The following is a 288,358-nucleotide window of genomic DNA, read 5'->3' as shown; positions in this document are numbered from 1 at the left end:
GACACCACCCTTATAGCAGAAAGCAAAGAAGAACTAAAGAGCCTCTTGATGAAAGTGAAAAAGGAAAGTGAAAAAGCTAGCTTAAAACTCAACATTCAAAAAACAAAGATCATGGCATCTGGTCCCATCACTTCATGGCAAATAGATAAGTGACACACTATTTTCTTGGGCTTCAACATCACTGCAGATGGTGACTGCATCCATGAAATTAAAAGATGCTTGCTCCTTGGAAGAAAAGCTATGACCAACCTAGATAGTATATTAAAAAGCTGAGACATTACTTTGGCAACAAAGGTCCATCTAGTAAAAGTTATGGTTTTTCCAGTAGTCATGTATGGATGTGAGAGTTGGACCGTAAAGAAAGCTGAATGCTGAAGAATTGATCCTTTTGAACTGTGATTTTGGAAAAGACTCTTGAGAGTCCCTTGGACTGCAAGGAGATCCAACCAGTCCATCCTAAAGGAAATTGGTGTTGAATATTCATTGGAAGGACTGATGTTGAAGTTGAAACTCCAGTACTTTGTCCACCTGATGTGAATAACTGACTCATTGGGAAAGACCCTTTTGCTGGGAAAGATTGAAGGCAGGAAAGGGTGTGACCAAGGATAAGATGGTTGGATGGCATCACTGACTTGATGGGCATGATTTTGTGCAAGCTCCAGGATTTGGTGATGGACAGGGAGGTCTGGCATGCTACAGTCCATGGGGTCGCAAAGAGTCAGAGAAGACTGAATGACTGAACTGAACTGAAACCTGGTGTCTGGAGCTCTGTCTAAACAGATTCCGTCTGAAAGATAAGATATGATGGGAAGCATGAGCTTTATTTTTCTTTCAAAATTGTAAAATAGTTTAAATATAGGAGCATCTGTTTATTAAGTGTAGAGTTTCTACAGGGAGCTTCAGAAATCCACTAGTTATATAAAAAATAGAAATTTCAGTAACATAACTTAACACAAGAAAAAATTGGCACAAAATTTAAATGCATGAATTATTACCTTTTTTTGACTTGATTTTTGGCCTCTTACCTTAGACTAACAGCCTGAATTTCAAGAACTAAGGTGTTGTAATAATTAATGTCTTGCATGCTTATAAGTTCAGACTCAGAGAATCTGGATAGAAACATGAGAATTTTCCGGGAAAACAGAAAATAATTTTCATTAGGATAAAATGGCAAAACTGTACAATTTGGAAGGGTGTTAGGGAAGATAATAGAAATAAATAGAATATGAATACTCTTTGGAGTAAGAAAAGATGATTATAAATAGCACTATTAGGAATTAGGCTAGATGATAAATCTTTCAAGAAGAGATGCAATTGAGCTTCAGATCAAAACAAAGTTTCAAGAGCAGAAAAATTTGAAATGGGGGTTTTGATGGACTGTTAAAAGGAAAAAGTCAAAGTGGCAGATTTAAGGAATGAGTTTCTTCTTTCAGCTTTGGTCCCTGGCTTCTTTTTCATTGTCATCAGAAATCTAATCTGGTCAAAATCCTTACTCAGTCTAACTCCTGGGTCAGGCTCCTCAGCCAACTCTATAAAAATCTTCAAATTATGTTAGTGTTGTCCTCGGAGCCCTGCCTCTGCTTAGCTGTGTGCATGGCAGTGCATAAACTCTCTCCAGCTTCAGCTGAATGTATTTAACTCTTTTCTGTAGCATAAAGGATCACTTTGTGTAAAACCAAATAATGATTCTGGTATTTTGTCTTTCAAGTAGAAATCAAATATAAAAATTTAAGATTAATAAATATGCATATTTGTCAAAATATATTGATTATATTACAAGTTTATTTTTAATATTTTAATTTTAAAAAATATTTTCTTTGTTGTAATAAAGTTCAGACATTATTTAGTAGAACAATTGTGTATTTTAGATTCATCACATTTTCAACTGACTATGGGAAAGATGCTATGATTAAAATGTGCATCTATTGAAAAATTATCAAAAGAAGCCTCTCTGACGTAGCTGGTACATTGTTAAAAAACTGTAAGTATTTTATGGGCTCCTAAATAATATAAATCAGACATTCTTGTAATCACTAACATTATACATCTAGTTCAACTCAATCATTTTACTAAATAAGGAAAAAGACCTAAAGAATAAATAAATTACTCAAACATGATCATACAGATCCTGAGTGAATCAGTGGGGCCCACATCTTCTAGTGCTTAAAAACCATTCCAAAATAAAGTCTACATTAATTATATAGATATGCTTGATTATTTTCTAGAATTGAGCTGGCCATTTAGCTTAAAAGTTACTTTTATTTCATTAAATTCATCTTTACTAATAGAGTGTTTTATCTACATTCAGATCTGGTGATTATGAAGTGAAACAATAGAATCAAATCTTAGATGAGCTCCTGAAATGTTATCAACAGCTCTTAATCTTTGATTGCATTCAGCTAAGTTTAATACATACAAAGTCAAAGTTACCTTTTCTAGAATTTTACCATCAGAGAAATATTATTTTTGTGAGGTATTAGACTATTCTCCAAAAATGGAAATGTTTTGGGGAGGTATGAAGTGGAATCTCAGTTAGTTATTTACAGCTTAGCATGATTCTTTTTAATGATTCATCTGCCCACTCCCACCTCAACATCAAGTATAAGCTAAACTTATCTTTTTCTTTTGGGAAAAGAGTTCTGAAAGACTGATGTGGCCAATAGGAATGGGTGATTGTAGATTATTGAAAATTATTGAGCTATGGCAGATTTGGGTTGGTAGCAAAAGGTAGTCAATCACAGAATAGATGGAGGAATTTGGGGAACATGAACATGAGGAAACAACATCAGGAAGAGGAGGGCCACAGCTCTATAGAAATGTCCTTAATCACCTCAGTCTAATACACTGCTGTTGTTGTTTAGTCACTAAATCATGTCCAACTCTTTGTAACCCCATGAAGTACAGCATTCCAGTCTTCCTGTCCTTCAGTATCTCCCAGAGTTGGCTCAAACTCATGTCCATTGATTTGGAGAGGCCATCCAACCATTTAATTCTCTGTCACCCTCTTCTCCTCCTGCCCTCAGTCTTTCCCAGCATCAGGGTCTTTTCCAATGAATCAGCTCTTTGCATCAGGTGACCAAAGTATTGGAGCTTCAGCATCAGTCTTTCCCATGAATATTCGGGGTAGATTTCCTTTAGGGTGGACTGGTTGGATCTCCTTGCAGTCCAAGGGACTCTCAAGAGTCTTCTCCAGCACCACAGTTCAAAAGTATCAATTCCTTAGTACTCAACCTTATTTATGGTCAAACTCTCACATCAGTACATGACCACTGGAAAAGTCATAGCTTTAACTTTACAGATCTTTGTTGGCAAAGTAATGTCTCTGCTTTTTAATATACTGTCTAGGTTGATTATACCTTTTCTCCCAAGGAGCAAGCATCTTTTAATTTCCTACGTGCAATCACCATCTGCAGTGATTTTGGAGCCCAAGAAAATAATCTGTCACTGTTTCCATTTATTCCCCATCTATTTGTTATGAAGTGATGGGACCAGATGCCATAATCTTAGTTTTTTGAAAGCAGAGTTAAGTCAGCTTTTTCACATTATTAAGTACTTATATTATTAGATATTTATACCCAGTATTCCTTCTAAGCCACACTAGTGAATAGTTTTCCAACACTAAAACATTCCAGTGTTATACTAATGTCCCTAGGTTTAGTATCAGCTTTGTCAAAGCCCTTGAGGGCTGAATAGAAAAACATCTTCAAGAGGTCAGGCCAGGTCTTGAGAAGAGGCTCCTTCAGGGAATTGAGTGAGGGGTCAAGGCAGCTTATCTCATCCCACCTGCCTCTGGCAGGTTAAGGGGAAGCTGGTATGGCAGATGGTGTTGTAATCCTTTCCCTTCTGAAACCCAATCTCACAACAAGAATCAGTATCTTGAGGTTCACGTGAGACTATCTTCATCTCTGCTCAATGAAGAACAGGAAGAGAGATATAAGGCACACTTCTTTCTCCCCTCAATGTGCTTCTTTCAGGCTGCCCACAATCCCTTCAGTTTCCTTTAAATGCACCACTCTTACCTTCCTCAGGACCTTGAACCCACTGGTTCCCCTGGTAAATTACTCCTTCTCCAAATCTTTGCATGACTTTCTTTTTTGAAACTGAAAGATAATTTTCCGTGACTACCCTATTATAGAAAATGTTTTCTCTCATTTCTTCCTCTGCCCTCTTTTAATTATCGAAATGCCTTAAAGGAAGTAAACCCAGGCTCTAATCGTTTACTCACCTCCTCTCACCAGAATGTAAGCTGCCTGTATGCAGACTATGCCTTGTTTACTAGTGTCTCTATCTTAGCTACCACAGGATTGAATTTCCTAAAGTGAGAACACTGTACTAGTTTTAGTGCGAGCAGTGGAAACAGTGTCAGAATTTATTTTTCTGGACTCCAAAATCACTGCAGATAGTGACTGCAGCCATGAAATTAAAAGATGCTTACTCCTTGGAAGGAAAGTTATGACCAACCTAGATAGCATATTCAAAAGCAGAGACATTACTTTGCCAACAAAGTTTCGTCTAGTCAAGGCTATGGTTTTTCCTGTGGTCATGTATGGATGTGAGAGTTGGACTGTGAAGAAGGCTGAGCGCCGAAGAATTGATGCTTTTGAACTGTGTTGGAGACTCTTGAGAGTCCCTTGGACTGCAAGGAGATCCAACCAGTCCATTCTAAAGGAGATCAGCCCTGGGATTTCATTGGAAGGAATGATGCTAAAGCTGAAACTCCAGTACTTTGGCCACCTCATGCAAAGAGTTGACTCATTGGAAAAGACTCTGATGCTGGGAGGGATTGGGGGCAGGAGAAGAAGGGGACAACAGAGGATGAGATGGCTGGATAGCATCACTGACTCAATGGACATGAGTCTGAGTGAACTCCGGGATTTGGTGATGGACAGGGAGGCCTGGCGTGCTGCGATTCATGGAGTCGCAAAGAGTCGGACACGACTGAGTGACTGATCTGATCTGAAGCGATTTAGTTCTCAGCTCTGGAAAGGGCGGGGGTGCCACTATGCTATGGAATGGAAAGTGGAGAGAGAGGTTTGCAGAACTGCCTTGACAGAAGGTCAGCTGGGAAGCCTCTCTGGCATGAGGTGGAGGGAGCAGCAGAGAGGGCTGCAGCAGGGGCTTCTCTGGTGGTCCAGTGGCTAAGACTCCTCCCTCTCAACCCAGGGGGTCTGACTTAGATCCCTGGTCAGGGAACTAGATCCCATATGCTGCTTTGAAGATCCCACACACCACAACTAAGATCCAGTGCAGCTAAATAAAAATAATTTAAAGGGGGGGGGGTGGCTACAGCAGGAGAAACCAGCATTTCCCTCTGCCACAGCGCCCCCTCCCCCACGACACCCCCAGGAAAGAGCATGATCTCTTCTCCAGTAGTAGCACAAGCCCTTTGGTGAGGCTCCAGAATTTTGCATTGTATGAAGGCAAAGATTTTCATCTGAAAAACTGAAGGAAAGGTGGTTTGCTCAGATGTTACCTATTGATTATTTTATCCATAAAAAGAAAAAAAAAATAAAAATAGCCTTGTATAGCCTGTGTGAAACCTGAAGTTGAAGAATTGCTACCTCAAGACTGAAATCTTCTTGAAGGAAAGAATTCTGCCTATTTATCTGTAGCTTAAAGCCCTAGACAAAAAGAAAAAAGTGATCCATCATTTAAAAAATACTGTTCCTAAATAGTTTTGCTAATACAAAATTAAATAGTAACTGCTCCCTCCGGCATGAGATTGCTGCCAAGAATACTTCCAACAGCTGGAGTAATAACCTGAGGGAGAATGTGTTGGTTAAATCTAGTTAAAACTGACACGACTATTCCTAAGGTGATAGCAGTTCTAGCTTCCTATTTTTCTGTTCCTTCTATTTCTTTGACATTGGAAATGAATAATCCTGGGGAACAGGGGACAGGGCAGAAAACAGTTTACCAAGGGCTTCTTGTATAACAAACCCAGATCTACATGCCTTTCTTCCAGTATGTTGTAAGAATTACATGAAATAGTCTGCTTCTGCTGTTGCTCCTAAGTCGCTTCAGTCGTGTCTGACTCTGTGCGACCCTATAGACAGCAGCCCAGTAGGCTCTTCTGTCCTTGGGATTCTCTAGGCAAGAATACTGTAGTGGGTTGCCATTTCTTTCTCCAATGCATGAAAGTGAAAAGTGAAAGTGAAGTCGCTCAGTCGTGTCCAACTCTTCGCGACCCCATGGACTGCAGCCTACCAGGCTCCTCCGTCCATGGGATTTTCCAGGCAAGAGTACTAGAGCGGGGTGCCATTGCCTTCTCCACATGAAATAGTCTACAATGCTGTTATTCTTACTGTTAGGTCAAGGACTTCATTGAGATACAGAGTGCTTCTGTAACTCACTTATAATCACAAAACTAGTAAGTGGTAAGGCTGAAATTTGAAATGAAGTCAAGTTGTTGGACTTAGAAGTTCTATTTCCATTACAAGACACTTAAAGTAAAACACTCTGAGAAACTGATGAAATCTAGTAGCATCTACTAGAAATGAAATCTACTACTCATGCTAATAGCACCCCAGGGCCTCCTTTCAAAATGGCTTCCCTTCTAAAAAGGAAGGGCCTCCTTTCAAAATGGCTTCCTTTCTAAAAAGGAAGGGCAGGTTTAAAAGAGTGGTACTTGGACTGAGAAGGGTGCTCCACTAGCAGACTCTCAGCCAGAGTAGAAAGACACAGTTCACATCCCAGTGAGAGAAAGCCAGAGAATAAACAAACAAAAACCAAACAAACAAAACATTGGAACCTGGAATTATTTGCTTTAAAGTATTTAAATAATTAAATAGGGGCAGAGAAAGAAAATAAAGAGAAAATATTTTCTAAATAGATCCAATAGGGAAAATAATACCTGTACTGTAAGAGTTTGGGGGAGGAGAATCCTTTTGTGCTTATAAAGTAGCAGTCACATGATTTTCACGTGAACCAGCCCTCAAGTTTCATCATTTCTCTTCAAGAACTCTTATTTTGCTTCTTATTTCCCTTGTTCATCCTGTATTTCCAACACACGGTGGTTTTTGCAGCACTCAAGAAATGTTAGTCCAGTTTCTTGAAATGCTTTTAAATAGCACAGGTTTGCTTTTTTTCTGCCAATACAAACCTTGACTAAAGCTCCAAGTTTGTTTTGACCATGTGACTGCCAGTATTAAGCATGACAGATGCCCAATCTTTGTTGTTTCCTCTTCAAGGATCAGAGTGACAAACCAACAATTAATCCAGGTTGCCAAAGCCCAGGTCAAGGTGTTTTATTTGAAACTCAACTGGGTCACAAAATAATGTTGTAAGTCAAACTGAGTTTCTAAAAAGATCAGGACACAAAGATAGAGCTATACTCTTTTAAATTCAGCTATGAAAAACATCTCTTGGGAGTCACCCCAGAGCATTACTATAAACTTAACAATGTATCTATCACATCCTATTGTAAGTGACAGATCCTACAATCTAAATATTTCCACTTCCACATTTGTTATCCTCTCATTTCCACAAGGGCCCGCTGAGACAAGCATTGCCATACTCTTTAAATAAGTAAATTAACTGAGGAAAACCAAAATGAAGTCACAACTAGATTCCAAAACTAGGACTAATATGACTTTACATTCCCAGGAGCAGGGGAGAACAGTGGTAGAGAAGAGAGATGTTAGAATTAGAGCTGTGTTTGAATATTCCTCTATTAATTGTTAAACAGTGGGCAAATGCCTTAACTACTTCTTGCTTTGGTTAAAATAGGAGTAATAGTTGTACCTATTTTAAAGGATTATGTGAGGATTAAAAATATGATATATGGAGTTTGCATTATTATTACTAGTCTGTATCCAGGTTCATCATTCTTTCCAGTTTCCCTCAGCTTCAACTAAATGGTCATGTCACAGGAAGCAATTTCTGTCCAGTCACTGACAAGGGAATATCTCACCAGTTCCCAGAGTGCCTGGTGCAGACATCTTTATTGTTACCACAAAAACATTGACAAGAAACAGCACTATTTTTCTCCAAAATTATATCTCAAAATGAAAATGGTGTTTGGGTTCTGTCTTTAAGCTTAGATGGGCATGAACACAACCTCCAGTACTGATATCTGTAAAACCAAGGTTTTCGATTTTTACTACCTGCAAAGAAATGTATGTGCCTGTATGGTTCCTTTATGGGTCTTCCTCCTCATTGTCCAGTCACTTAAGTTGTGTCTGACTCTTTGCAACCCCATGAACTGCAGCACGCCAGGCTTTCCAGTTCTTCACTATCTCCTGGATCTTGCTCAAACTCATGTCCAATGAGGTGGTGATACCATCCAGTCATCTCAGCCTCTGCTGCCCACTTCTCCTGCCTTCAATCTTCCCCAGCATCAGGGTTTTTCCCAGTGAGTCAGCTCTTCGCATCAGGTGGCCAAAGTATTGGAGCTTTAGCATCAGTCCTTCCAATGAATATTCAGGGTTGATTTCCTTTAGGATTGACTGGTTTAATCTTATTGTTATCCGAGGGAGTCTTAAGAGTGTTCTCCAGAACCACAATGCAAAAGCATCCATTATGATTCCTACTAAAGAATAAATCCCCCTGCTTCCAAAGGAGTAAACCCTCAGTCACAGGTCCCTCTGTGCACAGAAAACAAAATTAGTTTTTTTAATAAGAGTTGCCATGAAACATGATAAGTCATGGTCATGGGGACTGGGGACAGCAGGGACTAGATCTAAAGCAGTGTCCAGAGAGAGTGGTGGGACTGGGAGAGCAGGGACTTGTGGAAGTTCCCCAGGGCAGCCCTGAAAAATGAAGAGAGAGACATTGTGGTTCACCTGCACCAAGACCAAGGATGGAGGGCTGGGAGGTTGAGATATTCGGGTGGTGGCAGAGTCAGGACCTGATCATTGAGCTGATACCTGTGCCAAAGCAGGTAGCTGAGTTTTACGCTATGCCCTGCTGCTGTCTCAAATATGATTCTCTTACAGAGAAGTCCCAGGATAGGAAGACTTCAAGGACTCTGTGTGGGCTGCTTCCAAATCCAGGAGGAATGCGGCAGACTTGCCAAGAGATGGGTTGCCCCTGCCTGAAAGCAAAGGAAAACAGTTCTTTTTATTCTTTCCTTCTCCCATAGCAAAATGAAAGTACACTCAAGGCCATGGAGACCTGTTCTGCAGGACGACATGACCTTTCATATTCAAACCTGGGCCAGGAAATAAGGCAGAGTCTGCCACTTAAGCTATATATCCCATTTGGGAAAATATTTTCCATTCAGGTTTCTAGAAAATGCTATGTTGCACACTGTATTTTTTTTAAGCTTCTTCTTGTTTAAGATTTGGGTAATGCAAGCATTTGGCTATGTGATAAAGAGACTTTAAAGGATAAAATTTAAGAGTGTTTCTTTGTTTAATGATTTAGCATATTCTTCAATGACTTGTCAATAAACGTGCAAAATTGATCTTTATTTGTAAGCAAAAGCTTTACAAAACATTATTCACATGCTGTTGAAGCAATGTTATTGCCAAAGTTGTGAACTGTACTGAAATAGTTGAATTGCTAACGGACATCTCTCCCACATTGGGTGCAGGAGTTACATCTAAGGGCATTGGTAGACAAGCATGATTTCTGCATGTGTTGTTGATACAGCAACTGAAGTGGACATCTGAGAAAAATTTCAGGGAGTGAAAACTAGAAACATTAAAACATGAAAAACATCACTAAAGCAGCTGAAGATGCTGACGGCAAACCCAAAATGACTTTGTTGCCAGTTTTTGCTAACTTACTCCTCTTTCTAAAGACATGCTGTATCAATCAGCATTCAGATTCAATAAGTGCTTCGCAAGGCCAAAACGGGCCAAGAAAAGTATGTCAGACATGCTTACATATTATATCACGTGATTCCTACCACAAACCTCTAGAGTAGGCTTTATTTCCATTGTAACTCAACTGAAGATTGCATTTGCTCTGTCGCTTTGAAGTCATGTAATCTTGTACACGGCAACTGACAGGATTTTGTTTTCCTTAACTGCTTTGTACCATAAAATCCCAGGCAGACATAATTGGTGGTTCTCTATCTGACTTTTACCTTATGAGGGACGTTTGACAGTGTCTGAAGACATTTTTGACTGCTACCATGAGAGAGCGACAGGCATCTAGTGAATAAGGTCAAGGGTGCTGTTGGACAGCCTATATTGGGACAGGGAAGCCCCCACAACAAAGAACTACCCAGGCCCAAAAGTCTACAGTTCTGAGACTGAGAAATCCTGGACAAAAAGAAGAAACTGGGGAGGCTGTCATGAAAGTCTTGCATTGTCAGTAGTTCATGGTAAAAAGAACAAAAGCATTTTTAAACTGCATCTTTCTCTCAGCCCATCCATTTTTTGACAATCCAAACTTGTTTCTTGGAAGGAACAGTGAACAGAGTTTCATTTATTCAATATTTATTAAACATTGGTTGTGTGCTAAATATTATCCAGGAGGACATAAAAAAATAAATAACTCATTATTGCTGATTGCAGGAAGTTCAAACTCAAATGAAAGGAGACTGACTAAAAATTCAATTATGTTTATGTAATGTAAGTGCTGTACTAAAGGAAGGGAAGTCAGGGAACCCTGTCTGGGGTAAGCGGAAAAGGCTTTCAGTTATGAAAATTTTTTTTAAAAAGCGTTTTGAATATTTAGGAATTTTGACTCCAAGTTGAGACATTGTATGCTGGTTGAGTCTCAGTCTATTGGATTTTTAATGTGCTTAGTCATTATGTGCTTGCTAATATGCTTTTAAAACCCTAGGTTTCATTTCAAATTCATTCATACAGGCTTATGCTTTTATCAAGTATGAACAAACTAAAAGTTGTACTGTAGTATCTTTGTGAATGGAGTCATAAGTTAATAGTCTTTCTCTGTGGAAAATGGCCACTCCAATACCAACCCATGCTCTTCAATTCTTAGAATTTTGATAATGCATTCACTACAGCCATTTTAAATAGAAAGCAGGAATCATAGTTTGTTTATTAATTTTTTAAATTTCTTTAGCAATTTTTACATCTGCTGCTGCTAAGTTGCTTCAGTCGTGTCTGACTCTGTGCGACCCCATAGACGGTAGCCCACCAGGCTCCCCCATCCCTCGGATTCTCCAGGCAAGAACACTGGAGTGGGTTGCCATTTTCTCCTCCAATTCATGAAAGTGAAAAGTGAAAGTGAAGTTGCTCAGTCATGTCCAACTCTGAGCGACCCCATGGACTTCAGCCCACCAGGCTCCTCCGTCCATGGGATTCTCCAGGCAAGAATACTGGAGTGGGTTGCCATTTCCTTCTCCGAATTTTTACATCTAGATACTTTTTTTACTAAGTAGCAACACCCAGAAAATAGATCAGCATCTCTTGAGAGCTATTTGAGAGTAAATATGTGTTGAATGAAACAATGAACAGGTCACAGAATACCTATTACATGACAGATGCTATGCTAGGTTTGGGGGCTATGAAGATAATCAAGGGAAAGAGACAAATGAAAGGATGAATATGATCAGTTTGCTGTGCAACCCCTTCCCTTTATCCACTCAATCACAATCATGCTGATTCTGTCCAATACTTTTGAAACTACCCACATCTCTTTAACTTCACTGCCGCTACCCCAGTGAGAGCTACCAACATCCTTTAGTGTCCTGTAATAGTTTTTTAACAGCATTCTCTCTGGCTTCAGAATCAGGAATGACCTGCATGGAGACTGGAAATGATCTCTTTTAAGTACAACTCAAATCACTTCACTTCTCTGCTTAAAACTCTTCGGTGATTATGCAGGCCTTTTGTGAGAAATGAACTCTTAGAAAACCTAAACAGATCAATGCTTTACGAGAAATAAAAATGTTATTAAAATAACATGAGATAAAGAATTTGTATTTCCTTATGAATTTATCCAACTCATTTATTCATTTCTGTTGTCATATTTTTCAAAGTACTCAATAATTTCTGATAGAATCCATTTTTTTTCCTTTAACTTTTCAACTTTTTGTCTTTGAGTATTCTTATTTTTCCTGGTTAGGTTAGCTACTGTCTTTTTATGTGTATTTTATTGTGTACCTTCAAAACACGCCATACATGTTTTGTGATCTTATTGTTTTCCTCTTCTCTTTTTTTAATTTTTAATTAAAATATGTTGTTGTTGTCATTCAGTTGCCAAGTCATGTCCAACTGTAGCCTGCTATACTATGGGATTCTCCAGGGAAAAATACAGGTGTGGGTTGCCAATTCCTCCTCCAAAGGATCTTCCTGACCCAGGGGTCAAACCTGGGTCTCCTGCATTGCAGGAAGATTCTTTTCCATCTGAGCCACCAGGGAAGAGTTCTTACAGAATATTAGCAAAATTTCCTGTGCTGTACAATATATCATTGTAGATTATTTATTTGATATATAGTAGTTTGTGCCTTTTAATCTCCTATCCCATCTTTCCTTTCCCACTCCTACCTCCCCTACCCTCCCACCACTGGTAGCCACTAGTTTTTTTCTCTGTATCTCTGAATCTGTTTCTGTTTGTCATTCATTGTTTACTTTTTAGATCCCACGGGTAAATGATAACATATGTAATCCACGTGTTCTTTATCCATTCATTGGCTGATGGACACTTAGATTGCTTTTATATGAAGGCAACTGTAAATGATTCTGCTACTAACATTGGGTTGCAAGTATCTTTTTGAATTGTTGTTTTCATTTTCCTCAACTATATACCCAGGAGTAGAGTTGCTGGATCATATGGCAGTTCTGTTTTTAGCTTTGGAGGAACCTAGACACTGTTTTGGAGAAGGCAATGGCAACCCACTCCAGTACTCTTGCCTGGAAAATCCCATGGGCGGAGGAGCCTGGTAGGCTGCAGTCCATGGGGTTGCTAAGAGTCGGACACGACTGAGCGACTTCGCTTTCACTTTTCACTTTCATGCATTAGAGAAGGAAATGGCAACCCACTCCAATGTTCTTGCCTGGAGAATCCCAGGGATGGGGGAGCCTGATGGGTTGCTGTCTCTGGGGTCGCACAGAGTCGGACACGACTGAAGCGACTTAGCAGCAGCAGCAGACACTGTTTTACATGGTGACTCCACCAATTTACATCCCCACAGGAATGAAAAGGGTTCCCTTTCATCCACATCTTCAGCAACACTTATTTGTGTGTGCGTTTTTTTAATGATAATCGTTATGTGACTGTATCATTCTGTGATAGTGCAAGGTCATACCTCATTGTGATTTTGTTTTGCATGTCTATAATGATTAGAGAGGTTGGGAATCTTTTCACAGACCTGCTGGTTATCTATCTTCCTTGGAGAAATGCCTATTCAAGTCTTCTATTTTTAATTAGGTTGTTTTGTTTTTCAATACTGAGTTGTATGAACTGTTCATATATTTTGGATATTAACCCCTTATCAGTCCTATATCTTTTATAACCCCTTATAATCCCTATAAAGGGAAGAAGGAGATGGCATCCCACTCCAGTACTCTTGCCTGGAAAATCCCATGGACTGAGGAGCCTAGTAGGCTGCAGTCCATGGGGTCACTAAGAGTCAGACACGACTGAGCGACTTCACTTTCACTTTTCACTTTCATGCATTGGAGAAGGAAATGGCAACCCACTCCAGTGTTCTTGCCTGGAGAATCCCAAGGACGGGGGAGCCTGGTGGGCTGCCGTCTATGGGGTTGCACAGAGTCGGACACAACTAAAGCGACTTAGCAGTAGCAGCATAACCCCTATATTTTTTGATAATGCTTTCTCCTTTCCAGTCTTTCTATTTTGCTAATGGTTTCCTTCGCTGTACAAATCCTTTTAAATTTAACTAAGCCTCATTGTTTATTTTCGCTTTTTTCCCTCTGTCTTAAGAGACAGATCTAAAAATATATTGCTATGATTTGTGTAAGTTTTCTGTTTTCTTCCAGAAATTTTATGGTTTCCAATCTAACATTTAGGACTTTAATACCGTCTGAGTTATCTTTGTATATGATATGAGAAAATATTCTAATGTCATTCTTTTACATGTAGCTGTCCAGTTCTCCCAGCACCACTTATGAAGAGCCTGTCTTTTCTCCATTGTGTATTTTTATATCTTTTGTCATAGTTCAATTGACCATAAGTGTATGGCTTTAATCCTGGGCTCTCTCTTCCGTTCCACTGGTCTATGTGTCCATTTTTTGTGCCAAAACATACTCTTTTTATATTTGTAGCTTTGTAGTATGGTCTGAAGTCAGGGACCAAGATACCTCCAGCTTTGTTCTTTTTCCTCAAGATTTCTCTGACATTCAGGGTCTTTTACCAATTTTAGAATTACTTGTTATAGTTCTGTGAAAAAATGTGATAGATATTTTGATAGGGATTTCAGTGAATCTATAGATTTCTCTGAGTAGTATGTACATTTAAAAAATATTAACCCTTCCAACACATGAACATAGGATATCTTTCCATTTCTTTGTGTTATCCTCAATTTCTTACCACTGTCTTAAAAGTTTTTAGAGTATAGGTCTTTCACCTCTGTGTGAAGTTTATTCCTAGGTGTTTTATTCTTTTTGATGAGATTTCCAATGGGATTGCTTTTATTACTCCCCCCCCTTTTTTTAGCAGCACTCATTCTTTATTTATGAAGCTAAGAGTATAATTTTTTAATATGAACTTATTGTACAGATTTCTGTGTTAATTGCACTTGCTGTAACTTTACTGAATTTATTTATTGGTTCTAAGAGTTTTTGATGGAGACATTAGGGGTGTATGCCCTATATATATATATGTGTGTGTGTGTGTGTGTGTGTATATATATATATATATATATATATATATATATCATGTCCTCTGCAAATAGTGATAGATATACTTCTTTTCCAGTTTGGATTTTGTTTATTTCTTTTCTTTATTATGTTAAATGAAAGGGACAAGAGTGAACATCCTTGTCTTTTCCCTTATTTTAGAGGGAAAGTTTTTAGTTTTTCACCATTGAGTAAGATGTTACTTGTGGGTTGGTGATGAATGGACTTTATTATGTTGAGATATGTTCTCTCTCAGACTTTCCTGAGAGTGTTTTTTATCATGAATGAATACCAAATTTTGTCAACTAATTTTTCTGTTTCTGAGAGAATCATGGATTTTTATATTTCCTTTACTGCTGTGGTATATCATATTGATTAATTTGCAAATATGAGCCAGTCTCAGATCTCTAGAATGAATACAACTAGATTCTTGTGTTTGATCATTTTTAAATATTGTTAAATTAGATTTGATAATATTTCGTTGAAAAATTTTGCCTCTATATTCATCAGAGATATTGACCTGTAATTTTCTTTATTTTTTGTAGTTATTTGGTATTAGGGTAATGGTGGCCTTGTAGAATGAATTTAGGAGTCTTTTATCCTCTTCAATTTTTTAGAATATTTTGAAAAGGTCTTTTATATACTTGGCAGAATTTCCTTGTTAAGCCATCTGGTCCAGGACTTTTGCTTGTTGAGAATTTTTGATTACAGCTCAATTTCACTATTAGTATTTGGTCTATTCAGACTGTCTGTTTCTTCCTATTCCATTGAAAAAATTAAAATTATCCATGTTTTCTAGGTGATCCAATTTGTTGTTATGTAGTGTTCATATGTTTATCTTTGTAGTATCAGCTGTAAATTCTCCTCTTTTATTTCTTACTTTGTTTCTTTGATCTCTATTTTTTTCATAATGAGCCTAGCTAAAGGTTTGTTAATATTTTTTTTAATCTTTTCAAGAACAAAGTTCTTGATTTCATTAGTCTTTTCTATTGTTTTCTAATCTCTACTTTCTGTATTTATTTTCTGATCTTTATTGTTTTTGTCCTTCTTCTGACTTTTGGCTTTATTTGTTCCTTTTACTAATGCCTTTAGATGGTATATTGTTGTTGTTCAGTCTCTAAGATGTGCCCAACTCTTTATGACCCCAAGGACACCAGACCCCTCTGTCCTCCACTATCTCCCAGAATTTGCTCAAATTTATGTCCATTGAGTCAGTGATGCTATCTAAACATCTCATCCTCTGCTGCCTCCTTCTTTTGCCTTCAATCTTTCCCAGTATCCATCTTTTTCAATGAGTTCGCTCTTTGCACCAGGTGGCCAAAATATTGGAGCTTCAGCAACAGTTTTTCCAGTGTATTCAGAGTCAATTTCTAATTTTCAGATCACTTATGCTTTCTTATATGTCACTTGATTTGCTGTTAATTCCCTCTAGTTGGTTGGGTTTTTTTTTTTATTTTATTTTTTAACTTTACAATATTGTATTGGTTTTGCCATATATCAACATGAATTCGCCACAGGTATACACGTGTTCCCCATCCTGAACCCTCCTCCCTCCTCCCTCCCCGTACCATCCCTCTGGGTCGTCCCAGTGCAGCAGCCCCAAGCATCCAGTATCATGCATCGAACCTGGACTGGTGACTCATTTCATATATCATATTATACATATTTCAATGCCATTCTCCCAAATCATCCCACCCTCTCCCTTTCCCACAGAGTCCAAAAGACTGTTCTATACATCAGTGTCTCTTTTGCTGTCTTGTATACAGGGTTATTGTTACCATCTTTCTAAATGCCATATATATGTGTTAGTATACTGTATTGGTGTTTTTCTTTCTGGCTTACTTCTCTAGTATGTTTTTTTATTCCAGTTATTGTATTCTTCAGCTTTGACTGGTTCTTTTATATATATATATATATGTTTTGGTTCCTTGTTAAAATTTTCACTCTGCCTATTATTTTCCTCAGTTCTGTTAGCATTTTTATTACTAATACCTTGAACTCTTTATATTGTAAATTATTTATCTCTGTTTTATTAGTTATTTTTCCTCCATTTTATCATTTTGCTTAATGGTCTCTCTGTGTGAAACTATGTGAAATAATTACCTTGGTCTTGATGTGACCTGAAGTGAGCGTGAGCCACAGATTCCCCCAGGAGGTTTCGGTAGCTATCACTTTGATGTGAGCTGGGGCTACTCCTATGCTCAGTAGCTATCACCAGCTTATTGCACTTTCAAGGTGCTAGTACAGAAGTCCTGGGGGTCATGTCTGAGCTAGTTCTGTTCCCTCTAGGTGTGCTCTTTTCCCACTCTCATCAATGGCAACTTCACCCCAGAGAGGATTGGCACTGAAGCAATAGAGGCTGCAGCGATCATTTGGCATGGGCCAGAGGTATCCTGAGACCATCCTGTCACCCCAGGCAGTGCTTGCAGGCTGTCACCTCCATGAAAGCTTGTAATGGCTGCCCTCACCCAGTTTCAATGCTGCGCAGGTGGAGGGCATCTCTATAACCCACAACTGTGCACTGTCCTCAGCAAAAGCCACTTTTGCACTAGTACGAAGCTGTGCAGGAGCCAAACATGCCAAAGTGGGTACTCGGCTTGGTGTGGGTGTGCCCTGGGGCAGTCATGGGAGACTCCTCAGAGTCCCAGGCATCTCAATTTGCTTTCTTTACCTTGTTTTGGGAGCAAGCAAGTGTGTACACACAGAGTCATACATGTCACAACTCCAATGTCAATCCCGCTGACTTTCAAATCAACTAAGGATACTTGCCTTGATGCATCAGTCCCCAGAGGAAGGGCATCCAGTATGGAGCTCAAGCTTCTTACTCCCCAGGGAGGATCTCCAGGCCTTTGCAATCCCCCTCATTCTCTGTGTTGCCTCCCAGGAGTGCATGTCCCAACCTTCACTTCTCTTCCCTTCCTACTGATTCTGTGTAGAACATTTTTATAGCCTTAGTTATATAGGAGTCTTTCTGCCAGTATCCAGTCTGCTTCTAGGGAAAATTATTCCACATATAGATGTATTTTTGATCTTTTCATGGAGGAAAGTGAGCTCAGCATTCTTCTACTCCACCATCTTGATCTCCGAGGCTGTTTTTCTATTGTCTAACTCATTAGTTTCTAAGAGTCTATCGTTATTTCTTTTTTTCTAATTGTTTAGGTTCATTTCTTCACTTTTTAGTGACTTCATTAGCTAAATGCTTCAGTTCAGTTCAGTTCAGTCACTTAGTCATGTCTGACTCTTTGTGACTCCATGAAACATAGCACGCCAGGCTTCCCTGTCCATCACCAACTCCCAGAGTTTAGCCAAACTCATGTCCATTGAGTCGATGATGCCATCCAACAATCTCATCCTCTGTCGTCCCCTTCTCCTCCTGCCCTCAATCTTTCCCAGCATCAGGGTCTTTTCAAATGAGTCAGTTCTTTGCATTAGGTGGCCAAAATATTGGAGTTTCAGCTTCAACATCAGTCCTTTCAATGAACACATAGGACTATCTGCTGCAGGGAGTATAACTGACCAGTGGCCTCAGCAGCTGCCCTTCTGAGTGGCGTGCTAAGATCATGCTTCCCGTGACTTCCTCCCAACTAATAGATGAGCATCGTCAAGGAGCTAATACAGAACTATTTCTTCAAAACACAAGACTCTTTTAGTATGTGGTTTTGCTTGAGAACTTCCACTGGGCTGAAATTTTCATAGAACTGTGCTATAATCTGAGACCCTTATTACACAATTCTGGCTTTCTCAAGACCTCCTGTCTTCAAAGGATTAAGATTTGTACCATGGGCTAAAGGTTCACCCTACCTTCTCTGGTGTTGTCCCCTTAATTCTTTTTTCTTTTAAATTTATTTTTAATTAGAGGATAATTACTTTATAATACTGTGTTAGCTTCTGCCATACAGCAATGTGAATCGGCCATAACTGTACCTATTTTCCCTTCTTCTTGAACCTTCCCCTACCCTTCACCCCATCCCACCACTCTAGGTGGTCACAGAGTTCTGAGTTGAACTCCCTGTGTTATACAAAAACTTCCTGCTAGCTATCTATTTTACATATGGTAATGTTATGTTTAAATATTACTCTCTCAATTTGTCCTACCCTCTCTGAGATCAGGGGCAGAAGCTGGGAGGACCCCATGCCCGAAGGGTGGCAGCCAAGAGTTACCCAGCGTCCGAGGTCAAGGGGGGCGGCCGAGAGGAAATACCCAGCATCCGAGGTCAGGGGTGGTGGCCGGGAGGAGCAACCCCACGTCCAAGGAGCTGTGGCTGTGTGGGCGCAGGGGGGCCTAGTGGATCTATGCCACGTTGAAGGTCAGGCAGGGCGGCGGTGAGGAGATATCCCTCATCCAAGGTAAGGAGCAGTGGCTGTACTTTGCTGGAGTAGCCCTGAAGAGATACACCATGCCCAAGGTAAGAGAAACCCAAGTAAGATGGTGGGTGTTGCAAGAGGGCATCAGAGGGCAGACACACTGAAACCATACTCACAGAAAACTAGTCAATCTAATCACACTAGGACCACAGCCTTGTCTAACTCAATGAAACTAAGCCATGCCCGTGGGGCCACAGAAGACGGGTGGGTCATGGTGGAGAGGTCTGACAGAATGTGGTCCACTGGAGAAGGGAATGGCAAACCACTTCAGTATTCTTGCCTCGAGAACCCCATGAACAGTATGAAAAGGCAAAATGATAGGATACTGAAAGAGGAACTCCCCAGGTCAGTAGGTGCCCAATATGCTACTGGAGATCACTGGAGAAATGACTCCAGAAAGAATGAAGGGATGGAGCCAAAGCAAAAACAATACCCAGCTGTGGATGTGACTGGTGATAGAAGCAAGGTCCAATGCTGTAAAGAGCAATATTGCATAGGAACCTGGAATGTCAGGTCCATGAATCAAAGCAAATTGGAAGTGGTCAAACAAGAGATGGCAAGAGTGAATGTCGACATTCTAGGAATCAGCGAACTGAAATGGACTGGATTGGGTGAATTTAACTCAGATGACCATTATATCTACTACTGCAGGCAGGAATCCCTCAGAAGAAATGGAGTAGCCATCATGGTCAACAAAAGAGTCCGAAATGCAGTACTTGGATGCAATCTCAAAAAGGACAGAACGATCTCTGTTCATTTCCAAGGCAAACCATTCAATATCACAGTAATCCAAGTCTATGCCCCAACCAGTAACACTGAAGAAGCTGGAGCTGAACGGTTCTATGAAGACCTACAAGACCTTTTAGAACTAACACCCCAAAAAAGATGTCCTTTTCATTATAGGGGACTGGAGTGCAAAAGTAGGAAGTCAAGAAACACCTGGAGTAACAGGCAAATTTGGCCTTGGAATATGGAATGAAGCAGGGCAGAGACTAATAGAGTTTTGCCAAGAAAATGCACTAGTCATAACAAACACCCTCTTCCATCAACACAAGAGAAGATTCTATACATGGACATCACCAGATGGTCAACACTGAAATCATATTGATTATATTCTTTGCAGCCAAAGATGGAGAAGCTCTATACAGTCAGTAAAAACAAGACGAGGAGCAGACTGTGGCTCAGACCATGAACTCCTTATTGCCAAATTCAGACTGAAATTGAAGAAAGTAGGGAAAACCACTAGACCATTCAGGTATGACCTAAATCAAATCCCTTATGATTCTACAGTGGAAGTGAGAAATAGATTTAAGGGCCTAGATCTGATAAATAGAGTGCCTGATGAACTATGGAATGAGGCTCATGACATGGTACAGGAGACAGGGATCAAGACCATCCCCATGGAAAGAAATGCAAAAAAGCAAAATAGGTGTCTGGGGAGGCCTTACAAATAGCTGTGAAAAGAAGAGAAGTGAAAGGAAAGGAGAAAAGGAAAGATATAAACATCTGAATGCAGAGTTCCAAAGAATAGCAAGAAGAGATAAGAAAGCCTTCTTCAGCTATCAATGCAAAGAAATAGAGGAAAACAACAGAATGGGAAAGACTAGAGATCTCTTCAAGAAAATCAGAGATTCCAAAGGAACATTTCATGCAAAGATGGGCTCGATAAAGGACAGAAATGGTATGGACCTAACAGAAGCAGAAGATATTAAGAAGAGATGGCAAGAATACACAGAAGACCTGTACAAAAAAGATCTTCACAACCCAGATAATCATGATGGTGTGATCACTGGCCTAGAGCCAGACATCTTGGAATGTGAAGTCAAGTGGGCCTTAGAAAGCATCACTATGAACAAAGCTAATGGAGGTGATAAAATTCCAGTTGAGCTTTTCCAAATTCTGAAAGATGATGCTGTTAAAGTGCTGCACTCAATATGCCAGCAAATTTGGAAAACTCAGCAATGGCCACACGACTGGAAAAGGTCAGTTTTCATTTCAATCCCAAAGAAAGGCAATGCCAAAGAATGCTTAAACTACTGCACAATTGTGCTCATCTCACACACTAGTAAAGTAATGCTCAAAATTCTCCAAGCCAGGCTTCAGCAATATGTGAACCGTGAACTTCCTGATGTTCAAGTTGGTTTTAGAAAAGGCAGAGGAACCAGAGATCAAATTGCCAACATCCGCTGGATCATGGAAAAAGCAAGAGAGTTCCAGAAAAACATCCATTTCTGCTTTATTGACTATGCCAAAGCCTTTGACTGTGTGGATCACAATAAACTGTGGAACATTCTGAAAGAGATGGGAATACCAGACCACCTGATCTACCTCTTGAGAAATTTGTATGCAGGTCCGGAAGCAACAGTTAGAACTGGACATGGAACAACAGACTGGTTCCAAATAGGAAAAGGAGTACGTCAAGGCTGTATATTGTCACCCTGTTTATTTAACTTATATGCAGAGTACATCATGAGAAACACTGGAGTGGAAGAAACACAAGCTGGAATCAAGATTGCCGGGAGAAATATCAATAACCTCAGATATGCAGATGACACCACCCTTATGGCAGAAAGTGAAGAGGAACTCAAAAGCCTCTTGATGAAAGTGAAAGTGGAGAGTGAAAAAGTTGGCTTAAAGCTCAACATTCCGAAAAGGAAGATCATGGCATCCGGTCCCATCACTTCATGGGAAATAGATGGGGAAACAGTGGAAACAGTGTCAGACTTTATTTTTCTGGGCTCCAAAATCACTGCAGATGGTGACTGCAGCCATGAAATTAAAAGACTCTTACTCCTTGGAAGGAAAGTTATGACCAACCTAGAGAGCATATTAAAAAGCAGAGACATTACTTTGCCAACAAAGGTTCGTCTAGTCAAGGCTATGGTTTTTCCTGTGGTCATGTATGGATATGAGAGTTGGACTGTGAAGAAGGCTGAGCGCCGAAGAATGATGCTTTTGAACTGTGGTGTTGGAGAAGACTCTTGAGAGTCCCTTGGACTGCAAGGAGATCCAACCAGTCCATTCTGAAGGAGATCAGCCCTGGGATTTCTTTGGAAGCAATGATGCTAAAGCTGAAACTCCAGTACTTTGGCCACCTCATGCGAAGAGTTGACTCATTGGAAAAGACTCTGATGCTGGGAGGGATTGGAGGCAAGAGGAGAAGGGGACGACAGAGGATGAGATGGCTGGATGGCGTCACTGACTCAATAGATGTGAGACTCAGTGAACTCTGGAAGTTGGTGATGGACAGGGAGGCCTGGCGTGCTGCGTTTCATGGGGTTGCAAAGAGTCGGACACGACTGAGCGACTGATCTGATCTGATCTCCTTCCCCTGCCATGTCCACGGTCTGTTCTCTACATCTGCTTCTCTATTCCTGCCCTATTAATAGGTTCATCCCTACCTTTTTTCTAGATTCCGTATATATGTGTGTGTTAAAGGAATTGTGGTACATATAAGTAATTAAATATTCAGTTCAGTTCAGTTCAGTGGCTCAGTTGTGTCCGACTCTTTGCAACCCCATGAATCACAGCACTCCAGGCCTCCCTGTCCATCACCAAGTTCTAGAATTCACTCAAACTCACGTCCATCAAGTCAGTGATTCCATCAAGCCATCTCATCCTCTGTCGTCCCCTTCTCCTCCTGCCCCCAATCCCTCCCAGCATCAGAGTCTTTTCCAATGAGTCAACTCTTCACATGAGGTAGTCAAAGTACTGGAGTTTTTTTTTTTTTTTTAATTAATTTTATTTTATTTTTAAACTTTACATAATTGTATTAGTTTTGCCAAATATCAAACTGAATCCGCCACAGGTATATTTACTCAGCCATAAAAAAAGAATGCTTTTGAGTCAATTCTAATGAGGTGGGTGGATCCCTAATTCTTAATTCATATTTCCTTCATGAAATCAAATCCCATCTTAACTTTTTCTGAAAGGAAGTGAAGTGAAAGTGGGTAGTCTCAGCCACAAGGTGGCATCTGAAATGTTAAATATTTCACAAGCAGTAACTGGAGAAACTCCTCAGTGGAGGGGAACATCACTACAGGTACAAGATTCAAGCTTTTGCAAAACATGGCAGGGCAATATCTGGGACAGAGAAGTTTGTCAGTGACTGCTAAATTATATTTATGTCCTGGGCAAAGATAATGAAAAACTGAAGACCTTGAAAGCATTTAAAAGCTAAGTGTGAGTGCCAGAGGGCTTCTTTAGTACCTTATGTCCTGCAGTGGGAAAGTTGACACAGTTGAATAGCTGAACAGAGATCTAAATGTTGAAGTTGGAACTCCTAAGATGTAAAAATGGTGAGAAAGCTTGGGAAAAGTTGAGAAAACTTGAGACCCTGAAAAATGGAATTAGGGCATTGAGAAGTACACCAATGAGTATGAGAATGTTGGCTCTGTACACACACCCTGGACAATCCTCAGAGTTTGCATCAAGTAGCTACCCTTCTTTAATAAGAGCCAACACTTTCCTCTATACTGAAAGATGCAACAGAGACTTCTGTCCAACAAGGTGAGAGGCACCCCCTCATAAGAGCTTCTCCTTCTTTATCTCCTGTATCCCAGACTGATAACCCGTTGAAGATATTCTGGGCCTGATAAGAGAAGGAAGAGATTATATACTGAGAGGAGCTGCAAAAATTGGCTATCCTGTATCATTATTGGATTTTGAGAGTATTTGATCAAAGGTGATGGAATTTAAGAGTGGTCATGCAAGAATTCATTGACTTGGGGGAAATTTCTCAAGACACTGAACTTAACACCCACCCTGGCAAGGACCCTAGGGCAGGCAAATTCACTACTAGGGAGGCTATTGGAAACCTGGAGAAACTGATCACTCAAATTGAGTCAAGTGCAAATGTTTAAGTCCTGGAAGACAGTGGAGAAAGGAATAAAGAGGCTGAGGGATATGGGCAGGCCAGCAAGGATTTATTCTGTGAGGGCAGAAGGGCCAGCAGAATTCTGTTCTGCAGGAAGATCCAGAGGACACTCCATTCATCAAGGTCACCAGTAATGTACTGATGACAAGGACAGCAGTTTAGGGCAACTTTCCTCTGCAGGCCAGTGCTTACAGTGGGAGAGGCAGTCACAGAACTGACAGAGCTGGGCTTACTAGTATCCACGGGGAAGATGGAACCTTGGGGGATTAGAGGTGAGGTGGCAGTACTTAGCACTTAACTGCCAGAAGCCAGGAGGCCATAATTAACATAATAACCAGCATTCACAGAGGGCAGCCAGAGGGCCTGATCTTCAGGGAGTTTTGTAGATGGTTAATTGAGCATATCGTTCCCAGGAGCAAAGTGGACAGCAGCCAAAAAGGGAGCTATAAAAAATCTACTGCCAGAAAAAGGAAGAATGGAGGAGCGGAAGGCTGGGGACAGTTGCTCCAACACAAAACCACAATTCCATGCTCAATTCCCAGACCCCAGCCAGACTGCAGATGCTGAATGACATAGTTCCTCTGGGGAGGGATGACGTCGCCATTAAATCCCCTAAAATATGAGCACTCATGGTCCCCATCATATCTCCATATAAGTCGTAGTCTGGTCTCCACAGAGACAAGACAGATCCTGGATGTATACCGCAGCGTGCCGCAGCTCAGAGGCCTGGTGAACCTGAGCAGTGACCAAGAGCTGACCAGACAGGATGAGGAGACAGTGGCTGGGGTGGCAGAGACGTGGTGCTCTCCAGGTTGAATCAGCCTCCTCACCCCCGACTGCACTGTCCTTCTCGGCCCTTCTCCTCATGGGTGCCTGACTCTGCCCACCTCACTGACTTCTCCCCACTTTATCCTTGGAGTAAGCCTGTTCTGCACCCATCCTGTCTTGAGTCTGCGTTTAGGAGGGTCCAAATGAAAAGAGGAGCCTTTGGTGTTGATCTAAGAGGGGGAAAAAAAGCCAGAACGTAAGAACCTCCATCAGGGCTTGTTTTTCCTGAGGAATTTTTTCTCTTGGATATTTTCCTCAGATCTCTGGTCAACAACCTCAATTAATGACTTGTTTGTCCCCAAGCCACCCTTACACTCTCAGACTAAGAATTCTGTTTCCCAAGCCTACTCCCATCCACAACAGAGCTATAAATTACAACACTTAACTACAGCAGGGCTGGAAGAATGTGAGGCCAGTTCAAGCCTCCCAGGCCAGAGTCTCTCAATTTATGCTCAGGGCTCCCCTTCCAAATCGGCTTTAACTGCTGATCATTAAAGGGCAAGGAAACTTCTGATCTTAGTCTGTGTGGTCTCCCCTTCCCTCCCCTCACGTATTCTTCTAGTGTGGCAGGTGGTCCATGAGGGAGCCACAGGCCTGTTCCACATGTGGCCCACCCGAGGCGAATCGTTATGTGGTTCTGTTGAGGATTCAGAATCCACCCGGCCCAAGGCTTTTGTGACGTGACAAGAAGAGCCCCTTTGTGGTCTGATGGAAAGATCTAAAGGTTCGAGCCCTTTGATTGCTGTGCCAATCACCTTTCTTTTGAGCTGAAATTAGTGATCACTTCTACCAAGTGCACCCTCACTTGTAAGCAAAGAATCACCTGGTCAGTACTGACCGTGTACATCACGGTACTCCCCGAGGCTCCGAAAGCATGAGTTCATAAACATTCATCAGTATCCTTCCTCACTCAAGGGGAGCTTTGTACCACGTTTATTTGTTGTGTGAGGTGCATGTCACTTTTGCATATCGCTGAACACTCATTGCTTGAGATGCCAGTAATTGTTCTGCCAAAATGGTTTCATGGTCTAAAATTAATTAAACCTGAAAGCCATTAGACTGAAGCAACTCTAACATCACAGTGACCTATGTAACCCAACCAAATCTAAGCCCGTAATGACCCCAAGGTTAAGGACAGAAACCTGAGGACAACTAGTCACAAACAGCCTACAGGGCTTTAAGCCATAGCCAAGCAATAATAATAATAACTATATATATATATATATATATATTTTTTTTTTTTTTTTTTGGTTCCTCACTTTATAAATCTTTCTTCTAGCTCCTACTGGAGTTCTCCTAACCACTTCAGCATTTTGCTGCCTGATACAAACTGATTTTGCTCAAATAGATTCTTTTTCTTAAAATTTTTTAAAATTAATTAATTTATTTTAATTGGAGGCTAATAACTTTACAATATTGTGGTGGTTTTTGCCATACATTGACATGAATCAGCCATGGGTGTACATGTGTCCCCCATCCTGAACCCCCCTCCCACTGCCCTCCCCATCCCTTCCCTCTGGGTTGTCCCAGTGCTCTGGTCCTGAGTGCCCTGTTTCATGCATTGAACTTGGGTTGGTCATCTATTTCACATATGGTAATATACATGTTTCAATGCTATTTTCTAAAATCATCCCACTCTCACCTTCTCCCACAGAGTCCAAAAGTCTTTCTTTATATCTGTGTCTCTTTTGCTGTTAAATAAATTCTTAAAATATTTGATATGCCTCACTTTATCTTTTAATAATGGTTAAATAAAATTTTAAAATGCTGGACTAAAAAAATGTGTAAAGGAATACAAAAAAAAAAAAAGAAAATGTTTTGATTTCAGAATTTCTCAGAGTCTTTAAAATAACCAAGAAGACATATTGTGATTCTTCAGGAGGAAATAGAGTAGATAGTACTTGCCAAGATTATTTACCACAAAACCCATGGAGTCCATCCTGATTTCTACAGGGTAACTTTCTACAAGTAATGACCCAGAGACTGACACCTGCAAAATGCAAGGTGGGGGGATGAGAAGGATGTTGGATGCCATCCTCTGTCTAATGAGTGAGGTGTTAAGGTTCCAGAGTCAACTGGAATAGAGCTAATCCCTGCTCCCCCTCTCTATGGAGCTTCCTGTAGCCAGAGCCCTCAAGACTGAAAACAATTTGATTTTAATATCCTGGCTGCATCTATTGCAACATAAGGGTCTAAACTGTAGTCCCTGCCTTCAACTTTTAGTTCAGTTCAGTCACTCAGTCATATCCGACTCTTTGTGACCCCTGCAGGACACCAGGCTTCCCCTTCCATCACCAACTCCTGGAGTTTGCTTAAACTCAAATCTATTGAGTCAATGATTCCATCCAACCATCTCATCCTCTGTCATCCCCTTCTCTTCCTGCCTTCAATCTTTCCTAGCATCAGCGTCTTTTCCAATGAGTCAGTTCTTGTCATCAGGTAGCCAAAGTATTGGAGCTTCAGCTCCAGCATCAGTCCTTCCCATGACTATTCAGGACTGATTTCCTTTAGGATTGACTGACTGGCTCTCCTTGCAGTCCAAGGGACTCTCAAGAGTCTTCTCCAACACCACAGTTCAAAAGCATCATTTCTTCTGTGCTCAGCTTTCTTTATAGTCCAGCTCTCACATCCATACATGACTACTGGAAAACCATAGCTTTGACTAGATGGACCTTTGTTGGCAAAGTAATGTCTCTGCTTTTTAATATGCTCTCTAGGTTGGTCATAGCTTTTCTTCCAAGGAGGAAGCATCTTTTAATTTCATGGCTGCAATCGCCATTTGCAGTGATTTTGGAGCCCCCCAAAAATAAAGTCTGTCATTGTTTCCATTGTTTCCCCATCTACTTGCCATGAAGTGATGGCACCGAATGCCATGATATTAATTTACTGAATGTTGAGTTTAAGCCAACTTTTTCACTCTCTTTTTTGACTTTCATCAAGAGGTCTTTAGTTCTTCGCTTTCTGCTATAAGTGTCATGTCATATGTGTATCTGCAGTTATTGATATTTCTCCTGGCAATCTTGATTCCAGCTTATACTTCATCCAGCCCAGCATTTCACATGATGTAGTCTGCATATAAGTTAAATAAACAGCGTGACAATATACAGCCTTGACGTACTCTTTTTCTGATTTGGAAGCAGACTGTTTTTCCATGTCCAGTTCTAACTGTTGCTTCTTGACCTGCATACAGATTTCTCAGGAGGCAGGTAAGGTGGTCTGTTATTCCCACCTCTTGAAGAATTTTCCACAGTTTGTTGTGACCCACACAGTCAAAGGCTTTGGCATAGTTGATAAAGTAGAAGTAGAACTCTCTTGCTTTTTTGATGATCCAGTCGATGTTGGCAATTTGATCTCTGGTTCCTCTACCTTTTCTAAATCCAGCTTGAACATCTGGAAGTTCATGGTTCACATACTGTTGGATCCTGGCTTGGATAATTTTAAGCATTACTTTGCCAGTGTGTGAGATGAATGCAATTGTACAGTAGTTTGAACATTCTTTGGCATTGCCTTTCTTTGGGACTGGAATAAAAACTGACCTTTTCCAGTCCTGTGGCCACTGCCAGCCTTCAACGTTAAGTGTTGGTAGATCCAGACTGTCAAGTGTACAGTTAATGGTTTTCATTCCCTTTTCCAAGGTTCAAATGAGTCTCATCAGAAGACAAACTCATGGTGGCTGTGGAAAACAGGTCACAATGGCTGTGGAAAACAGGTCACAATGTGAATTCATTTGGCAGTGAAGGCAAGTGGATTGTGTCCCTGGATATACCTTTAGCAACACTAAAACTTTCAAGATTTTCCAAAATAAAGCATTCCTATTAATGTGACACACTATAACAGCCAGTTGCATCATCCCTCATTTGGGAAGATTGTCTGGAGGAGGAAATGGCAAACCCCTCCAGTATTCTTGCCTGGAGAATCCCATGAACAGAGGAGCTTTGCGGGCTACAGTTCTTGGGGGTCATGAATAATCGGACATGACTGAGCATGCATGCATATAACAGCCATGAGTCCACACTGCCCTTTGGTTTGAAGGCCTCCTAGGCTGTGGTTTGTCCTTAAACCTCTTGTACACCACCATCCCACGTTTGGCAAACCTCTCCAGGATGCATGTACATGCAGAGGCTTTCTGGTACATGCTGTGGCCTAAAGATAACCTGAGTTGATTCAGAGTGAACCCCTCTGCCAAGTCCTCTCTGGAATTAGGGGTTCATTGCCACATAGATGGGCATGACGGACTCAAGTAGAGAAAAATGCCTAAAGACTTAAGTGCTTGGCTGATACAGAAAATCCCAGGGTTTGGGAGGCATATCCCTGTAGGAACATTTGCTGTTGGCTTTCTGTTGATCATGAGGCTCCATCTGGCCTCAGGGGACTGTCCACACATGCGAAGTGACTTGCTGCCGCACTGTGGAATGTTCCAGTTGCTACATGTAATGTCTTCTAAAATCTCCATGAATTTTCTTCATTTAACATGGAGAATTTACTTCAATATTTATAAATTTATCACTTTCATTAAGAATCCAAAGGCATGCATTTATTCTAAGAATATGAGATTTTCTGAGATACACAGACTTGTTTTCCATCCTGACCCTGCTTATTCCTCATCAGTGCCCAGAAGTGAATACAGTGACACTCATGTAGCGAGGGGACATCAGGAATTTCCTCTTAGCCATCTTTTTTTTTTTTTCCTGGAGACGTGTCAGATGTTAATAATATTCATTCCTATATCAAGACCACAAGACGGAGGCTGTCCCAGAGACCCCAGCTCAGATCACAAATCTAAACCTATGTCAGCCTGCACTTAGGGGAAACTCTTGTCAAGGAAACCTAACAAACACCAAATGCAGTCCTCCAACTCAGCTCTAGGTACCTTACCCTTCCCTGGAAAGTAGGACCTGCTTTGCCTTGGCTTTGACCTTCCAGCCAGTTATGTCCTGTTTCTACGTTGCTACTTCTAAATCTGTTAAAACTCACCCCATCCCAAACCTCTCGGGCAGAATGCTGCACTGCCATGAGCACTGTACTTCCCCAACCTGTGGATTCCAGACCTTAAGTAAAGGACATACAACTTTGACTAAATGGTTTTAATTTTGCCAAAATTTGACAGCTTATATGAGGAGGCCTGTTTTGAGGTATCAGAAGCAGGCAGGGAGAAGACCTGTGAGAGGAGGGCTGGGGAAGGTGTGGGGAGGAGTGGGAGACACTAGAGGGAAAAGCAACACAGACTTAATGGGCTTGTAAAGAACAAGTAGAAGATGTCAGGAAACCCTGTATGCTTGACCCTCTAAACTACTGCATTTAATTACTTGCATTCACTTTGTGACTTAACTCCATGGAGTTTGCTAATGCCCTTTTCTTAGGGGAAATGTTGGCACTTCTGGCCTGTAAAAGACAAAACACATTTTCTAGGATTTTTTTTTTTAATGTCTAAAGTAAATAAAATGCAGATAACCATTTTGCAGGAGAAAAAAAAATCATGAAATAAAGTTGGGTGCACAGATCTTATAATGGTACCATCCTGGGAGCATCAGTGGAGCAGCTGCCAGAGGAACAGCCCAAGGAAGGAGGGTCACCGCTTGGCCTGGAAGGGAAGGCAGGGCTTGGGGCACGTTGGGAGGAACGGATCGCTATCTAGATGTGTCCTTTCCCCACTCAGCTCTTTCTCATCAATTTACAGGAGGGGAAAGTTAGAATTGTGCACTGGGAAGCCATTTGTATTTCCTAGTGTGGTCTTCTCATATGCATGAATTGAGAAGTTTTCTACAGTTCTTATTTATGAGAATCCCTGCTGGGAGACCTGGGTTCGATCCCTGGGTTGGGAAGATCCCCTGGAGGAGGGAAAGGCTACCACTTAAGTATTCTGGGCTGGACAAGTCCATGGACTGTACAGTCCATGGGTAGCAGATAGTCGGACACGAATGAGCGACTGTCACTTTCATTGCTGTCTCAGACAGTAAAGAATCTGCCTGCAACGCAGGAGACCTGGGTTCCATCCCTGGGTCAGTAAGATGCCCTGGAGAAGGGAATGGCTACCCAGTCCAGTATTCTTGCCTAGAGAACTCCATGGACAGAGGAGCCTGGAGGGCTTATCTACAACAATAGAATAAATCTCTCCTCTCTCTGCTGCATCTTGTAGCTTTCACGCATAAATCTATTGTCACGATTACCACCCTATGTGTGCTCACGTGTCTACCTTCTGCATTAAACTAGTCCTGGAGGCACAAGGAACAAGCCACACTCACCTCACTGTCTCAGCCCCCAGCACCCCGCGAGGCCTAAAAACTTGGTTGATGTTTGTTAGACTTAATTAAACTGAAGCTGGGAGAGGAGAGGCAAGAGAGAGGCATAAAACCAACTTTCTTTTCATGCTCAGAAGGAAATTAAGGACAGAGCTCTTAGAATCATTAAGCTTCATTTTCCCACCTGCAGCCAGAAATCTGTTCACTCTAGTTATGTTTTCACAGATATACTTGCACTAACCCCACAGGCTACCTCCTGTATAGCTCAGATTGAAAATCCAGGCTCTATCTCCAGAGTTCACAGTCTGAACAAGCCAATCTGGGTTTGTACCAGCCACCAGCTGCTCCCTGTCCTTGTCAGACAGAAAAATAGATACATGACCTATAGCTGTCACAAATTACAGTGCTCATGCTACCCAGAATAGTACAAGCTGTTCTTTCTTTTCTCAACAGTCAATCAACCTCGATGTGGAAAACCCATTAGAGCATCTTCGCTGTGCTGCTTCTGTCTCTCTCACCCTCTCATTGGATCCTGCAAACCGGCCTTTGGGCCAAGTTATTTCTTTTTCTGAGTTAATTAAAGTGGGGGGACAGCCACTGCTACTGATGGGAGGTGGTTACACACGGGACCGGATTTTACCATTACTTTTTCCCATTTAAGTGGTTCCATCTTCAGTTTTCCAGGACTCAGTTTCACCTGTTACTCCTAATTAGAGTCAGCTCCTACTTATTCAACTCATCAGGTATTTATGAAGCATATACCAGAAGTGTGAGTTGCGTCTGTAACCTCTGGAAGGAAAAGGACAAATCTAAACATCATCTAAGCTTGATCTTCAACACGCTCACTACTGATAGCTCAGGACCTGTGGCAGGAGGCGTAGCTGGCAAAGGTCACCATCGCCTTGTTACTGTCGGGGATACTAGAGCAGAGATTGGAGTCTTTGGAGTAATTTTTCAACCAGCAGTTATGAAGTGCTCAATGTGGACCAGAGTCCCTGTATTGCTCACTGTTTTAATACCCTGTCCAGCAAGGTGGCTGGATGAGAGTTTAGAATTGGTGGTAGTGGGGAAACGGATTAGAGATCATTGTCTATCCAAGTTTAAACTGATTTTCCTGACAGAACTGGTGAAGCTAGTTATTCACAGACTAATCCAGTCTGCCTACAAAGAGAAAATTAGAATTATTTCAATTCTAGTTTCAGTTAGCTCAATTTCAACATGAGCTACTGTTTCCCTCCTGGGTTTCATTTAGTCATTTATTTTAAAATATTTTTAGTGAGTTAAAAAATCTTTTGAAGACGGTTTCAAAGACATCAAGTTATCTGTAACCATAAAGCACCATTTCCTGCTTGCTAAAAAGAACATTTTCTTATTGATTTCCTGGATTTTGTGGAGAATAGGTGCAGGAACATATATCTATATCTATTTATATATATATACAGAGAGAGAGACAGACAGATACAGAGACAGAGTGAGAGTTTTAGGAATCTCTCACCTGGATCGCTTCAGAAGGTAAGCAGGGTAACATCCTAGGAGGGCTTTACAGAGTGGGGCAATGGCGCCCTCTAGTGGCTGACCTTTGTCAATATGCCTTCGGCTGATCTTGCCTGCCGCTGCTGCTACTGCTGCTAAGTCTCTTCAGTCGTGTCCTACTCTGTGCGACCCCATAGACCGCAGCCCACCAGGCTCCTCCGTCCCTGGGATTCTCCAAGCAAGAACACTGGAGTGGGTTGTCATTTCCTTCTCCAATGCATGAAAGTAAAAAGTGAAAGTGAAGTCGCTCAGTCGTGTCCGACTCTTAGCGACCCCATGGACTGCATGCAGCCTACCAGGCTCCTCTGTCCATGGGATTTTCCAGGCAAGATCTTCTTGGTAGGCTCCTGGTAGATCTTGCCTGGTAAATTCAAAAACAATTTGTTCTTCTTTGTCTAACTTCACTGCTGATAGACAGGAGCAACTTGACCTGAACTAGATGATTGCTTCAACACTCCTTCTCTTGAAAATAGTTTCTTTTTTTATGGTTATGTAAAATACATGTATAAAGTACCAGCCTTTCCATTAACAATTCTGGGATTAGAATATTGGTCTCAAGCAAGAAACATGTTCACTCCTTCTTTTCTCTAAACCTCAGTATAGGGACTGCTATGAAGACTGAAACAAGCAAATATGTAAGGCATCACATGAAGCACACCCAAAAAAACTAGTGCACATTAAACAAGTATTCTCCAAGGGGACTACTCATTGACATTTTCTTACTCTGAGTATTAGAAAATTGACTTTAACTGTCAAATGGGAAATGGGATCCCAACAAAAATGAGCAGAGGGGCACAGTAATTATGAACAAATATTTTAGTTACCTTTATATCATATTGAGTTAAATGCTTTGTAAGGAGAATTAAACCAAACTTACTCTGTATACTTATCAGAAGCTCCTATGTATCTCTTTTATCAGTTGCAGAGCTCGAGCACCAATTCATTCCTACTGTGGAGCTGAGGTTTGTTTTACCCCATATGACAAAGAAATGGAAGAGAATTCTAATGGCATAAGCAGCAAAACCATTCTTTGTATGTTAGCTTCTTGGGCCCTTTGGGACCAACTTAAGTAAATATTTCATATTTGTGATCTCAGGATCCGGTGCTGCAGAGTGGGAGCTGTCCCTGCCGCCAGGGGCTCTGCAGACCTCTGCCGTCACACCCAGCTCAGGAGCAGTGTTCTCCGTGGGCTGTGAGAGTGTGTGGGATGGACACTCCAGTGGGAGCTAAGACACATCCTTCCATTTGTGCGGTACTGTAACACTCCCTGAGCAATGCCATTAAACACATGCAAGCCGCCCTCTATCCATCTGTCCACAGAGACCACCACTGTGAATCACAGGCATTTTAATTCCAAAACCTGAACTGCCTCTACAGCACTGTCGTTTTCAAACAGACCTGTATTTAAGTCCTGATTCTACCACAGTAATATGAGGCACAGTTAATGCTGCAGGGTTTGGGGAAAATTATGTGATCTATAGTTCTATTTGTTTATTTTTGTCTGTTCTGGGTCTTTGTTGCTATGTGGGCTTTTCTCTAGTGGCAGTGCACAGGCTTCTCATTGCGGGGGCTTCTCTTGTGAAGTATGGGCTCTAGGGTAGGTGGGCTTCAGTAGCTGTAGCTCCTGGGCTCTGGAGAACAGGCTCAATCGTTAGGGTGCCTGGACTTAGTTGCTCTGGGGCATGTGGGATCTTCCCAGCTCAAGGATTGAACCCATATCTCCTGTATTGGCACATGAATTCTTTTACCACTGAGCCACCAGAGAAGCCCAAATTATGTGATCTGAGTGAGCTTGAATGTTCTCATTTCTGCTAAAACAGTAATACCTACTTCACAGGGTATCTGGACAGTACATGAGACCATAGAGGTAGAGACCTAGCACAAATCTGGCCTTGATGAGTGATTTATAGGTGACAACTGTGGCTGATGATGATTACTAAATGTCCTACAAGTAATAAGGATCTTTGAATGATGAAAACTTAAAACTATAAAATAAAAATGTTATCATTTAAGAATCTGTATAGTTTTAGAAGTGATTTATTTTATAGTTGTACGCATCTACTTGCAACACTCAAATGTCACAGCAGAGTCCCATGCATTGTTAGTGAAGAAAATGTGATGGAGAAATTTGTGTGTGGCCCTTGTACAAGTCAAGGCCTTCATGGCATTCCCTCTTTACACAGTCTTCAGGGCACCTTCTTAAAGGCCATGGTTATGAGCAGGGTTATTAGAGACCACCAGTGACCTTGGAAAAGCCATGGAGCTAGCGTTGGGCTACCAGCACGCTGCTCCAGAGGCTGGAAGGCACACTGGTACTCAAGCTGAATCTGCCAAATGAAGAACCACAGTATCGACCCTTCTCTACTAGGGAGTGATGCTGTAGGGTGACCCCAATATATGGCTCACACCCAGCCCTGAGTTACCAAGTGCATCTTGCTCGTCCTGAAATACTGGCTCAAGTCAGTCAGTTTTGTGAAGAAAATGATGGCAAGTTCTTCCTTCCTTCATCAGCTCCCCTCTTGACCTGTAATTCTTGGGGCAAGCATTCTGATACATTTATTGTCATTTCTTGATAGAAATGGGCAGAGAAGTGGGCACAGAATCTTCCCATTAATCACCAGGCAGCTTGGTATCTGTCACTAGCTTCTAGTAGATATTCAGAAAGCCCTGAGACTGGTGCCAGTTTCCTGGCATGCTAGGGGCAACGTAGTCCATGTTAAGGAAGTTACAGGGAAAGAAAGGGGAAAAGAGAGAAAGACTCAGCTTGAAGCTTGCACGTATAAGCTGTGATCAGAGAGAGTATAAACAGGGCTGTGACTGACCCCGTTCCTGCAGGTATGCCAAGAACAAAGGTGTGCGGAGAGCATCACCACGCGGACTCTGACCCAGCCAGTTCTGATGCTCCTGACATCTCACCAAAGTGCCATTCAGGGATGACGGTGGCATGAGAGGAAGAAAAACGGCTCAGCTTCTAGAAGGGGTTTCCCTGGAAGTTTAGCGGTAAAAAATTCTTCGCTGGCGATGTAGGAGATGCAGGTTTGCTCCCTGGGCCAGGAAGATCCCCTGGAGAAGGGAACAGCAACCCACTCCAGTGTTCTCGCCTAGAAATCCCATGGACAGAGGAACCGGGCAAGCTACAGTCCATGAAGTCATGAGTGAGACACGACTTAGTGACTAAACCACCTCCACCAGTTTCTAGAAATGAGGGTCTAAAACAGGCCCCAGGCAGGTAGCTGGAGAAGAATGTTGCTCTCACTGACTTGAAGATCCCACCAAAGCTCCTGAGGAAAACTCAGAGTAAAAGCCTGGCCGTCTGTGACGTCAAAGCTCCTCCCACCTGGCCGGCACGCATTTCCAGTCCGAGCTCTCGTCTCTAGCTCTTCCGTTCGCGTCTCTGCTCCAACCCTTTTCCTTTCCTCTTTGTTCCTCAGATACAGCAGACTCTCTCCCGCCTCAGTGTCTCTATTCTCAGGTGGGCCCATGAGACCGTTCTCCTCACGTACGTGCCAAACTCCCTCCCTCACCTCCGTTCGGTCTTCTCTCACGAGGCCTTTTCCACCCTGCTTAAAATTGCAGCTCCCTCACCGCCTCAGTTTTCTTCATAGCACACGTCCCCTTTTAACACCCTGCGCGCTTCCCTTAGTTGTTCTACTTCTAGGCTACTTCCCCTTCCTGAATACGGGTTCCAAGAGGAGTCAGAGGTTCCTTCAAATTAAGTGTCGAACTCGCTGTTCTCAGCACTGTCTCTCAGGTGGGGCACGGAAACTCCAGGAGACAAGAGGCCTGAGCACGAGGGCCTCACACAGGGTTGTCAAGGAGTTTCTGATCCCGTGGGCTTTCGGAGAGCCGGTGTATTTAGGACTCAGCAGTAGAGTCCTTCAGCCTGTGGAGTGGTAACTTTGAGGAACGGATATAAGACTGAGGGTGCCAATAAGTAAGCCCCTGCCATCCGCACCCTGGGGGTACCAGAAAACAAAGCCCAGGATGAAGCTATCCCCATCAGAAAGAGCAACCCTACACTGAAGGCAAATTATGTGTGAAGTTTGGAGGGGAAACTTAGGATACCAAGGCCTACAGACAAAACGGGGTGTGTGGGCCTTGATATTTCTCTGGATGACTCCCCTCCCCCAAACACCTGGCAAAGGTCAGTGAACGCCTCAACCAGGTCTTTATTGATCCACATACATATCCTGAGGTGTGTCCTGGGATTATTTTATCTCAAAAGTGAGTTGGGCAACCTAAATGACCATCAACAGATGAAACAGATAAAGAAGATGTGGTATATTTATAATACAATGGAATATTACTGTTATAAAAAAGAATGAAATAATGTCATTTGTAGCAACATAGAAGAACCTAGAGATTATCATCCTAAGTGAAGTCAGAGAAAGACAAATATTGTACATCACTTATATGTGGAATCTAAAAAACTGATACAAATGAACTTATTTACAAAACAGAAACTGACCCACTGACATGAAAAACACTTTTCAAAGGGGAACTGGGAAGCAATAAATTAGGAGTTTGGGTTTAATATATACACTACTATAAATGAAATAGGTTACCACAAGGAAATATACTCAATATTTTGTAATGACCTATAAGGGAAATACTCTGAAAAATAGATATATATGTACATATAACTGAATCATTTTGCTGTACACCTGAAACTAACACACCATTGTAAATCAGTCTACTTCAGTTTTAAAAAGTGAATTGGGTATCTGGGGAGGACAGAAGGTAAAAGATGTCTGAGGATTGTATCACCCAATGTCTGACAAAGATGTTCAGTTGTACTGTCCTTAGAGAAACAGTGCTTCTTGTACATGCTCTTATTTAATCCTTATGAGGAAGTCATGAGGAAGGCATTTTTAAGCAACTGAGGAAAATAAGCCCCTCGGAAATGTTCCACATTTCTCTAAGTTCAAGGCAGTGTCAGCAGGTGGGAGGCAAGCGTCCTTCAAGGTCTGTCTCAAAAGCTATGTGCATCTCTCTGAACCACATTGCCACATATTGGCATCAGCAGGGTGGGGCAAGCCTGCCTGGTTCCTCGCAGGTCCTGTCGCCAGCCTGCCTGAACTGTGTCAGTGTGACCTCCCAGATCTGGGATAGAATACATTGTGGTTTGGTCAGCAGCCAGGCATAATGGGAACAAAAAAGCCCAAGTTGGATGTCATGTACAACACAGTAATTATAGTCAATAGTACTGTATTGTATATTTGAAAGTTGCTAAGAGAGTAGATCTTGAAAGTTCTTGTCACAAGAAAAAAAAAATTGTAACTATTTGTGGTGATGGATGTTAACTAGAATTATCGTGGTGCTTATTTCACAATATAAACAAATCATCATGTTATACATCTGAAACTAACATAATGTATTAGGTCAATTACACCTCAATTTTTTTAAAAAAAGAGAATGAAAGGAATTCTGAATGGTAGAAGCCAAAGTGGACCCACCGATTAGCTCCTTTCAGGAAACCAAAGACTGGGTTGATATTTGCTCTTTTCCCAGTACTTAACAATGAGATTTTGGTAGAAGAGTCTCAATTATTCCAAGCAAATGACAACTCTTATGGGGTGAAATTCCATCACTGACTTTGTGTTCAGGGCGGCTGCTTTGCTCTGTGGGGCAATTTGTAAACATTTTAGAGATATCACTTTTTTTTTTTTTTTGCACTTCACTATAATCTCAGGATGTCAAGTGCACAGCAAGGATTACTCCCCTCCTCTGATGATAAAGGAAACCAAAGTAGCAGAGATAAAGGCAGCTTCCTGCTGCCCCTTTCTCCCTAGAAATTCTGATCGCACTATGTCACCCAGGCAGACCTCCTCTCAACGCTAATCTCTCTTCTGATGTAGATGAAAGGTGATACCCAGGAGGTTGGGACCAGAAATTTCTCAAAAAGTGGAAAAAAGAGCCCAAGTCAGGCCAGACTTGTGTGTACTCTCTGTCAGTCTAGGGTACACCTCTATGGTGACCAGAGAGAGAGAGCCCTGCAGCATTAGAATCTATGTCCCTCACTAGACCGCAATGCTGACAGAGCCTGCAGGAGGTCAGTGGGGTCTCCTGTCAAAGTGTTTGGACAGCAAGTCTTGAAAGGGTTTCTCTCGGGAGTTTTGTCTGCCCAAGGCCTGTTCTGTTTTTCTTCTCCTAGGGAATAGCAAGCCCTCCTGGAGTAGCAAGTGGCACCAAACACATTCATCCAATATGTATATTCATTCAGGAAATATACTTTGAGCACCCACTATGTGCTGGGAACCCTGTAAGTACCTGTGACACAAATCCTGTGCCATAGTAGTAAAGAATCTGCCTGCCAAAGCAGGAATTACAAGAGACACGGGTTTGATTCCTGGGTTGAAAAGATCCTTTGGAGAAGGAAATGGCAACCACTCCAGTATTCTTGCCTGGAAAATCCCATGGACAGAGGAGCCTGGCAGGCTACAGTCCATGCTCAGACATGCCTGAGCACACAGATGCAATATATGTTTTTTGAGGGTTCATGCAAATCCTTTTTTGGTGGCAACAGTGTTGTGAGTATTGTGAAGTAGGACATGTAAGGGAATCATTAGTCATTGATGCTCTTTGATGCATTTTATTAAGGCTGTCCTGGGCTGTTGCATTCTCCACAGCCTTCTATTACATTTCTGCTGTGCTTTAAGCTAAGGACAACTGCTATGATTGGTTGTAAAGTGGTCTAATTGAACAGCCCCATATTCTAGATTTTTTTTCTTGGACCCACTTTCATCTAAAGTTATCAATTCTGGGTCTCATTCTTCTTTATGAGGAATGAGGACCTCTTTATAAAGGACCTCTTTATCCAGAGGTCTACATAAATTCTTTCAGTTTGATGTTCATAACTGCTTAATATATCACCCTTATTAAAATTACATTTCAAAGGAACGTATTATACCTCTACTTAAAGGAATGCCAACTGGTGGATAATCTTAAGGGCCTAGCTGCCTCATGAGGTATGTCGGTCCAGCATGTGTGTGTAACTCTCAACACTTATCTAGTTCAATGAAGTAAGCAGCCGCCTCAGGAAACAGTCCTGTTTCTGCTGCGTACAGACACTGCTTGGTTTAACCCTAAGTATGACTAACGCAGAATCTCCTTGGTTTCAAGAATCTCTTGGGGTTTCCCTGTTGACTCAGTGGTAAAGAATCCATTTGCCAGTGTAGGAGACATGGGTTTGACCCCTGGGAAGACATGGGACTATCCCACATGGTGTGGAGCAACTAAGCCCGTGCACCACAAAAACTACTGAGCCTGTGCTCAGAATACTCACAGCTGCTGAGCCTGGGCATCGCAACTACTGAGCCCGTGTTGCAACTACTGAAGCCTGAGTGCCCCCAAGCACCCTGGAGCTGTGTTCCCCAACAAGAGAAACCACCACAATGAGAAGACCATGCACCACAAGTAAAGAGGGGCCCCCACTTGTGGCAACCAGAAAAAAACCCACACAGCAACAAAGACCCAGTATGACCCAAAAATAATTAATTAGAAAAGAAAAAAAAAGGTACATGCCCACTGTACATTGGGAGTGGAGCGGGTGTTGTCGGGGCTTCTCCAGATGCTAGCAGACCCCTTTATAGTGCACCCTTCCCTGACATCTGTGTGCTTTTGCTTCTAAGTGTCTGTACCTGACATGCTCTCTGCAGGCCTGCTTTGGGCTACTGAAGCCTTACTCAAAGAGCCTGGGAGTTTTTGTCCTCTTGGGGCAGCTCCTAGATGAAGACCAATGGATCAGAGGCAGAACTTCCTCCAGGTTGATGAAATATTTTAGAGCAGGTACTCTATTAGATCTCAATCAAAAAAAATTTTGTTTAAAACCTATTATATTCATTGCAATGTGTTGGGTGCCATTGCCAATAGTAGTACTAGAAACAGAAAACAAGTAGTTTATGTAGAATCAGTAGTTCGATGGGGCCTACTTTATTCATCCTAGAGAGCCATACAACACTTGAGAAGAAATTCTTTACCATCTGCCAAGTGGAAAATGAAGCCTTAGTGGGATTTTGCCTGCATCACACATTTGTGAGGATTTCTCCTTCCCTGTCCTGCTTTTCCCAACTCTTCATCAGTTTATCCTGGGCCTGGGAGCATGACTTCATTCCAAGTCTGCTCTGGGAAACGTTATTTAAGACAGCCTGTATGAGAGCAAGCATCGTGCCAAGCCACCACAGATGTATTTCCAATACCGCTATTTCCAGGATGTGGAAAGAACAATGTGTCAGCCTACGGGCAGGCTTGTTTGAAATATATGTTACTTCCAACCAGAAGTCTCATTGACGTGAAATAACACACCTCACTCCCAATACCTTGATGCGCGCCTGGGGGCTTTCACAGCATCGAACAGGCGACATGTCTGACTCCTGTGTCTGACTAAGGCTCCTGGAGGGTAAAAAATGAATCCTGATTATTGTTTTAATTTTAAGTGAAATGACTGAATAAGCCACCTATTGCTGACACTCACAACATCCCAGTATCTGTACTAGGCAGGGAGATGCCTAAAAGTTCCTGGAACAAAAGTAACATTAGATACTCCTCGTGTAAAGCCCAGGTCAAAACACACTGACAAATGAGTCCAGGCTTCATTTTCTACTTGGCACATGGTAAAGAATTTCTTCTCAAGTGTTGTATAGCTCTCTAGGATGAATAAAGTAGGCCCCATCAAACTACTGATTCTATATAAACTACTTGTTTTTGGTTTCTATCACTGTTATTGGCAATGGCACCCAGCACATTGCAATGAATATAATAGGTTTTAAATAAAAATTTTTTGATTGAGATCTAAGAGTACCTGCCCTAAAATATTTTGTGATAATATTTTATAACAATACAAAATTATCACAAGCAAAAGTGACACATATGCCTTAAGAGTTTTCTAAATATTATTCAAATATGATTTCTTTTTTCAAGGAAGGAAAACCTTCCTTGAAGTTGGGCCAGAGGGCCAACTTCTCATCTAGTCTCTGTATATTTCTTTCTTACTGATCTCAACAGATCCTTTCTTAGCACAGTGCTCCAGACACATTTTCCAACTAATCAGAGCAACATGAGTTGAAACATAAATTTCATACAATATTATGAGATTTAGGAGGGAGAGATTTAAGACAGGGTAGAATTCGAGAACCACATTCTTTCTCTACAATTGCTACCATTAACCAAATACTTATACACGGCAAGAATGATTTTTGAGTCTAAGATAACTCATTTTATCCTCACAGTAACTTTATGCAGAAGGTGATGTTAGCTTCTTTTCATCTGCAGAATTTAGTATACTCAGAGTGGTTAAACAGCTTAATGACAAATGCACAGCTGATGATTGTCATAGGTCAGATTCAAACCCCCATGTTCTGGCTCTAGAACGTATACTCTGAACTACTAGGGTGAAGAAACTCAGTAGAGGAGGTAGATACAGAGACTAGAGGGAAAAGTTGAAATCATTGAAATGAAAATGAAAGAAAAGGACAAATGAGAAAAGAAACAATCAAAAAGTGCAGATTTGTAAGCATTATCTATTTTTTGTGGCTGTGCTGGGTCTTCATTGCTGCGTGCAGACTTCTCTCTAGTTGTGGCCAGCAGGGCCACTTCACTGCAGTGTGCAGGCTTCTCACTGCAGCGACTTCTCTTGTTGCTGAACATCGGCTCTAGAGCGAGCAGGCTTAGCTGCTCTGCAGCATGTGGGATCTTCCAGGAGCAGGGATTGAACCCATGTCCCATGCATTGGCAGGCAGATTCTTAACCACTGGACCACCAGGGAAGCCCAAGCATAATTGTTTTTTTCTAGGATTATAACCATATTTTGAAAAATGTCTTTGTTTTGATTTATATATATAAAACAGGCATATATTTTACATGCATTATATGATTACAGACTAAATATAATGACAAACTATGTATATGTGTCTATAATATTATTCTACATATTAATAGTAGCAGCAATATGAAAACATGATAACATTTTTTAAAACATCATGTAACACTGAAATTTTACTTCTTCCAATTATTCTGAAGGATAGTCCATTTCCTGAAGGAGAGTGAAGGGTAAATGTCAGACGACTGAATCACAAAATACTGGAAAGGTTAAGGCAGAAGCAGAGAGTTGCCATAGTACTTTTAGTCTCAGACATGATAATTAGTAAATTTATTCTGAGACTGTTCTTGTAATGATTCAGAAGTCTATTTTCATGGACAACGATGAGGACAAAAAGGCAGGGCAGTCGCATCCAAAACTCATTTCTTAAATGTCGTCATCAAGGTTTCCTCTAATGATTTAGGAAAAAATATTAATGTTCTATGCATTTACTAGAGGGCATACCTATTTGTCTACCTTTTACACACTGTTCCTATAGTTTATCAGTAGATAATGACAGAAGCTTACGGCTTTCAGAGTGGCCATTAGAAAAAGAAGAAAGTAAACCATTCTTAGATTCTGTACATACCAATATTTCTCTTAGTTTTTACTTCAATGTCTTTGATAACATGATACTTAGGGAGTATGATGACTATTATGAATCTGAAAAACTATTTTTTAGCACTATGACTAATATGATCTCTTTAGTAGGTATAATTCCCCTTATCATTGAATAAGTTGGCTGCTTGCTTTGTCATTTTCAAAGAGTTTGAAAAACTTGAATCAATGTCCCCATGATCCACCTACACTGGATATATATCAGTCAAATGGCATTAATATAAAAAAAGCCTATCATACAGTTGGTCAGTATCTCTAGCTATTTACTCAGTTGTACAAAAGTCTCATCAAAAATTGATTTCAAAATGAAAACTTTCTGTGATTTGAGAATAGGTGTTATCAAATTCATACTGGGAAAGTTTTTAAAAGTGTCCACAGAAATATTTACAGTCGTTGCTGTAAATACAAAGTAAAGAAGAAACTTCGAGCAATCATTCTAATGATTCAATTAATTTGCCTTCATTACCTGAGTCTTTTGTTTGTGGTGTATCTCTAACCTCAGGTAGTCACATATAAAAGTAAATACTCAGAAAAGTCAATGTTTTCTATGGTAACAGATTTCTCTGGTAGCTGAATTTTGAAGTTGACTGTCAGTGGTAAGATGCTGAGCTGTACTCCTACACAACCTGTGATCAACTTGCTCACTTGGAAAGCTGCTCAGATAAGTTTCCCAAGTACAACACAGAGGTCTGGGTCAAGAATTCACATCCTTTTTGGTAGGTTCTAGCATTTTCTTGTTGATTCTTGTATAGCAGTCAGTTGTGATTTTGGTATTTTCATAAGGGGGAGAATTTCTACTCTGCCACCTTGAGCTAATCTCTAGATGACTTCTTCTGTACAGTGATAGATGATCAAAACAGATTAAGACCAAATTTTTGATACTGTTAATATTTTAGTTCTGACATTTTTGGTATTTTTTCTTATTGCTAATTCAACCAGGAAATAAATTTACCTTTTTATTCTATAATATTTTATTGTTCTGTACTTCAAATTGTCTGCCTATATTGAAGTGGACTTTTGTTCCAGTATTCTGTAAAACAGAGATTATATACTCATTTCCTTTATCTCACTTTCAAAGGATATATTAATGTATACTATATCATTTTTAGATTAGGCTAAACTATAAAAAAAACACTAAAATGTACTTAAATAAACAGTTTTAAACAATGTGTACTTACTAAAAAGGCTTTTCTTAATTATATGAAAATGAGATTCAGATCTAAAAAAAAAGAATTCATATCTTTTTCTGCTTCTTTAGTGATTTAACCTGCAGCCTCTAGTTGGGCAGAGGCTGTAACTACAGTAGAACCTCCCACCCAGCACCATTCAGCAGAGTGGTGGGAACACCTAGCACGTGACCCCAAGGGATGGTTTCAGGGTGAAGAAGGAAGCTATACCTGCTTGTTGGAACAGATAAAAGTTATACTTAGACTGTGGCACTTGGAGAAACAGCTCTTCCTTGGCCTGAAGCTGGATATTGGTACAGACTGATTCTATTGGAGCACTTTTAGGTCAGGCTGCCTGGTTGGCAAATACTGCTGCATAGTCTCTCCATTTTAATTGAAATTTTAGTATATATTTTTTCTTTTTTAACTATTCATATTAAAAAAAAAAACTATTCATATAGTGATAAGATTCTTTCATACAGGAATAGTGCTGGATGGGTGGGATAGATTGTCCAAAATCAATCTGTTCTCCTCAGCCTGAGTCACAGCCACTGAATTCACTCTCTCTTCCTCTGTGCCCCCGACTCATGTCCAACTCTTGGTCTTGCTCACTGTATGCTCCCCCCTCCCCTTAATATACATCTCCATCTCTTATTCTCTTTTGTATCTACAATCCTTTTGAAATCAGATCTTCTCTTTACTCATAGCCTTCCTTGATTAATGTGATTATGTGCCTGTGGACTGGGTATACAATGGAACACTGGATTTTCAGGTACAGGTTATTTTTCTTCCCCTACAGATTGAACTATGAGCTTTTGCACTGAGGCAATCACACTGCAGATTAGCTGGTCAAGATCCCAGGTATATGTGAGACCTCTGTTGTGAAGCAGGCCTAGGTTTTAGTCCTGATTCTGATACTTACTCTGTATGCAAGTCACTTAGCCACTAAAAGCCTCTGTTTTCTCATTTCTAAAATGAGGATAGTAATAATAGTTACCTTATACAGCTATTGTAAGCATTGGTTGCTGTTGTTTAGTTGTCTAGTCATATCTGACTCTTTTGTGACCCCATGGGCTATAACCTACCAGGCTCCTCTGTCCATGGCATTTTCCAGGCAAGAATACTAGAGTTGCCATCTCCTTCTCCAGGGGATCTTCCCGACCCAGGGACTGAACTTCATCTCCTGCTTGGCAGGCAGATTCTTTACCACTGAGCCACCAGGAAAACCCATTGTAAGCATTGTTATATTAAATTACACAGAGCACAGAAAGCATTTATCACAGTACTTAGCAGATGGTGAATATTCAGTAAGCACTTCTTATAGTTGTATGAAGTCCCATTTCTTTACTTGGTTGCAGTCTCCTTGAGGTCAGATGCATTTTCTATCTCTTAATCCCTGGCAAAGTTTTAAGCAGACAGTAGATTCTTGTGATTAATTTTATACACCTAGTAAAATAACATTGAATTTGTATTATTTCTCAATTTTAGAGTAAGAAGAGCAGAGTAAAACAGGCCCAGGAGTGGGCAGGCTTGGCCCTCAGGGAGGAGCTGTGTGGTCAGAGTATCAGACATCACTGTTCTGTCCTCCTTCTGGGACCCGAAGTCCAGAAAGCTCCAAATCTCAGAGAAGAAGTATGAGAGAGAACAGTTTGGATAAACACATTTAAATTTCTTAATCCCCTAATTGTAAAAGGTTAAGCAGATTCAACATGAATACATGATTTAAAGCCAGTGGTCTTGAGACTTTTGCAGGATGGTTGTGCTTTGACCATCCTTTGCCAGTATGCCTTGAAATTAAGAAGCTCTTGCTGGAATTCTTAAACCCTTTCTTAAAATATGCTTGGTTTCTCTTATCATCTTCCAATTAAAAGGAAATGAGAAAAGATGCCAGTTCAGCTGCCCTTTGAAGGAAATATGTTGATCTCAGGACATATAATTTGAATAATAACACGTAGCACTTTGCCTTTTACTGAGGGGGCCACCATCATGCCTGTTGCATTTCCAAAACTTACATCTTGTCAGGTCAATCAAAAGTCAGTCCAACTCACCACCTGTTACCTGGTAAGCCTGGCCACTGCGGAGCTGCTGGTGCTCCTGGTGGCTGGAGTGCTGAGGAATCTAAATATCTTCTGTAGAATCTTCTAGAATCAAGCCCATTTGCTGTCACAGAATGCTGCTTGGCATGGAGGCCAATCTCTTGCATGGCATAACACACAAGGTTTTTGCATTTAGGTTATTTTAATTCATGGGTAGTGCATTTGGTATGAGTTTGATTTTTACAATTTCTGATTCAAATATTGTCACAGAACATTTGAAAACAGACCTTTTCTGTATCACTAAATAACTTTTCAATTAAGTGATAACCATAAATACAAAAGTCACCTAATATAAAATCTCAGCTAAATTTTCAGATCTGGTTACATAAAGGTTTTTTGATGTAAACAAAATCAAAGTTGGGGCTAACCAGATTCTCTGTGACCACTTTATCTTTAAAATAAAATTTTGCATATGAAGCCTCTCTTTATTGAGTTTAAAGCAGCACTTCCAGTCAATGCCCAGCATCATCTAAATATTGATAGTCTGGGTAGCTGAAGTGTGAACCTTCATTTCTTTCTTTTAGATATTGCCTCACATTATCAATACATAATAGCAACCTCTTGGTAAATGCTCATGAATGCAAATTCTTATTTTATATATTTTGAGAGGAGTGTAGAATATACTGAGAATAACAGATAAGTATTTGCAAGTTCTGTCTACACATTTTTTTCCTTTCCATCTGTTGCCATATGTAGGAAATCACCTATAAAGACCCTTGGAAATGGTACAAAATTGTGCTGTCATTTGACCAAATAAACACAATTGTCTGTGGCTTTGATACTTCTCCAATAAAAAGTTCTTATTTGGCCAACATCTTTTTAGTCACAATAAAAAGTACAACTTAAAGAGCTTTTAAGTATCTACACTGGCTGCAAAAGAAAACAGGACAAGTATTTCATATGCATGTGTGCACATACACACACACACACACACACACACACACACACACACACACACACACACACACCACACACTGAACTTTGTTTCCAAGGTTCAGTGAAGGCAGCACTTTTTCACTGGTAAAATATCCAAAGAGATGAATCAGAAAATTTAGGAGCGATTTAACACCACTTTGCACAGACAATATCAAGCCTATTTTGTGGGGACTAAGAAGGGTGGATGATTAAATAGTATTCTCTAAATGGCAAGAGATTATTTTTCTCTAAATTCAAGTCTGGAAGTCACCATCAGGGGTCCACAGAGCAGGCAAGAAGATGCCTGAAGTCACCATCAGGGGAAATAACACAGTGCAGTGTGTTTGCCCTGCCAGCGAAACGATCCCCAGACAGACGCTACATGGCACTCACATAATCACAATAGTTAGACCCAAGAAAGCAGTTTATGAAGAAAAGCACCAAACAATTGGGTGTAATTTTCATCATAATCTGCAATCTTTAACCTGAATAATGAAATTTAATCACCATAAATATTAAATAGTAGAATTCCAAATGATTGGATGACCCAAGTTATCTTTGAACTTTTTCTTTTTCAAAAGCTGGTCACAGTGGCACTTAAAAAAATAAATCAGAAAATAATATGGCTTCAAGTGGACGAATAAATATGAATTTTTAAGAAAGTCTCTGCATTATCTATTGCTTTCCTCTTGATTTGGCTCCATTGATAATTTCTCCCCAAGTTTTCTAATAAGTTCTGCCAGGTCTTCTGAATTCTGAGTTTTTTCTTCAAGGAGTTCATAGCGGAGACTTGAGATGTCTTGTTTAATTTCCTTCAGTTCCCCTTTGAAAAACAAGAGTGACAAGAATTAAATTGTAAATATGTAATGCAGAGAAGCTAGTGATTCTGTATAGATCAAAATCTGTTTTAATTCCACACATATCTGTATTTTGAATCTTTTCAGAGGAAATCACTCTTAATGGGGGCAGATTTCTGTTTTCTCAGCTAAGTATTTTGGGTAATGAAAAGATTATAGAGAAAGCTTATAATGAAAGTCCCCCTAAAATAATTGAAATTGAAACACTGGCAACAAATATTAAAGGATTTTGGGGCCAATGGACCCTCCCTTTCACCACCCACTGATTTCTTCCTCCAAGTGTAAGTAAAAGCATTAGTCACTCAGCTGTGTCCAACTCTTTGCAACCCTGTGAAGGCTTCTCTGTCCTTGGGATTCTCCATGCAAGCATACTGGAGTGGGTTGCCATGCCATCCTCCAGGGAACCTTCCTGACCCAGGGATCAAACCGGGTCTCCTGCATTGCAGGCTGATTCTTTACTGTCTGAACGACCAGGGAAGTCCTCTCCCTCTAAAGCCCCCCACAAAAATAGTACAGTCTACTTTCCCTGTTTGCAGGCTCCGCATCTGGAATATGAAGGATAGACTGGAATACAATACTCCTTTTTTGTATGAGGAACTTGGTATTGACACAGGTCCTAGAACCAATCTCCCACAAAGACTAAGGGATGACCACAGTTACTTATCTAGCCAACGGCATCTGCCCTTTGGAGAAATAGCCTCTATTTCCTCAGCATGAGGCAGTGCTGATGCCCGTTGCGATGCGGTCTCCTCCCCTTGAAGCCCACCCTTCCCACGTCCACCTCTCCAGCTCTCCCTCAGCTTGGCCTCAGGCCCCAGGTGTGGCTCATGCTCACGGGCTGACTTCAACTCACCTTCATTCACTTCATCACTCTCCTTGTCTATCTGGGCTTGTAATACATATCTTTTAATGAGCCTCTTCATTATTTTCTAGACAGGAAAAGGAGAAATCCATCTTAGTTTTACATTCATGACCAATCTCTCATTTGGAATAAGCTTCTGAATCTTTCTGTCTTTAGTAAATACTTTGAAGTGATAGCTATGAGAGATTAAGATGATTTATCTGATAGGGAATGTATACTATCTACAGATTTTAAAGTAAATTTTAACATCACCAGGGCTAATGACTCAAAAGTTAATTCATGAGAAAAGAGTAAGTTTAGAGCAAATGCGTAATCCTTGATGTTCATTGCTTGTATTTTACTTGAAAAATGTTAGAACAAGACACAGCCTTTCAGCTGGGTGGGTCAAAGGTGTGCAGTTCGGCCTGTGGGAATGGAAAGTTAAGTAAATGTGCCTCATTTATGGATTTTCCCCTCCATTACCAAGAAATGTAGCCAGTTTTGATTGTATACTTTCTAATAATTTAGGAATGGCTAGTTTCAATGTAATAATATTTCTCCAGCACTTGGCTTCTACCATGAGGATACTGCTTTTACTATATACTTTTTATTAATAATAAGAGGCTCAGCACATATGTAGGAAGTCCTGAGTGGATGGATATATAGCTAAACCAAATCTTACTACCTAAGCCCAAAATTAAATGATAGACAATAAAGTCCCACTTTCAATAACTTATTCTAAGGATGTAATTAGGTATACAAACAAGTCTGTTCATAGTAGTACTCCTTACAATAGTGGAAAAAATAAACCCTAAGTGTTCATCAATAGGGGATTATTTATTTGTACAAAGGAATACAGTACATCCATTAAAATTAATATGAATATATGCTTTGCGAAGTGGAAAACTATTACTCATTATATATTATTATCTCATTTAGATAACACAGCATATTTGTTGGTGGTGCTGTTTAGTCACTGAGTTGTGTCCAACTCTTTTGCAATGCTGTGGAGTGTAGCCAGGCTCCTCTGTCCAGGCAAAAATAGTGGAGTGGGTTGCCATTTCCTTCTCCAGGGGATCTTTCCAACCCAGGGATCAAACCAGCATCTCATGCATTGGCAGGTGGATTCTTTACCACTGAGCCTTCAGGGAAGCCCAATATTGCATAAACATTTCTATAATAATATTAAAATGTATGTAAAATTATACACATACGTATAATCATCTGGCAGAATATTTACAAAAAGTAAGTAGTCTTAATTGCTCAGTAATAGAGTTTGAGGTGACTTTTACTCTCTTCTTATGCTTTTTGAATATAGTCTTGATACAATAAACATGTAGGGTCTAATTCCCATGATGGCAAGATTTCATCTATTTCATTTACTTCTGTATCTCTAGTACTTAGAAAGTGCATGGTATGTTGTAATTACTCAATAAATATTTTTTGTATTAGTGTATTATCACTGAAAAAATATCATAACAGGTCATTATCCTTTTAATAATCGCACTGGGTGAGTTTCTAAATATTACAAATAACTAGTCTTATTTCTTTAAAACCTCATGCTTACCTGATATTGTCTTGGAGGATTAGTGAAACTGTTTAACTGGAAATCTTCTGAGCTCCTTATACTTGATTGTTTACTATGTGCAAACTGTAATTTGAAAAGAATTAGAAATTGATTATTATTTAATTTTTAAATAATGTGATGGCATTTATCTCATAGTTTCATATGTGATAGTTACACATATGAACTAATAGTCTTATATACATAATCTTTTCTATATGTATGCTGCTGCTGCTAAGTCACTTCAGTCATGTCCGACTCTGTGCGACCCCATAGACGACAGCCCACCAGGCTCCCCCATCCCTGGGATTCTCCAGGCAAGAACACTGGAGTGGGTTGCCATTTCCTTCTCCAATGCATGAAAGTGAAAAGTGAAAGTGAAGTCGCTCGGTCGTGTCTGACCCTCAGCGACCCCATGGACTGCAGCCTTCCAGGCTCCTCCACCCATGGGATTTTCCAGGCAAGAGTACTGGAGTGGGGTGCCATTGCCTTCTCTGTTCTATATGTATAGTGCCATTTTAACTTAATTTGCTTAATATTCTTTCTTCCAACACAAATCATAGATGTTTTAGGTGTGTTCAGCCTCTTGGTGACTATTAGAGGTTGTCTGAGGACTGTCTTAGACTTTGTGGCTGTCAGTCATGCTGTCATGAGAGTCATGCTTTAACACTCCCACAGTTGTATCCTTGGTAGAGGGAGAGACAAACAAGTTGAGAAAATAATAGTGGTGATCTCAGAAGTCCACTGGTGAGGGAGCCACAGTCCAGCACGACTGACAGCACCATCTGCACATGCAGTAGACTGTGATGAGACTCCTGAGGAAACACCAGGAGACGACTTTGTTGAGGGATAGGATCCAGGTGTCAAGAAAGCACTAATAAATCTATTTGAATTTTAGGACGTGTATAATACCCTATCTGGGTAGGACTTTTCAAATAATACATATGCTTGAAGAGGCAAATGACAAAGAAAGCAATCTGCAAGAGAGGTGGTAAAGCACCATATTAACATGCTAAGAGAAAGATTAGAAACCTCTTTAACACATTTTCTAAAGGGAAAATGGCTTTGCAAAGAAATAAATAGGAGAAACTGAACAAAACACAGTATCTCCAGATATATATTTTGCGGGGTGCAAAATTTTTTCAGGGGTAAAGAAACTTCAAGACCATTTTACTAAGACAGCCATGATTTCTATTTCCCAGTGATATCTATGTTGTTAAAGCTAATGCATGCTTGCTTGCTTCAGTTGTGTCCGATTCTTTGTGATCCCATAGACTGTAGCCCACCAGGCTCCTCTGTCCATGGGATTCCTCAGGCAAGAACACTGGAGTGGGTTGCCATTTCCTCCTCTGTTAGAAGTAAAATGAAAGTGAAAGTCGCTCGGTCATGTCCAACTCTTTACCACCCCACTGGAGTATACGGTCCATGGAATTCTCCAGGCCAGAATACCAGAGTGGGTAGCCTTTCCGTTCTCTAGGGGATCTTTCCAACATAGGAATCAAACTCAGGTCTTCTGTATTGCAGGTGGATTCTTTACCAACTGAGCTATCAGAGAAGCCCGATGAAATTCAATTAAAATCCTTAACTCCAATTCTTTGATGCTATAAATGGCCACACATTGAAGTAAAGCAGCTATGCACACATTCATCCATTAAACAGGTATTTTATGAGCATCTTCTATATGTAAAGAACTGTGCTATGTCCTGGGTATTTAATGAAGAACATAAATAATTATCTAGCTGAGTTATAATAATAGGGAAAATACGGCAAGGCTGACAAGATTCATAAAATATATGTATAATTGTGAAGATATTCTTTAGATAACATCCTTTTTCATGTAGCTATTTCCCTTTCTCTTTCACCCTTTCTAAAAATGTCAAGAATACAGACATTCTGTATTTTTTTTAACTTGATATCAACTTTTAAAAAAATAAGATAAAATTATACAATTGACCAAATTAACCAGAAAGATGGCTTAGGTTCTGTAAAAGAACTCTTGACAAAAGCCTGAAAATTCAAATCTGGTTCTGCCTTCAGTTTAGCTGTGGAACACTAGGTGAGAAGCTGAAATCCTATAATCTCTCCTGATAGTGAAGAGAATGCCCTAGTTGATCTCTGGAGTCCTGCTGCTGCTGCTGCTAAGTCGCTTCAGTTGTGTCCGACTCTGTGTGACCCCATAGACGGCAGCCCACCAGGCTCCCCTGTCCCTGGGATTCTCCAGGTAAGAACACTGGAGTGGGTTGCCATTTCCTTCTCCAGTGCATGAAAGTGAAAAGTGAAAGTGAAGTCGCTCAGTCGTGTCCAACTCTTTGCGACCCCCTGGACCGCAGCCCACCAGGCTCCTCCATCCATGGGATTTTCCAGGCAAGAGTACTGGAGTGGGGTGCCATTGCCTTTTCCACTGGAGTCCTTCAAACCCCATTAATTTATGAATTTGTGAGACAAATGTAAACTTCAACATATTTTAATATTTAATTCATTTGCAAATAACATAATCATTAATTTTTATAATGATATAAAATATAATGATCTTAACCTATAATATTAGATATGATTCCTGAATTTCAAACTGTGACTTATGCTTTAAAGACATCATTAAACATGATGACCAGAGTCAAGCTCACTTCCACCCCTCAGTTTTTAAGCTAAAGCATGGAGGGTGAGGACAGGTTCATAACCAGAGGGAAAAGATCCAAACAAAGGGAATTTTGGAGCATCACAGCCATCTACTTATGAACACCTAGCCTCATGGTGACCAATTATTAATTTAATGTTTTCTTTTGTTAGAGGCCACGAACATATCCAAATGGTGTTCATGGAAATAAGAAAGTGAAAATTTATACTTCTTTGAGATTATTTTAGAGATGAATGTGTGGACCTTAGTACATGATGTGCCAATCATCCCAAATTAAAGCAGCTCCACAACACACCACACCTATGGCAATAATACTTTTTTGAAAACTTAATAACCCCACAGGTGGTCTTTCATTTGCTCTTTTCTAACTTAAGGCCTTTGAATTTGTTGTTCCCAATCCCCACATCATTATCTTCCTGGGTCTTTGCCTGACTGACTTGCTTTGTCTGATCCTCTGGAGTTGAGATGAATGTATAAGCTCCTCAGATGGCTTTCTCTGCCCACCCCACGAAAACAGATCTTAAGAAAGTTAGGCCTTTTGTATCCTTCGTGCTCTGTGCATGCCAAATTGCTTCAGTCGTGTCTGACCCCTTGTGACCCTAAGGACTGTTGCCCACCAGGCTCCGCTGTCCATGGAATTCTCCAGGCAAGAATACTGAAGTGGGTTGCCCTCCAGGGGAGCTTCCCAACCCAGAGATTAAACCCGTGTCTCTTATGTCTCCTGAATTGGCAGGCAGGTTCTTTACCACTAGCACCACCTAAGAAGCCTCTTGTATCCTTCATAACATGCCAATTACTTTATTCATTGTCTTGTTTACATGGTTATTGTCTACACCCTCCTGGGCTCCACAGAAGAAAGGACTTTGTTTAGTTCATCTCAGTTTCCCCACAGCCATCATTCTGAGACAGATGGTAAATGATCAGAAGTAGTTGGCTGATGAAATGAATGAAGAAGTACTTTTGGGTAACTAATGGAGATCACTTGGTTTCCGGACACCTTGCTGTACAAGGCATGTACAATCTAGGTTCATGAAACAGCTGGCTACAACTCAACCACATGGGAAAAATATATCTGAAACCTGGAGAGCTGGTTTTAAGGTCTGAGGCAGATGACTTACAAACTGACATACTGGATGACACAAAAGAGGCAAGGGAAAGCCAGAAAACAGTTTTAAGAATGCATACGATTATAGGTTTTCTAAAGTGTGGATCTACAGTATGTCATACCGTTTTAGCATAACACATGGCTTCCCTTTGCATGCGTCCAGTAGGCAGAGTCTGGGCTTTCTCAGTTGCAACATTTTTAACACTTTGGGCTGAGTAATTTTTTTTTTTACTTTAAAAATTCCATGTGTTTGAAAATTAAATGTCCACTTTTCAATGACAGGTGTATCTAAGAAGCCATTACAAGGAAAATTAGAAAATATATGTAAAGAAAATAATAGAATTTTATATCACTAACACTGCCATTTAATAGAAAAATCTATAATCACTTTTTAAAATCCAGATGCACATTTTTGAAAAATACAAATACCCAGGTATTGTTTTTTTGCTCCAAAGCTCCAGATGTAATTCCAATGAGCAGCCATGTTTAAAAATAAGGTTTTTAATTTGATCTTTTACTTTCAGCCTGTTTCACTTTTTCTATTTCATATTCAGTGCTCCCATTTCACTTCATTTATGGGTTAGGTACTTCCTTACTGTGGAGGTCTTCTAGTGCATTGTATAATGTTTGCCTGTATCCCTGGTCTTCACCCCTAGATGCCAATAATAGAACCCAACACTAGTTTTGACAACCAAACCTGTCTCCAGGTATTACAGATGCACCCTAGACTGCTGGTCATGTGGGATCAAAATCAGCTCTCACTGAGAACCAGTTATATAATTAAATGGTACCTGACTAAACAGTAATAAATCCACTTGGATCTTTTTTATGTGACGAATTCTACTCTAAATCTGCAACGTGAATTTGAATGCAAATCTAACATCTATACAGCAAAAATTTCGAATCAGTTTCTAATATGTAGTAGGTATTCAACAAGCACGTGTTTAAAAACTTAATAACCCCAAGAAATAATATGTAAGAAGAAACTTACCCAATGGTGCAAAGAAGCATTTTAACCACTTGGTGGCAGAAAATTCTAATTTATATTTGTTTTGATGTACGGCCACTAAAATAGACTGAGAAGTCGAAGCGAGTCAGTGGGCAATATGAATAGCATTTAACCCTTAGTGATTTGGACATTTACAGATGATACTGATGTATAATATGCGATGGGAGTGAGGAAGGGGGTTTGGTGAGTGGAAGCAGGGATGATTGGGTGTGAGCTCTGTACCTGACTAATATGCAGATATACACTCCAGTTCTGAAGGAAGCACTGCCTGCTCCTTTTTTTTCATACCTTCTACCACATTTCCTGCATTCTTTATGTTGTCTTTCCTTCACTTCCTAGGAATTAGTTTGATATTAGCATTTTCATCTTGCTGCAGCTTCACTGTAGGATGGCAGTGAGGAATACTAAATAACTGTTGTTATTTGTTAAGCGGAACAAGCAAGCTTCAGTCTTTGGAATTTTTTATGTTTGGACATAGCAACAGTTCTGAGAGTTTCCCACTCTCCACAAGCATTGAAGGGTCTGAGGCTGGGATCAAAGCAATGAACTGAAAAAGTATAGGCAATATGATCAGTCAGCAGTGGGTGCTGACGTGTGGGAATGAAGCCACGTGGTACAGTGCTTGTAAAAACTCTTGCTTTGGAATCAGGTAGATGTGGATTTGAATTCTGGCTCTGGCACATGTCTGAAATGGGACTTTGAGCAGTTCATTTCACCTTTGTTATCCTCAGGTTTCTCATGTATAAAATAAGGAAAATAATATTACCTACATCCCTAGAGCTAAATCTGAGGATTAAAGATGTAAGTGGTGTAGAATATGTAGCTTGACATACAGTTGATATTGTACAAATGTCAACAACTATTATTACTATATGGAAGGATAAATATCTACTTTGTGGCTTTAGACCTGTTTCATGGTTGGTTTGAATCTGTTTTTTTTTTTTTTTTTTTCTTTTTTCTTTTTTTTCCTGGAGATACTTCGCTGAATATTGCTTTTCACTTATGTGTCCATGACTAAGGCATTCAGGCAATGAAATATTCAATGATTCCCACACCCAGATGAGCATTAGAATCTCTTAAGGACTTAATAAAATACACATTTCCAGGTTCCATGGCCAGAGATTTTAACTTGATAGCTCTAGAGCAGAGGATGGGTAATTTGCACAAATTTGTATGGCAAAATGACCCTGGTGATTGTAATTGGAACTATTTCATCAGATGACTAAAAAGACAGCCTCTGACCTAACTGAAAGCTAAAGGACGTAGTTCTTGGGTATGTAACTGATGAAAAAAATCTACACATCTCATTCAATATAGTGCAGAATGGATCCAAAATGCCAAGATGTCTTTATGCTCCACACTGGCCTATTGTCTGGGTCACGTGAAACCTGCTCTGAAACTGACACTTGAAGGTGATCTGTTCTAGAGCTGGAACAGAGCAGATATTCAAGAAGCTATTTGGCATTTTTAGGTTTACATATATAATGTAGTATAGCAGAGACTGAATATATGCTGTTCTTTCAGACTCTGTGTCTGAAAAGTTAATGCTAGAGACCACCAAAGTGAGTGACAGAATTAAAAGTAATGACTAAAGATAATGATGAAATTAAAAGATGCTTACTCCTTGGAAGAAAAGTTATGACCAACCTGGATAGCATATTGAAAAGCAGAGACATTACTTTGCCAACAAAGGTCCGACTAGTCAAGGCTATGGTTTTTCCAGTGGTCATGTATGGGTGTGAGAGTTGGACTGTGAAGAAGGCTGAGTGCCGAAGAATTGATGCTTTTGAACTGTGGTGTTGGAGAAGACTCTTGAGAGTCCCTTGGACTGCAAGGAGATCCAACCAGTCCATTCTGAAGGAGATCAGCCCTGGGATTTCTTTGGAAGCAATAATGCTAAACTGAAACTCCAGTACTTTGGCCACCTCATGCGAAGAGTTGACTCATTGGAAAAGACTCTGATGCTGGGAGGGATTGGGGGCAAGAGGAGAAGGGGACGACAGAGGATGAGATGGCTGGATGGTATCACTGACTCAATGGATGTGATTCTGAGTGAACTCCGGGAGTTGGTGATGGACAGGGAGGCCTGGCGTGCTGCAGTTCATGGGGTCGCAAAGATTCGGACACGACTGAGCGACTGAACTGAACTGAACTGAAAGATAATGAATGCTTACTTTGTTTCAAAAAGTATTGTTATATGGCTCATCCGACTGATTTCTATAGTTTACGTGGAGCAGATATGCAGGAAGAAGATGTGGAGGAATGTTCATGTGACCTAACCACTTTAACCTTCAAGGAGTCAGAAAGAAGACCCGAGAGAAATAGAAACTAAACATAGACTTCATGAAAAAGTGAGCAAAAGCTATACAAACTGAGTAAGGGAAAACACACCATGAGAGTTCTTCTTAGTACATAACAGTGTCAAACATGTTCCAGTAGGAGTTCACCTCAGCAACAACAGGCAAAAATAAATGGAACTACAAATGGTTGCTTTAAAAAGCATTTTCTCGGGAATATAGTTAACATATCATGCAAAAGCACACTATGTGAAATGTGCCTAGTTTTGTTCATCATAAGCTTACATGGCAAAGAGAAATAGACATCTGTGTTGGTTTGGTCCTCTGGGAATCAAATGCCAAGACAGTGTCAGAAATATGAAATGTGTTCAGAATCATGCCTCTGAAAGATAATGGGAAGGGTGAGCAGACGGCAGAAAAAGCTTCCAGACCATGAGGCTTGGCTCACGTGTGAAAGAGGGAGAGGTAGGAAGATTGAGAGCTAGGCACAGAGTGCCCCAAGAGAGGTCCTGTGCTGGCAAGAAATGCCCAGGACCCAAAAAGCATGACCGTGGTGGGAAAGCTGAGGGTATCCCAAAGAGGCTGCAGCAGGAGGCTGCCAGCTGACCGAGCTCCCCAAAGCAGGTTCTGTCTTGCAAGAAGATACGAGCCATACATCTCCATGGTTGCCAAAATAAACAGCCACTCTAGAAGTTTTGTTGGTTGCCTCCCTGGTGGCTTGGAAGGTAAAGAATCTGCCTGCAATGCAGGTGACCTGGGTTCAATCCCTGGGTTGGGCAGATTGCTTGGAGAAGGGCATGGCAACCCACTCCAGTATTCTTGCCTGGAGAATCCCCATGGACAGAGAAGCCTGGTGGGCTTCAGTAAACAGGGATGCACAGAGTTGAACACGACTGAAGCAACTTAGCACACATACACCAGAAGGTTCAGCTGACACAGAAATCAACATTTTATTGATCTACCACTAGGGTCAGACACCAGAGGCTTTGTATTGACCTTAAAGAGTTTATTTTAATCTGGGGTTGAAATATATGCTAATGGAAAGCATAAAGTAATCCAGTCATGTTAAAACGATATAAAGTATATTTTTCAGATGATTTAAACAAATTTTAATTTTCTACATTTTTGGAGAAACTACAGAGAAAATAAAATCATTTCATTTGAAAGGCACTACAGATTCTATCTGCCTGGAGAATTCCATGGACATAGACTGCAGGGTTACAGTCCATGGGATCACAGAGTCAGAGACAACTGAGTGACTAACACACACACACAGCTGCTGCTGCTGCTAAGTTGCTTCAGTTGTGTCCGACTCTGTGCGACCCCATAAACGGCAGCCCTCCAGGCTCCTCTGTCTCTGGGATTCTCCAGGCAAGAGTACTGGAGTGGGTTGCCATTTCCTTCTCCAGTGCATGAAAGTGAAAAGTGAAAGTGAAGTTGCTCAATGGTGTCTGACTCTTCGAAACCCCATGGACTGTAGCCTATCAGGCTCCCCTGTCCATGAGATTTTCCAGGCAAGAGTACTGGAGTTGGTTGCCATTTCCTTCTCCAACATACACATAGATTCTATCATAAAGCGAAAAAAAGCATTTTAATCCCCTTTAAATTTTTTATACTTGTTCAATGATTTATTGTTATCATTCACTCATCATACTTTCAGTATAAGCAATTTCTTATTGCAAAGTTATAAAATCCAACTTGAAGTGAAAGTATTAGTTGCTCAGTCATGTCCACCTCTTTGTGACCCCATGGACTGTAGCCCACCAGGCTCCTCTTATCAATGGAATTCTCCAGGCAAGAATACTGGAGTATGTAGTCATTCCCTTTTTCAGGGATTCTTCCCGACTCAGGGACAAATCTGGGTCTCCTGCATTGCAGGCAGATTCTTTACCATCTAAGCCACCAGGGAAGCCCCAAATCCAACTTACACTGACCTATTTTTTTGAAAAATTTTGCTGAGTTAATTATAACCAAAGGACAAAAGCTGCTTCTCTGTAACAAGTACCTACTAGTGTTTGTGATTTACAAAGCTTCAACTGAATCCTCCCAACCATTTTGTGTGATGGGTTGTACAACTTGATTAGTCCTATTTTGTCAATGAGGAAATTAAGGTTCAGAGAAGTTAAATGAATTGCTAAAGTGGCAGAGATGAGATGAGATCTCAGTCTTCTGACTACTTAGTTCAATGCTCTCACTATATCAATATTATATCAATACTTAAGAGTATTCCTATTTTGTTAGAGGAGGTAACACACTTGGCTTAAAAACAAAACAAAATCGCAACCCTCCTTGGCGTTTGTGTTGCATGCGGTGGCCCTGGAACAGAGCTCTGGCTAATGAGATATAGTAACAGATGTTGGGAGGCACTTCTGAGGGTGGTGACCGATTCCTCTGGTGCCCAACTTTTCCTCTGCCCCCTTGCTTCTTCATGCCTGAATAGTAGGTGTCATGTCTGGAGGTAAAGGTGTCATCTTGTATTTGACTACGATAAAAGTATCCAGGGGAATTGCAGAGACTCACTCCTGACAAGAACCCTGTACTGCCAACTCTGGAGAGTTAAATGAGAAGGGAGAAGACAACTGTCTTGCTTAAATCACCATGTTTATTATTACCATTATTATGTGCAACTGAATGCAAGTCTCACCTAATACATTGCTCTTCTCCTGATTAGTTCACTCATAATTTCCTTCTGCCTTGTGCCCCTACTATGTGCCTGCTGCCAGAATGAATCAAAAGTCCCCATCATGAAGGATTCTGCCACTCCAAATTAGGCAGCTGATGTAGCTCTCGGGTACACTGCTTATTGTAAACTGTGCTGACTGGAGCAGCCACTGAATTCTCAGGGAGCCTCTTTTGACAACCTCTCGATTACTGACAAATAATGCAGCTCTGCTAGGTGTGCATAATCGCCACCTGAGCTGTGAAGAATTACATTAATTATATCTCCATCAGGTCCCTGACAAGTTCCTCTATTATTTTAATTTTTCCTTCTTTACATCACAGTTCTATATTTTATCACCCCAAAGTACTCCAAATATATGTTTAATATCTGCCTTAAACAGCCATGTAATTCTTTTTGCTGATGCACTGGACACAGGCTTGCTTTAACTTCTCAATAGCAGATTCTTTGAGCACTGCCAAATTGTTAATTCTTTACTGTGTCTACTGTTTCTTAAAATTGCTTCTGAATATTTGTCCTTCTTTCTGAGAAGATAAGCCAGATCATAAGTGTGGCTCCATATTTTCAAATGTGATCTTACCTGTTTTCTGTCAAGTGATAATTTTGAAAGGTCTTCATGACTTCCCAAAATTCCAAATTTCTTTCCTTCATTTCTCTTTTAAAGATAGAGAGTAAAATGAATATAATCACTAATTATACATTGAGAACTGTAAGAAGAATTTCAGTCTTCCTTCATCCCATATTCTAAAAGCCATCTGGTCTAATTCTCCAGCAAGTTTCTTTGAGAGGAACATATTCTTACTAGGGTCTTCCGTTTGGTGAATACTCGGACATTTTGTTTGGACACTGAATTGTCTGGGGTTGCAGTTCTAACCACATGTTACTAAGAGCGACATGCTTAGTAACATGGAGTAAGGTGAGAGAAATTTTTGCTATTCAACCCACTGAGTTCTATAAGTTATACATCTGGGAGAGCACCAAAGATCATATATTTTTTCCAAAATTCCTATCCAAAATAATCATCATACATTTAAAGAAAGCTTAAGAATTCTCAAAGCACTTTCACATATTTATTTGATTTGATTTTCATGACATAGATATAACTGTAATTCCCATATTACAGGTGAAATTGGAGCTCAGGGAGCTTAACTTGAGAATCCCAAGTAGTAAGATGCAAACCCAGCAGGAATTACAATATTTCCTTTATATTCAATAATAGAACCTTATAATTGCAAGGGACCTTTATGATCATTTGGCTCAGTTGCCCACCCAGTGCAGAAAAATCTATAAAATCCTAATACTGGTCATCTAGCATTTATTGATTACTTAAAATGATAGGGAACTCACTATTTCATAAGAAAGCCCACCATTCTGTTGGACAGATCTTGATAATTTTTTTTTTTACATAAAGCTAAAATTGAACTATTAGCAAATTTTGCCCATGGCCTCTTTTCCTATAATTTGAAGAATAAAATAAACAAATGTATTTCCTCATTAAAATTGGGAATTGTAAAAAATATTCATTGTATTCCCCTTCAGTCTTCCTTCTAGAAGCAGCTGACTCATCACTTATCTATGACACCATATCCAAACCTGTCTGCCTCTTGGCCCTCCTCTGGCGGCATCTAGTCTGTGCTCCTCCTGGATACAGAGTTCTGTCCCCTTGGAATTCCTGGCAGAGAATAACCTCCCCACCCCCACGCAGTCCACATAGTGCTCCACATGCTCCACACATTCCTTAACCCTCTGTGATGGTTCTACTCCTTCATCAGGCACTAGACAGATCACTTCCATGGATTCTTAAGATGGCCCTGCTTCATGAGATTACAGTTTCCAATTAGTACCCTTAGATAGATCTTTCTTGATGTAATGCCAAGCCTCATCTCCCATATTACATGTGAGCAATTGATTTCTGAAGTTCTTTGTGTAGTACTTAAGAGTCTGTCAGTGTCCCCGAAGTCATAATTAGCTAGCTGTATAAGTTGAAGGTGAAAAAAAATTGAAGCTGCATAAGCTGAGGTATATAACTACACCTAGCTGTATAAATTGAAGGCAAAGGGAGGGACATGTAGCTACCACAGTGAAAATACGCCCCAGAATAGCTCTTCCTTTTAATACCCACTCTGGAAAATGTGACACATTATTGTAGCTACATTTCATGGATTTTTCTTATATTTTTTAGTAAAAAATGTCCAGTGTACTCCTAATAAACAGACAAAAGCCAAAGGACTGCTCTGAGCTAATTGACTACATTTGGGAACGAATAGGCATGTCATCACAAACTGCTTCTTTATAAAGGGATGTGGTATCGTGCCTATCATGGTTTTAGTGTTTAAAAACATAACTTCAAATTATTAAGTCAAATCACCTTGTTCATTTCTGCATCCTCCTGGAAACCTTTTTTATGGCCCTGGAACAATTCAGAAATCCATTTCTTAAGCCTCAATAAGAGATAAAACAGGGACTTTGGACTTGGCACCAGGTTGAAGGGAACAGGAAGAGTTCTTCCCTCCTCAAAGTAAGAAAACCAAAGTTTGGCCCTTGCGAATTTCCATTCCACATCAGCATCATCCTATACAAATAAATATGACAGTTCAGCAAGGAAATGCATAAACAGAATTACTGGGATGCTTCTGACATTGTGTGGCTAGATGGAAGTAATGTTACCTACAACGATCTCAGACCCCAAACACCACCCCAAGATATTCTCAAAAATATTAAGGTACTATTCACACACTCTTAGGAAAGAAAATTTAGGAAAATTTACTTAAAAAAATTATCATTCTTACAGATCTTAAAACTTGCATGTATTTATAAATACACTGAAAGTTATAAAGCTATTTTCCTATATTCTGAAAAACACTATGAAAAATTATTCACTCTTATATTTTGCAACAGATCACTGCTTTGATGAATTTGGGACACACACCAAGATTCTTGAATAAAAATCACTCTAAACTTGAGAAAAAGTCAATTTTGAACATCACTCAAAGTAAGATTTGGAGAACAGTGGCATTCATAAGCAATAATTTTTAAATGAAATATAAATTCATGCTGATATAGTATCTCTAAGAATTTACAAATAATACTACTAAATCATACAACATTTCTCATCCTTATTTCTTACTATCCTACCACACCCATAGATGATGTGCTTGGAAGCAAAGGATTAAAATTTTCTGATTACTACATATAAAGAATATAAAAATATAAATTTTCTATAAAATATATAAAGAACTATATAAAAAGGTAAAGAACAGATAGAAAGTAGTCTATAGTATCACCACCATTGCTGAGTTGATCCCTGGAATAGTTAAAATATATACCACATAGTATACAAATGTATAGAGATTATACCTCAATTTCCTGGAATGAACTGTTGATCATTGCAATTAACATGTTTAGCAAAACAATGACCATTGTAACATTATAGACTCCATAAAGAACATAACCGATGTTTTCAATAAATTTGTGATTATAGTTGATGACCACCGATTTCACTTCAGAAAGTCCAAATATAGCCCAAAACAGTGTCTTAAAACTCTCTTCCACACTGGGTAAAAAAAAGGAAATAAAGGAGATGATAAAGCATACAAATGAATGACAATGATAGTATAATAAAAGCAAGCTGATTTAATGTCTGAAAATTATTAGATATTCATGAGAAAATTCTTCACTTCCCTGAGCCTCAGTTTTCTTTTTTGTAAAATAGGTACAATAACTATTTCCAGGATTGTTGCAAGGATAAGGGAATATTTTGCATATGAAGTACACAACTCACTATCTGGCACATAATAAGTGCTCAATAAATGTTAACATAACTTCAAGCCACAGACATTAACATTTAAATAATCCATAGTTTTGGTAAAGAAAATATTAAATGTATTAATAAAAACAATGTAATATGTAATTTATAATTTATATATGTAATGTAATAATGTAATTTATAGTCCTTTTGTGTTTTCTGCTCATCTACACTTCTAATATCCAATAAATAGATAATGGTATGTGTCTTAAGGTGTCTTAAGGAAAATATGACAATATAAACATAGTCAATGTTACTAAAATCACTGACATGTCTTAGGAATTTCAATGCATTAGGCATAATTATTGACCAAAATGAAGCTCCTCTGCTTAGGTCAGTTGGTTCAATCTCTCTGATAAACTGAACTTTACAGGAATATGAATAATAGGTTATGCTTTGATCAGTACTTCTCATTGTAACATTTTTTTGTTGTTCTTCAGTTGCTCGGTAGTGTCCGACTCTTTGTGATCCCATGGACTGCAGCATTCCAGGCTTCCCTGTCCTTCACCATCTCCCAGAGTTTGCTCAAATTCATGTCCACTGAGTCAGTGATGCCATCAGTCTTTCCTAGAATCAAGGTCTTTTCCAGTGAGTCGGCTCTTCGCATCAGGTGGCCAAAGTATACCTGAATACCTAATATTTGAGTAATGTATTCCAAACATACTTTATAAAAAACGTGTATCCATGATGAACATAAGTTAAAACCCTTGTTGCTGCTGGTAACTCAGATTGATTTTGGAAGCAGCCATTCTTGTAGGGCCCCAGGAGTCTGAACTGAGCAGGATACAGCAGTGAGGAGCACAGATGCTAGGGTCAGTGGACAAGGGACTAGTCCTGGCTTTTCTACATACTAGCAGCTATGAGACACTCAGCATGTCATTTAACTTCCCTGAGCTTCAGTTCCTTTTTGTGTGAAACAGAAATAATAAGATAATGTGTATGAGGTAGCTCCTGGCCCTAAAATTGTTAACTATAATTACTTACTATTAGAAAGGTTGCCTACATTGTTGAGTTCTTACAACACATTTAAAACTTCTCTCATAATGCTAAAGAGTAACTGGGAATAATGTCTTTACTAAAACATTATTTATCCCACTGTTGTATATGAACACTATTAGGCTAAAGTTTAATTGACAATCATCATGATTAAAAGAACCAAAAACACCTACGTTGTGAAGGCTTCGTTTTGCTTTGCACCAATGTAGTAGGAATAGAGGTTGAACATTCCAATCATAAAGGCCACAAACACCATGATGAATATGACCATGAACTTGAAGATATCTTTTACCGTTCTTCCAAGTGATATCTGCAGAGGTCCAAAGCTTTCATTTGCTGGTAAAATGTAGGCTATTCTGGAGAAACTTAAAACTACAGCAATTGCATAAAGACCTTCAGATATAATTTGAGGATCAGAGGGGTCCCACTTTATCCTGGCTAGGAGAAAGGAAAGACAAAAGTTATGGTGAGTTTATTTACATTTTTTACTTGGGGCTTTCCTGGTAGCTCAGATGGTAAAGAATCTGTCTGCATTGCAAGAGACCTGGGTTTGATCCCTGGATCAGGAAGATCTCCTGGAGAAGGAAACTTTTTACTTAACTTCTTTTCTGGGATAGAAATATAATTACATTAGCAATCCAGTTCCTAATGGAACTTCTTTAAGTGTCAGGTATATTTGAACTTTTGAATTTACAAAGAAAATTACCCCCTGGTTTGCTGGTAGTTTTCCATAATGGTATAGCATAATGGTTGAGAGTACAAACTATGGACTTGGCTTATGTAACCACTCCGATACTCTTGCCTAGAGAACTCCACGGACAGGAGAGTGGTGGGTTGTAGTCTGTAGGGTCGCTGAGAGTTGGACATGATTCAAGCGACTTACCACACATTTCTGCATGCATCTATCTATCTAAAATCAACTAGAAGAACTAATACAAATTATTTATCTTATTAATAGTTTTATTTTCCCATCTTTAAAAATGACATACTGTTTATACCCTATCATCTGTTGTGAGAATTTAGCAAGTCAACATACATTCAGTGTTTAGAAAGTGCTTGGCACTAGCTAAATAGTGGCATTTACTATTTAATCTTAAACTATAATAAAAGAAAATAAGGCCCTAGTAAATGATATCATTATTTAGTCTTAAACTATAATTATACCATAAAGTAATTTGGGGCCTGTGCAGTACTTGTGGTTATTTAAACTTACTAAGGTAATTTATATTGGCCATTCAAGTCTATTTTTATCATAGAATGTAGTAATTATTCATTTATGAATTTTTCTGACATTATTACATCAGAACATCAAAAATCTAATTAAGAAGCCATTATGAAGAAAAATGCAAAGCAGTGTGTAACAGAGAGGAAAAACATAATTATAAATTTGTATTTGCTTATTTGCTGAGAAGTAGAATTAGGAACAATAAAGTAATAAAAGCAGTTTATTTTTATATAGCACTTTGAATATAAGTTCAGTATAAAAATAGTTTGACTTGTAAAATTCCATATATTAAAAATTTTCTTATAAAATAATGGCTATATTCCCTGTGCTGTACAATATATCCTTGTATAAAAGCCCTACATGTGCTCTAAAAATTGTTAGGTATTAAAATACTAAAGAGAAAAAAAAATACTAAAGAGAAATAATAAAAAAGAAATCCCTATGTGATACAGCCAATAAAACTCATAGAGACGTCAACTGTATGTTAACTGACATCTTATCAGAGGAGGACTTGAAGTAAGTAGTCAAAGAGAATCTGTTTTTCCCACCCTAGGTTTCTACAAGGAGAGGTTTTCCCTAAGCAATAACTGAACCTACTTCTGTTCCTTTTTTAGTCACTTTCCTCCTGGGGAGGTAGAATGACTTCTCTGATTGCTAAACTAGGGTAGAAACTGAGCATACTGGACTCAGCTCTGCCCTCTTTATCTTGGGAATTTCCTTCTGATCTTCCACGGAGGACTCTCACATGATCAGATACCTGCTACCATACCCCTCTTTGGGTATGACTGCCCTGTCCATGGCTGCCTGGAAATTGGAGGATACATCTGCCTAAGCCTGGGGTTCAGTATTGCTGAGCCAGTTGACTAATAAACTCAGAATTATATCATCCACTCTAAACTTTGTCAGTATTAAAGGTGATGATTTGACCTAATGTTGGCACTTTGTTTTATTTCTCATCTAGTTCAAAGGCTTCCCTCATGGCTCAGCAGGTAGGTTATATCCCTGGGTCGGGAAGATCCACTGGAGGAGGAAATGGCAACCTACTCCAACATTCTTGCCTGAAAAATCCCATGACAGAGAGCCTGGTGGGCTACAGTCCAATGGGTCGCAAAGAGTTGGACACGACTGAGCGACTAAGCACAGCATAGCACTAGTTCAAAGTCTGGGTGAGAAAAAGGGGTGCTATTTATTGGGAGCCTTCAATGATTCACTTGCTTTCAAATAGTTTACATGCCTTAAACAGAAATGGTACTTAAATGTGTACTATTTTTAATAGACAAGAAGAAAAAAATAAATCCATGACATAATACAAGCATTCTCAATGAAGTTTGGTGGTTAGCCAATTAATCCCAGAGATAAGGGGAGATGATTCTTGTGATTGAGAGGTTTTCTGCCAGAAGAAATATCAGAAAAGAAGTAGAAAGCATAATAAAAGATAGAGATAATCTGAAGAAGCTGGAAACTGACCAATAATTTTATGAGAATTGAATAGTAACCAAACTGCTACTGATGTGTTCCTTTTTTTTTTCTTTCATCATTTTATTTATCTAAAAAAATTTAAATAAATTTTTATTAAAGTACAGTTGAATCACAATTCTGTGTTAGTTCCTGCTATATAGCAACAAGAATCAGTTATACATATACCCACTCTGTTTTAGATTCTCTTCCCATATAGGTCATTACAGAGTATTGAGTAGAGTTCCCTGTGCTATACAGTAGGTACTTATTAGTTATCTATTTTATATATAGTAGTGTGTATATTACTTTACGCTAGTAAAGTAATGCTCAAAATTCTCCAAGCCAGGCTTCGGCAATATGTGAACTGTGAACTTCCTGATGTTCAAGCTGGTTTTAGAAAAGGCAGAGGAACCAGAGATCAAATTGCCAACATCCGCTGGATCATAGAAAAAGCAAGAGAGTTCCAGAAAAACATCTATTTCTGCTGTATTGACTATGCCAAAGCCTTTGACTGTGTGGATCACAATAAACTGTGGAAAACTCTGAAAGAGATAGAAATACCAGACCACCTGTCTGCCTCTTGAGAAATTTGTATGCAGGTCAGGAAGCAACAGTTCGAACTGGACATGGAACAACAGACTGGTTCCAAATAGGAAAAGGAGTTCGTCAAGGCTGTATATTGTCACCCTGTTTATTTAACTTATATGCAGAGTACATCATGAGAAACGCTGGACTGGAAGAAACACAAGCTGGAATCAAGATTGCCGGGAGAAATATCAATAACCTCAGATATGCAGATGACACCACCCTTATGGCAGAAAGTGAAGAGGAGGAACTCAAAAGCCTCTTGATGAAAGTGAAAGTGGAGAGTGAAAAAGTTGGCTTAAAGCTCAACATTCAGAAAACAAAGATCATGGCATCTGGTCCCATCACTTCATGGGAAATAGATGGGGAAACAGTGGAAACAGTGTCAGACTTTATTTTTCTGGGCTCCAAAATCACTGCAGATAGTGACTGCAGCCATGAGATTAAAAGACGCTTACTCCTTGGAAGGGAACTTATGACCAACCTAGATAGCATATTCAAAAGCAGAGACATTACTTTGCCGACAAAGGTTCGTCTAGTCAAGGCTATGGTTTTTCCTGTGGTTATGTATGGATGTGAGAGTTGGACTGTGAAGAAGGCTGAGCGCCAAAGAATTGATGCTTTTGAACTGTGGTGTTGGAGAAGACTCTTGAGAGTGCCTTGGACTGCAAGGAGATCCAACCAGTCCATTCTGAAGGAGATCAGCCCTGGGATTTCTTTGGAAGCAATGATGCTAAAGCTGAAACTCCAGTACTTTGGCCACCTCATGCGAAGAGTTGACTCATTGGAAAAGACTCTGATGCTGGGAGGGATTGGGGGCAAGAGGAGAAGGGGACGACAGAGGATGAGATGGCTGGATGGCAGCACTGACTCGATGGACATGAGTCTGAGTGAACTCCGGGAGTTGGTGATGGACAGACAGGGAGGCCTGGCTTGCTGCGATTCATGGGGTTGTAAAGAGTCAGACACGACTGAGCGACTGATCTGATCTCATCTGATCTGAGTGTGTATATGTCAATTCCAATCTCTCTCTTGTGTTTATCCCTACCCTCCCTTCCCTCTTGGTAACCATAAGCTTGTTTTCTACATCTGTGAGTCTATTTCTGTTTTGTAAATAGGCTCATTTGTACCATTTTTTTAAAGATTCTGCATACAAATGATATAATAAATTCTGCATTTTATAAACATGTTGACTGGGTACTGTAAACTCACCCAAATTGTAGTATTTCACATTGTCTCCCAGTGTGACTTTTGTTAAATCTTTTAAAGTATCATTTGCATCAATGATGCTCTGGGCTTTGGAAGCATGCCAAAATGCCATGAATCTTGCAATGAATGATGCTGCAAAGATTGCCAGCATTCCAAAATCAAGCATATTCCACAACTCAAACAAGTACTCCTTGGGGCCTTGAGTCCAAATTTCTTTACATTCAGCCCATATCATGCCTGCATGGGAAAGAGGTTAAAATAGGGGTTAAAATCCAATTTCATTCCAGCCTTAGTTTTCAACAAAACAAATTTAAAAGGTCTCAGGCTGACATTCAAAACCCTTCAAAATATGACCTCATCTTACCCATTCAGCCATAATTATACTGTCCCTACAAATCCTATAGTCCAAAAATATCAGTGCATTATCATAAAGCAATTTGACAAAGTTCATTAAGGGCATTCAAGCAGCAAACATGATTTGATCCATTAATTCTGTACATAAGATGTTCATTATAGGATTCTTTATAATAAAAAAATATATATGTAAAAACAGCGATACTAACATCCTCAAAATAGAAGTAATCATGGGACTTTCACAAATAGACTATTATGTAGCCATTTCATATGATATTTTAATTACCATGGAATAGTGGCCACAAGAATGTGCCCCACAGGCCTCCAAATACAGAAATTCAACTGGCCATGGGCCAAAGCTGCAGCACTCTGAAGACTATAGACACTTTTGCCCTAAGGCCATGCTTCCCATGGGCTGCTCCTCACCAGTGACTGAGGGCACCCCTTCTTGAGAGTCATGGGACTCCTCCAATGGCTGACCTCAGCTCAAGGATCTCTTGACAGACTTGTCAAACTTTCTTTAGACAGAATGGATATCTAGGGTGCTTCTGTCCTACCTTCCTTCCCTCTCTCCTGCCCTGAACATCAACCTTGCATCACAGTCTTACAGCCCTTGAAGGTTTCTTCAGCTCCCTCCCATTTCTCTCACATAGAATTTCCCTTAATAAAATTGTTGCATGTTAATTTCTGTCTTTGCATATGCTTCTTGGAGGACCTAGACTAATACACAATGGGAAATGTTTATGTCATAAACATTCAAGCATGCCAAGTAAACATTTTATATATTCTATGATATTATGTTTAAACCAGCATAGTAAAAGACTAGAAGGAATTACAGGAGCATAGTAGTAGTAGTAGTAGTTTCTTCATGGCGGAATTATTAATAATGTTGCACATCCACTCTAAAACTTAGTGTATTACTTAGGAGCACAGGTTTTGGAATCAGACACCACGGCATCACTAATGCAATGAACATAAACTTGGGCAAACTCTGGGAGATGGTGAGGGACAGGGAGGCCTGGTGTGCTGCAGTCCATGGGGTCACAAAGAGTCAGACACTGCTGGGTGCCTGAACAATCACAGTCATCCATTTGTTAGCTGTGCAATCTTTGGCAACTTACTGAAACTTTCTAAAATTCAGCTTGCAAAATGGGGATGATAGTAGTTTGTACCTACTTCATAGGATGGTCATGAGACTTAAATAACATATGGAAAATGCATAGCACAGTGTCTGGCACTTGAAAACATAACTAATACTTATTGAGAATTTACTATTTCAGATTTTCTATGTCTGGTATATATTTTCTTTCTTTATTAAAAAGAAGTAACTTTACCCCTATTATCTTTAAGACATCCTAATCTCTGATGTCCTGTCTCCTCCTAGAGCCATCTGGAGAAACACAACCTAAACACCAACAATTCCTCAAAGTCTACTTCCATCAAGAAGTCTCCAGGGTCCCCTAGTTGAAATAAATCTTCCGCCCTTTCTGCGACTAATCACCTTCCCCAAATCCCCATATTTGTCATAAACTTTTATCACAGAACCTATGTGAATGATTGCGAAGCCCTGTAGGGGTTTTAAAAAGCCATGCTCTGTCCTTCCAACAGCTTGTGCGTGCACGCTAAGTCACTTCACTTGTATCTGACTCTTTTCGACCCCATCGACTGTAGCCTGCCAGGCTCCTCTGTCCAAGGGATTCTCCAGGTAAGAACACTGGAGTGGGTTGCCGTGCCCTTCTCCAGGGGATCGCCCCAACCCAGGGATCGAACCTGTGTCTCCCGTGTCTCCTGCATTGGCAGGCAGGTTCTTTACTACTAGCACCACCTGGGACTCGCCTTCCAACAGCTTAACTGTGCTTTTCTCAAAATCAGCATTCAATGTATCACACGACTTACTTATTTTGAAATTATTCCAAATTTAGAGAAGGCTGGGATTGGATTCATATATACTTTAGTGGATCAGACTTATTAATAACATAGGAAACACTGCGTGTGTCCACTCATGCACATGCACACACACACACAAGTATGAGCAAGAGTGAAAAAATCTGAGGGCCGTCTGTGTGTGGATGTGGTCCCTGGGTTCCCACCAGCTTCCTCACTATGAAACAAGGGTAGTTTGGAGTAGCTGAAAAACGGATTACTGGGGGTTTTCAATTCGTATAGTCTAGTTGCTTTCAAAGCTTTTCTCCTTCCCACTTCTCCTCCATCTTCTCTCTCTTTAAGGGGTACACTTCTTGGTAAAAATGATATCTTCCCAAAGCTTAAAAGATAAAACAGATACAGCAAACCATTCTGTTTGAAGGAAGAATTTCCATATTATGTTTTCTGAGGACCCCCAGGCGTTGCCAAGCATAGTTCAAAATCCTCCATCTAGTCCAGTTTCTCCACAAGCGGAGAACTTCCACAGGGTGGAGCCTCTGCTTGAATATGTCCTGAATTACTCCTACTGAAGGCTGCTCATCTGGACATTGTTGACTTTGCAGGAAGTATCCCTTCACTGTGAACTTGTCAGTACTAATTCTGCCCTCAAAAGAATGAATCTGCTCCCTCCACCTTTACATTTCTTAAAATAAAATTTTTTAAAAAGCAAAAACACCTGTGCCCTCATTAAATTTATTCTTCTAGAGCAGAGGTGGGTTTCCCATTTCCCATTTAAATGAAATTTGAATTCTAGGATGCCTTATTTGCCCAGGATCCTCCATTTTTCCTTCTCTATTTTGCCTTCTTTTTCTCTAAATGGGGCCCTCCAAAAAATTAAATTTCAGGCTTCACAATCCCTAGGTTCCACCCTACCTCCCACCCTACAGAGTAAGTTTCTCCAGTCCCAACAGGGGCTTTTCTGTGGAGAAGCCACTCACTTTTCTGACGGCTTTCCACTTGGAATGCTCCCTATTTTGCCAATTGCCTGCAGCTGTGGTCTAGACAGAGTGTGGCTCAGGGACTTAATTACAGCCCTTCCCTGCAGTCCTTCCCTCCTGTTGAAGAGTCAGTCCTGCATTGCATTTCCTTCCTCGGCGCTCACACTGGACATTAGGCTAAAACTGCTGCTTAAGACCTTTTCCTGTCAAGTGTCATCAAGCATGTCTCCCCCTCCCTGTGTTCCTGCTACCCTTCTCATTTCTCTTTGTTTTGAGCTCACCATTCTGTCTTGTCAAGATCTCTTGGAATGCAGAGTCCATCATTCAGCTTTTCAACTTTTCACTAAAATTAAATCAATTTGCTTTCTGTGATCAGTAATGTCAGTCTTTTCTTTCAAACCAGCTAGCATCAGACCTAAGTAACTTAGGCCACTTAATGATTATTTCCAGAAGGTACAACCACTTTCAAGAAAATTCAAGAAGAAAAATAAATATCAGTGTTAGAAACTGAACCAGGAGTCTAACACATGCTACAAAGTACCAGTTGTCCATTCTGAGTTGTTCATTGTTTTACCTGTAAATGAACACTGAGAACATCTCCACATCTCAAATATAAAGGTTATTGGGCCAGTTGTTCCAAGGAAAATGCTTTTGTTCATAAAATTAAAAGTTAACATTCTTGGTTTAGGTTTCCAGGTGAAAAAGGAAAAACTTCTAATGCTTATATTAAAATATTAGTATGAGAAGAGTAAATTATGTTTGATAAAGAATGAGATGAACATGGATGCACGTGTATGTATGGATGAGTCCTTTTACTGTTTACCTGAAATTATCACAACCTTGTTAACTGGCTATGCCCCAATACAAAACAGAAAGTTTAAAATAAGAACAAGAATAACATGAACATTCATTATATCTAATCCCCTTACATAAAATTAAATGCTTTCAAAGTTTAACCTTGAAAGAGTCATATCTTGATTAATATCTTTTCAGTAGGAAATATCACTTCCATATAAAACATATGAACTCTTAATGAAGAGTTTAATAATAATCATAGCCATCTGAAATTTATTAAACATTTCTAATGTGCCAAGTACTATATTATGTATGTTACACATACTAACACGCACAAAACATGACGGCATATAGGCATATTTAGCTTGAGATAAAGGCAATGTCCAAATGATCATTCTTATTTTAAATCAAATATTCAAAGTGAGATGTAATATATTTCTTAGAGCTTTATAGCATAAGACAAACCAATTAGAAAAGAAAAAGTGGACAATCAAACTCTTCTTTATCAAAGGTTTACCTTAGTGATGCAATTCACATGTTAAGACACTATATTTCTCCTTGGAACATAACCAGGAAATGAAGTGATTCAGAAGTTTTGAATAACTCTCAATGCTGTTGAATTACCTCATATGCATTTAAAATGCTCATAAGGTAATTTGTATAGTGCTTTATAACATTTCAATTGATTATCCGATCAGCCCCAGAATGAGGAAGCCTAGAAGATATCCCTTGCCACAGAAGTAACATAAAACTGACTACAGATGCTTCTCCAGATCACCAGGGGAGAACCAAGCTTACGGACTGCCAACAGTTTTGGATAAAGATTCCTTGAGCTCTCTTCTCACATCCTTCTCCACATATCTACCCTGCAGGACTTCCTGCATAGTCAGGACCTTATGGAGATAGCTGAAACTTTGTCCACAGCCTGGCTTCTCTCTGGGGTTGCATTTCCTATTACTTAATAGACGTCTTCACCTGAAAATCCCATGGGCACTTCAAAGTCAATCTCAAGCAAACTTCCTTACCAGCTTTTCATTCTCCTGGTCTCAATCCTTATCTTCCCTCTGTATTCTTCCTCTTAGAGACTTGCAGTCAGCACCTTAACCCAAGGCAGAATCCACAGCTCTCCCTGTCCACGTGCAATACATTACCAGGTTTTTTGAAGAGTATCTTTTACAAAGCTCACAAGTCCTTTCCTCACTCCCTTTCCACATTCCACACATTCCACACATGGATCACTTCAGTTGTCTCTCAGCCTTCCGAACCCCCTCCTCAAAGCCACCCTCTACCTCACAGCCAGATGTGTTTTATAAAAGGTGAGGAATCACAGCACTAATAGCTGAAAATCATCCTCTGACCGTGTCTCCTCCCCTCTCTCCCATCAATCACATCCATAAATGAGCCTGCGTTATAGCTGAGCCTAACACATGACTTGGCAAATGAGGAGCCAAGTGTGGACCTAGTTCCACATCTTTGCCTTCAGCTTTTTGATCCATGCCTTGTAGCGTCCTTCAGTTCAGTTCAGTCGCTCAGTCGTGTCTGACTCTTTGCGACCCCATGAACCGCAGGACGCCAGGCCTCCCTGTCCATCACCAACTCCCGGAATCCACCCAAACCCATGTCCATTGAGTCGGTGATGCCATCCAACCATCTCATCCTATGTTGTCCCCTTCTCCTCCTGCCCTCAATCTTTCCCAGCATCAGGGTCTTTTCAAATGAGTCAGCTCTCCCCACCAGGTGGCCAAAATACTGGAGTTTCAGCCTCAACATCAGTCCGTCCTTACCTCCCCATAAACAGTCAGTACGATTAACATGACCTTATCTTCAAAATCTCAGGTTGAATGTACTGTCTAGGGAGACCTTCTCTGCCCCTTCCACATCCCACCCACTCAGATTTAGGTGCCCAATCTGTATATGTTCATAACCCTCTAATAGCTCCTCAGTAATATTATTTGTTACATAGTTTTCTTTGTTGATTTACTTGTTGACCTGCCTGCCCCCCTCCAGCAGACTTAACTTCCTTGACTATAAGGACTACATTTTATTCACATTATTAACCTCAATAGGTAATAGCTACTGAGTCTATTCATTTATAAACATCCAATTGAAATATCTTTTATTTGCATTATATTTAATGTCAAGCAATATGGATGACTGATTCTAAAGACAGCCTAGTAATTGAGACTGCATTCTCTCTGTTTCACTTTCCTTCTGGGAGACCTAAAGCCATAATGTAGACATTATTATTATACGATAGAGTAGACCACTAAAGCACAAAGACAGTGGGTAATGTGATGGATGTAAAATGATCTGAACAGTTCTTAGTACATAACAAATGTTCAATAGATGTGAGTGGCTAGGACCTTCTGTTCCTATTAAATTGCAACATAAAATCATATGGTTATTTTTAAGCTTGAAGTCACAGCTGTCCCAAAATATGAATGGCAGTTTTTCATCACTGGAAAGGTTTGATTCATACTATCCTGTTCATTTTCTTCCTGGGTTTTTCTTGGAAATCTAAAAAGCATGTGGCATGTGAGAGAACTGTGGTACTGAAAATGAACCCTAGATAACTGCACTTTAAAAACACAAAATCATGTTGTGCAGAGCATTGTATTATGCTGCATACATTTATATAACTGACGTGTGAGAGAACAGGTGTCATTCAGTCCTATTGCTATGGCTGCAAAAATAAATGATGAGAGAAAGTCAGTCTTTACCTATTACCCAGGAAATAATGAGCATCTCCATCCATGAGAAGCAGGATGTTTTCATCCTGAACAGCTGTTTTGCATGATCTGTGCTGGTTTCATTAGGAAGGATTTTGGTGCCTTCGAATCTGTCAGCTGCATTCATGACTAGCAGTCCCAGAAAAATGGTGAAGGAGGCAGCGTGTGCCACAAACTTCATGAATGGTCCACGCATTATCTTTCCCATCTGCCACAAAACACACCAAAAGAAAGTCTTAGCTTTGTTGTGTGCATTTTGCAAAACACACATGTCTATACACAAGAACAAACATCTGTGCAGTCCAATGTTCTTCTAAGATAATTATGTACATTTATAACTGATAATAAAAAAATAATCCTTTATGCTAATATAAAATTTTGTCTCATTGCTCATCTATATATGCTGATATTTGGGATTGATAGTTAAATAAATTCACTTCTATAAAATAATATTTAAGTTCTTAAAGTATATGTGATACTGACAAAATATTTTATTAGTATAATAACAAAAGGCAGAGCAGAGTATCACAATTATTCATGAAAAACAAACTAATTTAGTGGGCATGAAGTTTTGAGGAAGCAGCAGTGAAAATATTAAACTGAATCTACTTTGCCATGTATACACCCTTCATTGACATTTGCCTTCTGGGCTTCCCAGGTGGCATTAGTGGTAAAGAACCTGGCTGCCAATGCAGGAGACACAGAAGACGTGGGTTCAACCTCTGGGTCAGGAAGATCCCCTGGAGAAAGAAATGGCAACCCGCTCCAGTATTCTTGCCTGGAGAATCCCATGCACAGAGGGACAGAGGAGCCTGGCAGGCTACGGCCAATAGGATCACAAAGAGTCAGACACAACTGAAGTGACTTAGCACTAGCACTGTCCACACATGTATTTCACTGATGTGGGTGCGAAGAACTGACTCATTAGAACAGACCCTGATGCTGGAAAAGATAGAAGGCGGGAGGAGAAGGGGACAACAGAGGATGAGATGGTTGGATGGCATCACCGACTAATGGACATGAGTTTGAGTAAACTCCAGGAGTTGGTGATGGACAGAGAGGCCTGGTGTGCTGCAGTTCTTAGGGTTGCAAAGAACCGGACATGACTGAGTGACTGAACTGAACTGCTGTGGGTGCAGGTCAAGCTTCAGGTGATATTGTATGTTGGAGATGCTATGTGGAGCAGAAGTCGGGAGTACCAAGAAAAGGACGCCCAGCCAAGGGCAGGACAGCAGGGCAGGTCCCGCCATGCACTGAACCAACGTCCTGGAATGACACTGCACTGAAAGTCCAACATTTTAGGTTCAGGTTCCAGTTTCATTCCCTAGTTAGCAATGAGTGAACTTCCTAAATTATGTGAAAATCAGAGTCTTCATATAAAATATGGAGACCATAAAGGTCCTGCACATCAATAGTGCAGGAATCATTCCCATCTGAGATGCACGCATCCTAGTCAGAGCAGAGGTGTGGTGTGTGCCCAAGATGTGTCTCAGGGGCTCTGTGCACCCCTGGAATGGTAAACAAAACTCAGCACACGCATGTAAGGATATTTTTTTGTAGGAGAGGGCTCATAGCTTTTAACAGCTTTTTAAATTAACTGATTATTACAGAAAAATATAGAAATAAAATAAAGAAATTAATAATAATACCACCACTTATCCAGTACTTTTATGTGCTAAGTACTGTTTTAAGTGCTTTACTCTATTAATTACATGTAACTGTTACAACAATACAAAGGGGTATATGCTGCTGAAATGCCCATTTTACAGATGAAGGAAAAGAGGAAGAAAGGTCCAGAAACTAGCTCCTTAAGTGGTAGAGCTGGAATTTGAACTCAGGTATACTTGGGGCTTCTCGGGTTGCTCAGCTGGTAAAGAATCTGCCTTCACTGCAGGAGACCCTGGTTCAATTCCTGCGTTAGAAAGTTCCCCTGGAGAAGGGATAGGCTACCCACTCCAGTATTCCTGCCTGGAGAATCCCCAGGGACGGAGGATCCTGTTGGGCTACAGTCCATGGGGTCGCAAAGAGTCAGATACTACTAAGCAACTAAGCACAGCATATTTGTTTTAAGAGTTAATGTTTATATTTGGTTTACAAAACAATTTCTTATTTTCTCATGGAAGTACATATACATGTAAATTTTTAGGGGAAAAAAAAGGTTCTAAGGTTTTTAACAAAGAAATGCTATAATGGAAGAAATCCAATCAATATTCTCTGCTCCTACAAACTTTATCAGTCTATATGGTTTTCAAAATCATAAAAGTTAGAGCTAGAATGATGAGTCACATAGCTTAGTCCTTTCTCTCTTAATTAGAATCATTTTTAAAAAAAATTTTATAGGAGTATAATTGCTTTACAATGTTGTGTTAGTTTCTGCTATACAACAAAGTGAATCAGGTATATGTATATACATTTTTCATTCTTCTTGAGCCTCCCTCTCGCACCATCCCACCCCTGTGATTCGTCACAGAGCACCAAGCTGAGCTCCTTGTGCCATCAAAAGCTTCCTACTGGCTATCTATTTCATCCATGGGAGGCCATACATGTCAGTGCTGCTCTCCCAGTCTCTGCCGCCCTCCCCTTCCTCTTCCATGTCCACATGTCCACTCACTACATCTGCGTCTCTGTTCCTGCTCTGTAAATAGGTTCATCAGTACCGTTTTTTCCAGATTCCATTTTTATGTGTTAATGTACGATATTTGTTTTCTCTCTCTCACTTAGGCCAGGCAGAACGTCATGCTGTGTATGTGTGTGTGCATGTGTGTGTGTGTGTATGTGTATGTTTATCTAGATCAATAGATCAATCTAGTTTTAAGTCAATGGATCCATACAATTAGATATATTGCAGAGCCAATTCAAAATTAATTTGTAAAAAGTTGCTATAAAAATCATGTCTGAAAAGCATACTTCCCTAAGTAAATATTCCTTAGCTTGAATCAGAGTATTTTTTTGTGTTTCTTTTTAAGACCCTGTTTAAATAGAACTCTCATATAAAGTTAAAACAAATGGGAGAGAAAATAGGACTTATTTCCTTTTGCCTACTGTCCTTATCGATGTTTTTCTTTAAATATGGACTGTTAAAAACTGAACATTAATGCAACTTTAATTTCTTTTCCATAGTGTACCACATATACAATTTAAATTTGGCATTGTTATATATACAATTTATCGTGACTTGGCTATTTAATCATGTATTATATAAAGTTTTTCCATGATCCAGTGGATGTCGGCAATTTGATCTCTGGTTCCTCTGCCTTTTCTAAAACCAGCTTGAACATCAGGAAGTTCACGGTTCGCATATTGCTGAAGCCTGGCTTGGAGAATTTTGAGCATTACTTTACTAGTGTGTGAGATGAGTGCAATTGTGCGGTAGTCTGAGCATTCTTTGGCATTGCCTTTCTTTGGGATTGGAATGAAAACTGACCTTTTCCAGTCCTGTGGCCACTGCTGAGTTTTCCAAATTTACTGGCATATTGAGTGTAGCACTTTCACAGCATCATCTTTTAGGATTTGGCATAGCTCAACTGGAATTCTATCACCTAGAAAAACATCTATTTCTGCTTTATTGACTATGCCAAAGCCTTTGACTGTGTGGATCACAATAAACTGTGGAAAATTCTTCAAGAGATGAGAATACCAGACCACCTGATCTGCTTCTTGAGAAATTTGTATGCAGGTCAGGAAGCAACAGTTAGAACTGGACATGGAACAACAGACTGGTTCCAAATAGGAAAAGGAGTATGTCAAGGCCGTATATTGTCACCTTGTTTATTTAACTTCTATGCAGAGTACATCATGAGAAACGCTGGACTGGAAGAAACACAAGCTGGAATCAAGATTGCCGGGAGAAATATCAATAACCTCAGATATGCAGATGACACCACCCTTATGGCAGAAAGTGAAGAGGAACTCAAAAGCCTCTTGATGAAAGTGAAAGTGGAGAGTGAAAAAGTTGGCTTAAAGCTCAACATTCAGAAAACGAAGATCATGGCATCTGGTCCCACCACTTCATGGGAAATAGATGGGGAAACAGTGGAAACAGTGTCAGACTTTATTTTTCTGGGCTCCAAAATCACTGCAGATGGTGACTGCAGCCATGAAATTAACAGATGCTTACTCCTTGGAAGGAAAGTTATGACCAACCTAGATAGCATATTCAAAAGCAGAGACATTACTTTGCCAACAAAGGTCCGTCTAGTCAAGGCTATGGTTTTTCCTGTAGTCATGTATGGATGTGAGAGTTGGACTGTGAAGAAGGCTGAGCACCGAAGAATTGATGCTTTTGAACTGTGGTGTTGAAGAAGACTCTTGAGAGTCCCTTGGACTGCAAGGAGATCCAACCAGTCCATTCTGAAGGAGATCAACCCTGGGATTTCTTTGGAAGGAATGATGCTAAAGCTGAAACCCCAGTACTTTGGCCACCTCATGCGCAGAGTTGACTCATTGGAAAAGACTGATGCTGGGAGGGATTGGGGGCAGGAGGAGAAGGGGACGACAGAGGATGAGATGGCTGGATGGCATCACTGACTCGATGGATGTGAGTCTGAGTAAACTCTGGGAGTTGGTGATGGACATGGAGGCCTGGTGTGCTGCAATTCATGGGGTCACAAAGAGTCGGACACAACTGAGCAACTGATCTGATCTGATCTATATAAAGTTTAATCAAATAAAGCTCATACACATGATTAAACTTTATATAATACATGATTAAATAGCCAAGTCACAGCAAATTATAAATATAACAATGTAACTTAAATTGCATATATGGTACACTATGGAAAAGAAATTAAAGTTGCATTAATGTTCAGTTTTTAACAGTCCATATTTAAAGAAAAACATGGCTAAGGACAATAGGAAAAAGGAAATCAGTCCTATTTTCTCTCCCATTTGTTTTAACTTTATATGAGAGTTCTATGGATCTTGTGTATGAGCTTTATTTAGGAGAAGGAAATGGCAACCCACTCCAGTGTTCTTCCCTGGAGAATCCCAGGGACCAGGGGGTCTGGTGGGCTGCCGTCTATGGGGTCGCACAGAGTTGGACACGACTGAAGCAACTTAGCAGCAGCAGCAGCATGAGCTTTATTTAATCATTTACTTCAAGGTTCAATATCTTTCTGGTGAAAAAAAATCTATTGTTATAAATATTAAATGATCGTTTTTAAAGTTCTCAATTTATTTGACTGTTGTGGAAAACTGGGATTGGGGCATTGACTATTAGTAGTGAAATCTATGAAAAACTTATTTACTCCCTGCCTTGTTCAGGGGAGAATCAGAGGCAGCCTTCAAAACACAAAATAACAAAAACTCAAGAAAGCACAAACTAAAACAGGAGGAGAAGAGAAAAGGCTAGGGACATAAAACAGAGTGAGAAGAGAGCCACCCACGTTAGAGTGGACCTCAAGTCTGAGAGGCCTGGAGCTTGCATTCAGCTGTCTGAACACATCTCAAGCCAGTATTCAGCCATCCAGGGCGATGAGCTGCACCTCCCTCCTGAGCAGGCTCACTCTCGCTCTTCACGGGGTTCCTGGCCCTCTGCAATAGACCCCTTCATTCTTTCCAGAGGGCAAACAGGAGAATCAAACCAAGCATTTTTGTTGCTCATTAAAGGTTGTAGTTTAAAGAAAAAATAAAACAAGAAAACACATAAAAAGTTGGCTTATAGGAAACTATAGTGATGTGTGTGGATATTCATATTTTCCATTTATTATCACAAATCATTGAGAGCTGAGTTTCCCTATAGAGATGCTGGGAGATTTGGTGGACTTTAGGAACCGAAGTTACTCCTTTGAGTTTACTATGAGTTACTCATAGTAAAATTTGTCATCTATATATTCTGTGATGTAAACAAATTTCTAAAAAAAATAACTAAAGAATAATTGACCAAGTGAAAAACTGATGGAGTTTCAAAAGGGAGGGGATATTTGTATACCTATGGCTGATTCATGTTGAGGTTTGACAGAAAACAGCAAAATTCTGTAAAGCAATTATCCTTCAATAAAAAATAAATTAATTAAATTAATAAAAAACCACACGGGTTGCGGCGGGGGAGAAACTTGTTGGGCAAGGTCTGTATTTCACTGGTATGATTATCTGGCTACAATATTCATTCCCTTTTTGGGAACTACAGATCAGATGTTATGCTACAAGTTGATGCTCTTTCAGTCCTTAAAGCTGAACAAATACAAATTAGAAAGATGGTTTTACAAAACAGATTGGCCTTAGATATTCTAACAGCCACACACTGGATATTATTAATATCCACTGTTGTACATATATACCAGATATGAGTACTAATGTTACTCACTTTACTAAACACGTGAACAAAATGAATCAGGCTATGGATACTCCTAAAGCCACAGTCACCTCACTCTGGGAAACGTTAACTAGCTCCCCATGGTGGAAAACTATCTTAATCGTAATAATTCTAATTGTTCTGTTTTTGCTGTTTGCTTCACATCTGTAACTGTGTAACTGGATTTGTTTCTTGCCGTCTGAAAGCTTTTAGGTTACAAAAGGTTGTTCAAGCTCCTACGAGTACCACAGCCTCCTCCAACTATTACTTGAGGCCCCTGGATCAGAGACCCTCCATTTGAGGGTTAGGAGAATATGCTGCCTCAACAGCAGGAAGTAGTTATGTAAAGAAAATGATGCCCCTTTCCCTTGGCAATATAATTCTCCTAAAAGAAAAGGGGGCGATGAGAGAGTGAATTCCTAGGCAGGTTAATAAGAAGTTCAGGGTCCCCAAGGAGAGAGGGGTCTGGGATTTTTGAGGAAGAGATAGGAGTCTGGAATTCTCAAGGAGGAGGAAAGGACAAACTTTTTTTTTTTTCCTCTCTCTACATTCCTTAGTCTTCGTCACATAAAACTCTTTTTTTTTTTTTTTTAAGCCCAGAACTGATGATTACACAAAAAAACAATTCAGTTTAAACTCTGTACTGGGGATTATATAACAACAATGTAGCCTGCTTGAGGACAGTTTTTGCTTCCTGAAAACCTTCTGACTAATCCTGGTATCTTAGAATGTATATTATGGGAGTGGGTCTGGTAGGGTCTTTCTACTGTTAAGTTCTAATCCTGTCATCCTAAAATGTAAATTGTGGGAGTGGGTCTAGTAAGACTTTTACAACCTTGAGACATTCTTTTGATTTATTGTAATAACTAATTTAAAAAGTATATAACCCCCTTGCTAACACTAGCGAGGGGGGCATTCTCCATCCCCCTTCTGTTGTCTGTGTCAGTAGCTTTCACTTTCCCTTTGCATTTTAATAAAACTCTGCTACACAAAAGAAAAAAAAACTGATGTACCTGAAAAATGACTGAAAGGAAGAACTTTAAATATTACATCATATTCTTTTTAAGTATGTATTTATGATCAAATAGCTATTAAATACCAATAGTAAATAGAAAAGGTTGAAGCTAGTACTAGCTGAAGCCAAAATGATTTGAAATCACAGCATGACCTATTTTTACTATAATGAGCATAAAACATATTTGGATTATGGTAGAAAAAAGAGAACAAGTAAGGACAAAAACGAATTTCTTAAAGACCAGACTTGAGGAATGAAAACCAAGCTCTAAACAGAAACAGGGACTCTGTCAAGGTGCATAGGACTGAAATTTGATCTGGTATAATTTTCATGGATGTTTTTGAATTTTTAAGTATTTAAAACAGTATTTTAAATAAAAGTATTAATATAGCCTGAATAATTTTCCATTATTACAAAAAAATTTTTTCTAAGCTGTAATATTTATATCTGTATCACTAAAGGGAAAATATAAAATATATTTTATAATCATGCTTCAAACCCTAAATAAGAGTCAGTAAAATAGATTTTAGATATGAGAAAAAAATACATTGACAGTGTCCTTTTAATTTGATTATTTGCCTTGATGATCTAAATGAGGATGAAAAACAGATGGCAGAAAGAAACACAGTTATGGAAGAAGAAATAGTGAAGGAAATCAGGTTGATTAGGATTTAATCAAAAATTAAGAAATGTGAAACTCTAAGGACTGCCAAAAATAGTCTGTCAAAGACCAAACCCTCTGAAAGGCATTATGTTTTTGAGCCCATTATGGAGAGGGCAATTATTCACTTTAGAAAATATATTACAGTTTAACTGATCACAGAGTAATAAGAAGCATAATTCAGTTTAAATCTCTGAAGAACCCAGAAATGTATGTCGAAGCAGAATAGAGACCACATACATAGATGTGGCCTGTGTTCTAGTAAGGAGGATTAATTAGTTTTTTCAAAATGAAATCTGTCATTCCTATGAAAAAAGGAAAAGCTTAACTTTCTAGAAAAAAAATCCATGCTATAAATTCTAATTCTAGTAAATATCACTATTTTCATTTTATTTTCCTCCTTTATATTTTATTTATGAATCAATTTTTGGCCTTTATGGGGAAAACATTTATGATGATAGATTTTTACCCTCAGGAGAAAATGCTCAGTTTCTAGCAGTTCCTATCTTCATCACTGGAAGTAATGATGAAGCTCCCACTGTGTAAAAGGCTTTGCATCGGCTTCTTACTATAAGCCACTTAGAAACATTCCTATAAGGTTAAAGCACCAAATATGTGACTAAATAATAATTTTTAAAAATGTTGGCAATAAATAAAATAAAAAAAACAATGGCAAGATGTTTGGACCCATGTTAAAATAAGCCATATCCAGGTTTAAGAACAGCAAGTGATTCAACTGGCATATCTACATAGCACTTAAATAGATGGTCCAATAGACATTTTAGCTACATAGCTTTAGAATTATTTAAGTTTGGCTCTCAGAGTTGAAACTTAAAAGATTCCAGAAATGTGGCTTCCAAAATATGAAGAATAAGATTGTAGGCAATGCAGGGCAAATTTCTATGCCTGTTAAAGAATGACAGGTCAACATTTTCCAAACTTGTTCTGAAAGGCTAGGTTCATTTGAACAAATCAATTTCATCAAAGTCTGGGCAGAGGGAGTCTGCTAAAAATAAAAGCAAACAAACAATAAAAGCCATTTTTGCTGTCAGGTTACAATGTATACTGTCCCAAAATAAATCCTCTTCATTAAAACAAGCCTTATAGGAGTATTTACACAATTGTCCTTTATTTATATTAAGATTTATTAGTTAAAATAAATGATAAACAGAAACTTTCATCTCAAATTTTGCCAGCGGGGGGAAAAACAAAAGGAAGCATTTTTAGGATGTTATTTGAAATTCTGCTCAATGCATGCTTCATTAAAAATGTAGAAATATATGCACAGGCATGACTAGAGAGAAGACAAATAGGAATAATCTAACTGATGTTTTCTTTCACATATTACTAACAGTGATATTACAGGTGAATTTTTTCTTTCCATTGCTTTTTTAAAATTTCTTATAGCAAATATGTTATTTTTATAATGTGAACCCAACTCTGACTTCCTGACATTTTTGTTTGAGAAATAGAATTTTCCCTGCTTAACTGGCTCTGATAAATAAAACAGACAGACTTTGACGGGCTGACAGAGGTCCAGGCTTCACAGACGTACCTTGCTGCACGGAGCGAACCAGTAAACGAGAGCCAGGAAGGGCAGTCCCACGGCAACGGCGAGGACCACAAGGAACTTGACCGCCATGGTCTGCTGCCGCAGCCCGGAAAGGTTCTCATACCATATGGATAGGAGCTGCTGTTGGCAGTTTGGATGGGCTACAAACTAGCAGGGGGTAACAAAACATTTAACAGCTTGATTAAAGAAGGATTCAGCATAAGCTTTTTCTTGTGTTCTAATATTAAGTTCTATCCTTTCTCATAAAAAATATTGTTAGAATTAAAGAACAAATGTAAAATATGTAGGGGACAGGTATCAACAATGTGGCCGGAGGCTGTAATGCAGTTTATGTAAATTCAAGGATTCAAATTTACCAAACTTTTCCTTTAGGACTAATGGACTTTCAAAGCATAGACAAATTTTGAAAATTTAGTGTTATAAAAACCTTCATCAATATTTTATAAAAGGACTTTTATGATTATGCACTTTTTCCATCTAGAAGGAACGATATAAAGATCCTGCTAATTTGGATGCCTAAATACTTTTTTTAAAAAAAAGTATACCACCTTTTCTGCCCTGACCTAAAGGGCTAAATGTATTTTATACTAGATTCCCATTTGCATATGATCTTTTCATGGACTGCCTATTCTATTCCATTGATATATTCCTGTGCCATAAACTCTTTCACATAAGAAAATTATGTAACTAAATTTCATAATTTTTACTTTTCAGAATATTTTTGTTCTCATATATTTAATTTTTACAGATGAATGCTATATATGACAGAGAGCATCATTTAATATACAAAAAGCAACAATCCAAAATAACAATTGCTGAAGAATATTAAAAGGTTAGACAAAGGACAGATTATATAAAGGAACTAAAAATGTTTCCTAAGGATGGTTAACAGTCAAAGACAATTAAATCAAGATACAGTGTTTGTCTTTGTAGAATGGTAAGGTTTAATGATACATGAGTGGAAGAAATAAGCCCGTTTATACACTGTTGACGTGTACCTTTTTTGAGGGAAATTTATCAAATGTTTTGAAATAACAGAAACTTAAGAAAATAATAGACACCCTTAAACAGTAAATGGATTAAATGAACATAATTATATAAATCAGCATAATGATATGTAGGCTTTGAAAAGGTTGAGTGGATGTTTACATGCTAATATATGAAGATGTCCAAGATAAATGTATGGAGAAAAATAGAATACTGACTATTCTGCATTAAAAAATAGGAAGACAGAAAGGGGTTATGTCTATACTGTTTGAAAGCCAATCATAAGTCTGTATTACTTTTATTATAAAATCCACCTTTAAAAACTGGTTTTTTAAATACAAAGGGAGAAAAATCAAATCAACAAAAATAGAAATGAAAATGGAGAGATCACAACAGACAACACAGAAATACAAAGGATCATAAGAGACTGCTATCAGCAACTATATGCCAATAAAAGGGACAACTTGGAAGAAATGGACAAATTCTCAGAAAAGTACAACTTTCCAAAACTGAACCAGGAAGAAATAGAAAATCTTAACAGACCCATCACAAGCATGGAAATTGAAGCTGTAATCAGAAATCTTCCAGCAAACAAAAGCCCAGGACCAGACAGCTTCACAGCTGAATTATATCAAAAATTTAGAGAAGAGCTAACACCTATCCTACTCAAACTCTTCCAGAAAATTGCAGAGGAAGGTAAACTTCTAAACTCATTCTGTGAGGCCACCATCACCCTAATACCAAAACCTGACAAAGATGCCACAAAAATAGAAAACCCAGGCCATTATCACTGATGAACATAGATGAAAAAATCCTTAACAAAATTCTAGCAAACAGAATCCAACAACATATTAAAAAGATCAAACATCATGACCAAGTGGACTTTATCCCAGGGATACAAGGATTCTTCAATATTCACAAATCAATCAATGTAATATACCACATTAACAAATTGAAAAATAAAAACCATATGATTATCTCAATAGATGCAGAGAAAGCCTTTGACAAAATTCAACATCCATTTATGATAAAAACCCTCCAGAAAGCAGGCATAGAAGGAACATACCTCAATATAATAAAAGCTATATATGACAAACCCACCGCAAACATTATCCTCAATGGTGAAAAATTGAAAGTATTTCCCCTAAAGTCAGGAACAAGACAAGGGTGCCCACTCTCACCACTACTATTCAACATAGTTTTGGAAGTTTTGGCCACAGCAATCAGAGCAGAAAAAGAAATAAAAGGAATCCAGACTGGAAAACAAGAAGTAAAACTCTCACTGTTTGCAAATGACATGATCCTCTACATAGAAAACCCTAATGACTCCACCAGAAAATTACTAGAGCTAATCAATGAATATAGTAAAGTTGCAGGATATAAAATCAACACACAGAAATCCTTTACATTCCTATACACTAACAATGAGAAAACAGAAAGAGAAATTAAGGAAACAACTCCATTCACCATTGCAACGAAAAGAATAAAATACTTAGGAATATACCTACCTAAAGAAACAAAAGACCTATATATAGAAAACTATAAAACACTGGTGAAAGAAATCAAAGAGGACACAAATAGATAGAGAAATATACCGTTTTCATGGTTCGGAAGAATCAATATAGTGAAAATGAGTATACTATCCAAAGCAATCTATAGATTTAATGCAATCCCTATCAAACTATCAATGGTATTTTTCAGAGAACTAGAACAAATAATTTCACAATTTGTATGGAAATACAAAAAAAACCTCAAATAGCCAAAGCAATCTTGAGAAAGAAGAATGGAACTGGAAGAATCAACCTCCCTGACTTCAGTCTCTACTACAAAGCCACTGTCGTCAAGACAGTATGGTACTGGCAGAAAGACAGAAATATAGATCAATGGAACAAAATAGAAAGCCCAGACATAAATCCATGCACATATGGACACCTTATCTTTGACAAAGGAGACAAGAATATACAATGGAGAAAAGACAATCTCTTTAACAAATGGTCAACCACTTGTAAAAGAATGAAACTAGAACACTAACACCATACACAAAAATAAACTCAAAATGGATTAAAGATCTAAACATAAAACCAGAAACTATAAAACTTCTAGAGAAAAACAGGCAAAACGCTCTCTGACATAAATCACAGCAGGATCCTCTATGACCCACCTCCCAGAATATTGGAAGTAAAAGCAAAAATAAACAAATGGGACCTAATTAAACTTAAAAGCTCTGCACAACAAAGGAAACTATAAGCAGGGTGAAAAGACAGCCTTCAGAACGGGAGAAAATAATAGCAAACAAAGCAACTGACAATTAATCTCAAAAATATACAAACAACTCCTGCAGCTCAATTCCAGAAAAATAAACAACCCAATCAAAAAGTGGGCCAAAGAACTAAACAGACATTTCTCCAAAGAAGACATACAGATGGCTAATAAATACATGAAAAGATGTTCAACATCACTCATTATCAGAGAAATGCAAATCAAAACCACAATGAGGTACCATTTCATGCCAGTCAGAATGGCTGCTATCCAAAGTCTACAAGCAATAACTGCTGGAGAGGGTGTGGAGAAAAGGGAACCCTCTTACACTGTTGGTGGGAATGCAAACTAGTACAGCCACTATGGAGAACAGTGTGGAGATTCCTTAAAAAACTGGAAATAGAACTGCCATATGACCCAGCAATCCCACTGCTGTGCATACACACTGAGGAAACCAGAATTGAAAGAGACACATACACCCCAATGTTCATCGCAGCACTGTTTATAATAGCCAGGACATGGAAACAACCTAGATGCCCATCAGCAGATGAAAGGATAAGAAAGCTGTGGTACATATACAGAATGGAGTATTACTCAGCCATTAAAAAGAATACATTTGAATCAGTTCTAGTGAGGTGGATGAAACTGGAGCCTATTATACAGAGTGAAGTAAGCCAGAAAGAAAAACACCAATACAATATACTAACGCATATATATGGAATTTAGAAAGATGGTAATGATGACCCTATATGTAAGACAGCAGAAGAGACACAGATGTATAGAACAGCCTTTTGGACTCTGTGGGAGAGGGCAAGGGTGGGATGGTTTGGGAGAATGGCATTGAAACATGTATTATATATGAAATGGATCACCAGTCCAGGTTTGATGCATGATACAGGGTGCTTGGGGCTGGTGCACTGGGATGACCCAGGGGGATGGGATGGGGAGGGAGGAGGTAGGGGGGTTCAGGATGGGGAACACATGTACACCCATGGTGGATTCATGTCAATATATGGCAAAACCAATATAATATTGTAAAGTAATTAGCCTCCAAATAAATAAATTTAAAAAAAAGAATGTGAAATTTTAAGAATTAATGAGTTTACATACAACTTAAGATATGCGCTGTTTATGGAATATATGTTATATCTCAATAAACAATTTTTTAAAGAAAAAAATAAGTAAAACGTATCTTACATAACTTAAGAAAGCAGTCAAGAATAGGAGGCACTGCCTGAAGACAGAGACTAAAAATATTCCACAAATAAAGATGCAGGAGATTCAAATGCACTAAAGAAGGAACTGAAGGCATTGGTTCAGAAGTGGACAAAATTAATAAGTGGAGATGGGTCTTTTTTTTTTTTTATTTTTAAACTTTACATAATCGTATTAGTTTTGCCAAATATAGATGGGTCTTAAATAATGATGTTCCCATCCTACAACAATGCCTTGTATTTTGAACACACAAAGCCATTTTTGCATCATTCCTTAAGTAAAAGAAAGTGTCAATCATTGGATAAACAAGTCTAGATTTTTAAAGACCAGCATTTAGTGTAGGTGAAATGTCTCACTGCCTGGCAGTTAGAATTTACTAGAGGTCCTACCTAGAGCAATTAATTAGAAAAACCCAGCTTAACCTAATTATGCCAATCCTTCATCTTGATTTAGCACCAATAAAAACTGAAATAACATAAAAGGGGCTTTGTGCCTGATCTTACTTTTTTTACATCATACTTAATGGCAAGTTTTAAACGGCTGAGGTTAGGACGATAGTGATCTCCACCACTGTGGTGTATTTCAACATCCCCATTCAGAATGGCTTCTACTTCTTCGGTATTTCTGCACAGATCAAGGAGTCCAACAACAAAATCTTTGCACTGCATCGACAGTTTTTTGTAGTCATTCTAGGAAAGATAAAGCAAAAAAAAAAAAAAAAAAAAACAGTAGAAGTATCACATTTTACTATGTTACACTGTAGAATTTATCAGTGATTTGACTGTAGAGAATAAAAAAGCTCTATTTTTAGGTTTATTATTCTTTTTAACATGCTTAAGTTGCTATTCTGTTGAGTGAGCTCTGAAATATATTAGCACCATAAAGATTGTCCTTATATTCCAAAGAGGAAATTTGTCTAAAACACAATGAAAGTTGCCAAAAAGTACTGTACTACACCAAACTCACCTGCTGATTCAGGAGAAATAAAAAGTTAGCAACTCTTCCCATATCATGATCATACTTTCTTGCACACATCATATCTCCTATGTTCATAACTTCACCAGCTAGGCACATAATACACACATTTGCTAGGTCTTTGGAAGACTTTATATACAGTGTTGATAAACTTGAGAAACAGAACATTTGGTAAGGTTTCAAGAAAAGCAAACATATATCACTTCCCTATTTACTAAATTGTTATTGAGGAACTTTACTTATCAAACTTATGGGGTCAAAAGACAAGATCTAATATATAGTCTGCAAATTGAGATTCTTTGGATAAAAGGAAGTTTAATGAAAATACTTTGATTATAAATTACTGCTGAGGACCTAATAGCATGTTGAGAGGATTTGGAGACTACAGATCATATTTAAACATCAAATACTCTTTTCGAATTTACATACACCATCTATATATATCTTCATTCAGGTTTCTAAAATTTCCTTCCTCTGGATTCTCTTACATGGAAATAAGGCCATTCATAACCCAGTGTTAATAAAGAAAATCTATTAGCTAGAATTTGTTGCATTGCAAGTGGATCATAGAATCTCAGTTAATCTTCACAGTCACCTTGATCACTTAGGTTACATCCAAAACTGCAGCCACTAGGTGCCAAAATGAGGCTTTAAATTTAACCCTGTTTGGCTGCACTTTGCCTGTAAGAGTTTTGTCACTTTGTCTCTTTGTAGAATGCTTTTCTGTTTTGATCTATGAAAAACTGCAAGGTAAGCCAGGTAAATATGATTTCCATTTGGCACATCAAAAAACTAAGGTCACAGCCTCCACGGCGAGTTTACTCTTAAATCAGCTTTGCAGATGCAGAATTAGTTGTCCCCTCCATTTTGAAGTCACCAGTGTTATAGGATAAAAAGATTCCTTGCAGAAATCAAGAGAAGAAGATATTGGAGAAATAGGAGAGGCTCTAGATATGATTCAATAAGGTAACATTGTGGGGAGTCTATATGGAAAACAATTTCATCCTGAATGTATGCAAAGGACCTACTTGGGCTCCTCCCTGTTAGTTTCACTTTGCTAACTGTAGGTTCAAATAGATTCTATAAAAGGAATTTCGTAAACTATGTCTCAACTGAGAATGACTCAAACTCTTTTCCACGGTATCTGGTCAGATAGTATAAACAAGGTCATGAGGAAACAGCTCTTCCCCTTTCATGAAATAGTCGGTTAAGGTCATGGCGAAGACCTTTGAGGTGTGGAAGTACATACGTTGTCCATGCCCACGATTCCATGTTATAGTGTTTAGGAGCTTGGGCTTTTAAGGTTAAATGTGTGCTACATGCATGCTAAGTTGCTTCAGTCATGTCTGACTCTTTGTGACCCTATGGACTGTAGCCCGCCAGGCTCCTCTGTCCGTGGGATTCTCCAGGCAAGAATACTGGAGTGGGTTGCCATGCCCTCCACCATGGGATCTTCCTGACCCAGGGATCAAACCTGCGTCTCTTATATCTCCTACACTGGCAGGCAGGTTCTTTAACCACTAGCACCACCTGGGAAGCCCAAGGTTAGATATACTTGTGATCAAATCCCAGCTCCTCCAGTTTTTAGCCATGTGCTCTAAGGTATGGAGAAGGCAATGGCAACCCACTCCAGTACACTTGCCTGGAAAATCCCATGGACGGAGGGGCCTGGTAGGCTGCAGTCCATGGGGTCGCTAGGAGTCGGACACAACTGAGCGACTTCACTTTCACTTTTCACTTACATGCACTGGAGAAAGAAATGGCAACCCACTCCAGTGTTCTTGCCTGGAGAATTCCAGGGACAGAGAGCCTGGTGGGCTGCCGTCTATGGGGTCGCACAGAGTCGGATATGACTGAAGTGACTTAGCAGCAGCAGCAGCTCTAAGGTAACTTAAAATCAATCTATGAGGTAGGTGCTATTATTATTCTCATTTTAAAGATAAAAAAATACAAGCTTAGTGAGATTAGTTGTGCTAAAGAAATCACACATTTCTTTATATATAAAGAAAGAATATATGTAAAGAAAAGAATACATATAAAGAAACTTTATATATAAAGAAGTGCATATCAGGCACTTGAAAAAACATAATTATTGTATTATATCATCAAAGGCAAGACCTGAAAACAAGCTGTTTCTTAACATTAGTAAAAACCCATGGAGTTATGACAAAATTTAATATACCTGGCCTCTCTTGTCTGTAGCACTCAATTCTAGATGTATCCTTAGTCCTTATGGAGACAAAAATGTAAGACTCAAAACCAATACTCTCTAGAATTCCAATAAGGCTCATGTGAAATTAGATATTTCAAAGGAGAGTATGACCCTTCAAATATGGGGTAATAATTTGAGTAGAAACCACATGAATTGATACAGTACAGGCATTCTTTGCTGTTCAATATCTTAAAAATTATTTCCAACTCATTGCTAATTCACAAGATATATCCCAAGCAAAAACAAAACAAAAACCCATTAAAAAAAAAAAAAAAGAATAAGACTGCTTTTAGAAATGTATGCTTTTTTTCACCTTGGGCATCATTTACAAATGTTTTCATATTTATGTTCTCTCACACTGAAATGTAAACTCACTAAAGTGAGATATTGGCAGTAGTTCATGAGCCAGACTTAACACTGTGATTTCAGTTTTTTGAAAGAAAAAGCGAAGCTGGCAGTTGATTTAATTCTGCCTTTGGCTCACACATTCACCCCATACATTAATAAATTAAAAGTGGGTGCTTGCCTATTAACCTTTGACTTTTAAAGAGATGACTGATAGTGGGTTAATAGAACATAAAGATTATAAAACATAAAAAGACCCTGATACAATTATCCTTTCAAAGGGTAATTTTAGTTGGATTTTTATATAGTAGAAGATACGGTGTGTAATTTTAATTCATAATTCCATATAAAGAAAAGGCTGCTCTATAGAAATTAAAAGGGTGAGGAAAATGCATGTCTTAATTCTCATGAATCAACACTAATTAAGTGAGTTTTGGATAAGGGCAGACCTGGATTTCAAGTTAAGTACACTTGAAATCACTTACACCTCACTTACTAGGTGCATGAGTTGGGAAAATTACTTAAGCCCTTACAGCCTCAAAATTCTTATTTGTAAAGTGAGGATAATATAAGGTTCTTCCTAGGGTTGCTGTGAAGGTTATACAAGATAACAAATGCTAACTTCTTGGCTCAGGGATGGGTTGAATCAATGGTAATTATTATTGTTGTTGTTTTCATCATTTCGTAAATACCCAAGTCATCTCAGTACCTTGACACAAAATTGCACTAAAAAATATAAAACCATGATGAAATTCCTAGTGATAAAAGATATTTTCACATATTAAAGTATGGGTAAGTCATTCTGGCTTAGATAAGATAAGTCGCTCAGTTGTGTCCAACTCTTTGCGACCCCATGAATCGCAGCACACCAGGCCTCCCTGTCCATCACCAACTCCTGGAGTTCACTCACACTCACGTCCATTGAGTCAGTGATGCCATCCAGCCATCTCATCCTCTGTCGTCCCCTTAACCTCTTGCCCCCAATCCCTCCCAGCATCAGAGTATTTTCCAATGAGTCAACTCTTCACATGAGGTGGCCAAAGTACTGGAGTTTCAGCTTTAGCATCATTCCTTCCAAAGAAATCCCAGGGCTGATCTCCTTCAGAATGGACTGGTTGGATCTCCTTGCAGTCTAAGGGACTCTCAAGAGTCTTCTCCAACACCACAGTTCAAAAGCATCAATTCCTCGGCGCTCAGCCTTCTTCACAGTCCAACTCTCACATCCGTATATGACCACAGGAAAAAGCATAGCCTTGACTAGACGAACCTTTGTTGGCAAAGTAATGTCTCTGCTTTTGAATATGCTATCTAGGTTGGTCATAACTTTCCTTCCAAAGAGTAAGTGTCTTTTAATTTCATGGCTGCATTCTGGTTTATACACGAGTTAAATTTAAGCTAACTAAAATAGCCTGTTTGTGGCCTGTCAAAACATATATTGTACATCTGCTTTAATTATTAAGAAAAGGGCACACTGACCAGAAGTAAGGAATATCCATGTTAAAAATAAAAATTGAATGTCTCCCTTCCTGGGAAGCCAATACTGGTCCTCCTTTTTGATAAGATTCCTTTCCCAGGTGCCAAGGCCAGACTGACTGTGTACATGCTGACCTGTGATTTGAAACCTTGAAGGAATGTATCCCTGACTTGCTTAATGTTCTTTATTCTGACAAGATATAAAACTGTGCTAAAAACCGTGCTTTTCCAGATCAGTTCCTCAGAATTATGAGAGGCTGTCTTCCAGGCTTCAGTTTGCCTCAAATAAAACTCTTTTCTAAGCCTATTATAGATTGTTTATTGAGTATTTTCATCAACATTGAGTGTCACTTGAATGTACTGAAAATAAAACAATTATTCATTCATTATTTCAACAAATGTTCTACAAATATTCAGCAACCAGTGCTGTGATAGATAACACATTCTATCTCAGACAGAATTTTTAAAATGAGATTGCGTTCTTGAAGAATAAAGAAAGCATTGACTATCATTATCCAGCTTGTGCCTGAATTAACCAGCCATGCTCTTGGAACCACAAGCAACTCTAGGGCTTTCCTGCTCTTCAGGATAATTGTCACTAAATGGCATGATGATCCCTGAGTCCTGTCACAGCTGGTGTACAGAAGAGTAACAAGCACTTATACAGCACCTACTACTCAGGGCTGTGAGGGACATAAAAGGAAATCAGATACTGCTCTCAAGAAAAGGTAACAGGAGGTGAGATACAATTTCAGACAAGAATTGAAGACAGGCATTTTCCTAGATATGTCAGATCCTCCTCACTTTTATGCTGATCGTTGCCACAGCAGCAGCTACTTATTTAACTTAATACAGTGCTTGATTCCAGTTTTTATTCTTCCTTCAACATAGAAATTCTCAGGTTCAGCTGAAGCCATGAAGCTTAAAGAGCAGCCATGAAGGTAAACAGATGCTTCAGGGGCTGAGGGCTCTCAGGTTACAAACCGCTGCACTTAACTTCCCTCCCCAACTATTGACTGGATCTAAAATTTTGCCAGAATGGATTTTCTCTGCCCGTCTATTTAAACTGATAGGAAAATCAAACACAAGAACAGACTCATACACTTTACTGCATTTGTTCATGCATCTGCCTCTCTTGAGCAGACTGTAGATCATAACAAACTGTGAAAAATTCTGAAAGAGATGGGAATACCAGACCCCCTTATCTGCCTCCTGAGAAACCTGTATGAAGGTCAAGAAACCACAGTTAGAACTAGACATGGAACAATGGACCAGTTAAAAATTGAGAAAGGAATATCTCAAGGCTGTATATTGTCACCCTGCTTATTTAACTTATATGCAGAGTACATCATGTGAAATGTCGGGCTGGATGAAGCACAAGCTGGAATTAAGATGGTCAGGAGAAACATCAATAACTTCAGATATGCAGATGACAGTACCCTAATGGCAGAAAGTGAAGAGGAACTAAAGAGCCTCCTGATGAAGGTGACAGAGGAGAGTGAAAAAGCTGGCTTAAAACTCAATATTCAAAAAACAAAGATCATGGCATCCAGTACCATCACTTCATGGCAAACAGATGAGGAAAAAATGGAAACAGTGACAGACTTTATTTTCTTGGGCTCCAAAATCACTGCGGACAGTGACTGAAGCCATGAAATTAAAAGATGCTTGCTCCTTGGAAGAAAAGTTATGATGGACCTAGTGAAAGTTGCTCAGTCATGACTGACTTTTTTGAGACCCCATGGACTATACAGTTCATGGAATTATTCAGGCCAGAATACTGGAGTGCGTAGTCTTTCCCTTCTCCAGAGGATCTTCCCAACCCAGGGATTGAACCCTGGTCTCCCACATTGCAGGCAGATTCTTTACCATATGGAGAACTTAAAAGCTGTTGTATCATAAAGTTAGATTGTAAACCACTTAGAATAATTCATTAAGCTCGATGGTGGTCCATTTCCTCCATTCCCTTTGGCCTGGACCCTTGTCCTGTGCCTCTGTAGGCTATTTTGCATGCAAGCAACACCTCTGTCACCTTACTAAGGTATGATGACAGTCACACTGCCTTTCTGCTAACAAAAACTACTTTTCAACTCGGTCTGTTTCCTAGAAGGTTATTTCTTTTGCAAACAATGCCAGGCATCTTTGAACATTTTGAATGCCAGAACATAGCAACAGTTTAAAAACAAGCAGAGTAGTGTCTTCCCTTTTGTCTAAGTCGACGCCAGAGGTGTCTGGACAGCCAGGTGCCTGTTTAGATACATGGCCCCAGGAAGACAAGCAGGATTTGGTGAAGCTTCAGAAAAACTATTTATCCAGAACGACAGGGTAGAGGGAAATCCCTGACATTTACAGAGAAGGTGATTTTAGGGTAATTAAAGGAAACATTGTTCAGTTCAGTTCAGTCACTCAGTCGTGTCCGATTCTTTGTGACCCCATGAATCGCAGCACGTCAGGCCTCCCTGTCCATCACCAACTCCTGGAGTTCACTCAGACTCAACGTCCATCGAGTCAGTGATGCCATCCAGCCATCTCATCCTCTGTCGTCCCCTTCTCCTCCTGCCCCCAATCCCTCCTAGCATCAGGGTCTTTTCCAATGAGTCAACTCTTCCCATGAGGTGGCCAAAGTACTGGAGTTTCAGCTTCAGCATCATTCCCTCCAAAGAAATCCCAGGACTGATCTCCTTCAGAATGGACTGATTGGATCTCCTCGAAGTCCAAGGGACTCTCAAGAGTCTTCTCCAACACCACAGTTCAAAAGCATCAATTCTTCAGCACTCAGCTTTCTTCACAGTCCAACTCTCATATCCATACATGACCACAGGAAAAACCATAGCCTTGACTAGATGGACCTTTGTTGGCAAAGTAATGTTTCTGCTTTTCAATATCTAGGTTGGTCACAACTTTTCTTCCAAGAAGTAAGCGTCTTTTAATTTCATGGCTGTAATCACCATCTGCAGTGATTTTGGAGCCCCTAAAAATAAAGTCTGACACTGTTTCCACTGTTGCCCCATCTATTTCCCATGAAGTGATGGGACCATGATCTTCGTATTCTGAATGTTGAGCTTTAAACCAAATTTTTCACTCTCCACTTTTACTTTCATCAAGAGGCTTTTGAGTTCCTCTTCACTTTCTGCCATAGGGTGGTGTCATCTGCATATCTGAGGTTATTGATATTTCTCCTGGCAATCTTGATTCCAGCTTGTGCTTCTTCCAGTCCAGCGTTTCTCATGATGTACTCTGCATAGAAGTTAAATAAGCAGGGTGACAATATACAGCCTTGACGTACTCCTTTTCCTATTTGAAACCAGTCTGTTGTGCCATGTCCAGTTCTAACTGTTGCTTCCTGACCTGCATATAGGTTTCTCAAGAGGAAGGTCAGGTGGTATGGCATGCCCATCTCTTTCAGAATTTCCCACAGTTTATTGTGATCCACACAGTCAAAGGCTTTGGCATAGTCAATAAAGCAGAAATGGATGTTTTTCTGGAACTCTCTTGCTTTTTCCATGATCCAGTGGATGTTGGCAATTTGATCTCTGGTTCCTCTGCCTTTTCTAAATCCAGCTTGAGCATTAGGAAGTTCACGGTTCACATATTGCTAAAGCCTGGCTTGGAGAATTTTGAGCATTACTTTACTAGTGTGTGAGATGACTGCAATTGTGCTGCAGTTTGAGCATTCTTTGGTATTGCCTTTCTTTGGGATTGGAATGAAAAGTGACCTTTTCCAGTCCTGTGGCCACTGCTGAGTTTTCCAAATTTGCTGGCATATTGAGTGCAGCACTTTCACAGCATCATCTTTCAGGATTTGAAAAAGCTCAACTGGAATTCCATCACCTCCACTAGCTTTGTTCGTAGTGATGCTTTCTAAGGCCCATTTGACTTCACATTCCAGGATGTCTGGCTCTAGGTCAGTGATCACACCATCGTGATTATCTTGGTCATGAAGCACAATCTAAAATGTAAATAGGCTTAAAATGTGTTCAGAGACATAGGTCATAGGTAAATTCTGAGATAGTAAAAGGAAGTTAAAAATTTGGAAGAATGCATTTGCTAAAATAATGGTACTGATCCTTTTGTCTTTCTGATGATTCTTAATCTCGAGTCAAGGAGAGAAGGGAGGTGTTATACTCTCCTTTCCCAATATCAAAAACAGTCAAAATTCTGAGTATATATTGCCCAAATTAGGCTTAGCCCAAGTTTAACTTAAGGTGACTGAGGTCTCTTTCTACCAAAGCAAAAAGTTATTGATAAAAACTCAGTATGTAAAGATTGAACTTGAATGGATGAAACTTTTAAATCTGGCTTCTCCCCATTCACTGTGAAGACCTGTAGTGTCTCAGGTCTGCTGGCTTTCTTCTATTCTTGAGGTTCCATCTAACTGTTAGATTTCTCTGCTGTGTTCTGGCTGTCACCTCTGCATAGATCCATCTTCAGACCTGATGATACAGTAATGAGTGCAATTCGTCCTGTCTAGAAGAGTCAAAGTGCCAGACTACAGTTGCCTGAGGAACTCAGTTGCACTTCCTCTGTCCTCTTTTGTTAAACGACTATGGACTAATACAGAAAAGGAGAATTTAGGAGGAGCTTAGAGAAACTATATATTGGAGTTTACGATCTTTGTGATTGTTCTCATCTCTAACTCATAAAATAGATTAGTTGCCTTCAAGCAGAGAAATATGAAGACTTTTCAAGGGGCCACAGAACACTGATAGTTTTAAGAGAAATAATTTCTAGATCCTCAACTTTCCTGTAACTAATTTTCTTGAGAACAGATCATTTTTCCCTTTACAAAAAATTCTCCATTCTCACTCACCCCTGCAGCAAACAATGGAAATTCCCCTTTAATAATTAATCCAGGTACCGCAGACCCTGAGGGGTTTCCTGTATTTCCTTTCCTTTATACACATTTCCAATGAAGATGAAGCTAAATGATAGGAATACAACATGCCAGTTCATGTTGGGATATTCTGAATTTAGATGAATTTTAATGTACTTTGCCTCTTGATTCTTCAATAGCTCTCAAAGAATGCATCCTTCTTAAATGAGAGGACAGTAAGGAAGACATCAGTAGGGAATACTGAATACGAAATTCCACTACTTCATGTTATTTAAATTAAGTGATTATTTAAAATTATTCTTTTTAAAAAATTTATTGGAGTATAGTTGATTTCCAGCATTAGTTTCAGGTGTACAGCAAAGGGAATCAATCATACATATACATAAACCTTCTTGTTTTAGATTCTTTTTCCATATAGGCCATTACAGAGTACTGAGTAGAGTTCCCTGTGCTATACAGTAGGTTCTTATTAGTTATCTATTTTATATATAGTACAGTGTATATGTCAACCCCAATTTCCCAATTTATCCGCTTCACCCTGATCACCCTGATAACCATAAGTTTATTTTCTACATCTGTGACTCTGCTTCTGTTTTGTAAACAAGTTTATTTTACCCTTATTTAAAACCATTCTTAGTACTTATCTTTTGGATGTATCATTAACTTAAAAGAAAGACATCACAAAAGTGCAAGGCAGAAAAGTTTAGTGAGGATGAGTCTTTTTACTGCGACTTGGAATGGTTTCCAGGACTTAAAAATTTTCATAGGCTATTGGCTAAAGCACAAGGATAAAACTTTTATGTGATTTGTTTCAGATCAGTGTGGGTAATTCAATAAGGCAGTTATCAAATCACATCAAGAAATATTTATCCCAAATATAGTCTACTATCTTTTAATTCTATTCCATAAAATCATTAATAATTTATATATTCCATTAACAAAAACTAAAACAATATGCTGGCTGACAAATCAAGTTATTTTAACAGGTTATAAGTTTTTGTTTCATTAAATACATAACAAAAGTATGGATATGACGTTCCTTTAAAATTCATTTCTAATAGGAAATGTATCATATATTTAAAATTTATTTTTCAGAATTTGTGTATGTTATTTTGAAAAATTATGTTCAATTTATGTAGTTTTGATCAAATATACTGCTGATAAATATAATGGTAAGTATTTCCAGAATATTTTAAATACCTAGAGCCTGATGATAACAGAAAGTAAAACAAATTCTAAAATTTCTTGTAAACATACACATTACACATGTGTTATACAATATATATATATATCATATATATAAAATATACATATCTAATATATATATATAATAGGTGATCTATAAAGGACTTTACAATAAAAAGCTATTACATTAGAAATCACATTTGTGGAGGAAAATGTACTAGAATACAAGTTTAAGGAGAAAAAGAAAGATGTAACTCTTAATGAAAATTAAAGAGGAGGTTGTTTATTTTTAAAATAGGTGATGGTGTGTATAAAATCACAGCACTTAAAGGCCCCTACATACATCTGAAGCAGCCATTTAAGATATATATTTTTAAATGTTAATATTTAGGCCACACAGAAATTATACCTTTTAAAATTATTTAAACTTAAAAGTAAATAAATTTAGATGCCAAATTTAAAATGTACTCATGAGCACAGAATTTTTCAAATGTTTTTCAGGTGAAAAGGAAGCAAAAGAATTTGAAGACCATGAGCAGAGAGGATTGCCTGTTGCCAGTACAATATTTCAGGTCCCTGTGAGATATCTCACAGTCTTTGGTCCCTGAGACTCTAAGGGGCTTGACTACTAAAAATAAGACTGGTAGGATGCATGTTGGCATGTTGCAGTATCAGTGTTTATTTCTGGAAGGATACATGTTGGCGTGTTGTAGTATGAAAATTAGAAATTATTTTTAAATTTTTCTTCATATTTAAATTACTATTTTTTAACATGATCATGTAAGGTGACCTTTGAACAAAGCAGAGGGAAGGAGAACCAGTACTCTATTGAGTGAAAACTCCGCACATAACTCTCCAGAGGGCCCTTGGCATCCACTGTTCGACACCCATGGATTCAACCAGCCCGGGCTTGTGTGGTACTGTAGTGCATATTTAGTGGAAAAAAGCCACATGTAAGTGAACCCATATACTTCAAACTCGTGTTGTTCAAGAGTCAACTATATTCTTTTTAAAAAAGAAAAGAGAAGTTATTCTTGAAGGACAGAACAGCAGATTTAGCAAATCTCACCAGATTCACCAAGCCCTTTGGGGTCCCATCCTGTTGTAAACGGGCTGGGCTGCTGGAGCAGGTTTAGCACCATCACACGAGCGTGCATGGTAGCATGAAATGCTTTCCCTGAGTTTACACGTGAGAGTCATGACGGCGCATTCTCACATGAAGCTGTTCTTGCCTCTATGGGCCAACTGAGTCTGGGAGAATAAAATAATTGTTCTAGAGTGTCCTGTCTGGTGAGAAAGAAAACATTATGCTTTCTTGTTTTGTATTTGCCAAAGGCTTTTAAAAACTGCCAAGAACTGGCCTTTCTCCTTGTGTAATACAAGGATTTGGGGAGTCAAATTTCTAATTAGAAAAGCTGTTGAATTGTCAAGTTCTAGGACATACTTTTAAAAACATTTTTAAAACTGCTACCCTCTTTTAACAGTATACTTTAATCCTTGAGGATGATTTTTTAAAGATATTAGGAATAACATATTATTAAAGAGATTTGTGTTTTCAGAGAGAGTTACCTTTTCTTTGCCATTAACCCTTCACAGAGGCAGGGCATTAAGCAAAGGGTGAGCCTGATTAGAGGCTAACAGTGTGGACCTGCACAGAGAAAGCAGGGATGAAGGGAGAGTGCCTGATCCATTTACCTCGCACCTAGGTGGGCAGAAACAGTGTGTGATGAACAAGTAAAGGGATATCTGGATCCCTCATTTATCATAAACCTAAAGCAGCCTTCACATTATGCAATGCATTTAGGGACAATGAAAAATTCGCATTCTGATTAGATATGATCCTTTATCTTTGGCCCACCAGCCCACCCCTCATTCCACAAGGTCATGTCTTATATTATAGTTATTTCACACAGGCCTTTGCTCTCCTATTAAATTACAAGTTAATTGAGGGCAGGGTTATTGACTGAACTGTCTTTGTGCTGTGCGATATCTCCACCCTCATTCTTGACTCTCCCCAGAACAATATTTGCTACAACCATGGGCTCAGAAGATGTAAGCAAGTGAATGAATGAATAAAGAATGGTTTAGAGTATTGTGTAAACAATGATACAATTACAGAAACAGAAATGTTGAAACCTAAGCAGTAAAGTTTCATAAAAATTAAATATAAATTTTAAGAACAATTTTAAATCGCCAACATCTCCTGGATATGGAAAAAGCAAGAGAGTTCCAGAAAAACATCTATTTCTGCTTTATTGACTATGCCAAAGACTTTGACAGTGTGGATCACAATAAACTGTGGAAAATTCTGAAAGAGATGGGAATACCAGACCACCTGGCCTGCCTCTTGAGAAATTTGTATGCAGGTCAGGAAGCAACAGTTAGAACTGGACATTGAACAACAGACTGGTTCCAAATAGGAAAAGGAGTACGTCAAGGCTGTATATTGTCACCCTGCTTATTTAACTTCTATGCAGAGTTCATCATGAGAAACACTGGGCTGGAAGAAGCACAAGCTGGAATCAAGATTGCCAGGAGAAATATCAATAACCTCAGATATGCAGATGACACCACCCTTATGGCAGAAAGTGAAGAGGAACTAAAAAGCCTCTTGATGAAAGTGAAAGAGGAGAGTGAAAAAGTTGGCTTGAAACTCAACATTCAGAAAACAAAGATAATGGCATCTGGTCCCATCACTTCATGGGAAATAGATGGAGAAACAGTGGAAACAGTGTCAGATTTTATTTTTGGGGGGCTCCAAAATCACTGCAGATGGTGATTACAGCCATGAAATTAAAAGACGCTTACTCTTTGGAAGGAAAGTTATGACCAACCTAGATAGCATATTAGAAAGCAGAGATATTACTTTGCCGACAAAGGTCTGTCTAGTCAAGGGTATGGTTTTTCCTGTGGTCATGTATGGATGTGAGAGTTGGACTGTGAAGAAAGCTGAGCACTGAAGAACTGATATTTTTGAAGTGTGGTGTTGGAGAAGACTCTTGAGAGTCCCTTGGACTGCAAGGAGATCCAACCAGTCCATCCTAAAGGATATCAGTCCTGGGTGTTCTTTGGAAGGACTGATGCTGAAGCTGAAACTCCAATACTTTGGCCACCTCATGCGAAGAGTTGACTCATTGGAAAAGACCCTGATGCTGGGAGGGATTGGGGGCAGGAGGAGAAGGGGACGACAGAGGATGAGATGGCTGGATGGCATCACCGACTGGATGGACATGAGTTTGAGTGAACTCCGAGAGTTGGTGATAGACAGGGAGGCCTGGCGTGCTGTTCATGGGGTCGCAAAGAGTTGGACACGACTGAGCGACTGAACTGAACTGAAGATCATATTTATCAGATTTCCAAGATAGCGTAGTTCCCTGCCTCCCTGAGTTCTGGGAGCAAAGTGAGAAGTATAAAAGAATGCGACATTGTTGGAAGAGATCTTCTGCTTGTCCTACATCCTCAGCTGCCAGGGAGCTAGAGGAAAAGCAGCATCCTCCATGCTGGGAGCCAATGGAAGGCTTCAGTCACTGGTGACCTGCCCTCCTCACCTGGACAGATAGGACCTGGGGAGAGACACATGCTAGGCTGGGGTTTGCAGTGTTCCTTCAGTGACAGAGGCACCAAGAAACTGCACAGGAGAGACCCCAAGGTACGGAATAGAGAGACATGCTTTCTCACAGCATATAGGATAGAGAAAATGAAACCAATATTTATCTTTGTGTAATACTGTATTTGATGAATCAGACCTGATTCCAAGCAGTATATAGCTGAGTAAAGAAGAAAAGCCCACTCTAAGTAGTATCATACAGCAGAACATGATGAGCACTATAGGAAAGGTCAGATAGCCTGTGGAGGAAATTTAAAGATGTGTGTGTATAAGTGTGTGACCTCGGACTAGGAATCTGAACTTTCACCCTCTCCAAATGAAGCACAAACCACACAGACAATGGCAAGGTCTGACAGCGTGTCTCCCCACTTACTTCTTATTCAGAGATTGCTCAAAGTTCCCTTGAGGCAGGAACAAGACACAGACAGAAAAAGGACATGTAGACTCAGGGCGGGAAGGGAAGGGTGGGATGAGTGGAGAGAGCAGCGCTGACATATGTGCACTAACTTGTGTATACGTCAGATATAAAACAGGTAGCTAGTGGGATCTCATCAAAGCACAGCGAGCTCATCTCAGTGCTCTGTGATGATCTGGAGGGGTGCGATCAAGGGGATGGAGGGGGATTCAGAAGGGAGGGGGCATATGTATGCATATGGCCGATTCACTTTGTTGTACAGCAGACATGAATACAACATCGTAAAGCAATTATATTTGACTACTTCTCCCATATCTACAAGCTTTAGTTTTGGCTGTTACCTTGACCTAAAATATCTTCTCCTTCATTCTCTGCCTTCAAATATGCTATTTATTCTGCCATATGCAGCTGAAATACCATTTTTCATGTAACTTCTCCGACATCTAATCTGAATTAAATACTGCTTTCTCTGAACTGCTACAGCACACTGCTTATAGCCCTGTCTAGTAGTTTCATTTCTCTTTATAACATATGTATGCATGCATGCATCTGTCTCTCAAGTCAAACTATGACTTCCTTTGTCTTATTCATCTTTCTGACCTCAACAGTAGCTATCACCATGATCTGAATATAGAAACAAGAGTTTCACAGGAGACAGAACCTGGGTTTTAGAGTCTGCATCCCTGGGTTCTGATCCCAGCTCTGTGATTTCACCAGCTGTGGCTCTTGGGCCTTAACCCTTCTATACCTCCATTTCTGCATCTGAAAAGGAACTAAGATCTTCCCAAGGTTGTGATAGGTATCAGACATAATAAATGCAAAATGTCTAGTTTATAGTAGATCATCTCCAAATGGTAGTAACCACAACTTTTACTCTATATAATAAAGAACTTGTTGAATCAAATATATAAAATTGCCTACTATCTACAATACCTAACAGAGTGTGAGTGCATAGTGGAAGCTTATAAATTCACCTTGACTCCGACTTGTTAAAAACCTACCTTGAACTCCTTCTCTATGTTGGCCAGCACTGCCAGCTCATTGCTAAGCTCTAAAGCTGTCATGACTGGGTCTTCGCTAGACAATGACAGGTAAGCTGGGCTCGCCAGGCCTTTGTAAGCGTTAATTCTAGATCTGGAGTGGCTGAAGGAGTCATGCTTCTGTTTCTGGTTGCATTCACTGCACTTGCAGAAATAGTCATGAGGCCGTTCGATCCGAGCACCCTTCCGCAAGAGGGTGTGCACAATTTCATATTCTTGGCAGTGGGCAGCCAGAATGATTGGGGTCACGTCATGGGAGAACCGTGTCCCATCTTCATCATATGCATAAAAATCATCTTGCTGGAGTTCAGACTGACTGGGGCTGGTTGCTAACCGCTTGCCTTCAGCAAAAGCTGGGTGACTGAGAATGGCTTCCACAATCCGAACATAACCTTTACTAATAGCTAAAAGCAAGGCATCCCCAACGCGAGAGAGATTTTCTTTCTTGAGAAGAAGTTCTGTAATTTCCAGATGCTCATTAGCCACTGCCAGCTGCAGGGCGTTCTGGCCCATGTAATCCACACAGTTGACATTGAGTGAGAGGCATTCTTCCAACATCTTCCTTACCACTGGGATGTTGCCATACTCAGCTGCATCTAAAAAGCGTTCCTCCTCAATAGATAGGCTTGTTGAGTGGTCGTTAAACATGTACGCTGGTCCTCGGTTAGCTAACCGTCTCCCCTTCTCACGGAGAACTGTCTGCCGCCGATGGGTCAGTCTACTGTCGGTGCCCCGGCTGTAATAAAATAGAAAGATTGTGAACAAATTACATTAAGAGCATTTTAGTGTGTCAGATGAGCAGCGTATTAGATGTTGTCCCATCAGCTCTAGACCAACTATAATACAAATACAAATGAAGACACATTTATTTGTTAATGGATTCCAAGAATTTCTCTTTTTAGAAAGTCAAGCATTTTGCAGATTTTAACATTTTAATTTGGGTGGAGGTTCAAGCAGTTCCCATAATCTCTCTGTGATGTGCACATACAGATTAATGTGTGTTTTTCATTTACAGGTGGTATAGATAAAAAAAAGACCAAAATGTTGCCATTATGACATAGTATGTGAAAATATAAAAGATAAGTAGGAAAATCACTCAAGTCAACATATATTTATTGAGTCCCTCCTATGCCAGGGTCAGGCATTATATAAGGTGTGGACAAAGCAGTAGTGAAAGCAAAATAAAGTTTCTGTCCTTATAAATCTTATAGTCCAAAGGGAGCAATGGGCAATTAGTACATTACTATTATTAGCTGTTTAACTGTCATGATAAACCTACCACAGGGGCATCTAGTCTACCTTCCTAGAGAAATGATGTGCTGAAAATGGACGCATAGAAGTCAAGTGTGACAGTGTATTTGGGGAGAGTGGAACAAGGTCAGGTCCAGCTAGGGAGCTTCCTCTAGCACAGGGATCAATTAAATGCCACGGAGAGGGTTTCATTGACTAGGAAAATAAATGGGTTGGACTCTGCTAGGCATTATTCTAAAAATCACTGGAAACCTGAAAAGCTGTGATCCGGTGTTAAGGTACAGGTGGGGAGCTTCCTCCAGCAGAGGGATCAATTGAATGCCACAGTGTAGGTTTCATTGACAGGGAAAATAAATGGGCTGGACTCTGCTAGGCATTATTCTAAAAATCACTGGAAACCTGAAAAGCTGTGATCCAGGTGTTAAATGGGAAGGATCAAAAGGGTGGCCAGCCTTCAATGTTGGCTTTCATTCTGTGATCAGAAAAAGTGATACTCCCTCTGAAGGAAATGCTAAAATGGGGATTTTTTTTTCTAGTGATTCACAACTTCATGTCTTAAGGTCTTTTTGAGCTTGAACCTGTGTCACTATCACTAATTGGAAACCCAACAAGGATAAGTTACTGCAGAATATGAAAGAGCCTGGTTACGGGGGAGTATGAAATGAAGAAAAGTGTGACTGATGATTGATGTCACAGATCTTTATAAATGTTCCCAAAGTCATCCTCCTTCAAAGACTCACAAACTTCCCTGTATGAAGAGAATTTAAATAGACCCAAAGACCCCATAAACCATCTTCCCTTTCTATCGGGCCAGGCCTAGAGATGCTAACTTTCTTTCCAAACTAACCCTTGTCCATCTTGATACCAAAGCTCCAGGCAATGTTGACCATGGCAGTATGATCCCAAAGGAGTTAGCAAAAATCTGCAGCTCAGAAATAGGTTGTGTCTCTCCAAGGAGAAGGCGATAGCACCCCACTCCAGTACTCTTGCCTGGAAAATCCCACCGATGGAGGAGCCTGGTAGGCTGCAGTCGATGGGGTCGCAAAGAGTCGGACACAACTGAGTGACTTCCCTTTCACTTTTCACTTTCATGCATTGGAGAAGGAAATGGCAACCCACTCCAGTGTTCTTGCCTGGAGAATCCCAGGGATGGGGGAGCCTGGTGGGCTGCCGTCTATGGGGTCACACAGAGTTGGACACGACTGAAGTGAGTTAGCAACAAGGAGCTTGAAGAATGTTCTGCCATATTCACAAAATTTTTTCAGAAATTTTTTGTTCAACAGTGTAACCATTCACGGCCTCTTAAAACTAACCAAGTTGTTTTACTGAAAAGACAGCTATGTAAATTCTTTAAAATGATGTCGAGGCCATAGCCAAACATGTTATGATACTAGTAATCTTTTAAGATTTTTTAATTGGAGGATAATTGTTTTAAAATATTGCATTAGTTTCTGCCATGCAATACTGTGAATCAGCCAAAAGTATACATATATCCCCTCCCTCTAGAGCCTCCCTCTCACCTCTCCATAATTTTTAAGACTTATCTTTAAATAATGTATATATAGCTTTTATTAAGTACTATAAGGGAATTATTTATTGCATCTATTTTTATTTCTATAGCTATTGTTTTGTTTCCAATTCCATTTTAACCTGCATCCAAGCCATGCATGTGCATGCTGAAAGACTTGAAAAGCTTGTTACAGAAAATAGCAGGCCCTTATTCTTCATTTTCTCCACATCCTGATATTTAGAGGAAATACATTTCAACTATTTTAGTTGATTATTTTATCATTTAAATCCTTACATCATATAACTTGGTAATATTGCTATTTCTTAATTTTCCAGATTTGGTATTACCTACAGACTTCCCATTGTGAAAGTTGAATATTTAGGTCACTTTCACAATCTCCCACCCTATATTCACACCCTTCTCTCTCTCTCTCTTTCTCTCTCACACACACATACACACACACACCCCATGCTTTTTTGGTGATTGTCATTCTGATGGCTTGAGGTGATATCTCACTGTAGTTTGATTTGCATTTCTCTAATAATTAGTGATGCTGAGTATTTTTTCATGTATTTGTTGACCATCTGTATGTTTTATTTGGAGAAATGTCTATTAAGATCTTCTGCCTATTTTTTGATTGGGTTGTTTGTTTTTCTGATTTTGAGCTACATGAGCTATTTGTATATTTTGGAGATTAATCCTTTGTCAGTTGCTTCATTTGCAAATATTTTCTCCCATTCTGAGGGGTTCTCTTTTCATCTTGTTTATGGTTTCCTTTGCTATGCAAAAGCTTTTAAGTTTAATTAAGTCCTATTTGTTTATTTTTGTTTTTATTTTCATTACTCTAGAAGATGGGTAAAAAAAAAAAAGCCTTGCTTCAATTTTGGCCAGATGCTGTAAAACTCTTAGAAGAAAACATAAACAGAACACTCTTTGATATTTTTGATTCTTGTCTACAGAGTCCTTTGTTTCTGGAACTCCTTCTTTTTGAATGTTGGTAATTCTGGAATATCCTTTATTTTCTTCTTTTTTCTCTATTTTCCAATTATTTATCTTTTTGTACACTACTCTGAGATATTTCTTCAACTTTAATATATCTTTTGTAAATTTTTCCTCTGCTATTTTTAATTTGCAAGGACATCTTTTATTCCTCACATTAAAAAAAATAATACCTTTTTCTGCTTTTGAAAACACAGTATCTAATTCTGGGGACATCAGTGATAAAGATTCTGACACAGATCAGAACACTTCAGGGAATTTACTCCTATTCCTTTTTTATGCTTGTTTTTATATTTCTATTTTATGTTTGTTTTATACTTTATATTAAAGTTTTGCCTCAAGTAACTAGTGATCCTTAGTTGATATTATTTTCAATTTTTAAAAATAAATATTATTTCTAATGTCTTTTAAAAGAGAAAGTAATTTTTTTCTGTCACTTTTCTGGCTTCTAATAACCTCTTTAGCCTTTCACTTCCTCTCTTGTCTTCTGTATATATTACTTTCCATAGATTCTGTTGTAGATAAGAGGAAGCTCAAAAATCAGGGGGAGGGAAGACATCTCCAGAACATGATTAATACTCTGAGAAAGAAAACTGTAAAATTAAAGGAGAAAAGAGCTAGGATCAGGGGATTTATAGAAGTGAGATTAAATTAATAGGAGTGCAAGAAAGGTTTTCGTGTAACTAAAATATAAAAAGACACAGAATTGACACAAAATAGTACCAAGTACCAAAAGGCCAAGAACCAAGCCTCTTTCTTGTTCTTTTTCTTCCATAAGATCAGCAGAAATAATTATTCCAATCTATTTTACAGAATTACTTCTAGGCTCAATTGAAAATATGAATGTGGAAAGCATTTAAATAGAAATGTTCAAGTTCTAATAATATTGTTTGCTTTCCCACTTGATGTCCATGTAATATTTTAGGCTATTCTTGTAATTATCAAGAGTGCTTTAATCTACATAATCTGGGACCAAGTTGTCAACTAAGAGTACTTGAGATTTATTTATTTATTAAATTAGTTTATTATTTTAATTGGAGGATAATTGCAATATTCTGATGGTTTTTGCCATACATCAGCATGAATCGGCCACAGGTATATACGTGTCTCCCTCATCCTGAACCCCCTCCCACCTCCCTCCACACTCTATCCCTCTGGGTTGTCCCAGAGCACTGGCTTTGGGTGCCCTGCTTCATGCACTGAATTACACTGAGATAGAATAAGCCTGAGTTGTGACACCTTTCATTCTAAATTTCTAAATTAACGATTTATGACTTTAATGTTATTAATATGAATAATGGCAAGTTCTACCCTGGCAAGCCACTAAGGATATATCCAATCTCCTTCTAAACTATTACGACTTTCATACCTATAACTTTCATCCTTTTGAAGAACAGCAAAGACAGTTCCAGAGAAAATGTTTTCTTCAGTTTTAAAGCTTCTCCTGTCTCTATCACAAATTTTAATCATATGCAGTGACATAGATTTCAGATATCTTTTTATAAAAAGGCTTGGATCATCATCATTTCCTTAGCACTCTGCCACAGGAAAGCCAGATACAGAATGTTTATAGAGGCATTTATGATTGTTTTAGGAAGATAACTCTGACAGGCAGAATGAAGGCAGTAGTCCTTGCATGAGTAGTGAGATAAAGGGAAAGTATTTGCATGTTGACAAAATGCATGATTTGCTGTCTCCTTGTCTTCCTCAATGGCTTCCCTGGTGGCTCAGCTGGTAAAGAATCTGCCTACAATGCGGGAGACCTGGGTTTGATCCCTGGGTTGGGAAGATCCCCTGGAGAAGGGAACGGTTATCCACTCCAGTATTCTGGTCTGGAGAATTCAAAGACTGAATGACTTTCACTTTTACTTTGCCTTCGTCAACTGCAGTGTAAAGAAGCAACAAAAGGCTCTATGTATAGCATTTCGTCACAAGTGGTGATGCTTAATCCTTAAGTGTCAAACACAAACGCAAAATGTGTAACAGCTTTTTAAATGACAAATATTTGAAGCCTTTCAAGAAAGATACTAGACATTGCTAGATTAAATTACCTCTCTGAGAATGGATTTTACAAGGCTATATTGTAGAACTGTATATTAATCGCAAATGTAACCTAGATAAACTGTCTACTAGAAATAGGAACAATAGCCCAAAGCATTATGTTAACAGAAGAGACATTTTCATTCCACCTTAAGTGCACACTTTAAAAGTGGGTTCTTGTATTTAAGAAAAATATTTATTAAGATTTTTTTTCTTCAACCCTTTAGCCATATTTAGCATGGTTGGATGTTTAGTAACCTACATTTTTGTGACCATTTTTTTATAATTTGCTTTATCACAATACATAAATACCAGTTCTAGGAAATAGTATAAATAGTCACTGCCTCCATACTACTCAAATATTGATTAGGTCAAGAAAACAACTTTTTTTACATACCTCATTTTTATGATTATTTTTGTTGGCTAAATGATGCCTGTTGTCCTAAATAGGGAGAAATGGAATAACCCATCTCCATTGAAAATGCCAGCAATGCAAATTAGCTTCTGAGTCAAATGGACAATGTGTTTGAAGCCAGAACATGTGCAGTAATTTTCTACATCCTGTTCAAATATGATACACTTTTATCAAATGGAACTGCTCCCCTACAAACTAAGCTCCATATTAAGTATCTATCTTCACTTTTATTTTTTGCTTCAAAAATCCTTGAAATATTTAAATAAAGCACAATTCTGCTAAAGCAGAAGTGCTGAAACCATAAATGGCATGTAACTATTCCAGGCAGCATGGAAGAGCCACAAGAGTAGACTTTTAGATGTCTTATAGGAAAGTGAAAATTAAACAATTCTAGGATGTATATTTTATTATGTGCACAATTATCCACAGAAAAAATTAGATGTGGATAATTAGAGGTTAACAACCAACTCAACTAGCAATTTTGCATACTACTTTAGGAGGATAAATGATAAAAAGTAATTTTATTCTGATTTTGTAATGAAACTGTTTTTACTCTACTTAATCTCTAGCTGCACACTTTCCTCTGGGGCTTCCCCTGGTCCTTCCCCTGGGGCTGAGGGGGCAATAAACAACTGTAGTGGTTTCCCTTTCTCCCATGAGAACAAGGACTATTTTGCCTTATTCCACACTGGATTCCCAGTGCTTAGCAGAAAGGTATACTGCAAACACTCCAGACATAACATCAAATGCATGAACCCCTCTTGTCACAGGAATAAAAACCAAAGCCTGTTTATTTGCTATTAAGCCAACAGCAAATCACTAGGATATACAACCCTACCAAAAAAAGATAAAATGAACACAACATGAAGATTGAGTCATAACATGTCCTGGAGAACGTATAATGATTATATTCATTTCAAATAAGCGGCAAATTCAATAGGGAACAAAGAAAATTGAAAGGCATATTTTTAAAAGTGGCATTTTCGTGACTTGTCCATGATCCAGAAGTGGAGTCTTTTGTCCTTAAGAAACTAATATTATCTCACCTCTATTGCTTTCCTTGTCTACCCTTGACACCACACATAGAGCAGAACCACCTATCCTCACAACATATTATGAAATCCCTTTATCCTCCAGGTACTTTTCAAGATAACAGTTCTTTATTTTGATTCAGTTAGCTTCGATTTTCCCCCATGGACTCTTCCTAGTCCATCAAACACTAACTTTCTATGTGATTAGTCACACTCTATCACACCACTGCTTCAGTATTCTGCAAAATGATAGAGGCCTGAACTGCTTGTCACTTTTAGGTGGGAGCCAGCAAAAATGTGACTGAAAAATGTCTTGTGCATATTATGTATTTTTGTTTATTTTTATCACCAATTGACATCTCATTTATATACATTAGAAACCAAACTATGTGAGAGAATGAAAACATGACTAAATACTGGAACAGTTATAGAATTTTTTTAAAACAACTAAATCTGAAATGTCATTGTTTCTTTTCAGCCTTTAGCTTGTAGTTTATTTCATGTGTCATGCCATCCTTCTTTGAAATGCTCTTTCAAAGAAAGAATGCCCATGGATTTATTTTTATTTGTTTTGACAGAGTACTCCTGGAGATATTAAAAGTTTGTGTTTAATACAAGCAAAATATATCCCAATTATCTCACCAAAGAGTTTTAAGCCCTTTGCCTCAATATCAACAGCCATCATAGTCCTGTGTATTACACAAGCATATTTTCCTATTCCAAAATAACTTCTATATAAGACAGATTCTGGGCAGGAAAAAGAATACTTAAATTGGGTAATCTGAGGACTTTAATGAAGAGATACTAGGACTGTGCAGCAGGCGTTGGGGAAATCCACCATGGTGCCTTGCAGTACTTGGTCTAGGACAAGGGAGGCTTCAGACTGCAGGGGAGAAAGGAGGAAAAGTTAGAAGCAGTTAAATAGGGTAAGGCAGGCCCTTGTCTAAGGCAAGGCCCATTTGACAGTGTTTCTGGCCTTTAGTTGAGGGTAATAGCCAACCCTCAAGAAAAAATCAGGGGAACTGATACTCTGACCTCACTCTCCCACCCTCTAATTTCTCAGAGGGGCCTTCCCATGGGCTGCACCCAACCCAAAACCTGGAAGTAAGGAGCACACTGAAGCCATCCAGATAGGTTTGCACTGATGCCAACCCCTTGGGCAGAGGGCAGTGTGCAAAGGTGGAGAATAGGCCATGAGAGCAAGCCAACAACACCCAACACATGCTCTGGAGGTGACTTTGACTTTGCCATGATTATCTCCTCCAGAAATCACTGATGAAAACAGGCATAGAAAATTGTAAGTCTACAATTTTTTTTCTTTATGAGTCATTGATGCATCGTTAGTTGTCACCTTTCTGAGCTTACTTTTCCCTTCTATAAACTGTCAGGAGAGACACCCACATTCAATTTCAGGCAGTCCAATATCTTAAAAATTAGCCTTTAACTAAGATTCATCTATCCACATTTCAGTTAATATTCCTATGAGGCTTAAGAGGAGCAGCTCTGATTGTGAGGGTGAGAAGGAGGGCAATGTGATGTCACTGAAACATTTAGAATTGTTAAGATTGTGTGTTTAGCACGAGCTGAAGCTGCCAACTCCTGGAGCTAACAGTGCTAGACTATAAAAATAAGTCTGAAACATGCTTTCAACATCTTCCTTGGAGGCTAGATCCAGTTGCTCACAATGCAGGTTTAAATCGATATGTACCCAGAACGTATAAAGGAGTACAAATATAAAGATGACTAAAGAATACAGTGCGTAGTTTAATTGATTTAGAAACCAAAATTGTGGACTGTCTTTCTTTGTTGATTCAGCATTATTTTACCATTATCATGCCTCATATCAGCCATCATGATCTTAACAGTTCACTCATTCAGCAGATCAAATATTTGCAATTCCAGGTACTATGCTAGACACAAGAGGGACACTTCAAGGAAAGACACTCAAGACATGACAGAAAGAAGAAAAATAAACTGAAAATTACAAGATATGGCAGAAAGAAGAAAAATAAATGGAAAATTATAGGGTGATGCATATTAATAAAGAAAAGGTACAACATGCTATATAAATGAAGAGCAAGGAATTTTCAACTCAATCTATGAGTCAAGGAAGGCCTTCTGAAGAATTGTCCTTCTTGTTAGAACAAGGAAGAAGTTAGCGGAAGGGAGAGAAGAGGAAAAAAAGGAGTTCCAGGCAAAGACAACCGTACTTGCAAAAGTCAGCAGTCCAAGGAAATGGAAAGATGTCCATTATGGCTGGAATGCACTGGAGTTCCCTCCTCCAAGGGGCTTCTTATTCCTGGCCCAGTTTAATTGAAGGTTGACGACTCAGGATTTAGAAGCTGGGGTCTGGGTTCCATTGCTAATCTTAGTTCAACACTTAGCATGTATGCCTTAGGCAAAAAGATGAAAATGTAGATAACTCTAAGGTAAAAAGCTAATAATTTAATTTTAGGAGATTCAAGCTTCAGAACTCAACTGTGAGATCTCTAGCTCAAGGGGCTTTGTTCTGAGGCATTTGGAGGTTACATAATTCAAGTGCATGAGTTTGGAAAAATTAAGGACACATATATGGCTGCTGAGAATTAAGTCTTTAGGGATCTAAAGAACTTGAGGCAAGTCTGGGGAGCTCTGCCAAGTACTGGGAAGAACACTGCTTTGAAGAAAGACAGATTTTGTTGGGGATCCTGATTGGGCCATTTACCAGCTGTATCACCTCTCTGAGCACCCAATGCTATTAAATGGGTAAACTGGGGAGCTGGGGGAATAATGTAACTTTGCAGAGTTACTATGAAATCAGTGACTCACGCAATTCAGTTTAAGGTAATTTGATGCCTTAAGCTTTATGGACATTAAATCCTTCTTAACTATAATTGTTCAAAGCTTTCCAGCTTGAAGATGTTCTGTTTAATAAACAAGGTGGAAGCTAAGTAGTCATTAAATGGCTTTCCTTTCCTCAATGTAATCTCTTAAATTTGTACCATGTGCCCAAAATGACAGATTGACCTTCCCTTGTTTTTTTCCTTACTACTTTCATTGCCTTAGTTTTGTTTTAATCTTCATCATATTCTGACCTTCATTCTTGCTTGCACTGTTCCTAAATAATGCTCCAGTCTTTTCTCTTCGTCCCTTGACTGTGTTTGTCTTACCCTTCTTGAATACATGTGCTCTTAAAGCCCCATTTCATCTTCACTTTCCAGTGTCAGGCACAAGCTGTGCCTATAATGTCTGTGAATCTACACATGAATGAATAAGTAATAGAGAAACATGTATGAAAAGAAAAATTAATGGACAGCATCCTGTTTTGTCACATTTCTAGGAGTTTCCAAAGCTATTTTATTCCATGTGTATCTGTGTGCATGTGCTTAGTCATATCCAACTCTTTGCGACCCCATGGACTGCAGCCCACCATGCTCCTCTATATATGGAATTTTTCAGGCAATAATACTGGAGTGGATTGCCATTTCCCACTCCAATTTTTACTCCATATCAATAACTATTTTTTTTTACTATACAGTTAGAATGTCATTTATCCTCAGTAACCAAGTGTGTAACAACCATACGGCACAAGCTTCCTGTGCTGGCAGGGAGTTAAATTTTGAAAAGTACATCCTGTATTCACCAAGTAAGGGTAACTTCTCATAATGTTCCTGCATCATTCAGGTAGCTGAGGGCAAAGTAGACAGACTACTCTGTAGATATAACCAGATTTGCTAAACTTCCTACAAAATGAATGTCTATTCATTTAGGATTTCTCCCATCCAGAAGGATGTAATCTAACAACACATCAGATTTTTAGATCATGAATTTGTGGGATAAGATAATTTTATGTCTAAATATTAAAATAGTCACATGGCTAAATCAACCAATTTTTATATACTCACTTGATACAACTTAGTGAAAGCGAAAGTCACTCAGGTGTGTCTGACTCCTTGGGACCCCATGGACTATATAGTCCATGGAATTCTCCAGGCCAGAATACTGGAGTGGGTAAGCCTTTCCCTTCTCCAGAGTATCTTCCCAACCCAAGCATCGAACCCAGGTGTCCCACATTGCAGGCAGATTCTTAAGCAGCTTAGCCACCCAATAATCCTCAGTGTTCTCTTTTTTATAGGCTGGTTCCTTAGAAATATAAGGCAAAGTATTTGAAAGTACCATAAATAAGTAAATATTGCCCCCAATGACTTTCAAAACTAATCTATAAAACTGTGTCCTTTACCATTCCTAGTACAGCAACATCAGACTTTGCAAAGCTACACATTTTCTTCCTCATCCTGTGATCAAATCATACATTTTCATTAAATACTTCAGATTCACAGTGGTTTAAATACAAATGCTAGAATAACCAGCTATGGAGTCAGGTTCTGATGTGCCAATTTGTTGACTCCCTGGCTTCCTCCAAAATAAGGATGATAATTATCCCATTCACAGGATTGCTGGGAGGGTTAAAAAACTGTATGTATTTTATTTGGAAATATCAGTTATAGACCCAGCATAGTAACAAGTGTTCTTCAAGTCTTAACTCAAGTAATCTTAACAACCTTATATAGTAAGTACTCTTATTATTCTCAATGAGGTAAAGAATGTAAAGCATTTACTATTTACTAATAATAAGTGTTCAAAAAATAGTCTTGTTATTATTATTCTATTGCATTTGAAAGTAATTTTTACTTGTAATAAAATCAAATATATTTGTCCACCATCAGTGATAATGAAGTGAAGTGAAGTGAAATTTGCTCAGTCATGTCCAACTCTTTGTGACCCCATGGACTATACAGTCCATGAATATCAGTGAGAATGAAATATGGCAATTTGGTAGAGCTTGATTTTTAGCATACCAATTGCATCAAGTAAAGTTGTTAGTTCACTGTATAGTTACTATTTTTTCTAGCTTTGTAAAGAAAAGTTATATAAATAAGATTAAAACACATAGGCAATGTTGGAAATGTAAATTGGTACAGCTGCTATGGAAAACAGTATGGCAGTTCCTCGAAAAATTAAAAATAGAACTCCCATATGATTCAGTAATCCCACTTTTGGGTATATATTCAGAGAAAATGAAATTGTTATTTCAAAAGAGTATCTGTGCCCCCATATTCACTGCAACATTATTTTCACTAGGCAAAACATGGAAAGAACTTTAGTGTCTATCAGCAGATGAATAGATAAAGAAAATATGATGTATGTGTGCAATGGAGTATTATTCAGCCATTAGAAAAACCAAGAAAATCCTGCCATTTGCAACAACATGGGTGGATGACAAGGGCATTATGCTATGTGAAATAAGTAAGAGAAAGGAAAACAGTGTATAATTTCACTTATATATAGCATCAAAACAAAGCAAAGTAACAACAACAACCAAAATCTAAACTCATCAGTACAGAGAACAAACTGTTGCCAGAGGCAGGAGGTAGGAAGTAGGGTCAAGATGGGAGGAGGTGGGCCAAAGGTACAAACTACCAGTTATAAGATAACAAAGTTGCTAAGGGACTAGTTCTTAAAAAGTTCATCACAAGAAAAGAAAATTTGCATTTATATGTTCTGATGGATGCTAACTAAACTTACTGTGGTGACCATTTTGCAATACATACAAATGTCAAATCATTAAATTGTACACCTAAAATTAACACAGTGTTATACATTGATTGTGCTATGCTTAGTCGCTCAGTTGTGTCCAACTCTTTGCAGCCCTATGAACTGTAGCCTGCCAGGCTCCTCTGCTCAAGAGACTTTCTAGGCAAGAATACTGGAGTCTGGTGCCATTTCCTACTCAAAGGGATCTTCCTGACCCAGAGATCAAAGCCATGCCTCTTGCATCTCCTGCATTGGCAGGCAGATTCTTTACCACTAGCACCACCTGCAAAGCCCTACACATCAATTATCTTTCAAGAAAAAATAAAATAATATAAACAAAATTACTGGATAAACTCTTATGAATCTATATATTAAATTAATTTGACTAGAACCAGCAGAGTAAGAACTGATCATTACTAAGGTTTACTATGTGCCAATCTCTTTATCAATTATATTTTATTTAATTTCCCTGCAGTTGGTGAAGCTGGTGTTGTTACTTCCACTATACATATGAAGAAATGTTCAGAGATCAATCAGGATCAGAAATGGTATGCATAGGGAAAAGTGTTATTTTTGTTGTTGTTATATTTTTTCAATTCAGTTCATGTGCTCAGTCATGTCCGACTCTTTGCGACCCCATGGACTGCAGCACACCAGGCTTCCCTGTCCATCACCAACTCCCGGAGTTTACTCAGATTCACATCCATTGAATCCGTGATGCCATCCAACCATCTCATCCTCTGTTGTCCCCTTCTCCTCCTGACCTCAATCTTTCCCAGCATCACGGTCTTTTCCTGTGAGTCAGTTCTTCACATCAGGTGGCCAAAGTATTGGAGATTCAGCTTCAGCATCCGTCCTTCCAATGAACAGCAAGGACTGCTCTCCTTCAGAATGGACTGGTTGGATATCCTTGCAGTCCAAGGGACTCTCAAGAGTCTACTACAACACCACAGTTCAAAAGCATCAATTCTTTGGTGTTCAGCTTTCTTTATAGTCCAACTCTCACATCCATACATGACTACTGGAAAAACCATAGCCTTGACTAGATGGACCTTTGTTGGCAAAGTAATGTCTCTATTTTTTAATACAGCTGAAAAAAAAAAAAAAAACCAATACCCTAAAAAATGTTTATGAACTCTCTACAGTACCTGGAACTAGTTGCTGCTGCTAAGTCGCTTCAGTCACGTCCGACTCTGTGCGACCCCAAGATGACAGCCCACCAGGCTCCCCCATCCCTGGGATTCTCCAGGCAAGAACACTGGAGTGGGTTGCCATTTCCTTCTCCAATGCATGAAAGTAAGAAGTGAAAGTGAAGTCGCTCAGTCATGTCTGACTCTTCGCGACCCCATGGACTGTAGCCCACCAGGCTCCTCCGTCCATGGGATTTTCCAGGCAAGAGTACTGGAGTGGGGTGCCATAGCCTTCTCCGCTGGAACTAGTTATGATACACTACTCCTTAAGTTCATACTAATGATAAATATAGTAAAGCAAGATTATAAAATAGCTTTATAGATGTATTTCACTTTTTAAATCTTATTTTTATTATTGTGAAACATACATGCTGAAACGAGCTGTTATTTTAAGATTAATAGTGAAATGAACACCATTTACCAACCCTTCCCCTCACCTTCCCTCTAAGAATAGACCACTGATAACTCTGGAAACCTCTGTGGCCCACTCTGAATTACTATCTTCCCTGCACACTGCAACAAGTGACCACTACACCAGCACCTTGCTTTGGCATTAAACATTCTTAATATTATTATTATAGCCATTCCATCTGTGTCTGCCCTAAATAATATAGATTAGTTTGGAAAACTAAGTACTTAGTGCAAACCTGGCAGAATAAGGAAAGGGAACTACTCTGCCACTCTCCTGGTGAGGGAGGCTCCTGGACAAGACCAGCGGAGCATAGTCCGCAGTCCACTGTCTGTCTCCAGCTTCCCTGATGGTTTACAGGGATCCCTGTGGGTTGGTAGCAACCAACCGCTCAGAGTCCTGGGAAACAAGGGGTTCACCTGAACTGTAGCATCTGGCTGGACACATGGTGAGGCATCTGGCCTTCTGCAGCTCATGACTCTGCTGCACAGAGATAAGGCAAATCACCTCAGACGGAATAGGGTCCTCGCCCTTCTCCTATTTATTCCATAAGGGCTTTAGAAGTCGGTTATCCGACTTTGCTTCATCTCCTCTTTCCTCTGTATTTTAAAAAATAATAATCTTAGTTAAACAAAACACCAAATTACACAGAAAGCTCCATAGCATGACTAGCCATACTAACTGAAAGCTACTAGTTATCCTGAGCCACGGATGGAAAGTCTATATCTCCATCTGCAGCTATATTCAACTTTCAGAGGCATGGTAAGTGAGCTTCCCTTAAATGGGACTTTCAAGGCAACTTGAGCTAAAAAAGTCATATGACTTCCCTAAAGTAAGATGAAAAGGAAAAAACAAGCTCAGTGAAACCAGTGAAGCCACTGCTTTGATAGAACACAAAGCCAACCTAGGTAACTAACCTCTAGAGTATTTGATATCACCTGAGCAAAAAATCAGGGTCTACTTTTCCACAGAGTAGTAATTCTTAGCTTACCCTTCTTCTTGTATGGTAAAAATGAAATTCAGTTCCTATAGGTATAACACAAACCCTTTTTTATTAATTGCATTAAATTGCTATGCTAGTAAATTTAAAATTGAGAACCCTGCCCAAGTGTCATATTTCCTCTAGGCATACTACTCTGTGATTCTTTATTAATACCATCAGTCACTTAGTGAATGTTAGTTACTTAAATGTCTGAATGTATGGGATACATTTCTGCATCACTTCACTTTATCCACCAAAGCAATAATAGTGGAAGCACAGACCGGAAATGTTAGAAAGGCACTTAGAAATTGTCTCTTCCAACTTTCTGCCTTAAGTTAATTTCTATTAAAAAAAACTGAGGCCCAAAATAACTTGCTCAATGTTAAATAGCTTCTTACAACCCCGAACTCTTCACTCATTTTCATTCCAAGATATTATTACCTCAAAATAAATTTTAAAATAAAGGAAATTAGCTTCTGGTCCTGTTAAGAGGAATTTTCTTATGATAAAGACCAAATTTAACAAGCACCTCTTGTTTATCAGTCTCATAGCTGGTATTAAATCCATTCCATAGAGACTGTGGCCAGATAAAGGAGAAAAGTCAAAACATGTGGCTGGATCTGTAAACTTCATCTCTTAGCTGAAGCCCAGAACAGTGAATTCAACTCAGAGAAAAGCATCAGTATTCCTCTCTGGTCTTTCATTTTCTTGCTTGTAAAGGAATCTGTAAGGCCCATTCAAGTTAATACTATATTTGATTCTGTTTCTTTATTTTAAATAATGTAATACTTATCTTCATTTCCAACAGCTCTGAGGGTAGAGACAAAACTGAATAACTTGAAGTCAGATGAAAACTTGAGGAAAACATTCAACAATATGATGCTTTTTGCCAAATTCTGCTTCTCTTATCTTGTTCCCTGTCTCAGTTAGTGGCCCTCCAATCATCTAGTTACTCAAAAAAAAAAAAAAAAAAATTGCTGATGGCATTCATCCTTGACTTCTTCCTTTCTTGGATACCCCGATAACTTTAAATCAGGAAATCTTTTCAATTATACCTTAAAATGCATCCAGAATCTGAGCACACCTTGCTCCCACCCTAGTCCAGACCCTATCATCTAAATCACTGCTATAGTCTCCCCACTGCTTCCATCTCACCACCATCCAGGAAAGACTATTCTTACCACAATAGCAGTCAGGGCAATACTTTTAAAACATTAGTCAGATTGTGTCACCTCTTACCTCAAAACTCTACAACTGCTCCCTGTCTCAAAACAAAAGCAAAGTTCTTACTGTGACGTACAAAGCCAGGCACAATCTGGACTTTGTGCTTGTTCTCTGTATGGAGCCCAGCCCCACTCAGACCTTTTTCTTCAGCCACTCTGACCTCACTGCTCTTCCTTTATGTGACAAGCATGCTTGTGCTTTTGTACTTCTATGCTCTGCCTAATATCTGAGTTCAAGTCTTCACTTAATAGTCACCTTCTCACTGAGGTCTTCTCTGGTTACTATTTAAAGTAAAATCCAAACCTCTAACATGCCCTGCTTTTATTTCATTTTACCGCATAACATCAACATCAACATGTTCTACTTATTTGTCTTGTTTATTATCTGTTTCTCTCACAAGAATGTAGATTCTATGAAGGCATGGGCTTTTTACCTAACGTATTCTCATTGCATCTAGTAAAGTCTCAGTAAATGTCTGCTGAATGGAGGAAAAGATGAATAGATATACCCTAGATTGACTGCCTATAAGAAATTGGGTGGGTATAGTTTCAGTACCAGCATTATTTGGAGGTTTGTTATTGTTGTTGTTTTGAGAACAATACAATCTATAAAATTCTATCCAAAGAAAAACCGATTTCCTCTAAGATCAGGAACAAAACAAAGGTGCCCACTCTCACCACTATTATCAACAGTTTTGGAAGTCATAGCCACAGCAATCAGAGAAGACAAAGAAATAAAAGGAGTTCAGATTGGAAAACTCTCACCGTTTGCAGACGACATGATCCTCTGCATAGAAAACCCTAAAGCTGCCACCAGAAAATTACTAGAGCTAATCAATAAATATGGCAAAAGTTGTAGGATATAAAATTAACACACAAAAATCCTTTTCATTCCTATACACTAACAATAAAAAATCAGGAAGAGAAATTAAGGAAACAATCCAATTCACCACTACAACAAAAAGAATAAAATGCTAGGAATAAACTTACCTAGAGACAAAAGACTTGTATGCAGAGAGCTATAAGACAGTGATGAAAGAAAGCAAAGATGACACAAATGGAGAGATATATCGTCTTCTTGGGTTGGAAGAATCAATATTTGAAAATGAATATACTACCCGAAGCAATCTACATTTTCAATGCAATCTCTATCAAACTACCAATTTTTTTCACAGAAATAGAACAAAGAATTTCACAATTTGTATGGAAACACAAAAGACCCCAAATAGCCAAAGCAATCCTGAGAAAGAAAAATGGAGTTAGAGGAGTCAACCTTCCTGATTTCAGACTACTATAATGCTACAGTCATCAAAACAGTACAGTACTCGCACAAAAGCAGAAATATAGACCAATGGAAAAGATAGAAAGTCCAAGAATAAACCCATACACCTATGGGTACCTTATCTTTGAAAAGGAGGCAAGAATATACAACGGAGAAAAGACAGCCTCATCAATAAGTGCTGCTTGGAAAACTGGACAACTACAAGCAAAAGAATGAAGCTAGAACTCCTCCTTAAACCATATATGAAAATAAACTCAAAATAGATTAAAGACCGGAGTATAAAGCCAAAAAATATGAAGCTCTTAGAGGAAAACATAGGCAGTACACTCCTTGATATATACCACAGCAAGATCCTCTATGACCCACCTCCTAGAGAAATGGAAATAAAAACAAAAAAATTAACAAACAAGAACAACAAAAGAACAAATGGGACCTAATTAAGCTTAAAAGTTTTTGCACAACAAAAGAAACTATAAACAAGATGAAAAGACAACCTCAGAATAGGAGAAAATAATAACAAATGAAGCAACTGAGAAATGATTAATCTTCAAAATATACAAACACTTCATGTAGCTCAATACCAGAAAAACAAACAACCCAGTCAAAAGTGGGCAGAAGACCTAAACAGACCTTTCTCCAAATAAGACATGCAGACGGTTAATGAGCACGTGAAAAGATGCCTAACGTCATTCATTACTGAGAAATGCAAATCAAAACTACAGTGAGGTATCACTTAACACCAGTCAGAATGGCCATCATCAAAAAATCTACAAACAATAAATGCTGGAGAGGGTATGGAGAAAAGGGAACCCTCTTGCATTGTTGGTAGGAATGCAAATTGATACAGCTGCTTTGAAGAACAGTAAGGAGATTCCTTAAAAAACTAGGAATAAAAAAAAAAAAAAAAAAAACTAGGAATAAAACTACTATATGACCCAACAATCCCCCTTCTGGGCATTTACCCTGAGGAAACAATAGCTGAAAAAGAACATGCATCCCAATGTTCATTACAGCACTATTTACAATAGGTAGGAGGCAATCCAGATGCTCATCAACTGATGAATGGATAAAGAAGCTGTGGCACATACAATGGAGTATTACTCAGCCATAAGAAGGAATCTATTTGAGTCAGTTCTGATGAGGTGAATGAACCTAGAGCCTATTATACAGAGTGAAGTGAGTCAGAAAGAGAAAAACAAATCACATGTACTAACACATATGCTGCCGTTACTGCTAAGTCGCTTCAATCATGTCCAACTCTATGCGACCCCATAGATGGCAGCCCACCAGGCTCACCCATCCCTGGGATTCTCCAGGCAAGAACACTGGAGTGGGTTGCCATTTCCTTTTCCAATGCATGAAAGTGAAAAGTGAAAATGAAGTCGCTCAGTCGTATCCGACTCTTAGCGACCCCATGGACTGCAGCCTACCAGGCTCCTCCATCCATGGGATTTCCCAGGCAATAGTACTGGAGTGGGGTGCCATTGCCTTCTCTGACTAACACATATATATGTAGACTAAAAAGATGGTACTGATGAATCTATTTGCAGGGCAGCAATTGAGATGCAGACAGAAAACAGACTTGTGAACACAGTGGGGGAAAGAAAGTGTGGGATAAATTGAGAGTAGCATTGAAACATATATACTACCATATGTAAAATAGATAGCCAGTGGGAATTTGCTCTGTGATGCATGGAGCTCAAATCCAGTAATCTGTGACAAACTTTAGGTAATCTGTGATAACCTTGAGGGGTGGGATGAGGTGGGAGGTTGGAGGGAGGTTCAAGAGGGAAGGGACATATGTATACCTATGGCTGATTCATGTTGATATATGGCAGAAACAACACAATTTGTAAAGCAATTATGTTTCTATTAAAAATAAATTATAAAGCTCTACCAGATTAGAAACAATGCCAAGAATGAAAAGTGACATTATTACTGACTCTACAGATGTTAAAAGCATAATAGAATATTATGAACTACCTTATGCCTACAAATTAGACAATTTTGAGAATTCTAGATATGACACCAAAGTAATGATCCATAAATTTAAAAATTAGTAAATTGTGCTTCATCAAGGTGAAGAACTTTCACTTTTTGTAAGACACTGTTAATAGAATTAAAAGGCAAGTCACTGACTGTTCGCAAATTACCTACCTGATAAAGGACTTGTTTCCAGAATACATAAAGAACTTTTATAGTTAATAACAAAATTTGATTAAAAAGAAAAAAAGAACCCAATGAAACAAAGAACCCAGTTAAAAATAAGCAAAGATTTGACAGATATTTTATCAAAAAATAAATACGGATGACAAATAAGCATAAGAAAAGACGCTCAATGTTTTTAGCCATTAAATTAATGCAAATGATAGCCTTTATGTGATATCAGTGCGTACTTATTCAATTCAGTTCAGTCGCTCAGTCGTGTCTAACTTTTTGCGACCCCATGGAGTGCAGCACAACACACTTCCCTGTCCATCACCAACTCATGAGTTTACTGAAACTCATGTCCATTGAGTCAGTGATGCCATCCAGTCATATCATCCTCTGTCATCCCCTTCTCCCCCTGTGTTCAATCATTCCCAGCATCAGGGTCTTTTCAAATGAGTCAGTTCTTCACATTAGGTGGCCTAAGTATCGGAGCTTGAGCTACAGCATCAGTCCTTCCAATGAATATTCAGGACTGCTTTCCTTTAGGATGGACTGGTTGGATCTCCTTGCTGTCCAAGGGACTCTCAAGAGTCTTCTCCAACATCACAGTTCAAATGCATCAATTCTTTGGTGCTCAGCTTTCTTTATAGTCTAACTCTCACATCCATACTGGAGAAGGCACTGGCACCCCACTCCAGTACTCTTGCCGGGAAAACCCCATGGACGGAGGAGCCTGGTGGGCTGCAGTCCATGGGGTCACTAAGAGTTGGACACGACTGAGCGACTTCACTTTCCCTTTTCCCTTTCATGCATTGGAGAAGGAAATGGCAACCTACTTCAGTGTTCTTGCCTGGATAATCCCAGGGATGGGGGAGCCTGGTGAGCTGCCGTCTATGGGGTCGCACAGAGTCGGACACGACTGCAGCGACTTAGCAGCAGCAGCAACAGTAGCACATCCATACATGACTACTGGAAAAAAACAAACCTTTGCCTAGGCAGACCTTTGTTGGCAAAGTAATGTCTCTGCTTTTTAATATGCTGTCTAGGTTGGTCATAACTTTTCTTCCAGGGAGCAAGCATCTTTTAATTTCATGGCTGCAGTTAGGATGGCTAAAATTAAAAACAATGATCACACCATGTTTTGGTATGGATGCAGGACAACTGGAACCTTTTGTGTTCCTTTTTGTATTGTACAAGATTCCTAGTTCAATTGTACCCTCTTCTGTGAATATCACAAAGCTCAGATAGGTGAGTAGACTGTTGCTCTTTTGGTGGTTAGAGATCAGGTTGTATATCCTTCAAATTTTTGGTTATCCATTGTCTTTCTGGACAGATACTTCTCTTTTTGGCCTCTTTTATCTTTCACTACTTAATAAATAGCCAAAGGGGGCTTTTCATATCATTTTTGCCTTTCGCCCTAGAAGGTATACATTTTCAAGAATGTTCAACCTATACCCTGTAGCTCTTTCCCTGGAGTTCATGCTCTGATCTACCAAGGCACATTTTTTTAAGTATTTTTCAGACTAAGTATAGGCTTAATCTTTCTGGGGCTTTCCTGGTAGCTCAGCTGGTAAAGAACCTGCTTGCAATGCAGGAGACCCCAGTTCATGTACGGAAGTTCCCTTGGAGAAGAGAGAGGCTACCCACTCCAGTATTCTTGGGCTTCCCTGGTGGCTCAGATGGTGAAGAATCTGCCTGCAATGCAGGAGACCTGGGTTCGATCCCTGGGCTGGGAAGATCCCCTAGCAAAAGGGTAGTCTATACATTCCAGTATTCTTGCCTGGAGAATCCCATGGACAGAGGAGCCTGGTGGGCTATGGTCCATGGGGTCACCAAGAGTCAGACATGACTGAGTGACTAAGCATAGCATAGTCTTTCTGACAGTGCTTTTAGACCAACCTGAGACTCTCCACTAGCTTTCTTCTCTCTTACCCATGGATTTTCTTGTTCTGTCCTTGCTAAGCAGGCCATGGTAGAGCAGAGCTGTCAGGAGGATGTGATCTTGCACTAGGATTTAGTAGGTTTGTTTTCCATTTTCTTATTTCAGTTATACTGAAGTTTGATCACTCTTTGTTTTCAAGTTATACCATGGGTATGTTTCTGTGAAATTTTATTTGCTCTTTCTTGTTCTTTATCATTTCTAAGATATATTAGAAGACTAGAAGCTATGCAGTGACCCTTGTCTTCCTTTATCTGAAATTCTCTTTTGTTTTGCCTTTATTCTGAAACATTTCAAATCAACTGTAGCAGAAATAAAACACAGATTTTACTAATCATTGGAGACTAACTCTGATAAAACCAACTGACATCTTCAGTAAAAAGCAAAAGTTCTATATTTCCCCTTAGGTTAGACAACTGTCCACAAATATTTATCTGAAACTGAAACAAAACAAATTGAAAAAGACCAAAGCTATTCATTTGTGATAAAAATGTATCTAATCACTACTCAAATATTCTCTACTTGCAATGACTATTTAAGTAATGTATATATAAATGAAAAAAAAGTTGTTTACAATTTTTCTGGGAGAGGGAGAGGGTGGGATGATTTGGGAGAATGGCATTGAAATATGTATAATATCATATATGAAACGAGTCGCCAGTCCAGGTTCGATGCACGACACTGGATGCTTGGGGCTGGTGCACTGGGACGACCCAGAGGGATGGTATGGGGAGGGAGGAGGGTTCAGGATGGGGAACACATGTATACCTGTGGCAGATCCATTTTGATATATGGCAAAACCAATACAATATTGTAAAGTTAAATAAAATTAAATTAAAAAAAAATAAAAAATGGATACAGTGATTCCACATGAATTTTCTGCCCCTCCCATGTCAACATTTGAGACAAACTTTCACTTCTCTCTCACTTCTCTGCCTCTGAATTCTTTTATGGTTTTAAAATTATAATAACTAATTTGGAAGGATCTCCTCAAACTAGACAGGCTCTGTCCTTGCCAAAGTCAATTTGGGCTTACTCAGTGAAAGTCAGCCAGCATTTCTCCAATCTGGAAGTAGTCTCTCATTCATACTAATTTTTATCTTCACTGTAGTGTCATTTTCACAAATTTGGACTGTGTACCCATCAAGACCATTCTGGTGAATGTCTAAAGACAGGGACTTCAATGTCTGTCAGGCCTGTTTTATCCCTTAGATCTGAATGTATTTAAGTCAAAATGTAATTCTACCATATTGTAAAGCTTTGCTTTCAAGACTGGATCTTTTGTTTCAATATTCTCCATTTCCCCCAAAAGAGTCAGTAGCAGGAAGTATGATACATGTGAATACATTATTATATATATAATCTACAAAATATAGGAAAATTTGCTAACAATGGTTATATGTGGGTGGGTGGTAGAATTTCCTACAGTTTGCTTGCAATATCTTAAAATTTTTATTTGTTCATAGGAGATTCATAACTACAATGACATTTTTGTCTGATTAGAATTTTTATTTTTTCATAAAATTGATTATATTGAAGGTGTGCAACACGTTGATTTGATATATATACACATAGCAAATGATTACTATGGTCAAGCTAATTAATATATCCATTTATTCACATAGTTAACCTTTCTTGTGAGAGTAAGCATATCTGTAGGCTACTCTCCTCGGAGAAGGCAATGGCACCCCACACCAGTACTCTTGCCTGGAGAATCCCATGGACGGAGAAGCCTGGTAGGCTGCAGTCCATGGGGTCCCTGAGGGTCGGACACGACTGAGCGACTTCACTTTCACTTTTCACTTTCATGCATTGGAGAAGGAAATGGAAACCCACTCCAGTGTTCTTGCCTGGAGAATCCCAGGGACGGGGGAGCCTGGTGGGCTGCCGTCTATGGGGTCGCACAGAGTCCGACACGACCGAAGCGACTTAGCAGCAGCAGCAGCAGCAGTCTACTCTCCTAGCAAATTTCCAGTATTCAATATGAAATTATTAACTATAATTATCATGCTGTACTTGAGATCTCTAGCCCATTAATTTTATATAACTGCAACTTTGTACCTTTTGACCAACATCTCCCCGTTTATCCCATTTCCCTGTCCCTGGTAACCACCATTTTACTTACGTCTCTGTATATTCAGCTTTATTAGATTCTACATATAAAGTGAGATCAGCCTGAAATCCTTTTTAAATAATTTATTTTTCTCTTATTTAAAATGAAAATATCTGCTTCATTCACTTTTCAATTATTTCTTACTTTCTATCCCTTAGAAATATAAAGTAAAAGTCTAGTGCTCAATTTTGTTAGCCACTGATTTTTATATAAATATGGAAGAAACAAAAAATTAAATTAAACATCTTAAAGCAACAACATTTTTGGAGCAAACGTCTGGAAACGTAGGAGAAAGGCAATGTGCTAGAGCATTTTGGCTTTGAAGTCATATGGAATTTGATTTTCATCCCAGATGTGTGACCTATTAAATGTGTGGTCCTGAGTTGGCAACTTAATCCCTTTTAGCTTTAGTTTTACCAGGGGAACAAGAATACCAACCTTGCAGGTATGCGTTAGTAAGTAGGAGAAATTTAAATAATTCACAGTAAAGATGCTTCAGTTCAGTTCAGTCGCTCAGTCGTGTCTGACTCTTTGCGACCTCATGAATCACAGCATGCCAGGCCTCCCTGTCCATCACCAACTCCCAGAGTTCACTCAGACTCACGTCCATCGAGTCAGTGATGCCATCGAGCCATCTCATCCTCTGTCGTCCCCTTCTCCTCCTGCCCCCAATCCCTCCCAGTGTCAGAGTCTTTTCCAATGAGTCAACTCTTCACATGAGGTGGCCAAAGTACTGGAGTTTCAGCTTTAGCATCATTCCTTCCAAAGAAATCCCAGGGCTGATCTCCTTCCGAATGGACTGGTTGGATTTCCTTGCAGTCCAAGGGACTCTCAAGAATCTTCTCCAACACCATAGTTCAAAAGCATCAATTCTTTGGTGCTCAGCCTTCTTCACAGTCCAACTCTCACATCCATATGTGACCACAGGAAAAACCATAGCCTTGACTAGACGAACCTTTGTTGGCAAAGTAATGACTCTGCTTTTGAATATGCTATCTAGGTTGGTCATAACTTTCCTTCCAAGGAGTAAGCGTCTTTTAATTTCATGGCTGCAGTCACCATCTGCAGTGATTTTGGAGCCCAAAAAAATAAAGTCTGACACTGTTTCCACTGTTTCCCCATCTATTTCCCATTAAGTGATAGGACTGGATGCCATGATCTTCGTTTTCTGAATGTTGAGTTTCAAGCCAACTTTTTCACTCTCCTCTTTCACCTTCATCAAGAGGCTTTTTAGTTCCTCTTCACTTTCTGCCATAAGGGTGGTGTCATCTGCATATCTGAGGTTATTGATATTTCTCCCAGCAATCTTGATTCCGGCTTGTGCTTTAGTCTTAGAATTTTTAGGATTTGATGATTGATTAAATGAAAAGGACAAGAAAAAGGGAAGATAGTAGGAAGACACTTATGTTTTTGGCTTGGATGAATACATCTGAACAGAAACCTAAACAATGAGAATGAATTAACCAGGTACAGGTGCAGTAAAGGAGATGAGAATGTTCTAGAAAGAGGAAGTACATGAACCAGGGGCAGATAAGATGCATAAACATAATGTGTCCTTGGAACTCTAAGTAGTTTAGTTACACGTTAGGGTCCAGTGTAACAAGATGGCTAGAGATTAGGATGGGAAGAACATGGCATGCCAACTATTAAAGATGTTTTGAGACATAATACTGTGTTTGAATGCAATCCTGAGAGTGATGTGGGGAGAGTGAAAGCTTCTAAATTAGATTTAGAGTGGACAGGAGCAAGGATGTGAGGCAGGACGACCAGTTAGGAGACTATGGCTAAAAGCTGGGTGAAAGACGAGGACGACCTAACACGGGGCAGCAAGAACGGGGACTGAGAAACACACAGGAAAGCTTTCTCTGAACCCTGGATAAGAGCAGTGGCTTCCCTTCTGTGCTCCATAGCCCTTTGCACTCACTGCCTGCATAGTAGGGTACTTACAACAATGAGCTTTCATCACATGGTAAAATGTAAGTTCAAGAAGGACAAAAATCAAGCTTTTCTTTTTCAGTCCCACACACAATTTCTGGCATGTGGAAAGGGTTCAATATATATAAACATTAATGAAGAGGCATAAATATGAATCTCCTTCCCATTCTGTATCCCTCCTTTGAACAATGAATACTCATGTGGATAATGCAGACACTTCAAAATAACGGAATGGTTTCCTCCAACATAGAGAGGAGCACTATCATCCCTATTAAAGCTCTGAGAGCTAACTTCCATGTGAAACTGTATTAAACACTGAACATAAGTTATCTATGGTTTGTTTTCTGTCCTTAGAAGCTTATATATGCTTCTTAATTTTCAAAAAATGTTATACATCTTAGTTTCCCTTCCCCTTTTTAAAATCAAAATCAATAACCACAGTTACTTTTTACTGAGTGGGCTTTTTCCAGATGTGCCATTCCTAAATTGTCTTTTATTGTATATATAATTATTTTCTAGAATGTTCTGATATCAAAAGATGATTTTTTAGATAGACATCTCCCAAAGTATAGGCAGTGTACATTTTAAAGTATAATTAATTAGGTCATGTTTCTAATGAATTATACTATTCATTATACACACAAATGCTGATGGGATGAAAAAAGCTACAATTTCAAAATGTATAGGTACAATTGTGCAATATTTTATACATCATAGTACTGAAACTGGAGAAGGAAATATGACTAGCAATACAAGAAAAATTTAATTAGTTATAAATTTTCAGGAATAAAAGTAATGTCTTTTGGTTTTCATTTCCTGCAGAACATTTATTTTCCTCTGAAATCGTCACTTCTCCTGAAAATGCCAAGTGATGTTCCTGGGCTTTGAGGTCTCTGTTGAATTATTGCCTTTAAGTCTTGGTTATACTTGTTTTACCAATTAAGAATAATTGCTAAGTTATTTTTAAAATTTTAAAAGTTTAAAAAACTTTAAAAAAATTTTAAAAACAATTGAAACCACTACCAATAATTAAAATTGAATCTTCTATGACACTTAGACATTCATGAAGTAAAATCTTTTGACTTTGCTTGATCATTTTATGCCCACAATGATTGGACTGAGCAAGAAAGTGTTCTTATATAATGTTGAGAGAAAACATAGATTTCACAATTTATATTTTTTGATGACAGAGGTCCAGTACTATATATTAGATTGACAGGGGACTATATGCATTTGTGAAATGGGGTATGTATATGTGCATATGTGTGTGTCTGCATATGATACGTTAATTGTTTTCAAGGACACTTTCAGTTCAGTCACTCAGTCATGTCTGACTCTTCGCGACCCCATGGACCACAGCACACCAGTTTTCCCTGTCCATCACCAACTCCCAGAGCCTGCTCAAAATCATGTCCATTGAGTCAGTGATGCCACCAAACCATCTCATCCTCTGTCATCCCCTTCTCCTCCTGCTTTCAATCTTTCCCAGCATCAGAGTCTTTTCCAGTGAGTCAGTTCTTCGCATCAGGTGGCCAAAGTATTGGAAATTCAGCTTCAGCATCAGTCCTTCCAGTGAATATTTAAGACTGATTTCCTTTAGGAGGGACTGGTTGGATCTTCTTTCAGTCCAAGGGACTCTCAAGAGTCTTCTCCAACACCACAGTTCAAAAGCATCAGTTCTTCAGCACCCAACTCTCACATCCATACATGACTACTGGAAAAAGCACAGCTTTGACTAGACAGACATTTTTTGGCAAAGGAATATCTCTGCTTTTTAATGTGCTGTCTAGGTTAGCCATAGCTTTTATTCCAAGGGGCAAGCGTCTTTTAATTTCATGGCTACAGTCACCATCTGCAGTGATTTTGGAGCCCCCCAAAATAAAATCTGTCACTGTACACATTGTTTCCCATCTGTTTGCCATGAAGTGATGGGACTGGATGCCATGATCTTAGTATTATGAATGTCAAGATTTAAGCCAACTTTTTCACTCTCCTCTTTCACTTTCATAAAGAGGCTCTTCAGTTCCTCACTTTCTGCCATAAGGGTGGTGTCATCTGCATATCTGAGGTTATTGATACTTCTCCCAGCATTCTTGATTCCAGCTTGTGCTTCACCCAGTGTGTCATTTCGCATGATGTACTCTGCATATAAGTTAAATAAACAGGGTGTCAACATGTAGCCTTGATGTACTCCTTTCCTGATTTGGAACTGGTCTGTTGTTCCATGTCCAGATCTAACTGTTCCTTCTTGACCTGCATACAGATTCCTCAGGAGGCAGGTAAGGTGGTCTGATATTCCCATCTCTTTAAGAATTTTCCAGAGTTTGTTGTGATCCACACAGTCAGGGGCTTTGGCATAGTCAGTAAAGCAGAAGTAGATGTTTTTCTGAAACTCTTTTGCTTTTTCTATGATCCAATGGATGTTGTCAATTTCATCTCTGGTTCCTCTGCCTTTTCTAAATCCAGCTTGAACATCTGGAAGTTCATGGTTCACATACTGTTGAAGCTGGCTTGGGGAATTTTGAGCATTACTTTGCTAGCATGTGAGATGACTAAAACTGTGCAGTAGTTTGAGCATTCTTTTGCATTGCCTTTCTTTGATACTGGAATAAAAACTGACCTTTTCCAGTCCTGTGGCCACTGTTAAGGATCTGAAATAGCTCAACTAGAATTCCATTGCCTCCAGCAGCTTTGTTCATAGTGATGCTTCTTAAAGCCCTCTTGACTTCACATTCCAGGATATCTGGCTCTAGGTGAGTGATCACACCATTGTGGTTATCTGGTTCATGAGGATCTTCTTTATGCAGTTCTTCTGTGTATTCTTGCCACCGCTCCTTAATATTTTATGCTTCTGTTAGGTCCATACCATGGACACTTTACAGCTTTTATAAAAACAATGGTGCACAATTTAAAATTTATTAAATTCATGAAATTATCTGTTTACAAAAGAACATGTTTTACAATGAAGTAACTAAATAATTACACCATTTGTTTTTAGTTTTTTCTTTAAATCTCTGCCACCACAAATACTTTTTGATATACAATGAATTATATATTTTATCTGTGTCTATCTGTATATCCATATCTATAATCAGGTTTTAAATTATTTGAATAAATATACTTATGTTACATTTATGTATTTTTTATTTTAAACATGTGTGATGGAAAAGGTAAAAGTCAGATTAATAAGTATTAGCCAAATGTGAGATTCAGAGATACTGACATGGAAAGAGGTCTACTCTGATTTTAAAAGGGGAAAGGGAAACTAAGATATGATTTACAAATGCAATGCAGTTCATAAAGTAGTGTATGCAATGTAATCTTACTCACTAATGTAATCTTGTTATGAAATATTTTGATTAAAAATTATCTTTAAAATACAGGTATCACCTTAGGGTGTGTCCTCTATTTTTTTTTTAAGTCACTCAGTCGTGTCCCACTCTTTGTGACCCCCTGGACTGTATAGTCCATGAAATTCTCTAGGCCAGAATACTGGAGTGGGTAACCTTTCCCTTCTCTAGGCGATCTACCCAACTCAGGGATCGAACCCAGCTCTCCCCAATTGCAGGTGGATTCTTTACTAGCCTAAGCCACAAGGGAAGTCCCATATAACATACAAAGAACTGCTTAGTGTGGCCCTTGGCATAAGACACAATAAATGCTGTTATCATTATTTCCTTATTGTTTCTATTATTACCTCTCATTTGTAGGCTGTTTTCTCTTCTCATATAAATCTGTAAGGATGCAGGACCATTGCTTTTGCCATGTGATGCCCTCTCACCTATGTGTATTTAAAAAATATAAACCTGCTCAGGAGTGTGAGGTCATAAGTAAATGTACCAAGAAAAATTCTATCAGACAGAATTTTGACAGGCCAAAAAAGTTCTTAGATATCTTCTAGGAGGTTAAATTGATCTAAGAGTCTAGAAATGAAGCAGTAATTTATAAACTAATACCAAACACCAATTGGTATTGGAAATCATGAAAATATTAATGATCCTTGCCAAGTCATAGATCCTGGAAATTTCCAACTAATCAATAAATAACCTACTGGTAGGAAGGAGGCATTAACCATGGACAAGCACAGTTTTCCTCTTTTTAACTACTAATGAACTGAATTTCAGTTGAAAGTAAGGAATAAAAGGGCTTCCCAGGTAGCTCAGTGGTAAAGAACCTGCCTGCAGTGCAGGACACTGGGATTCAATCCCTGGATCAGGAAGATCCCCTGGAGAAAGGAATGGCAACCCACTCCAGCATTCTTACCTGGAAAACTCCATGGACGGAGGAGTCTGGTGGGCTACATACAGTCCATGGGGTGGCAGAGTTGGACACGACTGGGTGATTTTCACTCTTCAAGGAAAAGAAAGTATATTTGCTAAGGAATTCTCATGTGTCTTAAGTGCCAGACTTGTAGATCCATAAGATTTCATTTATAGCTTTATAAAGGGATTTCTTTGGAAGGAATGATGCTAAAGCTGAAACTCCAGTATTCAGCCACCTCATGCGAAGAGTCGACTCATTGGAAAAGACTGATGCTGGAAGGGATTGGGGGCAGGAGGAGAAGGGGACAACAGAGGATGAGATGGCTGGATGGCATCACTGACTCGATGGATGTGAGTCTGAGTGAACTCCGGGAGTTGTGATGGACAGGGAGGCCTGGCATGCTGCGATTCATGGGGTCACAAAGAGTCGGACACAACCGAGTGACTGAACTGAACTGAACTGAAAGGTTTATAGCTCAGAAGGTTAGCAAAGTTCAAGATAAGGAAGGATTAAAGGAGTTTGCATGCTGGTAAAGATGGGAGTAGGATGACGCACATGCAGTCTATTAATCAGTTAGGATGGAGTGACACAGAAGCAATGGGGTGCCAGGATGAATACCAGGCTGCCTCCCGGCTCTGCAAGCCCTGCCTTCAGAGCCTTCTCTTGAGGGACCGGCAGATGCTACTGCTGCAGCAAAGGAATTAAATGGCCTGGGGAAAGGCATGAGTGTGCACTTAGCAGACTTTTGTCCTTTAACTAGGTCCTCTGACATACATGTGTTTCCTTTGTGGCTTAGATGATAAAGAATCTGCCTGCAATTCAGGAGACCCAGGTTTGATCACTGGATCAGGAAGATCCCCTAAGGAAGAAATGGCAACCCACTCCAGTACTCTTGCCTGGGAAACCCCATGTACAGAGGAGCCTGGCAGGCTACAGTCCATGGGGTCGCAAAGAGTCAGACACAACTGAGTGATTAACACTAACATAAATGGTACGTTTTAAAATATTTGTCAATGTAGAATCACCTAAAGGCAAAGTACAACAAGGCTAAAGATTGGGCAGAACAGACTCTTCTATAAAATTAGATAATCTGAGAATTAGGAGAATCTTAGAAAACATTTATTTATGAAATACTTAGATAGTACTTACTCTGTACATGCCAGGTACAATTCTAAAATTTATTTTATAATTAATAATTCAATTGTCATAACAACTTTAATACTACAAGGTATATAACTATAGTATCTCCACCGTCCAAATGGGGAAACAGGATGAGAGCATATGTAACTTGCTCTAAGCCATACAAGGGTCTCCTCAGTGACAAAGCTGGATTTGGTGCCAGGAAGTCTGGCCCAAGTCTGCCACCTTCACCTGTTTAATGTGTTACCTTTTATCTGGGTAGGCACTGCGTGTTACATTCTCTACAATATGAAAGGCGGTGCTAATGTATATGAACAGCATGCATAGCCTGTGTTCTAAGAAATATTTTGATTCACAATCTTGAATATAAGAATATCTGTTTGGTTGTTCTAAAGGAAGATTATTTGCCAAAATTCTTCCTGAATCCTGTGAATATGAATAAAGTAGACATAATTTGAGACTTTCTGTATTGACACAATTTTACTGTCATATTTTCAGCTAATCTAGATATGCAGACCCACATTAGCAACTTTTCCACATCCATTCCCCCTCTCCCAGTCATTTGGTATTAATTCCATGTACTGTTTTCCTTTTTTCATCCCCTATAACCAGTCAAGTTCACCCTCTCTTCTCCCTGTTCTCTCTGCTCCACTGAAGTTCAAATTCTTATCACCCAGATTATTGCAGGTATGTCCTTGATGTTCTTTCTCCATCTCCTTCTTCCTGTTTTAGCCATAGCAGAGATGAGCTGGTCAGGGATGGCCCTGCGGGTCATTACCTCTGAAGATGAGGTGAGCCATATCCTAAGACAGAGGCACAGGTGGATAAACAAGGGCCTAGGTCAGACCAATTACTCATAGTGCCAAGGCAAAAGCAAGGTCAGAGGTCAGATCAAGCAACCACACTGCACAGCTGAACTCAGGGCACATTTATCCTGAAGCTAAGGAGCTTCAGAGCTTCTCACTCCCCACAGTAGAAACAATGGTTCATAACCGTTGTGATGGGTCACTTCTCTACCATGCATGCTTCACAGCAAACCAAAGTTTTAGTCCAATATGTTTTTTTCAGAAATTAAAACAATGGTTTATTAAGAAATCTTGATTTGCACAACAGAAATAATGTACAGCTGACATAAGATTTATGTGAGAAAATACACACATATAAATTACATGGGATGTCAAAGCAACTAAGAAATATATAGTAACATAAAAGAGGAGTTTGAATGTTTCCAGGATGCTCAGAAGTAATGTGTTCTGGTTAATTTATTTTGTTGTTAACTTAGTTACTATACAAACAACCCATTAATTTTATTTTGTTTTTCCTGTTTTTACCTTTATTATTGAAAGTCCTCATAAAAATAGTTACCCACTTTTAGGCCAAGATAATTAAATCTCTTTTTCATGATGTAGGACTTCAGAGGACCATAGGGTCCTTATTCTGAACATTCATGCTAACCTCAAATAGAAAAAAATGTAGAAAGCTGGGCTAACTCTGGGGCAGTGCTTAGTGGTTCTGTTTACAATTTAGTAAAATCTCTGATAATAGTCTTTCCCCTCATTGTGCTTCCTTAGCCTGTTAAAAGCAGAGTATAAAAGCATTACTAATTGAGAATACTAGTTAATCATTTTTATTGAACTATTTCAAAGTTTTCTGTGGCAAGCTAAATCACTTCAGTCATGTCTGACTCTTTGCAACCCATGGACTGTAGCCCACCATGCTCCTCTGTCCATGGGCTTCTCCAAACAAGAATACTGGAGTGGGTTTCCATGCCCTCCTTCAGGGGATCTTCCCAACTTAGGAATCAAATCCACATCTTTTATGTCTCCTGCATTGGCAGGGTTTTTGTTTTGTTTTTTTTTTTTTTTTTTTTTACCAGTACAGCCACCTCGGAAGTCCATTTAAAAGTTTAGATGGAAAGAATAAAATGTTCTGTGATTAAATCTAAAGGCCTGACTGGAAAAATTAAATGACTGTGGAAAGGGAGAATATCCTACATATAATATTCCTATAAATATAAAACATATGGCATCACACTTGGTTTTAATAAATGCAAAGATTAGAGGAAAGAAATTAACCAACATTTTTATGTCTCAATCTTGCCTATTTAGACAATCATTCCCTTATTCATGAGCTTCCCTTGTGGCTCAGCTGGTAAAGAAACTGCCTGCAAGGTGGGAGACCTTGGTTCGATCCCTGGGTTGGGAAGATCCCCTGGAGAAGGGAAAGGCTACCCACTCCAGTATTATGGTCTGGAGAGTGCCATGGACTGTATGGTTCATGGGGTCACAAACAGTCAGACACTGAATGACTTTCACTTTCACTCCTTTATTCATTCAGTAAATATTTAATCAGTAACTGCCATGTGCTAGGAAATGGGAGTTAAGTGGGAAATAGGTAGATTCCCCTCTTCATGGAACTCCCATGCTGATGGGGAAAATTGGCATTAAAAATACAAGTGCTCAGTGTTCTTAGAAGTATAGAATGTTAAATACTCAGGGGTATTTCCTCTAATTAGGGGTGGTGATCAGGAGAATCTGGAGAAGGTGATATTTGAGCTGAAGCTATAAGGAAGAATGAGATGCCTCAATAGGAGGAAGAATGTGTAACAGGAAGAGAAAACAATCCATGTGATGGCCCTAAAAACTCTGGCATGTTTGAGGAGCCAAAAGAAGCCCAGCAGGACTGAAAACTCAGAGCTGGAGGGAAATGGTGCATCTGAGGACTCAGCATCAACAGCGGTTGCATCATCCAGGCCATTGTAGCCACTCTCAGGACTCTGGGAAGCCACTGATGTGTTTAAAATGTGGAGCGGAATGATCATACTTACTATACAGGGATCATTTTGCAAAATGAGGAATGGATTGGAGGGGCAAAGAGAGATGCAAGGAGACCACTGAGGAGATGACTGCAGAGCTCCCAGGTTAGATGGTGGCACCATTAAGATGGAGAAGAATGGATGGATTTGAGAAATATCTAAAAGGTAGAGTTGCTAGAGAAATATCAGTAATCTCAGATATGTAGATGACATCACCCTTATGACAGAAAGTGAAGATGAGCTGAAGAGCCTCTTGATGAAAGTGAAAGAGGAGTGTGAAAAAGCTAGCTTAAAACTCAACATTAAAAAAGTAAAATCACAGCAACCAGTCCCATCAATTCATGGCAAATAGATGGGGGAAAAAATGGCAACAGTGACAGACTTCATTTTCTTGGCCTCCAAAATCACTGTGGATGGTGACTGCAGCCATGAATTAAAAGACTCTTGCACCTTGGAAGAAAGTCTATGACAAACCTAGACAGAATATTAAAAAGCAGAGACATCATTATGCCAACAAAGGTCCATCTAGTCAAAGCTATGGCTTTTCCAGTGGTCATGTATGGATGTGAGAGTTGGACCGTAAAGAAGGCTGAGCACCAAAGAATTGATGCTTTTGAATTGTGGTGTTGGAGAAGACTCTTGAGAGCCCCTCGGACTGCCAGGAGATCCAATCAGTCAATCCTAAAGGAAATCAGTCCTGAATATTCATTGGAAGGACTGATGCTGAAGCAGAAGCTCCAATACTTTGGCCACATGATGAGAAGAGCTGATTCATTGGAAAAGACTGAGGGCAAGAGGAGAAGAGGGTGACAGAGGATGAGATGGTTGGAGGGCATCATTGACTCAATAGATATGAATTTGAGGAAATTCCAGGAGATAGTGAAGGACAGGGAAGCCTGGCGTGCTGCAGTCCATGTGGTCACAGAGAGTCGGATACAACTGAGCAACTGAACAAGAGTTATTTGAATTTGCAGGCTGACTGTCTGTTAAGAGGGGATGAAGAAGAAGTAAAGGATTTAAAGGGTTAAATGTGGTTTATCAAGTTTCTGGACTTACCGTGTAGGAGAAGTAGGAATTGGGGATAAAATAATGCAGCCACTGAGTGTCACTTCCTTTAGTAAAACTTTTAAGATAATTAAATCTTTTAAGATAACATTTGTACTGATACGTTCAATTCAAACCCAAATTCTAAACCAGAGTTCTTCTATATACTTTTATATATACTTCTCTCTTATATCTGGAGAAGGAAATGGCAACCCTCTCCAGTATTCTTGCCTGGAAAATCCCATGGACGGAGGAGCCTGGCAGGCTACAGTCCATGGGGTCGCAAAGAGTTGGACACGACTGAGTGACTTCACTTTATTTCACTTGACTTCACTTCTTTCTTATATACTCTTCATCTGTACCAAGAATCCTACGTCTCAAGGACACAGGTAATAACAGAATATCCCACATATATTCATTTACTTTTTCCCACATTACACACATAAGGGTCTCAGAATAACAATAGTAATTCTACTATATTAGAATTATTAGTTACCTATATAATTACTGAGAATGGGTGAATATTTTTTTCTTTTACATATGTGCTTTTTACTCTCTATTGCTTAGTAGCTGGACTATATTATTCCTAAGCATATAGCCATTATATACTATCCTCTCTTGTCCTAAAACCATTTACTCTTGAGTTTTATAAGTAACTAAACATTTAATGACATCACATGGCCTTATGTTGCTGCTTCTCTTGTCATTTTGGTAGTTCAGGAGCACAGTCTCTGGAAGCTTCTTCAGGAAGAAATCTTGGGAACTATTTCCTTGAGTTCTAATGCTATTTGTTTGTCTATACCCTTTAAACTGGCAGGTAGGTCTGATGAATATAAAATCCCTGGCCAACATTTCTTCCCTTGAGTACCTTAACTTTATGTTACTCCATTTTCTCTTAGCATAAAGTACTACTAACAAAAACTTTCTGATGATAACATAATTTTCTTTCCCTTATAAATCACCTGCTGATTTTGCCGAGATGAAAAATAAGGCTTTTTTTTCCTTTAAGCTGTAGTAATTTTGCTAGAATATATCTTGATTTTGGTCATTCTAGATTGATATTCTTAGGTACTCAGTGAGTATCTAATACATAATTTCAAATATATACATATTTTCAGAAAGCCTTCTTGTTAGTGGGTTTTCCTATTTTCTTGTTTTGTTTTCAATTTTTTCCAGAGACTTCAATAACATTTATATTGAATTTTTATTGCCAGTTCTCAGTGTTTTTAATTTTATCTCCAATTCTTCTTTAAATTTTTCATGTTTTATATTTGATATGTTGTTCTTTTTTATTATCAGTTTTTCTTAAAGTAATTTCTTTATTCTCTCTTGTGTTGAATTTTTTTTCTTTTATTTCCAATACCTCAGCTCAGTTCCATTACCTCCTTTCTGAATTTTTCTCTGATGAATATTGTTCTTTCACATCTTATACCATATCTTTAAATCTTTAGTTTAATTTTGAAATATTATAAAAGGCCATATTTATACTTTTTGTTGAATTTAGTTTCTATGAACTTTTGGAAGGAGGCACAGTTCAGGCTAAATTTTTAACATCATGGAGCTCCCTCGTTTGTTATTTTTGTACAGCAGCTTGCTTCCTGAGATCTCCAGGCTCTGTGCCCCTCTCCTCATAGTGTAGAATGAATGGTCATCCCAGATATCTGAGTCCTAATCTCTAGAACCTGTAAAGACATAACTAAGGTTACAGACCATAAACTAAAATCCAGGGAGATATCCCAGATTATTATCTGTGGAAACCCAGTTGAATCATACAAGTGCCTTAAAACAAGAGAACTTTCTTTAGCTGGAGGCAATAGGGATGCGGCAGAACAAGAGTAAGAGAGATCTGAAACAGGAGGACTGACCCACATGAAGAGGCCCCTGATTCTGGCCTCAAAAATGAAGAAGGCCACTAAGCAGAGAATGCTGGCAAGCTCTGGATGCTGAGAAATGACCCTTGGAGGAAACAGGACCTCAGTCCCTTAACACATGGCAGAGAGCTCTGCCATCCACCTGAATGAACAGAAGGGGATTTTTCCTACAATCTCCCCATAAAAGCCCAGACACATACACCTTGGTTTAAGCCTCATAGCAGAGTCACCTGAAACCATTCATAATTCTGACCTAAGAACTCCAAGATAATACATTTATGTTGTTTCTAAGTCACTAAGTTTGTAGCAATGCCTTACAGTACTAAGGTAAGCAAACACACCCTGTTTTTTTGATAGGCTTTACTTTTTAGAGCTCCCCTTGTAGCTCAGTCTATTAAGAATCTGCCTGCAATGCAGGAGACCTGGGTTCAATCCCTGGGTCGGGAAGATCCCCTGGAGAAGGGAATGGCAACCCACTCCAGTATTCTTGCCTGGAGAATCCCATGGACACAGGAGGCTGGCAGGCCACAGTCCATTGGGTCACAGGAGTCAGACGTGACTAAATGACGACAACTTTTTAGAGCAGTTTTAGGCTCATGAACAAGACTGACTGGAAGGTGCAGAGATTTCCCATACATGCTCTGCCTCCACTCATGCAGAGCCTCCTCTAGAGTCATGTCCCCCATGACTGTGACATATTTCTTACAATGGATAAACCTACAGTGACACGTCATTACCAATCAAAGACCACAGTTTACATTAGAGTTCACTCTTGGTATGTTTTATGAGTTTAGGCAAATGACATATATCCATAATTAAAACATCAAACACAGCAGTTTCGCTACACTTAAAATCCTCTGCCCTGCCTACTCATCTCTCCCTACCCTCTAGCTCCCTCAGCTACTGAGGTTTTCACCCTCTCCATAGATTTGCCTTTTCTAGAATGTTGTAGAGTTTGACTATCACACTATGAAGTCTTGCAGATTTTCTTTCACTTAGTGACATGTAATTTAAATTTCCTCCATGTCTTTTCGAGGCTCTTGGCTCACTCATTTTATCTGAACCTTCCTTTTTCTCTCTGTCATTCTTATCATGTTCAGTTTTGACTCCATACTTCATTGGGAGAACCTTTCTCCAAAAGGAGCTGAGAAGGTTCAGTTTGGAGATTTCACAGGGACCCAGCTGCTTGCGTGTTTAGGATTCACAGTAAGCCCTTGCGCTTTGCTACAGAGATGAGCAAAACCCTCCCAGCTGCCCAGCTGCAGCTGCTGTTCTGCAATTGTCCTGGGACTTCTGGTAAAGAGCTGTGAGCTGACCTGCTCTCAGTTTCTCAGAACCCATGTTCAGGGTCCTTCTGCTACCTGCAGCTCGACACTGATAACAAGCTGGCCTTGTGGCTGCAGCCTTTATTTCAGCAGCCTGCATTTTGGGGGATTGTGGAGATATGTTGTTACCAGTTTTGTTGTAAATGTCCATTGGTTTTGGTTCTGCTAAATAGCTACCTTGGTTGTTTATGTATGGGAATTCAAATACATTTTAAAAAACCGGATGTCTTCTGCTGGTACCATCTTCCCAGAATTTCAAGTCTAATCTAGACATATAGATATTTTTAAAAATTGCTTGTAAATATCATTCTTAGAAAGTGGGCCATATTTTAATCACCCAGTAGCAGCTTTTCTTTTTCTTTTTTTTTTAATTTTATTTTATTTTTAAATTTTACATAATTGTATTAGTTCTGCCAAATATCAAAATGAATCCGCCACAGGTATACATGTGTTCCCCATCCTGAACCCTCCTCCCTCCTCCCTCCCCATACCATCCCTCTGGGTCGTCCCAGTGCACTAGCCCCAAGCATCCAGTATCGTGCATCGAACCTGGACTGGCATCTCGTTTCTTACATGATATTTTACATGTTTCAATGTCATTCTCCCAAATCTTCCCACCCTCTCCCTCTCCCACAGAGTCCATAAGACTGTTCTATACATCAGTGTCTCTTTTGCTGTCTCGTACACCGGGTTATTGTTACCATCTTTCTAAATTCCATATATATGTGTTAGTATACTGTATTTACCAGTAGCAGCTTTTCTTATAAAGAAATTTAGTAATAAGTTACTCTGTAAAAAGAGTTACTTAAAATATATATCTAATTATGCCCTAGACTGTACATTTTATGAATCTAGGGTGTTTGTGAAGTGAGATCCACGTGTATATTACAGACTAGGAGCATCAATGCTGAGGAAGTGGCAGGTGGTAAAGGCAACAGCCATTCAGTCAATTAAAGACATTTCAATGGGATCGTTTACTTTTGTTCTTAGATTAATTATATGTCTGAAATACTAAATCATCTTTAAGTCTCCAGTTATGTCAAAATACAGCAAGGAATTGAGTGAGTTATATAAGAAGATGAAAAATTTATTCAAAATGTCTGTAGTTCCTCTGAGTACTGAGCAACACATTTGTGTAAAACTTCCTGTTTTCTGCTGCTGCTGCTGCTGCTGCTAAGTCGCTTCAGCCGTGTCCAACTCTGTGCGACCCCATAGACGACAGCCCACCAGGCTCCACCGTCCCTGGGATTCTCCAGGCAAGAACACTGGAGTGGGTTGCCATTTCCTTCTCCGATGCATGAAAGTGAAAAGTGAAAGTGAAGTCGCTCAGTCGTGTTTTCTAGAAAGTGCTTAAACAATTATCAGCAATGAAAATGAGGTAACACCATGGGGTAGATAGGAGAAGACTGCCTTAGGCCTCTCCTCCCCAACTGGGAAGTCTCACAGCCGATCAAGAACAGACGAGGGAACACAAAACTGGGCAGGGAACCAAGTAGACTTAGGTACTTAAAGCAGTTATCTTTCACTTTTCACCATTCTTAAAGATGTGAAACAAAGGGAAGAAGTGGTATCTTCCATAGTCAATACTTTTTTAAAAAATGTTTTATCATATGTATTTTCCCAGGCTTCTATGTAGTATTTAATGTCCCCATTTATCATATGTGTTTGAGAATACTAAAATTCACTCTTGTTTAACTTTGTTGCTATATGTAAAAAGACTGTATTTCTGATAGCCTCCGTGAGATCAAAAGCTTGGCCAGGGCCAAGCTGAATGGATGGGATATGATGAGGGAATTCTTCACATGCAGCTTCTGATTAAGGGCTCCACTCATGCCTCCTTTTGCCAAGGCCTGCAAAATTCCTTGGAGGATGTTGGACTGGGAAATGCCTTTTTCAGTTGCCATTTACAGATAACCAGTGTCATCCTGTTAGCATTCTCAGTAACTCAAGAACTAAAACACACATGCCTGTTTAGCACTGCTAACAACAACGTGTTCTCAAGGCACCTTTGGTGTTTCCATTGTAACTGTTTTGGGGCACCATGAAACTTACCCATATAGATGGCGAACTTTACTGATCAATGTGTGTGTGTTCCATTTCATGAACCAGCAGTTCCCATCTTTTTCCTCTCTGCCAGCCTCCCTGTTCCCCGACACACAATACTTTATTTAAAAAGAAGAGTCAATCGATGTGGCAAACTTCTTTTCTTATTTTAAGAAATTATCTCAGCCACCCCAACCTTCAGCAGTATCCACCCTGATCAGTCAGCAGCCATCAACATTGAGGCAAGATCCTTCACCAGCAGAAAAATATGGAGGTTCAGGGGATGGTTAGCATTCTTAGCAATTATGTGTTTTTAATTAAGGTATGTACATTATTTTTTTAGATATAGTGCTATTTCACTTAACAAACTATAGTGTAAACATAAATTTTATGTGCACCAAGAAACCAAAAACTCTGTGTGACTAACTCTGTTGCAGTGGAGTGGAATCCTCAATACCTCCAAGGTATACTTGTACCCAGACTCAGGTGATAATGAGATAAAACAGCAAGTGCAAAGGTTTCAAGGGAACACAGAGGTTACTCAATAACAATTACTGATTTAATACATGCATAAATTAATTAATGAGTTAATTAAGGGGCCAGAGAAATCTCAGTTTGAATCCTAGCTCTTCCACTTAGTACCTAGAAATCTGGGCAAACTACTTAGCCTTTCAGAGCTTTGTTTTATTTTTTCATTTCCAAGATGGGAATAAGTATACTTACTTGGCAGAACTGATCTGAGGACTAGACATGATGTATATATAAAGCATCTAGCACATCATTTGGGAAACAGTAGACTTTCGAAAAAGTAAAGTACAGCTGCAGGAAGATTTGACAAAATTTAACTTCTATTTATGATTAAAAAAAAAAAAAAAGAAGGCTCTTAGCAAACCAGGAATAGAAGGGAACTTAGTCTGTCAAAACATGGCTATAAAAAACTAGGAAATGCAAATATCAAATCATAGATAAGAAATTCTTGAAGAACAAATTAAAAAGACTTTCACTATCAAATAAAATTTATTGTAAAACTTTCATAATAAATAAGGGTCATATAGACATAGTGGTAGAAAACACACCGGGAGAACTAAATAAAGTAGTATAAACAGACCAATGGACATCAGTTGATAGAGAAGATTTGGGGAGACAGAATAGAACTTTCTATAAATCATGGTGGAAATCTAATTTTCTTTATTATAAAAAGAAAATAAAATTTTACCATCACTTAACAAAAACAAAAAACAATCCCAGGTAGAAAAATGACCTAAATGAGAGAAACAAAACTGTAAGTTTTTAGGAAAAAAATATAGAAGAAGAAATCCATAATCTCAGGGCAAGGAAGGATTTCTTAACAAAACAGAAAAAATACAAACCATAGGAAAATGTTTACTAAATCAAATAAAAATTTAAGAACTTACTTTTATTATAAAAAATAAGTAAATGGCAAACCACAGGGTAGGAGAACATAACTGCAACACCTATGAAGAAGCACAAGCTGGAATCAAGATTACTGGGAGAAATATCAATAACCTCAGATATGCAGATGAAACCACACTTATGGCAGAAAGTGAAGAGGAACTCAAAAGCCTCTTGATAAAAGTGAAAGAGGAGAGTGAAAAAGTTGGCTTAAGGCTCAACATTCAGAAAACTAAGATCATGGCATCTGGTCCCATCACTTCATGGGAAATAGATGGGGAAACAGTGGAAACAGTGTCAGACTTTATTTTTGGGGGGCTCCAAAATCACTGCAGATGGTGACTGCAGCCATGAAATTAAAAGACTCCTTGGAAGAAAAGTTATGACCAACCTAGATAGTATATTCAAAAGCAGAGACATTACTTTGCCAACAAAGGTCCGTCTAGTCAAGGCTATGGTTTTTCGGTGGTCATGTATAGATGTCAGAGTTGGACTGTGAAGAAAGCTGAGCACCGAAGAATTGATGCTTTTGAACTGTGGTGTTGGAGAAGACTCTTGAGAGTCCCTTGGACTGCAAGGAGATCCAACCAGTCCATTCTGAAGGAGATCAGCCCTGGGTGTTCATTGCTAAACTGATGCTAAAGCTGAAACTCCAGTACTCTGGCCACCTCATGCGAAGAGTTGACCCCTTGGAAAAGCCTCTGATGCTGGGAGGGATTGGGGGCAGGAGGAAAGGGGACAACAAAGGATGAGATGGCTGGATGGCATCACCGACTCAATGGTCATGAGTTTGAGTGAACTCCGGGTGTTGGTGATGGACAGGGAGGCCTGGCATGCTGCAATTCATGGGGTTGCAAAGAGTCGGACACGACTGAGCGACTGAACTGAACTGATGATCAAAAAAGTACTAGTGTCCAAAACAGTAAAGAGAATTCCTATAAAGAAGTATGAAAAAAGTTGGCAGCCTAAGAGAAATAAAGGGTCAAACCTTGACATGGTACTTTAAAAAAAAAAAAAAAAAAAAGACTATCAGATTATAAATAACATGTGAAAAAAATAGGATAATATGTGAAAAATCAGGGAAGTAAAATTAAAATTATAATGCAATATCATTATACTTCTACCAGATTTGTAAATATTGAAACATCTAATATACCTGTTATAGGCTGAATATGCCCCTTCTGTCCAAATATATCTGCTGAGGTCTAAACCCTGGTTCCTCAGAATGGGGCCTTATTTGAAGATAGGACCTTTACAAAGGTCATCAAGTTAAAATGAGGTCATAAGGGTGAGGTCAGAGGAGAAATTTGCACCCAGAGACATTCAGAGGGAATACAATGTGAAGACACCTGGAGAAAATGGCCATCCACAAGCCAAACAGAGAAGCCTGGAACAAATCCTTTCCTGACAGCCCTCCAAAAGAACTATGCCTGCTGACAACTTGATCTTGGGCTTCCACCCCCCCCAGAACTGTTAGAAAATAAATTTCTGATGCTTATGCCACCAAGTTTGTGGTACTTTGTTACAGAAGCCTTAACTGCTGAGCTCCAAACCAAGTGCTGTTGCGGATGCAGGGGCCTTAGGAGCAGGGTTCTCTTATACAGTTGAGTGGAATATAAACTAGTACAACCACTTTGAAAAACAGTGTGACATCATCTGGAAATGTCTATCTGAGGTCCTAACAATTCCACTCCCAGGTATGTATTCCTAGACTATTGCTGTTGAATAGAACTTTCCAGAATGATGGAAATGTGCCAGAAATGGTGCTGTCCAATACTACTGCTATCAGCCAATAGTACTGGTGACACAATGTGGCTGTTGTACACTTGAAATGTGGTTAACACAACTAAAAGACTGCATTTTTAATTTCATTTAATATTAACTAAATTTGTCAGTCTAGTGCTTGCCATAGTTGATAGTACAGCCTAACGGCTGCACTATCAAATGCTTACAGCAGTATTGATCATAATGCACACATAACTATAAATAATAGGATGGATGAATTACAATACGTTTATACAATGGGATATCATATGGTCATGAAAATGAACTAGAGCTACACACCAAATTGACGACTCTCAGAATTATCATAAAAGCAAATTAAGCAGAAATATGGGAAATAGATGGGGAAACAGTGGAAACAGTGTCAGACTTTATTTTGGGGGGCTCCAAAATCACTGCAGATGGTGACTGCAGCCATGAAATTAAAAGATGTTTACTCCTTGGAAGGAAAGTTATGACCAACCTAAATAGCATATTCAAAAGCAGAGACATTACTTTGCCAACAAAGGTTCATCTAGTCAAGGCTATGGTTTTTCCTGTGGTCATGTATGGATGTGAGAGTTGGACTGTGAAGAAGGCTGAGCGCCAAAGAATTGATGCTTTTGAACTGTGGTGTTGGAGAAGACTCTTGAGAGTCTCTTGGACTGCAAGGAGATCCAACCAGTCCATTCTGAAGGAGATCAGCCCTGGGATTTCTTTGGAAGGAATGAAGCTAAAGCTGAAACTCCAGTCCTTTGGCCACCTCATGCGAGGAGTTGAGTCATTGGAAAAGACTCTGATGCTGGGAGGGATTGGGGGAAGGAGGAGAAGGGGATGACAGAGGATGAGATGGCTGGATGGCATCAGTGACTCGATGGACGTCAGTCTGAGTGAACTCTGGGAGTTGGTGATTGACAGGAAGGCCTGGCATGCTGCGATTCATGGGGTCGCAAAGAGTCAGACACGACTGAGGGACTGAACTGAACTGAACTGAAGCAGAAATAAAAGAATACAGATAGCATAATACATTTACATAAAGTTCAAAAACAGTAATGGATCATCAACAAGGACCTACTGTCAAGTACATGGAACTCTGCTCAATATTATACTGCAGCCTGGATGAGAGCGGAGTTTGGGGGAGAATGGATACATGTATGTATGACTGAGTCCCTTCCCTGTTCACCTGAAACTATTGCAACTTTGTTAATTGGCTATACCCCAATACAAAATAAAAAGTTTTTTTTTTTTAAAGAATAAATACACAGGTGGTAAAAGGTAAAGAGAAACAAAGAAATGATCCTTACAAAGGTCAGGTTGGAAAGAAGCCCATGGGAGTCTTCTGGGTTTTTGCATGTTATGTTTCTCCATCTTGGTATTGGTTACATGGAGGTCATTTTACAATTATTATTTAAGCTATTACATACATAGGTTTAGTATTTCTGTATGTGTGATATGTATCTCAATAAAGAACAGGAACAAAAGTATAATTATTATTATTCTTAGACACTGTTTTTAATTAATGTTTCTTTTCTTTTACAAATACATAAAATCTACATATGTGAAACTAGGGTCAGAGATTTTTTTAGTAGGAATCCAAATCCTTACATTCTTTAACATACCTGAATTCTCCAATTTAAAAGCACAATCCAATGACCATATACAGGCTGCTCTCTTAACTGACCTCCTCTTATATAACCCCTAAATTAACTAATGTCTACCATTTGGAAAATAAACTTACTGGTTCTCTTAGCACACAAAATGCTTGTGGCTACTGAGCATGGCAACAGCTCCAACAAAAGTCAACTCTATTCTTAATAATAGAATAGGAATGTAAAGTGAGACTTGTCAACTCTCTCAAGAGTAATTTGGATACTTTGGGAAGACAAGATAAGGGAGAGTCTATCAAGAAAAAACTGCTGTACATTTAAATCCACTATAAAGATGAAACATCATAAGACTCTAGAAGAATTCTATTCTCAGATTGCTGTAGTTTGTAACTTCTCATTAACTATAGATTTAAAATTATGCATTTTAGTGTTGTTAATAAGAGAAAGACACGAAGCACCAATCAGTGGCCCATAGTATTGGAGATACTCAAGGAAACACCTGGGCATGACATCAAAATACTGGTGAGTCAATCTTAATGTATGTTTGAACTTTAAGCATTTTTCATTATTCTCTGCTTCAAGTTACTCTTCCAATTAAACTAGTAGTCCCATTAGGGAGAAGGAAATGGCAACCCACTCCAGTATTCTCGCCTGGAGAATCCCAGGGATGGAGGAGCCTGGTGGACTGCCGTCTGTGGGGTCACACAGGATTGGACACGACTGAAGCAATTTAGCAGCAGCAGCAGCAGTCCCATTAAGGTCAGATAAGGAGGTCAGTATTATTTAAGCTATACATACATAGGTTTAATATTTCTCTATATGTGATATGTATCTCAATAAAGAACAGGAAGAAAAGTATAGTTATTATCATTTTTCTTAGACATTGTTTTTAATTAATGTTTCTTCTCTTTTACAAATACATAAAATCTATATGTGTGAAACTAGGGTCAGGGAATTTTTTAGCAGGAATCCAAATCCTTATGTTCTTTAACATACCTGAATTCTCCAATTTAAAGGCACAATCCAATGACCATATACAGGCTATTTTCTTCACTGACCTCCTCTTATATAACCCCTAAATTACTGTATTCTCAACAGGTTAATGTGGGGAAGGCACTGGAAGTTTGATTTTACAAAAAACTCCCCCTAAGTAGCAAAAGTTTTCAGAAGTCTCAAATAGATCTATTATCTCCATCCTCTCAAACTTATACTGTCCTCAACTTATTCTAATCTGGATTTTGTATTTACTGGCTGCATTGAACACTTTGCACTGAGGCGGTTATTGACCTCTACTGTGAAAATTCAAAAGTCAATTCATTTATATCCATCTTGACTGTTGTGCTGACATCAGGACACAAAAGAAGTGTTTTATCTTCTTGAAAGATTTATTTTCCCTAGGTTCTTGGGATGCCACATTCCCATGTTCTTCTCCCATTGTACTAGTCAGTCCCTCTTCATCTGCCTGATGCCTAAAAGTTATAAGGAACCAGAGTCCTTGTCCTGGTTCCCTTCTCTTTTCTATTTCCACTTACTTCTTAGAAGAGTTCATCCAGTATGTGACTTTAAATGTCAAATCAATATACCCATATCTAGCCTCATCCCTGAGGCCATTGATTCCACTTCCTGATGCCTAACAGGCATTTAAAAACTAATATGGCCAAAATGGCACTCTTATATCTATTTTTCCTATTCCCCAATTTTCTTTAATTCAGCAAATGGTCCCACTATCAAACTTAGGGTGAAAACTTGGAGCAATCCTTCATCTATGTCTTTTCCTTATAGGTAAAATTTTCAGTGTTTTTATCTCCAAAATATATTTGGAATCTAATACTCATCAATGTGTCTGCTCCTAGAATCCTCGTCTAAGCCTCTCTCGCCCCATCCCTGATCTACAATAACTCTACAACAGCTCTTTTGCATACATTCTTGCCCCCTATATAGAGGTCCAAATATCTTCTCAAAATATAAAATCAGACAATATACTTATTTTGGCATAAGATAAACTCCAATAGTTTCCCATTGCAATCAAACAGTATTAAACTCTTTCCCAAGGCAAATCAGGAAAAAAAAATCAAATCAGTAACTAGCAGTCTGATAATATATGGTTCACACTTCTGCCCATTTTCCATTCTGCTCATGGACACTGGCTTTGTTGCCATTGCTGTTCTAGGAATATGCCAGGTCCATTCCTGTTTCAGAGTCTCTCCAGTTTATCTAGAATGAACTTCCCTCCAGATTTATAGGTAGCTCTCTACTCTTCAGAGAGTACGTGTTTGCACAGCCTAGCTAAAGAAGCTGTACATCCTATCACGTTGTATTCCACTGCACAGTTTCATTTTCTTAAAGTAATATTTTACCACCCTTTAAAATGTATTTGCTTATCTTATATATTTGTCAGGATTCTGCATCAAAAGGCTTCTCTGGTGGCTCAGACCATAAAGAGTCTGCTTGCAATGCAGGAGACCTGGGTTCGATCTCTGGGTCGGGAAGATCCCCTGGAGAAGGAAACGGTAACCCTCTCCAGTATTCTTGCCTGGAGAATCCCTTGGACAGAGGAGCCTGGTGGGCTACAGGCCATAGGGTTGCAAAGAATCAGACAGGACTGAACGACTAACACACTCCCCATGAAAATGAAGTATTTAGAGGAAGAAATTTGGACCTAAACATTGGGTTACTATTGTGAGTGTGAAAGTATTGATAAATAAATCATTGAATGAATAAATGAAGAAAAATAAGACAGTCTCAGGGTTGTGGTCCTATGTAGAGAAACACCAAGAAAGAGAGTCACAAAGGCCTTTCATACCCAGTGTTCTCAATATCCCCAAAGTATCCTTATACCTAGGAGCAAGGCAGGGGTTAAGATTCCTAGGCACTCATAAACCATTCTAGTAAAATTTTTCCTTTTTGACATGGGAAATAACTAAGCAGCTCAAGTTTTCCAAAGTGTACATAGAATGAATGGCAAAGAAAAAAGCTCTGCTGCAAGGAAAACATTCTAGAATTTTAGTACCTGAATTTAGAAATCCCAAAAACCTCCTTGGTTCAAACTAAGAATATATGATCCTTGCAAATTATGCCAAGCATACCCCAGGAGGGCATTAATTACTGTTAAAGCTTTAGTCTTATGAATGTCTCTTCCTGTCTGAAATTAAGAAACTTTGTACAGAAAACAGGCTTTCCTAGAAGACATCCAGGTGATAATCTTCCTGTGAGAGTTTCAGACTCATGTCCTAATAGACATTTCAAAAGCCAGACATTCACTAACATAGCCACATGGAGAATGGAACAGGTATATTATCAGTTCAGTTCAGTTCAGTCACTCAGTCGTGTTCAACTCTGCAAACCCATGGACTGCAGCACGGCAGGCTTTCCTGTCCATCACCAACTCCCAGAGTTTACTCAAACTCATGTCCATCAAGTCGGTAATGCCATCCAACCATCTCATCCTCTGTCGTTCCCTTCTCCTCCTGCCGTCAATCTTTCCCAGCATCAGGGTCTTTTCAAATGAGTCAGTTCTTCGCATCAGGAGTTTTATCTTCACCATCAGTCCTTCTGGTGTATATTCAGGACTGATTTCCTTTAGGATTAACTGGTTGAATCTCCTTGCAGTCCAAGGGACACTCAAGAGTCTTCTCCAAGCACAGTTCAAAAGCATCAATTATTCAGTGCTCAGCTTTGTTTATAGTCCAATTCTCATATCCATACATGACTACTGGGAAAACCATAGCTTTGACTAGATGGACTTCTGTTGGCAAAGTAACGTCTCTGCTTTTTAATACACTGTCTAGGTTGGTCATAGCTTTACTTCCAAGGAGCAAGTGCCTTTTAATTTTATGGCTGCAGTCACCATCTACAGTGATTTTGGAGCCCCCAAAAATAAAGTCTGTCACTGTTTCCATTATTTCCCCATCTATTTGACATGAAGTGATAGGACCAGATACCATGATCTTAGTTTTCTGAATGTTTAGTTTTAAGCCAATTTTTTCACTCTCCTCTTTCACTTTTATCAAGAGGCTCTTTAGTTCTTTCTGCTTTCTGCCATAAGGGTGGTGTCATCTGATTATCTGAGGTTATTGATACTTCTCTTGGCAATCTTGATTCCAGCTTGTGCTTAATCCAGCCTGGCATTTTTCATGATGTACACTGCATATGAGTTAAATAAGCAGGGTGACAATATACAGCCTTGACAATTATACACACATATTTTATTTGGTCTTAATAGGCACTATATTCTCCTAGCCTGTTGCCTCTTTCTTCCTATTATTAATTTCTGATATTCATGGCTACAGAGCAAGCCAAGAAGCACTAAAGTGAGACTACTAACCAACTTCAACATCAAAATTGTTATGTCAATAAATATACTACATTCAAATGTATTCACACACATTTCCTACATATAGACTGTCTCTGGAGATGCCAATTATGACCTTAAGATTCTTTAAGGCTGTTCAAAGCACAGAAGTTTTACCATGTACATTGAATCTATTGTTTCACACTTTCTTTTTTCCTTAGTTAGCCAGGAAAGCTAAACATAATCTTATATACAGAAAGCCCTAAAGACTCCACTAAAAAACTGTTAGGACTAATCAATGAATAGAGCAAATTTGCAAGGTACAAAATCAATATACAAAAATGAGTTGCATTTCTATACAGAAACAACAAGCTATCTGAAGAAGACATTCTTTTTTTTTTAAGCCCTTTTGCAATAGCATCAAAAAAATATAATACTTAGGGATAAATTTAACTAAGGAATGAAAGAGCTATACATTGAAAACTATGAAAAACTGATGAAATAAATTGAAGATGACACAAATAAATAGAAAGATATTCCATGTTCATGAATTAGAAGAATTAATTTTAAATTTTAAATATCCAAAGAAATTCACAGATTTGGTGAAATCCCTATCAAAATCCCAGTGGCAAATTGAAAACAATCCTAAAATCTGTGTGGAACTCCAAAAGGCCCCCAAAGCAATCTTGAGGAAGAAGTGTAAAGCTGGAGACATCATATTTCCTGATTTCAAACTATATTACAAAGCCATAGCAGTCAAAACAGTACAGTATTTGAATTAAAAAAAAAAAAAAGACTCATAGATCATTGGAACAGAAGAGAGGCTCCAGAAAGAAACCCACAGTATACAGCCATCTGATTTTTGACAAAGGCAGTAAGAACATACAATGGAAGGAAGAGCAGTCTCTTTTTAAGTGAGGTTGGGAAAATTGGACAAATATCTTAATGAGCAAAAGAACAAAATTGGACTGTTATCTTAAAACACAAAAATAAATTCAAAATGAAGTAAAGACTTAAACATAGGAGGGCAGTCCTAAGATGGCAGAGGAATAGGATGGGGAGACCACTTTCTCCCCCACAAATTTATCGAAAGATCATCTGAACACTGAGCAAATTCCACAAAACAATTTTGAATGCTGGTGGAGGACACCAGGCACCCAGAAAGGCAGCCCATTGTCTTTGAAAGGAGGTAAGACAAAATATAAAAGATAAAAAGAGAGACAAAAGAGTTAGGGACAGAGACCTGTCCTGGGGAGGGAGTCGTGAAAGAGGAGAAGATTTCCAAACACCAGGAAACCCTCTCATTGGCATGTCTGTGGGGAGTTTTGGAATCTCAGAGGGCAACATAACCAGGAGGAAAAATAAATAAATAAAACCCACAGATTATGCACCTAGCCGCAACTCCCAGTGGAGAAGTAGCCCAGATGCTTGCATCCGCTACCAGCAAGCAGGGGCTGAACAAGGAGGTGCGGGCTGCGTTGCTGAAGGTAAGGACCGGGCCTGAATGCCCCGAGGACAATCTAAGGGAGCTAACGTGCAATGACAACCCAAACCATGGGATTGCCAGAGAGAGAAAAAAAAAGAGACAGAACTTTCCCATGAAAAGATCTAACCTAAGGCACTGCCGGCCCACTCACAGAACAAAGGACTGAGCCATCACCAGAGGAGAGCTAGCCGGCAGTGGACCAGCCCATCACCCGCTGGAGGCAGAGAGGCAGGCGGGCGACAGCCAGAGCCAGAAGGCGAGGGGCAATCTTGGCCCCAGAGACAGCATCTTCCTTCAAACTGCAAGCAGGCTCCCAGTTGCTAACCAAGTCTTCCTGGGATCCTGGATGGTTAACATCACCAGGAGGGTCACAGCCAGAGATCAGCTCCCCAGAGAAGACACACAACACACCTGAGACAGTGCTACCACTGCGCACCCAGGAAACCAAGAGGCTGGGACCAGGGAAGTGGTAAGAGGCACTGCCCACCTGGTGGGAGTGTGCTCGCCAAGCATCTGGTCGCCTGAGCTGTTCTGACCTGGGAAGGGCACAAAACCCAGGCCCAACCAAGTCTGTGCCTTTGTGGAGTACCCAAGAACCTGAACCTGAGCAGCTTAAGCCTGGGTAGTACATGCAACCCAGGGCCCATTTTAGACAGTTCCCCTGTAGAGCAACCTGGAGACTGAGCAGTGTAGACCAAGAAAGCACATGCCATGAGTGGGGACAAATCAAGTGTGGCCCAGACTGCAAGCACTCCCCACACATGCCAGTGATATTTGTTTGCAGTATTCCTTCCTCCCCACAGCACAACTGAACAAATGAACCTAAATAGTGACCATCTTTGCCTCCTTGTGGCAGAGTGGAAATTAGACACTGAAGAGACTTGCAAACAGATGAAGCCAAAATAAACAAAGGGAACCACTTTGGAAGTGACAGGTGCAACAGATTAAAACCCTGTAGTTAGCACCAACTACATTGGAAGGGGCCTATAGATCTCGAGAAGTATAAGCTGGAACAAGGAACTATCTGAAACAGAACTGACCCCACACTGCCTGCAACAGCTCCAGAGAAATGCCTAGATATATTTTACTATTATCATTTTTATTAAGTCCTTTATTACTCCTTTAATTTTCATTTTCATAACCTACTATTATCTTGCAAAAAAAGACCCAATTTTTAAAGCAAATTTCATATATATTTTTTATAATTTTGTGATTTTTTTTTAATATTGCATTTTTTAGAGTCTAACCTCTACTCTAGATTTTTAATCTTTGCTTTTTGGTATTTGTTATCAATTTTGTACCTTTAAGAATCCAATCTTCAGTACCCATTTTTACTTAGGAGTGTGATTACTGGCTTCATTGCCCTCTCCCTCTTTTGACTCTCCTTTTTTCTCCCCCAAGACACCTCTGTCTCTTCCCTCCTCCTTTCTTCTCTACCCAACTCTGTGAATCTCTTTGGGTGTTCTGGGCTGTGGAGAACATTTAGGGAACTGATTACTGGCTAGATCTTTCTCTCCCCTTTTGATTCCCCCTCTTCTCCTCCTGGTCACCTCTATCTCCTTCCTCCCTCTTCTCTTCTCTGTGTAACTCTGTGAACTTCTCTGGGCATTCCAAACTGTGGAGGGCACACAGGGAATTGATTACTGGCTAGACTGCTCTCTCCCCTTTTGATTCCCCCTCTTCTCTTCCTGGTTACCTCTATCTCCCTCCTCCCTCTTCTCTTCTCCATGTAGCTCTGCAAAACTCTCTGGGTATCTCTCACTATGGAGAATCTTTTCTCCATTAACCTAGATGTTTTATCATAGGTGCAGTATGGATGGAGAAGTCTTGAGGCTACTGTAAGAATAAGACTGAAAACCAGAGGCAGGAAGCTTAAATCCAAAACTTGAGAACACCAGAAAACTCCTGACTCCAGGGAACATTAATAGACAAGAGCTCATCCAAAAGCCTCCATACCCACACTGAAACCAAGCTTCACCCAAGAACCAACAAGTTCCAGAGAAAGACATACCATGCTAATTCTCCCGCAACACAGGAAGACAGCCCTGAGCATTAATATACAGGCTGCCCAAAGTCACACCAAACCCACAGACACCTCAAAATTCACTACTGGATACTTTGATGCACTCCAGAGACAAGAGATCCAGTTCCACCCACCAGAACACTGACACAAGCTTCCCTAGGTAGGAAACATTGACAAGACACTTGTCCAACCCCACCCACAGGGAGGAACCTCCACAATAAAGAGGAACCACAAACTTCCAGCACACAGAAAGGTTACCCCAAACACAGCAATCTAAAGAAAATGAAAAGGCAGAGAAATATTCAGTAGGTAAAAGTACATGATAAATGCCCACCATATCAAACAAAAGTGGAGGAGACAGAGAGTCTACCTGAAAAAGAATTTAGAATAATGATAGTAAAAATGATCCAAAATCTTGAAAACAAAATGGAGTTACAGATAAATAGTCTGCAGACAAGGATTGAGAAGATGCAAGAAATGTTTAACAATGACCTAGAATAAATAAAAAAGAGTCAATCAATAATGAATAATGCAATAACTGAGATTAAAAACACTCTGGAGGGAACCAACAGTAGAATAACTGAGGCAGAAGATAGGATAAGTGAGGTGGAAGTTAGAATGATGGAAATAAATGAAGCAGAGAGGAAAAAAGGAAAAAGAATTAAAAGAAATGAGGACAACCTCAGAGACCTCTGGGACAATGTCAAATGCCCCAACATTTGAATCATAGGAGTCCCAGAATAAGAAGACAAAAAGAAAGGCCATGAGAAAATACTTGAGGAGATAATAGTTGAAAAATTCCCTAAAATGGGGAAGGAATTCGTCACCCAAGTCCAAGAAACCCAGAGAGTCCCAAACAGGATAAATCCAAGGCAAAACACCCCAAGATACGTATTAATCAAATTAATGAAGATCAAACACAAAGAGCAAATATTAAAAGCAGCAAGGGAAAAGCAACAAATAGCACACAAGGGGATTCCCATAAGGATAACAGCTGACCTTTCAATAGAAACTCTTCAGGCCAGATGGCAATGGCAGGACATAAAGTGATGAAAGAGAAAAACCTACAACCCAGATTACTGTACTCAGCAACGATCTCATTCAAATATGAAGGAGAAATCAAAAGCTTTACAGACAAGCAAAAGCTGAGGGAATTCAGCACCACCAAACCAGCTCTCAAACATGCTAAAGGATCTCCTCTAGACAGGAAACATTGAAAAGGTATATAAACTCAAACTGAAAACAACAAAGTAAATGGCAACGGGATCATATTATCAATAATTACCTTAAATGTAAATGGGTTGAATACCCCAACCAAAAGACAAAGACTGGCTGAATGGATACAAAGACAAGACCCCTATATACATTGTCTACAAGAGACCCACCTCAAAATAAGTGACACATACATAATGAAAGTGGGGGGCTAGAAAAAGATATTTCACACAAATGGAGACCAAAAGAAAACAGGATCAGCAATACTCATATCAGATAAAATAGACTTGGAAATAAAGGCTGTGAAAAGAGACAAAGAAGGACACTACATAATGATCAAAGGATCAATCCAAGAAGAAAATATAACAATTACAAATATATATGCATCCAACATAGAAGCACCACAATATGTAAGACAAATGCTAACAAGTATGAAAGGGGAAATTAACAGTAGCACAATAATGCTATTCTATGCTATGCTAAGTCGCTTTAGTAGTGTCCGACTCTGTGCGACCCAATAGATGGCAGCCCACCAGGCTCCGTCGTCCCTGGGATTCTCCAGGCAAGAATACTGGAGTGGGTTGCCATTTCCTTCTCCAGTGCATGAAAAGAGAAAAGTAAAAGTGAAGTTGCTCAATCATGTCCAACTCTTAGCGACCCCATGGACTGCAGCCTACCAGGCTCCTCCGTCCATGGGATTTTCCAGGCAAGAGTACTGGAGTGGGGTGCCATCGCCTTCTCCAAGCACAATAATAGTGGGAGACTTTAATACCCCCACTCACACCTACAGATAGATCAACTAAACAGAAAATTAGCAAGGAAACACAAACTTTAAATCATACAATGGACCAGTTAGACCTAATTTATATCTATAGGACATTTCACCCCAAAACAATGAATTTCACTTTTTTCTCCAGTGCACATGGAACCTTCTCCAGGATAGATCACATCCTTGGCCACAAATCTAGCCTTGGTAAATTCAAAAAATTGAAATTATTCCAAGCATCTTTTCTGATCACAATGCGGTAAGATTAGATGTCAACTACAGGAAAAAAAAAAAAAAAACTATTAAAAATACAAACATATGGAGGCTAAACAACACACTACTGAGTAACCAAGAAATCACAGAAGAAATCAAAATACACATAGAAATTAATTAAAATGCAAACACTACAACCCAAAACCTATGGGACTCAGTAAAAGCAGTGCTAAGGGGAAGGTTCATATGAATACAAGCTTACCTCAAGAAACAAGAGAAAAATCAAATAAAAAACCTAACTCTACACCTAAAGCAACTAGAAAAGGAAGAAATGAAGAACCCCAGGGTTAGTAGAAGCAAAGAAATGATAAAAATTAGGGCATAAATAAATGAAAAAGAAACAAAGGAGACCATGGCAGAAATCAACAAAGCTAAAAGCTGTTTCTTTGAGAAGAGAAATAAAATTGACGGACCATTAGCCATACTCATCAAGAAACAAAGGGAGAAAAATCAAATCAACAAAATTAGAAATGAAAATGGAGAAATCACAACAGACAACACAAAAATACAAAAGATCATAAGAGACTACTATCAGAAATTATATGCCAATAAAATGGACAACTTGGAAGAAATGGACAAATTCTTAGAAAAGTACAACTTTCCAAAACTGAATCAGGAAGAAATAGAAAATCTTAACAGACCCATCACAAGCACAGAAATTGAAACTGTAATCAGAAATCTTCCAGCAAACAAAAGCCCAGGTCTAGACAGCTTCACAGCTGAATTCTACCAAAAATTTAGAAAAGAGCTAACACCTCTGCTACTCAAACTGGTCAGAATGGCTTGTATCAAAAAGTCCACAAACAATAAATGCTGGAGAGGGTGTGGAGAAGAGGGAACACTCTTACACTGTTGGTAGGAATGCAAACTAGGACAGCCACTATGGAGAACAGTGTGGAGATTCCTTAAAAAACTGGAAATAGAACTGACATATGACCCAGAAATGCTGGGAGTACACACCGAGGAAATCAGAATTGAAAGAGACACATGTACGCCAATGTTCATCACAGCACTGTTTACAATACCCAGGACATGGAAACAATCTAGATGTCCATCAGTAGATGAATGGATAAGAAAGCTGTGGTACATATACACAATGGAATATTACTCAGCCATTAAAAAGAATGCATTTGAATCAGTTCTAATAAGGTGGATGAAACTGGAGTCTATTATACAGAGTGAAGTAAGTCAGAAAGGAAAACAGCAATACAGTATACTAATGCATACATATGGAATTTAGAAAGATGGTAACGATGACCCTATATGTAAGACAGCAAAAGAGACATAGATATAAAGAACAGTCTTTTGGACTCTGTGGGAGAAGGCAAGGGTGGGATGATTTGAGAGAATAGCATTGAAACATGTATATTATTATATGTGAAACAGATTGCCAGTCCAGGTTCAATGCATGAGACAGGGTGCTTAGGGCTGGTGTACTGGGATTACCCAGAAGGATGGGATGGGGAAGGAGGTGGGAGGAGGGATTCAGGATGGGAAACACATGTACACCCATTGCAGATTCATGTCAATATATGGCAAAAACCACTACAATATTGTAAAGTAATTAGTCTCCAATTAAAGTAAATAAATTAATTTTTTTTAAAGGCTTAAACATAACACCTGAGACCATAAAATTTCTAAAACACACATTGAGGTAAAGTTCACTGACACCTGTCTTGGCAATGACTTTTTACATCTGACTACAAAAGTGCAGGCAACAATAGCAAAAATAAACAAATAGAATAAACAGAATCAGAAAAAAATACTTGAATGATCTCTTTGATAAGGAGTTAACATCCAAAATATGTAAGAAGTTCTTACAACTCAATAGAACGGGAAAAAAAATCTGATCTTAAAATGGTCATAGGACCTGAATAAATATGAATGATATCACCATAAGTGTATGAGTGAAGTGAAATTTGTCCTTTTTCATTGATGACACAAATTTGAAAAGTCCTTTTGGAAAATAATTAAATAATATGTCTAAGAATAATGAAAATGTATTAAGTTTTTGTACTTTAGAATTCTCCTTCTTGGAATTTATTCTAAAAAAGTGTAAAGGAAACAATACGATACTGGATGGTTTTCTAAACACCATGTATAAGTATTAAAATTTTAGAATCAACTTATATGTGACAAACAATAAGGGAATTATTAATAACATATTTAATTCTTCAATAAAATTTTCTCAATAGATTTTTAGGTGACTTTCAACATAATGATTATAAAAAATACATATCCTACATGTGAAAACACAGGTATATTACTACATTACATGTAGAAAGTATAGAGATATATACTATGATGTAAAATAATACATGTATATACCTGGGTAAAAGAAAGTAAAAGAATTATATTTTGATTTGTTAGGGTTCAGATGTATTTATACATTTTACTTAATTTTAAGTTGATTTCTATTTATGCTGCTATGAAAATATTTGTGGAACTAATGATAAATTTTATAACCCTAAAACACAGTGTAGTGTTTTTAAGCAACAAAAAGAAAAATTAATTTCAATTGCAAAATTTATAATGTTATAAGCACTAATAAAAAGTGACAAAGGGCAGTTGAATATTATATTACTATTTATATATAAATGTTTCTAAGGATCTGTGGTTGCACGGGCACAGGAGGGCCTAGTGGAGCTATCCCACATTGAAGGTCAGGAAGGGAGGCGGTGAGGAGATACCCCTCGTCCAAGGTAAGCAGCAGCGGCTGGAGCAGCCGTGAAGAGATACCCCACGCCCAAGGTAAGAGAAACCTAAGTAAGACGGTTGGTGTTGCAAGAGGGCATCAGAGGTCAGACACAGTGAAATTATACTCACAGAAAACTAGTCAATCTAATCACACTAGGACCACAGCTTTGTCTAACTCAGTGAAACTAAGCCATGCCCGTGGGGCAACCCAAGACGGACAGGTCATGGTGTAGAGATCTGACAGAATGTGGTACACTGGAGAAGGGAATGGCAAACCACTTCAGTATTCTTGCCTCAAGAACCCCATGAACAGTATGAAAAGGAAAAATGATAGGATACTGAAAGAGGAACTCCCCAGGTCAGTAGGTGCCCAATATGCTACTGGAGATCAGTGGAGAAATAACCCCAGAAAGAATGAAGGGATGGAGTCAAAGCAAAAAGAATACCCAGCTGTGGATGTGACTGGTGATAGAAGCAAGGTCCAATGCTGTAAAGAGCAATATTGCATAGGAACCTGGAATGTCAGGTCCATGAATCAAGGCAAACTGGAAGTGGTCAAACAAGAGATGGCAAGAGTGAATGTCGACATTCTAGGAATCAGCGAACTGAAATGGACTGGAATGGGTGAATTTAACTCAGATGACCATTATATCTACTACTGCGGGCAGGAATCCCTCAGAAGAAATGGAGTAGCCATCATGATCAACAAAAGAGTCTGAAATGCTGTACTTGGATGCAATCTCAAAAATGAGAGAATGATCTCTGTTCGTTTCCAAGGCAAATCATTCAATATTACAGTAATCCAAGTCTATGCCCCAAACAGTAACGCTGAAGAAGCTGAAGTTGAACGGTTCTATGAAGACCTACAAGACCTTTTAGAACTAACACCCCCAAAAAGATGTCCTTTTCATTATAGGGGACAGGAATGCAAAAGTAGGAAGTCAAGAAACACCTGGAGTAACAGGCAAATTTGGCCTTGGAATACGGAATGAAGTAGAGCAAAGACTAATAGAGTTTTGCCAAGAAAATGCACTGGTCATAACAAACACCCTCTTCCATCAACACAAGAGAAGACTCTATACATGGACATCACCAGACGGTCAACACCGAAATCAGATTGATTATATTCTTTGCAGCCAAAGATGGAGAAGCTCTATACAGTCAGCAAAAACAAGACCAGGAGTTGACTGTGGCTCACAGCACATGAACTCCTTATTGCCAAATTCAGACTTAAATTGAAGAAAGTAGGGAAAACCACTAGACCATTCAGGTATGACCTAAATCAAATCCCTTGTGATTATACAGTGGAAGTGAGAAATAGATTTAAGGGCCTAGATCTGATAGATAGAGTGCCTGATGAACTATGGACTGATGTTCATGACAATGTACAGGAGACAGGGATCAAGACCATCCCCATGGAAAAGAAATGCAAAAAAGGCAAAATGGCTGTCTGGGTAGGCCTTACAAATAGCTGTGAAAAGAAGAGAAGCAAAAAGCAAAGGAGAAAAGGAAAGATAAAAGCATCTGAATGCAGAGTTCCAAAGAATAGCAAGAAGAGATAAGAAAGCCTTCTTCAGCAATCAATGCAAAGAAATAGAGGAAAACAACAGAATGGGAAAGACTAGGGATCTCTTCAAGAAAATTAGAGATACCAAGGGAAAATTTCATGCAAAGATGGGCTCGATAAAGGACAGAAATGGTATGGACCTAACAGAAGCAGAAGATATTAAGAACAGATGGCAAGAATACACAGAAGAACTGTACAAAAAAGATCTTCACGACCCAGATAATCACGATGGTGTGATCACTGACCTAGAGCCAGACATCCTGGATGTGAGGTCAAGTGGGCCTTAGAAAGCATCACTACGAACAAAGCTAGTGGAGGTGATGGAATTCCAGTTGAGCTATTTCAAATCCTGAAAGACGATGCTGTGAAAGCACTGCACTCAATATGCCAGCAAATTTGGAAAACTCAGCAGTGGCCACAGGACTGGAAAAGGTCAGTTTTCATTCCAATCCCAAAGAAAGGCAATGCCAAAGAATGCTCAAACTACTGCACAGTTGCACTCATCTCACACACTAGTAAAGTAATGCTCAAAATTCTCCAAGCCAGGCTTCAGCAATATGTGAACCGTGAACTTCCTGATGTTCAAGCTGGTTTTAGAAAAGGCAGAGGAACCAGATATCAAATTGCCAACATCCGCTGGATCATCGAAAAAGCAAGAGAGTTCCAGAAAAACATCTATTTTTGCTTTATTGACTATGCCAAAGCCTTTGACTGTGTGGATCACAATAAACTGTGGAAAATTCTGAAAGAGATGGGAATACCAGACCACCTGACCTGCATCTTGAGAAATTTGTGTGCAGGTCAGGAAGCAATAGTTAGAACTGGACATGGAACAACAGACTGGTTCCAAATAGGAAAAGGAGTACATCAAGGCTGTATATTGTCCCCCTGCTTATTTAACTTATATGCAGAGTACATCATGAGAAACGATGGACTGGAAGAAGCACAAGCTGGAATCACGATTGCCGGGAGAAATGTTAATAACCTCAGATATGCAGATGACACCACCCTTATGGCAGAAAGTGAAGAGGAACTAAAAAGCCTCTTGATGAGAGTGAAAAAGGAAAGTGAAAAAGTTGGCTTAAAGCTCAACATTCAGAAAACGAAGATCATGGCATCTCGTCCCATCACTTCATGGCAAATAGATGGGGAAACAGTGGGAACAGTGTCAGACTTTATTTTTGGGGGCTCCAAAATCACTGCAGATGGTGACTGCAGCCATGAAATTAAAAGATGCTTACTCCTTGGAAGGAAAGTTATGGCCAACCTAGATAGCATATTCAAAAGCAGAGACATTACTTTGCCAACAAAGGTCTGCCTAGTCAAGGCTATGGTTTTTCCTGTGGTCATGTATGGATGTGAGAGTTGGACTGTGAAGAAGGCTGAGGACCGAAGAATTGATGCCTTTGAACTACGGTGTTGGAGAAGACTCCTGAGAGTCCCTTGGACTGCAAGGAGATTCAACCAGTCCATTCTGAAGGACATCAGCCCTGGGATTTCTTCAGAAGGAATGATGCTAAAGCTGAAACTCCAGTACTTTGGCCACCTCATGGGAAGAGTTGACTCATTGGAAAAGACTCTGATGCTGGGAGGGATTGGGGGCAGGAGGAGAAGGGGATGACAGAGGATGAGATGTCTGGATGGCATCACTGACTCGATGGACGTGAGTCTGGGTGAATTCCGGGAGTTGGTGATGGACAGGGAGGCCTGGCGTGCTGCAATTCATGGGGTCACATAGAGTCGGACATGACTGAGCGACTGAACTGAACTGAACTGAAGGTGACATATCACAAAACACATACAGGTTAAGCAAAAGTATATGTGATATATCCAGAGTAGGAGGTATTAATATAACCTTTAACATTTAGAGAAATATTAAACATTTGGATCAAATATAGTACTTTATAAGATTCCACATTGATGTTTCATTTTATTTAAAAAATAACACACACGCTAAATTTTGTGTTCATTACATTCACTTAACAAATGTTGTGAGGCAAAAGATGATGCCTACATTTTATTGAATTGTAATATTAAAAAGAAACTGAAACATATGATTTAAAAATGAAACCAAAATTTAATTTTTGGTGCTTCATTAGCCAAAATTAAAACAATCATTTTCAGTAAGAGTAGTTATATTACTATAAATATGTAAGTATTTAGGATAAAGTAGTTAGTTTCTACAGTCTAGCTTGCTTGGAGAAAATGCTTCCTTTGTAATCAGAAAATAGTTTCTCCATATAAGAACATATTTTCAATTTAATATACTTCTATAAAAATAGCATGATTTCAACATCATAGAAATGAGTATTTAACATTTAATCAGTAAATACATTCAGTGAAACTAGGAAATAAAAGGACTAAATGAATAGCATGAATTGGCACTCATTAAGCATGCCCAACTTAAAAGCATTAGAGTAAAGTATATTAATGGCCAATTTAGGGTGACAATCTTAATTTTAAACTTTTATAAAAAGTTTGTTTAAAAAAAGGCCAAAAATATTTTGGAGAAGGCAATGGCACCCCACTCCAGTACTCTTGCCTGGAAAATCCCATGGACAGAGGAGCCTGGTAGGCTGCAGACCATGGGGTCTCAAAGAGTTGGACACGACTGAGCAACTTCACTTTCACTTTTCCCTTTCATGCATTGGAGAAGGAAATGGCAACCCACTCCAGTGTTCTTGCCTGGAGAGTCCCAGGGACGGGGGAGCCTGGTGGGCCTCCATCTATGGGGTTGCACAGAGTCGGACACAACTGAAGGGACTTAGCAGCAGCAGCAAAAATATTTAGCTTTGATCGTTTAAACTATTTTTCTTTGGGGAGCATAACTTCTGTTTTTAAAAAAGGAGTAATGTTATTTAAATTGCTCTCCTGAGAAATCAGTCAATTCAGTTCAGTCACTCAGTTGTATTCGACTCTTTGGGACCCCATGGACTGCAGCACACCAGGCCTCCCTGTCCATCACCAACTCCCAGAGTTTACTCAAACTCATGTCCATTGAGATCTTATCCTCTGTCGTCCCCTTCTCCTCCTGCCTTCAATCTTTCCCAGCATCAGGGTCTTTTCCAGTGAGTCAGTCCTTCACATCAGGTGGCCAAAGTATTGGAATTTCAGCTTCAGCATCAGTCCTTCCAATGAATATTCAGGACTGATTTCCTTTAGGATGGACTGGTTGGATCTCCTTGCAGTCCAAGGGACTCTCGAGTCTTCTAAAAAACATTTTTATAAAACCCGACTTAACATTTTCTAACCTAAGTTAAATTGCTTTCCACTATTTCCTCAAACAGTCATAAGTATGCAATTTTTTCTATAGTTATAATTTTAAAATCACCTTTCCCCCCCAAGATATTGTCTCAAAAAGACCCTTAAAATGCAGTTCATCACAGATGAGTCTAGAGTGCCTACATAGTTTGTGTGTGAGGCAATGACTGTCCTTTGTTCCAAACTATAATTTATAGGATGCTGGTATAGCAAACAGCCTTGGAAGACAGAGATGCTGTCTTTCTCCAGAGCACAAGGGCAGTCACGGCCATTGTCTATTTCTAAAGATTTAGGTTCCCTAAGCTCAGAGTTTCTCTCCTGAAATGTAACTCACTGAGGACAGCACCATCTTGAGCACCCATGTCGCCGTGTGGAAACTGGGGCTTGGGGGACCAATCCAAACACGAGAACACACTGGCCACTGTCACTGCTAGTGTAACAAACTGTCCTTTATCTCTGACCTAGGAGACCTGTGTCTTCTCCCAGTGTCCATGAAGCTGTGACAGGCGGTCTTGTAAGTCTGCAAGGGAAGTAAGATCTCAAACCCTGCACTGTACTGGAGATCAGACATGTAATTTACATATGGTTTATAAATTATTTTCAGGATTTATTTGATTGTGATTTTCTTTAACTAAATGAAGCCAGGGCCACTCACTGCACATCTTCCAAAGTGCAGCTAGCTACTGTTAGCTTAAGAGACTAAAGAAATACGTGATGAAGAGAAATCGACGTAACCCATATTTGAAACACACAATGACCTATATTTGAAAAAAATCATATAAAAGCCACATGGGACACAATTTTCCAAAATTACTTGGCTCTAAATATTTGTGTCACCTTCTGTCTCATTGTTTTATATATCAAGAACTAAAAATGGTCCAGGAAGCATTTGTATGAAATAATAAAATTTAGTCAATCCATTCTGGCACAAAATGGAAGCTAAGGCAGTAAGCCAGAAACTTCAAGCTTTGCTTTTGAGACATCTTCTTTTCTCTCCATTTAGGTCTGTTTATTTGTTGCCGTCCCCCCCACCCCCACCCCCAAAAAAGACCAATGGTCAAAACTCCAACCATGAATTCTAAAAGAAATTGTCTTAGTTATCAGACTACCCAGTTTTTAAAACTTCTGTCCAATTGATTGTAAGTGTCTCAAACTCTGCACATTTCCTCTACAATTCCCACATTATTATTGTGTATTGGTATTGAGTATTTACCTTACCCCAATAAATTAGGATCTGGTCTAATTCCAGGTTCTAGGCAATGCCTAGAAAAATAGATGTGTAAATGCTATTATGTGAACAAGAATAAATAAATAGTTATTTATTTATAAATAAGATAGTTATAAATATTGTTGGACTTTATCCAGTGTGGTTTTCCTGTTGCAAGTGGCAGAAATGAAACGAAAATATCATGTCTGGGAAATCATTTTTTCCCCCTTAAAATGGAGAAGAAATTAAGCTGTATTCATTTACTGTGTAATGAGAAGCTTTCTTAAAGTCTGGTTTGCAAAAATCAGGAAGTAGGGTATTAATGAGAAGTAAGATAAGAGCTATGAAGTGGAATGTAATTTTAAAAAGAAGCAGACAGTCTCTTCTTTGCACGCCTGACTCAGCAGCTGGTGCTCAAGACCATGAATCTGAGCTGCTCTTGACCAGTCAATTACTCTAGTCTGTAAAGTTAAAAATCGAAACAGTCCTGGTTCAGAAACCAGAATCCTCCTGAGCTGTATTCTTCACTACAACCTGTCCCACATTTGCCAGTCCTGATACAGCCTTGATTTTCTTATGTGTCTCCCTGCCTAGGCTTTGTAATTCCCTCCTTGAATCTTTATTAGAGTTGGTATCTTATATCAAAATAGACGAATAAAAAATAATTAAGATGATGTCATAGAATGAATCTAAATGTCTCACTAGCAGTTGACTCCTGCTGCCTTGCCCACCTGTTAGAACAGACGGCTGTGGATGCCAATCACCTAAACCAAGTAACTTGGTCCCATGCTTTTGGACATTATAACCTAGACTCCTGACCAAAACTGTAGAATCAACCTAGACTGTGTTTCTAATAGTTCCTGGCTTTCTTCCCTTCTCAAACAGTTCACTTGCTTGAGATCTCAGCATACACTGTACCAGGTCCACAAAGAATCATCAAATTTTCAATCACATTGTATCTGAAAGTTCCTTTGTTGTATTCATGTCTCCATTGACCCCCACAGTTAGTTCTAGAAGAGAAAATACACTCACACATCATTCTTTCCACAGAAATTCACTTAACGTTTGTCGTATTCCAGAGACCAACCCGTAGTAATAGGATGTACACAAAGGAAAATAAAACACTTGCAGACAAGAAGTATTTTGTAAACACCTGCTCTGTACAGGAAGCTGTGATAAGTTCATTTTTCAGTGGGAAAAATGTTCACATCTTTCATATTTGTTTTAAATGTTATACCAGAAGTTTACATAATGAACATGAAAATACAGAAAAAGACACACTGAACTTAACCTTAGTTGGAACAGAATTCACAGGGAAGTGATTTTAAAATACATTGAGAAAATGCAAAGAGGCTGTCTAAGTGAAGAGGAAAGAAGACCGTCTGCAGCCCAGGCAGATAGACTAGTGTGTGTAACGGAAAGGAAGTATGAGACCATGTAATGTCATTTCAACAGGAAGAACTGAAAGTCAGCACTGTTCCTTCTTACTTCATTTTTATTACTGAGGGCTCAGTTTCAGAGAAGCTGTACAAAAAAGTTTTGATTTGCATATATTCATCTTCTTAAATTTTTGTTTGCATTTATTTTATGCTTGGTATATCAACTATATCAATGGAGAAGGCAATGTCACCCCACTCCAGTACTCTTGCCTGGAAAATCCCATGGATGGAGGAGCCTGGTGGGCTGCAGTCCATGGGGTCGCTAAGAGTCGGACACGACTGAGCAACTTCACTTTCACTTTTCACTTTCATGCATTGGAGAAGGAAATGGCAACCCACTCCAGTGTTCTTGCCTGGAGAATCCCAGGGACCGGGGAGCCTGGTGGGCTGCCGTCTATGGGGTGGCACAGAGTCGGACACGACTGAAGCAACTTAGCAGCAGCAGTAGCAGCATATCAACTAGACACAAGCTTACTTGAAAGCTGAGCAACAGTGGGAAGTTAGCCTTTTACGAGAATAAGCAATAGCCTGATATGCTGGAATCCCTCATGTTTCCCAGGTCTGTATGACTCTGACTGTGAAGTATCTCTGGATTGGGTATAGGGGTCTTCCTGGCTCCAGGGAGAGTCAGTGACCAATACAGTAACCCCTGTGTCCTGGCCAGTTTCAGCTGGTACCTGCCTAGGGCAGGGCAACAAGAGATAAGTTATCTGTCTCACCGCATCCGTTTTTGGCCTCACGCAAACAGTGATAAAAAAAATTTAAACAAAAATGAAATACAACCAATCTAAAATATTATTTATTAAGTAAAGATAAAGAAATTTAATCTGTAAGCTCAGACCGACAGCAGCTGGCCCACCTATCAGAACTGGATGTTCCCTTGAGAGATCTCAGCCCTGTCTCCTCGCCTTAGATGTGGGGGAACTCACTTGGTAAAGAATCAATTTACCTGTTTCAATCGGTGGGTCAGGAAGATCCCCTGGAGAAGGAATGGGGTACCCACTCCAGTGTTCTTGCCTGGAGAATCCCATGGACCGAGGAGCCTGGCGGGCTGCAGTCCATGGGTCACAGGGAGTCGGACAGGACTGAGCAAGTAAGCACAGCACACACAGGTGTGGGCACTAGCTCCCCTGCTCTGCTCCCTCCCTGTCCTCTCACAGTTTGTCTTGTTCTCTGTATTTTGGAGTCTTAGAACAGGCCACAAAGATGCCATCCCACATATGCAATCAGGCTGCATCAGTGTTTACCTAATTTTCAGAGACAGCACAGTGAGGGCTGATATGCACCGAGTGCACTGAGCCCTCACTTGCCAAGCCCTGAGCAGGGGAGTTCAGGCTTTGGAGCTTCCTCCTGGTGCTGGTTATAGACATGGCGTGTCCATTCACTAGATGATCCAACAGACTCTCTTACTGGTGAAGTCGGCTTTCTTCACCTTTTCTTCAAAGCAGGATGCTTTATGCTTGGTGTCAACCGGTCATAGAACATATTGGGGCTCCATTTTATTTCTTCCATTCCAAACACCTCTCTTTTCAACATCGCCACGTGGCACCCTACTCTTTCAGCATGCCGAAAGGGAACTTCCCCTTATTCCATTATTTTACAAAGGCTTCCTCTTGGCTCCCCTAACTGTCTTTTCCTGTCTAGGAAGTTCCTAAGTGCTCAGTGTATTTGCTCATGGTCTGAGTTTGGGAAGGGGCTGAGTTGACATTTTCTGTTCATAGTCACTAATGTGACTCACTGGCTCTTCCCATCCTATATTAGTACCACTGAGCATGTGGCAAGACCTAAAGGTACACAAAACTATAAATAAACATATTACATCTTTCTGGAAGAAGAGGTGGTGGAAAGCTATTTCCTTTCCCCATAAATATGGGAACATTATGGAATAAAGTGCAAACTTGTATTGGGAAGCAGATGTCAAAGAATATTTGTGCCTCCAGTGGACTCTACCAGTCTCAAAGGCTTCTATGAGAACCAGTCTTTTTTTTCCCCCTGTGGCTGGCGATACAAAATGTTGAAAATTTTACATAAAAAATTTTATTCATAAAACTTTGAAGAGCATTATCCCTAGAGAGTGTTTTTTCATGAAATTATCTTTATAGATTTTAACAGAGTAAATAAACCTTAAAAATCATAACATCATGAATATACCTTTAAATAAGGGCAAACATGATTTTTTTTTTTCAACCAGGGAGTTAACAGAATTTCTTGATAATTTGAAGGTATTTTTTTTACTGAGATTTTTCAAGATTTATTTCTCTAAAAGCATCAATTCACTTTTTTTTACACTTCCTTTTTAAAATAACATCTCCATCTTATGTAAAAGTAACATCTGTAAGTCCAAACTGAAAATTACAATAAAAACCTATATGTCACCAAGATATAGTAACATTCTCTTTTTATCAATAATGTGGTAGATTCCATTATAGTAGAATATCAGCAAGCAAAATTTGTTAAACCTCTAACTAAGGTTTTATGGAAACTGACCTTTTACTCATTCTAAATTTTTAAAATTGTCAGTCTGGGAGTTGGATCTGGTCTGTAGACCTTTTGGACCATATGATTTTTTTAAAATGAAAATATTTCTCATATAAAAACTTTACCTTGGGCTTGTCTTTAAAAGCTGGAGGGTTTAGGAGGATGGGCCTCTAGTGCCTCACGGTGACAACTGACAAGTACTAGTGGAGACTGACACTTTCATACAGGGCGTCTTCTCCAGGTCACAACACTCCCAACACTCCCAGCCTTTCCAGCAGACTCGATTCATTTCTTTCCATAATTTGCCCAGGCATTTGAGTTGACACTATTGAATCTTTCTATCAGTCTTGCATTCATCAGACATTTCTAGATATTGTAGTATATCATGAGAAATTCCAGACTAGATGAAGCACAAGCTGGAATCAATATTGCTGGGAAAATATCAATCACCTCAGATATGCAGATGACACCACCCTTATGGCAGAAAGTGAAGAAGAACTAAAGAGCCTCTTGATGAAAGTGAAAAAGTTGGCTTAAAACTCAACATTAAAATACTTAAGATCACAGCATCTGGTCCCATCACTTCATGGCAAATAGATGGGGAAACAGTGGAAACAGTGTCCGACTTTATTTTCTTGGGCTCCAAAATCACTGCAGATGGTGACTGCAGCCATGAAATTAAAAGATGCTTACTCCTTGGAAGAGAAGCTATGACAAACCTGCTGCTGCTGCTGCTAAGTCACTTCAGTCATGTCCGACTCTGTGTGACCCCAGAGACGGCAGCCCACCAGGCTCCCCCGTCCCTGGGATTCTCCAGGCAAGAACACTGGAGTGGGTTGTCATTTCCTTCTCCAATGCATGAAAGTGAAAAGTGAAAGTGAAGTCGCTCAGTCGTGTCTGACTCCTAGCGACCCCATGGACTGCAGCCCACCAGGGTCCTCCATCCATGGGATTTTCCAGGCAAGAGTACTGGAGTGGGGTGCCATTGCCCTCTCCATGACAAACCTAGACAGCATATTAAAAAGTAGAGGTATCACTTGTGGACAAAGATCCATGTAGTCAAAGCTATGGTTCTTCCAGTAGTCATGTAAGGATGTGAGAGTTGGACCATAAAGAAGGCTCAGCACTGAAAAACTGATGCTTTTGAACTGTGGTGTTGGAGAAGATTCTTGAGAGTCCCTTGAACTGCAAGGAGACCAAACCAGTCAATCTTAAAGGAAATCAGTCTTGAATATTCATTGGAAGGACTGATACTAAAGCTGAAACTCCAATACTCTGGCCACCTGATGTGAAGAGCCGACTCACTGGAAAAGACCCTGATGCTGGGAAAGATTGAATGCTGGAGAAGGGGATGACCAAGGATGAGATGGTTGAATAGCATTCCGTGGATATGAGTTTAAGCAAATTCCAGGACATGGTGAAGGACAGGGAAGCCTGGCATGCTGCAGTTCATGGGGTTGCAAAGAGTCGGACATGACAAAACAACTGAACAACAACAACAAATGACACTGTTCTGCAACTAGCAAGTACATTACTTAGCCCTTCCCTCTGCCCTTGAATACTCAGAAGTCCATACAACAGAATGAATCACTGAACTATGGCATTGTAAAAGCAATGACAGAGATCTGCTCTGAACAACACAAGAGCTCTAAAGTGGAGAAACTCCAGTTTGGAATGGATAAAAGGGTTCAGGGAAGGAGTCCCTGAAGGGGTGTGCCTGATAACAAAGGAGACGAGTATAATTTAGGCCGATTGAATAGTCTAAAGAAAGGCACAGCAGTCAAAAGTGTCTGTACTTTTATAGTGAGAACACAAAAACTGGAAAAAGGTGAAGAGAATTGATGTTTGAGATGGAAAGAAGTCAGATTGAAGAAGCCAGTATACTGAGTTGCCCACATAGGGCCTCAGATTATATGTGGCATCAAAAAAAGAATCCACATAAAGGAACATTACAGTTTACTCCCATGTCTTACAACATGACATTTTTGTTAGCTATATTGGATTTAAAATCTTCCTAAAATGCATTGCATACATCTCCTCTTTCTTAAATTATGGAATGATAAATTTAAATTTCTTTTGATGACTCAAGAAGAGCAATATAAATGTCAATGATTAAATCACTGCCAATAAAATACCAGTGCTATAAGTGGGAATCTTCCTCTTACATAAATAAGGGATCCCTGGTGGCTCAGACAGTAAAGAATCTGCCCACAGTGCAGGAGTTCAGTTCAGTGGCTCAGTCGTGTCCCACTCTGTGACCCCATGGGCTGAAGAGTGCTAGGTTTTCCTGTCCATCACCAACACCTGGAGCTTGCTCAAACTCATGTTCGTAGAGTTGGTGATGCCGTCCTATCATCTCATCCTCTTTCGACCCCTTCTCCTCCTGCCTTCAATCTTTCCCAGCATCAGGGTCTTTTCCAATGAGTCAGTTCTTCTCATCAGGTGGCCAAAGCTTCAGATTCAGCATCAGTCCTTCCAACGAATATTCAGGGTTGATTTCCTTTAAGATAGATTTATTTTATATCCTTGCAGTCCAAGGGACTTTCAAGAGTCTTCTCCAACACCATAGCTCAAAAGTATCAATTTTTTGGTTCTCAGCTTTCTTTATAGTCCAACTCTCACATCCATACATGACTACTGGAAAAACTATAGCTTTGTCTAGATGGACCTTTGTCAGCAAAGTACTGTCTTTGCTTTTTAATATGCTGTCTAGGTTGGTCGTTGCTTTTCTTCCATGGAGCAAGCAGCTTATAATTTCATGGCTGCAGTCACCATATGCAGTGATTTTGGAGCCCAAGAAAATAAAGTCTGTCACTGTTTCCATTGTTTGCCCATCTATTTGCCATTGAAGTGATGGGACCAGATTCCATAATCTCAGTTTTCTGAATGTTGAGTTCTGAGCCAACTTTTTCACTCCCCTCTTTCACTTTCATCAAAAGGTTCGTTAGTTCCTCTTCACTTTCTGCCATGAGAGTGGTGTCATATGCATATCTGAGGTTATTGATATTTCTCCCAGCAATCTTGATTTCAGCTTGTGCTTCATCCAGCCCAGCATTTCACATGATGTACTCTGCATTTAAGTTTAACAAGCAGAGTGACAATATAGTCTTGATATGCTCCTTTGCCAATATGGAACCAGTCCATTACTTCATGTCTGGTTCTAACTGTTGCTTCTTGACCAGCAAACAGGTTTCTTAGGAGGCAGGTCAGATGATCTGGTATCCCCATCTCTTTAAGAATTTTCCACAGTTTGTTTTGATCCACACAGTCAAAGACTTTAGTAATAAAGCAGAAGTAGATGTCTTTTTCTAACTCTCTCGCTTTTTCGATGATACAATGGATGTTGGCAATTGGATCTCTCGTCCCTCTGCCTTTTCTAAATCTGGAAGTTCTCAGTTCACGTACTGTTGAATCCTTGCTTGGAGAATTTTGAGCATTACTTTGCTAGCGTGTGAGATGAGTGCAATTGTGGGGTACTTTGAGCATTCTTTGGCATTGTCTTTCTTTGGGATTGGAATGAAAACTGACCTTTTCCAGTCCTGTGGCCACTGCTGAGTTTTCCACATTTGCTGGCCTCTTGTATGCAGCACTTTCACAGCATCATCTTTTATTTTTTTTTTTATTTTTTTACTTTTTTTAGGAGCATCATCTTTTAGGTTTTGAAATAGTTCAGCTGGAATTCCATCATCTCCACTAGCTTTGTTCATAGTGATGCTTCATAAGGCCCACTTGGCTTTGCACTCCAGGATATCTGGCTCTAGCTGAGTGATCACACCTTCGTGATTATCTGTGTCATAAGATCTTTTTTGTACAGTTCTTCTGTATATTTTTGCCACCTCTTCTTAATATCTTCTGCTTCTGTTAGATCCATACCATTTCTGTCCTTTATTGAGCCCATCTTTGCATGAAATATTCCCACTGTATCTCTAATTTTCTTGAAGAGATCACTAGTCTTTCCCATTCTATTGTTTTTTCCTCTATTTCCTTGCATTTCCTTAGGAAGGCTTTATCTCTTCTTGCTATTCTTTGGAACTCTGCATTCAAATGGGTATATCTTTCCTTTTCTCCTTTGCTTTTCGCTTCTCTTCTTTTCTTAGCTATTTGTAAGGCCTCCTCAGAAGCCATTTTTGCCATTTTTGCATCCCATGCCCCCTGCCAATTCAGGAGACCTGGATTCAGCCCCTGGGTTGGGAAGATCCCCTAGAAAAAGGATGGCTACACACTCCAGTATTCTTGCCCAAAGAAAACCATGGACAGAGGAGCCTGGCAGGCTACAGTCCATAGGATCGCAGAGTGTCAAACACAACTGAGTGACTAACACTTTCACTTTCATAAGTGGGACTCTTCCTCCTACGTTAATAGTATTCTATTTGAGTAACATCTTTTTTTTCCCCCCTACTTTACCCAAATCTGTCTTTATTAAAGTGAACAAATCTTTAGCATACTATCCCGAATGTAATGGGAGAGGGCTGTGTAGACTCGACCTGCCTGTCTCCAATCACATGGATGCCAACAGACTACATTCACCTTCCATGAACGTAGTCACCTGCCATGACTGTTTGGCAGAACTCTCCACACTTCTAAACATTATTTAGCAGAAGACAGCAGATTTCAGTGCTTTTAGGGACTTGGTATTTTCAGTAAACTTTTTCTGAGCAGCAAAGAAAAAGAATTTTTTTCAAAAATCTTAGAATTGGATATAAATGTTGGTAGTAGATACCATCAATAAGTACCTTGAGTAGACTCATCTTTTTTTGATATATACCTGTTAGGTGAATTGAAAGCAATTGAGGGAAAAGTAAGAAGTCTCAAGTGCTGTCTCCCCCTTATTTGTTGTTCCGAAAACAATATAGGCTAAAAGTAAAGGATCAGACTCGTTACAAATACATACAATATGTCTTTTATTTAGGTTGGGATCGGTACTTTTATAAACCAGTATACCTTAGATCAGATCAAATCAGTCACTCAGTCGTGTCCGACTCTTTGTGACCCCGTGAATCGCAGCACGCCAGGCCCCTCTGTCTATCACCAACTCCCGGAGTTCACTGAGACTCACGTCCATCGAGTCAGTGACGCCATCCAGCCATCTCATCCTCTGTCGTCCCCTTCTCCTCCTGCCTGCAATCCCTCCCAGCATCAGAGTCTTTTCCAATGAGTTAACTCTTCGCATGAGGTGGCCAAAGTACTGGAGTTTCAGCTTTAGCATCATTCCTTCCAAAGAAATCCCAGGGCTGATCTCCTTCAGAATGTTCTGGTTGGATCTCCTTGCTGTCCAAGGGACTCTCAGGAGTCTTCTCCAGCACCATAGTTCAAAAGCATCAATTCTTTGGCGCTCAGCCTTCTTCACAGTCCAACTCTCATATCCATACATGACCACAGGAAAAACCATAGCCTTGACTAGACGAACCTTTGTTGGCAAAGTAATGTCTCTGCTTTTGAATATGCTATCTAGGTTGGTCATAACTTTCCTTCCAAGGAGTAAGCGTCTTTTAATTTCATGGCTGCAGTCACCATCTGTAATGATTTTGGAGCCCAGAAAAATAAAGTCTGACACTGTTTCCACTGTTTCCCCATCTATTTGCCATGAAGTGATGGGACCAGATGCCATAATCTTCGTTTTCTGAATGTTAAGCTTTAAGCCAACTTTTTCACTCTCCACTTTCACTTTCATCAAGAGGCTTTTTAGTTCCTCTTCACTTTCTGCCATAAGGGTGGTGTCATCTGCATATCTGAGGTTATTGATGTTTCTCCCGGCAATCTTGATTCCAGCTTGTGTTTCTTCTAGTCCAGCATGTCTCATGATGTACTTTGCATATAAGTTAAATAAACAGGGTGACAATATACAGCCTTGACGAACTCCTTTTCCTATTTGGAACCAGTCTGTTGTTCCATGTCCAGGTATGCCTTAACTTCAAGCCAACTCTTTTATTTACTCAGAACCATCTCCTTGCCCTTTTTTTTAACTTTCACGTAGACTTGAATAGATTTGAAATCAGTGGCTCTCATCCCTTTATTCCTCTCTACATCCAAGCTGGTGGATATCAAATGGGAAAGAATCTTCCTTGGACTGGATACAGACAGTATAAGCTGGGTTATACACAAGTCTCACTCCTCTTTTCTACTCTTGCTTCCGAAACATATGAAAAGGCAGGTCAGTATCAGGATTCTAGAGATTACCTTAAGTCCCCTAAAATTTAACTTTTTTAAAGCACATTCCTTTGAGGTATTAGTCCTTTAACCCTTGTTACTAATGAGTTGCCTGGGGCACAGTTTCACAAATGCCTGCTGCTGCTGCTGCTAAGTTGCTTCAGTCGTGTCCGACTCTGTGCAACCCCACAGACAGCAGTCCACCAGGCTCCGCCGTCCCTGGGATTCTCCAGGCAAGAACAATGGAGTGGGTTGCCATTTCCTTCTCCAATGCACGAAAGTGAAAAGTGAAAGTGAAGTCGCTCAGTCGTGTCCGACTCCTTGTGACCCCATGGACTGCAGCCCACCAGGCTCCTCCATCCTTGGGATTTTCCAGGCAAGAGTACTGGAGTGGGGTGCCAATGCCTTCTCCATCATAAATGCCTAAGAGACACCATAACATCACAAAAAGACGGTGTCAGTTGCTCAGATGAGTGAGTGAACCTGTGGCGAAATAAACATTTTGAGACACTAAAATTCCAAACCTGCTTTGACCATGAGTGGTTCCTAATTCTTCCTCCTCTAACCTTCTTAAAAATGGATAGGCCAGGTCATAGAAGAGAAGTAAAAGAAAGGAATTAAAAAATAAAGAACTGAAAAAAGAAAAGGTACACAAGAGGAAGAGACGAAACCATGGGAAATCACCCAATTTCAATGGATCTTGCTAGGGTTTGAATAAGCATTTATATATTTTGTAACTATCTTTTTGGGGCAGTCCCTAAATTCAGGAAATTTATGACTTCATCCTTGGTCCCAGAATGTCACCAGGGTATATCCCTTTGCAAATCACGTATTTTAAAATTCTTCTCTATTCTCTTTCAACTTCTTTCATAAAAATGGCATTTTCTGTACAACCTGAAATTTTAAAGTGGTTAAATTTTGTCCTAGACATTCCAACAAAGAATCTTAGTTTGTAATGCACTTTATATTCATAAGTAGGTAGTTATCTTCTGTTTCGAGTTCAAGTATAATAGGAAATGTATCTTTTTCCTTGTTTCTGACCTTTGGGATTATTATGCCGGAAATAGGTATTAAAACTATCTTACTAGAGAGTGTAAAATAAGGGCTTAGGATCCTAGACTCTGGAGTCAGACTGCTTAGGTTTGAATCTGAGGTGACAATTGGGAAAATGACTTTAGCTATGTCTGCCTACGTTTCCTATTCTATATGGAGATGACAGTGGGTGGAGGTGTGGCTTTGGGGAAAGATAAATATGGTGCAGTTGGAGCTGGCAAGGTGCACTGTGTGCCCATGGGTGCTCGGGAGGGAGGGAAGGAGACGTGAGCCTTGAGGGAGAGGAAGGATAAGGTGGGCTGGGGTGTGCTGAGCATCAGAGGCGTCACAGATGAAAAACACAGAAAACACAGATAGACTGCCTTCTGCGTATTGTGATAAATGACCTGGAACACTCCACCTAAGTGGCTATGAAAAGGGCACATAGAAAACACCTTCATTTAAAAAGATCTATGTAACCACCACCACCCCCCAAAAAAAACCACTTTTGTGTACACATTCAGTTTTCTGAAGGGGCTTCCCTGGTGGCTCAGAGGGCAAAGCATCTGCCTGCAATGCGGGAGACCTGGGTTTGATCCCTGGGTCAGGAAGACCCTCTGGAGAAGGGCATGGAAACTCACTCCAATATTCTTGCCTGGAGAATCCCACGGACAGAGGAGCCTGGTGGGCTATAGTCCACAGCGTCACAGAGAGTTGGACACGAATGAGTGGCCTCACTTACTTTCTTTCTTTCAGTTTTCTGACAACAAAGCAACGTGCAAAACTTGCTTAAACCTGAGCATTACCTTTTCAATGAAATAAAAATTAAAATTAAAAATAAATAGGAACCAAATGAAATAAAGTCAATTCCGGATACGATCCTACAAGATCTGCTGCCTCTCCCACTGAGTGGCAGGATTCAAGTCATCATTAGGAGGGAATTTTATTTTTAAACATGTTATCTTAAGCTGTAAGACTGTCCATTAAACTCTACCTTATAGGGTCATAGTGAGGTTTAAATGAATTAATAGGTGGAAAATGTTTAGGGCAGTGCCTGGCGCATTGTCTGTTCTTTATGAAAGCTCCCTCTGCTGGGAATCTGGAAAACTAACCTGTGCAAAGGTGTTGGAACAGCACTGTCCAATATAGTGGCCTGTAGCCACAAGTAGCAATCGAAGCTTTAATTCAACTTAGCTGAAATTAAATGAAGCTAAAAAATTCAGTTGCTCAGTTACATTCATCACATTTCAGGGGCTTAGTACCAGTGGTTGTCATACTGGACATGGCAGGTATAAAACACAAGGCCCCAGAAAGTTCTACGGCACAGTGTTGTGTTAGAAACGGATAATTATAATAGTAGTAGTACAGCAGAAACCCCAGGAACAGAATTAGTTGAGTCAGGCAGTCATTAAACAGGAGTGAGGGCCTCCTCTGGACCAGATGTCATATGAAATGCAGAGGATACCATGTCTGTCTGTGCACGCCTGTGTGTGTCCCATGTGCTTGTAAGGGTGGGGGCGGGCTGATGAATCAGGAAAATTAACTGTAAGGAGACTCGAAGGGTGACTACATTTTATGTAGGAAAACATTACAGAACTTTAAAGCTGTTTATTAGTCATCTGTGTAACTAAAATCTCTACTCCATACACTGAAATTATGTGTGTCTTGTTCATCTTTTTAATTTCTTGTTCCTTGCACAAGGTTCACCACATGACTGGTCACCATACATTTTCAAATTAATGAGCTTTAAAAGTCAATCTGAATGGAGTGAGGATGGTGAGGATGAGCATCTGGAAGCGAGGCTGGAGGAAGGAGGAGAGGGAAGGGCAGGACGAGAGGAGAGAGGTTCCGGCAGAAAGAGTCAGCTGAGCACACCCCGAGGAGAAGGCAGCACAGGGCAGATGGAGACCGAAGGTGAGAGCAGATCACGCCCCCTCATCCTTTGCCTGGGGATGCCCACCCTGCTTGTACTAAGGATTTCCCTTCTTTATCCCACTTTTTACCTGTACATATCGAGTAAGGAAAAGGTGACCTGGGAGAAAACAGGGTTATATGTTTACTTTATGGAGCTGTAGCAATGGACAATGTCTATCCACGCACACATTGCGACGGTCCAAGGACCTCCCCCAAGGAAACTAACGTGAGGGAAATTGACTGTTTCTGGCTATGTTAGTGTCCTCTCCTGTTAATTTGTTTTCCAAGTTGGTAGGTCTGCAGACAGCCTACAATTCCTGCTTGACATTAGAAACAGTGTTTGAACATTCCTGCATGTATACACTGGGATACATGAATGAAAATTTCTCTTGGGGAGTAGCTTGCAAAACTTAGCATGTATTAGAACCACCTAGAGAGCTTGTTAAAACACAGGCTGCCGCTCTTGTAAGTGGAATCCGAAAACAAAAAATGAACTCAGAGAGACAGAGAACAGGTGGGTGGTTGCCATTGCAAGAGGGTGAGGGGGAGGCCAAATGAGTGAAGTGGATCAAAACTTCCAGTTACAAAATAAATAGGTCCTGGGGATGTAAAGTACCAGATGGTGACTATAGTCAATAATACTGTATAATAGATTTGAAAGTTACTAAAAGAATAGATTTTTAAGAAAAGATTTGTTAACTATGTGTGACGATGGATGTTAACTAGACATTTGTGGTGATCCTTTTGCAATATACACACGTCAAACCATGTTGAACACTTCAAGCTAATACAATGTTATATGTCAATTACAACAATAAAGTAAATATTTTTTAAAACTAAAGCTGGAGAAACACTAGGGTTTAAATATTGCAACTCAATGTAAATGAGTAAAATTAAGCCATTAATTATTGGGACTTCGCTGGTGGCAAAGTGGTTAAAAGTCCGAGCTCTCAATACAGGGGGCTTGGGGTTCAATCACTGGTCTAGGAATTATTACTAGATCCCACATGTTACAACTAAGACTCACCTGCTGCAACTAAAGATCCCGCATGCTGAAATGAAGAGCGAAGATTCACGTGTCGCAACTAAGACCCAGTGCAGCCAAATAAATAAATAAAACAAAACAAACAACATGAATCGTTGTAAAAAAATTTCTCCACACATCACAACTCCTTTTGGGTTTTAGTAAACCTCAGTTGATACCTTAATCAAGTGTTTATTCAAAACATACTGATTATCTGCTATGAGATAGGTGCCATTCTAGGCAGTGAAAATATAGTAGAAAGGATCTCTAAGTCCCTCATTCACTGAGATTATACACTAGTGAGGCTATACAAACAGCATGATTTAAAATAATGGAGAGATTAATATTGTCAATCAGAGACTTATCTCTTGACTCTAACCCCACACTTCTCAGAGCAGAGGACACTCTGTCCCCTTTCTCACCGTCTAGGAATATAAGCAGTGGCTATATCCTTCCTTCCATAGCCAAAGACATCACCAAGTCCTCAATTCCTACTTGACTCAATTCCTGACACCAGCCTACCGCTCCTTTCATAACAGGTCAGTGAATCCACAGATGTTTACTGAGCATCTCCTGTTTCCTCAGGATGAGGCGCTTGTCAGGGCGAAAAAGGGAAAAGTAAGAACTCGGAAGGACATGTAACAGAGAAGTCCAATGCTGACGTGCACTCAGCAAGTCTCTACTCCACAGGTCCACGTAACCAAGTCCTGAAGGGTGAGAGGAACACAGAGAGAAAGAAGCCACGATTCTTGCCTTTGGGTAGGATTGATCCTCTGGTAAGGCAGGACAACACTTCATTCAATCAAAGATACTTCTTTTACATTTTAAGATCTTTGAAATTGGACTTTATTTTACAATTGGGGTGCTTTCAACTGGATGAGATCATAAAGATAGCACAAAAGAGCATCACGCCCTGAGAGCTGTGTAGAATCTATGGCGATTAGAACAGCGGTCTGAAGTCAGGCTGTACCTTAAAAAAGCAAATAAAAACCACACGTGTTGCTGGGCTCCACCCTCAGATTCAGTTAGTCTGGAATAAGGCCTGATGATCTGGATTGCTAACAAGTTCCAGGGTGCTACTGAGCACATGCTTTGAGAAGCCCTGCTCCAGAGCTCTGTCTTTAAACTGGAGAACCCCTACCTGTGGACAACACAACTTTGCAAGAGGTGAAGGGTCGGAAAGAGTCCACTGAAATCTATCAACTCCCCCATATCTGAATGTGTTCTTTCCTAAACACCCCTCAGGTTTCCCTCAGAACACGCTTGTCGTCAGTCACCACTTCCCAGCCACGTCGCCCTTGTCTCACTTTGCAAAGGAAAAACATGACCCTCACCCATTCCTAACAGTGACCTCAAGTGTAAAGCCTTCTTGAATATTAAACAAATGTTCCAAAGTTCAACGCCTCTCTTAATCAGGGCACCAGAAGTATCCCCATCCATCTTTGCAGTAGATGCTTTTCTACTCGTGTGTGTGTTAGTGGCTCAGTCATATCCAGCTCTGCCACGCCATGAACTGTAGCCCGCCAGGCTCCTCTGTCCATGGGATTCTCCAGGCAAGGATACTGGAGTCTTGTCCAGGGGATCTTCCTGAACCAGGGATTAAACTTGGGTCTCCTGTATTGCAGGCCAATTCTTTAGTGTCTGAACCACCAGGGAAGCCCTTTCGACTCATTAGTAAACAAAAAATTAACTATTACTGATCAAAATGTATGAAGATTTTATTTTTAAAAATGTGAAAAGTGGAGTCAAAATATATAGAATCCAATCCTGAACTACTTAACTATCTGTGAAAGTTATTTAATCTCCCTGTGCCTCAAACTCCGCTTCTATAAAAAGCAAATGGTAAGTTCCTTTTTTGATTATTATGCACATTAAATGATACACATAAATAGTGTAAGTGTAAATTATATACATTAATATATTTAGAAATGTTTAGAATTGTATCTGGCACATAGGAAATGCTATATGTGTTAGCCTACAGTTGTTGTTGTAATTATTAATGGCAATAATAATATCTCAGGATATTTTTTTAACTTAATCTTAATCTTTTTTAACTTAAGCATTTTTTTTAACTTAATCCATTTTAAATAGATTTGTTTCAGAAAATTTTATTAAGGTCATTAACAAAAAAGCCTTCAAAAATATGTTGCAACATGATGGTTAAATTATGTAAAAAATGATTTCAAGTAAAAGGAAGTAAAACTTTGTAATTAAAGAACTTACATATTTTTTAAGCTAATGGTGACTATAACACAATTTTAAAAGTAATGGATCGATTTTATTTATAAACATTAATTTCACAATATAATGACAATTACATTTTTGCAACTATTTAAAATTATGATGAACATTTCAGATGTTAATGTTCTTTTAGGGTAACCAACCTGAACATCATCAAGACCAGTGCTTTAGGTATATGCCAAGGAGTGAAATTATTGGGTGATATGGTGTTCCCATCTTCACCTTTACTAAGTTTTGCCATTTTTATTCTAACAAAGTTTTTCCCATTTGATGTAAACTCTTACTAACTGGGTATAGGGTTTCATTGATCTACATCATCATAGACACTTACTATAATCAAACTCATTTTTTTTTTTTGTCAATTTACTGGATGTCAAAGAGTAACTCTCTGTGATTTCTTTGGCATTTTCCAGATTATTAATATGACTGTGGATGATTATTGGTCATTTGTGTTTCTGCTGCTGTAAGAAAAAGCTGTGTGTCTTTGTTAATTTTTAGAGAATCTATATATTGTCAGTATTCTATATAGTCATTATTTTATATGTTTTCAGTATCTTTTGCCAAACTGTAACCTTATCTTCCTTTTCCACTTATGGTATCTTTTGGTAAGCATAGTTTCTTAATTTTTATGTGTTAAACTTATCAATTTTATTTCTGTTTTGTGATTTTTTTGTGTGCCATAGGAATCCTTTTCTATCCCAAAGTCATTAAAATGTTTAGAAAAAAATGAAAACAAATGTTTTGCCTCTTAAAAATAATCTGGAGTAGAATTTTCTGTAGGGTGTGAGTTAGAGATCCAATTTATACTTTTTTAACCCCCATATGGATGTCCAATTTCCCTATCACTATTTTAATGAAAAATCAGCTTTCTCTCAGAAAGGGCAGCTGAAGCTGCCAAGCCACCTCTCTCATAATGGTGGCTGTTCATGTTTTCTTTTGTGAACATTCTTTAATTTTTCAGTACAATTTTAAAGTTTATTCCATAAAAGCATGCACATTTATGGTTAGATTTAGTACTGATGCCTTAAGTATTATTTTTTTTCAGTGAATAGTAATTTTTGTGATTTATAACAGTCTGTTGCTGATATAAATAAATGTAATTGATTTTATATGTTTATCTCATAACAATGTGTTAAATTCTTTTATTATTTCTATATTTGTCTACAGAATTTTGGGACTTTACTATGCAGGAAATATTATGCTAATAATTTGGGGTTTTGCTATCTCAGCTTTATTGTGATATAATTGACTTTATAAATTTTAAGATATTTATAGCATATACATCGTGATTTGATATACGTAAGTATTGTGAAGGGATTCCCCCATCTAGTTAATTAACACATTTATCACCCCACATATTTACATACTTTACTTTTTTTGGTGAGAATATTTAAATTTCATTCTCTGAGCAAATTTCAATTTCACAATATAATGTTATCAACTATATTCACCATGTTTTATTAGACTCTCAGACTCAGACTGTATTCATCTTTTAGCTAGAAGTTTTTACCAACCTGTCCCTATTTCCCCAACTCCTCTCCTCTGGCAGGTTTCCCTGGTGGCTCAGAGGTAAAGAATCCACCTGCCAACACAGGAGACACAGGTTCGATCCCTGTGTCAGGAAGATGCCCTAGAGAAAGGAAACGCAACCCACTCCAGTACTCTTGCCTGGAAAATCCTGATCCACTGGGTCTCAAAAGAGTCAGACATGACTGGGCGATTAACAGCAACAGTCCTCTGGCAACCTTCTTCTATTTTGCTTCTATAATTTTAAATTTGAGTATACATATAAGTGATACCAGTGCAAAATATGTGTATTTACCTGGCTTAATTTGCTTAGCATAATGCCCTCATGGTTCATCCTGCTGTTGCAAAGGACTGGATTTCTTTCTTATGCTGAGTAATATTCCATTAAACATATATACCACATCTTCTTTATCCATTCATTGAGGAAACCTACTTTGGCTATTCTAAATAATGCTGCAATACTTATATAATAACAGCGATTCTCTTCTTCCTTCACAAACTTATTACTTCTATTTATGTTCTTTTCCTTTGTGCTTGTTAATTCTCCAATACACACTATAGAAGAAGTGAGGTGGTCATCAGTGTCTAGATCTAGAATTTTAAAACAATGTGTCAGAATATTTTCCTGTAGATCTGGGGAGATTCCTATTTTGTTGAGTTTTACTGTGAATGAATACTCAAGTTTATCAAATGATTTTTCATTTATCATTGAGATGATCATATATTTTCTTTGATTTATTGATCTGATGAATTATATAAATTATTTCTTTAGAATTTAACTGCTGGATTTGGTTTACCAATACTTTGTTCAGAAAGTTTTGAATAAAACTGTCTTATAACTTTCTTGCACTCCTATTTTGGGTTGTTACAATGTTACAATGGCTTCCCTATAAGAGTATGTGAGAGATTAAAGGGATCTATGTTTAGGAAATTTACTAAAACTTATTTATAAGACTCCCTGAGCCTATCTTTTCTTTATGAGAATATTTATATACTGAATAAATTTCTTTAATAAATAATTATGAAACTATTTGGGCCCTCGATATCTTCCTAAGTAAACTTTGGTATGTTCTGTTACTATAAAAATCGAGCATTGTGCTTTAAATTTTCAAATTTTGGCATAAATTTAGTCTATTATCATACCTTTTCCAACCTCTGATAACTGCTTTTATGTTATATCATTATGTTCTTTTTCAATCTTTCAGGTACCTGTGTATATATCTTTCATGCTAAATATTATTTATTTGTGAATTATCTTTTCTGGATAAAGCTCACCAGTCTTTTCTACTTACTTTTTGAAAATAATAAACTTTTAGATTTGTTGCACTCCACTATTTTATTGTTTTTAATTTTAATTTTATTCATTAGCTAAATGTTCAATTTATGAAAGGGAGCACAGAAAAGAATAAACACAAAAAAATAGCATTATAGAATAAAAATATTTGCTGGATTCTGTTTTCTCTAAGCATTTAAGTCTAAGTACCAATGTTACTACCACTACTATAAACTGCTATATAATATTTTCATTGTAATTTATTTTTAAATTTCTATTATAATTTCTTCTTTGTTCCATGAAACGTGTGTATGTGTATAGATAGATTTATCATATCAATTTTTAAATTGATGGAAACTATTTTTGTTGCTCATCTCTATTTCAAATATATTGTGATCAGATATTTTTTTTCTATGAGGTATGTATTCTTTCAGTAAAGTTTATATGTATTATACCAAAAAGCTATCTCAACAAATTTTAATGTTTCACATTTAAAAAGTGGATATTATTTAAACTGCCAGGTTCCATATATGTCCAATTAATAATGTTTCATAATTTTACTTTCAGGTTTCCTTATTTAAAATTTTTTATTTGCTCAACCTATCAAAAATTGAGATTTCCCACTATGATGACAGATTTGTCAGTGTTACTCTTACAGTTCTTTTGATCTCTGCTTTTATATTTTTAACACTACTTTAAGATGGGTATATAAGTTTTTAACATCTATACCTACCAGATGTATTATACCTTTTATTATTTTGTTGTTGCCTCTATTTTCCTATCAATGATTTTTGCTTTAGAACATTTGTTGAATTTGATGTTATTATACCTACCAATATTTCTCTTTGTGTTTGTCATAATATTTTTGTTCTTGTCTTGATCCCAGTGTTTCCACGTCCATTAATTTTAAGTATACTTCGTATTTAAATGAAAAATGACTAAATTAAGAAAACTCTATTCTTCTGGGGATTTTTCCCAGTGAATTTAGTCAGTTTCTATTTATTATCTTAACTGATATATATGAACTTGTTTTACCAACTTGCTATTCTTTGAATTTATCTTTTTTTTCTAGGCAGCGTCTTTCTTGCTTGCTTTTCTTTCCAGTTCTTTTTTTCCATTTTCCTTTCTTTTTATCTTCCCTCTAATGAAATATCAATAACCTCAGATATGCAGATGACACCACCCTTATGGCAGAAAGTGAAGAGGAACTCAAAAGCCTCTTGATGAAAGTGAAAGTGGAGAGTGAAAAAGTTGGCTTAAAGCTCAATATTCAGAAAACCAAGATCATGGCATCTGGTCCCATCACTTCATGGGAAATAGATGGGGAAACAGTGGAAACAGTGTCAGACTTTATTTTTTTGGACTCCAAAATCACTGCAGATAGTGACTGCAGCCATGAAATTAAAAGACACTTACTCCTTGGAAGGAAAGTTATGATCAACCTAGATAGCATATTCAAAAGCAGAGACATTACTTTGCCAACAGAGGTCCATCTAGTCAAGGCTAAGGTTTTTCCTGTGGTCATGTATGGATGTGAGAGTTGGACATCAGCACCGAAGAACTGATGCTTTTGAACTGTGGTGCTGGAGAAGACTCTTGAGACCCTTGGACTGCAAGGAGATCCAACCAGTCCATTCTGAAGGAGATCAGCCCTGGGATTTCTTTGGAAGGAATGATGCTGAAGCTGAAACTCCAGTACTTTGGCCACCTCATCGAAGAGTTGACTCATTGGAAAAGACTCTGATGCTGGGAAGGACTGGGGGCAGGAGGAGAAGGGGACGACAGAGGATGAGATGGCTGGATGGCATCACTGACTTGATGGATGTGAGTCTGAGTGAACTCTGGGAGTTGGTGATGGACAGGGAGGCCTGGCTTGCTGTGATTCATGAGGTCGCAAAGAGTCGGACACGACTGAGTGAGTGACTGAACTGAACTGAACTGAACTGATTCGTACAGTTATATACTCTATTTCTATTCTTATATGGACTTCCTTTGAAATTTTATAATGTAGACTTTAAGCTCCACTACTTCCTAAGCAACATAAGGACTTTAGAATTTTTTAAGTCTGAAAATTCCCTTCTAGTCTATAAGAAATTGTTCAGTACTTTAGCTCTGTCCTCTTTTTTAAAGACAAATTAGACATAATTATGTTATAGGAGAATGATTATTTAATGTTATCCACATTTATCAATTTCATTGTTCTTATTTCTTTAATATCACAGACCATCCTCCTAGGATAGGTTTCCATTTTTCTGCAGTATGGTCCATCCCTTACAAGTTCTTTTCATGTAGGTATACTGATTTAAAAAAAAGCTTTTGATTTTTTTTTCCCTTGAAAATACCTTTATTTCAAATTCACATCTAGATAGAAGGAACTGAAACTACATTTCAAAAAAAAAAAATTTAAAAACACTTTGTAAGCAGTCAGAAAAATACAGATTATGTACCAAAGAAAGAGAATTTTCTTCCAGCAAATATCTCAACAGTAAGAAAGGAAAGCAGAAAAAAAAAAAAAAAAAAGAAAGGAAAGCAGAAAAGAATGATATGTCCAAAGTCCTATTAATATTTTTCACTCAGTTCCTTGTAACTAGGTGTGTTTCCTTTTATTTATTTGATATATAGAAGCCTTTCTCTGTAGCTTTATATTGTTCATTAATTCTGGAAAAAACAAAACCTAAGCCACCATTTTTTTAATTGTTTCCTCAACTACATTCCCTTTATTCTTTGCTTATGGTACTTTGAATATATATAAACTGTTCTTTCCAATTCTAGCCTCTATATTTCTTAACCTCTCTCATATTTTACAATTCTTATCTTTCTGTATTGCATTTTGAGAAACTTTTTAGTATCTATCTCCCCAATTATCAATTCTCTTGCTAGCTGCTCTTAATCTTCCACAAAGAACTCTGGTCCATTGATACTTTTATTTCAATAGCTTTTGGTTTTTTTCTGAAAGCTCTACTGTTGTCATTTTTTTCAACATGCTTGCTCATTTTTGACAGCTTTCCTTTGTTTTTTCACTTTTGAGACTCTATGTCTTTACACAGTTCAAAGTAATTTTATGTGCTTATCTTTAATCTTTACATTGACATGCTTAAAAGTTTATATCTTGCTTGTTATTTCTGCTGACTCCTACTTCTGATGGCTGTTTTCTTGTGTAATTATTGTAAATTAAATATATAATCACATTTAAAGATTACCAATTTGTAGAGAACCCAGGGGACCAGGATTAACTAAGAATTTTCAGGTTCAAAGCTGAGTCTCCTGACCATAATGCTGACATTAGCACCTTATTATGGAATTCTGCCTTTAAAGAGAGTTCACTGTTCACTCAGAGAAGGCAATGGCACCCCACTCCAGTACTCTTGCCTGGAAAATCCCATGGACAGAGGACCCTGGTGGGCCACAGTCCATGGGGTCGCTAAGAGTCAGACACAACTGAGTGACTTCACTTTCACTTTTCACTTTTATGCACTGGAGAAGGAAAATGGCAACCCACTCCAATGTTCTTGCCTGGAGAATCCCAGGGACGGGGGAGCCTGGTGGGCTGCCGTCTCTGGGGTCGCACAGAGTCGGACACGACTGAAGCGACTTAGCAGCAGCAGCAGCAGCAGCAGCACTGTTCACTACTGCTCTGATAGAAATCTGTGACTTCTATCATGTGTGCGTTTGCATACAGGGTTGGATAAGATTTTCCTTACTTCCTATAAGCACAGAAATATAAACTACTATATTTCATGCAGAATCTAGTTGTTTTGTAACAGGATGATCTCCAAGATTATTCTGGGGGAGGCAGAATTTCAAAAGAGTGTTTCAAAACTTGATAATATTCAGAAAAAGAAATCCAGTTAAATGATAATAAGCTTATATAACAGAATTTTCATCCTTTTAAGAAATTTCAACTCATAAAATCGTGGATGATTTAAGAAGGTCAAACTTCCCCCGTATTTTCTGAAAATAGATAATTCAGATCAAGAAGAAGGTCAACATTAAGATAAAAATAAAATTCAAACAAATTACATTCTCCTCTAATTCAAATATAAAATTATTGTGTTATGTTTTGATTTAAGAAACAGACTGGAAAAACAGACTAGTTTTTATCATGTACTTTCTCACAAAACAAGCTATTACTCTCCTGGCATCTTATCAAGCATATTTCCTATATTATCACTATTCTCCAAAACATATCAAGAATACACATTCTGTACAGCAGGTTATTTGATGAAACTTTGCTGAATTAAAATATACTATTTTTCAATTTATCTGATCATTGGATCTTAGGTAGAAAAATTAATTTCAATCTCATGTCGTTGCATGGATGAATACACAGTAATGGTTTTCTTGATTGAAATTAGGTTTAGTTCCTAACTGCTTTTCATAGTGAATCTAAAGTAGCTGAAACAACAGGTTTGTAAAACAGACTATGATTTGAATCAACCAGGGAAATTAAAAAAAAAAAATTAATCCTAGGCCATATCCACACCCCCCTGCAAGAAATATTGCAGAGACATTACTTTGCCACCAAAGGTCTGTCTAGTTAAAGCTATGATTTTTCCAGTAGTCATATATGGATGTGAGGGTTGGACTATAAAGAAAGCTGAGCCCCAAAGAATTGATGCTTTATGAACTGTAGTGTTGGAGAAGACTCTTGAGAGTCCCTTGGACTGCATGGAGATCCAACCAGTATATCCTAAAGGAAATCAGTCCTGAATATTCATTGGAAAGACTGATGCTGAAACTAAAACTTTGGCCACTTGATGTGAAGAACTGACTCATTTGAAAAGACCCTTATGCTGGGAAAGATTGAAGGTGGGAGGAGAAGGAGATGACAGAGGATGAGATGGTTGGATGGCCTCACTGACTCAATTGACATGAGTCTGATAAAACTCTGGGAGTTGGTGATGGACAGGGACGCCTGGTGTGCTGCAGTCCATTGGGTCACAGAGTCAGACACGACTGAGCAACTGAACTGAAGTGAGTCTAATATATAGCCAGATTATTAAACCACTGATAAAAAACATTTTTTCATCCCCATCATCTGATGCATGTTTAGACAAAAGGCTGCTGACATTTTTTCTGTGTTCACATCAGTCAGTGTGCAACACTATTCTGTTGAGGGTATATCAGACTTTTACATGTAGGAAAGAGAAGTTGTCTAAGGAAGTTGCCTAAGTCTGAGTTAGGTTGCAATATAATTTGAGAATAACCAATCAAATTTCAAGAAGACATATTGCCATGAAACTCAACTAAATGACATTGTAAGTTTTGCCCAGGCACAATGTGATTCAAATAGCTGCATTATAATTAACATGTAATTTTTAGATCATTTTATTTAACCATTCTTTCCTCACTTTCTCAATAGTAAGCTGGATTTTTTTTTTTCATTTATGTGTTTAAAACTTTCCTGAATGTAATGAATTTTGGTCTTTGGAAGTTCAGTTTTCATAAACTTTTTCAACTTAAATAGAAACTCAAGTGCCTTTCCTCTTGCCATTACAGTAAAAACAAAAAAGATTAATCCCCATGAGTTGTCTATCAACATAATGCAAAATAATTGCATTATATTCATATTTTCTTGTTTGTAGGATTATTTAAAAATATTTAACAAGCACAATGTTAGGGATCAAATAAAATATATATCACAAAACTCTTAGAATTCATTAAATGACTGAAGCTGCAAGAATAAAAGACTCTAATATTGTAGTATTCTTTAAAAGACTAAGAGGAAAACATGGTACCCTAAAAGCAAAGTCTCACAAAACTGTATGATGCCCAGAAAAAGAATTTTAGTGGTAAGGCCAATCAACTGGAATCAATTTGTATAAAGAAGACTTTGCATTCATTCACCCACCAAATATTTACTGAGTCCCTGCCAAATGCTAGTCAGCATTTACAGACTGTATCCCTGCCCTCATAGAGCTCCCATTCCAGTGGGGGAAGAAGTTCAGAGACTGAAGGTGAAAAGCGAACAAGCAAACAAACCAAACAGTCAAATATGAGTTCAAACACAAGCTCAGATTTTTAAGAGCTATAAATTCATAGACACGTTACTTAACCTTTCTGAACTCGTCTCCTCATTTACAAGTAGAAATAACACTACCTATCACACAAGTTTGCTGTTAGGATCAAACAAGATTGGTATGGTCTTACCTGTGTTTCAAAGTCACGTAGAGGTTAAAATTCAAAACTCTCAAATTCTATACAGATAATAAAGCATATTGTCTGCCTTGTAATCTTTCCTACCTCACCTGCTTTCATTTACCCCAACTCTAGCACACCAAAAACCAAATTTCACTGATTCTAGGACATATATTTCTCCCACTTCAACTTCTCTGGAATAGAGCATGTTATCATATAGCCTTCTTGAAATTGCTGCTAGTCAAATATCAGTTATTACCATGATAGTTTTCCATTGCCAGTATCTGTGTAAGAATTAAAAGAAATGGCTCCAAAATTGCAAAATGGATGACAGTGGCTTGAAAATAAATCTTGGAAACAATAGATAAACATACCTCTCAAGCCTGAGAAACTAATACGTGTATGTATGTGCATGTGTGTATAGGGGAGGATGGATCATACATGGGAAATGGTTGTGAATCACATTTGTTCAGCAACGTTCAGGAACTGTTAAGTCAAAATAGTCTAGCTCTATATAATTACAAAGTCACTGCTGAGAATGACTGCAGCCATGAAATTAAAAGACACTTGGCTCCTTAGAAGAAAAGCTATGATAAATCTAGACAGTGTATTAAAAAGCAAATATATCATTTTGCTGACCAAGGTCCATATAGTCAAAGCTATGGTTTTTCCAGTAGTCATGTACAGATGTGAGAATTGGACAATAAAGAAGGCTGAGTGCTGAAGAATATAGATGCTTTCGAACTGTGGTGCTGGAGAAGACTCTTGAGAGTTTCTTGGACAGCAAGGATTTCAAACCAGCTCATCCTGAAGGAAATCAACCCTGAATATTCACTAGAAAGGACTGATGATGAAGCTGAAGCTCTAATACTCTGGCCACCTGATGCAAAGAGCCAATTCATTGGTAAAGGCCCCGTTGCTGGGAAAGATTGAGAGCAGGAGAAGGGGATGACAGAGAATGAGATGGTTAGACAGCATCACCGACTCAATGGATATGAATGCGAGCAAATTGCAGGAGACAGTGAAGGACAGGGAAACCTGGCATGCTGCAGTCCATGGGGTTGCAGAGTTAGACACAACTTAGGGACTGAACACACATAACTGCAAAGTCAGCTTAACTGCCTAGAAACAAAAGCTTTGGTTTCTTTGGATTCTTTAAAGAAATGCTGCATCACCAATTGGTTTTGGGAACAGAGGATAAGACTGTGTGGAGAAACATAGATATTGAAAATTCTGAGTTGAAAATGGCTCAGGAAAGTTCATCTCTTAATGCTAAGAAGCTTTATTAGAACTTTAACTAAATTCATTTTGTTTAGACTTTCTTTTTTCATATGTGCATAAGAGTTATATATGACCCAAACCTATACCTTGATCTTGTTTAGTCACTAAGTCACATCTGACTCTTTGCAACCCCAGGGACTATAGCCTACCAGGCTCTTCTGTCCATGGGATTTCCCAGGCAAGAATACTGGAGTGAGTTGCAATTTCCTTCTCCAGGATATCTTCCTGACCCAGGGATTGAACTTGCATCTCCTGCTCTGAAGGTGGATTCATTACTACTGAGCCACCAGGAAAGCCCATAATTAAATATAAAGATATAGTTCAATAGTTATCATATAAAAATCTAAGGTATAATGTAATTGATATCATCTTTTCTTGCTTTTCAAAGGCATATAAACATCAGGATAGGTTAAAATTGATAGAATCTTGGACTCTATGAAATATGATATCCAGAGTTCTCTAATATGGAACTTGACCCATTAAAGGAGCTTAATAAACATTCATTGAAAAAAATGAATACATTATTCAAGAAAGAATACTGTGTCTGGCCCTGAATGCTCCTCCAAGAAAAGGGGTCCTGCAGAAAACATTTTCCTGGGGAGAGGAGAGGATTCTTACAGTGTTCAGGAATCAGCTGTTCATAGCAACCACTGCCATCCTTCAACCTGTTCAATTCAAAATTCTGTTTCAAAAAGGTTAACATAGATAAAACTTATTTGTATTATTACCCTAACAGTTTAACTGCCTAAAAGAAACCTTAAAAGAGTTTAGAAATTACATCATTTCCAATTCTTATTTTAAATTTCAAGATAATTTTCTTAGTAATTCCCATGAAGAGAACGCTTCCCAGTTTTGTGCAAGGGTTTTGTGCTGACCCACCCATGTCAGGGCAAAATGCTCTTTATGCTACAAGCAGTTTCTGTAACCGAAACATGGAATCTGTCTTGAAAAGGCAATCAATCTTAACATAGCTATTCATGCTGTAATTGATTTCTGGCAATATATACTTTCAGATGAATACCATGTAAAATGCTTTAAAAATTATGCAAATCCTGCAACGAAATAAATCCACAGTATCACACTACCCTCTGAGTCAGGTCAGTTTTTCTGATACAACCTGTTTTATAGCACAGAAGCAATTTATCCACTTGATAGAAATCAAGACCAAAAGAAAGTTTCATCTTTTGTAACCTTTAAAGTGTCATAATCAGCTTGAGGACCATTGGTAAAATTAGTAATTTACAGATTATCTAGCTTTGATGCATTATTAATCTTCCTTTGGTGACAAAGATTGGCAGTTATTTAAAACCTAGTTTCACTGTTTGTCTAGATAAGTGATAAAAAAAGAATCTTCTGTTCTTTCCTTTCTTTCTGTCAACTACTGGCTGTGTAATCCTTGGCAAGTTACCCTCTCATTGCTGTGGTTGCTTTTTTTTTTTCTTTCTTATCAATAAAGTATCAGTGAAACGGTGATTATAAAAGTGCATACCTCACAGATTTGCTAGAAGTATTAAAGGCTATAAAGCACTTAGAGGAGGCCCTAGCACACAGAAACCCCTAATAAATCTAGCTGCTATTTTTATTATTATGTGACATAATCACATAAGGTCAAAGATGAATGAATAAACAGATTAATGAATTAGTGGAATATAAAGCTTGACCTTCATAGGTGATTAAGATTTCAACAGAGAGAAGAGGTAGAAGTGAAACATACTTATTCCTGCTATTCATAACCTTTCTTCCTGTCTTCTTCTCTTGCCAGAGTATAACTTAGATAAAAGGAGCACAGGTCAGGAATCTTGGTTCAGTGCATCAGAGCTAACCTGTGGCTTCTCAAGTGCCTATCAAAGAAGAGATGAGGAGTGATGAGTGTGCACTCCCAGAGCACACCCACAACACAGCCAGCTGTGCTGGGTGCAGGCATGATTATACAGGATGCTGAGAGGACACTGCAACCAGCCAGCCCTTCCTCCACGAGCTCCAGCCTGCACTATCTAAAATGCATTTGCTTATTATCCACTTGACAACAACTTGCCAGCTATGTAACATTCTAAACATTGTCTAACATCTCTAAACTTCAGCATGGGTCATCTACAAAATGGACATTAAAAATAGCCAAGTAGTTGCCTTGAAGAGCAAATTACATTTGTATGACAATTAGAAAAGAATCTGCTACAGAGTAGGTATTCAAAAAATGGTAGTCCCTCAAAATATATGTAAATACTTTACAGATTACTCCTCTACAGAAACAGCAACTCGCCTGGGCCTGTAAATAACTAACTCTAGTCAACACCATTGCTCCTCTTTGGGGCTGAGAACAATTAGGTTGCAACTACCTGTGTTGTTTGGGTATCATTGTTTCATTGTAACAGCATGTATCATTTCTATATCCTGCTCCAAATGGACATTCTATAAGAAATGTGATTCAGTCCATTCCAACTGCTTAAGGATCTTCAACAGCATACCAAGTTTTAGATATACAAGTTTAACTGAAATTTGGCATACAGATGAGCACTTCTCCATGCACTAAAACCCAGCAGATGACTCCTAAACAAAGAGCAATCACAAATGGTAATTTTACCCAACTGGATCCAATTATGTTTAGCATTTTTTTATGACAGAGGCAGGAAACGAAGAATGGGCTCAAGAAAATGTTTTCCTTTTATGATTTACTCTCTAAGAGGCAAAGATGAATGCCTTATGAAGTTAAAAATTATGCAAGGTCTTCCTAGAGGTAAACATTCTGTTACAGAACAAGTGTGTGTATTTCAGCACATCCTGCAATAATGCCACAGCTCACAGTGCTGAGACCCTAATAACATTTCATGACAATAAACTGTTATCAGCAGATGTTGATTACTTCAATCCAGGGAGATTTAGAAACAAAATATCTGGTTTCTGTCATGCAGAACATAATCCTGCAAAGTGGTCAACTGAAAGAGATCCACCATTAATCCAAATGGCAGCTAGAGGAGATGTTGATTGCTAAATGAAGAAGAGGAAGCAGAGCCAAAGGTGATTTTCACACTTGCTTTGCAGCTTCCAAACTGCAAACTCTTAACCAAGGTCCAGGTTTTTGCTTTATGGTTATGGATACTATTTTTTTTTTCAAAGGACATAATAGATACTAAGATTCTCTGAATCTTATGTTTGTGATATCATAAGAAATCATGATATCACACATACTTCCTTTGATGGATTTTATATTTCTTTTGATAACTGTGTTTTTATAAGGAAATGAGACCCTTGATTTTATTTGGAAATCCCTTTTACAGCTGCTGGGTGGTTGTGTTCTCAAGAAAATGCCCCTATGGGTCCAAGAGTGAAGTCATACCTGTTGGGCTAAGTGGTGGGGTCTCTGTTTAAAGGATTAGACATACCTAAGGTCAATGATCCAGGAAAGAAGGAAGGAGAAACTAGAAAAACAAATGGGAGTTTGAAAGGCATATCTTAAGTGAGTGGTATTCCTTTATCCATCTGGGCTAAGACTGACTATTAAGAGCTAGATTGTTTGGGGATGGTCTTTGTGAGGTAGAGTGGGGGAGAATACTCTCTGCCAACTGGATGAAGCTTGGCATTAGGGAGGAGTCAGTCCTTAAGAAGCTTCACAAATGAGGGGAAAGACAGTCACAGCCAGCTGGGAGTTTGTCTCTGTATGTTAATTCTCTTTTGTTATCCCTAAACATTTGATAAGTGAGTAAACTCCAGGAGTTGGTGATGGACAGGGAGGCCTGGTGTGCTCGCAAAGAGTCAGACACGACTGAGAGACTGAACTGAACTGAACTGGACTGCTAATTCTGCTCACCTTACCTCAGGTGAGCAGAAGGAACCTGAAGGGAAGCGCCTGGGGCTAGAGCTAAAAGGAGAGCAGTGTTGTGGCAAGGTCATCAGTGACAGCTTCCCCAGAAGAGGGTGAATCTCCACAAAACAGCAGCTGGCATAGAAGATCTGGGTATCTCCTTCTAGGTGGACATTCACTCTTTTACCTTCCTTAAAGGACTCAGAAGCTATTTTACGAAAAGAGCCAGCATCACTTTATTCCTTATCAGAATAAATGCGGAGAAGAGTACCATGTCTCTGTTGAAGAATAAATTAATTTATACCTTCTCTTTGCTAGACACTCTGCTAAGTGTAAGGGATGAAGGACAGCCCCACCTCTGGAGGCATACGGTCTGGTGGAAACAGATATGTGAGCAAAGAAGTGTAGAAAAGTGAAATAGATGTTTGAATAACGTATTTATCAGACATGTGGAGGCAAAAATGATGGAGGTATAACAAGCATATAAAAATGTACTGTGATTCATAGTTTTGATGGATACTCTGAAAGAAAGTGAAAGTTCTCAGTCGTGTCCGACTCTTTGCCACCTCATGGACTACACAGTCCACAGAATTCTCCAGGCCAGAATACTGGAGTGAGTAGCTGTTCCCTTCTCCAGGGGATCATCCCAACCCAAGGATTGAACCCAATTCTCCCACATTTCAGGTGGATTCTTTACCAGCTAAGCCATCAGGAAAGCCCAAGAATACTGGACTCGGTAGACTATCCCTTCTCCAGTGGATCTTCCCAACACAGGAATCAAACTGGGGTCTCTTGCATTGCAAACTTCTCTTGAAGCTTGACTGAAGGTATATCCACACCCTAACTTCAATCAAACTTCGAGAGAGTCATGTACTATACTCTGTCAACAATTAATGTCAGAAAAACATTTTATAGCCTGCAGCCTGAATTTTTCATTTCCTTATTAATACATAATTTTGATGGAGAAAAGAAGGCTACATGGGGGGATTCTATTTATCTGTGGTCTCTGATATTAAGTTACCTCTCTTAAATCAGGAGTTCATAGTCTGGGTCCTTGGGCTCATTAGACAGGTTTCGTCCAAAACCATCCTGAGGTCAATAACGATTTTAAAAGGTCTGTGATCCATTAAAACATTTCTTTAAAAGGTAATTTGTGTTTCATCATGTGAATTAAAGAATCTCTTTGGGTTTCTTCTGAGACCATGATTTAATGACCCTTGGAATCCCTTTTTGTCTGTATCCATGTTTAAACAAATCCTACCAGCAATGGAGCAGTGACTTTGTATTAAAAAAATTAAAAACTACATTAATAACTAGAGAGTAAAAACTGCTTTACATAAAAGAAAACCATAGTTCTCACAAGCTTCACATTGCATAACCTAGGTATCAAGATACAGTATGAGTACATTTCCATATTTTGAATTTTAAAACTTACTCATTCAAATCTCTCATATTTTGGTTTATTTTTTAATGTTTCTTCTTTAGTGTTCTTCAATTTCAATATGATACATTTAAATAAGTTTATGTTTCTGCATCGCACTAATATTCTTGTACTTCATAAACATGAGAATGAATCACTTCAGAAAAATTATCACTTATTATCTATTCAAATATTGCCTCACCCTCATTCTCTATATTTTCTCCTTCTGGAGCTTTTGCCTGAATGTTTATATTCTCCACTTATTTATATCTCTGTATTCTAGGTATTACTATCAATTATACCATGGTTAGTCTTCACTTTTAAATCTTCCATTGAGGTTTTATTTCAAAATTGTCTTTTTCTTTTACAGGTTTTCTACTTGTGGTTTTTGTTTTTTTTAAATAACTTATTCTTTGTTTGGGCTTAATGTCTTCTTTTATACTGTCAAGGTTTTGTGTCCATGGAATTGTCCAGGCAAGAATACTGGAGTGGGGAGTCATTTCCTTCTCCAGGGGATCTTCCCAACCCAGGGATCAAACCTGGGTCCCTTACATTGCAGGCAGATGCTTTACCGTCTAAAGCACCAGGGAAGCACTCAAAACTATACACATATTCATTTTATATATTCTCTTTTATGCTGCAATATCATCTCAAGTTTTTAAGGATCCAGTACTGCTGTTAGGTCTCATGTTAATTTTCCCTCTCATGGCTTGTATCGTCTGCTAACTTTTGTTTAGTCGATTACTTCCTTGTGTGTTTCATCATGTATTACAGCGATCATGTCTTTAGCAGGGCTTGCTGTTTTCTTGAAAATCCTTAGCAGTCTAGACTTCTGTACTTTCAGAATGGTTTTCTGTTTTACTTTTCTAGGAGCCTCAGGGGTATTTGTCAATTTGATGATTTCTAGGTCAGTTAGGTGGTATAAAAAGCAAAAGCAAAATAAAGTCACATGATGTGCAGGCCTGAAGAATAAAATTCTTAAGGGAAGATTTCTTTTCCTCTTAAAAGTTATTCTTTTAAGAGGAAAAGAAAGTTTCTTCTCACTGTACTGACAGCATATTATTCTAGCCTAACTTTTCACTAATATAGGGTCCTGGTTTTACGCAGGGGCTAGGGATGTCTATGGAGTCACACAGAGTTGGACACGACTGAAGTGACTTAGCAGCAGCAGCAGCAGCAGGGATGTCTCAATTCCAACTCTCTGCCTCATCTGGGGCCAAGGCCTTAGTTTCTCTCTACCTCAAATGCATATTAGACTCCAGCTTCCTGGTCACCCAAACCTCTAACCCCTGGGGCAACCACAGCATCAGTCCCCAGGATATCCTCTGGCTTTTAACTTCCTTGCTTTTGGCAAATAGTAATCACTTTTTTTTTTTTTTTCAAAATTGGGCAGCATGTTAAAATCCTTTTAATTATTTTATCCATTACTGCTAGGCGTTTGTAACCAAGAGTCTGTTTCAGAATATCTCAGTCTACTGTTTTGCCAGAGCTTTAGTTTACAGTTTGTAATCAATCAGTCATTTCCAAGCAGGAATTTTAGCTGAATTGTTTCAGATCTTGAGAATTTAGAAACACTTAACATGCTTTATGTACAGAATTCTTCTCCATGTTCAGAAGTGATGGACTAAAGACATATTTATCTTCAAAATGAAGGAATTCTGTGATATAACTTCTGGGATCCTCCCAGGACATGGACATTTCTTGCTAATCACCATTACAAACTGATTAAAATAGATTGAATTAATTTATTTTCAATTAGAAGTTGAAAAAAAGAATTTGAATCTTTTTCTTCTAAATACTAACTTCAAAATGTTACTTATTGCTCTTAAAGCCTGAGAATATGTAATTACTCTCAAACAAGATAGTTAGGCACAAATTTCAGTAGTAAAAGCCTCATAAATATATGTAAGAAAATCTTTCTACAAAAGTGAACTATGAAAAAGAATAGTTTTAGCAAGAGTCCATAGAACTTATCCCACAGAAATGACAATTTGCAAAAATCTGTTCTTACATGGGAAAATCTCAATAATTTGAGATAATGGCAGAACCAAACCTAAAGTGTACTAGTTATTTCAACTTTCAAAAATAATATGCCTCCTACTCTAGGAAAATATATGAAATTGTTTAAATTATAAGTCAAAAGCATAGACAAGGGCTTATTTGTATCCTCTACCAGAAGGAAATGATTTTCCTTAATTCTTTCTCATAAATCACAGGTGTGAAGTGCTGATGTTTATTGGTGAAGATTTTTCAGTAACTTGATTATTCAAGAGGAAAAAAATAAAAACCCTGTAAGAGTAAACAGTGATGAAAAGTTACTATAGAACCTTTCGGAAATAATAGATTTGGACAAGACCAAAGTCTTATTTAGAAACATGGCTCACTCTTTAGTTTGCTATCATATGTTTGACCTGACAGAAGGTGTTCATTATGAATTGAAGCACATTAAAATATTTCTGTTGATCTCTCTGTTACCAATGCATTAAAAATGATCTGGGATTCCTTAATGCAGAAAAATACTTTTTCTCTAAATAGTAGATGATATAAAAACTAGATAAATCAACGAGGAAGGAAACCACATTTGAAGAAAGCATTAGGGTTATTTTTCAGGACAACTTGGAATTACTATTTTATTTCGTCTCTTTCACTACTAATATATATCCACAAGTTTTAAAAATCAATTTTCCCCACAAAGTAACAAGTGACTACAGAATGATTAAATGATAAAAAAAAATAGATTTTTGTCTATGGAACAGCATAACTTTTAAAAAGCAATATAGCTTTTATAAGTTACTTAACTTACAGGTAACATTACCAAACATAACCCTCAGACTTAAGGGTAAGCTCAAATCTAAGTCAATGTAAAAAATCCATGTGTTTTAAACATACCCTCGAAGCAAACTTGCAAGTAGCTACATTCAGAGTATGCAGAATTGATTTACATTCTGTCTTTTCTTGAGATATATCTCCTTGCTACTCAAAGTGTGCTCCACGGACCAGCAGTCTCCTTATCTTCTCAGAGACTGTTGGAAATGCAGAAATTTTGGCTGCACCTAGACCCTACTGAATCAGAATCTGCATTTTAACAAGCTCCATAGGTAATTCATGTGGCCATTAAAGTTTGACAATTTCTGTAATAACAGACATAGTAATACTTTCTAATTTAATGTCAAGTTAAAGTATAAGATTTCTTTAAGGGAGGATGTTTTCAAACCGTACAGTACACAAATGAAGGGAAGGAGTTACAGGTTTTTTCTTTTTATCTAGGGGGAAAATTACATGCAGCATCTTCTGGGGGTCACTTCCTCCTGGGAAAAGGATCCACAGCAGACCTTGACGCTGCGCAGCCCTGAGCAGTGATCTGAAGGTGTCCCCATCGATCCTGCCCCCCTATTCTGCCTCCAGACACACACACACACACACACACACACTCCTGGGAAAAGGATCCACAGCAGACCTTGACGCTGCGCAGCCCTGAGCAGTGATCTGAAGGTGTCCCCATCGATCCTGCCCCCCTATTCTGCCTCCAGACCCACACACACACACACACACACACCCCTCTAGAGCTGCTTAGAGAACTGCTACTGAGAACTGCTTTCCGTGGGAAACCCCATGCAGATGATGTGACGTGTCAAGAAACCAGACCCTATAGTCAACTAAAGGGGCTGGGAGACAGAAAGGCTCTCTGCCCGCCACACTTCTGGGCCCAGGCCTGCAGCGAGCGGGAGACTTCGCCCCGCTTCGCCCTCGGCCCGCCGCTGCCTCTCATCCTCTACCCGCCAAAAAAGAAACCCTGTAGACTTTTGAATAAGATCTCGTAGTTCCTCGGAGTCCACCCCCCACAGCCCTCTGGGGCTTCTCCCCTGCCGAGTCTCCTGGGCGCGCACCTGTAACAATTCCCTCCCGGGAGCCCTCGGTGAGAGGTGCGCGCGGCGGGGAGGTGAGCCTGGAGGCGGCATTTCTCCACCGCCTGCGAACTCGGCGGCCGGCCAGGGCCCGCGGGCCTGCGGGCGCCTCTTGAAGGGTGCCGGCGGGGCGCGTTCGGACGGCGGGGCGCGCGGGTCACCGAGCCCCCCGCGGGCAGGAGCGCCGAGCTGCGCCGGCGACCCTGAGAGTTCTCATCAACCCACAGCGGCGTGCCACAGGGGACGCAACTGTGAATCAGCCCGGGCCACGACTGTGACGAGGGAGCTCCTCGAGGACGCGGGGGAAACGGAGCGGACCGGCTGGGGCGGCGTCGGGAGCCGGCGCCCCGCGCGCGCTCGCCGGGGCGCACTTGGCCCCGCGCGCTCGGCCCCCTCGGGCCCCTGGGGACCCGCCCGCCCGCCCGCCCGCGGCGCCAGCACTCACAGGCAGGGGTAGTAGCCGTAGGCAGGCAGCGGGGGCTGCGCGTCGTCTCCCAGCTCCGAGTCCATGAGCAGGTAGTCTTGGCTCTCGTTGCGCCGCGCGCCAGCCCCGGCCACCACGGCGGGAGAGCCGCCCCTCCGGGGCCCGAACGCGGCCGGGCTCTGGTTCATGGCGGGGACGCCCGATTGACGGGCCGGGGTCCCGCTCGTGACGGAGCCGCCTCAGCAATTCCCGCGGGGACCCGGTGCTCAGGGGCCCGCGGCGGCCCGGCGCCCCCGGGGCGAGGCTGAGGCTGGGCGCGCAGACGCCCCGCGGGCTGAGATCCGCGCGCGGCTGCCCCGCGGGCCCGGGAAGCAGTCGCCACGTAGCGGGGCGCCAAGCAGACGGGGCGGGGGACCCTCGAGGAGGTGGCTGGGGCTCCCGGGCCGAGCGAGCCCAGGCGGGGCGGAGGGCGGCAGCGGAGCCTGAGAGCCGAGAGCCCGGGAGACCGCGCTGGAGTTACTATGTCAACCGAGACTCCAGCCCTCGGCTCCCGCCTTCTTCCCCCGCGCCCTCCGTCATGATCCCACCTTTAAAGGGATCAGAACGAGGTTCCAGAAAGCAGCCGAAGCCTATCGTGGAGCCACAACTTTCAGAGCCAAGAGGAACCTCAAGTAGGTGGAGCCATACACACTTTTTTTTTTTTTTTTCTAGGCCCTAAGAGTGCTTATTTAGAAACCATCCAAATGAAGAACTTTCTAGGAAGCTTCTCTTAAGTAAGACTCAGAGAACCAAGAACTCAACTGTTTTAAAAGACAGGAGCCTCTCCTTGCTCCATACTGCCTTCATCTTCTTAGGGCATTCTCTCTCCCCCTCCCTACCCCCGAAGTGATAACTCTTCACTTTATAATGAACAACATTCTATGTTCCCAGTGCCAGATGGTCCCAGTTCCTGAGCAAATCAACCAAAATAGGCCAGCATTTTTCGATAACACCAATAGAGGCCAACAACCTGCTTACTTAAGAGAAAAAACTTTTCTTCCATCATTGCAAATGCCAGAATTACTTCTCTGCCAGATGTTTCCCACATTTCAGAACTGTTTTTAATTTTAAGACTTAGTTTTAAATTCTGACTTAATCTCCGTACACGTGTGAAGTAAAACTACTCAACAAGGATGAATCACTAACTGTAGTAGTTCAAGCAATTGTCAGTTAAGAATCCATTCATTTATTCAACAAATATTTCATTGATCCCAGTTTCCAAGCAGCGTTTTAGGATTCAGAGGCAAACTAGCCAGCTAAGGCCCGCATCAGCCCTTGTAGAGATTTAATGGAAGAGAAGGAGACAGAGATTAAACAAGTAAATAGAAAAGGAATCAGAGACAAAGGTCACAATAAAAATAAGACAGGTTGATGTTATAATAACTGGAGACTGTCTATTTAATATTATTAGGTGGTTTAAAGAGGCCTTTCCAAGTAGGTGTTAGTTAAGTGGAGATCGACAGGGCATGGAGTCAGATATGCACGATACTGGAAGCTTGGGGCTGGTGCACTGGGACGACCCAGAGGGATGGTATAGGGAGGGAGGAGGGTTTAGGATGGGGAACACATGTATACCTGTGGCGGATTCATTTCGATATTTGGCAAAACTAATACAATTTTGTAAAGTTTAAAAATAAAATTTAAAAAAAAATAAAATTAAAAAAAAAAAGATCAGAAACTGGTTGCAAAGGGATTGAAGACAGACAGTCAGAAATTCTGTTGTAAAGGTACTTTTGCATCCCATAAGTAGGTGGATGATAAAATGTATATTGCAAGTGTGAAAGCAGTGAACTTAATAGAAGAGAAAAGGTGTCGCAAATTTAGAGCTTTTGCTTGGCCACCACACTAAGAACTAAAACTCAGAGAAGAAGGAACCATTGTATTCTTAGGGTCTGGTTCTGTATTTGTCACTGGTATGTGGAATGAATGAATGGATAGATGGATGGATGGATGAAGTACAGAAAAAATAAGAAAAGAGTCTTAACCACGAAAACATTTACCCTGAGAAACTAATTGCCATCATTCTGAAGTATATTATTCCTGATTAAGAATCTCTTTGGATTTCTCATCATGTGGAGCCATGGCTTAAAATTCTTACTATTGCCTAATAATTATGCATAGTGATAATGTTCACTGCTTGAAATTTGTTTGTGGCAATTACTATCCGTAAGAACACTAGTTTTCATGCTTGAATAAATTAGTTAATAAATGTTTAATTAAATGGTGCCAAGATAATCTGTTTGAGAACATCAAGTATAGTAAACAATTTAAGGACTTCCCTGATGGTTGGATGGCATCACCGACTCAATGGACATGAGTTTGGGTAAACTCCAGGAGTTGGTGATGGACAGGGAGGCCTGGCATGCTGCAGTCCTTGGGGTCGCAAAGAGTGGAACATGACTGAGCGGCTGAGCTGAGCTGGTGGTTCAGTGGTGAAGAAACTGCCTTTCAATGCAGGAAATGGGAGTTTGACCCCTGGGCAGAGAGCAACGATACCATACGCCACAGGGCAACTAAGCAAGTAGAGACCCCAACCACCACAACTACTAAGCCCGCACGCTCTAGAGCCTGTGTTCTATGCTACAAGAGAAGCTCAGACGCCCCGACTAGACAGAAACCCCCAGTGCCGCAAATGAAGTCACAGCACGGCAAAAAAAAAAAAAAAAAAACATTAGTGGGGTGAGTAATCAAATGTTTTTGAACTGACTCAAATTCTGTGAGCTGAAGAAAAGTTAGAAACGATTGGTGGTGTTAGTTTAAGTGTTAGTCTTTAACTTAGAAAACAAAAATTGAGACAGAATTAATGGTGTTGTCATAGTTAGTTGAGCTGTTTGTGCCTTTTCTTATAACACTGTTTTTCATTCTCAGGTAGCAACCTTCACACTGAAAAAATTATTACAGTAAACTTATAATGTGATATAAATTTATCATTTTGCAAGATAAGACATGCTTTTCTCCGTTATTTGAAATGTAGTTAGTACCAGACCAAAAAAAATTCCGGGGCTGTTTTCACAGAAGGGAGAAGGTGATGGACAAAGGATTAGAGGATTCTGAAAGAGTTTAATGATCTGATGAAGTGGAAAGAGCATTTGACTGGAAGCCTGAAAGCCTTGTTCTAACCATTCCACTAACTGAAACTGTATAATTTCAAAAAGGATATCTAATTTCTCTCTGCCTCTTTCACTAACCAGTAAGCAGAGATATAATTACAAAGCACTCCTCAGTCTCTAACTTTCTGCATTTTATCCTTACCTACGCAGTTATCTCCTCAGCCACCAGGTGGCTTAGAGGGTAAAATGTCTGCCTACAATGAGGGAGACCTGGGTTCAATCCCTGAGTCGGGAAGATCCCCTGGAGAAGGAAATGGCAACCCACTCCAGTACTCTTGCCTGGAAAATCCCATGGACGAAGGAGCCTGGGAGGCTGCAGTCCATGGGGCCACAAAGAGTTGGACACAACTCAGTGACTTCACTTTCACTTTTTGATGCAGTTATCTCTTCAGTTACATTAAAAAGAAGATGACCTCCCAACCAATTAATGTATATTTTTAATCAAGTGAGGCATTGTTGAGTAGTATATCTGGAGTAATGAAGAAAATTGGGGAATGAAGTTAAAGAAAAAAGTAAAAAATGGTTGGTTGAACCATTTCACAGAGCTTAAAACATTGCTATGCAATTTTATGTTGTATGTACGTCATATGTTTATGATATTAATAAAAAAGAACACCAAGTGGTAGGTCTGAGATGTGGAGATGAAGGAAGGCTGTGTGTCTGAATGGGCAAAGGGTGGGATGCCATTAAGAGAGGACTTTCACCTCATTATACATACATGCAGTTTGTTTGATTGATTGATTTTAATGCAACACAGTATTTTGAAAAATCAAGAAGAGCTGCCCTCTAGAAGGTCTCAAACCAAGACCCCAAAGGGAAAGAAAATGATATTTCTAGTGGCATCAGGGACAAAAGGTTGAGAAAACCTTAGTAGATGCCTAATGACTCAAAAAGAAGGCATTGCATGGAAGACTTTAGGCAGTTGCTGTTTATCAGATGCTACTATTGATGAGAAGCCACTGGCACAAGAGCTTTTCTGGGAAATGCTTTGAGGTTAGTTGACCAACAGCTACAAATAATACTTTAGTCAGAAATTCATGTAGATAATTCAAAACGTGGAGACCCAGAGCCCTGTCTTCTCATGCACATAGAATTTAGAGGGGAGAATCTACAGGGGAAAGAAACAAACAAACCAACAATAACCCTGGAAGCTTCAGAAGGCCTGATCTATGAACAAAGTCCTCTGTAAATTCTGGTTTGAGTGAAATAGTTGCAGGTGATACCAGATCTTCGAACCTCAGTTGCTTTATTTTTAAGTGAAAGGGCTGTAACAGTTATATTTAAATCTCTACTGCAGATATTAAAACTTTATTATATTAAATATTAAAAGCAGTAGAGTTAAAATGGTGGCTCAGTGGTAAAGGATCTGCCTGACAAGGCAGGAGATGCAGATTTGATCCCTGGGTCAAGAATATCCCCTAGAGGAGGAAATGGCAACCCACTCCAGTATTCTTGCCTGGGAAATCCCATGCACAGAGGAGGCTGGCCGGCTACAGTCCATGGCATCACAACAGAGTCGAACACTAAACAGCTACAACAAAAAGTTAAAATAGTGACCTATTTTAATATTTTCTTTGAGCTTAACATAGCTATCTAAAATTCTAACATTATCATATGGGTATTTTGGAAGCACTTGTGATTACCATGATTTCACTTAGAACAAGTCATGTTTGACTAAATTAATCTCTTTTAATAGAATTATTAAAATAGTTTCAGTAAACTACTGGCCAAGGGCATTATATGACATTTATCAGTAAGATTGAACTATGTGGACTGAGGAGCAGATGTATGATTTGGAAGTAGAAGACTGTTGAGAAGATGCGTGGTCTATGGATCAATGTCACTCAGGCTCAGTAAATGGGGACATGTCAAGAATGGATGGAGTTACTTGGTAACTAGTTAGTTTCCCATCACCGGACACATTCAAATGCAGCCTAGACCTCAAGTTTTGCTATAAAATGACCCAATGTATTTGTGGAAAATTAAATGAACTCTAAGATCCTTTAAGAAAAGTCTGAAATTCAAAACTTATTGTCATCTCAGTGGATCCAAAATGCACAACTGATAAAATTCCATCTTTTCTTGATGATTTTTTCTTTTTCATAAAGGCTTAGTAAACAGGTACATTCTTTAACATGGTGAAGAAGATCTACTTCAGACAAAACCAACATGGGGAAATACTGGACATGTTTATGTAAGTGTAAGGAATAAGACAAAGATATTACCATCATTACTATTAATTATTAGCTAAGAACTTTTGTAATAAGTTAAATAAAACATGATAAATAAATTAAGGAAATATTTACAAAGGAACATAAATCTATTCGTTTACAGATGGTATACTTGTCTACCATAAAAATTTCAAGATCTTTAGCTGAAAATTATTAGAACTACAGAGTAAGAAATATGTTTGGAACAATGTTATGTGAACAATGTTATGTTATAAAGGTAAGCATAGAAACTTCAGTAGCTTTCCTATATACTAGCAATAGCCAGTCAAAATATAATAAAAGCTTTACCAAGCATAAAATAAATTGAAATAAATTTAACCAAGCACTGTAAGACCTATGTAAAGAAAATTGTAAAAGTTTACTAAGACCTAATTTTAAGATGAGTCAAAGGCCTAACTCAAATTATACAATGAATTTTATTGAGAGTATGATGAAACTGATATTAAAATTTACAGATCGAGTGGAATGTAATATTTTCAATATTGTCTTTCCCTCTAAGGACAGGTTTTTCTCTACTATTTATTTTTTTCCAAGAATAGATGTGAAAAAAGTAAGAAAATTCATTTTAAAAAAGGAATGAAAGGATATTTCTTTATTAAACATTGAATAAGTTTTGATGATTTGTTCACAACAAATAGATTCATATTAACAAAATAGAAGCATTCAAAGAATATAAGAGAAAGTTTAGTGAAATACTTCAATATATTAAAGATTTTATGATATGATAAAGAATACATCTTAATTCAAGAGGGGAAATGAAGAAATGTTGAGTAAATGGAACTGGATGAGAGATTTCTGTCTCCACCTTTGTCAAAATTAATGGAAGGCATTAAAAAGTTGAATGTAATTTTAAATCTCTAAATCCTATTAGAGAAAGATAGGAGTGAAATTTATTTACAATATGTAATCTTCAAGTGGAGAATGCCAGCCTAAGAATTCACCAACAGTTGAAACAAACAAACAAGCAAAATTTAAATTTAGAGAATCTACTAATAAAAGCAAAAATATATAAATGTTAATACATATAACTCAGATGCCACAGATGCCACTCACCTGAATTGCTGGGAGTCTTCAAAGAGGCAGCAGCTTAAAGGTTGAGCTCTATTGTGGACTTATAGTTCCTTTGACAGATAAATTTCTGAAAATTAAAAAATTTATTTCCATTTGATTTCAGTAAGTTTCATGTACCAGTGGTTATATCCATTCTTTTCTAGTCACATTTCTTGGATTTGCCACATTTCATTACATCTTCACCCCCGTGACTCTCCTATTCCCTCACTGTCTTTTATAAATGCAGACACCTCGCACAGATCAGGGTGCAGTGGGAGCCCCACACTCTCAGCCATTTCCTTCTCTTGAAAGGATTTACTCTGTGCCACCTAAGTCCATCAGGATTTTAACAGTGAGCCTCATGGCCACAACTTTGACTTGATCCTTAAAGTGAGACTGAGAGGTATAGATCTTTGGGGGCTCAAATAATTTATCAATTTTATAGTTTTATTGTTTGGGGATGAAAACCAACAACAACCTCTTTAACTCTGATGTGCATGCGTGCATGCCTGTTAATTTGCTTAAATTGTGTCCGACTCTTTATGATTCTATGGACTATAATCCACCAGGCTCCACTGTCCATGGGATTCTCCAGGCAAGAATACTGGAGTGGGTTGCCATGCCCTCCTCCAGGGGATCTTCCCGATCCAGAGATTGAACCCAGATCTGCATTGCAGGTGGATTCTTTACTGTCTGAGCTACCAGGGAAACCTTTAACTGTACAGGTCTCTGAATTTCAGGACTCTATTCTTTTTCAATTTTGCTCGCAAACTTTCCAATACTGTTCAGAGATCATCTCTTTCTTGCCAAATTGCCAAATATAGCCAATAGTAACCAACATTTGCTATGAACATTCATTTTTTCAATTCTTCTTTATGATTAGCACCTCATTAGGTACACTGTCCTCCAAGTAATTGGAGGTGACAGTTTTTGACATTTTTTCCTACCACATAACACCAGTAATATGAACTGCCCTCTTTCCAGGAGTTGATAACAAATTATTTGTCTACCATCACTTGGCATCTGAGGAAATGTTACATATTTCAGTTTAGTTTGTGTGTTCTTTTGTCTTGTTTACAGAATCGCTCCACTTCTAATTACTAATTTTGGTGACGGAGATAAGGAAGGTCATTCTATTAGAAGAGATCCCCAAGAGGGCATGACGCCCAATTGATCCTCAAACTGAACCTGGGCTTTCCTGTCCTTGGAATGTGTGAAAGCACCTACACTTAGACCTGTTTCAAGGACACAGCCATGAGATCATATGTGTTCTTGAGATCACCTGGACTGTATATGTGACTGAGCCCAGTCAAGTTCTCTCTGTAAATGTTTGAAATGCTTGCAGGTGGATGCAAAGATCTACTCATCTTGCAGTCCCCCCAAGACAAGTCTTGGTTATTAATCCTGCACTTACCAATTGAGTGGTGTGAGCATTCTTCAGTCTCCTTGCCTTCTGTGTAGGGGAGCCAGTTTCAGATTTCACTGGAGGAACTCCCGAGTTTGTAAACCAACAACTTCATAGTGATACAATGTTTAATTTTTTAGAAAATATGGTCATAACACAAGCATCCCCTAGTGATAATTTTCCAGTTTCCTTCAATATCCAAACTTTATAGAAAGTACTGAGTTCTCATTATAGCATTTTTTGACATGATTCTAAGCAATAAGCTAATATTTACATACTCAACCTAAAAACAACATTTTTAACAAAATGATGTGCATTTAGTTGAGTTCCATTCCAAATGCAATTGATGAAGCATCATCAAAAATCACATTTATGTAGATTTTTCTGCTGAGAAGTAGCAAGTTTTATTGAGAACCTTCTGCTGTTGCAAGATGGCAACTTAACGTGTTGGGCTTCCCATGTGGTCAGTGGTAAAGAATCTGCCTGCAGAGCAAGAGACCTGGATTCAATCCCTGGGTCAGGAATCTCCCTTAGAAGGAAATGGAAACCCACTCCAGTATTCTTGCCTGGAGAATCCCATGGACAGAGGAACCAGGCAGGCTACAGTCCATGGGGTTGCAAAGAGTCAGACATGAATGAAGAGACTTAGCACGCATGCACACACCTCAATGTGAATTTTCTAAGAACAAAGATATTCAGGTACAGCTATCAAAACTAGAATATTTAACATTATACAATTCTCTTGTATAACCTCCAGAACTTAATCTAATTTTGCAAATTGCTCCAAGAAGTCTTTTTTGGCAATTTTGTTTGTTTGGTTCAGGGCCCCATCCAGGTTCATGCACTTCATTCACATGCCATCTCTTTGGTCTCCTCTGATCTGAAACAGTTTCTCTGAGTGTCTTCACCATGATATTGGTATTTTGAAGGTACAGGTCAATTATTTTGTGAAATGTCTCCCAGTTTCAGTTCATCTGACACCGCTTTATCCTTAGATTGAAGTAATACATTTTGGGTAGGAATACTATAAAAATGATATGCTCTCCTCAGTGAAGCTCATCAAGAAACATACAATGTCATTTTGTCCATCATTTGTATTGTTAACCTTGATTACTTGGTTAAGATGGTACTCTGATGGCTTCTACTGTGAAGTTATTATTTTCCCATTGTAAGTAGTAATTTTTAGGGTGATATATCGGATCTACAAAAATAAATACCTTGTTCTTTACCAAATTTTACGCATCCTAGTTTTAGCATCCACTGATGATTCTTGTCTGATTTAACTATCATTATGACTACAATAATAGCCATAAGAAATAGTGATATTTCTAATATCATTCTTTCATATTCATTTGTTGGCATTCTACTGTAAGAAAGAGGCTTTCTTTCCTTGCCATTCATTCATTCATTTTCTGTATGTATTTTATTCTAAGTGTTGTAATCTATTATTGTCATTATTTTAATACTCAAATGGTCCTTTGTTAAGCCCTTTTTATTGGGCCTCTTGACAATTATTCCATGTGTTTACAGAGAGACTGTCAATTTTTCTTTAAAAATAGATGCATAGTACTCCATTATGTAAATCAGAGCTTGATAAATTATGACCCACTGGCTTAATCTGATCCTACCATTTATCTGTTTTTGTAAATAAAGTTTTATTGACACACAGCCATGAACATTTGCTTATACATTGTTTATGACTGTTATAGCCACAGAGGTAAGTAGCTGAAGCAGAGACAGTATGAGCCAAAAATTACTATCTGGCTCTTTAAAAAAAATTGGCTATCACTTGGTGAAATTCATTCAAAATTTGTTCAAATAATATCCAGTGTATTGATATTAAGATGCATCCAATATTTTAAATTATTAATGATGCTATAATTAATAGCTTTATATGTAAGTGTTTTCATATTATTAGAGATACATCTTTAGAGTAAATTCCTAGAAGCAGGATCAAAAGCAAATACAGAGTTTCTTGAATTTGAAAAACAAAATTTAGGCAATTATATGTTTAAATACTTTTCTCTGTCCCATCTTCTCCTCTCCTTGTATGCATAGTTCAAGGGCCAGCCAAAGACTTAGCCAGAGTTCACTCACAAAATTTGAAAATTACTCTACTCTGACTTTATTTCAGGACTCTCTCCAGACTTCCCAGCAGCTGAAATTGCCTGGACTTCTGTTCTTTGTTCTATAGTCTATACACACTATGGATATTGGAGTTTTACCCACCCTACTTGGTGACTGTTTTGGCCTGTTCTCACATAAAAGCTGTACAAGGGGAAAACTTGCTGTGTGTGAGCCTCTTCTTTCAAGTCTTCACACTCCTCAAAAAATCCTGAGTAAGTTATTCATGATTCTTAAGTAACTTTGTCTATTTTTATTATTTTGTCTGTAATTAATAGTTATTACATATGGTAGGTTTGAGTCTGAAAGGAATTTACAGTATGGAAGTAGGCACATCATAGATTAACTGCTGAAAACCAAAGGCAAGGAGACAATCTTGAAAGAAGCTGGGGGCAAACAACACATTATACACAGGGGACCGGCAGTTCAGTTAAGGTAGTAACTTCTCTCTAAGGGCCAGAAGACAGCAATACAGCTTTGTTAAATCTTATCAAATCTGGGTTTTAAGTCATAGTTAGATTGTGTGGGTGTAGAGAAAATTACCCTTTCTAGTAATTGCATGACTTTATATCATTTTGAAATTTATTCTTGTGTGTGGTATGGGATATGGACTTACTTTTATCTTCTTCCACATGGCTATCCACTTACCCCAGCACCACTGCGTAAAAACTTAACTTGTGTCCCAGTAATTTTAGATACCATCTTTATCATATATTAAATTTTCATGTGTACTTGGGTCTATATCCAGACTTGCTATCCTATTCCATAATGTTTGTTTGTTCAGATGTGAGTTCCAAACTATTTTAACTACAGAGGATTAATAATATATTTTAACATATTGTAAGATTAGTCCCTTCTCTTAGCTTTTCTTTTCTATGTTTTCCTAGCTATTCTTGTATGCTTATTTTTCCATATGAACTTTGGTATCAACTTTTCTAACTCCAGAAAAAAATATTCGTTGGTATTTTTATTGGGATCACATTACAATTATAAATTAAGCAAACTGACATCTTTATGGCTCTCAGTTATATCCAAATACAAGGGATGCTTTTTTTCTTTGCTCATATCTATTTTTGTGTCTTGTAGATAACTTTTACACATTTCTTTCTAAGCACATTCCCACATTTAAAAAGTTTATCAACCTATTTTAAATACTTATTATCTTCCATTATATTGTCTAAACAGTTATTTTTGCTTATGTGAAATCAACTGATTTCTAGGTTAATCTTATATCCTGATACTTTACTGGGTTCTTTTATTTTTTTCAGTTTATCATTGACTTTCTAGGGGTTTCCAGAAATACCATCATATCATTTGAATGAGAGATAGATTTTCTTTTTTTTTTTCAAATTTATACTATTCTAGTTTCCTGTTACCAGAATATTGTTAATATTACTATAGATTAAATATAAATAATAGAAATGTGTGTGTATGTGAGGGGGTGCATATGCTAAGGAAATGTCTGTCAATTTCTATTTTCTTGAGCTTTAATTTTTTTAAAAAAAAGAGGCTTTCCAAATCATTATGGAGATAATCATGTAACTTTACTCTTGAGATTTATTAATGTGGTCCATTATACTAATGAATAACAGTACTGAACCATTCTTGCAGTACCAGAATAAAGCCCACTTGATCATTATATTAATATATTATGTCCCAAATATGGTACAGAAGGTTGCTTGCTAATATTTTATTTAGGATTTTTGTACCAATATTCACAGTAAATATTGATCTGTAACATTGTTTTTGTGCTATAAAGGTAGACATTTTGAAAAGCATTCAGAGTGTCAACAAAAGTAATGAATGTTTACCTGAGATGTTATTGGTGCTAAAAGAAACTGTTATTTATGCAAAAAAGCTATTGGTTAACAAATATTGATAAACCAGTTTCTTTGGTGATTAAAAAGTAGTGTTTTGAACATTTTTTGTATCCTATCATGTTACTTTATATTCATATAGATAGTTACAGGGGCTTCCCCAGTGTCTCAGTGGTAAAGAACTCACCTACTAAGCAGGGGATGCAGGTTCGATCCCTGGGTCAGGAAGATCTTCTGGAGAAGGAAATGGCAATCCACTCCAATATTATTGCCTGGGAAATCCCATGGAGAGAGGAGCCTGGCAAGCTACAGTCCATGGGGTTGCAAGAGCCAAACATGACTTAGTAACTAAACAACACTCCAGATTAGTGTTTTTGCACATAATGTCATTTTTCCATGGGCATATTTCCATGGGGATATTAAGCAGAAATTGCTTATATAACAGTTCTCAATAATAAAGCCTCAAAATATATAAAGCAAAACTAATAGGTCTACAAATAGAAATAAATTGGCAATATATGGTCTGTTAGTCATATATAGACTAATAGATTAGTCATATAGACAATATATGAGCTAATAGTTATATATAGAACAATCAATTGGAGTGGGAGCCAGCAAACTGGGCCAAATTCTGCCTGTGGTCTGCTCTTGAAGGAAATGTGAGTTAAGAATGGTTTTTATATCTTAAAAGAGTTGTGAAAAAATAAAGAAAAAATTGTTACAAAGACCATAAGTGGCCCATAGAGCCTCAAATATTTACTCTTTACTCTTCAGAGAAAAACAAAATGCTGACCCATACACATACCTTTACAAACATACCTGAAATGTTAAAATGTCAGTCAAAGAGGATCTCATAATGGTTTGTTAATAAATGGTGAAATATGCTGCTTTATCTACTTATGATGTATTCATCAAATTCTATTTAATCTTCCTCTTTCTGAGCATGTAAGAAAATAGCACTTGTCAAATTCTTCTACACTTAAAGGCCACGTAACTGACTATGAGGGTGTTCTAAACATTTCTGTACATCAGTTGACACTCTTCCAACTGATATGTCTATGTCCCCACCCCTTGAATTGGAATCAGCTTTAATGACCCATTTATAACTATTAGAATGCAGGAGAAACAATGATGAGTAACTGCCATGGCAAAGTAAAAAAAAAAAAAAAAAAAAGACTTTCTCTGTTTCCGCTTAACTCTCTCTGGTCACTTGTCTTCAGTGTGACCCAACTGGAGGTCCGATTGGAGAGCCTTATGCTGTGAAGAATCCAGACCACATGGAAAGGTGACAGTTCCAGCTGACAGTCAGCAGCAACAGCCAGATATATGCACAAAGACAGTCATAGTTTCAGCCCTGAGCTTTGAAGCCATCAAGGGTTAACAACTGAGGCCACAGACTTTGGGGGCCAGAGACAAGCTGATGTACCCTGTGAGAATACCTGACCCACAGTATCTGTGAACATAAGAAAATGGTAATTTCATACTACTAAGTTTGGGGGTAGTTGGTCATGCAGCTATAGTGATCGGATCAGTTATCAGTGGAATAGAGGTAGGAGTGATACATGCCACTTTGATAACTAGCCATAAATCCCACCTACTCTTAAGTTCTCTTCCATAATGACTCTCTCATAGAAGGAGGTTTGGCAGGCATACTGATAAGATAAAAGGAGCCTGGATGCTTGAGTGGCCACCTGGAGAAGACTGGGCCATGAGTTTTCCTTGACCCACATTAGACTCATACATAAGTCGAAGATAAATCTTTACTGTGCTGAGCCCCTGATATTTGGATTAACAGCCCATCCTATCTTACTAACACAAATACACTTTGTACTTTAAAAGATGAAGCTAAGGCAGAATTTAAAGAATTCAGCTTTAAATTCATGTATTACAAAAAGAGAATGGTGAAAATTAATGATGGACTTATTCATATAATGGTGTAATAAAATCAAAAGCAAAATGATACCAAAGAAAGTAGAAGAAAATAAATAATAAGCACAGAAAGTAAAGGAATAAAATCTGATGTAAAAATATACAATAAAAGCCCAATTAAAAAAAAATGATGAATGTTCAGCTCAACACCTTGCCTCTTTTTGGAATTCTATTAGAATTTATTTTCTTTATAGTTATTTACCATTAGTCACTCAGTTGTGTCCAGCTTTTTGTGACAACGTGGACTGTCGTCTACGTCTCTTCAGTCCATGGAATTCTCCAGGCAAGTCTACAGGAGTAGGTATCCATTCCCTTCTCCAAGAGATCTTCTTGACCCAGGGATCGAACCCAGGACTCCTGCATTGTAGGCAGATTCTTTTTTTTTTTTTTTTTTAGTATTTTTATTTATTTATTTATTTTTTCTCTAATTTTATTTTATTTTTAAACTTTACATAATTGTATTAGTTTTGCCAAATATCAAAATGAATCCGCCACAGGTATACATGTGTTCCCCATCCCGAACCCTCCTCCCTCCTCCCTCCCCATACCATCCCTCTGGGCCGTCCCAGTGCACCAGCCCCAAGCATCCAGCATCATGCATCGAACCTGGACTGGCAACTCGTTTCCTACATGATATTTTACATGTTTCATTGCCATTCTCCCAAATCTTCCCACCCTCTCCCTCTCCCACAGAGTCCATAAGACTGTTCTATACATCAGTGTCTCTTTTGCTGTCTCGTACACCGGGTTATTGTTACCATCTTTCTAAATTCCATATATATGCGTTAGTATACTGTATTTATGTTTTTCCTTCTGGCTTACTTCACTCTGTATAATAGGCTCCAGTTTCATCCACCTCATTAGAACTGATTCAAATGTATTCTTTTTAATGGCTGAGTAATACTCCATTGTGTATATGTACCACAGCTTTCTTATCCATTCATCTGCTGATGGACATCTAGGTTGCTTCCATGTCTTGGCTATTATAAACAGTGCTGCGATGAACATTGGGGTACACGTGTCTCTTTCCCTTCTGGTTTTCTCAGTGTGTATGCCCAGCAGTGGGGTTGCTGGATCATAAGGCAGTTCTATTTCCAGTTTTTTAAGGAATCTCCACACTGTTCTCCATAGTGGCTGTACTAGTTTGCATTCCCACCAACAGTGTAAGAGGGTTCCCTTTTCTCCACACCCTCTCCAGCATTTATTATTTGTAGACTTTTGGATCGCAGCCATTCTGACTGGTGAGCTGAAGAAATCACTGGGAAAAGTTTCACAAAAGAAGTTGGAAACCAAACTGAACCAAAGGTAATGACATAGAAAGGAGCTGAGTATGCTCTGGGGGCCAATGCGTAAAGATGTCCAATCAGAGTGAAGAATTATACACAGAACTATTAGACAACAAGGGCCTTCTTGATGTGTGTGGTGTGACTGTGAAATAATTCAATTGATTTTCTTGTGTGACCTATGAAAATAAGACTCATTAAGAAATAGTCACACCACATAGTTCTAATTGAAACTTTGAAACCTCTGTTCACCACATCCTGAATAAAGCATTTGACTAATCTAAAAAAAAAAAAAAAAAAATGATGAATGTGATAAACCTAATGCAAGACTTACCAAAAAAAAAAAGGAAAGAAAGGGCAAAATAAAAACACAAATTTCAAAAGAGAACATCACTATACCTCTTCCAGACACTAAGAAATAATGAAAAGCTATTATAAACAGTTATAACCATATGAAAGTTACAGAAGTCCTAGAAAAATATAGCTTATCAAAACTAACACAAGAAGATATGTCTTACTAGTCCTACATTATTAAAGAACTGAATCAGCATTTAAAACTGCCCCACAAAGAAAAAAGTACCAAATGCCTTCAACATTTCAAGAAACAAAGTCCAGTCTGAAACTAATTTATCCATAGATTAGTAAAAAAAAGGGAGGTGGGATATTTTCCAATTTACTTTCATAGTCTCAATATCAGAGCAAACTAGGCAATGTAAGAAGAAATTTCTAGGCTAATCTTGCTTATTACTATTCATTCATGTGACTTAAAAAGCCCAAATACATACAAACAAAACGAAAGCATAAATACTTAAGTATCATGTACATAATGAACAAATTGACTTTCTCCTAAGAATGTAAGAGGAATTTAATATTAAAAAATCAAGCAAGGTACTTTGCATCTAAGAATTGATGTTTTCAAACTATGGTGCGAGAGAAGACTTTTGCAAGTCCCTTGGACAGCAAGAGATCAAACCAGTCAATCCTAAAGGAAATCAACCCTAATTATTCATTGAAAGGACTGATGTTGAAGCTGACACTTCAATACTTTGGCCACCTGATAAAAATAGCCAACTTACTGGAAAGGATCCTGATGTTGGGAAAGATTGAGGGCAGAAGAAGAAGGAGGGAGCGACAGAGGATGAGATGTTTGGATGGCATCACTGACTCAATGGACATGGGACTCTGGGAGACAGTAAACTCTGAGAGATTGTAAAGGATAGGGAAGTCTAGCGTGCTGCAGTCCATGGGGTCGCAAAGAGTTGGAGGCAAATGAATTACTGAACAACAATTTGCTGCGTTAATAATTTAAAGGAAAATGCTCAAAAGATCATTCATCTCTTAATTCCTGTTTTTTTTTTTTAACTCTAAGTGAATAATTAGGGATTTGAATAAATATTATTATAGATAATCTCAATTTTTCACCCGTTTTTCTGTCTATTCCCTTTGCCATGTGACTATAGTTTCTCCTACTAAAGAGATGGAGTCGATTTTCTAATCTTTTGATTCTGAGGTTGGCTGTGTGACTTGCTTCCTCAAGAGGTATTAGCAGATAAGATCGCTTCAGAGATTGGCAAATGTGGTTCTGCATTTTTACTTCCTCTCCTGGCTCTTCTTCAAACATGCCAAGAGCACTTCTGCCTTGCAGCCTTTGGTCATCCTGCTCCGCCCACCTGAAATGCTCCTCCCACCTGAAATGCTCCTGCCTGTAGATGTCTGACAGCTGACTCCTCGCCTTCAAATTCACATCTGAGCTTTTAATTGTTACCTCACCAGAGAAACCCTTTCTGAATATTAAAGTTAAAAATATGTATCCAATGAAAAAGAAATTCAGGACATCGCTCCCTATCCTGTTTTCCCAGTTGTCTTTATAGCACCTAATGCTGATTTTGTTCACTGTCTGTCTTCCTGACTGGATTATTGAGTACAGGGACTTTTTCTATTTTACCAATGGATTTTTAGTGCACAGGAACTAATGCCTGGCATGTAGTTAGCACTCAAGAATTATTGGCCACATCAAAAATATGCCTTGGGTCTTACCAATTCAACCACTTTACTCTTTATTAATTTAGCAAAATATAATGCACTCCAGAACCTGATACTTGTTGGGGGCAGGAATGACAAAGTGAGGCAAGACTTAAAGTTGCTAAAAGCTGGGATAGTTACCTTAAAATATAGTTACATGCATGCTAAGTCTCTTCAGTTCAGTTCAGTTCAGTCGCTCAGTCCTGTCTGACTCTTTGCGACCCCATGAATCGCAGCACGCCAGACCTCCCTGCCTATCACCATCTCCCGGAGTTCACTCAAACTCACATCCATCGAGTCAGTGATGCCATCTAGCCATCTCATCCTCTGTCGTCCCCTTCTCCTCCTGCCCCCAATCCCTCCCAGCATCAGAGTCTTTTCCAATGAGTCAACTCTTCGCATGAGGTGGCCAAAGTACTGGAGTTTCAGCTTTAGCATCATTCCTTCCAAAGAACACCCAGGGCTGATCTCCTTTAGAATGGACTGGTTGGATCTCCTTGCAGTCCAAGGGACTCTCAAGAGTCTTCTCCAACACCACAGTTCAAAAGCATCAATTCTTTGGTGCTCAGCTTTCTTCACAGTCCAACTCTCGCATCCATATGTGACCACTGGAAAAACCACAGCCTTGACTAGTCAGGCCTTTGTTGGCAAAGTAATGTCTCTGCTCTTCAATATGCTTTCTAGGCTGGTCATAATTTTTCTTCCAAGGAGTAAATGTCTTTTAATTTCATGGCTGCAGTCACCATCTGCAGTGATTTTGGAGCCCCCAAAAATAAAGTCTGACACTGTTTCCACTGTTTCCCCATCTATTTCCCATGAAGTAATGGGACCGGATGCTATGATCTTCATTTTCTGAATGTTGAGCTTTAAGCCAACTTTTTCACTCTCCACTTTCATTCTCATCAAGAGGCTTTTGAGTTCCTCTTCACTTTCTGCCATAAGGGTGGTGTCATCTGCATATCTGAAGATACTGATATTTCTCCCAGCAATCTTGATTCCAGCTTGTGTTTCTTCCAGTCCAGCGTTTCTCATGATGTACTCTGCATAGAATTTAAATAAGCAGGGTGACAATATACACCCTTGACATACTCCTGTTCCTATTTGGAACCAGTCTGTTGTTCCATGTCCAGTTCTAACTTTGCTTCCTGACCTGCATATAGGTTTCTCAAGAGGAAGGTCAGGTGGTCTGGTATTCCCATCTCTTTCAGACTTTTCCACAGTTTATTGTGATCCACACAGTCAAAGGCTTTGGCATAGTCAATAAAGCAGAAACAGATGTTTTTCTGGAACTCTGTTGCTTTTTTGATGATTCAGTGGATGTTGGCAATTTGATCTCTGGTTCCTCTGCCTTTTCTAAAACCAACTTGAACATCTGGAAGTTCACGGTTCACATATTGCTGAAGCTTGGCTTGGAAAATTTTGAGCATTACTTTACTAGCGTGTGAGATGAGGGCAATTGTGCGGTAGTTTGAGCATTCTTTGGCATTGCCTTTCTTTGGGATTGGAATGAAAACTGACCTTTTCCAGCCCTGTGGCCACTGCTGAGTTTTCCAAATTTGCTGGCATATTGAGTGCAGCACTTTCACAGCATCATCTTTCAGGATTTGAAAGATCTCAACTGGAATTCCATCACCTCCACTAGCTTTGTTCATAGTGATGCTATTTAAGGCCCACTTGACTTCACATTCCAGGATGTCTGGCTCTAGATGAGTGATCATACCATCATGATTATCTTGGTCGTGAAGATCTTTTTTGTACAGTTTTTCGGTGTATTCTTGCCACCTCTTCTAAATATCTTCTGCTTCTGTTAGGTCCATACCATTTCTGTCCTTTATCAAGCCCATCTTTGCATGAAATATTCCCTTGGTATCTCTAATTTTCTTTAAGAAATCTCTAGTCTTTCCCAGTAGTGTCCAATTCTTTGAGATTCTGTGGATTGTATCCTCCCAGATGTCTCTGTCCATGGGATTCTCCAGGCAAGAATACTGGAGTGGTTGCATGCCCTTCCAGGTGATCTTCCCCACCCAGGGACAGACCTGGGTCTCCTGCACTGCAGGCAGATTCTTTACCATCTGAGCCACCAGGGAAGCCCAAAATGTAGGTAAGAGAGGGCATAACTAGAAAGTATTTAACCATAGAAAGTACCTACTTGCAATTAGTCTTTACAACTATTCTACACACTGAGAGAATTACAAATTGATCATTCATGAAAAGCCATATGAAGAAATAGAGATGTTAGATAAATTTTAGACAAACTGAAAAAAATTTGAAGGAAGAACTTGAAAGATATAATGAGTCAGAAACCTAAGCATGGATGAAGCATTAATGAATAATAATCACAATGTTCAAGGAAGAAATGGAGTATCTTCACTCAAATAAACTGTATATATGCAAGGGAGAAAAGCTACAGAAATATAAATACATATAAATACAAATACATATAAATAAAAATACTCAATATACTGTGACCGAAGAAACCCAGAAATTAAAGACAGGGAAATGTGTAAAACTGTCTCATTCTACAACCGAAATATTTAGATGTTGAGAATGTACTTGTTTATATAATTGAACATGTTGTTCAGTAACTAGGCAGATGATGAAGAATTTGCAGTAATAATATGGTAATGGCATGTAACAAACTGCAATTGGAAACACAAATAATAGATGATCAGCAAAAGCTAAATTCTGAGAACTACTTTCAAGAAAGTGACTCCATGTGTACAGCAGTCTTGTCCATACCACATAGATAATTTCATAGCATTAATAGAATGTCTATGACTAGATTTTCAAAAAAAAAAAAAAAAAAAAGGAACTATGTAAAACAGGAAAATAGCTTGCCTAACTGAGCCTAAATTAGTCTAAGCTATTTTTAGTCTGTGATTTGGCCTAGAAGCTCCTTGGGAATTGGAGGGAAATATGGAGATAGAAAATTTGTTTTTTCCCAGCTGAATGAGACCAAAATACTCCTGAAATACAGTTTAAAAGGTTTCCTGTTCCAAAGATAACTCAGTTTCTGTCAGTCACAGAGAAAATTTAAATGTGGAAAGTTTATTATTATAACACAATATTTCCTCCAGTGAGCCCTCTCCAGGGTGACCACTGACTCCTGTTATATGTAGTAGAAGCAGACAGGGATGTAAACTCTATGCGATATTAAACATCTGTAAGTTTGACTAAAAATCTGGTTATGTTCAGTTTTGAAAAAATTCTTCTGAATTTTATTAGGATATCCCTGGTCACCCTCTCAAATACAACTCCAGATGGTTGTCAGTCCAACATTACTTTTCCAGTGTATTTGGCTAAAATATATTGATAGTTTCAGTTTCTGGCCAGCATTTAAGGAGTTTGGGGGGGAAAATTGAGTCAGTTCATGAGGTGGGTGAATCTAGAGCCTGTTATACAGAGTGAAGTTAGAGGGAAAAAAAAATTTATATTATTGCATATATATGGAATCTAGAAAATTGGTAATGATGAACATATTTGCAGGGCAGGAATAGAGGTACAAATGTAGAGAACAGATTTGTGGACACAGCAGTGAGAAGGAGAGGGCAGACCAAACTGAGAGAGTAGCATTGAAACATATACATTACCCTATGTAAAATAGCTAGGCAGAAGTGGCTGTACAACACAGGGAGCTCAACCCAGTGCTCTGTGATGGCCTAGAAGGGTGGGATCGGGTGGGAAGTGGGAGGTGGGAGGGAGGTTCAAGAGGGAGAGGACATATGGATACTTATAACTGATTCACCTTGTTGAATGATAGAAACCAACACAACAATGTAAAGCAATTAAAAATAAAAACGTAAAAGAAATTATAAAATAAAAAGGAAACAATGCCTGAAAAAAAAAAAGTCACCCTAACCACAAGCAAAAAGCTGAGCAAACTGAAAATTCAACAACTCTTCTTAGATCCATAAGACAAAAGAGGTCACAGGGCAAAGTGTTTCTCCCTTAAATTGGAGAGACTGAGGAGCGAGTACAGAGAACCATACTCACTGGAGCAGAAATGTCCATGGGAACCAGTGGTGGAGTATGAAACCCTAAAGTGCAATTAACAAATGCTGGAGGTTTGATACAGGCCATCTGAGAGATTAAAACTCCAAAGAAACCAGTTACTAGGAGGCCCTCACATGTCTGTGAAGTTTACTTTCTGAAACTCTACCAGATTATCACGGTGAATATAAGAGAAAATCTCCCAGTACTTTCTGCAGAGAAAGTGGAGACAAAACCATTTTTTAAATATTCCAGAACATTCTTTTATTCTTGATAAGCTCTGCCCTCAGGAGAAGCTAGTTAACCAGGGCTCAAATCAATAAAATGAGAAATGAAAAAGAAGTTACAACAGATACCACAGAAATGCAAAGGATTATAAGAGACTACTAAAGGCAACTATTAATATATACCAATAAAATGGACAACCTGGAAGAAATGGACAAATTCTCAGGAAGCCACAAACTCCCAAAACTGAACCAGGAAGAAACAGAAAATATAAATAGACCAATCTCAAGTACTGAAATTAAAACTGTGATTCAAAAACTCCCAGCAAATAGAAATCCAAGACCAGATGGCTTCACAGGCAAATTCTACCAAACATTTAGAGAAGAGTTAATTGATGAGAGAAACTGGAAGACTAGCAGAAAATATTTTCCACTACTAAAAATGTAAAGAACCATAATGAAGTAGGAGGAGCAGAGGTAGAAACAGTCAAAACCCCATACCCTCTGTGGGAAACCCACAATTGGGAAAATAATTACAATTACAGAGGTTGCACCCAAGGATCAAGGGGTCTGACCAGTACACTGTTCTCTCCAGTATGGAGTTCTGCACCAGAAAGATGAACCTCCAAAACACTTGGTTGAAGTCCAGTGGAGCTTCCTTTCAGGGAAGCCAGAGGACTGTGGGAAGATTCCACTCTTAAAGGACACATAGAAAGTCTCACATGACTGAGGACCTAGGAAAGAAGAAATAATTTGAAAGGAGCCTGGGTCAGACCTACGTGCTGATCATGGAGAGCCTCCCAGAGAGACAAGAGACAATAGGAACTCATCCTGAGGACATGAACGTTGGTGGCACCCATTTGGGGGAGCCTGTTCTATCATTTGGACCCAGGTGATGGCAAGTGTCATTTTGGAATCTCCTGCTATCTTATTAGCACTGGGACCCAACCACACCCACTAGCCTGTTCAATACTAGGACGCTTACCAATACTGGGACACTACAGACCAAGACACTAGCTGTGTGGAGACACAGTCCTACCCATGAACAGGCCTACTGCCTTAAGAACTGGTGAGCCATACTGTGACCCTGTCTTGTCCACCAGAAGGCCCAGAACCTGGCCTTACGCACTAGTGCACTAGCATTAGTCCAAGGATCAGCTTCACCCACCAGTGGGTATGCACCAGTTTGGGGATATCTCTGAACCTGCAGTCAATTATGTCAGGAACTGGTCCTTCCCACCAGCAGGTTGAAACCAGATCCAGCACCACCAACCCCACAGCCACCCACTCCATAACCCAGCTTTGCCCAGTAGGACAGCACTAGCCCTCGGACTCTGAGAACCTCACAGCCAGCAACCTCATTACCTAGCCCTGCCCACCAGTGACCAATAACATCTGTACAAGTCAACGCCTGGCAACCAACCAGACTGGGAGGTTAGCCATGCCAGCCAGACCACCTATAGTCAGCCCTTCAAAGCAGAAGGATCCATGAAGCACAAATTAGAGGGCACTCCTAAAACATATAGCTCTGTGACCAGAGTGAAGTGCACTGCTGGGACATATAGGATATTCTCTACAAAAGGCCACTTCTCCACATTTACCAAATACATAGAAATAAAAATAGCAAATTAGGCAAAATGAGGTGAGAGATGAATATGTTCCAAACAAAGGAACAAGACAAAGTTCTAGGAGAAGACCTAAGTGAAGTGGAGTTAAGTGTGTCTACCCAATAAAGAGTTCAAGGTATGTATCATAAAGAAAAGAAGAGTATATTAACAGAGTAAGAAATTAGAAGAAACAAACAGAAATGAAGAATACAATAACTGAAATGAAAAATACACTAGAAGGAAATAACAGTGACTTACGGACTGAAAGTGAGGGATGGAAAAAGATATTTCATACAAATGTAAATGACAAAAAAGCAGAGGTAGTAATACTCATATCTGATGATGTAGACTTTAAAACAATGTCTATAACAAAAAACAAAGAGGGGCATTATGTAATAATACATGAATTAATTCAAAAAATATGTTAGAATTTGTTAACATATATACACTTATTAGTCAGAGAAGGCAATGGCACCCCACTCCAGTACTCTTGCCTGGAAAATCCCATGGATGGAGGAGCCTGAAAGGCTGCAGTCCATGGGGTCGCTGAGGGTTGGACATGACTGAGCGACTTCACTTTCACTTTTCACTTTCATGCATTGGAGAAGGAAATGGCAACCCACTCCAGTGTTCTTGCCTGGAGAATCCCTGCTGTCACAGAGTCGACACAACTGAAGTGACTTAGCAGTAGCAGCATACACTTATTATGCTATGCTAAGTCACTTCAGTCATGTCCAACTCTGTGCGACCCCATAGATGGCAGCCCACCAGGCTCCCCCGTCGCTGGGATTCTCCAGGCAAGAACACAGGAGTGGGTTGCCATTTCCTTCTCCAATGCATGAAAGTGGAAAATGAAAGTGAGGTCGCTCAGTTGTGTCCGACTCTTAGCCACCCCATGGACTGCAGCCTACCAGGCTCCTCCGTCCATGGGATTCTCCAGGCAGGAGTACTGGAGTGGGGTGCCATTGCCTTATAAGTGTACCTAAATACATAAAGCAAATATTAACAGACTTAAAGATAGAAATTGACAATAATGTAATAATAGAGAACTTTAACATCTCACATCATGGACAGATCATTCATAGAGAAAATTAGTAAGAAAAGAATGGTATTAAACTACACATTAGACCAGTTGGACTTAATAGAGATCTACAGGACATTTCATCCCAAGTCAGCAAAATGCACTTTCTTTTCAAGTGCACATAGGACATTCTCCAAGGTAGATCACATGTTGGGCTGCAAAGCAAGTCTCAACAAATTTAAGTGGCTAGAAGTCTTGTTAAGCATCTTTTCCAACCTTAATGAAATGGTATGAAATAGTAGAGATTAATTACAGAAAGAAAAAATGGGGAAAACAAAAATATGTGGAGACTAAACAACATGATACTAAAAAGCAATGGGTCAATAAAGAAATCAAAGAGAGAATCAAAAAATACCTCAAAAGAAGTCCAGGTTTGATGCACGATACTGGATACTTGGGGCTGGTGCACTGGGACGACCCAGAGGGAGGGTATGGGGAGGGAGGAGGGAGGGTTCAGGATGGGGAACACAGGTATACCTGTGGTGGATTCATTTTGATATTTGGCAATACTAATACAATATTGTAAAGTTTAAAAATAAAATTAAAAAATATATATATATATATAACTTTCCAAAATCATTGGGATGTACTTGAAATTGGTCTGTTCATATTTTCTATTTCTTCCTGGTTCATTTTTGGGAGTTTGTAGCTTCCTGAGAATTTGTCCATTTCTTCCCGGTATATATTCCTTCTGCTGACTTTGTGTTTGTTATTCCTTTTCTAATTCCTTTACATGTTAGGATAGGGTGTTTATTTGAGATTTTTCTTGTTTCTCATCAAAGTGGGTATAAAGGGGACATAGGTCAACATAATAAAGGCCATTTATGACAAACCTACAGCCAACATTATATTCACAAGTGAAAAGCTAAAAGGTTTCCTGTTAAATTCAAGAACAAGACAAGAATGCTCATTCTCACCAATTCTATTTAATGTAATATTGAAAGTTTTAGTTACAGCAATCAGTGATAAAAAGAAATAAAAGGCACCCAAATTAGAAGATAAGTAAAATTATCAGTATTTATAGATGATATGATACTATATACAGAAAACCCTAAAGTTGCCACTAAAAAGCTATCAGAACTAATAAATTAATTCAGTAAAGTTCCAGAATACAAAATGAATATACTGAAATATGCTGCTTTTCTATACGTTAATAATAAAATATCAGAAATACAAACCAAGAAAAAAAATCCCACTTAAAATCACATCAAAAAGAATTGAAATACCTAGTAATAACATAAGCACAGAGTGAAAGACCTATACTCTGAAAATTATAAACATTGATGAAGGAAACTGGAAGTGACACAAAGAATTTAAAAGATATCCTATTTTTATGGAAGAATTAATACTTCTTAAATGAATGAAATGTTCATACTACTCAAAGCAATCTACAGATTTAATGTAATCTCTATCACCTATCCATGATATTTTTTGCAGAACTAGAAGAAATAATCCCCCACTCAGTTGTGTCCAACTCTTTGTGACACCATGGATTGTAGCCCATCAGGTTCCTCTGCCCATGGAATTTTCCAGGAAAGTATACTGAAGTGGCTTGCCATTTCCTTCTCCACAGGATCTTCCCAACTCAGGGATCGAACCCAGGTCTCCTGCATTGCAGGCAGATTCTTTACCATCTGAGCCACCAGGGAAGCCCCATAAAATTTATATGGCACCACAAAAGACTCTGAGTAGCCTAAGCAATATTGAATAAAAAGAACAAAGCTGGATGTATCAAGCTCCTTGACTTCAGACTACACTATAAAGCTACAGTAATCTAACACATATGATACTGTCATAGAAACAGACACAAAGGTCAGTAGGACAGAATAGAGACCCTAGAAATACACAAACAGATTTATGGTCAAATAATCTATGCCAGACTTTATTTTCTTGGGCTCTAAAATCACTGCAAATGGTGAGTGCAGCCATGAAATTAAAAGATGCTTGCTCCTTAGTAGAAAAGCTATGACAAACGTTGACAACATACTAAAAAGCAGAGACATTCCTTTACCGACAGAGGTCCATCTAGTCAAAGCTATAGATTTCCCAGTAGTCATGTATGGATGTGGATGTTGAACCATAAAGAAGACTGGATGCAGAAGAATTGATGCTTTTGAACTGTGGTGTTGGAGAAGATTCTTGACAGTCCCTTGGACTGCAGGAAGATCAAACCTGTCAATCCTAAAAGAAATTAACCCCGAACATTCATTGACAGGGCTGATGCTAAAGCTGAAGCTCCAATACTTTGGCAACCTTGATGCAGAGAGTAAACAGTTCATATAGCTCAATATTAAAAAAAAAAAAAAAAACAATTTAAAAATGTGCAGAAAACCAGAATAAACATTTTTTTCAAAGAAGAAATACAAATGAGGAAGTGGGATGGAATTTCAACTGGAGGGGTATGTGTATACCACACAGCCAATCTGGGTCTTGTTGTTAAGTCACTAGTCATATCCAACTCCTTTTGTGACCCCATGGACTGCAGCCCACCCGCCTCTATGGGATTTCCCAGGCAGAACTACTGGAGTGGATTACCATGTCCTTTTCCAGGGGATCTTCCTGACCCAGGGATCAAACCCATGTCTCCTGAACTGGTAGGTGGATTGTTTACCACTGAGCCACCAAGGAAGCCTAATCTGTGTCCTGTGCTCTCTAAACTGGTCAACAAAGCTTGCATTATCCACCTACATTTTCCTAGTATCTATTCTTGCCAAGGAACAAATTTAACAGTGTCCCAGCATTTCAAATTGGACTATGGCACCTGACGTAGATTTCCTTTGACTTGATCCAATAGGCAGGCAGGCAGATTGCAATTAGTTGATTCTTGATACATTAAGAATTACCTGGCACAATTTTCCTCTGAAGAAGATGGTAAAATCAGAAGGATCTAGAGGCTTCATGATATTCCCAGAACCTAAGTTGAGTAGCAAGGCCACTGGATTATGACAGAGAATACCTGGATTCTTTGTCATTTTCTGGTTATGTGCCAAGTATGTGGCAGATAATGGCAAATACAACCCATCCATGGGATTGTAAAGTGATCCCATGGACTATAGTCCACCAGGCTTCTCTGTCCATGGGATTTTTCCAGACAAGAATACTGGAGTGGGTTGCCATTTCCTCCTCCAGAGGGGATCTTCCCCACCCAGGGACTGAACCCATATCACCTGCATCTCCTGCATTCTTTATCACTGTACCACCTGGGAAGCACCATTATAGACCATACTTAGGAATAAATGAATGGGTTATATGACTTTGGACTTCCCTGATAGCTCAGTTGGTAAAGAATCTGCCTGCAATGCAGGAGACCCCAGTTCAATTCCTGGATTGGGATGATCACCTGGAGAAGGGAAAGGCTACCCACTCCAGAATTCTGGCCTGGAGAATTCCATGGATGGTATAGTTCACGGGGTCCCAAAGAGTCGAACAGGACTGAGCAACTTTCACTTTCTTATGACGTTGTCTAAATCTTTTTCATCTTTTGGGGCCTTTCTCTCTCCACTGCAAAATTAAAATGTTGGATCAAAATGTGAATTTCAAGACATCAGGGAAAACCATCCAGAGTAGCTCTAAGCACATCATCACAAATGCTTTCTAATCCCGTTCTACCTTTCTGCATCACCCACAACTTTCTTGAGGGCTCAAAACTCACTTGCTTCCAGTGCAGTGTGCTAAGCCACTCGCAGTTCTGTGTTCCCCAGAAGGTTGTGGTCGCTCACTTTCTTCCTGAGTTTGACCTAGGATCTCACTGGCTATACCAAAGCACCTGGAATTCCAGGAGAGTAAAGGGCATAGCTGTGAAATCTCAGTTCACTTAATGGTCTGATCTATTTATAAGTAATTGTCACTCTGCCTTTACTCCAGCTCTTTCTCCTAAAACTTGTTTTTCACACTTCACAACTTTCCTCCTGGTGAGGGAATGACCCACCAGTATTTCTCTCACACTCCAGTCTTCACTGTCAGACACTTTGATAATGTATGGGACACACACACATTTAAAGAAATATAAGATTATGTAAACATTTCAAATTAGATATTGGACAAATCAGTACTGGGTTAGATAAAGTTTCTTCACTCTAAAATATAGATTTAAAGAAGAAATTTGGTGCTTTGCTTCGATGAAAAATTTGCTTTTTTAGATTCTGTATTAGAAGTTCACATATTCACAGATTTCTCAGGAAGAGAGTTAAACTAACTTTCATAAGATGCCAGGCTCAGAATGTACTTTTTCTTATGACATTTACAGGTGATATTTACATATGTAAGAACATAAACCCTGCATATCAGCTCTCTTAAATTTGGCTTATTTTCCACCGAGTCTTTGTGGTTCTGGGTTATCTGTTTGTGTTTTTTTTTTTTTTTGATGCTTTTTTTTTTAATTTTATTTTTAAACTTTACATAATTGTATTAGTTTTGCCAAATATCAAAATGAATCCACCACAAGTATACATGTGTTCCCCATCCTGAACCCTCCTCCCTCCTCCCTCCCCATACCATCCCTCTGGGTCGTCCCAGTGCACTAGCCCCAAGCATCCAGTATCGTGCATCGATGGGTTATCTGTTTTTTCACTGTGGGTTTTCAACACTTCACACAGATTGACTCTGTTTAGAATGGTTTAGAATTCAGTGCAACTGAAAAAGTGCAGCAGTCAGATAAACCAGACAGTCTCAACTTCATTCTGTTTTAAGCATTTGAATATATTTAAGTCTTCCTCTTCTCTCCCTGAAACAGCAAAAATAAGCAAGGGTGACCTTTACTATGCTGCTTAAGCAGAAGCTCTTTCCTTTGAGCCTCTTTCTGAGGATTTATTGAAGTTCCCTGACTAGTCCCATGATTCTTATTTCCTGAATTTGGCTGCTCCCATCCTTTTTGGTTTGCTTTTTCATAGACATGGAATTAATACAGAAGGGTACATTTAAAATGAATTTTTGTTTCTCTAAAATGATGTGACATATTCCATTGATGTCTGGTGCAACTAACATAGATGTTAGGAAAAAATCAGAACTCATTCTCTGTATATTGGTAAGAGGAAATATAGTTGCTGTGCTGTACAAAATAAGACAAAGTGAATAACCAAATGGCTCAAGAGAAAGGAAATAAAAGTGACTCAGAAGCTTTAATTCTATTTTGTTCATGACTAAGCACCTACAAACAGCTTTGAAACAGCACCTTTACCTTTTCCATTCCTGTTCTAAAGTTTTAAAATAAAGTTATAGTATAAGAGCTACCAATTACTGAGCAATTTTGATATACCAAGAACTATGTGTACTGACATTTTTACCCTGATATTTTAAGACATTTGCTTGTATATAGTTAAGCTGCAGACCTGAGATTTCTAAAATAGTTTCCTGGGTCCAAAGCTAATGATCTGGGATACATGGCCTTTCCATCTTTGTTTATTGCCATCTAAGTGATGAGCAGGGTTTATGTGATCAGGGATAGCAAGGGATGGAAATCTTCCCAGTAGCAAGAGGTGAGTGGAACAATGAGACATTAAGTTAGGTTACAGAGGTGGGTTACATGGGACTAGTCAGGGAACTTCCTAGTTCCTACAGAAATAGGGAAGGAATAGAACTAGTTCAGTAAAGTTTATGGAAGAAATTATTTCCATTCCTTATCCTGTCTTCCCAATCCCCAACTTCCTTAACTATTTATTTGAGCTTAGTTTTAGAGAATGCCTTTGGTTCCAAACATCTGTTAAACAACATGTGTATTTTAGTGTTTTTGAATACTGATCTATGGTAAAATTTTTAATGATCTCAGTAAAGAAATGTTATATTAATGAATTTTATATTAAAATAAAACCACCAAGTTGATGTAATATCCTATATTTGGAAAGATGTCTATCCTGCTATTTTCAAAATCATTGCATAAAATGTTAAATAAAAAATTAAAAATAGTTTTTAGCTTTTATTTTGTTCTATTTTTAAGACTGGTAGAAACACTCTTTGAAATTTTGAAGTTTATAAATGCAATTCTAACCAAAGTGAGGTTTGGAGCAAATTATTCAGGAAGATAAATCTAGCAGTCATGTATGGAAATGGAAGGACAGAAATGCAGGTGTTGAAGAGATGATGAGGAAATTATTGCAGTAATCCAGCATGAGGGTAAAAGCATATGGTTATATGGTAGCAAAGGTAATAGATAGAAGAAATGAAATGTAAGGCATATTTCAGAGGAAGAACCAGATGGACTTTGTGCCATGGGAAATTAATGGAAGAAAAGAATTGTTAAAGGTATGAGGTGATCATACACATAACTAAGCAGTTACACTTAACTAAGCAGTTGTAGTACACCTAGTCAACTTTCCTGAAGTTAACTCTGTAGCTTCAAATTAATGAGACTTCCGTATCACCTGGAAAGCCGTCCAAAGTGTAGCCCCACTGGGAATGAGTTGTGTTTTAGCAGATTAATGACCGGCACCATGCCAGGCTCGTAGTGAGTGCTTGATCATTATTGTTCATTTTCCGCTATGTGATTCTCTTTCACCTTCACAGATTTCTGAATGCAACTATGGGGAGCTTATGTTGCAAATGCCAATGCTGAGGTCAGAGAAGCTCATTTCACATGAGTAGAAACTAGTTTGCATGGTAGAGAGGAAATCTGAATATAGATCAGGGAGCATGAGAAGTGAACATGCGTCCACCTTTTGTCAGAAACAGTACTTCAAGACCTCTTTGGATAACTTATCATGGAAACACAAGAAACAGGAACAGTATCAGTATCTCCTGTGACCTCATTTGTAAGAACATTCTACAGTTGATTTAATGAGAGCAAATTGTCAAAGATGAACTTGCATCCTACTGTGTGCCAGACATTATGGTAAGTCCTGAGCTTCAGAAAATAAAAATATATCTTGCCCCAGGGGAGCTCAGCACCCAGTGGACAAGCAAGATAAATGGGAAGGGAACAACATTGTAGAGTAGTGCAGAAACACTTCAGTATGAACCTCAGCACTACCAGTTTACTGTATGAGAAGAAATACACAGATTTTTATCAAACCTGCTTTTTGAGACAGCCTGATTTATATTACACAGAGAGAGCTAGGAAAATTCATTAGAAATAGAACTGAATTTTATAATACTGCACATTTTCAAAGCAGCTGTGTAAAAATTTCTTCAAATAACCATTTAATTCCATTTTATATTTACTGAGTAGATCCAGGTATATTTTAATTCTGACTAAATCAGAAAAACTCTTGAGAGAGTCTTCTTTGTATTCATTTATTATTCCTATGAAAGTTCTAAGGTTTTGAACCTGAAACTGTTTTTTAAAATTGATTAAAAAAAAAAAGTATGAGTTTTAGTTTCTTACTAACCAGATAGGCCAGCAGGTAGATTATTAAAACCAGCCAGCACTTAAATGTTAAGTACTAAACCTATTTGGCTCTAAATGCTACTAATACTCGCAAGGCCCTGGCTTGGACACTGTATCACACATTTTGTCACTGATCTCACTCAGTAATCAACAATGACTCCCACTGCCTGTTGCTTCAGTCTGGTTTTCTTACATATGATCACTGGCTACTGACCTAGACTTACTGTTCCTAGAGCCCCCACATGCATTTCTGCACCCCCACCCCCAACAATGTCATTCCTATCCCTTGCACGCGCACACACACACTATACATCTCTAAGCTCACTCCCTTCCCCACCTGGTACACAACACCTACAGCAAGTGCTTGTGTCAGTGCCAGGCTTATCCCTAAATCTTTACCCCTGGCTTTATTGAAGAGGGAGTGAGGGGACGGAGGATAAACTTTTGCAACTTCACTTCCCAGTTCTGTGTAAGCTGGCTTCCAGCACGACTCGGCTAATGTGAAGCATCTCCTAAAGACTGGGGGACAGAATGAAAAGAGAAACCAGGGCCTTTCCTTCCCTCTCCCTGTGCCTATGACTCCTTCCCTAGCAATAAAGATAGCTTCTCTGTGGCTCTGCCTCCTGCTCCCTATGTTTCTATTCATATACTATAGGGAAAACAAGTGTTTTAGCTCTTTAAGTCTCAAAGTCACACAGTTGGTGAGAGTCCAGATTGGAACTAAGGTTTAGTTACTTTTCAATTGTTTACGCATCTATTCAATTAGGTCATAGACTTTTTAGAGTCTGGATCAATGGTTATCCTTCCTACATCTCCTTCTTTGATATTTGGTACAGTTGGGACAGTGTGAATAAAGGCTCAAAGTTTCCAGCCTCAGAAAACCTGTCTTGTAAGAGCATGCTTTAACTATTTCAGTTGCTTGGTCCCATCCATCTTCTCCCATGTCAGTAAGATTTATGAGTGAGAAGAGAATTAGCTCTTGATGAAAGTGAAAGAGGAAAGTGAAAAAGCTGGCTTAAAACTCAACATTCGAAAAATGAAGATCATGGCATCTGGTCCCATCACTTCATGGCAAATAGATCGGGAAACAATTGAAACAGTGAGAAACTTTATTTTGGGGTGCTCCAAAATCACTGCAGATGGTAACTGCAGCCATGAAATTAAAAGATGCTTGCTCCTTGGAATAAAAGCTATGACCAACCTAGACTGCATATTAAAAAGCAGAGACATTTCTTTGCCAACAAGGTCCATCTAATCAAAGCTATGGTTTTTCCAGTAGTCATGTATGGATGTGAGAATTGGACTATAAAGAAACCTGAGCACTGAAGAATTGATGCTTTTGAACTGTGGTATTGGAGAAGACTCTTGAGAGTCCCTTGGACTGCAAGGAGATCAAACCAGTCAATGCTAAAGAAAATCAGTCCTGAATATTCATTGGAAGGACAGATGTTGAAGCAGGAGCTCCAAGACTTTGGCCACCTGATGTGAAGAGCTGACTCATTTGAAAAGACCCTGATGCTGGGAAAGATTGAAGGCAGGAGGAGAAGGGGACAGAGGATGAGATGTTTGGATGGTATAGAAATTTTTGATCCTAGGAAAGGATGGACACCAAGGTTCATACCAAGTATCAAAGCCTCACATTCAAGAAACAAAGCAAAGATTTGATTTCAGGAGGGGAGACAAGGTGACTTTCCTGGTGGCTCAGTTGGTAAAGAGTCTTCCTGCAGTGTTGGAGACCTGGGTTCCATCCCTGGGTCATGAAGATCCCCTGGAGAAGGAAATGGCAACCCACTCCAGTATTCTTGCCTGGAGAATCCCATGGACAGAAGAGCAGAACAGAGAAAGACATAGCAACCAGATGGCAGAGACATGCCCTGGATAATCTCTTTCTGAGATGAGCCATGGAATACTCAAAACAGAGCTTAGTCCAAAGAAACAAAGCTGGGCAGGAATGAGAAAAGAATGCATGTCCCAGCCAGCTGGCGTGGGTACAGTAAGATGTCTGGCAGGGTGCAAAGAGCTAGAAGAGAGAGAGATTCTGGAAACCAAAAGATTAGACAGACTGTCTTCCATGGGAGTGGACAATTGTTAATGCCGCTAAAACTCACAGCAAAGAACTTAATACTCTCCAAGATATTAGCTCTTTGATATAAATCTACACAGGAGACTTATTACACCCTCACTGGTGGGGGTGGCTTCAAACCTATCTCAGCTATACTGCATCATGAGCATAGCTTGTATACAGTATATGATTTGTAGCTGGGGCTGATAGCTTCCACTTTACTGGGACCTATGTATGATCTTTTACTAGATTTTCTTCCCTTTTCAAAGGAAATGTGGCATATTCCACAGGAATCTCATAGGCACTAGCATCCATTTAGTAGGAACAAAATAGAAGATTGTCCCTGAGAGATTTTTGGGTAGGTTGGGAGTTACCTTCCAACTTCTTCTTTCCAAGAATGATAGTACATTATTTCCTCCACTGGCCTTGCCTTCCTCTTCTTATCTCCTTGCCATCAGATAACAAATTTACCTCTCATCTATTTGAGACAAGGGATAAATTAAGATTCATTGATTATGCTAAAGCCTTTGACTATATGGATCACAAAAAACTGTGGAAAATTATTAAAGATATAGGAATACCAGACCACCTTACCTGTCTCCTGAAAAACTTGTATGCAGAACAAAAAGGAACAGAACCGGACATGGAACAATGGACTGGTTCAAAATTGCGAAAGGAATACATCATCAACAACAACAGCAAACCTATTTAGGAAGAAAGAGGAAAGCTTAGAGTAACTGGCTTCACAACTACAAGTAAAGGAAGAATATGAAAGAGGGAGAGGTCAATAAAAGCAAATTCCGCAGCAAAATTACTTTTCTCCAGCCTTAGACATATATTGACATATATATATAATTGACATATATATGTCACATATATAACATTGTTTAAGTTTAAAGTTTACAATGTGATGATTTAATATCCATATATATTGCAGCATGTCTACCACAAAAGTTTGTTAACATATTCTTTATCTCACAAATTACTGTTTTGTCATTGTTGTTATTATGGTAAGAACATTTAAGCTTTAGTCTCATAGCAACTTTCAAATATACAATACAGTATTGCTAACTATAGTCACCAGGCTGTATCCTTGATCCCAGGAATTTATTCATCTTATGACAGATAGTTTGTGCTAGTTGACCAATGTCTCTTCGTTTCCCTCACCCCTCAGTCCCTGGCAACTACTGTTTTACTTCTTCCTCTCCTATGTGGATACCTTTTTAAAAAAAAAAATCTAGTTATATGTATGTTTGTATTTGCCTAACTGCTCTGGCTAGGACTTCCACACTAGGTTGAGTAGTACTGGTGAAGGTGGGCACCTTTTTGTCTTGTTCCTGACCTTGGAGGAAGACATTTCAATATTTCACCATTGAACATGGTGTTAGCCGTGGGCTTGCCATATATGACTTTTATTACCTTGAGGTGTGTTCCTTCTACACCAAGTTTGTTGACTGCTTTTATCATGAAAAGACATTGATTTTTGCCAGTTTTCTGTGCCTATTTAGAGAATCTGTGATTTTTATCAATCATTCTATTAATGTAATAAATCATGTTTATTGATGTCTGTTAGTAAACCATCCTTTTATCCCAGTGATAAGTCCCTCTTGGTTATACTGTATGACCCTTTTAATGTACTGTTAAACTCAGCTTATTAGTGTTTTCTTAGGAATTTTTATAACTTTATTCATCAGAGTTATCAGTCTGTAGGTTTGTTGTTGTTTTTCCTATAGTGTCCTTATCTGGCTTTTATATCATAGTAATCTGGTCTTATAGAAATGAATTGGGGAGTATTTCTTCCTCTTTAATTTTTTGAAACAATTTGAGAAGAACTTGAGTTAATTCTCCTTAAATATCTGATAGAATTCATCAGTGAAATGATCAGATCCTGGCTTTTCTTTTTGGAGAGCATTTTGGTTACTGATTAAACTCCTTACTCATTATTAACCTGATTCAAATTTGGCATGATTTGAATGATATGATTCATGATTATATTCATGAGTTCAAATTTGGTATGATATATATTTCTAAGAATTTATTCATTTCTTCTGTTGTTCAATTGTTGACATATAATTGTTCAGTGTAGCCTCTTATGATCCTCTGATTTCTGTGTGTCAAATATAATGTCTTCTTTTTCTTTATTACTTTTATCTGAGTCCTTTCTTTCTTCCTGGGTAGTTTAGCTACGATTTTGTCAATTTTGTTAGAAAAGCTTACTTTGATATTTTTTTCTGTCCTTTTACTATTTTCTATTTCACTGATTTTTGTTTTAGTCTTTATTATTTCCTTCCTTCTGCTACGTGTGGGCTTACTTGGTTGTTTTTTAATTCCTTGAGGCATAAAGTTGTTTATTTTATATGTTTTTTCTTAATATAAGCATCTATCACTATAAATTTCCCTCTCAGACTCATATTGCCTCATTCCATAAGTTTTGTTATGGTTCACTTTGTTATGTTGTCTGTCTCATGATACTTGCAGATTTCCCTTTCGATTTCTTTTTAACACACTGGCTTTTCAACAGAATGTTGTTTAATTTCCAGGTGCTTGTAAATTGTATAGTTTCCCTCCTAGTTTCATTCCAATGTGATGAGAAGATAGTATGATTTCGGTCTTCTTAATTTTGCTAAGATTTGCTTTGAATTCAACATGCGGCCTATCGTAGAGAATGTTCTAATGTATACTTGATAAAAATATGTATTTCAGTGCTGTTGCCTGGAATGTTTGTTTTTATCTGTTAGGTCCATTTGTCTATTAATGTTGTTCAAATTCATTGTTTCCTTATGGGGGTTCTGTCTGGGTGATCTATCTAATGTTGAAAATGGAGTATTGAAGCCCCCTACTATTATTGTATTTTGGGCTATTTTTCCTTTCAGTTCTGTTAGTATTTGCTTTGTGTATTTATGTTATCTGATGTTATATGCTTAAATATTTACAGTCTTGGCTGAAAAGAAAAAGGGAGAGGGAGAGAAAGAAAGAGGGGAAGGGGAGACAGAAGGTGTTAGAGGATGATCCATGGATTAATAGATGGAATATAATTATGGCAGTATAGCATCTGAGTGCAGTTAGATTTATGAAACTTGGATTAAGGAAGGATAGCTTTTCATTAAGAAAGGCAGTAAAAGAATAAGGATGGGTGTCATTGAAAGGAAGAGTTTGGAAGAGTGATGAAGTGCAGTGGGAAAGGTTAATGCCCATGTCCCTTCTAAATTATTTTCACAAAATTTATACCTCATTAGACTCTTAGCACAAATACAGATTATCAAAATAGCATTTATGTAACAGGTCAACACTCTGTTTTCTCTTAGATCAATTTCCTACCTTTTCCTTCTTATACTCTGTGCTATAGGAAGCTATATTTTCTAGCATCTCTTCTTTCTGGCTTCATGGTACTTTTGACTAGTTGGTGTAGCTGGCAGAAGGAAGGAATAAGCCAAAGTCTTTCCCTCCCTCTTCTCTTCTTCTTATGGTGTTTGGCAGCAGACAGATCTTAACTAGAGTTCAAGACCTTAAAAAGCTGTGTTCTCTGCTCTCAACTAGTAATGCCTATCTTCTGACACATTCCAAACAGTTCTAGCTTTTACAGTCTGGAAGCATTTCTTCTGTTACCTTCCTGCTATCAGTAATCTCAAAATTGCCTCAGCACCTCCAATTGGATTTTCTAAAAGAAAAACTTTTCTACCTCTGTATAACCAATGTCTTATATTACACTTACTCTGTTTGAAAGAAATAAAGTGTTTCTCTTTTCCCAATTGGACACTGACTGATCAAGCATTCTTCCGACGTAAATTGTTTATATAACCACATGCGTGGTGTGATCCCAGGGTCATAACAGATGAACCTTAATCAAATTTCTTCTTTTTGAGATGCATTCTCAACTACGAGAATGGCTAATTTTTTTTTTTCTGAAACACAGACTAATAGCTATTATAACTCTTTCTTTTCAGAAACACTATTGATAATTGGTTATGATGTTGTATATTAGATTTTTAAATAATTTTTCAATCATTGATTATAATTAACCAGTTATTCCCAGAAGAGTATAGAGTAGTATTTCTAGATAGTTCTATAATCAATAAATAATGTCTGTATTTTATCTTTATTTTTTAATTAATTTTTTTAACTGGAGGATAATTGCTTTACAATGCTGTGTTTGTTTCTGCCTTACAACAATGTGAATCAGCTATAAATATACACATGTCCCCTGCCTCCCAAGCCTCCCTCCCACCTTCTCCCATCCCATTTCTCTAGGTCTTCACAGAGCACTGGGCTGAGCTCCTTGCATTATACAGCAACTTCCCTCTAGCTATCTATTTTCCATGTGGTAATGTTATGTTTCTATTCTATCTCTCAGTTCATCCTATGCTTTCCTTCCCCCACTGTATCCACAATTCTCTTCTTTATGTCTGAATCTCTATTCCTGCCCTGTAAATAGGCTTATTGCTACCATTTTTCTAGATTCCATATATATACATTGTGCTAAGTCACTTCAGTTGTGTCTGACTCTTTGCAACCCTATGCAGCATAGCTCACCAAGCTTCTATGTCCATGGGGATTCTCCAGGCAAGAATACTGGAGTAGGTTGCCATGCTGTGCTCCAGGAAATCTCCCCAACACAGGGATTAAACCTGTGTCTCTTATGTTTGTTTAATCGGCAGGCAAGTTCTTTACTGCCAGTGCCACCTGGGAAGGCCATATATGCATTACTATATAATATTTGTTTTTCTCTCTCTGAGTTGTTTCACTCTATATAAATGGCTCTAGGTTTATCCACCTCTGTTCAACTGACTCAAGTTCATTCCTTTCCATGGCTGAGTAATATTCCATTGTAAATATCTACCACATTCTTTATCCATTCATCTATTGATAGACATTTAGCTTGCTTCCATGCCCTAGCTATGGTAAATAGTGCTTCAGTGAACATCAGGGTACATGTGTCTTTCTAAATTATGGTTTTCTCAGGATATATGCCCAATAATGGGATTGCTAGGTCATATGGTAGTTTTATTCCCAGTTTTTAAAGGAATCTCCATACTCTTGTTCAAAGTGGCTGTATCAGTTTACATTCTCACTAACAGTGCAAGAGTTCCCTTTTCTCCACATCCTCTCCAGAATTTATTGTCTGTAGATTGTTTTGACAGAGAAGGCAATGGCACCCCACTCCAGTACTCTTGCCTGGAAAATCCCGTGGGTGGAGGAGCCTAGTAGGCTGCAGTCCATGGGGTCACTAAGAGTCGGACACGACTGAGAGACTTCACTTTCACTTTTCGCTTTTATGCATTGGAGAAGGAATTGGCAACCCACTCCAATGTTCTTGCCTGGAGAATCCCAGGGACAGGGGAGCCTGGTGGGCTGCCTTCTATGGGGTCACACAGAGTCAGACACAACTGAAGCGACTTAGCAGCAGCAGCAGCAGCAGCAGATTGTTTTGATGATAGCCATTCTGACTGGTATATCTATCTTTATTTTTACTTGTCCTAAATATTTTTTTTAAACTTCCTCACTCTATAGCATAATGTTACTGCCCAATCACATGACAATAAGAATATTCTACATATTGTTACATAATCTGTCCATTAGGATCTAGTAGAAGACTCCTTCACACAGCAAGCCAATCTGCTTAAAGTTTTTTTGATATGAGAGAAAGAAATCATCTGAAAGGGCTGGAATATTTTGAATTCCCAAGGGAAAATCTGAAAGGAAGGACACAAGCATCAGTGAAGTGCCACCAATGCCACTTGATGGAAAGAAAGAAAACCTCCCTTTCCTCTAGCCCCAGGGTCCTTGGCTCTGAAAGAACTTTTAAAATGTTGTAATAGATAGCCAATGGGAATTTGCTGTACACCTCAGGGAACTCAAACAGGGGTTCTGTGACAATCTAGAAGGGTGGGATGGGAAGTGAGATGGGAGAGAGGGGACATGGCTGTACCTATGGCTGATTCTTTTTGATGTTTGACAGAAAACCACAACATTCTGTAAAGCAATTATCCTTCAGTTAAAAAAACAAATTAAGTGGCAAAGAAAAAGTTGTTTCATCTAAATTGTTGACTGTGGGATTTGTCAGGTAAAGCTCTGCTGTCTCCTCTAGGGAGTTTTCAAATTGTTTTTATTCATGATGTTATGCAAGTAAATTCAGAGCAAATTGATTTCACATGAGTGAAATCAAACTGATAGAAGAAAACTGATAAGTGTGAGATAGCTTTTAAGAGAAAAATTCATCTGAGATTCAATAAGCATGTTGTCTACTTTGTGCTTTTCTGAATTTGAAGTTACGAAGTGCTCCGTGAACAGGAGATTCACTCATTCATCCAGATGGCCATCTCCCGTCCTGGGACGTGATGTGTACACATGTGTACTGAGTGGGTTCAGTGTCCACTTACTTCTAGAGTTGGAAAATTATCAAGTCAGACTGAAATATTCAGGTGAATTTTGAATTTATGCTATAAAGTTGTCTTGCAACACAGAGATTCAGCCAGGCTCTTACAGATCTGAGGAAGCAGAAACAAGGTCACAGGAAGGATGACAGGAAGCACTGGCATAGGTCACTTTTCCCATGGCCTGCCTAGGGTCGCAAAATGGATTTTTTTTAAGAGTACATTTTCTCATAATTTTCTAGGCATCTATACGCTAACCTTAGTATCCAAGAGTCCTTTCATGACACCCAAGCAGTTCTTCATAATGGGCTCTGTGTGTAACATAGGTTGGTGTGTGGAGGGAAGCTGCACTTTCTGAGAAAACGTGCTTTGTAGGCCCAGAAGCAATATTGGGTCAGTGCCTCTAGATGGCCAGGCCCTGAGGACTTGACTCACACTGGGTAAAATACACAAGAGACTAACGTTACCCGGTGGAAAACAGCTGCCACAGTGACAGCAGATGAAGGCCAAACATGTTCTCTTCCTGTGGTAAGCAGCACAGGAAACTGTTGAAAAATCATGAAACATCTCTGCCTTGGAGACGGAAAACATCTGAACACTTTACTAGCAATGCACTTCTCCCCCATGAGTAGATCTAGTGTGAACTGAGATGTTCCTTTGTGAACTTTGCCTCAGGACAAAGGGAGTGAGTACTATTCTAGTATTGTCTGAAGGTGCCTTCTCAAAAGCTCTCTCTCCTGCACTCCACTCTGAGGTGGCAGTATTGAAAGGATTTGGGTTAATAAGTACCAAAGTACTGCTGCTGCTCCTGCTGCTGCTAAGTCGCTCCAGTCGTGTCCGACTCTGTGCAACCCCATAGACGGCAACCCACCAGGCTCCCCCGTCCCTGGGACTCTCCAGGCAAGAACGCTGGAGTGGGTTGCCATTTCCTTCTCCAATGCACGAAAGTGAAAAGTGAAAGTGAAGTCGCTCAGTCGTGTCGGATTCTTCGTGATCCCATGGACTGCAGCCTACCAAGCTCCTCCATCCATGGGATTTTCCAGGCAAGAGTACTGAAGTGGGGTGCCATTGCCTTCTCAGACCAAAGTACTAATGAAGCATAAAAGGCAACATACACACACACACACATAAACACACACACACAAGGAATAGCTTTTCATGTACTGCCTCATCTCAACACATTAGATGCATCTCATTTTATCAGATTGCCAACATTTGCTGGCTTATAGAAAGAGCAAGAGAATTCTAGAAAAAAATCTACTTCTCTTTCATTGACTACACTAAAGCCTTTGACTATATGGATCATATCAAACTGTGGCAAACTCTTAAAGATATGGGAATACCAAACTGCCTTACCTATCTCCTGAGAAGCCTCTATGCGGTTCAAGAAGCAATAGTTAGAACCGTGTATGGAACAACCGACTGGTTCAGGATTAAGAAAGGAGAAGGACAAGGCTACTTATTGTAACCCTGTTTGTTTAACTTATACGAAGAGCACATCAAGCAAAATGACAGGCTGGATGACTTACAAACTGGAATCAAGATTGCCAGGAGACAGTGCATTCCTCTCACAGGCAGTCTTAGCATTGGAGCTCCTGATTTAGCTGGTAGAGGATTTGTCAGGATATAATGAAAGATGAATGCTTAATACTGAAGCTGCACCTGAAAGAGAAGGATGAACTAATTTCCCAACTTCAGGAACAATTGGAAAAAGTTCAGCACTTACAGAAGGCTTTTGCTTCAAGAGTAGATAAATCCACACAAACTGAACTTCTAGACTATGACAACACAGGATCATGAAGAATGTGATGAAGAACTAACTGAAGTTGGCCAAGGCAGAAGCAGGAAGACAAGTCAGAAGGCTAGCACCATAATCCAGAGATCAAGCCCTGAGCCTTTGGAGTAGGTGCACTGACTCCAAGACCCTAGACTACCACAGAACTCCTAACCCTATGGAGTATCAAATTGTGAGCATTCCCACAAAGGAAACCAGTAGAATACAAGACCCGGCATCACCCAACTTCCAGTAGCACCTGGGCAGAATGCCTCATCCAAACAACAAACAAGTCAAAAATACAAATCCAATCATCAGCACAAAGGATTACCACCTCACTCAGCCCTGCCCATCAGAGTGGGGGGAAAAAAAAAAACCTCAGTACAAATATCACCCTATACGAAGCTTACACAAACCACTGGACCAACCTTAGGAGGGAAGAAACCAAAAGGAAGAAAGAATTCAACCTTGAAGCCTGGGAAAAGGAGACCTCAAAAACCATAAGTTTAAAAAAATAATGAAAAGGCAGAAAAATACTGCACAAATGAAGGAACAAACTAGAAACACAGAAGTCCAAATAAATGAAGAGGAAATAGGCAAACTACCTAAAAAAGAATTCAGAATAATGAAAGTAAAGATTATCAAAAACCTTGAAAACAGAATTGAGAAAATGCAAGAATCAATTAACAAAAACCTAAAAGAATTAAAGAATAAATATGCAGAGATAAACAGAACAATTACTGATATTAAAAATACTCTAGAAGTGATCAATAGCAGAATATCTGAAGCAGAAGAACGGATTAGTGTGTAGGAAGATAAAATGGTGGAAATAACTTCTGAAGAGCAGAATAAAGTAAACAGAATGAAAAGAGCTGAGGATGATCTCAGAGACCTCTGGAAAATATCAAACATACCAACATTTGAATTATAGGGGCCTCAGAAGAATAAGAGGGAAAAAAAAGGGTATGAGAAAATTTTTGAAGAGATTATAGTTGAAAATTTCCCTAACATGGAAAAGGAAATAGTCAATCAAGTACAAGAGGTGCAAAGAGTCCCATACAGGATAAACTCAAGAAGAAACATGCCCAAGACACATACTAATCAAACTAACAAAGGTTAAACACAAAGAAAAAATGTTAAAAGCAACAAGGGAAAATCAATAAGTAACATGCAAGGGAAACCCCATACGTTTAACAGCTGATCTTTCAGCAGAAACTCTGAAGGCTAGAAGGGAATGGCAGGATATATTTAAAGTACTGAAAGGGAAATATCTATAACCAATATTACTCTCTACCTGGCAAGGCTCTCATTCAAAATTGATGGAGAAATCAAAAGCTTTTCAGATGAACTCAAGTAAAGAGAATTCAGTAGAAGAATGAAATAGAAGGGGAAGGAAAGAAAGAAATGACCACCCACTCCAGTACTCTTGCCTGAAAAATCCCATGGATGGAGGAGCCTGGCAGGCTATAGTCCATGGGGTCACAAAGAGTTGGACACGACTGAAAGACTTCACTTACTTCCTTAAACCAGCTTTACAACAAATGTTACAGGGACATATATCAGTTCAGTTCAGTTCAGTTCAATCGCTCAGTCATATCTGACTCTTTGCGACCCCATGAATTGCAGCACTCCAGGCCTCCCTGTCCATATATAGTCAGGAATTAAAAGGGAAGAAAAAGATCTACAAAAAAAAAAAAAAAACCCTAAACAACTAAGAAAATGGCTATAGGAACATATGTATCAATGATTACTTTAAATGTAAATGTATTAAATGCTCCAACCAAAAGACACAGACTGGCTGAATGGAAATAAAACATGACCCATATATATGTACTGTCTACAAGAAACCCACTTCAGACCTAGAGACATATATAGACTGAAAGTGAGAGGATGTAAAAATATATTCCATGCACATGGAAAGTAAAAGAAAGCTAGAGTAGCAATCCTCATATTAGAAAAAGTAGACCTTAAAATAAAGGATATTACAAGAGATAAGTAAAGACACTACATAATGATCAAGGGTTCAGTCCAAGAGGAACACATAACAATTGTAAATATCTGTGCACCCAACATAGGAACATCTCAATACACAAAAAAACACTAACAGACATAAAAGGAGAAATTGACAGTAACACAATAATAGTAGGAAACTTTAACACCCAACTTACACCAATGGATATATCATCAAAACAGAAAATTAATAAGGAAACACAAGTCTTAAATGATCCATTAGATGAGATGGATCTCATTGATATCTTCAGGACATTCCATCCAAATGCAGAAGAATACACCTCCTTTTCAAATGCACATGGAACATTCTCAAGAAAAGACCACATCTTGGGTCACAAATCAAACCTCAGTAAATTTAAGAAAATTGAAATTTATCAAAGCATCTTCTCTGACCACAATGCTATAAGACTAGATATCAATTACAGGGGGAAAAAAGGTAAAAATCACAAACAAATGGAGATTAAACAATATTTTTTTAAATAATGAACAGGTAACTGAAGAAATCAAAAGGGAAATCAAAAAATTTCTGGAAACAAATGAGAATGAAAACATGACAACTCAAAACCTATGAGGTACAGCCAAAGCAGCTCTAAGAGGGAAATTTATAGCAATACAACCCTACCTCAAGAAACAAGCATTGAATAGATAACCTAACTTTACACCTAAAACAATTGGAAAAAGGAAAGAAAAAATACTCCCAAAATTAGCAGAAGGAAAGAAATCATAAAGATCAGAACAGAAATAAATGAAAAAGAAATGAAACAAACAATATAAAGATTAATAAAAATAAAACTGGTTCTTTGAGATAAGCAAAACTGAAAAACCTTTAGCTAGACACATCAAGAAAAAAAGAGAGAAGAATCTAATCAACAAAATTAGAAATGAAAAAGGAGAGGTTACAGCAGACAATGCAGAAATACAAAGGATTATAAGAGACTACTATGAACAACTATATGACAATAAAATGGATAACGTTGAAGAAATGAACAGATTCTTAGAAAAGGTCAATCTTCTAAGACTGAAGCAGGAAGAAATAGAAATTATGAACTACCAAATTACAAGCACTGAAATAAAATTGTGACTAAAAAAACTCCAAAAAACAAAAGCCCTGTCCCAGATACCATCACAGGTGAATTCTATCAAACATTTAGTGAAAAGCTAATACCTATCCTTGTAAAACTCTTTCAAAAAATTGCAGAGGAAGGAACACTTCCAAATGTATTCTATGAGGCCATCATCACCCTGATACCAAAACCAGACAAAGACAACACACACAAAAAAGAAAACTACAGGTCAATATCAATGATGACCATAGATGCAAAAATCCTCAACAAAATTTTAGCAAACAGAATTCAACAATACATTAAAAGCTCATGCACCATGATCAAGTTTGGTTTATTCCAGGGATTCAAGGATTCTTCAGTATCTACAAATCAATCAGTGTGATACACCATATTAACAAATTGAAGGATAAAAAACATATGATAATCTCAATAAATGCAGAAAAAGTCTTTGACAAAAATCAGCACCCACTTATGATTAAAACTCTTCAAAAAAATGAGCATAGATATAATTTATCTCAACATAGTAATAGCTATATATGACAAGCCCACAGCAAAAATTATACTCAGTGGTGAAAAACTGAAAGTATTCACTCTAAGATCAGGAACAAGACAAGGGTGCCCACTTTCACCACTATTATTCAACGTAATTTTGGAAGTCCTACCTACAACAATCAGAGAAGAAAAAGAAATAAAAGGAATACAAATCAGAAAAGAAGAAATAAAGCTCTCACTGTTTGCAGATGGCATATAATGTACATAGAAAACCCTAAAGATAGTATCACAAAATTACTAGAGCTAATAAGTGAATTTAGCAAAGTTGCAGGATACAAAACCAATACACAGAAATCACTTGCATTTCTATATACTAACAATGAAAAATCAGAAAGAGAAATTTAGAAATCAATCCCATTCACCTTTGCAACAAATAGAATAAAATATCTAGGAATAAACTTACCTAAGGAGACAAAATCACAGTATTCTGAAAATTATAAGACACTGATGAAAGAAATCAAAGATGATATAAGCAAATCAGGGAGAGATGGAACCCATGGTCCTGGGTAGGAAGAATCAATATTGTGAAAATGACTATACTACCAAATTTAATCTACAGATGCAATGTGATGTGATCCCTATCAAATTACCAATGGCATCTTCCACAGAACTAGAACAACAAATTCACAATTCATATGGAAACACAAAAGACCCCAAATAGCCAAAGCAGTCTTGAGAAAGAAGAATGGAGTTGGAGGAATCAACCTTCCTGACTTCAGATCATACTACAAAGCTACAGTCAATAAGAAAGTATGGTACTGGCACAAAAACAGAAATATATACCAATGGAGCAAGATAGAAAGCCCAGAAATAAACCCATGCACATATGGGTACCTTATTTTTGACAAAGGAAGCAAGAATATATAATGGGACAAAGACAGCATCTTCAATAAGTGGTGCTGGGAAAACTGAAGAGCTCCATGTAAAAGAATGGAATTAGAACATTTCCTAACACCATATGCAAAGATAAACTCAAAATTGATTAAATTCCTAAATATAAGACCAGAAACTATAAAACCCTTAGAGAAAAACATAGGCAGAACACTCGATGACATAAATCAGAGCAAGATCCTCTATGCCCTACATCCTAGAGTTATGGAAATAAAAACAAAAGTAAACAAGTGGGACATGATTAAACTTAAAAACTTTTGTATATCAAAGGAACACTATAAGCAAGGTGAAAAGACAACCCCCAGAATGGGAGAAAATAATAGCAAATGAAACAACTGACAAAGGATTAATTTCCAAAATATACAAGCAGCTCATACTACTTGTTACCAGAAAAACAAACAACCCAGTCAAAAAATGGGGAAAAGAACTAAATAGACATTTCCCCAAAGAAGGCATACAGATGGCTAATAAACACCTGAAAAGATGCTCAACATTTCTCCTTATTAGAGAAATGCAAATCAAAAGTACAATGAGATATCACCTCACACTGGTCAGAATGGCCATCATCAAAAAGTCTACAAACAGTAAATGCTGGAGAGGGTGTAGAGAGAAGGGAACACTCTTGCACTGTTGGTGGGAGTGTAAATTGATACAGCCACTATGGAAGGTGGTATGGAGATTCCTTAAAAAACTAGGAATAAAGCCACCATATGACCCAGCAATCCCACTCCTAGGCATATACCCTGAGGAAACCAAAATTGAAAAAGACACATGTATCCCATTGTTCATTGCAGCACTATGTACAATAGCTAGAACATGGAAGCAACCTAGATATCCACTGACAGATGAACAGATGAGGAAGTTGTGGTATGTGTAAAAAAATGGAATATTACTCAACCATATAAAGGAATGCATTTGAGTCAGTTCTAATGAGGTAGATGACCCTAGAACCTATTATACAGAGTGAAATAAGTCAGAAAGAGAAAGATAAATATCATAAACTAACACATATATAAAAAATCTAGAAAGATGGTACCAAAGAATTTATCTGCAGTGCAGCAATGGAGAAACAGACATAAGAAACAGACTTATGGGCATGGGCAGAGGTGAGGAGAGAGTGAGATGTATGGAGAGAGTAGCATGGAAACTTTTCCACATATAAAATAGATACCCAATGGGAATTTTCTGTATGTCTCAGGAAACTCAAACTCTGTATCAACCTAGAGGGGTGGGATAGGGAGAGAGATGATAGGGAGGTTCAAAAGGGAGGGGATATATGTATACCTATGGCTGAGTCATGCTGAGATTTGACAGAAAACAACAAAATTCTGTAAAGCAGTTATCCTTCAATTAAAAAAGAAATTAAAAAAAAAAAGATTCCCGGGAAAACTATCAACGACCTCAAATATGCAGCTGATACCTCTCTAATGGCAGAGTGAAGAGAAACTAAAGAGCCTCTTGATGAGGGTGAAGGAGAGTGAAAAAGCCAGCTTAAAACTCAATGTTTAAAAAATTACATTATGGCATCTGTTCCATCACTTCATGGCAAATAGAAAGGGAAAAGGTGGAAGCAGTGACAGATTTCCTCTTCTTGGGCTCTAAAATCACTGTGGATGGTGACTACAGCCATGAAATTAGAAAATGATTGCTTCTTGGCAGGAAAGGTATTACAAAACTAGACAGTGTGTTAAAAAAGCAAAGATGGAATTTTGCCCACAAAGGTCTGTATAGTGAAGGCTTTCCAGTAGTCACATACAGATATGAGAGATGGACAATAAAAATGGTAGAGTGCTGAAGAATTGATGCTTTTGAGCTTTGGTGCTGAAGACTCTCAAGAGTCCCTTGGGCTGCAAGAAGATCAAACTAATCAATCCTAAAGGAAATCAACCCTGAATATTCATTGGAAGGACTGATGCTGAAGCTGAAACTCTAATACTTTGGCCACCTGATGTGAATAGCTGACTCTTTGGAAAAGACCCTGATGCTGGGGAAAGATTGAAAGTAGAAGCAGAAGAGGGTGATAGAGGTTGAGATGGTTGGATGGCATCACCAACTCAATGGACATAAACTTGGGCAAATGCCAGGAAATGGTAAAGGACAGGGAAGCCTGCATGATGCAGTCCATGGGGTCATAAAGAGTCAGATAAGACTTAGTGACTGAAGAACAACATTGCAATGTATTGTTCACATTTCTCAGATTACAGTATGTGTGATTGTGTTAACTTCATGTCAGCTCTTCTGCCTTTCATGAAACAAGTTCTAGTTCAGTTTGGATATTTGAATCATAAATTGGACCACACTGATGAGTGATTATTTTAATGACATCTACCTAGTGAGAGTTTGCAGACATGTTTTAACTTTCTAGTTATTTTCTTGTAAATCTTCTGGCTTATGGATCACTGTTTGTTCTATCAAGTTAATGAAATCATTAATGTACAGTCATTCCTAAGAAAAGTGAGGTACTGTACGCTAACTTTCTAAAGCCACAATATGGCAAAGCTGGTTTCTAGTCCACTTGTATGTGAAGCCAAGTTGGGGCTCTTTCCAGTGCTTCACATAGCCGCCATCAATGTGCAGGCCCCCATCAGTCTGGGCATGTTTATGAAGGTTTCCTCCACTGCCTTAGCAGTGAACCAATATCCTTCCAGGGTAAGTGATGTTGAAATACTCATAACTGCCTGCAGCTCCTGTTGATGCAGATGTAAGAAGCTTCAGTATGAATGGTTGAGAAAATTTCCAAGTGCTTGATTATGAGTATTAACCATTCTGTTACATGATACAATTAACTTCTGCCATTGTGTCTTGTCTCTACTGGCAAATTACTTTGTAAAGTGTCTTATATACCAAATTACTCTACCATTGAATAAGTCTGTTATTTGAGAAGGTGATTTAAAATCCCTGAGCTTTCATTTCTTCATCTGTAAATACTGGATAATAAAAGTCATTATATCAAGGGTTTTGTGAGCTTTAAATGAAATTGTGTGGAGAAGGATCTGGGGATGGTTATAGAAGTACAAGTATGGGATATATAAAAAGTGATAGAAGTTGCCAAAATTTTTGTGGAAAACACTAAAATATTATTGCAAATACTTTTACACAAATCACCTCATTGTATCTTTCAAATATCTGTACTATCTCCATCTTACAACTAAGGACACAGAAATTGTAGAACTTAAAGCCCCTGCTCAAGAACAGGTTAATAAGTCCAGGAGAGTTTGACTTTCCTACAATAAATACGTATAGATATTAGATTCTAAATAGCATGTGTGTGTGTGTGTGTGTGTGCCCGCCTAGTAATACCTGTGTTCCTAGCACTGTGGTAAATGCTTTATATGTTACCTTAACTGTCAAAATCATGCTCTGAGATGTTTATTATCATTATTTACATATTTAAAGACTGAAGACTAGAGAGGGTAAGCAGTTTGCCTCTGAAATATCTTGGGAAATGGTTAAGGCCAATGCTTGATCCCAAAGCCTGTGCTCTTTTCAGGGGGTCTCCTTAATGCTATTAATAATTAATGTACTACAGCTTTCTTATCCATTCATCTGCTGATGGACATCTAGGTTGCTTCCATGTCCTGGCTATTATAAACAGTGCTGCGATGAACATTGGGGTACATGTGTCTCTTTCAATTCTGGTTTCCTCGGGAAGTGGGAGGGGGATTCAGGATGGGGAACACATGTACACCCGTGGTGGATTCATGTTGATGTATGGCAAAACCAATACAACATTGTACCTCTAATTAAATAAATTTATATTAAAAAATAATAATTAATGTAAGTAGCCCTTAGTTTCCTAGTCTATAAATTTTAAGGAATACCTACATTGTAGTACTGTGTGAGGATGAGATGACATAAAATAAAATGGTAAGGCTGGACAGCATAATAGACAACAGAATGTTAGTTCTCTTCCTCTTTATTTGAGGGAACAGCAGCTCAAAGAGAGGAATGGAAGACAGGTGCAGAGTCATTGGCCTTATCTCTGAGTGACATCTGCAGGCAGCTCAGTGACATTAGCATTGGATTGTTCTCGTCTCAAAATGGCCACCACGCTGTGAGCTCTGTACACAGATCAGTTACTGAGGGACACAGAGGCAGATCAGATGGGGCTACATCGTAAACTTCCAGATTTAAATAATGCAGTTCTTTTTTTTAATTATTGTTTTATTATTTTATTTTTTACTTTACAATATTGTATTGGTTTTGCCATACATCAACATGCATCCGCCACGGGTGTACAAAAACAGAGAGATTAGACCAGGAGACCTGAACCAAAAAAATATGCACAACAAATTACGGTGTTCATATCTTAAATTTGTATGCAGTCCAAACGCTACTAAATAACGTGTAAACAAGAAAAAAAATAAAAAGAAATAAATAATGCAATTCTAAATGTCTTCAGACTTTGGCATTACACTGTCACTTTTGTCTTAGAAATGCTATACAACTCTTCAATCAGTGAAAGTTAACTTTTAAAGACCAACTATTTATCACCATTTCTCAATAGCAAGATGCCCTATGAATGGTGAAAATACTGTTTCATCTTCAATGAGGACAGATAAGCAACAGACAGAGGAGTGCAGAGAATGAGCCTGGACCCTGTTGGGTCTCATAGCTAAATTCTCTATAGTGGCAAAGCTTAGCACAAAGCTTTGGAATCTACAGATAATCCCTTTAAAAAATTCTTTCCGAGCTCCAGGGTTGGTGAGTCAGTAGAGGTGCTGGGAGGTGCTTGGCAAGCTCCACACCCTTTCCCCATACATTGTCCTAATGCATGTCTTCCATGTGGCTATTCCTGAGTTCTGTTTTTTTATAACTGACCTGTAATCTAGTTTCTGTATATGTTATTCCACACAAAATAAATTAGGCAGACTATGCACTGGATACCCAGTACATTAAAAAAATATATTCATTTGAAGGACAATATAATAACTTTTTCAGTCCAGTATCACATAATATCCAACATCACTGATATTAATATTGAGATGTTTTATCAGGAATTACATGTGATGTATCACAGCTTAAGAAATCATAAATAAGAGCATCAAAGGGTTTCCCTGGAAGCTCAAACAGTAAAGAATCCATCTGCAATGCAGGAGACCTGAGTTCCATCCCTGGGTTGGGAAGATCCCCTGGAGAGCATGACAACCACTCCAGTATTCTTGCCTGGAGAATCCCCATGGACAGATGTACCTGGCAGGTTACAGTCCATGGGTTCACAAAGAGTCAGATACCACTGAGTGACTAAGTACATGGCATCAAGAGTCTGAATATTGGTGTAGGTTACTAAAAATTGGCATGTTAATCTAGTTTTATTAAATTCTTACACAACAATAGGTATCTAATTCAAAAGTTTGTATCAAGTATACGAAATTTTGAGTAGAGGAATATTTATGTTTTCAGTTCAGTTCAGTTCAGTTGCTCAGTCGTGTCCGACTCTTTGTGACCCCATGAATCACAGCACGCCAGGCCTCCCTGTCCATCACCAACTCCTCAAGTGTTTTCAAGCGCTTATTTAATAAACTATATAAGGTTTGCCCAGTTTATTACTCTTAGCTTTTTTTATACTTTTTGAACTATCATAATTTTCTGCATCTCTTCATTTTTCTTCAAACCTAGTATTAAACACACACAGTTTTAACTAAATAATAATAATAAATAGATAGATAGATAAACTATAAGTCACTATGCTAGGTTACATACATACAGACATTTAACAAAAACACAACCCAAACTTGATTTAGTTATGTGGGACACCAGAAAAAAAAAACTAATCATCACTTTGCAGGATATGAAGAGTTGTAAAGAGAACCGGGAGGGAGCAGCAATCTAGGAGACACATAACTAAAAATAAGCTTAGGATAAGGGGACTTGGAGGGATTCCTGGAAAAGCTGATGTTGATATAACTTTGAAATATGGAACAAATTTTGTCAGGCAAAAAAAAGAAAAGTATATCTAGACAGGAAAGGGCATGTGCAAGAACATAGGGAGGCTGTAGTCTGGGCAGCATCAGTTAACGAATAAAAAGAGTAAACCTGGGATCATAATAAGATAAGAAAAAGTGTATAGCTTGGGGTAAAATAGGAAGCTTAAGTTGGAATCTTAATGGGGTCCCATTACATATAATGTGTGATTAAGCTTCATAGTAAAGTTAATGAAATGTCCATGGGGTGAGCAATTAAAATGAAGTGGCCAGAAATGTAATTGTAATAAAGAAGGTAAAGGAACTTTGATGATGGTGTAGGGCTATGGGCTACCATCTTGACACTGATGTCCTCCAGAACAGTTCTTAGATGTGCAGAGGAAGACTATGAGCCTATTGTCAATGCCACTCACTCACCTGCTCTGTTTCCAGAGGCCAGCACTGCACAACTAAGTTGATTGGAAACAGTGAAAATTCATGATCTTGAAACTCAGCTGATATTGGTCAGGAATTCTGTGATTTCTAGGTAGAGCTAACTCTTCAGTTCAGTTCAGTTCAGTTGCTCATTCATGTCCGACTCTTTGTGACCCCATGGACTGCAGCACACCAGGCCTCCCTATCCATCACCAACTCCCAGAGTCTACCCAAACCCATGTCCATTGAGTCGGTGATGCCATCCAACCATCTAATCCTCTGTCATCCCCTTCTTCTCCTGCCTTCAATCTTTCCCAGTATCAGGGTCTTTTCCAGTGAGTCAGTTCTTTGCATCAGGTGGCCAAAGTTCTGAGTTTCAGCTTCAGCATCAGTCCTTCCAATGAATATTCAGGACTGATTTCCTTTAGGATGGACTGGTTGGATCTCCTTGCAGTCCAAGGGACTCTCAAGAGTCTTCTCTAATACCGCAGTTCAAAAGCATCAATTCTTCAGTGCTCAGCTTTCTTTATAGTCCAACTCTCACATCCATACATAACTACTGGAAAAACCATAGCCTTGACTAGACTGACATTTGTTGGCAAAGTAATGTCTCTTCTTTTTAACATGCTGTCTAGGTTGGTCATAACTTTCCTTCCAAGGAATAAGCGTCTTTTTATTTCATGGCTGCAGTCACCATATGCAGTGATTTTGGAGCCAAGAAAATAAAGTCAGCCACTGTTTCCACTATTCCCCCATCTACTTGCCATGAAGTGGTGGGACTGGATGCCATGATCTTAGTTTTTTGAATGTTGAGCTTTAAGCCAGCATTTTCACTCTCCTCTTTCACTTTCATTAAGAGGCTTTTTAGTTCCTCTTCACTTTCTGCCATAAGGGTGGTTTCATCTGCATATCTGTGGCTATTGAGAATTCCCAGTCTTACTTCTTCACAACTATTTCCAGCCTTCAAAACCCAACTTGTTTTTTTACCATGTAAGCTTCCTCCTCATTCTCAGCAGATTTCCTCACTTTCTGTTTTATAGAGCCAAGGTGAGGTCTATAAGCATCAAAATATCAATTTCTTTCCCCCACCTAAGAACTAATCTGCATCTACATTCTCCTCTTTGTGTCTCCTTTCCCCAGTTATAAAAATGAAATAATAATTAAACAAAACTGACAATGCTTTGTAGCGAAGACTAAATAACATGCAATATTCAGGCAGGTGTGCCAGGCAATGATCAATACTTGTTAGTCATCATCATTGTTGTTATTATGGCTGTTGTCCAAACCTGATCCTGTCTATCCTTAAAGTGTCATCCCCAGCAGCCTCCTGGAACCTCTTACTTCATCATTAATCCTGTCTCTCTCCTGTATCTTCCAGATTTTCCTCTCTAGTAGCTCTTTTCTCTCAGCATGGATCACTTCTCTGATAACTGAAAAAAAAAACAAAAAACAAAACAACTTTCTCTATATTGATTCCTCTCCCTAAGTCACACCCTACATTTTTCTTGTGCTTTATATTGAGCTCTGTGAGAGCTGTTCAGAATCTGCTATGTTCACTTCCTTCATTAATATGAAACTGCTACATTCTGGCCTCTTCCCTGCAGAAACTGCTTTTCAAAAGTTACTTATAATGAGCCAGGTATCAAATCTAATAGGTGCTGTTTGGTTCTTACTGTATTTGAACCCTCATGAACATTGACACTGTACAACATTCTTTCCTTTGAGACATTCCCTCTTTTTCCCTTCCTTCTAGACATCTCCTTCCTCTTCCTCCCCCTCTTCTTGGCTGATTTTATTGTTTGATAAATTTAAATACCCCTGTTTAGCATGATATTCAGTACATGTTTAGTACTCAGTAAATATTTGTGGAATTGATAAAAATGACCTTGATGATAACATATTGAGCAAAAATGAATTTCTTTTGTTGTTCAGTTGCTGTTGTGTCCTGCCCTTTGTGACCCCATGAACTGCAGCATGCCAGGCTTCCCTGTCCTTCGCCATCTCCTGTAGTTTCCTCAAACTCATGTCCACTGAGTCGGTGACGACCTCCAGCCATCTCATCCTCTGTCACCCCCTTTTCCTTCTGCCCTCAATCTTTCCCAGCATCAAGGTCTTTTCCAATGAGTCAGCTGTTTGCACCAGGCGGCCAAAGTCTTGGAGCTTCAGCTTCAGTATCAATCCTTTCAATGAATATTCAGGATTGATTTTCTTTAGGATTGACTGGCTTGATCTCCTTGCTGTTCAAGGCACTCTCAAGGATCTTCTCTAGTACCACAGTTCAAATTTCTTTTGAGCATTAAGTATATTTTATATTTTAATGTTTAAGAACTGTTATGTCTGAGCTGTGGACATACTCAGGGTAGAAAGTTGTCTCTATCAGTGTAGAAATTAAACTATCCTCTGAATTATCTTTTCTTAATAGAATAAAAAACCAATTAGCTGGTGCCCAACTATAATATTTAAAATTATTCAAGTTTTATTTGCTCTCAGACTTTAGTAAGAAGAGACACATTACCACATAAATAGCTCCATTATTGTAAATTCTCTTTATCATCTTGCTTTATTTTGACTAGATCATAAAATAAAAGTGTTGGTTAAAAAAATTCCTGGATTCTTTACAGTAACAAATATTTGTATCTTGTTAGGTGAAGCTTCAGTGCACCCTCTTATAAAGTTAGTGCCTTAAATGGGAAAAGGGGCCATTTCAGGTTTCCCAGCTGGCAGTGTACTGTGGTAAGACGCACCTATTTAGGGGATCTCAAATCCCTGATTAGCATTCATAGGACTTGCGATTGTAGCACAGTAAATATCTCATTGAAAATGTTCTGCACTGCTTCCCTCATCACAGTCTTTGTATATGTAAGTACAACAGAATCAGATGCAAGGACAAAAACAACCAGTCAGCTTCTCTGTGGCTTGTTACCATAGCCCTCCAAAGAGTAGAATCTGTATTTCTGGTCTCACTCTATTCATGAAACTATAAATGAACTTGCCACATCTGTTTCACTTGTTGATTTATTCATTAATTTACTCACTCATTCATGTTCTCACATATGCTTTGAATGGATGAGGCTGAATCATTTTTGCAGTCACATAGATTGGTCCTAGTGAATCCTAATTACAGGATCCCCAAGGGTGTCTACATACAGCAAAACCATCTAATGGATGAGCTGACTCCGTTATGTCTGCCCTTTTTATTCCAAATGACACTACTCTAATTTATGTCCTATTGCCTATCACCTAGACGAGTAGTGCAGTCATATCATGAGTAATGTCACAGATAGATTTCCCTGGAAAACCGGCTCTGAGATAGAGTTTAGGATGAAGGATATTTATTAAGAATTGCCCTCGGGATCGATATCTGTGGAAGGGAAGAAAAGGAAGCAGGAGTGGACAGAGAGAAAAGTCAAGCCACAATCAAGTCCATGGGCAGCCTGAGCTCAGCCCAACCCCACAGGAAGCTTAGAAGCCAGGATGACTCTTCTGAGTTGTCCCAAGTTTGGACAAGATATGCAAGCCTTTATGTGCATGAGTGCTAAGTTGCTTCAGTCATGTCCGGCTCTGTACGACCCTATAGACTGTAGCCTGCTAGGCTCCTCTATCCATAGGACTCTCCAGGCAAGAATACTGGAGTGGGTTGCAGTGCCCTCCTCCAGGGGATCTTCCTGACCCAGGGATCAAACCCACATCTGCAAAGTCTCCTGCATTAGTAGGTGGGTTTTTTTTGGTTGTTGTTGTTGTTGTTTTACCACTAGGGAAGCCTTTATAGTACTGAATAAAATAGTCACTGGATGTGAGCTTCTCCTGTCAGAAACTTGACCTTGGCCAAGATAGCTGAGCCAATCCACGGCAAGCCTGACAATCAAAGGCTGCCTGTGGCTAGCACTGCCAGTATCATTCCCCTCATTTGGGGGCATATCTCATTGTTCACCACAGCTGGATTCCTCCTTCCCCCTCTCCCCACTGTAATTCACCACACATATTATAACCAATTCCCCAGATCAATCTCCCAACAGGCCAGGTTTACTCATGACACCCGACTGTGCAAAAACCAGCCTGAGCTTCAAAAAATGCAATAAAATTTAATTTGGCTAGTTCTCCTTTATCTCCCCCTCAAGCCAGCTCTCTAAGTTCTCAGCCACAGTACTCATGTATGCATCCTCAATGTGGCAAAACCACACCCCTACGCCAGTGCAGCTCTCAACTGTGGCCAGATGAAGCATGTGTGTGTAGGAACAATGGTGGACAATCTGGAAAAGCATTTTCATGAAAGATCACTTTTAATATCCCACCCCTATTCTTATCTTTGTTTATAATGTTTCCTTGATAAATGCCCTGGTTTTCCCAATTTCTAAGTGTATAAATCCTATTGTTCTTCAAGGCTTAGCTCATTACACTATTTCTTCCATATGATTCCTCATGTAGAGAATACCCAAGTGACTTTTATGAACCATAAAGTTTAACATTAAATTTTATGTGATTTTATATGCAATAGTGTGTCTCTGCCTTACCCTCAAAAGTGCCAACTGCCTTGTCTGGGTGGTGCTTCAGAAACATCAGAGATGGGGAACTATGCTCCATGTCTTGTTCATCCCAGAGACAGAGGACTGAATGGTTGCAGAAAGCAAGACTTTACTAAGGCTAAGTGCTCTCAAAAATGTAGGAGTGGAACAGGACCATAAAACTTTTAATCCCTGACAAACTGCATACATTTGGTAAGGCACACTACTCCCTCAATATGAGGAAAGAGGATGTATAGCCATTTAAATTTTGACATTGAAGAGCCCATGAATTCATAAACCTGGGTACTGCATATGTCATTTAGAGTTGGGTTTAATGTGTAAAATGAGCAGGGTGGATTAGATGCTTTCCAGTTTCCTTCATGAACTATTAATATAATTTTTTAAAAATTGGGGGACCTAGGTTATGCTTTATATTTGCATAGTCATCTTGTTGATGTCCATGTTTGTGAGCTCTTTGAGGTCAAAGACTTGGTCTTGTTCATCTCTCTGTTACTTAAAGAACTGTGTCTTACAGGTGAGTGAAAGTGAACATCGTGTCTGACCTTTTGTGACTCCACAGACTGTAGCTTGCCAGGCTCCTCTGTCCATGGGATTCTCCAGGCAAGAATACAGGAGTGAGCTGCCATTCTCATCTCCTGGGATTTTCCTGACCCAGAGATTGAACCAGGGTCTCCTGCATTGTAGGCAGACTCTTGAACGAGCCACCAGGAAAGCCCTAGAGGATACTTAATGAAGGCTCAGTAAATGTTAACTGAAAGCAATACCTCATCCCAAGTCAGTTCACCATAAAGAAAATTCAACTAGGGATGGTGTTTTAGGTGATAAATTTAATTAGAGAAACAAAATATTTCCAGTGAGTAAGCATTAAAGACATCTTGGGATATCCCAGTATGTACCCTTTGCATTTTCTTAACCTCTTAACAGTTGTCAAATGAAAGGGCCAAACATTATAGCATAGAGTTATACACTCATATTCAGTAAAATCCCCACAGCCTGGAGTGAGGTTCCATTACTTTTTTTTTTTTTGTAGGGACGAGCATAGTCCTAATTACATGACAAAATGAATGTAAAGCAATTATCCCAATGTATATGGTAAGCTTTTGATAAATCCTAGCTATTATTTGTTATTTGCATGATATTTGTGTACAATTAATATAGCTGGAAAAATCAGGGTTTTTTTTAGATGAAGCCCCTTCTGGTTCTGATTTCAAGGCTCTACGATTCAAATCTCCAAAGCAATTTGGGAAATTTGCAGTCCAAAGCTACAGGCTAGGTAAATCGTATTTTTAAAAAGGTTACACAGAATTCCATGAGGCTTCTGGGCTGCTGTTGCACTCTATACACATCCTTTAAAATATGAAACAGAGATAAAAAAATAATATTTTAAAACTTAGGAAACCAACTCATGTTTTCTGAGATGGTCACATATTCAAGTCTCATTTTTTTGTTGTTTGTTTTACACTAAACAGATGTAATCAATCAGGTTCTTGGGAAATAGCACACCCAGAGAAGAGAGCAAAGAGTCTTTTATGAAGAAATGGTTTAAGAGTCTGTGGGCAAGTCTGGAACTCACAAGTAGTGGTGATGAATGCCAGGACTAGAAATCACAGGAAGATTCTACCTTTCTTCAGTTGAAGGGGTAAGGATAGGTAGAGGTAGCTTTTAAGAAAACAGCAAAATTTATAGTGTGGGTGAGATGTCATGTGATGGTAACTATGGCCTTAGCTGAAGGAATGCAGTCACTATAATCCCCCCCAAATAAATACCCACTTCTCTCTCTATTCCCAATTACTAATATCTGGCTGTTGAAAGTCATCCACAAAATCCAACCAGAGTCTAGAGAGTGAAGGATTATGAGTGACAATTAAAGCAGTCAGCTTCCTAAGTCACAGAGCCTAGTGGCAAAGGTGAAGAGCAGACTTGGAAAAGCAAGCAGGAATATCCAAAACATTGGTGGTGGTGGTTTAGTTGCTAAGTCATGTCTGATTCTTGTTTCCCTATGGACTGTAGCCTACCAGGCTCCTCTGTCCATAGAATTCTCCAGGGAGAATACTGGAATGGGTTGCCATTTCCTTCTCCAGGGAATCTTCTGGATCAGGGATTAAACACACGTCTCCTGCATTGCAGACAGATTCTTTATCACTGAGCCACCAGGAAAGACCTTCCAGAACATTAGGCAACCCTATATTTATGCCATATCTTAAGACAGTGGGTACATATTAAGTGCAAAATACTAGACAAAGGCAGAAAGGCTGAGAGAAAAAGCACCAGTGAAAAATGCAATAGGAAATCATTATCTTGACTTATAGAGGGGATTATGAGAAAAACAATAGAGAAAACAATTGTGACAACAATATTATGAGGCTTCAAAGAAGACCCATGTGATGAAGATGGGGAATAAAGTGGGTCATAATACGTACTTAGTTGGGCCAGGCAAAGGCCCTGCAATCTGTGGATGCCATTACTGAAAGTAGAATCAAATGATAATTGGGGAAAATGTCATCATGCTTCCTTATTATACCATCTTCACTCTCCATGAGGCATGTTCAAGGTCTTGAATTATGATGATGAGGGGTTCAGTATGAGAGATATAGGGAGAAGGAAAATGACAGAATTTGGAAACCATAAAAGGAAGAGTATGAAACGTGCATAGCATAGTTTATAAATAGTTTCCTTTTTTTGCTACTGAGATAACATTTGTGAAACTTATTTAGGATGTTAAGCTGTTTATCTCATGGAACCAGAAAGGAAGGTCATCTTGCTGTTATTATAGGTTCATAACTGTGGGCCACAGTTTGATGCAGTCTATTTGCAACAGTCTGACATTAGGGAAATTTCTGTTGTTTATCATGTAGAAATCATGACTTCCTTCCTCCTTCAGTTAAAAAGAGTTTAAAAATTTAGCTCAAAATTCTGAGTATAAATATTTTTGCCACTTTTCATTACTTTAAAGCAATATGCAGCATCAATAAGTGCTGGAAATCAACTGAGATACATGTGGTTCTAAAGAAAAAATTGTATTTCAGCCTTTGTTGAACACTTATTTTTACGTAGTAAACAATTTCCTTTTTCTCAAACTCAAAACATATCTCTCTTCTTGTTTTAGTCTATTAACTAATTATAATTTACATGTAATGAAATGTACAATTGTTAATTGCATAGGTCAATGAAATTTTTCTGTGTAGACATTCATATAACCACTCCCGTTTAAAAAATATATATAGAACATTTTCCTCATTCCCTATGTACCTTCCCAATCAATCCTAACATAAATTTTGTCTATTCTCAAAGATATGGACCTAACAGAAGCAGAAGAGATTAAGAAGAGGTGGCAAGAATACCCAGAAATACTGTACAAAAAAGGTCTTAATGACCTGGATAACAACAATGGTGTGGTCACTCACTTATAGCCAGACATCACATACAGCCATAGCAAAGTCAAGTGTGCCTTGGGAAGCATCACTATGAACAAAACTAGTGGAGGTGATGGAATTCCAGTTGAGCTATTTCGAATCCTAAAGGATGATGCTGTCAAAGTGTTACACTCAATATGCCAGCAAATTGGGAATGCAACAGTGGCCACAGACTGGAAAAGGTCCATTTTCACTTCAAACCTAAAGAAGGGAAATGTCAAAGAAGGTTCAAACTATCACACAATTGTGCTCATTTCACATGCCAACGAGTTAATGTTCAAAATCCATCAAGCTAGCCTTCAGCAATGTGTGAATTGAAAACTTGACAGATGTACAAGCTGGACTTAGAAAAATCAAAGGAACAAGAGATCAAATTGCCAACATCCACTGCATCATACAAAAAGCAAGGAAGTTCCAGACAAACATCTACTTCTTCACTGACTACGCTAAAGCCTTTGACTATGTGGATCACAACAAACTGTAGAAAATTCTTAAAGATATAGGAATACCAGACCACCTTACCTGCCTTCTGAGAAACCTGTATGCAGGTCAAGAATCAACACTTAGAACTGGACATGGAACAACAGGTTGGTTCCAAATTGGGAAAAGAGTATGTCAAGGTTGCTTATTGTCACCCTGCTTACTTAACTTATATGCAGAGTACATCATGAGAAATACCAGGCTGGATGAAGCTCAAGCTGGAGTCAAGATTTCTGGGAGAAATATCAATAACCTCGGACATATGGTTAGCACCACACTAATGGCAGAAAGCAAAGAGGAACTAGAGTTTCTTGATGAAAGTGAAAGAGGAGAGTGAAAAAGCTGGCTTAAAACTCAACATTCAAAAAACTAAAATCATGGCATCTGGTCCCATCACTTCATGGCAAGTGGATGGGGAAACAATGGAAACAGTGAGAGATTTTATTTTCTTGGGCTTCAATATCACAGCAGACGATGACTGCAGCCATGAAATTAAAAGATGCTTGCTTCTCAGAAGGAAAGATATGACAAACCTAGACAGCGTGTTAAAAAGCAGAGACATTACTTTGCTGATAAAGGTCCATCTAGTCAAAGCTATGGTTTTCCCAGTAGTCATATATGGATGTGAGAGTTGGACTATAAAGAAAGATGAGTACTGAAGAATTGCTGCTTTTGAACTGTGGTGTTGGAGAAGACTCTTGAGAATCCCTTGGACTGCCAGGAGATCAAACCAGTAAATACTAAAGGAAATCGGTCTTGAATATTCATGGAAGGACTGATGCTGAACCTGAAGCTCCAATATTTTTGCCACTTGATTCAAAGAACTCACTCATTGGAAAAGATTCGGATGCTGGGAAAGATTAAAGGCAAGAGGAGAAGGGTGACAGAGGATGAGATATTTGGATGGCATCATAGACTCAATGTCCATGAGTTTGAGCAAACTCCTGGAGATAGTGAAGGACAGGGAGGCCTGGCATGCTGCAGTCCATGGGGTCAGAAAGTCAGACATGAATGAGTGACTTATCAACAACAAAAACCTTCATATAAAAAAATCATATGCTCCATACTCTTTTCACTTCTTTGATTCAACCAAATGTTTTAACATTCTCCCATGATGTGCCACATCATGTTTATAATGTATCCACACCATTATCCATTTGCCATTAAGACTGTTTTCAATTTGGGCTGTGGTTTAAAAAAAAAATAAAAAACCTCTCTGATCCAAATTCTTGGAAATACACTTGGTATCATCAGCCATTTAAACTTCAGTCCTTTGGGAGGACTAAAGGACTGTGTGCTGCTAGATTGTGGTTTTAATTTGCATTTTGCTGGTGATGAATTATGCTGACCACCTTTTTATATATTTATCAGCTTTTTGATATTTTATTTTGCTTGTGTTTAAAAAACTAGGGTTGCCTTTCTTTTTCTTTATATAGTCTTGATATAAGACCTTGTCAGTTTATGAATTATAAATATCTTCCACTAGCATATGACTTGCCTTTCCACTTTCTTAATGATGTCTTTTGATGAACAGATTTTTCATTTTTATAGTGTCTAATTATAACTTTTTCTCTTATAGCTAGTGTTTTGGTTTTCTGTTTAAGAAATCTTTATACACCCCAAGTCTTAAAGCTATTTTCTTGCTTTCTTCAAGAAGTTTTACAATTTTAGTTTTCACATTTAGGTCTCTAAAATAAATAAATTTTTATATAAGGTATAAGTTATAAGGTAAAGAGTTACTTTTTTCCATATGAATTTACCAGTTCCCCAGCACCATTAATTGACAAAACAAAATTCACTGTGCTTTTAATTATATTAAAATCTTTTTGAAATTAGTTATCTGCATTCTTGTATCTATGTTTCTATTTATCTATCCTTGCACAAATATGTTATCATCCTAATTAATGAGACTTCACAATAATTTTATCCAAGGAGCATTTATTAAGCACTTAGCATCTGTTACAAAAAAATCAGTGTAAGCCACTGAGCCCTTTTAGGAACACACAAACAAGACCTCTGGGACAAGACCTATAACTTATGATCTGCATGGAGACACTCCTACCACCCATGTTTGTTTTATATTTGTCCATATATTTGTTCATTACACAAGTATATATGAAGTGCCAAACCATGTTCCAGGTTTTGCTCAAAATTTTGTGAATATAGCAATGAATAATAAGAAAGGATCCTGTCTTCTTGGGATAAACGTGGCAAAATGCAAGTACACATTCTATAAAGTAAATGAATAAATAACATTATTTCAGATAACAATAAGGTTCTATGCTCAAGAATGGTAGGGAGCAATTTTACAGAGTGATTCACGATGGATGTACAAAACTGAATGAGGCTGTACACTGCCCAACTCCAGCACCATTGCATAGACCACAGTGTAAATAGTGACCTCTTGAGCTGTACTATATAGCCCTGGCTGATCAGGGAAGGGCCTTTTTAATGAGACGACATTTGAGTGGCATCCTGGATAACAAGAAAGTATCATCCATATCACCCTCTTGAATAGGAGTGTTCCAGGCAAAAAGAACAAAGGATTCCAAGGCAGGTAGCAGTTCAGTGTGTTTGAGAAAAGAAAGATGACCATGATTGCAGGAACATAGTAAAAGATGAAGATGGTTTTAGATGAGACTGGATGGCAAGCAGTGGCAGATCATGTTAGGCCTTGTTGATTATGGTAAAGAGCTCCAGTTTTAGTCTAAGTGCCGAGATACCTTCAAAAGGCTTTAATTAGAAAGTTGATCTCCTCTGATCCATGATTTGAAAAGATTACTTTGACTGCTCTGCAGAAGAAGGCTTGTAGAGAATTCTGCTTTGGTATATGGAAGATTATCAGACTAATCATAAAGGTAAGAACAACTAACAAAGGTGGGTAGTACCTATTAAGTACCTATTAAGCTGTATTAAGCTGACACTAGCTTAGAAGGTTGTTTTCTTTGAAAAAAATAGAATGGACATTTTCTATAGTATTTAATATTAGGATAAGGTACATGAATTATATATGTATTCAAAATATTCTTTTTTAATTTGTTCATTTTCCAAGAAGTATTTTTACATTTCCTATTTCTGAACATACAGTCAGGCGATTTTTAAAAGTAATCTGTGTGTACAAGTCAGTTTTTGGCTCAAATTTGATTATGTCTATGATTTAAATGTGTTTCTAAGTTTATAGTTACATTGAACTGTAATGACTCTAGAGTGGTGTGTATTATAGGGTTTATTTCAGAAGTGGTACTTAATCAGCACTGAAGTGAAGTGAAGTGAAGTTGCTCAGTCATGTCCGACTCTTTGGGACCCATGGACTGTAGCCTATCAGCCTCTTCCATCCATGGGGTTTTCCAGGCAAGAATACTGGAGTGGGTTGCCATTTCCTGCTCCAGGGATCTTCCCGACCCAGGAATTGAACCCGGGTCTCCTGCATTGTAGGCAGACTCTTTTACCATCTGAGCCACCAGGGAAGCCTAATCAGCATTACTGACACCTTTAATGACAACACAAATTTGTGTCCATTATTCACGTCACCATCCAGAACTCAGGGCTACTTCCTACCTAGAGATTAAGGCCAATTTCTGAGTGAAATGATGAGTATCGTGGGCAGCCTGTAAAGTGGCCTCCAGTGACCCCTACTTTCTGGTAGTCACACTTGTGTGTGATGCCCTGCACTTGAGTGTGGACAGGGCCTTGTGACTTGTTTCTGATGAGTAGAATATAACAGAAGTGATGGAATATCAGGTCTGGGATTCAGTAACAAAAAGCCTCTGACTCTCTTCTTGGGAACTCTGTTCTGCACTCTTGCTCTCTCTTTGATTGCTCACTCTGAAAGTGGAAGCTAGCTACCACTTGTGAGGACACTCAAGCAAACTAAGAAGAGTTTCATGTGGCAAGGAACTGGCCAACAACCACCGAGGAACTGAAGCCTACAACAACCATGTCAGGGATTTAGAGGAGAATTCTTCAGCTCCAGTCAAGTCCTGTAATGATTGTAATCCTGGTCAACAGCCTAAGCCTAACTGTGACTTCATGAATGAACTTGAGCCAGAGACATCCAGTTAAATCACAATATTTCTGCCAATAGAAACTATGAGATAACCTAACATCTGACACTGGATGTTTTTAAATCAAAATTCCCAACAAAGGACTGTATGTTTCCATTGCATCAAACATGTAAGGAAGAAACAGTACTAACATTGTACAAAGTATTTGAGACAATAGGGTGAGGCCATACTGTTCAACTGGTTTTATGGGGCCAGTGCAAGCTTGATAACACAACTTGCCAGATACATTACAACAGAAATAAAGCATAGAACAATAGCTACCATGAGCAATGAATAAGGATAAAAAATCCTTAATAAAACATTAATATTTAAAAAATGAGCCATTGTGACTGAGTATGGTTATCCCCTAAGAATACAAAGTTGGCTTAACATTACTCAATGAAATGATACAAAAGAGAATTACTTAGATGGTCTTGTTAATAGATTCAGAAAAGACATTTTAAAAAATTCAACATTATCCTCTCCTGGCTTTTATGATTCTATGCTCTAGTTTTTCTTCATATCTGCCGATTATTTTTTATTTATCTTTTTTTATAGACTCTACTTCTGTTACCTCTAAATGTTGTTTATATGTTTTCAGCCTAAGCCATCTTCTTTTCTCCCCCACCTCTTTAGGTAATGTCATTGTTTCTGTGGCTTAACTTTTTGTTCATATTTACAACTCTCACTCAACCCTCTACCTTCCATACCTATATGCACAATTGCTTATTTATATATTCTTTGGGAAATCTCACACTTAATAAGTTGAAAACTGAACTCATATCATATACACTCCCATTCTTTAAAAAATCTATTTATCCTTTAGTCTCTTCCTTCACAATAAATATCGGTGTAATCTGCACAACTGCCTGAGTCAGTGGCTCTGGTATCCTGCTCAATTCCTCCTTCTTACTCATTACTCTCTTCTTCTAATTTATTAAGTACCATAATTTATATTTCTACAATGTAACATATTTTCTATGTCATCGTGTCTATTTTGAAATGATTTTTTCAAGAAATTTTTCTAATTCAATAAAATTGAATTTATTGTCAGATTCATAGTGGTTTATGCTACTCCTTCCTTTATATTTTTAGGCCTTTGACATAGGTTGTTAAATTATTAATATCGGGAATTAAAGAGGAGATAGTTGTTTTTTTCTCACTTTTCTTTCTTTCTTGATGTACTTAGACTAGGTTTTTAAAATATATATTAGTCTTTTTAAAGAATGGACATTAGGTTTTGTTAATTTATGTATGTGCTAATTTTGTACTTATTGGTTTTAATTTGCACATCTTTCGAAGCTTTTTAATTTGGAAGGTTAACGAAGTGAGTTTGAAATTAATGATATAAGCATTTAAAGTTATAGAATTCAGTCAATGCAATTATAACTGCATAATTTTCTTTCCAAGGAGTAAGCAGTGTGGATCACAACAAACTGTGGAAAACTCTTTAAGAGACAGGAATACCAGACCATCTTACCTGTCTCCTGAGAAACCTGCATACTGGTGAAGAAGCAATAGTTAGGATCCTTTATGGAATAGCTGACTGGTTCAGGATTGAAAAAGGAGTTTGACAAGGCCATTTATTATCACTTTTTATTTAACTTATATGCACAGCATATCATGAGAAATGCTGGGCTGGATGAGTTACAAGCTGGAATCAAGTTTATGGGGAGGAATATCAACAATCTCAGATACACAGATGATACCAATCTAAAGGCAGAAAGTGAAGAGGAACAAAGGACCTCTTTATGAGGCTGAAGGAGGAGAGTGAAAAGGCTGGTTTATAAAAAAAATTAAAAAACTAAGATCATGGCATCTGGTCCCATCACTTCATGACAAACAGAAGGGGAAAAAGTAGAAGCAGTGACAGATTTCCTGTTCCTGGGCTCTAAAATAACTGTGGGTGGTGACTGCAGCCATAAAATTAGAAAAGTTATGACAAATCTAGACAGCATATTAAAAAGCAAAGACATCGCTTTGCCGACAAATGTCTGTATAGTCAAGTCTATGGCCTTTCCAGTAGTCACATACCATTGTGATAGCCGGACCGTAAAGAAGGCAGAGCCCAGAAGAACTCATGCTTTTGAACTGTGGTGCTAGAGAAGAATCTTGAGAGTCCTTGGACTGCGAGGGGATGAAACTAGTCATTCTTAAAGGAAATAAACCCTGAATACTCATTGCAAGGACTGATGCTGAAGCGGAAGCTCCAATACTTGAGCCACTTGATGAGAACAACTGTCTTATTGGAAAAGACCCAGATGCTGGGAAAGATTGAAGACAGAAGGAGAAGGGGATGACAGAGGATGAGATGGTTGGATGGCATCACCAGTGCAGTGGACATGAACTTGATTTAACTCTGGGAGATGGTGTGGGACAGAGAGGCCTGGCGTGCTGCAGTCCATGGGGTCTTGGAGTCATACAGGACTTGGCAACTAAACAAAAACAACAAGTTTTATATATTATTTTTATTATCTTTAAGTTGGAATATTTTTAATTTCTCCTAGTGTCTTTTTCTTTGATTCATAGGATACATTAAAATATGTTGCTAATTTACCCACAGTTGGGCTTTTCTATATATTTAATTTTTGTTGGTTTCTAATTTAATTTTCTTTTGTCAAAGAACATCCTCTCTAAGATTCAATCCTTTTTAGCTAATTGAAAACATTTTTATGGCCCAGCATTTGTTCTATTCTGATGTACATTTTATGTGTACTTGAAAAGATATGTTGTTCAATTGCTCACTTTCAATTAGTGTAAAAATGTCAGTTGGTCAAGATGGATGATCATGTTGTTAAATACATTCCACATTCTTACTATTTTATTATCCAGTCCTCCTATTAATTAGAGGAGAATGGGAAAATACTCCACTCTAATTTTACATTTGTCTCTTCCTCGTTTTAGTTCTGCCAATTTGGCTTCATGTGTTTTGAAGCTCTTCTTTTTATTGTGTGTCTATGTATTTACACATATGATGTCAGCCTGTTGAATTTTTTACAGTTAAAAACTTGCAGTTTGTTCATATTCTTTTTCTTGAAGTCTGTGTTGTTGATGCTTAGATGGTTGTACCAGCTTTTGTATATTAATTTATGAATGGTATATTTTCCCCACCCATTTACAGTTTACATGCTCTATCTTTACAGTTACTGCAAACCAGATATCACTTTTTTTTTTTTTTTTAAGATAAGCAATCTGCAATTAGATAGCCTTTGCCTTTTAACTGGGACACTTAGTCCACTGACATTTAATGCAATCACATGGTGGTGTTTAGGTCTACCTTTTTACAATTTGTTTTCTATATCTCTCTCTGCTTTCTCCTTTTTCATTCTTTATTTAAGATTAATTTAATAGTTATATTATTGCATTTTTAATTCTTTGTATTTGGGTATACTTCTATTTAAATTACAGCTGTAGCTATTACACTCTGCTTCTTTAATTTGTCACAGTTTTTTATAGAACTGTAAGAACCTTTAAACATAATTCTATTCACTTTGTGTTTCTCCTTTGTGTTCAGATCAGATCAGATCAGTCGCTCAGTCGTGTCTGACTCTTTGCAACTCCATGAATCGCAGCACGCCAGGCCTCCCTGTCCATCACCAACTCCCGGAGTTCACTCAGACTCACGTCCATCGAGTCAGTGATGGCATCCAGACATCTCATCCTCTGTCGTCCCCTTCTCCTCCTGCCCCCAATCCCTCCCAGCATCAGAGTCTTTTCCAATGAGTCAACTCTTCGCATCAAGTGGCCAAAGTACTGGAGTTTCAGCTTCAGCATCATTCCCTTCAAAGAAATCCTAGGGCTGATCTCCTTCAGAATGGACTGGTTGGATCTCTTTGCAGTCCAAGGGACTCTCAAGAGTCTTCTCCAGCACCACAGTTCAAAAGCATCAATTCTTCGGTGCTCAGCCTTCTTCACAGTCCAACTCTCACATCCATACATGGCCACAGGAAAAACCATAGCCTTGACTAGACGAACCTTTGTTGGCAAAGTAATGTCTCTGCTTTTGAATATGCTATCTAGGTTGGTCATAACTTTCCTTCCAAGGAGTAAGCGTCTTTTAATTTCATGGCTGCAGTCACCATCTGTAGTGATTTTGGAGCCCCAAAAAATAAAGTCTGACACTGTTTCCACTGTTTCCCCATCTATTTCCCATGACGTATATTTTATATATTGATTATTTTTTCTATAGCTATTTTATATTTTATTCAGTTTAGTTTTTAGCTCCAGAAACTCTACTTGTATAACCTATCCATTTTGAACTTATTTTTAGACAACTTTGTGTGCACTTTGAATATGTTTTGCAGTTCAGGGACCCATAAGATAGAAAATACACCAATAATATGAATAGGAAAATTATAATTAAAAGAATTATTAACTAGTTCCAGGGAATTAACTACTGACAGATAAAGAGAACTCCAAAGAATATATAAATAACCTACACAGGGAGCAGCCAGTGCCACTGATTCAGGTATAAATAGACATGGAATAAGGTATAAATAGACACGGAATGTGGTATAAATAGACATGGAATAAGCCACTTTCATCTTCAAGACTGAGAGTCATACAACATTAGATTGAGTGTATCTTTGGACCACTGGATGGTAGGAAAGTTCATGGTGTACTTTGGGCAAGGGACGGAAAGCAGGAAATCCCCTGCTGGGATGGCAGTCCAGTGGAGAAACAAGTGGGAATCTGCCTGCTGAGGTCCTGCTAAAACTCATTGGAAAGCCACCATCTGGTGTCACACATTCTACTGGCTGCCTCATGCTGCAACAACCAGCATTTTTAAAAAGTTAAAAGCACATCATAACCAGGGAGAGGAGCCTCTATCCCTTGCAATAACTCATTTAGTACCTTCTATTAGTAAACTTTTTCATTGTGCCAGCTGGCAAAAGAGAAGTGTTTGTAGACTCTAATTCCAATATCACAAAGCAGGGCAAAGAAAGGTTGAATTGGGACTGAGAAACAATAAATAGATAAATTCCAGTTTGCATATAGTTATAATACCTGCTTTAATATTCTCGTCTGCTAGCTTCAACATCGGTGTCATCAGGGTTTGTTCTTTTGGCTCATTTTTCTCTTGACTCTGTGTCACATTTTCCTGGTTCTTTGCATATCTACTAATTTTTAGTATGTACTAGACATTGTGGGTGGAAGAGTACAGAGGCTCTGAATCCTCCTATCATTCTCTGGATGGTGTTTGTTTTTGATCTAACAGGCTATTACATTACTGACCATTTACATTAGACTTGTGAAGGCTTGTTTCTATGATATCAGGAGTGAGTCTCGTGATTTATGTTCAGACCTAGGGTGAACCCTTTAGATCTGGCACATAGTCTTTAGTCCAGTGACTTGAAATTTGGGGGGTTTCCATGAACAGCTTGAGTTAACCAAGCCTTCTGTCACACCATTGTATGTTCCTCCGTTCTTTGTTTCATCACAACAAAGATTTGGAGCAACGGACATTAAAGCCCTCGGCGCATCACAGCTCTTGGGTCTTGGACAAACTGTGTTACAGCTCTTGGGCAAATCAGTGTTACAGCTCCATTTTATTTAGAAGATAGCAGGAGTGTGAGAGAGAGAGAAAGAGAAAAGAGCGCACGCACGCGGGAGAGAGAGTCCGAGAGAAAGCGCTTTGGCTCCTCCTTTTATATGTTTTTTCCTCCACCTGGGCCTGCCCTATGCAAATTGGGCTTAGCCAGGAGTGCTGTTTGTTCTGCCTGAAGTCTTCACTCTGGTCCTCGGACCTTCCTTTGACCTTCCTTGTCTTTTAGCCACCGCCATTTTGGACTCCTTTTCCCTATTCTACCTACCTAACACTTCCGATACAGCCGACTCAAAACTCTAAACTCTTGTCTCCCTTATGGAGGCAGCAATTGAAATTTCTTTCAACCTTTCCAGTGTTGCTTTTTGTAGGATGTCTGAGCATCTCCCCTATGTTGGGGGATTTGAGAGGAATTTATGTAGAGATTTAGGGGCTCTTCCTTGTGTGGTTTCTTTCTTGCTAGGATTTCCTCACTCAATTTCCAGCCATTCTGGCAGCCCTCAGCTCTATCCTCTGATATCTCAAGTCAGTAACAAAACAGCCTTCTGCTCATTTCCAGCTTTTATGTGCCTCTCAAACAAGAGATTTCCCTCAGAGAAAAAGCCTTATTAAAATGCATCCCGCCCAGTGAAGTTTTCCCCCTTTAAGGGTTATATCCTTTACAGTTTCTTTCCTGCTTTTTGTTATTCTCAAATTCCTGAGATAAACATCTCTGCCACTACTGGAACAAGGTACATTCTTACTCTAAGGGCTTTGGATCCAACTTCAAGAAGTTAGTACATTGTAACACACATGGAAATGAATCACTGTGTTTATTGGGAAAAAAAATTCTAAATTGTCATTTCAGTACAATGTGTATTATATTTGAGTACATACTGACTGCAGTTCTCTGCAGAGTATTAATTATCCAGAAGTATAATGAAGTGGAAAAATAGGATAAATGTACCAGAATCAGCAAGGAGGGTTATGTCTTCATAATAAATAACTAGTCAGTCAACTGAGCGTAATTATGATATGTGCATGTACATAAAAAAGAGTTCAGCACAATATAAGGATTCATTTTGCTCTTGAACTTGCTTAAGCTCCCTCTTTGGAAATATACAAATACAAATGTTCCTTCATGGGTGAATTGTTTTTCCATTACAATCCATTGAACATGGAAGTTCTCATGGGCAAAGCACTGGGTCACCTAGCACAGCTGGCAAAAAAGTAATCTGGGAAAGGATTTTTAGCTCAGTGGCAAGCAGACATCTTGAGGCCTGTTTCTTTCTTCTCCCATTAGCTTGTCTGAGGTTTCCTTTCCTTGCAACTCTAAGCTGCACATGGCTCCATCTTATTCAGATGAAGCACTAATAAATCTAGTATTAGGTAGTGCTTACTCTAGTTGTCTAAAAATAGTGTTAGTAAGAAAATCAGCTCCTCCCTGTGATGGCGAAGGTCATCAGCCTTTATCTGCAAAAGAGAAATGCTCAGAGACAGCCTATCTGTATTCCTTTTTATCTATTTTATGATGTAATTTGTATTGCTATTCTTTTCTTTTTATAAGAAAAAAATCATACACACTGCAATAAAAAGGTCAGGAAACATATGAAGAGCAGAATTTTTAAAGATGATTCCTAACCTCACTACCTAGAGGTTGTGATTATAAACATTTTGTGGTATAAACTTGTATGCACATTTAAACACACACACAGTTTCTTCTTTATCTAAATATACATCATCATTAGTTTTAGTGACTGCATACTTTATGGATACATTAAAAATTATGTTGTTAAACATCTAGTGATAAGTATTTTCAAGATCCCAGCATATGCACTTTTTAAATTTTACTTCACTTTTGTGTTTTTATTGAGGTATACCAGACAAAATAGTAATATATTGAAAATGTCCAGCATAATGATTTGATAGACATATGCATTGTGAAGGAGTCATAGAATCAAGATAAATAACATATCTATGAACTCATGTGAAAGAAAATGAAAGTGTTAGTCACTTAGTTGTGTCCAACTCCTTGTGCCTCCATGGACTGTAGCCCACCAGGCTCCTCTGTTCATGGGATTCTCTAGGGAAGAATACTGGAGTGGGTTGCCATTCTTTTCTCCAGGAGGTCTTCCCGACCCAGGGATCGAAGCTGGGTCTCTCACACTGAAGGCATATATATATAGATAGATAGATAGATAGATAGATAACTTTTTGGTAAAAATGCTAAAGATTTACCCTCTTAGCAAATTTCAATACACTATTATGAACTTTGGTCACTATACTGTATGTTAGAATCTTCAAATTTATTTATCTAATCTTTGTCCAGCCTCTCCCTATTTCAACCACACCCTTACCAACTCCAGTATTTTGCCTGGAGAATCCCATGGACAGAGGAGCCTGGTGGGCTATAGTGCACACGGTTGCAAAGAGTCGGACACGACTGAAGCAACTTAACACACACATATACATGGCACTATTACTGTTGATGAGACACTTTTACATTGTGATGCTCTTTATTATGGCAGCAGTATAGTTCTGTAATCAGGCCATTTACACAAAGTGGAACTTTTGGGGTTTGTCTAACCCCTTAAGCTAGATATCAATGAAGACTGGAATGCAAGTCATCATTAATAAGCATGCTTACACTTCATCCAATCTTACGGTCTTCATTTATTCCAATTGTGCTTCCTTGGTCAGATGGTTCTTATTATGTTTTACCATACTGTGGATGCCAGAGAACTTGAGTTTGCCAATGAATAATCTCCTGAGATGCAATTTCATGGAGGAGAATGGTGTAGTCTAACTCAATAAAGTCATCATTTCTTTGCACTTGCTAGACAGTCTGAATTTCTGCCATTTTGTACCATGTACCTTCAGTAGAATTTTGCCATATTATATAACCACTGGAAACCCAGGCTAACTGTCGAACTGGCTTCTTTTCTGGATGTACATTTCCAAAACTATCTGGAATATTTTGTGCTTCTATTGTTTCCTTCACTGACTTCAGTCTTTGATAAAATGTCTTTCCTTCCTCATCTGGGTTTTCTCCAATTTCTCCTTCAAATGTGAAGTTGACTTCTGGTGCAGTATCTTGTTCCATTGGAGGGTACAGTACTTCAGCTGTGCAGTTCACTGTAACTTCTTTTTGGATAATTTCTTCCACAGAAAATTTAAGGCAATGCTTTTATCCTCTTCCTGACATATCCTCCAGGCTGGCTTGATTGACTGTTTGCATCAGAAACACCTTGTGAGGGGTGCCCTGCTCTGTATCTCTGAGGCCGCCCTGAAAACCAGGTAGTGGGTCAGAGGGACTTTCATTCTTACTGAGTGTTGGCTGGGCTGCTGTGAGTCCCTGTCTCCATTCTGCCTGCTGCTGGGTCCCCTGGGAGGAAAAGTCCCTATGAGTTTGACTTTTTTTAAAAATAAATTCCACATGTAAGTGAGCTTTCCTGGTGGCTCAGATGGTAAAACGTCTGCCTGCAATGCAGAAGATGTGGGCTCAATTTTTGGGTCAGGAAGATCCCTTGGAGAAGGAAATGGCAACCCACTCCAGTATTCTTGCTTGGAAAATTCCATGGACAGAGGAACCTGGTGGGCTAGAGTCCATGGGGTTGCAAAGAGTCATATGACTGTGCGATTTCACTTCTTCTTCTATAAGTGAAACCATACAGTGTTTTTCTTTCTGTCTGCTCATTTCATTTAACACAATGCCCTCCAGTTTCATCCATGTTGTTACAACTGACAAGATTTCCTTCTTTTTTATTTTATTAATTATTTTTAATTTTATTTTTAAACTTTACAATATTGTATTAGTTTTGCCAAATATCAAAATGAATCCACCACAGGTACACATGTGTTCCCCATCCTGAACCCTCCCCCTTCATCCCTCCCCATACCATCCCTCTGGGTCATCCCAGTGCACTAGCCCCAAGCATCCAGTATCGTGCATCGAACCTGGACTGGCATCTCGTTTCATACATGATATTATACATGTTTCAATGCTATTCTCCCAAATCTTCCCACCCTCTCCCTCTCCCACAGAGTCCATAAGACTGATCTATACATCAGTGTCTTTTTCGTACACACGGTTATTGTTATCATCTTTCTAAATTCCATATATATGTGTTAGTATACTGTATTGGTGTTTTTCTTTCTGGCTTACTTCACTCTGTAAAATAGGTTCCAGTTTCATCCACCTCATTAGAACTGATTCAAATGTATTTTTTTTAATGGCTGAGTAATACTCCATTGTGTATATGTACCACAGCTTTCTTATCCATTCATCTGCTGATGGGCATCTAGGTTGCTTCCATGTCCTGGCTATTATAAACAGTGCCGTGATGAACATTGGGGTACACGTGTCTCTTTCCCTTCTGGTTTCCTCAGTGTGTATGCCCAGCAGTGGGATTGCTGGATCATAAGGCAGTTCTATTTCCAGTTTTTTAAGGAATCTCCACACTGTTCTCCATAGTGGCTGTACTAGTTTGCATTCCCACCAACAGTGTAAGACAGTTCCCTTTTCTCCACACCCTCTCCAGCATTTATTGCTTGTAGACTTATGGATTGCAGCCTTTCTGACTGGCGTGAAATGGTACCTCATAGTGGTTTTGATTTGCATTTCTCTGATAATGAGTGATGTTGAGCATCTTTTCATGTGTTTGTTAGCCATCTGTATGTCTTCTTTGGAGAAATGTCTATTTAGTTCTTTGGCCCATTTTTTGATTGGGTCATTTATTTTTCTGGAGTTGAGCTGTAGGAGTTGCTTGTATATTTTTGAGATTAGTTGTTTGTCAGTTGCTTCATTTGCTATTATTTTCTCCCATTCTGAAGGCTGCCTTTTCACCTTGCTAATAGTTTCCTTTGATGTGCAGAAGCTTTTAAGTTTAATTAGGTCCCATTTGTTTATTTTTGCTTTTATTTCTAATATTCTGGGAGGTGGGTCATAGAGGATCCTTCTGTGATGTATGTCAGAGAGTGTTTTGCCTATGTTCTCCTCTAGGAGTTTTATAGTTTCTGGTCTTACGTTGAGATCTTTAATCCATTTTGAGTTTATTTTTGTGTATGGTGTTAGAAAGTGTTCTAGGAGGAGCCAAGATGGCGGAGGAGTAGGACGGGGAGAACACTTTCTCCGCCACAAATTCATCAAAAGAGCATTTAAATGCCAAGTAAATCCCACAAAACAACTTCTGAATGCCGACAGAGGACATCAGGCACCCAGAAAAGCAACTCAAGTCTTCGAAAGGAGAGAGAAGAAATACAGCTCCACCCACCAGAACACCGACACAAGCTTCCCTAACCAAGAAACCTTGACAAGCCACCTGTACAAACCCACACACAGCAAGGAAAAGCCACAATAAAGAGAACTCCACAAACTGCCAGAATACAGAAAGGACACCCCAAACTCAGCAATTTAAACAAGATGAAGAGACAGAGGAATACCCAGCAGATAAAGGAACAGGATAAATGCCCACCAAACCAAACAAAAGAGGAAGAGATAGGGAATCTACCTGATAAAGAATTCAGAATAATGATAGTGAAATTGATCCAAAATCTTGAAATCAAAATGGAATCACAGATAAATAGCTTGGAGACAAAGATTGAGAAGATGCAAGAAAGGTTTAACAAGGACCTAGAAGAAATAAAAGAGAGTCAATATATAATGAATAATGCAATAAATGAAATTAAAAACACTCTGGAGGCAACAAATAGTAGAATAACAGAGGCAGAAGATAGGATTAGTGAATTAGAAGATAGAATGGTAGAAATAAATGAATCAGAGATGATAAAAGAAAAACGAATTAAAAGAAGTGAGGACAATCTCAGAGACCTCCAGGACAATATTAAACGCTACAACATTCGAATCATAGGGGTTCCAGATGACGAAGACAAAAAGAAAGACCATGAGAAAATACTTGAGGAGATAATAGTTGAAAACTTCCCTAAAATAGGGAAGGAAATAATCACCCAAGTCCAAGAAACCCAGAGAATCCCAAACAGGATAAACCCAAGGCAAAACATCCCAAGACACATATTAATCAAATTAACAAAGATCAAACACAAAGAACAAATATTAAAAGCAGCAAGGGAAAAACAACAAATAACACACAAGGGAATTCCCATAAGGATAACAGCTGATCTTTCAATAGAAACTCTTCAAGCCAGGAGGGAATGGCAAGACATACTTAAAGTGATGAAAGAAAATAACCTACAGCCCAGATTATTGTACCTAGCAAGGATCTCATTCAAGTATGCAGGAGAAATCAAAAGCTTTTCAGACAAGCAAAAGCTGAGAGAATTCTGCACCACCAAACCAGCTCTCCAACAAATACTAAAGGATATTCTCTAGACAGGAAACACAAAAATGGTGTATAAATTTGAACCCAAAACAATAAAGTAAATGGCAATGGGATCACACTTATCAGTAATTACCTTAAACGTAAATGGGTTGAATGCCCCAACCAAAAGACAAAGACTGGCTGAATGGATACAAAAACAAGACCCCTACATATGTTGTCTACAGGAGACCCACCTCAAAACAGGGGACACATACAGACTGAAAGTGAAGGGCTGGGAAAAGATTTTCCATGCAAATAGGGACCAAAAGAAAGCAGGAGTAGCAATACTCATATCAGATAAAATAGACTTTAAAACAAAGGCTGTGAAAAGAGACAAAGATGGTCACTACATAATGATCAAAGGATCAATCCAAGAAGAAGATATAACAATTATAAATATACATGCACCCAGCAGAGGAGCACCGCAGTATAAGACAAATGCTAACAAGTATGAAAGGAGAAATTAACAATAACACAATAATAGTGGGAGACTTTAATATCCCACTCACACCTATGGATAGATCAACTAAACAGAAAATTAACAAGGAAACACAAACTTTAAATGATACAATAGACCAGTTAGACCTAATTGATATCTATAGGACATTTCATCCCAAAACAATGAATTTCACCTTTTTCTCAAGCGCACATGGAACCTTCTCCAGGATAGATCACATCCTGGGCCATAAATCTAGCCTTGGTAAATTCAAAAAAATAGAAATCATTCCAAGCATCTTTTCTGACCACAATGCAGTAAGATTAGATCTCAATTACAGGAGAAAAACTATTAAAAATTCCAACATATGGAGGCTGAACAACACGCTGCTGAATAACCAACAAATCACAGAAAAAATCAAAAATCAAAATTTGCATAGAAATGAATGAAAATGAAAACACAACAACCCAAAAGCTGTGGGACACTTTAAAAGCAGTCCTAAGGGGAAAGTTCATAGCAATACAGGCACACCTCAAGAAAAAAGAAAAAAGTCAAATAAATAACCTAACTCTACACCTAAAGCAACTAGAAAAGGAAGAAATGAAGAACCCCAGGGTTAGTAGAAGGAAAGAAATCTTAAAAATTAGGGCAGAAATAAATGCAAAAGAAACAAAAGAGACCATAGCAAAAATCAACAAAGCCAAAAGCTGGTTCTTTGAAAGGATAAATAAAATTGACAAACCATTAGCCAGAGTCATCAAGAAACAAAGGGAGAAAAATCAAATCAATAAAATTAGAAATGAAAATGGAGAGATCACAACAGACAACACACAAATACAAAGGATCATAAGAGACTACTGTCAGCAGTTATATGGCAATAAAATGGACAACGTGGAAGAAATGGACAAATTCTTAGAAAAGCACAACTTTCCAAAACTGGACCAGGAAGAAATAGAAAATCTTAACAGACCCACCACAAGCACGGAAATTGAAACTGTAATCAGAAATCTTCCAGCAAACAAAAGCCCAGGTCCAGGCTTCACAGCTGAATTCTACCAAAGATTTAGAGAACACCTAACACCTATCTTACTCAAATTCTTCCAGAAAATTGCAGAGGAAGGTAAACTTCCAAACTCATTCTATGAGGCCACCATCACCCTAATACCAAAACCTGACAAAGATGCCACAAAAAAAGAAAACTACAGGCCAATATCACTGATGAACATAGATGCAAAAATCCTTAACAAAACTCTAGCAATCAGAATCCAACAACACATTAAAAAGATCATACACCATGACCAAGTGGGCTTTATCCCAGGGATGCAAGGATTCTTCAATATCCGCAAATCAATCAATGTTATACACCACATTAACAAATTGAAAAATAAAAACCATATGATTATCTCAATAGATGCAGAGAAAGCCTTTGACAGAATTCAACATCCATTTATAATAAAAACTCTCCAGAAAGCAGGAACAGAAGGAACATACCTCAACATAATAAAAGCTATATATGACAAACCCACCGCAAACATTATCCTCAATGGTGAAAAATGGAAAGCATTTCCTCTAAAGTCAGGGACAAGACAAGGGTGCCCACTTTCACCATTACTATTCAACATAGTTTTGGAAGTTTTGGCCACAGCAATCAGAGCAGAAAAAGAAATAAAAGGAATCTAAATTGTAAAAGAAGAAGTAAAACCCTCACTATTTGCAGATGACATGATCCTCTACATAGAAAACCCTAAAGACTCCACCAGAAAATTACTAGAACTAATCAATGACTATAGTAAAGTTGCAGGATATAAAATCAACACACAGAAATCCCTTGCATTCCTATACACTAATAATGAGAAAACTGAAAGAGAAATTAAGGAAACAATTCCATTCACCATTGCAACAAAAAGAATAAAATACTTAGGAATATGTCTACCTAAAGAAAATAAAGGCCTATATATAGAAAACTATAAAACACTGGTGAAAGAAATCAAAGAGGACACTAATAGATGGAGAAATATACCATGTTCATGGATTGGAAGAATCAATATAGTGAAAATGAGTATACTACCCAAAGCAATTTATAGATTCAATGCAATCCCTATCAAGCTACCAACGGTATTCTTCACAAAGCTAGAACAAATAATTTCACAATTTGTATGGAAATACAAAAAACCTCGAATAGCCAAAGCGATCTTGAGAAAGAAGAATGGAACTGGAGGAATCAACCTACCTGACTTCAGGCTCTACTACAAAGCCACAGTCATCAAGACAGTATGGTACTGGCACAAAGACAGAAATATTGATCAATGGAACAAAATAGAAAGCCCAGAGATAAATCCACCCACATATGGACACCTTATCTTTGACAAAGGAGGCAAGAATATACAATGGATTAAAGACAATCTCTTTAACAAGTGGTGCTGGGAAAACTGGTCAACCACTTGTAAAAGAATGAAACTAGAACACTTTCTAACACCATACACAAAAATAAACTCAAAATGGATTAAAGATCTAAACATAAGACCAGAAACTATAAAACTCCTAGAGGAGAACATAGGCAAAACACTCTCTGACATACATCACAGAAGGATCCTCTATGACCCACCTCCCAGAATATTAGAAATAAAAGCAAAAGTAAACAAATGGGACCTAATTAAACTTAAAAGGTTCTGCACAACAAAGGAAATTATAAGCAAGGTGAAAAGACAGCCTTCAGAATGGGAGAAAATAATAGCAAATGAAGCAACTGACAAACAACTAATCTCAAAAATATACAAGCAACTCCTACAGCTCAACTCCAGAAAAATAAATGACCCAATCAAAAAATGGGCCAAAGAACTAAATAGACATTTCTCCAAAGAAGACATACAGATGGCTAACAAACACATGAAAAGATGCTCAACATCACTCATTATCAGAGAAATGCAAATCAAAACCACTATGAGGTACCATTTCACGCCAGTCAGAAAGGCTGCGATCCATAAGTCTACAAGCAATAAATGCTGGAGAGGGTGTGGAGAAAAGGGAACTGTCTTACACTGTTGGTGGGAATGCAAACTAGTACAGCCACTATGGAGAACAGTGTGGAGATTCCTTAAAAAACTGGAAATAGAACTGCCTTATGATCCAGCAATCCCACTGCTGGGCATACACACTGAGGAAACCAGAAGGGAAAGAGACACGTGTACCCCAATGTTCATCGCGGCACAGTTTGTAATAGCCAGGACATGGAAGCAACCTAGATGCCCATCAGCAGATGAATGGATAAGAAAGCTGTGGTACATATACACAATGGAGTATTACTCAGCCATTAAAAAAAATACATTTGAATCAGTTCTAATGAGGTGGATGAAACTGGAGCCTATTATACAGAGTGAAGTAAGCCGGAAGGAAAAACACCAATACAGTATACTAACGCATATATATGGAATTTAAAAAGATGGTAACAATAACCCTGTGTACGAGACTCTATGTATAGAACAGTCTTATGGACTCTGTGGGAGAGGGATAGGGTGGGAAGATTTGGGAGAATGGGTTTGAAACATGTAAAATATCATGTATGAAACGAGATGCCAGTCCAGGTTCGATGCACGATACTGGATGCTTGGGGCTAGTGCACTGGGATGACCCAGAGGGATGGTATGGGGAGGGAGGAAGGGGGAGGGTTCAGGATGAGGAACACATGTATACCTGTGGCAGATTCATTTTGATATTTGGCAAAACTAATACAATTATGTAAAGTTTAAAAATAAAATTAAAAAAAAAAAGAAAGTGTTCTACTTTCATTCTTTTACAAGTGGTTGACCAGTTTTCCCAGCACCACTTGTTAAAGAGATTGTCTTTAATCCATTGTATATTCTTGCCTCCTTTGTCAAAGATAAGGTGTCCATATGTGGGTGGATTTATCTCTGGGCTTTCTATTTTGTTCCATTGATCAATATTTCTGTCTTTGTGCCAGTACCATATTGTCTTGATGACTGTGGCTTTGTAGTAGAGCCTGAAGTCAGGTAGGTTGATTCCTCCAGTTCCATTCTTCTTTCTCAAGATCGCTTTGGCTATTCGAGGTTTTTTGTATTTCCATACAAATTGTGAAATTATTTGTTCTAGCTCTGTGAAGAATACCGTTGGTAGCTTGATAGGGATTGCATTGAATCTATAAATTGCTTTGGGTAGTATACTCATTTTCACTATATTGATTCTTCCAATCCATGAACATGGTATATTTCTCCATCTATTAGTGTCCTCTTTGATTTCTTTTACCAGTGTTTTATAGTTTTCTACATATAAGTCTTTAGTTTCTTTAGGTAGATATATTCCTAAGTATTTTATTCTTTTTGTTGCAATGGTGAATGGAATTGTTTCCTTAATTTCTCTTTCAGTTTTCTCATTATTAGTGTATAGGAATGCAAGGGATTTCTGTGTGTTGATTTTATATCCTGCAACTTTACTATAATCATTGATTAGTTCCAGTAATTTTCTGGTGGAGTCTTTAGGGTTTTCTATGTAGAGGATCATGTCATCTGCAAATAGTGAGAGTTTTACTTCTTCTTTTCCAATTTGGATTCCTTTTATTTCTTTTTCTGCTCTGATTGCTGTGGCCAGAACTTCCAAAACTATGTTGAATAGGAATGGTGAAAGTGGGCACCCTTGTCTTGTCCCTGACTTTAGAGGAAATGCTTTCCATTTTTCACCATTGAGGATAATGTTTGCGGTGGGTTTGTCATATATAGCTTTTATTATGTTGAGGTATGTTCCTTCTATTCCTGCTTTCTGGAGAGTTTTTATCATAAATGGGTGTTGAATTCTGTCAAAGGCTTTCTCTGCATCTATTGAGATAATCATATGGTTTTTAT

The 288,358-nt window shown here is 38.7% G+C and overlaps 1 protein-coding gene and 1 pseudogene across 1 annotated transcript; both read right to left on the bottom strand.

Moving 5' to 3' along the window:
• Positions 1-46,420: 46,420 nt before the first annotated feature.
• On the bottom strand, positions 46,421-206,946 carry TRPC6 (transient receptor potential cation channel subfamily C member 6). Its single transcript, XM_070803331.1, has 13 exons — positions 206,478-206,946; positions 106,267-107,041; positions 90,723-90,908; positions 85,741-85,905; positions 76,209-76,425; positions 69,482-69,715; positions 65,175-65,439; positions 63,558-63,753; positions 62,569-62,772; positions 60,781-60,855; positions 50,478-50,561; positions 48,923-48,998; positions 46,421-48,035 (listed from the first exon to the last, which is right to left on the bottom strand). The coding sequence occupies exons 1-13, from the start codon at positions 206,642-206,644 to the stop codon at positions 47,884-47,886; spliced, it is 2,796 nt and encodes a 931-aa protein (XP_070659432.1). The 5' UTR covers positions 206,645-206,946; the 3' UTR covers positions 46,421-47,883.
• A 72,458-nt stretch (positions 206,947-279,404) lies between these two features.
• On the bottom strand, positions 279,405-280,052 carry LOC109569308 (latexin pseudogene; annotated as a pseudogene).
• Between the last annotated feature and the right edge of the window lie 8,306 nt (positions 280,053-288,358).

The sequence above is a fragment of the Bos indicus genome, chromosome 15 (assembly GCF_029378745.1).
Source record: "Bos indicus isolate NIAB-ARS_2022 breed Sahiwal x Tharparkar chromosome 15, NIAB-ARS_B.indTharparkar_mat_pri_1.0, whole genome shotgun sequence".
In the NCBI taxonomy this organism is placed as follows: domain Eukaryota; kingdom Metazoa; phylum Chordata; class Mammalia; order Artiodactyla; family Bovidae; genus Bos; species Bos indicus.
Note: the sequence above shows the minus strand (reverse complement) of the source record. Positions and strands in the feature narration are given on the sequence as shown.

Coding starts and splice junctions, on each gene's coding strand:
- TRPC6 (XM_070803331.1), bottom strand. CDS start 206,644: ATGAACCAGAGCCCGGCCGCGTTCGGGCCCCGGAGGGGCGGCTCTCCC. Junction 85,906..90,722: donor TTAAGTATGATGTAAAAAAA/GTAAGATCAGGC, acceptor ACCCCCTGCTAG/TTTGTAGCCCATCCAAACTG. Junction 60,856..62,568: donor AGGATGCAGAAATGAACAAG/GTGATTTGACTT, acceptor TATCTTTAAAAG/AGAAATGAAGGAAAGAAATT.